Genomic DNA, 249,706 nt, shown 5'->3' with positions numbered 1-249,706 from the left:
ATTTCACTTGGGTCTGCAATAGGCAGCAAGCTTCCCCACCTTCCACTAGCCTCAGCAGACCCCACCAAAGAGCACAGCCGCTCCCTGGGTACGTGTGGGTGTGTGTGTGTGTAGGTGTGTGTAAGTGTGGGTGTGTGTGTGTGTATATATGTGTGTATGTGTATGTGTGTATGTGTGTGTATGTGTGTGTAGGTGTGGGTGTATATATGTGTGTATGTGTATGTATGTGTGTGTATGTGTGTGTGTGTGTGTGTGTGTGTGTGTGTAGGTGTGTGTGTGTGTGTGTGTACATGTGTATGTGTTTTAGGTCTTAATAAACTCATGGGGACCAAATGTAAAGTTTAGCCATAAATGTTATTTTATTGAGGTTAAGGTTAGGGTTAGATTAGGGTTAGGTTAAGGTTAGGGTTTTGGTTTAGGGAAAGGGAGCATGCAATTTCTATTTTCTGGTCCCCATGAGGGTAGCTGTACAAACTTGTGTGTGTGTGTGTGTGTGTGTGTACGTGTGTATGCCTGCAACAGAAGGGGGATGTTATGCATCCCAGGGGAATTTAGTTGATTGGACTGAACTACCAGAATTCCTATTAAAGATGAAATTATTACTCCTGTCCTATCTTTACTGTATATCTTTCTTTGACCACTCCTTTCTCCTTCTCTGACCTGACCTTTTTCTCTATCTTCCTCTCCAGATTAATTGGAGGACTGCCGGTCTATTTTTGTCTCCACACCACTAAAGAGACATTTGAAGTAGTTTTATGAGTTATGTATCTTTTACACCAATTGGACCATCTACGAATGCAGGTGCCAGCTAGCCTATTAGGTGTCTAAATTACTTTCCTAAATTCTAAGAACTGTGTTCTATCTAAACAATTTTATTGCCATTGCAGAAACAAACAGCAAAATGTACAGTGCCATCCAGAATTATTGTCACTCTAGGTAAATATGAACAAATACGGCTATGAGAAATGTATTTGTGTTTATTAGCTTGATTTACACACATATGAATCTAACATTTAATTTTTAAAATAAAACAATAAAAAATTATAAATTATTATTGTATTAGAAAATATGCATGACACAATTATTGGCACCCTCAAAACTCTAAGGAACAAATCTAATTGATGTATTTTTAAGATTTTCCTAAGTTTTTCTGAACTCTTAAGTGGCAACCTGTTTCACTGAGGAATACATATGACATATAGGCTAAACGCCATTAGTCATACATCAAACACCACTTTCATGCCTACAAATCATTTGGAAGGGTTACCAGAAGAAAGCCTCTACTCTCAGAAAACCACTAACGTTAGCACCTTGGAGTTTGCTAATGTCATCGGAAGTTTGAGTGGAGCCAGGTTTTATCGTCTGATGAGAGTAACCAGAAGAGGACTGGTCACCCCTCTGAGCATGGGTCCTCTCTAGGTTTCTTCCTAAAATTCGACCTTCTTAGGGAGTTTTTCCTAGCCACTGAAATTCAACACTACTGTTGTTTGCTCCTTGGGGTTTAAGGCCGGGTGTCTGTGTAAAGCACTTTGTGACAACTGCTGTTGTAAAAAGGGCTTTATAAATAAATTTGATTGATTGATTGAGTAACATTTTGCTTTTTGGTAACAAACACCAGAGGTGGGTTTGGTGTAAAAAGAGCCATGGTCATTCAGAAAAGGACCGAATCCCCTCTGTGAAGTATGGTGGTGGATTGGTGATATTGTGGGGCTGTTTTAATGCCAAAGGCCCTCGGAACCTGGTTAGAATACATGGCATTCCTTCAACTATAGAATCAAACTTTTGCAATGGTCACCACCTTCACTTAACCCAAATCCCATTGAAAACCTGTGGGGTGAGTGGACCAGGAGGCCCAACAAGTGAAAACGTAGGACTTTGAAGGATCTGGGGAGTTTCAGTAAGGAGGAGTGGCCTCAAATCCCCTCCTATGGATTCTCCCACCTCATCAAACATTATAGTAGATGACTCAGAGCTGTAATCTTGGCAGAGGGAGGGTGCACAACGTTTTAAATTTAAAGTGTGCCAATAATTTTGGGATGCATGTTGATTAATAAAATAATTATGTGCATTCAGTTATTGGACTTCTGTGCTAGTCACAGTTTGTCCATAACGAACACCATGTTCAAGCATAAGGGTGTCCATCAGTGTACGTGGCACCAGGACACCCTAGGCCGTAGGTCGATGATCGACTTTGTTGTAATTTCATCTGACCTGCGGCCGTATGTCTTGGACACTCGGGTGAAGAGAGGGGCAGAGCTGTCAACTGATCACCACCTGGTGGTGAGATGGATCCGATGGCGGGGGAGGAAGCTGGACAGACTCGGCAGACCCAAGCGTACTGTAAGGGTCTGCTGGGAACGTCTGGCCGAATCTCCTGTCAGAGAGATCTTTAACTCCCACCTCCGGCTGAGCTTCGACTGGATCCCGAGGGAGGCTGGAGATATTGAGTCCGAGTGGACCATGTTCTCCACCACCATTGTAGAAGCGGCCACTCGGAGCTGTGGCCGTAAGGTCTCCGGTGCCTGTCGAGGCGGCAATCCCCGAACCCGGTGGTGGACACCGGAAGTAAGGGATGCCGTCAAGCTGAAGAAGGAGTCCTATCAGGCCTGGTTGGCTTGTGGGACTCCTGAGGCAGCTGACGGGTACCGGCAGGCCAAGCGGACGGCAGCCCGGGTGGTTGTGGAGGCAAAACTCGGGCCTGGAAGGAGTTTGGTGAGGCCATGGAGAAGGACTATCGGCTGGCCTCGAAGAGATTCTGGCAAACCGTCCGGCGCCTCAGGAGAGGGAAACAGTGCCCTACCAACGCTGTTTACAGTAGAGGTGGGCAGCTGTTGACCTCAACTGGGGATGTCGTCGGGCGGTGGAAGGAGTACTTCGAGGATCTCCTCAATCCCACTGTCACGTCTTCCATTGAGGAAGCAGAGGATGAGGGCTCAGAGGTGGTCTCGTCCATCACCCGGGCTGAAGTCACAGAGGTAGTCAAGAAACTCCTCGTTGGCAAGGCACCAGGGGTGGATGAGATCCGCCCTGAGTACCTCAAGTCTCTGGATGTTGTGGGGCTGTCTTGGTTGACACGCCTGTGCAACATCGCATGGCGGTCGGGGACAGTGCCTCTGGGATGGCAGACCGGGGTGGTGGTCCCTCTTTTTAAGAAGGGGGACCGGAGGGTGTGTTCCAACTACAGGGGGATCACACTTCTCAGCCTCCCCGGGAAAGTCTATGCCAGGGTACTGGAGAGGAAAATATGGCCGAGAGTAGAACCTCGGATTCAGGAGGAACAGTGTGGTTTTCGTCCGGGCCGTGGAACACTGGACCAGCTCTATACCCTCTACGGGGTGCTGGAGGGTTCATGGGAGTTTGCCCAACCAGTGTTGTGTTTTGTGGATTTGGAGAAGGCATTCGACTGTGTCCCTCGCGGCATCCTGTGGAGGGTGCTTCGGGAATATGGGGTCCTGGGTCCTTTGCTAAGGGCTGTCAGGTCCCTGTACGACCGAAGCAGGAGCTTGGTCCGCATTGCCGGCAGTAAGTCAGACTTGTTCCCAGTGCATGTTGGACTCCGGCAGGGCTGCCCTTTGTCGCCGGTTCTGTTCGTAATTTTTATGGACAGAATTTCTAGCTGCAGCCAGGGGCCGGAGGGTGTCAGGTTTGGGGACCACACAATTTCGTCTCTGCTCTTTGCGGATGATGTTGTCATGTTGGTCCCTTCAAACCAGGACCTTCAGCATGCACTGGGACGGTTTGCAGCCGAGTGTGAAGCGGTGGGGATGAGAATCAGTACCTCCAAATCCGAGGCCATGGTCCTCAGTCGGAAAAGGGTGGCTTGCCCACTTCAGGTTGGTGGAGAATTCTTGCCTCAAGTGGAGGAGTTTAAGTATCTAGGGGTCTTGTTCACGAGTGAGGGAAGGATGGAACGGGAGATTACTGCAGCTTCTGCATCATCAGGTCGATGTATTGGTCTGTCGTGGTGAAGAAAGAGCTGAGCCGCAAGGCGAAGCTCTCGATTTACCGGTCAATCTACATTCCTACTCTCACCTATGGTCATGAGCTTTGGGTCATGACCGAAAGGACAAGATCCCGGATACAGGCGGCCGAAATGAGCTTTCTCCGCAGGGTGGCTGGGCGATCCCTTAGAGATAGGGTGAGAAGCTCGGTCACCCGGGAGGAGCTCAGAGTAGAGCCGCTGCTCCTCCACATCAATAGGGGTCAGCTGAGGTGGCTTGGGCATCTGTTTCGGATGCCTCCGGAACGCCTTCCTGGGAAGATGTTCCGGTCCCGTCCCACCGGGAGGAGACCCCGAGGAAGACCTAGGACACGCTGGAGGGACTATGTCTCCTGGCTGGCCTGGGAACGCCTCGGTGTCCCCCCAGAAGAGCTGGAGGAAGTGTCTGGGGAGAGGGAAGTCTGGGCATCTCTGCTTAGACTGCTGCCCCCGCGACCCGGCCCCGGATGAAGCGGAAGAAGATGACATGACATGACATTTCTTAATGATGTTTTTTTCATGATGTTTGCTCAAGTAAAAGATATATTCAAAAAATATATTTTTAATGTAGGATCAAGCTGGTAAACAAACATGTTATATCTTTTTACATACTTTTTTGTTTGTATTTACCCAAGGTGACGATAATTCTGAAGTATGCTGTGTCTGTGACATTGGGTGGAACAGCACAGGAACAGGACTGACAATTTACTAAACCTACACAAGCCTCATTAACATTAAACACCAAATACGTAACTACCTATAACTACATATCTTGCATCAATCCTGTTATATTATTAATGAAAATATCCAAGCATCCTGCTGTGACAGCAAAAACATGAACACTAAGCACTGTAGTCACCATTAGCGCTCTCTCTTTCCATGCTTCCTCATTCACTGCTGGGTAAAATCAATGTCAATGAACCAATGATTGTAAAAGCAACATTAATTTGGACTTGATTTGAATTAATTTGAAGTTGTGTATGATCATCAAATTGAAATAATAACTATTTTGAGGCAAGGAGAATTATGTTGTGTTCTCTTAGGATTCAAATATAACATTTGCTAAAATAATCTCAGTTAGGTCTCACTAACCAAAAATCTCTCGCTGATTAATACTGGATCAAACATGAGACAGCTTCATAGTCTGAAAACTGCGAATGGCCTTTAGTTGTTGGATGAGGAGTCTCTAAGATTAAAAACCCAAGTTGTAATTAACTGATGTACCTCTATGTTATTAACTCTTGGCCTGTTGCCATCATTGTCAATGAGTATGACATATATTAGTCTCCTACTACCTCTAACAAGGCTTTTACAGGAAAACACAAACTCAGTCCCTCTCTTACTGGCCAGATCAGCTCCACAGGATGAGTTTGTGTATATTCTACTGTAGTACAGTAAAAATACACAATAGGGATGTAGGGCCTTTTTACAGTGCCATATATTTTACTAAAGATTACTTTGTAGTATTCATTTGCAGAAATCACACTTTAAAGACACTGCTTTCTTAAGTAGCATGAACCACATTTTAAAGGAGTTACTGCAGAGTTTGACAGGTGTTGCTCTCGGTTTAAGCAAAATTAACATTACTGATAAAAAAAAAAACCTTACAACTGAGTTAAAGTGAACTTAATGCTTTTTTATGGCCTACATGTTCTGCCAATTAATTTAATATCACAATGCATAAGTATAAATAAATGTGCCTGGTGAAACAGTTAGAGAATACAAAAAGGTTGGGGCTGCTGTTGCAAAGAGTTTGGGGATCTCATCATCTATGGTACATAATATCATTAAAAGATTCAGACAATCCGGAGAAATCTCTGTACGCAAGGGACAAGGCCAAAAACCAATACTGGATGGCTGTGATCTTCAGGCCCTCAGACGGCACTGCATTAAAAACAGACACGATTCTGTAGTGGAAATCACTGCATGGACTCAGGAACACTTCAGAAAACCATTGTCTGTGAACACGGTACGTTGCTGTATCCACAAATGCAAGATACAACGCTACCATGGAAAGAAAACAGATATAAACAAGATCCAGAAAGGCCACCACCATCTCTGGGCCCATGCTCATTTAAGATGGACTGAGGCAAAGAGGAAAACTGTCCTGTGGTCTGACGTATCAAAATGTGAATTTTTGGGGGGGAATCATGGATGCCACATCCTCTGGACTAAAGACGAGAAGGACTATCCATCTTGTTAGGAGCACACAGTTCAAAAGCCAGCATCCATTATGGTACGGAGGTGCATTAGTACACATGGCATGGGTGACTTGCACATCTGGGAAGGCACCATTAATGCTGAACAATATGTACAGGTTTTGGAGCAACATATGCTGCCATCCAGACATCTTTTACAGGGAAGGCCTTGCTTATTTCAGCAAGATAATGCCAAACCAAAGTCTGCACGTATTACAACACCATGGCTCTGTAGTAATAGAGTCCGGGTACTAAACTGGCCTGCCTGCTGTCCAGACCTGTCACCCATTGAAAACATAGAAATGAAAAATATGACAAAGAAGACCCTGAACTGTTGATTGGCTGAAATCCTTTATCAAGCAAGAATGGGAATACATTCACTTTCAAAACTACAGCAGTTGATCTCCTCAGTTCCCAGTGGCTGAGGACATGATAAATTTTTTTCACATTCTCATCCCTAGATTTTCATAGTAAAAAACACTGCAAGAATATTTTGCTTAACGTAATGTTAAGCAGAGTTTGGGGAATTTAGAAAGCATTTTGCCTAATGTCAACTTGGTTATGTGTTGTATTACTGATTTTCTGTTGTCTTACAGTGGGGCAAAAAAGTATTTAGTCAGCCACCAATTGTGCAAGTTCTCCCACTCAAAAAGATGAGAGAGACCTGTAATTTTCATCAGAGGTACACTTCAACTATGAGAGAAAAAATGAGAAAAGAAATTCCAGAAAATCACATTGTAGGATTTTTTATGAATTTATTGGTAAATTATGGTGGAAAATAAGTATTTGGGCAATAACAAAAGATCATCTCAATACTTTGTTATATACCCTTTGTTGGCAATGACAGAGGTCAAACATTTTCTGTAAGTCTTCACAAGGTTTTCACACACTGTTGCTGGTATTTTGGCCCATTCCTCCATGCAGATCTCCTCTAGAGCAGGGATGTTTTGGGGCTGTTGCTGGGCAACACGGACTTTCAACTCCCTCCAAAGATTTTGTATGGGGTTGAGATCTGGTGACTGGCTAGGCCACTCCAGGACCTTGAAATGCTTCTTACGAAGCCACTCCTTTGTTGCCCAGGTGGTGTGTTTGGGATCATTGTCATGCTTAAAGACCCAGCCACGTTTCATCTTCAATGCCCTTGCTGATGGAAGGAGGTTTTCACTCAAAATCTCACGATACATGGCCTCCTCCAAACACGACGAGTTGAGTTTTTACCAAAAAGTTATATTTTGGTTTCATCTGACCATATGACATTCTCCCAATCCTCGTCTGGACCATCCAAATGCTCTCTAGCAAACCTCAGACGGGCCTGGGCATGTACTGGCTTAAGCAGGGGGACACATCTGGCACTGCAGGATTTGAGTCCCTGGCGGCGTAATGTGTTACTGATGGTAGCCTTTGTTACTTTGGTCCCAGCTCTCTGCAGGTCATTCACTAGGTCCCCCTGTGTGGTTCTGGGATTTTTGCTCACCGTTCTTGTGATAATTTTGACCCCATGGGGTGAGATCTTGCTTGGAGCCCCGGATCGAGGGAGATTATCAGTGGTCTTGTATGTCTTCCATTTTCTTATAATTGCTCCCACAGTTGATTTCTTCACACCAAGCTGCTTACCTATTGCAGATTCAGTCTTCCCAGCCTGGTGCAGGTCTACAATTTTGTTTCTGGTGTCCTTTGACAGCTCTTTGGTCTTGGCCATAGTGGAGTTTGGAGTGTGACTGTTTGAGGTTGTGGACAGGTGTCTTTTATACTGATATCAAGTTCAAACAGGTGCCATTAATACAGATGAGTGGAGGACAGAGGAGCCTCTTAAAGAAGAAGTTACAGGTCTGTAAAAGCCAGAAATCTTGCTTGTTTGTAGGTGACCAAATACTTATTTTACCAAGGAATTTACCAATAAATTCATTAAAAATCCTACAATGTGATTTTCTAATTTTGTCTCTCATAGTTGAAGTGTACCTATGGTGGCTGATTAAATACTTTTTTGCCCCACTGTATATACACCGATCAGCCTAACAGTACGACCACCTGACTTATATTGTGTAGGTCCCCTTTTGGACGTCAAGACAGCCCTCGCCCATCGAGGCATGGACTCCAATAGACCTCTGAAGGTGTGCTGTGGTATCTGGCACCAAGACTTTAACAGCAGATCCTTTAAGTCCTGTAAGTTGCAAGGTGGGGCCTCCATGGAGCGGACCTGTTTGTCCAGCACATCCCACAGATGTCCGATTGGATTGAGATCTGGGGAATTTGGAGGCCAAGTCAACACCTTGAACTCGTTGTTGTGTTCCTCAAATTATTCCTGAACCATTTTTGCTTTGTGGCAGGGTACATTATCCTGCTGAATGAGGCCAATGCCATCTGGGAATACTGTTGCCATGAAAGGGTGCACATGGTCTGCAACAATGCTTAGGTAGGTGGTACGTGTCAAAGTAACATCCACATGAATGGCAGGACCCAAGGTTTCCCAGCAGAACATTACCCAATGTAAGACACTGCCTCCGCCGGCTTGCCTCCTTCCCATAGTGCATCCTGGTGCCATGTGTTCTTCAGGTAAGCAACACACATGCACCCAGCCATCCACGTGATGTAAAAGAAAACGTGATTCATCAGACCAGGCAACCTTCTTCCGTTGCTCCGTGGTCTAGTTCTGATGCTCACATGCCCATTGTAGGCACTTTCGGCAGTGGACAGGGATCAGCATGGGCACCCTGACTGGTCTGTGGCTATACAGCCCCATGCACAACAAACTGCCATGCACTATGTGTTTTGACACCTTTCTATCGGTACCAGCAACCTTTTCAGTGTTTGAGCTACAGTAGCTGGTCTGTTGGATCGGACCACACGGGCCAGCCTTCGCTCCCCACATGAATCAATGAGTCTGGGCCACACACACCCTGTCGCCGGTTCACAGATTTTTCCTTCCTTGGACCACTGTTGATAAGTACTGACCACTGGAGACCAGGAAAACTCCACAAGGGCTGCAGTTTTGGAGATGCTCTGACCTAGTCGTCTAGCCATCACAATTTGGCCCTTGTCAAAGTCGCTCAGATCCTTACGCTTGCACATTTTTCCTGCTTCTAACACATCAGCTTTGTGGACAGAATGTTCACTTGTTGCCTAATATATCCCACCCACTGACAGGTGCCATGACAACAAGTTTATCTGTGTTATTCAATTCTCCTGTCAGTGGTCATTATGTTATGGCTGATCGGTGTATGTATATACTCTACCATTCAAACGTTTGGGGTCACAAAGAAATGTAATTGTTTTTTTAAAAAAAGCAACTTTTTTGTCCATTAAAATAACATCAAATTGATCAGAACTACAGTGTAGACATTGTTAATGTTGTAAATGACTATAGTAGCTGGAAGCGGCAGATTTTTAATGGAATATCTACATAGGCGTACAGAGGACTGTTATCAGCAACCATCAGTCCTGTTTTCCAATGCCACGTTATGTTAATCCAAGTTTATCATTTTAAAAGGCTAATTGATCATTAGAAAATCCTTTTGCAAACATCTTGGAATAGCTTTGTTATGGAGTGTTATGGACAGACAAATCATGGTTGGGGTGTTCGGATGACAAAGAAAAACATTCATGAAACGTAGACCAAATGATAACATGCTGGAGGAGTGACGCCGTCTGTCGAGCATATTGAAGGCAGTGTGACGGTCTGGGGGGTTGCTTTGGTGGTGGTAAAGTGGGAGATTTGTACAGGGTAAGAGGAAGGCTATCACTTCATTTTGCAACGCCATGCCATGCCCTGTGGACAGCGCTTGATTGGAGCCAACTCCAACAACAGGACAATGACCCAAAGCACAGCTCCAAACTATGCAGGAACTATTTAGGGAAGAAGCAGTTAGCTGGTATTCTGTCTGTAATGGAGTGACCAGCACAGTCACCAGATCTCAACCCTATTAAGCTGTTGTGGGAGCAGCGTATGATATGTAAGAGTTGCCCATCAAGCCAATCCAACTTGTGGGAGGTGTTTCAGGAAGCATAGGGGAAATCTCTACAGATTATATATGTGTATATGTATATACAGCTCCATTAAAATTTAAGAGACCACTGCACCTTTTTCTTTCCTTTCCAAAAAAAAGTCGAAAAGGAAGGTTTTGAGTGAGGAACAAAAGGGTTAAAATTAAGAGACCACTGTTAATTGAACACTTCTGTTCCTCACTCAAAACTATCCTTTTCAACTTTTTTGTAAAGGAAAGAAAAAGGTGCAGTGGTCTCTTAATATTTTCCGGAGCTGCATATATACAGTATATATATTTATTATTTTGTTTTTCACACATTCAGACAATGCAGTGAATTGCGGCAAATAATTTCTGCAGTACATTATTCAAAAGGTTAACTTGCGTAAACTGTTTAATGCAATCTAATTTTAAGCAGAATAAGCACAAATATACTTGAATGCAAAAATGTCTGGAAATATAAATCGGTTTTGAGAATCACTTTCTTTTATAATGTACTGCTAGTGCACAGAGGATTAGTTACAGTATACACCCACTAAAGTAACTTCAGTACACATTTAGCTTTGTCAATTCAATCTGTGAGAGAGCCTGCAGATCCCTTTTGCTCACAAAAACTGAACAGAGTCCAACTGCTATGAAACAGGAATCTTATTACTCAAATGGTTTGGAGTCGGTAAATCAAGTCCAAGCAAAGACAGAGGTGTAAATATAGGGGCAGGGGGACACAGGATATATATTGCTTACTGTGACGCCTGAGGATAACATAAAAGAAAAACTGATTACTTAGAGAAAGAAACAGACTAATAATCAATGTAGAGCTACCAAGAACAAGAACCTCTGGTGTGAGTGGAGACTGGGATCAGAATACCAGGTCAAAGTGGAGAATGGAATCATGATATCTGGTATGGAGTGGAGACTATACATTGGGAGTATAGAAGAAGGGAATCATAAGTGCACCGGATTTACTTGAGCTCCAGAAATATACCTTACAGATTTCCTGTGGTCTAAATATTTTACTGATAGAATGTTAGGTGAAATATGTCAGTTTGATCTGTTTGGATTAATAACAATCCCTGGAGATCATCCTGGAAACCATATGTATACATACTGTATATATGTGGGTGTGAATTATTTTTAGAAAATCAACAAAAATAACCGGTCAGTACTGTCATATATCATTGTTGTTATCATTGCTGTTTTGACCCCAAAACCTGTGCAATGTATCTTAAAATGTCTTCAAGAAACATTTAAAAATGCAAAAAGAAAATGAAAGTTCTTACTTGTGCTTCCTTTGAGATGACTGCAGCAACCCAGGTCCCCAATTCAACGTCTCCTAGTTGGTTTCTTAGTATTCTCAGTCTCTGCAATATGTTTACCTAGACATAAAGAAGCTAGACAAAGCTGTGAGTTCAGAGAGTGGAAGAGAGCGGTGATCAGACTTGCAAGGGATGGGCAATGGATGGAGTGAAAGACTGGCTTCATTGGGATGAAATGTCCACATTGATTTAACTGATGGTAAATTTAACAGCAATTACATGAGAAAGGAGGGAGTTGGTGGTAAGGGGAAAGGAAGGCAGAAGGAGGGATACAGGGGAAGTAAAGAGGTGATGGATGATGACTTGATTTCCATTATGAGCACTTTTCAATTAGGGCCTTTTTACATCTAAGCCACCATTCTGCCATTTCTGATGATGCATGGAGTTCTGAGTCTAGAAATTGATGTGTTTGCAAACGTCTGCAATTTTATCTCGTTAAGTTGAAGATAGGCTTGTCACATTGCACTGAAAACAATAAGTACAATAATGTTGGATGGCATCTTAGCAGAAAGGAATGGCTGTGTATGTGCAATGTTGGTTGATATTGTGATTCTAATGAGTCTAAGTATATATTTTATTCCTGTAAAATAAAGCTTGTGTTAATCGTTAAAAAACATTTACCATGGTTCTCAAAAGTATTCACCCCCTCAGAATGTTCCTGATTTGTGTTACAAACTGAAATCAAAATAGATTTTTGCTACTGTTGAACAAAAACAAATCCATAACTTCAAATTAAAAAATAAATTCTACAAATTGTTCTAAATATATTACAGATACAAAACACAAAATAATTGATTGCATAAGTGTTCACCCCCTTTTGTTAATATTTGGCAGAAGCAGCAATGGCAGCAATTGCAGCCATGAGTCTCTATGAGTTTTCACATCTGAAAACAGCAATTTTACCAGTTCTTTGTAAAAGAGAAGCATCCCCATAGCATGGGGCTTGCGCCAAACATAGCGCTTAGTTTTGAAGCCCAAAAACGATATTTTGGTCTCATCTAACCATATAACCTTTATTCACTTAGTCTTAGAGCCTCTCACATGCTTTCTGTCAAACTCTAGTCTATAATTGCAACAATGGCTTTCTTTTTGCCACTCTCCCATAAAATCCACCTTTGTGAAGCACCAGAACTATTGTTGCAGTATGCACAGTGTCTCCCATCTCAGCCACGGAAGACTGTAACTCCTTTAGAGTTGCTATAGGTTGCGTGGTCGCCACATTCTCTCCCTATGGATTTTGCAATTCAATGCCTTTACTATGTTCTGATATCCTACCCCTGATTAGTGCTTCTGAAGAACCTCATTCTGGATTTGCTTTGAATGATCCTCTGTGTTTATGATTAAGTTTGTATTAGGAATTGTACTAACCAAGTGTGGTTAGTCCCAGAGACAGATCTATTTAACCTGATATCATGTCAAACACTATGATTGCACACATGTGAACTCCATTCTAACTCATTACGTGACATCTGAATCGGTTGCTCCACTACTCATTTAGTTGTGTCATAACAAATGGAGTGAATATGTATGCAGTCAATTATATTACATTTGCAATTTATTAAGAACAATTTGCAGCTTTTATTTTTCACTTTGACATAATAGACTTTTTGATCAGTGGCAAAAACTCCTAATTAATTTAATTTGAGTTCACACTGTAACTCAATAACTTGTGAAAAAGTTAAAGAATCCTTTTGACTGCCACTTTATTCAAGCTGATCACCATAATCTATTTTTGAGCCATGACCGTGCCGCTCAGTGAGGGGTCAAATTGTCATGAGGGATTTCCTTGACTTGTCATGCTCTGCCAACTTCCCTAGGCAGCTTGGGTACCTGCAAGCTAAGTCGAATGAATGTGACATCAAGCACAATTATCTAACTGATTCCTGGTTGGTCCTTGTGGAAATAAGCTGCACTGAGGTGGCGTGGATGCACACAAAGAACACATTCAATGATGTTCAACTCTCCCGTTGTGAGGTGCTACGATGAGACAGGGACAAAGGTACAAATGGTTATTAGAAAATAGGTGAGAAGAGATATTTTGTTTTACATGGTGTATGGCAGATTGAGCTGAAATATGTTTGCCTAAAAGTCCAACACAGCTCAGACCATGAGACACCTGAAAACTACCAGCACACTCATACACGTCTAATCGATATGCCAAGGAACTTACTTTACACTTAATCTAATCGCACCTAGTCCAGAAAGGCTTTTAAATGGGAAGATGAGAAAGCGCGAGGGAGGGAGACAGAAAGGCAGAAAGAGGACAAACAGCCAAGACAAAACTGTAGCAACCTTCCTTTGACTTCTTTTTTCAAAAAAGAAGACATTGTCTAATAACTTAAAAGGTTTTTGGGCTGTCGTTGTAGGACACAGATACACAACTAGTTGTAGAAGGTATAAAAACACTCTGGTATTGATCCTCTCCCAATGAGGGAGTTGGACATTGTAGGTTTCTATGACAAACTGGATTTGTTTTATTGCAGTTTCTCACAATTGCTGACACACTGAAACTGGTCCTATAAAGAATATACACAAAATCAGGTTGCACCAAGTTCCAGAAAGAAGACCATTTACCCCAAACCCATAAACACTGTTCACTGGTCTGTTTCTTCCAATCTGTTCTCTAAAACGTTACGTACAACTCCCTTTGTAAAGTAGTTTTCATCAACCTTCATGTAGAAAATTGCCATTCAATATACCAAATTCAAATCATTTGAATTCTAACACTTTCTTCACACAGATATTGAGGTGTAAACATGAACAAGCATAACAGTCAACAAGGAATCAGGATGTTGGCATGAATAAGAAGGGCCACAGGTAAGCGGACCTCTGTTTTGGAAAAATGTATTACAACATCAGAGAAATAGAGGTAGAAAAAGAGGAAGAATGAGAGGAGTTGCACGAGGATTCACTCTTTATTCTTTCTATATCAACTGTAACGTGGAGAGACAGTGTTTAGGGCCAAGGTGAGTGTTTTATTAACAGAAATCAGGGTTGAGGGGAGGTGGTGAGACAGATCAGGAATTGAAAACCAACCACCATGGCTGGGTGGCAGCGGTGTCTCGGGTGCGGCCTCCCGGTGGTGGTTTGGGAGGAGTGGTGGCCATATCTTTGGCCGCCACTCCACCCTGCTCCCTTGGGTCCCTCTCCTGCCTTGGCTCCTGTGCCGTTAAGGCCGAGGTGAGAGCAGAAGGGCTCGGAGCTGCCCCCTGTTGTCTCCAATTCTGCCTCTCGAGCTCTTCCCACTTCCCCACAATCATGGCCTTTGTTCCTTCTTATGGCTCCTCTCCTTCCCCTGAGGAGTGTCTGGGGAGCTTGCTTACACCTCCCCAGACAAGGACTCAGTGGGGTGCAGCTGCACAGGGGCGGTGCTGGCCGTGCTGGATGGAGTTGCCTTGGGAGCGTTGGTGAGACACTGATGCAGTGGGTCGGGTGTGTTCGCACCTCAAAACCTAATCAATAAACTAGAGGTTTTAAAGGTTTTTCTCAGGTGGGGGCAGCTATTTATTTTGATGTCCTGCTCATCCTAGCCTCCTGGCACCATAGTGATGGACGGAGATTGCTCTTAAAGATAGGAAAGCAGAAACCCGGACTATTTTCTGAAACCCTGCATTTAACCCTTAAAATACCCTAATCTCACAGTTCCCCTAATCAATGAACTAATGCTTATATTTGCATTCTTGTCTTATTTTTTTATCAATCTTTGTTGATAGATAATTCAAGGTCTACCACTGGGGTTTCTGGTTGTCACCCTTACATATTTGAAAAATGCTTTGTATCTATATCTAAGCTGAATGCCCTAACTGTAGATCACTCTGGATAAGAACATTTGCCAAATGACTAAAAAGTCAAACTAAACAGTAAGGCAGACAGTTGTATTAACTGTGTATGAGAATGTAGACATGTGACTTTCTATTTGGTTGACAGAGATTATAACAGGGCTTAATATTGGATCATTCACTTCAGTTAATGGATTCCCAAGGCATTCTAGAATCCTTTTTAACATAACTCCCACTTGAATTGGTGTAAAAATATAATTCATCCTTTCACAGCATAGTTTGCGCAAAATGGAAATTCTTGTGGAGGCCTGTTTTTTCTTACCACAGAGCACACCAGGACCACTATGTAGCTGACCCCAGAGGAGATTTTCACACCCACCCAAGTCTTGTCCCAACCGCATATGATTGCTTATTTGTTAATAAAAAGGCCTCGTTTAATGTATTGGTCATCTATACCTTTCCTGCATTTGGGCTAAAGCTTCTGGTTAGAAGATCACCCACACCAATATGCAGGATGTGGGAACCCTGCAGCAGCACAAATCATCTCCATAGAGACTGTCGCTAGCTAGCACCACCCTGAGGCAGACACAAAACGCTGCCAAACCTGAGAAACCAATTAAGCTCCAGGACCCAAGACATAAACACGGCCGACTCCAATGTCTTCTGTTAAAATCTGATAAAGCAAACCCTTACCATAAACACTAACCTTAACCACAATGCTAACCTCAAATTAAAACCACAGCAACAATTCAGATAATTTCAACCAATTCTGTCTAGCCCATCTAATTGAAACTTCTTGTTTCATTTTGTACTGGGTTTTCAACACCCGATTATCATAGTCATGGTAGACTCGATTATCACAGTCATTGAACATACTAGTGGTGTGCTACACATGGTGTCTGACTGGTCAATGGACGAACTACCCTCACTGCCTGCCATGATAGTCCAATAACTATCATAACTAATAATCTTCCTTATTGGCTAGAAGCACTATGAGATTGTAATGAAAAGTGCTATAAATTATTATAAAACATACAATTTTCTGAGTACTCTCTCTCAGGCTTATGAGAAGGATGCTGGTGACCATGTTTGATACAGAGGTGTAGGAGGTATGACACCATCTGCTCTGTGTTGCACCAAGGTTGAGGATGACATGAGTGAGGACCACATGCCAAAGCCCAAAATGCAGTGAGAACCTCTATCATTTATATCACCAGCCAACCCAAGTGGAGCCAGACGGTAGGTCAGAGTAGACGGGTTGTCAGTAGATGATGGCAAGGCCATAGAGGTCAACAGCAAGTCAAGGAGCATGTCTGAGATGTCACATAATAGTCAACAGCAAGTCAAGGAGCATGTCCGAGATGTCACATAATGGTCAACAGCAAGTGAAGGAGCATGCCTGAGATGTCCCATAATAGTCAGCTAAGTAGAGAAGCCTCATTATAAGACCTATAGCAATTATAACTCAACTTAAAACAGTTGTACTATACACAGCTAAATGTACATACTCTTCCACATGGTGCTGTATTACAGTGCCAGGACTAATACATGAGTCGTGAAAGTTGGTAATTTCTCATTTTAATTGTCGCCATTATTAATTATTTGTGTTTTACAACAAAAGCATAACACAAAATACAACAATTAGGGGAACAATCAAATTTGCTGTGAGCTACAAAACCTCCTCCAAGACATCAGGGACCAGGAAGAGCAAATGAGTGAAACCGTTTAACTGAGAAGTGGTGAAAACAGTGCAGGTAAAAAAGAAAAGAAAAAAAGAAGCTTGGCTGGGAAAATCTACAACATTTTCTTTCTAATATTCTCAGTTTGTACAGTATATTGGAATATTATTTTTAAAGTGTCTTTGACTCATTCTTTTCAACAAAGACAAATCAAAATGTTTTCCAACACTAAGGTTTACTTTAAAAACATTATTTCAGACATAAAAATGTTGTCAATGTATTTTCACGTTTTCCCCTCCAAGAGATTGGGTATAGCGTGTCTGCTGGGAGGCAGTATGGACAGGACATTAAAATATCACTGTTGCAGACCACAACTTAATTTAAATAACCAGTTCATGGAAAAAGACACCTCAATTCACAGATGGTTCATAGTAGCTGTAAAAGCAGTTCTGCACATACAGTTCAGTATCTGATTGGAGAAAATAAAAGCGTCATCAGAAATACTAACGCCACTTCACTTACACAGTACATTGACTTTCCTCAGGTCAACCATGTGAGGTTGACTGTCATGATGAATGACCATTCACGTGCGCGATGCCATTGTTAAACACAATACATGCACCACTAAGTGTTGCCAGAAACGTTTCCTATCAGCTTTTTTATTTTTTGAACCATTGAAGATGAGATTGACGGTCAGAGGGCATTGCCAATCAGCCCTAACCTCCAAGAGGTAATACTGCTGGCAGGGAGTTGCATTGTAGGGCGTGATGTCCCTCAGAGATCTAGCATACAGGTCCAGAAAGGCAAAAGAAATGTTGTTTCTTTTTCTAACTCAATTGTTGGGTTTGAATTGACCCTGTCCATCAAGAAGTTGGAATGTTCACTATAAATTACAGTAATAATACATGTAGACAAGAGACAATTTAAACAAACTGAAAGTGTTCTATCCTGCCATCATACTTTACATCATCATCATCTAGTCACTCCATTCAATGGAGTAATAACAACATTTTTATCATTTCCATTCTACCATTCATTATTAGCATAACTGCATTCTAACAGCTGTATATTTGATGAGGTGTTCTTCATCCATCCCCCTCTCCCTCAACCAAATGCCACCTGGCCCTCAGGCAAAGAAGACCACAAAGACGATAAAGAACACTATGAGGACTAGGAAGATTTTCACCATGAGCCAGCGGTTGGACGACACAGACTGAAAGTACTTGAGGATCTCTGAATGTGCCATGTCCACATTGAGCTGGGTGTCCTCTACGCTGGCGTCGATTCTGTGGGACAGAGGACGGGAAAAAGGGGATGAGTGTCGGAGGAATCGTTGGCCCGCGTAGTGCTGCTCACCGCTGATCCAGAAACCATCAGAACATCCATGTCATATCAGGGTCCTCAGCCCCCAAGTCTCAAGTTCCTGTTAGTCACCTCTGCACCGTCTCCTCCTGCTCCTTCACCATGTGGGCCAGCTGCTGGAAGATGGAGCCCAGCTCTACGATGGTGGTCTCTATGTTCTGCATGGTGTCTGCACGGCTCTGGATGTACGAGTCCTGTACAAACACGCGCGAGAGTTAGGCCGCTGAGCATGCATGACGATTATTTGGCAACAACCATCTGATTTACCAGCTGATTCACACAGGCATCCACAAACGAGTGTGTCAATAAAAGGGCTTGTATTTAAAGAAGGCGGGGTGTCAAGTGTGCTTTAAATGTCAAGGTTTTTGCAAACAGTCAGTGGGGTTGGAGGTAATACCTGTTCGTTGACAAGTTGCAGCTGTTGACCTGCACGGAAGTCCATGTCTATGGAGACATCCAGGGTCTTTTTAGAGTCATCTTGCATTAACAATGAGTTATCTACGAGAGAGACAGAGAGTCAGGTTATACTGTATATAGCTAGTTTGGTACTGTAGACCTGAATAGTACTGATCTTACTGAAGTTGCTGGCCTGTAGATGGGAGGAGGATGTTGGGGCTTGAGAAAACTGATCTCTTCTACTCTTTTGCTCTTTGAGGTTCTGCAGAGAGAAGAGTTTATCTGCAAAGTTCAACCTTTTAGAAACCAACAAAGAGGCACGGAACATCAAATCAATTACTAGGGAGAAATGCCCTACAGTAAAACGAGGGGTCCGTATGCTTTACCTCTGTCCTGACCTCCAGCACGGACTTGAAGTCATTGGACATTGATGCAAGTTTGGACTACAACAGAAAAAAGGCAGAAATGGATACAAGTCAGAAAAGTTGCCAGTACAATCTGACACAGTATTACATCCGCGTACATACGGGAATGTCTGGGGACTAGTCTTTTCAGCAATCAGTCCTTCTTGAACACACTACAAGTGTGGGCATGTCAGCTGACCAGACTGGGCTCAGGACAGACATACCTGGAGGGAGACGACAATGGTGTTGGAATGGGTCTGTAGATGTCTGCCATTTTGACTTTGTCTGGAGCGCACAAGGCCCTGCAGCTGTGCTATCTGTTTATTCAGACTGTTTATATCCTAGACAAAACATAACATAGACCGTTGGCATTTACTGTAACCATTCAACAGACCAAAAGGCATCCAAGCAAGTGGGTTTGAAATGTGCTTGAATAGAGTTCATAAATTTAAACACAGCAGTTGTTTATCTTCACCTGTTTGACGATGTAGGTTAACTCCTCTATCTCCACAGCTTTGTCATCGAAGAGGGATCTCCTTTTGGCCACTAGCATAAATAACAATCAGTTACTTAATGTAAAACTTGCACTGTGGATGAAGTGGAGCGAGACAGGAAGGGAAGGTCTTCCCAGGGAAGTCGGGGTGTAGTGGTTTTGGAGCAACATCTTGAACCATGTGGCTGAAGAACCATCAAACATCAAGGCAAAGTCAGAGAAGCCAGAGCCACTGACTGAAGAGGAAAGACCCCAGCAGGGACAGTCAGCAGAGAGACCGTCCAGGCAGGGGGTTTATGGTACACCAGAATACACTTCTAGAGATGTGGTGGGCTCATTAAGGAAAAAACATGGACGGAATGTGACAATGAAGTATTGGCCCGGTCCCAGTGTCAACATCAACCAAGGGTTAGGTTAGTGCTTACAGACAACCATTGGCCCAGTTGACTGAACATCATGTCCTGGTTGTTCAGATTAGCACATACATAAACACATTGTTTTAATTAGATTAATAAAGCATCCTGATAAAAGGTTGAAGTCTTACGTATTGTGAGTTTTTCCAGTTTGGCAAAGGTGTTACTCAAGTCCTTCCCAATCCTCCTGTTAAACAGAAAGAAACAGAGCAAACAGTTGAGTATCTGTTCCCATAATCATCAATTATTTACATTCAACATCACCTTCTTTAAACAGTGGGACACTACTAACATGCTACTAACTTTGCCATGAGGGTGAAGTCACTGCGTTGTCGGATTGCACTGAGGGCAGGCTTACTGGGCTGGACTCCATTCTAGAAAAAAGACCAACAGAAAGGATTATCAGATCTGACTGCAGTGAAATCATCAAGTAGATCCATTGTGGTGAATCTACAGAATGTGTTTATTCTGAACAGTTGAAAGTAGTTCAGAAAATACTCAGAGGTGGACAAAATGGAATTAAAATTACAAAATACAAGAACCAAAAACCCTTAAAAATATATATGTATTACAATAAAATACAAGACATTTTAGCAATTGTTAATAAAATAGAGGTAGCCTACTTTGTAACATGCAAACACAGAAGGACCCTGCTTAACCTAATCAATATTCTTGGTACCTGAAATACATTTTGGATAATTGTACTGATAATTGCTAAAGTTTATTCATTTTAGTTGAGGACACTGAGCACCCTGCAATTGACAAAATGCAAATGTTGTAGAAAACCATACCCCAGTCCTCGTCTCACCCTCTCCCACCCATACCCCAGTCCTCGTCTCACCCTCTCCCACCCATACCCCAGTCCTCGTCTCACCCTCTCCCACCCATACCCCAGTCCTCATCCCAACCCTCTCCCACCCATACCCCAGTCCTCATCCCAACCCTCTCCCACCCATACCCCAGTCCTCATCCCAACCCTCTCCCACCCATACCCCAGTCCTCATCCCAACCCTCTCCCACCCATACCCCAGTCCTCATCCCAACCCTCTCCCACCCATACCCCAGTCCTCCTCCCAATAAAACTCGATAACGTTGATAATAAAAATAGTAACAAATTCATTATGGATTAGTTGGGTCTACGTGAGACATGAAATTAAATAAAACTTGCTGCAGTGCTCAGCACCATAACATGTAACCAAAGATGCAACGGCGGCCAATACCAGTCAGCAAAGCATGACGTGTTGTTACTCACCGCCACGATACTAACTGGCCAAAGGTCTGGGATCACAGCCATCTGTTGATTTCTGTTGCAAATATATCAAGTCCGGCTGAATTCCGTTATTCTACTTTTATTGTTGGCCTATTGCAGTCAGCAACGTTTGGATTATTGAAATGTTATTTATACCCAAATTCAGCAAAAAGGCAGTAGATTAATCGGGATGAAATTATAAATCTGGAAAATTTTGTCCAGGATAATCATGGCATTAAATTCTCATATCGTCCCACAAAATTTAGTGTAATGTAAACAAGTCCTAAAATAAGCCTCCTGTTTTTTTATTCTTGTAGTCTTGTGTCTCCAAGTAGTGTTACGTAATAGCCTACTGCTGATGGGCGTGGCTTGGCTACCTGAAATAACCTGTTAAAATGGTGTATATATGAAATGGCTATTGATGTTGCATACCTGATCTTGCCTGATTTATGTAATTTATTTGAGTGTACCCCCCCCCCCAACTATAATAAAGAACATGTTTTAGCTTATAGGTCAAATCACATCAAAAAGGTCCTGTATGTGTTTGTCGTTTGTATGTTAACTTGTACCAATAAATTTGCTGGGTATGGTAATCCAGGTGAGCAAAGCCTAATGATGGAGACCATTTAAATGTTTATTCATTTATCGTAACTATTACATTCTATGTTTAATTGTTACCCCCTCCATGGTGAGGCAATAGTTCAGCACCTGGTTTAGCCAATTCAGAGTTAGGTTTTGGGGTGTAACACAAAATACATGTCAAAGTAAAGTAACAAATACTTTTCCCAGGGAGTAATCAAGTGTTAGTTATTTTTGGGGTCAATAATTAGTAATTTTTTATGAATACATTACTGTAAGTAATGACCCCAACACTAAATGTAAAAAAACAAAAACACATCCAATGCATCCTGGGTATTGTTATTCTAATAAGCCTCAGCCATTAACTCAGGAATGTTGAGAAAAACAATTCTAAATACACTACTGTTCAAAAGCTTGGGATCACTTAGAAATGTCCTTGTTTTTTAAATAAATGTTTTGTCCATTAGAATAATACAATCTCAACATCAACAGGGAAGAGGCAACTCTAGGATACTGGACTTTCTTTGAAGAGTTGCAAAGAAAAAGCCATATCTCAGACTGGCCAATAAAATGAAAAGATTAAGATGGGCAAAAGAACACAGACGCTGGACAGAGGAAGATAGGAAAAAAAGGCAAGCATCCCAGAGAAGCCTCTTCACTGTTGATGTTGAGACTGTTTTGCGGGTACTATTTAATGAAGCTGCCAGTTCAGGACCTGTGAGGCGTCTGTTTCTCAAACTAGACACTCTAATGTGTTTGTCCTCTTACTCAGTGGTGCAACACGGCTTCCCACTCCTCTTTCTATTCTGGTTGGAGACAGTTTGTGTGGCTCTGGGAAGGGAGTAGTTCACAACACTGTACGAAATCTTCAGTTTCTTGGTAATTTCTGGCTTTGAATAGCCCTAAGTTCTCAGAACAAGAACAGACTGATGAGTTTCAGAGGAAAGTTCTTTATTACAGGCCATTATGAGCCTGTAATCGAACCCACATTTGCAGATGCGCCAGACACTCAACTAGTCTAAAGTGGACCAGTTTTATTGCTTCAGTTTTCAGCTGTTCTAACCTTATCGCAAAAGGGTTTTCTAATGATCAATTAGCCTTTTAAAATGATAAACTTGAGTTAGGAAACACAACGTGCCATTGGGACACAGGACTGATGGTAGCTGATAATGGGCCTCTTTGCACCTATGTAGATATTCCAATACAAATCAACCATTTCCAGCTACAATAGTAAACTACAACATTAATAATGTCTACACTGTATTTCTGATCAATTTGATATTATTCTAATGGACAAAAAAATGTATTTCCTTTCAAAAACAAGGACAAGGACCCCAAACTTTTCAACTGTAGTGTACATCCCTCTAAAGTATCAGGATAGTTCAGGATAGTTAAAAACGCTTTGCAAAATGCACATTGCAAAAACATGCGGCAGAAATACTGAATACCTCAACGAACAGTAGATGAACAGACTTTCTACGTTGCTCATTTGACTCACCTGTCTCCCCTGTAGTGATTTGCAGACTGACTGGAACTCATTTGTGCGGTCCCTGCCTGACATGTTGCTTATGTCCACCAGGGGGGCAGGTGGAAGGGGGCTAGAGGCTGCAAGTTGTGGGTCCTGTTGCTGGACCAGCAGTGACTGGGTCTGGGCAGGCCCTAGGTACACCCCTTCCTGGCTGTTCCTAGGACCGTGGCGACGACGCGGGTTCATGGATGCTCAAATACATCACCTGTTGGAGAAAATAAAATCCCACTTCAGATGTTTTGGCCTGACTGCAGTGAGAATACTGTGGTTTATCCAGCAAAACACTGACAAGCGCAACACTGGTGAACGATCGGACGACACCTGTGGCAGCAGTGTGCATACAGTGGATATAAAAAGTCTACACACCCCTGTTAAAATGCCAGGTTCTTGTGATGTAAAAGAATGAGACAAAGATAAATAATGTCAGAACTTTCTCCACCTTTAACATGACCTATAACATGAACAATTCAATTGAAAAACCAACTGAAATCTTTGAGAAAAAAATAAAATAAAAACTCACAGTAACCTGGTTGCATAAGTAATACTTTGTTGAAGCACCTTTTGGTTTTATTACAGCACTCCGTCTTTTTGGGTAGGAGTCTATTAGCATGGCAGATCCCATTCTTCTTTGCAAAAGTGCTCCAAATCTGTCAGATTGTGAGGACATCTCCTGTGCATAGCCCTCTTCAGATCACTCCACATATGTTCAATTGGAATCAGGTCTGGGCTCTGGCTGGGCCATTCCAAAACGTTAATCTTCTTCTGGTGGATTTGGATGTGTGCTTTGGGTCGTTGTCATGCTGAAATGTGAACTTCCTCGTCATCTTTCTAAGGCCCCAGTTTCAGCTGAAGTAAAACAGCCCCAAAGCATGATGCTGCTGCGACCACCATGCTTCATTGTGGGTATGGGGTTCTTTGGGTGATGTGCAGTGTTGTTTTTGCGCCAAACATACCTTTTGGAATCGTGGCCAAAAAGTTCAACCTTGGTTTCATCAGACCAAAACACATTTTCCCACATGCTTTTGGGGGACTTGATGTTTGTTTTTGCAAACTTCAGCCGGGCTTGGATGTTTTTCTTTGTAAGAAAAGGCTTCAGTCTTGCCACCCTACCCCACAGCCCATTCATATGAAAAATACGGGAAATTGTTGTCACATTTAGCACACAGACAGTACTTGCCAGAAACTCCTACAGTTCCTTTAATGTTGCTGGAGGCCTCTTGGAAGCCTCCCTGACCAGTTCTCATCTTTTCATCAATTTTGGAGGCATGTCCAGATCTTGGTAATGTCTCTTTTGTGCCATATTTTCTCCACTTATTGATGACTGGGGTGTGTAGACTTTTTATATCCACTGTATATCAATGTCACACAAACTCTCAGTCTTCCTTTCCAGTGGCGGTCCTTATGAGGGCCAGATTCATTCAAGTGCTTGGTTTTTGGGACTGCACTTGAAGAAACCTTTAGGTTCCTGATATTTTACACATAAACTGACATTCATGTCTTAACGTAATGATGTACTGTAGTTTCACTTTGCTTAATTGAACTGTTCTTTTCATAATACCGACAGAACAATGGTCTTCTCTATACCCACCCCACCTTGTCACCCCCTGTATACACACACCCAATGTATTAAGTAGGAAAGGAATTCCACAAATTAGTTTTTAACAAGGCACTTCCGTTAATCGAAATGCATTCCAGTAGACTACCTCATGAAGCTGGTTGAGAGAAGACCAAGAGTGTAAAAAGCTGTCATCAAGGCAAAGGGTGGCTACTAAGAAGAATCTAAAATATAAAATGTATTTGGATCCGTTTAACACATTTCTGGTTACAACATGACCCCATGTCGCCTGAGTTATTTTGTAGTTTTGAGGTCTTCAATATTAATATAAATCAAATAGATCTTATGAAGTCCTTTTAGCAGTTGTCACAAAGCGTTTTTACAAACACCCAGTCTGAAACCCCAAAGAACAAGCAACAGCAGAGTTGCTTTATCATACTACAATCTAGAAAATAGTAAAAATAAAGAAATACCCTTGAATGAGGGTGTCCAAACTTTTGACCAGTACTATATCTAGAGAAAATTAATGGCCAGTGTACAAACCAGAACTGCTGTAGAGTGGGCGTTCGAGCCCTATACAGACACCGAACGAAGAAAGGAGAACTAGAGACACTTCCTCTGAAAAACTTTCTGGGTTTCAGTGTTGGAATCCATATATGAAAGTGAAGGGAAAATATAAAATTACAAATAAAATTATGAAATTACAAATAAAATTATGAATGCAACACTTTTGTTTTTGCCCCCATTTATCATAAGCTGAACTCAAAGATTTTATGTAAACATAAGGCCTATTTCTCTCAAATATTGTTCACAAATCTGTCTAAATCTGTGTTAGTGAGCACTACTCCTTTGCCAAGATAATCCATCCACCCCACAGGTGTGGCTAAGATGCTGATTAGACAGCATGATTATTGCACAGGTGTGCCTTAGGCTGGCCACAATAAAAGGCCACTCTAAAATGCACAGTTCCATCACACAGCACAATGCCACAGATGTTGCAAGTTTTGAGGGAGCATGCAATTGGCATGCTGACTGCAGGAATGTCCACCAAAGCTGTTGACCGTGAATTGAATGTTAATTTCTCTACCATAAGCCATCTCCAAAGGCATTTCAGAGAATTTGACAGTACATCCAACCGATCTCACCACATGTAACCACACCAGCCCAGGACCTCCACATCCAGCATCTTCACCTCCAAGATCGTCTGAGACCAGCCACCCGGACAGCAGCTGCAAAAATCGGTTTGCAGAACCAAATAATTTCTGCACAAACTGTCAGAAACCGTCTCAGGGAAGCTCATCTGCATGCTCGTTGTCCTCATTGGGGTCTCGACCTGACTGCAGTTCGTCGTCGTAACTGACTTGAGTGGGCAAATGCTCACATTCAATGGCATCGGGCACTTTGGAGAGGAGTTCACTTCACGGATGAATCCCGGTTTTCACTGTACAGGGCAAATGGCAGACAGCGTGTATGGAGTCGCGTGGGTGAGCATCTTGATATGCCACACCTGTGAGATGGATAGATTATCTCGGCAAAGGAGAAGTACTCACTAACACAGATTTAGACAAATATTGTTAACAATATTTGAGAGAAATAGGCCTTTTGTGTACATACAGAAAGTCTTAGATCTTTGAATTCAGCTCATGATAAATGGGGGCAAAAACAAAAGTGTTGCATTTATATTTTGTTCAGTGTATTATAAATCCATATTTACAATTTCTTGATTGACCCAATAATGGTGATTTTGGTACTAGCTGTTTATCTCAAGGAGGCGGTGTACAATAAGGTGCTTGATGATCCCCCCACACCACACACACACACACACACACATTTAATTTGCCTAGTAAGGCACATATGTTTACAACAATAAACAAGTCTTAAGAAGCTAATGATATTAATTTATCACGATAACTGAGCTAATTAGTTAATAACATCTGGTTACTTTAGCTGACTTGATACAGTGACTTTATTACACGAGTTTCAACAATATAACAATATTCTCAGAATTAATCTCGTCAAGTCTAGCTATCGTTATCCTAACGTCATCGGTATTATTACATTATTAATATTCCTAAACATTTTGATAATGTAGCTATAGCAGCTGGCTACCAGAAGAAGGAATTGTTCTGCGTTGACTTTAGTTACACAATGTCAGCGGAAATATTCTCACAATAAGACGGCCGGTAGCTAGTTAAGGAAGAAATGACTGGTACCGTAGTTGGCTAGCTGCAGTCAGAACTAACAAAACAAGTTAGCAACGACAACTAGCTTGTCAGTTACGTAGCCGTACGTAGTACAATGTTGTTACGAATAAAACACTATGGATATATGCCTAAACACGTGTAATCAAATTGTCGAACCATACTTCGGTTTTATATATCAACAATGTCTTACCGGTAACGGTAAGTAGATAACGTTACTTCTCTCTTCTTTTCCTATTTGATAGCAAACTGACTAATGCCAGAGACAGCTACTGCTTACGATTCATACGGGTCCTTCTGACGTCATTGCCACGTCGACGTGTCCTTTAGAACATTGCGTTAGGTCCAGCGTATTTATTTCACTTTTATTTAACAAAGTAAATTAACTGAGATTGCGAACCCATTCTCTTTTCAATTATTACCAAGCCAAAGGCAACTGCAACACCATATACCGTGCAAATAAACAATTAACAAATTAACCGAGATACAAAGAAAGGTGTTGATCAGCAGGTACATCGATAAGAGAGCAGATTGGTTATCATTTTGTTCCGGTTCATTATTATCATTATTATATTTCCGGGCTTTATTCCGTGAAATAAAGTGGCACAAAGGTGCCCAAATGTGTATGGTAGTAAAGGGCCAAGGGCCACAAATTCTGGTGCTGTGGAAATAATAAACCGCCTAATGGTGTTCACAAGCCTTCAAACTCCTTCAAGAAAGTTGGAAAAGCATTCCAGGTGACTACCTTATAAAGCCCATAAATAGAATGCCATGAGTCTGCACTGTGCAGCAATAATCAAGGAAGAGGGTGGCTACTTTGAAGAATCAAAAATATACATTTAGAATTGTTTAATACTTTTTTTGATTACATGTGTGTTATTTGTTTAGATATTTTCACTATTCTATTTTAGAATGAGGAAAATAGTAAAGATAAAGAAATTGAAACCCTTGAATTATTAGGTGTGTCCATATGTTTGGTTAGGTATTGTACATTTGGTGTCTCAGCGAATTCTTGACTGGATACTGTCTTGGTTTAATTATTTTCACAGGTCGGGGGGGATAAAGCAACTGATCTTAGTCTACAGTGTTGTTGTAAAGCTCTTTAGTAATGTATCTTGTCATATTGTACATATATACTGACAGCCTGTTTTCATCCATACCTCTGCTGAGGGATCTTCTTCTTGCTTCGAGGTGCTATTGTGTCATGTTAGGGTCTAACAGCTATAATTACTTACATCACCAAATATTGGGTTTCCTCCTTTGTGATGCTTTGACAGGCCTTTACTAGAGCTGTCTTCAGTTGTTGTTTGTTCGTGGGTCTTTCTACCTTAAGTTTTGTCTTCAGCAAGTGAAATGCATGCTTGATTGGGTTGAGATCAGGTGAATGACTCAGCCATTGCAGAATATTCCACTTCTTTGCCTTACAAAACTCCTGAGTTGTTTTCGCAGTATGTTTTGGGTTACTGTCCATCAATATAGTGAAGTACCGTCCAATCAACTTTGGCTGATTCTGAGCCAACAATCTATCCCTATACACTTCAGAATTCATCCGGCTGCTTCTGTCTTCTGTCACATTATCAATAAACACTAGTGACCCAGTGCCACTAGAAGCCATGCATGCCCATATCATCAACCTGCCTCCACCGTGTTTTACAGATTATGTGGTATGCTTCGGATCATGAGCCATTCCGAGCCATACTTTTTTCTTCCCATCATTCTGGTACAGGTTGATCTTAGTTTCATCCGTCCAAAAAATTTTGTTCTAGAACTGAGCTGGCTTTTTAAGATGTTTTTTGTCATTTGGTCTTTCTATTCTTGAGGCTTATGAATGGTTTGCACCTTGTGGTGAAGTATTCTGTTTAAGTTATATGCTTACCTCCTGGAGAGTGTTCTTCACTTGGTCGGATGTTGTGAAGGGGTTTTTCTTTACCATGGAAAGGATCCTATGATCATCCACTATTGTTGTCTTCTATGGACATCCAGGCCATTTTGTGCTGCAGAACTCACCAGTGCATTCTTATTTTCTGGTAATGTACAAAACTGTTGATTTGGCCACTACAAATGTTCCTGCTATCTCTCTGATTGATTTTATTTTTTGCAGCCTAAGGCCTGTTTCACTTGCATTGAGAGCTCCATTGACCGCTTGTTGTGGGTTCACAGCAACAGCTTTTAAAGGCAAGTGCCACACCTGGAATCAACTCCAGACCTTTTATCTGCTTAATTGATGAAGAAATAATGAAGGAATAGCCCATAATTGTCCATGAAACTGCTTTTGAATCAATTGTCCAATTACTTATGGTCCCTGGAAAAAGTGGGGGCTACATATTAAAGAGCTGTAATCCCTAAACCCTTCCTCCAGGTAGGATGTGAATACCCTCAAATTAAAGCTGAGAGACTGCACCTTAAGACCGTATTCAGTATTTAATTGTAACTTGGAATGTATTTTGGTTAACTGTCAAAATAACAAAACGTGTCAGTGTCCAATTATTTCCAGACCTAACTGTATGTTGTTAGACCATTTTTTGGTCAACAGCACAGGGGCACTCATTTGCAAGGTCACAACACTCACCCCGTTTTATATGAAATCTTGAAAAGGGGTTTATAGGTCCAACTCAGCCATAATGGTGTTTCTGCTATTCTGAATTTGTGAAAAATGATTCCAAAATTACTTCTATAATATCAAATAGCCGATTTTAAGTGTGATTGCATTTGGTACAGATGAGAGTACATCAGTGTTGCGAGTTCATTTCATATATGAACGAAGTTTCCACTTGGCCACATGAGAATACTAGAAAAGGAAAAACCATGCAAGCCATATTGTTTGCAACTATGGACATGAGTTGGATATGTGTCTTATTGACACAAATGTGCAATCTGGCTTGTAGTACCTTCTTGCTGAAACATGCTAATTGCTGCTTGCAGCTAAAATTAGCATTTGAAAACAATAATGGCCATCATTTTTTATTTTCTTGTAATAAAAGTTTCACATTTTTGCAATTTATTAGTAATTTCTGGCAGAGAATTAAAAATGATGGCCATTAGAAGTGTTGGTTTTAATATCTACCAGAGCACAGTTGGAATAGCAGATGATAAGAAATAAGTTGACATAAATGTCATAAATACAGGTATTGGTCTCATGTTTGATCCCAGAAACTTTCCACATGCACAAAAAGTGTATTTCTCTCAAATTAGGCCATACATTTGTTTACATCCCTGTTAATACGCATTTCTCCTTTGCCAAGATTATATATCCTCCTTGACTGCTGTGTGAAATGAAGAAGCTGAATAAACGGCATAATCATTACACAGCTGCACCTTGTCCTGGGGACAATCCAGTTTTGTGGGTGCTTGCAATAGGCATGATGACTGTAGGAAAGACCACCAGAGTTGTATTTGGTAGGCAAGCAGTTTGTAGGTACATTAAAAATTGTGAAAAATATGCCTGATGGTGCTGGTGGAGTTATAGTATAGACATGGATAAGCAACAAACATGAATCCACTGCCATCACATCATGTTTCAGTGTTATAGGCCATTGCCCCAAGTCGAATGGGACCTATCACTAATTCCTGGAGGCATAAAATGTTCCAGTTTTTCGTACCTAAACAGACATCAACCATTGAGCATGACTGGAATGCTCCAGATCTTGCTAATATCCAGAAATATCACACAGCCACATAGCCACTGAATAGAAGTGGTACAAATTGCCCAAGCCACAATCAGCAGTCTGATCAACTATACACAAAAGACGGTCACATCAAATATTGACTGGTATTCGGATCCATCCCACAACATTTTCTTCCGTATTGGTTATTCATATCTGTATTCCCTGTCTTGTGAAATACATAGATTTTAATGGGTAACAACTGACAGATTTCAGTATATGACCCATAACTCTTTAATGTTGTTACATATATATTTGTGTTCACTGTAATTTCAAACCAGTGAGTCTGACATACAGGTGCTGGTCATAAAATTAGAATATCATCAAAAAGTTGATTTATTTCAGTAATTCCATTCAAAAAGTAAAACTTGTATAATGTATACATTCATTCCACACAGACTGATATATTTTAAGTGTTTATTTCTTTTAATTTTGATGATTATAACTGACAACTAATGAAAATCCCAAATTCAGTATCTCTGAAAATTTGAATATTACTTAAGACCAATACAAAATAAGGATTTTTAGAAATGTTGGCCAACTGAAAAGTATGAACATGAAAAGTATGAGCATGTACAGCACTCAATACTTAGTTGGGGCTCCTTTTGCCTGAATTACTGCAGCAATGCGGCATGGCATGGAGTCGATCAGTCTGTGGCACTGCTCAGGTGTTATGAGAGCCCAGGTTGCTCTGATAGTGGCCTTCAGCTCTTCTACATTGTTGGGTCTGGCGTATCGCATCTTCCTCTTCACAATACCCCATAGATTTTCTATAGGGTTAAGGTCAGGCGAGTTTGCTGGCCAATTTAGAACAGGGATACCATGGTCCTTAAACTAGGTACTGGTAGCTTTGGCACTGTGTGCAGGTGCCCAGGCGAGACGCTTCTGAAGCTGTGTCTTGTTCAAGAGTGGCATGACACAAAGAATGCGACAGCTAAAACTCATGTCTTGCATACGTCTGTGCGTGAATCTCCCCCACATTTTTGAATGGGTTTTGTTTCACAATCCTCTCCAGGGTGCGGTTATCCCTATTGCTTGTACACTTTATTCTACCACATCTTTTCCTTCCCTTCGCCTCTCTATTAATGTGCTTGGACACAGAGCTCTGTGAACAACCAGCCTCTTTAGAAATGACCTTTTGTGTCTTGCCCTCCTTGTGCAAGGTGTCAATGGTCATCTTTTGGACAGCTGTCAAGTCAGCAGTCTTCCCCATGATTGTGTAGCCTACAAAACTAGACTGAGAGACCATTTAAAGGCCTTTGCAGGTGTTTTGGGTTAATTAGCTGATTAGAGTGTTGCACCAGGTGTCTTCAATATTGAACCTTTTCACAATATTCTAATTTTCCGAGATACTGAATTTGGGTTTTTCATTAGTTGTCAGTTATAATCATCAAAATTAAAAGAAATAAACACTTGAAATACATCAGTCTGTGTGGAATGAATGTATACATTATACAAGTTTCACTTTTTTAATGGAATTACTGAAATAAATCAACTTTTTGATGATATTCAAATGTTATGACCAGCACCTGTATTGTGTATGTAGCGAGGGCCAGCCGACCAGGGTAAAGGTCAAAGTGATTAGGGGAGCACTGATGACAGAGCATATGGCAATGTAGAAAACATCTAATTTGCTGAGAAGCTTTTTAATGGAAAACCAGTAAAATACTTCAGCACAGAAATTGATTTGCAGGATGGTCATTTTTACAAGAGTATATTTGGCAACGTGTGTGAAGGATACTTTGTCTGGAACAAGAAATCTAATTTGGCTTTAACTTTGCATTGAAGTTGGATGTTATGGGTACAGAATGAGTGAGCAGTCAAGACATACAGCATTTGTATTTGTAGGTGTGCCAACATTGTAGGTGTGCCAGCATATTAATGCCGCGTCTGGTAGTAAACTAAAATAAACAATAACGCCATGTTCACTTTGTTTACAATACGTCGTTTGAACTTGAGTAATAAAACTAATTTCTTCCTCAAACTCCTGCAAACGGCTCCTTCTCCACTTAACCCATGACATTGTAAACCAGTGAATTCATTTTTCAGTTTAATAAACATTTTGTCAAAACGATCTACCTTTAATAGAAGGATGTAGGAGAACTCTGAGGTAATTTGTGTTGTTGTAGGCTACATCTCGGTCTCAGCGCTCCGTTTTTCTATTGAGTTAATGGCATCCTACAAACTTCGTTCGTTCCAACTCTTTCCGTTCTGAGTCTTTGCTTCCATGTACTGATACTTCCCGTTACTGTACGTAATGCGTCAACCCGCAAACCCCGCCCTAAGTTCTAATGCCCGGGGCTTGGCACAAAAGTGAAAGCCGTGCGCTGGCCAGGGTCAATGGAAGCAGAAACATTTCTGGACTTCAGGGTAAAACACCAGTGTTTGGCACCAGTGGAAACGAGGCATAACTCTGACCAATTCAGTTAGGAGGATGTTTGGGGTTCAAGCAGGGTTTGGTTGGTTAAGATTAAGGTGCATAGATTTCGTTTAAAGTAAAAAATTGAGGTCATGATCGAGCCTGGCTGATTAGTAAGAGACCAGATTTTGCAGCTCGTTCCACACCTTGTCCACCTGTACCGACTGAAAGGAAACATGGGGTGCTCTGATGGAGAGCTCTGAGGCAGGGTAGGCAATGCTGGCAGTGGCAGATTCTGATGCGTGGCCTGTCTGAACAATGGAATTGTTGAAGCTCTCAACCTTTCTAACATTGTCAGAGATTTCAGCGTTTTCAGATTTAAATGTGCTGTACGCAGCAGAGAGGAATACTTTCTTTTCCATGGGTTTACAGTTTAACAGCCTTTTTTGGGTCAGAACCAGAGACAGCTAAATGCAGTCTCAAAAATCCAGGCAATTACAACCAGTCCATGTACTACCAGCAAATGTGGAAAGTTACATTTGTTTAACTGAAGAGCACAAACACAGTGACAGAGAAAAGTTGTTAGAGGACAGTTAGTTTTTTTTAAATGAGTGGTCTACTGGTAAGAAGCGATTCAGATTTATTAGGCAGCCTGGCAAACAATGTCCGAATACATAGTATACTTACAAATACATGTTAGAAACATTTAGAAAATTAATTTCTGCCAAGCACAGGTCATCTGACCCAGCTGGAATACAGCATGAAAGATCAAAGATTATATCACCTGTGTACAAACATCAATATGTTTTTGAAAAATAAATGTCTTGAATGACTGTATGGTTGCTTTGTGAAACACCATATTTTGTAAGTAGTAAGTACCCATTGTATTGGGACATAACACAGAGTCACTAATGCCAGGATTTGGACTGGTTCTTATCCCATTTGGAAGATCAGTGCAATTCAAGTTGAAATTTTCTAGGTTTTAATGGTTGTAGGGCCCAAACACTTCACACGTGATTCATGGTTTTGATGATCTTAAACACTGCCACCTGTTTTAGTATCAAAGATGCAACTACTACTAGTGGTTCCTAAAGTGAGAAAAGAAAATGGAATAAGGTGATTTCGTTAATTAGCCCAATGGTCTTGGAATTTGCTCCAGACCTGTTTGAAACCCGAAGATATTGTTTCTTTGGAGAAATGTAAAAGATTGGTCAAGTCACAGGTTAATGAGAAATGTGATTGTTACTGAGTACACATACATATCACTGATTATATTACAGGCACTATTCGTTCTTGTAATGTTTGTTTGAAATCGTCTGCATATGTTGGCTTGTTTTTACTGCTACTGTCCGAAAATCTGTCATGTTTTAAAAGTGTACTTCCCCACCAAGCTGCAATACAGGTCAGAACAGGTCTCTCTTTAAAAGGAGATGTATCTCAATGAGACAACCTGTATAAAAGTTTAATAAAATGACAACATATTGGACAGCAGACCAATTGTTCCATTTGTTTGCATACACACACACACACACACACACACCACCAACAAAAAATGTAAACAGAAAAATGACACTGACTTTTATTTATCATTTTATGGTTTCAATTAGGTCAGTAGAATACGGTTAACTTTTTCTATTTCACTGATTTAAAGTTTATGAAAAGCAAACATTGTGAAGTTCTAAGATAGTCAGTAGCCAGTTTATTAGGTTTAACACCAGGGTCAACAAAATGGATCGCTCTTACAGCATGGTAGATGGCTACCTTTAAAAAGCAAGCAGATACGTATATTAGTGCGTTTGAGTGACGTTAGAATGACCAAAAAAAAAGTGACTGCATGGAACTGAACCAAGTATGAATGCATAACTTGTACGTCCCAGTTACAAATAAGGTTAACCATTTGTCCCAATGTTTTCTCCACGAGGATAACACCCATGTCACAAAGCATGTCTTGTCTGAGATAATCTCAAGTTTAATTCACTTAAGTAGCCTGCATCATCCCAAGACCTCAACCCGATACAGTGTCACTGGGATGAGATGGACCAGACTGTTGGCAGTATGACTGCACCACTAACAAATCTGTAGCATTTGTGTGGGATGTATCACACTGTAGAAGCCAACCCTGAGGAATTCAGGATGTTGTGGAGGGTTTGACCCAATACTAGGATGGGTGCGCCTAATAAACTGGTCACTGAAGGTACATAATCAACTTGGTGTTCCCCTATGATTAGAATAATCTAAAATCCAGCCAGTGTGTCTGTGAGTGCATAATAACCTTAACAATCAATATAAAACGTCTTTCAGAAAGCATCCCTTTTGAATCTCAAACCATGCCTATAAACAGCTTTCCTTTTTAGGCTTCTTTTAAACATCGGCTTAATATCACAACTCAAAGATTCTGTACAAAAAAAGTACACAGTTCTTTAAAATCTTGCTTTAAAAGATACCAAATAAAACATGAACTCACATGGAGTCTTAAAACATGTACTACTATTTCAAGAAAACTAAATGGAATGAAAAAGCTTTATGGATGCCTGTGATGGTTACTGCGGGGTGATTGATCCCTGTCCATTAGCCACTAAAGATGAACAGCATATTAGTAAATTTTTTGTATTCTGTCACATCACAGAAGCTGTGGAATGCAGGTTATACAGTTAATGTTCAGAGTAGTTATTGTGAAACTGAACCTCCAAGACACTCCTCAAAGTCTCACGGATAACATTGCTGGTGATGATTCTCCTTTTCGGCAGAACACACTTTGGGACATCAGGTCTATAGTTGTCTAAAGTATTCATCAACAAAATAACAATTGTCCCAAGCAGCAGTTGTGATGGTGAAAAACCAAAATGGATCATTGGTTTCAAAACCCCAACTGATCAGAAAAGCTTGATCATACTCTCTCTGGATTTTCCAACTCCAACCCATTTCACTAAAAGTCAAAGAGAAAATTAAATAGTCAATATTGAAAAGTCAATATTACCTTTAACTGAAGGGCTAGCTACAGTATCTCACGAAAGTGAATACATCCCTCACAATTTTGTAAACATTTGATTGCATCTTTTCATGTGACAACGCTGAAGAAATGACACTTTGCTACAATGTAAAGTAGTGAGTGTACAGCTTGTATAACAGTGTAAATTTGCTGTCCCCTCAAAATGACATAACACACAGCCATTAATGTCTAAACCGATGGCAAAAAAAGTGAGTACACCCCTAAGTGAAAATGTCCAAAGTGTCAATATTTTGTGTGGCCCCCATTATTTTCCAGCACTGCCTTAACCCTCTTGGACACAGAGTCCACAGGTTGCCACTGCGGTCCAGTTCCACCCCTCCATGATGACATCATGGAGCTGGTGGATGTTAGAGACCTTGTGCTTATCCACCTTCTGTTTGAGGATGCTCCACAGATGTTCAATAGGGTTTAGGTCTGGAGACATGCTTGGCCAGTCCATCACCTTTACCCTCAGCTTCTTTAGCAGGGCAGTGGTCATCTTGGAGATGTGTTTAGGGTCGTTATCATATTGGAATACTCCTCTGCGGCCCAGTCTCTGATGGGAGGGGATCATGCTCTGGCATTCATGGTTCCCTCAATGAACTGTAGCTCTCCAGTGCAGGCAGCACTCATGCACCCCCAGACCATGACATTACAGTAATCCATGTCCTTAGTCTGCTTGTCTTCAGCAAACTGTTTGTGGGCTTTCTTGTGAATCATATAGAAGAGGCTTCCTTCTGGGACGACAGCCATGCAGACCAATTAGATGCAGTGTGCAGCGTATGGTCTGAGCACTGACAGGTTGACCACCACCCCTTCAACCTCTGCAGCAATGCTGGCAGCACTCATACGTCTATTTCCCAAAGACAACCTCTGGATATGACGCTGAGCACATGCACTCAACTTCTTTGGTCGACCACGGCGAGGCCTGTTTTGAGTGGAACCTGTCCTATTAAACCGCTGTATGGTCTTGGCCACCGTGCTGCAGCTCAGTTTTAGGGTCTTGGGAATCTTCTTATAGCCTAGGCCATCTTTATGTAGAGCAACAATTCTTTTTTTCAGATCCTCAGAGAGTTCTTTGCCATAAGGTGCCATGTTGAACTTCCAATGACCAGTATGAGAGCAATCACACCAAATTGAACACACCTGCTCCCCATTCACACCTGAGACCTTGTAACACTAAAGAGTCACATGACACCGAAAACGGCTAATTGAGCCCAATTTGGACATTTCCACTTATTTCCACTGTAGCAAAGTGTAATATCTTCAGTGTTGTCACATGAAAATATGTAATCAAATATTTACAGAAATGTAAGGTGTACACTCACTTTTGTAAGACTAAGGAATCACCATAAGTACTTGTTTTCCTTACTAACCTGGCACTTGCAAGAAGTCCTCGATGAAGCGGATGTACTTTTGGGCCTGAGGGGGCAGCTCTTCAAAGCAGCGCACGTCCTCAGTACTGCAACACCATCCAGGTAGTGTCTCGTATTTCACGGTCACGTGGGTCAGCACGTCCATGTTGGCTACAGGGGCGACATGGCACGGGAGATCACGTTAAGCCACACCAGCGGTGTCTAGTGGTGAGAGAAACAAGTCCACCTGAACAGGGCTAAACTCACCTGGAAAATTAGGGAGGGGCTCACTGTCCACAAAGTATGCCACACCGACTTTGATCTCAGACAGTGTGTCCAGGATGTCAAGCTTGGTCAGAGCAATGCTGTGGGACAGGAACATGGTGTCAAACGTGACCATGTGGAGTTTCTATCCACATACTCCAAAGGCTGGACGCTGTGCTCATGTCATTACAACCAATACGGTATTGGACACACGAGACTTACGCGGTGAAGCCGTTGACCATGTGGGCGTAGCGGACCAGAATCAGATCCAGCCAGCCACAGCGCCGGCGCCGGCCCGTCGTCACACCAAACTCCCTCCCCCTGGACTGCAACAAGCTGCCAATGTCCTGGGACACATCCAACAACACAGAACCACAGCGGTGAGATATGGGATTCACCAGAAACTCAATGTCAGATATGAAGTACCAGAAGACTATGTTCACGCCACAACATAACTGTCCTGCCAGGCTTCGAGCAAAGCATTGATTCTGCACAAAACATTCTAACCACTCACATTGTCCAGCTCAGTAGGAAAAGCTCCAACACCGACCCGGGTGGTGTAGGCCTTGACCACACCATACACCTGCCCGACGTATGACGGGGGTACACCCAGGCCAGTGCAAACTCCACCAACAGTACAGTTAGAGGATGTCACAAAGGGGTAAGTACCTAAAAAAAAAAAAATATATACATTATTATACTTCCTTCAAACTATATTAAATGGCCATTACTAAAAAGCACATTCACTGGACCCCTTCTCACCAAAGTCAATGTCCAGGAGGGCTGCATTGGCCCCCTCCACCAGGATCTTCTTACTGGGTCCATTCAGGGCCTTGTGCATGAAGTACACACCATCGGTCACAAGAGGGCGCAATTTTTCAGCATAAACCTGGAGAAGGGGAGGATATTTGTCAGACTGCGTAAGCGGAGCCGGTCAAGTAAAGGGGATCTCTCTTACTCAGTGAGTGACTACCCATTGTTAAACAGCGTAGTGGTTAGAGACATGGACTGCCATGTAGGCGACCAGTGTTCGATCCTTGCCACAGACAAAACGAATTATGCATTAGGATTTTCAGGATTCAAACTTCGCCGGCTACAAGCTTCAGTAGCTACATGATAGTAAGCCTCAAATAAAACTGGTAATATTGGCCACAACCCCTTGCGCAGTAAAAGAGGGGTTTCCACAATTCTCCCGTGATTTCACTTGACAAAATAAATAAGTTATAGTCACCTATATTGATAGTTATTGATCAATGCCATTCACGATTGAAAGAAAAATGAACATTGTTGTGCCATGAAATGAAATAGCACTTCATCATCCACGAAGTACATACTTATAGTACGTAGTATGTGATTTGAGATTCAGATATTGTTTTCGATTTACAAAGTAGTTCACATAGCGTAGTGGTTGGCTATTCAACTGTCACTGTTTTCTAAAGAAACAAACTAACCATGGATTGATTGAAGTCAGTGTTTTCATTACTGCACAGCTATTCGCTAGCCATCTACAGTAATCGCGCTCTAATTTAACACATTGAATGTAGTGTGGCGACCCTGTGAAACCTTTTGGTTTGGATGTTAGCTAATGTAGGGAACTCATTTTGAAGACTGGAGTGTCAACTAATTGGTTTAACAATGCAGAAGTTGTGGTTAAAGACACAGTCAGTCACAAAGGAAACTGTAGATAGAATCCAGCCAGGGCAACAACATTAAACATTCATAAGTTTGTCTGGTTCCTTTTCTTGTTTTTTCACATTACAATAAATTTTCACTTTTCCTGCTGAAGTGCCATCCAGGGGTCAAAGTTCAATTTCTGAGAAGTCTAGTTGCGTGCACAAGCCATATACTGCAAAACATGTTATAAAAAGACTAGCTATATCCTAGCCATAGCCAACCATAGTGTTGTTTGGCTCAGTGAATAAAAGGAGCGCACGTGTACGTAAATACAGATTAAACTGTATAGAATTTTTTTACTTTGATCAAAACATTTGTCTGGAAGATGCTTCAACATGAGAAATTAGGTATAGCCTGCTAAATACCAAGACATACCATTAACACCTACTGGAGCAAAGCAAAATATCAACGTTCTGTGCTCGGTTCTTGTTAACCAAGAACTTAAGTCTTTTGTAATTGGTCAAGTGGGGGATTAAATTCTGGGCCTGTGTTCTGTGTATGTTAACAGACCGCCATCACTCTCTTTGATAATGATAAAAAAAGTATATGGGCCAAATGTTCACTACCCCTCTGAAACTGAAAGCACGGCAACACCTCGTTAATCGTGATTTGTTCAAAGAACCAATGATCACACATACTGTTGTTTAATGGCATGGCTATGGTAACATTTCCATTGGAGGAGAACATTTTTGTTATCCCTCACAGAAGGTTAACAAGAGCTGTGCTGTATGTAATCAGTTTACTTGATAGAGTACCCACTCACTAAGACTGGACCAAATGTACTGGGACACCAACAACATAACTGGACTAGCAATCCTGACAGTAACCTTAGCAGGTGATTATTACACACAACATCACTCAATCAATGTTGATTACCTTCAGTTGCTGCAGCTCACTATCAATGTCAACATTTAGGCTTGGATACATATCCAAAAAATGTTTTGCCAACACACGGAACCTGTGGACAAAGAAAAGCACATCAGCTACCAATCAGCTAATCTCTGATTAGGAGTGAAAGCATCCTTCAGTTAACCCACACATTAATTCTTAACACAAAACCATTTTGGTACTGACTTCTCCTCAAATGCGCTGAAATTAGACACAAGGTCACAGACTCTCAGCCCATTGCGAGCAGCTTTAGAGGAATAGGCAGGTCCAATGCCTTTTTTGGTGGTTCCCAAACTGGAAAACAAACAAAAAAATGTTGGCATTGAAAAGTGAAACAAAAAATAACCATGGGATTAGCCCAGAAAAGCAACTCAAGTAATAAAATCAATAATACAACTGCATTCACTTTCTCCATGTAGATAAATATGACTACTTTTATATACATAAAGAAATGCTTTAGAAATACAGGCCCAGAGAGACACTATCACTTCTTCATTAAGTACAACCCACGCACTTCTTTCCCGCCTGCAGCTGCCTCTGTTGTTCCTGGATCCCATCCACAGCTTGGTGGAAGTTGAATACTTAGATTGGAAGAGGGGAAAAAAAGACATGTACTAATGGAATGGCACAACACTAAACCTTAGGTCTGTAAAACACCCCACTGAGTCAGACTTACCAATGTGCGCGCGGTCAGAAATCTTTAACCGCTCCTCCCATCCTTGCAGGCCTGAGAAAAAAGAGCAACAAATTGCAGGTCCAGTTCCCCTTCATTAATCACGCTTATATCCTTCCTCTTTCCAGTGTGTACTAACCTTTGCCTTTCTGCAGGTTCTTTTGAGCCTCATCGAAGAGCCCAGGAAGGTGTATCACAACTCCGTTCCCTGTTGATAAGCAGTTCAGTAAGAGATCATCTGAACAGGGATCTAAGTGAAAGCAGCTTTGAAGCTGAAGTGTCAAGTGAGCGTCGACCCACCAATAAATGAGAGCGCCTTCTGGTTGAGCACACCGCTGGGCAGCAGGTGGAAGTCATACTCCACAGAGTCCACCACCACAGTGTGTCCCGCGTTATTGCCTCCCTGGAAGCAGCACAAAATATTAATGAAGACCAGCAAAAGGTCAACACGATTACTAGCAAATACCAGCAAACTGGAAGTATGGCTTTGTTGAAGTTACAATCTACAAAATATACCATGCATCATACTGGAATAAGACAGTTAAAACACAGTGCCTTGGAGAAAAGTCCTGTGTAAAGGCCTGCTATTCTGAAATCCATACGTTTATAAAAATACACACTAAGCCTCTTCAGTTTAGTATACTCAGCTATACACCCAGCTATGTGCTGTGTTGACCATCAACTATGGCCATCATTAAATAGTTGTTTAACTTCTCTTGACTACAAATTGAGCATCGATCAAGAGGGCAAAAGAAACGAAATTAACGAAATCGAGGCAACTACAGTACTGTAGGCAACTTGGTAATTTGTAATGCGATGTCATTATACGCCACAGTACCACTAACACTACTAGTTCATTTTAGGTTAGCAACCTAAGCTAGTCGGCTAGTTTCTACGTTCACACGTAGTGGCTAAATAACGAGCTAGCCACCGCTATTCGTTATTCAAGGCCTGTTGTGAACGCTACCAACAACTGACGTTTATGTCAAGTTCAAATACTTGGCTCTTTCTTTGATATACTGGTCTAGCTGGTTAGCAGACTTACCTGACACCTGCATACTATGTCGGCATCCATAGCTAGCAGGTCAACCACTTTTCCTTTTCCCTCATCTCCCCATTGGGCACCAAGAACCACGGTTACTTTATTCCTAGGTTCCTTCGGAGCGCGCAGGGACTTGACCTGTCCACTCTCCCTAAGTTCCTCCGGAGTCCGCAGGGAGTCAACATGTCCACCCTCCCTAAGATCCTTCGTAGTGCGCATGGACTCGACCTGTCCACTCTCCCGAGGTCGCTTGAAAGCTGGCTCTCCGTCCAAAGAGGCTGTTTCTTTTCCATTAGACATTGTGCTGTCTGCTGCCATGCTGCTGTGCTTGTCCGGAAGATAAAATTAGCGGGGTCTGATAAAGGAAGTGTGTGCTTTTCACACTGATCCTAGACCGGGGGTATATTCTTTTGTCGAACGTTGTGTAAATAGCAATGCAATTCACAAAACGTTTCTTTGTTTCAAGTTTTTTTTTTAAAACAGAAACAACGTTTACTCGAAACAATGTTTAAAAGCTGTTGAATTCTTCAAACCGGAAGTTGTAGCAGTTATAAAAAATGTGCTTGTCATCATAAAATAAAAATAAGAGTACAAAAAAGCTGGCATATTATGGATTTGTGTTTTATTACCAACACTTCCAGCTGACTTACTATCATATTGTAAATAACATTTCAGAAAAGTAAACTGAATTACAACTTCCGTTGACGAGCCGGTACCGCCAGGTTTCAGAATACGTCACGTCCGGTTACGCATGATAATAGAACTGTTAGATGTTTGAAAGTATCTTAACACAGTAAAAAATTACTTCCTACGCGAAAAAAACTAAATGTGTCTTTGGTTATTTTTTCGTACAAGGTGACGTTTGTCAACATATTTGCTTCAGTTAACTTTTTTTTTAACCTATGGTAGGAGTGATATCAAACAATTGTATGTAATTAGTTCAGTATATTGGCCAAATTTCACATATGTAAATGTTTAAAAACAATAAAACCTGTCTTCTTATTCTCCAAAAGGAATGAACAATATTTTAATACATTCGAATACTTTACTGCCAAAAATGCACTTAAGATCATAAAAATGTGTTTGTCCACTTAAGGTCTTATGGAATGTGCCACTGCACCATGCAGTCTAAAGGCCCAAATATACATGCTTAGTACGTGTACGCCTACGCAGAATGGCTGCCTCCCTAGGCCTTGAGTGTACGCATACACTGGTGCAATACCAACAGAAATCGTGGGGCAGTATACCCAAGATTCTCTGAGGTTCTCCGAAACTGAAACATTAAAGTAGTAGTAAACAATGAATAAGTTACTCTGGTTTAATGCACCATCGTCGTTGGTGTCGCTGGCGCGCTTTTTTAGTTTTTTTGTTAAGACATACATTAATAACAGTATCTCCTGCTCTGTCGCCATGCTTATTGTGGTTGCACAAAACCAGCAGTTGTCAACGTATTTCCGGGCAGGTAGAAAATATTTTGTCGCGGACTGCCTCCTTGTGGATAGCCTTTAAATACCCCTTTAGACAAAGTAGGCAGCGGAGTATGTTAGCAATGCTGCTGGCGTAAGGTTCACGTAAGTACATACGTACACCTCTGAAACTGGAGTACAGGTGCTGGTCATATAATTAGAATATCATCAAAAGTTGATTTATTTCAGTAATTCATTTCAAAAAGTGAAACTTGTATAATGTTTACATTCATTCCACACATACTGATATATTTCAAGTGTTTATTTCTTTGAATTTTGATGATTATAACTGACAACTAATGAAGACCCCAAATTCAGTATCTCAGAAAATTTGAATATTGTGAAAAGGTTCAATATTGAAGACACCTGGTGCCACACTCTAATCAGCTAAATAACTCAAAACACCTGCAAAGGCCTTTAAATGGTCTCTCAGTCTAGTTCTGTAGCCTACACAATCATGGGGAAGACTGCTGACTTGACAGCTGTCCAAAAGACGACAATTGACACCTTGCACAAGGAGGGTAAGTCACAAAAGGTCATTGCTAAAGAGGCTGGCTGTTCACAGAGCTCTGTGTCCAAGCACATTAATAGAGAGGCGAAGGGAAGGAAAAGATGTGGTAGAAAAAAGTGTACAAGCAATGGGGATAAAACCCATTCAAAAATGTGGGGGAGATTCACAAAGAGTGGACTGCAGCTGGAGTCAGTGCTTCAAGAACCACCACGCACAGACGTTTGCAAGACATGGGTTTCAGCTGTCGCATTCCTTGTGTCAAGCCACTCTTGAACAAGACAGAGCATCAGAAGCGTCTCGCCTGGGCTAAAGACAAAAAGGACTGGACTGCTGCTGAGTGGTCCAAAGTTATGTTCTCTAATGAAAGTACATTTTGCATTTCCTTTGGAAATCAAGGTCCCAGAGTCTGGAGGAAGAGAGGAGAGGCACAGAATCCACGTTGCTTGAAGTCCAGTGTAAAGTTTCCACAGTCAGTGATGGTTTGGGGTGCCATGTCATCTGCTGGTGTTGGTCCACTGTGTTTTCTGTGGTCCAAGGTCAACGCATCCGTCTACCAGGATGTTTTAGAGCACTTCATGCTTCCTGCTGCTGACCAACTTTATGGAGATGCAGATTTCAATTTCCAACAGGACATAGCACCTGCACACAGTGCCAAAGCTATCAGTACATAGTTTAAGGACCATGGTATCCCTGTTCTTAATTGGCCAGCAAACTCACCTGACCTTAACCCTATAGAAAATCTATGGGGTATTGTGAAGAGGAAGATGCGATACGCCTGACCCAACAATGTAGAAGAGCTGAAGGCCACTATCAGAGCAACCTGGGCTCTCATAACACCAGAGCAGTGCCACAGAATGATCGACTCCATGCCACGCCGCATTGCTGCAGTACTTCAGGCAAAAGGAGCCCCAACTAAGTTTTGAGTGCTGTACATTGTCATACTTTTCAGGTTCATACTTTTCAGTTGGCCAACATTTCTAAAAATCATTTTTTATATTGGTCTTAAGTAATATTCAAATTTTCGGAGATACTGAATTTGGGATTTTCATTAGTTGTCAGTTATAATCATCACAATTAAAATAAATAAACATTTGAAATATTTTAGTCTGTGTGCAATGAATGAATATAATATACGTTTCACTTTTTGAATGGAATTACTGAAATAAATCAACTTTTTGATGATATTCTAATTATATGACCAGCACCTGTATATCGAGACCTTGAATGTTATTTGTATCCCATTGATGTATAGGGTGGCTTAAACGCCCCCTGTAGTTCTCCACCAAACCACCAAATGACTCAGTTTTATTTCCAAACATTCCCTGGTTGCCACTATTGTTGTTCATCTAGAAAATGTTGTTGAATCATCTTAACTTATCAAGTAATTCCACAAAAATGTTGACATAAGTTGATCTTATTTTGTTGTCATTGTCATGTGATGTGATGAAGTTAGAACTCTAAACTGATTTCTGATACGTCAGTAGGAAGGCCTCATGCTAAGTAATCCCCTTGTTTAAAGAAAATATACTTCTGTATAGCAATCCTGTTTTTAGTGGTGATCATGTTTAGGGCAAAATGCCCTGGGGGGTATTTTACCCCTAAGAATATATTGGTAAAATATACCCTAATTATAACAAAATATTTGCTGAAATATAACACAAGTTCAACATATAGCCTAATATATGTAGTTTTATAGCTAGTTCACTGTGATTACATTCACCTAAAGGATTATTAGGAACACCATACTAATACTGTGTTTGACCCCCTTTCGCCTTCAGAACTGCCTTAATTCTATGTGGCATTGATTCAACAAGGTGCTGAAAGCATTCTTTAGAAATGTTGGCCCATATTGATAGGATAGCATCTTGCAGTTGATGGAGATTTGTGGGATGCACATCCAGGGCACGAAGCTCCCGTTCCACCACATCCCAAAGATGCTCTATTGGGTTGAGATCTGGTGACTGTGGGGGCCATTTCAGTACAGTGAACTCATTGTCATGTTCAAGAAACCAATTTGAAATGATTCAAGCTTTGTGACATGGTGCATTATCCTGCTGGAATTAGCCATCAGAGGATGGGTACATGGTCAGAAACAATGCTCAGGTAGGCCGTGGCATTTAAACGATGCCCAATTGGCACTAAGGGGCCTAAAGTGTGCCAAGAAAACATCCCCCACACCATTACACCACCACCACCAGCCTGCACAGTTGTAACAAGGCATGATGGATCCATGTTCTCATTCAGTTTACGCCAAATTCACCTTTCTTTCCCATTCTGACATTCAGTTTGGAGTTCAGGAGATTGTCTTGTCCAGGACCACACCCTTAAATGCATTGAAGCAACTGCCATGTGATTGGTTGAATAGATAATTGCATAAAAGAGAAATTGAACAGGTGTTCCTAATAATCCTTTAGGTGAGTGTAGATGGCCAGCATCTCAGAGTTGCTTGTTCACTGTTGACATTGAGACTTTTGTTTTTATGGCTTACCCGTCATTGGCTAACCAGCCCTCTCCACTGGCCACACTTCAGATCACATATCGGGGAGGATCGTAGGATGTAATATATGTCATAAGAGTACTACTTTAGCAGCCCGTAGCACACAGCAGTTTTATCATGTATTACAATAAAAGACTGGTGTTTTGCAGGTACTATTTAATGAAGCTACCAGTTGAGAAACTGTGAGGTGTTGGTTTCTCAAATCGGACACTAAAGTTTTTGTCCTCTTGCACAGTTGTGCACCGGAGCCTCCCACTCCTGTTTCTATATTGGTTATAGCCAGTTTGTGCTGTTCTATGAAAGGAGTAGTAAACAACTTTGTATAAGATCTGGCAATTTCTCGCATGGAATAGTCTTCATTTCTTAGTACATCAGCAGACTGATGAGTTTCTGTTTCTGGACACAATTGCTGATGCTCACAATACTCAACTAGTCTAAAGAAGGCCCGTTTTCTTGTTTCTTTAATCAGCACAATAGTTATCGGCTGTGCTAACATAATTGCAAAAGGGTTTTCCAATGATCACCTAACCTTTTAAAATGATAAACTTAAGCCTATGTAGATATTCCATTGAAAATCAGCCATTTCCAGCTACAATAGTCATTTACAACAAATAATTTCAACACTGTAGTTCGGATCAATTTGATGTTATTTTAACAAAAACTAGGACATTTCTAAGTGACCCCAAACTATTGAATGAATAGTGTATATAATTTCAGAATGTGTGAATTGAAGTTTCAGAAAAATACTCAATTTGGTAGATTTTTCATTGCACTTTTCATGCTAGTTTTTTAAACAGGGTACAATATATCATGTAATGCATTCCGTACAACTAACAACGCCAGCAAACATGGCTACTGCACAGTGGAGACTTAGGTTAGTATAAAAACAAATGCGATCATACAGTGGGCCTCTCTCATCTTTTTAAGTGGGACAACTTGCACATTTGGAGCCTGACTAAATACTTTTTTGCCCCACTGTATATTGTACTTACTTGCTCAGTGATGACAATGTGGAGAGAAGTTTTCCAAACCATAGAAGTGTCAGCTGATGAACTTATTAATGAGTTAAGCGCTCAACATGATGTAATGATGTTTACATTTAAATTGTTAGGCTTTCTTCTAAAAGTAGTCATCTGTTAAATTATACTGGCCTTATGTTAAACCATTGGTAAATTCTTATAACCTACAGAGAAATACCTTTCAATAGGAACTCATCAGTACCATGAACTTGCTCAATAGGTTGTACGGAGGAGTTTAGTTGTTTGGTTGCCATTTATTGGTTCTAATAATAGAAAGTAAAAAAATTACTTCACCAGCCCATTTAAATTATTTCGACATTATAATGAACGTACTGCACATTTAAAATACTGTCCTTTTCTGGCCCGCAAATCATTTATGATTAATAAATTACAAAGCAAATGTGGCCCTCAATTGAATTTCAAAATCCTGATGTGGGCCCTGAGCCAAAAAGTTTGCCCTCCCCTGTGTTAAAGAGATGATTTTGAACATACAGTGGATATAAAAAGTCTACACACCCCTCATCTTGTGATGTAAAGAATGAGACAAAGATAAATCATGTCAGAACTTTTTTCACCTTTAATGTGACCTATAACGTGAACAATTCAATTGAAAAACAAACAGAAATCTTTGAGGGGGAAAAATAAAAACCCCACAATAACCTGGTTGCATAAGTGTGCACACCCTTAAACTAATACTGTTTTTGAAGCAACTTTTGATTTTATCACAGCACTCTTTGGGTAGGAGTCTATAAACATGGCACATCTTGACGTGGCAATATTTGCCCACTCTTCTTTGCAAAAGCCCTCCAAATCTGTTAGATTGCGAGGATATCTCCTGTGCACAGCCCTCTTCAGATCACCCCAAAGATCTGGGCTCTGGCTGGGCCATTCCTAAACATTCATCTTCTGCTGGTTAAGCCATGCTTTTATGGATTTGGATGTGTGCTTTGGTTTATTGTCGTGCTGAAAGGTAAACTTCATCTTCAGCTTTCTAATGAACGCCTGAATGTTTTGTGCCAAAATTGCCTGGTATTTGGAACTGTTCATAATTCCCTCCACCCTGACCAAGGCCCTGGTTCCAGCGGAAGAAAAACAGCCCCAAAGCTTGATACTTACACAAACATGCTTCACTGTGGGTATAGTGTTCTTTGGGTGATGTGCAGTTTTGTTTTTGCGCCAAACACTTTTGGAATTATGGCCAAAAAGTTCAACCTTGGTTTCTTCAGACCACAACACATTTTCCCAGGTGCTTTTGGGGGACTTGATGTTTGTTTTTACAAACTTCAGCCGTGCTTGGATGTTTTTCTTTGTTTACCCCATAGCCCATTCATATGAAGAATATGGGAGATTGTTGTCACATGTAGAACATGACCGCCAGTACTTGCCAGAAATTCCAGCAGTTCCTTTAATGTTGCTGTAGGCCTCTTGGAAGCCTCCCTGACCAGCTTTTCTCTCGTCTTTTCATGAATTTTGGAGGAACTTCCAGTTCTTGGTAATGTCTCTGTTGTTCCATGGTATATCTGTCTTCACTGTGTTCCATGGTATATCTAATGCTTTAGAAATTATTTTGTACCCTTCTCCAGACTGATATCTTTCAACAATGAGATCCATCTTATGCTTTGGAAGCTTTCTGTGGACCATGGCTTTTGCTCTGAGATGCAACTAAGAAAATATCAGGAAAATCCTACTAGAACAGCTGAACTATATTTGTGATTAATCCGAGTCACTTTAAATGATGGCAGGTGTGTAATGACTTCTATTTAACATGAGTTTGGATGTGATTGGTTAATTCTGAAGGGTGTGCACACTTATGCAACCAGGTTATTGTACGATTTTTATTTTTCAGTTTTCAGTTTGTTTTTCAAACAAATTTTTCACATTATAGGTCACATTAAAAGTGGGAAAAGTTCTGACATGATTCATCTTTTACATCACAAAAACCTGGCATTTTAACAGGGGTGTGTAGACTTTTTATATCCACTGTGCACTGCTCAAACAAATTAAGAGAACACATAAATCACACATCGGGTCTCGAAGACTGAAATATATTAAAAATCTTTACTGCACATTGTGTAATTCGTTGATAACAAAAGGACATAACTGTCAACGGAAACCAAAACAACCAACCGATTGATGGCTGGATTCAAATTCACACCGAAAAAAGTTAGGCTATTCCAACTTGTTTGAATTTCATCAAGTCAACTCATAATGTGACTCAGTAGTGTGCATAGCCCAGTGAAAGAAAATGTAATCGGTCTTGAGTCCAAAGTTCTATAAAGTTTTTTTATATTTTAAAAAACATGGGATAATTGATATACGGCCACCTAGTATGACCGCACTCCGAGTAATTAAATAATCTATGTAGGACAGACCACCTAGTATGACCGCACTCCGAGGAATCAAATAATCTATGTAGGACAGACCACCTAGTATGACCGCACTCCGAGGAATCAAATAATCTATGTAGGACAGACCACCTAGTATGACCGCACTCAGAGTAATCAAATAATCTATGTATGACAGGCCTCTTTGTAGCTTCTTCACTGTCCCCGCCCCCTACTCAAATTACTCACACATTGAACACAGACCAGATACTAGGTCATTCTCTGGTCAAGCTAAGATCTCTTCAACAGATAAACAGAGGACCCTATGGTCTGTTAATTACTCATTTACCTAGGTCACAGCATACTAAATGAAACCACCATAGAAATGAATATAAACTCATAACTGCCAATGTAATATAAAATGATAATAACATCAAAACATCATATATTGCTTCTCAAATTCAAATTTCTCTCACAGCCCCCACGTGCCTGTTTGCACTCCTTACAACATCTGGGCATGGTCCTGATGAGATGGTGGATGGTGTCCTGGAGGATCTCCTCCCAGTCCTGGATCAGGGCATCACCACATTTGAAGAAATCCAATATGTCATAAATGTGTGGCTCACTGTGTCAAAGGCCTTTTGAAAGTCAAAAAAACATGATTAAACTATAATCTTCTAACGAGTCAGTATAGTCCACAAAGTCCAAAACCAAATGTAAATGATTGGCTATATGGTGTTCTTTCATGAAACCAAATTGGCATTCATCGATTAATGTGTATAATTTATATTTGAGCTGTTTCACCAGAATTGCTGCGAGAATCTTATAATAATTGTTTTATAAAGTAATGGGACGCCAATTATCAATCAGTAGAGGGTCTTTCTGAGGTTTTGGAATAAGTGTTATAACGCCTTGCCTCAAAGGAGGGAGTTCACCACACTCCAAAGATTCTGCAAAAAGTTTAGAGTTCTGAGGTCAGACCATCACAACCTGGGGATTTATTGTTCTTTAATTGGGTAATTACATACTGAGTCTCCTCAAGAGTTACATCCTGACAGCAGATTTTGTTGTATTCTTCATCACCAGTGTTTGATAAGCCAATAGAAGTGAACAGATCAGCCGAGTCCATGAGATTATCATCTCTTGAATAAAGTTCTTTATAAAATGAGGACACTTATTCAGATATAACTGTAACATCCTCGCTAATCTGTCCACCAACGTCAAGTCTTTTCATAGGAATGAGTTGAACTCTTCTTTTGTCCATATTAAAGACATCTGCTATTCTTCTCTCCGTGTTCCAATCATTTTCTGCATGATCTCACAAAAGCCCCTTTTGCCTTATTTTTATATATCTTATCTAATTGACTTTGCAATTCTATTAACTTTTCAGTGTCTTCTTGGCAAAGATTATCTTTCTCTGTTATTTTGCTAATATCATTAATTAGTGAAAATATATGAGCCTTCCTCTTTTCTGCTAAGGTTTTCCCATATTTAGAACAGACAGAACGCATTTCAAATTTAAGTTCTCACCACTTCCCAAACTGATTGTTAATTTTAGCAGATTCCAATGTCTTACAATCAAACGGTCTAGTTCTGTCTTTAAAAGGTTCATGAGACAATAAGGAGAAATCTTCATCTATGTTCCTTGTTGACGTGGATAATTAAAGAGATGACCTTATGGTCTGTCAAAACAGCAGGCAGCGACAGTGCAAGATTCAATGAATGATTTAAGCTGACAGGTTCTCAATTGGATTTAAGTCTGGGGAATGTGACAGTCAATGGTATCAATGCCTTTGTCATCCAGGAACTGCCTACACACTCTGGCCACATGAGGTCGGGGATTATCCTGCACCATGAGGAACCCAGGGCCCACTGCACCAGCGGAAGGTCTGACGATGGGTCTGAGGATTTCATCCCGGTACCTAACAGCAGTCAGGGTACTGTTGGCTAACACATGGAGGTCTGTGTGACCCTCCAAGGATATGCCTCCCCAGACCATTAATGACCCACCACAAAACATGCTGGATGATGTTGCAGGCAGCATAACGTTCACCACGGCGTCTCCAGACTCTTGCTCAGTGTGCTCAGTGGTGAACCTGCTCTCATCTGTGAAGAGAACAGGGCCCCAATGGTGGACCTGCTAATTCTGGTGTTCTCTGGCAAATGCCAATTGAGCGTCATGGTGCTGAGCTGTGAGCACGGTCCCATTAGAGGATGTCGGGCCCTCATGCCACCTTCATGGAGTCTGTTTCTGACTGTTTGGTCAGAAACATGCACACAAGTAGCCCACTGGAGGTCATTTTGTTGGGCTCTGGCAGTCCTCCTGGCAGCTCCTCCTTTTCCTTCTCGCACAAAGGAGCAGATAGTTGTCCTGCTGCCCGGGTTGATGCCCTTTTACGATCCTGTCTAGCTCTCCTCATGTAATGGCCAGTCTCATCTCCTCCATGCTCGACACGGAGAGACACAGCAAATCGTATTGCGACCGCACGTATGGATGTGCCATCTTGGAGGAGCTGGACTGCCTGTGCAACCTGAATGGGCTGCAGGTACCGCCTCATGCTACCAGTATTGACAGGGACACTAGCAAAACGCAAAACTAGAGAAGAATCAGTCAGGAAGGATAAGGCGAGAGCAGCTGTCTGTGGCCACCACCTGCAAAACCATTCTCTTTTTAGGGGTTGTCTTGCTTTTGCTTCTCCAGTGCACCTGCTGTCACTTTCATTTGCACCAGAACAGGTGACATTGATTCACAATTGCTTATGCTTCCTAACTGGACAGATTGATATCTCTGAAGTTTTATTGACTTGGTGTTACACTGTGATGATTAACTATTCCCTTAATTCTTTTGAGCAGTGTATATGGGTAACTAGGATGACTGATTCTAAGAACAAATTGTATTCATCAATGATAATTTTCCAACTGGAGAGTGGCATCTTAATTGTAGATTTGAATAATTGGTAATCCCAAGACGCAACCAGTCATTGGGTTCTTTGCCACACAAACAATCTTTCCCAATGTGTTGGGACAGAATTCACAAGAAAAGCCCTGACACATACATCATAATTCTACTGGTTTCGAACTTGTCAATTACTGACGTATGTGGCATTTTTCAGCAATAAGGCCTGAGGATGTCACAGTCACCAGTAACTGGTGGGCCCAACAATGTTATAAATTGTTAATATATTATTATTAATATATCCATGTATTAGTATCATTTATTTTACACAGTCTGTTTTACTCATTTTTAATCAACAGACATTTGAAAGTGACTGGAATATACATTTATAAAACAATATGAGCACTATTGCACTAGAGTAAACTAAAGTAACTACAGTTTAGTCTAAACTGGGCTTTTTTATCCTAACATATCAAAAGACAAAAATGAGAAAAATAAATTGTATTATAATAACATTTATTTCAAAACAAAGACAAAACAATGTACATATGAACATTTCACAGAGCTGTAGAGGCACTTGTCTACACCAGCGACTTTGGAATTAAAGGCTAACCAAAGATTGTGATGAATCACATTGTCCTTAAACATGGGTTTTCCATAAACATATTTTGAGATATCTTACCAATGCATACTGAATGTCCCTTTGTAAAGACAATATTTTGTTAATGCATTTTAAAGCCCTAATGGAAACCCTCTGGGCATGAATTGGATATCAGAGTTAACCAAACAAATGCACAAAATGTAGCTTAGGCTATATCACATGCATGTTTTTGACACTATGTATGCTTTACAGGGGCCTTTTAAGACAAAGGTTGTCCAACACACTAGTTTATCAGAGTGCCAAAAACAAGTCATTGACAAAATGAATTTCTGACCTTTTCTATATTTTGTAAATTGAAGGCGGATTATTATTCTGCATGTCTACACAAGAAAAAAGTATTTGGCATGCTTGGAAGAATACAACGGTATACTGTATTGTCAGTTGTTATGGGTCATTCTGAAGAGAACTCTTGTTATTCTCAAATTCTAAGAACACTTTGCTTTTTGGCTTTTGGAAATGCTAAACATACACAGATGTTTTTGATTAGGAATTATACCATGTTATGATTAAACATTTCTAAGTAGAATAAACAATTAACTAAACTCAGACACAAATCATATCAAACTTAATGGAAGACTGAATGTTTCGCAGGAAAAATGTAAAGGGATGGGCCTACAATGCATGCAATTCAGGATGGCTCAATAAGTAGAATGAATGTGATCGTTCTGAGTGTACACATTAACTCTAAGGCCATATGAAGCTAATGATGAGAAAAATAAGTATTAAGATCAGGGATTCAGGTAATGAATAAGTTAGAAATGTTTATTTTTTCTTTGTATAGACTATGGTTATTGTCATATATAGTCTCTAACATTAATTTGCCGACAACACCACAACTAGTCACATTTCCATAGTCCGACCAAGACCTCCACCACATCGTTCAGAACAAACTAACTAGACTTTCCTCTCAAACCACCACGGACTGTCACATTTCCTTTGGGACAAAATCCTAACTCCTTCCCTTTTCACTCGTCCTACTCAACCCCTCCTACTTGTTCTATGCCAATGCCACATTTTGTATGACACATCCAATTCTACAGCCCCCTTTTGGAGGGGGGGATAAGGTGTTCTGGCAGATCAGTGGGCAGCTCATGCCCCTCAAGCTTCACCTTGATCAAGTGATTGGCTAGGGCAAACTCTTCGTCGTCCAGGAAACCATCCTTATCTACGTCGGCCAACTTCCAGATCTTTCCCAGCACTGTGTTGGGCAGCTTGGACTTCACCATTTCCTTCTTGGCCATGGCACCGGACACTTTGCCGTTGACTGGAGACAGTGTGTAGAATATTTCATCGTAGGTTGGTTTGTCTCGCGCCACCACCCACTCCAGCTCATCGATGCCTTCCCCTGCACCCTCGCCATAGCCATGGCCGAAAGGACCGTTCATGGTGCCTTCAAATGCGCCACCTTGGACTGCTTGGCTGGGCATTGCTGCCTCCTCCTGGCGGACGAGGGTCATGAGTTTGGCAATGTCGTTGGCTAGCATGTCTTCAACAGCCTCCAGCAGCTTGGGCTTCACTGCCTGGAACTTACTGAAGTCCTGGTTTGCCAAGATCTCCTGCATTCATAAAGGCAAAATTAGGTCCGGGGAGTTCTAGTCAAGGAAAGCAACTTGCAATGTTCATCCACTACTTACAAGACTACTCCGGTTAAAAATGCTACACAGAGTTGTTATTCTTTTATGTGTTGTTGCATTAAACTCAAATTTCAACTCCACCATGTGAAAGCTATGTGCAGCACCTTCAACATAACCTACGGGAGGGAAAAATATCATGTATATTGGTGTACCTGCATCTTAGCTAGTTTGGGGAAATCTCCAGGTGAGATCTGGTGCTCTTTTTCAATCCTTGCATAGATCTCTCCCAGGTTGGCAATCAGCTCTTTCTTCTTATTCTCCTTCCCAAACATATTGGGCATCTCCTTCTTTAGAGAGCTGATGATGTATGCATGGACCTGGAGGGAGGAAATGTTTATTGTAAATAGTCATTATCTAGTCTCGTCCCCAAACACTACATCTGCATGGTAGTCTACCTCTATGGAGACCTGGCAATCTATGCTGCTGCCGTACCCATCTCGGAAGTGGCCTGGTAAGACCCACGTTCATTTATTCCCCAAGTCGTTCCTGTTTTCTTCTGTGTCTAGGGTGTTTTTATGACTGGTGTAGATGCAGCTTACACTCGGGTACTGAAAGCATCCACCCCAGGCCAGACAAAGCATATCCCTCCCTCCGTTCCCCATGTGTCCTGCACTTCAGCTGACTCACCGTCTCTACGCTTAAGGTCCAATGGACCCTTGCTTCAAATGCGCCCTTTGTAACATATAGGAAAAGCACCAGAAATGTGCATCTCAACAGCCATTGGCTCAATCTGCATATTTAAACATTCTCCCACTATGCTGGTGTTTCTGATGCAGCTCTGACAAAAGTGTGCAAACTGAAAGCAGTACATGCAATAAAGGGATACACTGCGAAACTAGTTTAAGAAAGTTTGTCTCCTAATTCACTGATTGCACCTGTCACATATATGGGATTATTGACTTTAAACAGGAGCCAATTACTGTTTTCTATAAATGACACTAGGCCTAGGGCTTGGATATACTGTGACGATGCAAGTAGTGAAACATTACGTTGAGAATTTGTTTTTGCCTTCGTCATGTCTTCAAATTGACAGATGGCAGTGTTGTCATAAGCTAGCACAGCTTCTGTCATTTTAACTAAAGTGCAGTTTCTCACACAAAGTCAACTTCCAGGTTACCAGGTAATTTTTTTGACTGATTTAGGAAGAATATTAGTGTTGTGCCTCAGTATAATTCAGGGATGGAAATAAAAAATGTTGTCCACCGGCCACTGTGGCTGGTGGATTTCAAAATCTACCAGCCACTCAATGTTTTTACCAGCCACTTTCTTGTTTTTAACCAACAATGTGAAGCGTGTTGACGACATACAGAGCAGTACATTATCAGATTTGTCTCGTCGTAAACTAACCAATTGCGGGACTCCCCATTGTCTGCTTTTCTCCATGGTTCTTTAAAAAAACTTTTTGGACTTTCGCCTCTTTGTCCACTGGCTCCTCCTGAGATGTTTTCTCAGCGGACCTCTTAACGCCTGCGATGTAACGCCACATTTTTTTTAAATCTGCGCCACTTCTAAAATGTCTGGGTGAAACAGTATGCTATTTTTATTTACCTGCAATGGTGGCCGGTAGGTGAAGCGAGTTTACCCGCCACAACACAAAATCACCCGCATTTGGCTGGTGCTAATTTCCATCCCTGGTATAATTCCATCTGGCCAGTGTCTTGCCAACAGATTGTGTTTGTACTTCTTATTGGGATAGATCCCTCAACAACTGAGATTCCCATCTACCACATTTTTAAGGCTAGTTTTCTCAGTGAGGCGATTAGCTTGCAAGCTCAGCTATGTAATTTGTTAATTAAGTAGCTAGAAAGTAGGGAATTTTTCTTAGTTGTCGGTTATAAGGAGCGTTTTTGCAAGTATACAGCACCTGTTCCTGCAGGAGTGCTGCCTCCATTTGGAACCCTGCCTCACAGTATTGTTACCTGCTAAAATGAAATGTGAATTCCCCCTCAAGGGGCCAACTTTGAATGGAAAGTGTTCCTGGCCTCTATGCTTACATGTGGAATAGCCTCGGGACGAGGTTAATCATTATCTGAACCTATTGATCAAAGTTGACACATTGAGGGTTAGAAAATAATCCAATAAGACAACATTTTATCCTAGGTCTCACCTTGGCAAGGCGAGCCCGCTTGATGAGGTCATTAAGCTTTCTCAGAGCCGCATTCCGAGGAAGGCCCTGGATGTCCTTGAACAGGTCCTGTTCCTCAGCCTCAAAAAGCTTCCGGTTGTCCGGAACCAGAAGTGGCTGAGCCCAGAAAGAACCAATGTACACCCGGATCACTTCTGGAGTGCCCACAATTTTACCAAGAGACCACATGAGGGCACCATACACCCTCATCAGCTGCTGTGTGCCGATCTGGTCGGCCTTGTTCAGCACCACCCGCATCTTGTCCTCATGGTTCTTCAGGGCGCGGATCACCTCAGAAAACTCATCCGAAATGTCCAGTTTATGGGCGTCGAAGAGCAGGATAATGCGGTCAACGCGCTCAGCAAACCACTCAAGCACTGCAGCAAAGTCATAACCTACAGAAAGGAAAGAGGAAAAGTAATTTTCTTTTTTGTACTTCATAAGGGGTGTGAAATCTTCAAAACATCAGTAAAATAAAAAGGATTACATTTCAATTATATGAAAATGGCAGCAGATGCATTCAACCATAAATTCCAGAAAGAAAAAAAAAAGTGGTACTGGCCATTATATAAGGAGTGAAAATATGCACAGCAATTCACAGCAACTTGACTGGGTGTGTTGCTGTTTTTTTTGTTCTATCCATATCAATCAGCTCAGATTCCACTGCCACTTCAGCTCATCCTGTCTCCATGGCCTTTCTCCACACGGGAACAGACACACATACCCCCAGCCACAGATCCAAAAACAGATAGATTTCACAATGACAAAGACAAAATGTTTTTCCTGTGCCAGGAAAACATTAACTAAACAACACCCTCCTCCATCGTTCTCTCTGTCCTCGTAGTGACACAGACACAGGCCCTTTATCTTTGACAGGCAGAGCGTAGAAATGGAGAAAGTAGAATTTCTATCATTGCAAGACCCATGTGACAGACACATCCTCCCCTGAACTAGATGTCTTTCTCCCCATCTCCACACAGACACATCCTCCCCTGAACTAGATGTCTTCTCCACACAGACACATCCTCCCCTGAACTAGATGTCTTCTCCACACAGACACATCCTCCCCTGAACTAGATGTCTTCTCCACACAGACACATCCTCCCCTGAACTAGATGTCTTCTCCCCACCTCCACACAGACACATCCTCCCCTGAACTAGATGTCTTCTCCACACCTCCACACAGACACATCCTCCCCTGAACTAGATGTCTTCTCCACACAGACACATCCTCCCCTGAACTAGATGTCTTCTCCACACAGACACATCCTCCCCTGAACTAGATGTCTTTCTCCCCACCTCCACACAGACACATCCTCCCCTGAACTAGAGGTCTTCTCCCCACCTCCACACAGACACATCCTCCCCTGAACTAGATGTCTTCTCCACACAGACACATCCTCCCCTGAACTAGAGGTCTTTCTCCCCACCTCCACACAGACACATCCTCCCCTGAACTAGAGGTCTTTCTCCCCACCTCCACACAGACACATCCTCCCCTGAACTAGATGTCTTCTCCACACAGACACATCCTCCCCTGAACTAGATGTCTTCTCCACACAGACACATCCTCCCCTGAACTAGATGTCTTCTCCCCACCACCACACAGACACATCCTCCCCTGAACTAGATGTCTTCTCCACACAGACACATCCTCCCCTGAACTAGATGTCTTCTCCACACAGACACATCCTCCCCTGAACTAGATGTCTTCTCCACACAGACACATCCTCCCCTGAACTAGATGTCTTCTCCCCACCACCACACAGACACATCCTCCCCTGAACTAGATGTCTTCTCCCCACCACCACACAGACACATCCTCCCCTGAATGCCAAACAGGAAAGAGCCTTAGGAGCATAAATTGTGCAGCAGAGACACTGAGCCCAGAGAGAGACCTCTTCCATGCTTCGGTTTAAAACAGTTATTTATTTGCTCCTTCTGTATAGAACTGGAGGGCAGCAGGGTGGCGGAAAAGACAAAACAGATAGCAGTCATACTGACAGTAGTCATGGCCATTCTAATTCTAAAGGACTATCAACATCCACATGGTGTCTTAATGGGTGTGGGAAGCACCAGGCAGAGAACAGGCTGACTCAGCGTTCTGTTCGAGCTGTGCAAAACAGATGTCTCTTTATCTCGCAGTCTCTTCCTCTCTCACAAATCTACTCCAGATCCCCATTGTGAATGGTGCTGAGCTGTTTGTTTTCACGCAATATATAGGTTAGGGCTACATACTCATAGCTCATAAATAAAATAATATTTGTGCTGATTAACACAGATGCCGTGAAGGCACACGCCTGTCTGTGTGTGTAGAACCTCCTATGTTTTCCTGTCTTCGGATTAGTGATTGTCTGGGTGAAGACCAGAGACAATATCCGACACAGCGAGTCGATAAAACCGTGTCATTGGTCTTGTGTCATGTCAGCAGGATGCGTACTCTCTGGACCTACTCTGGAGTCCCAGAGTCCACGAGGACAGGACCTCTTTATCTCACTGGAAGAAAGGATGTGGTGCTCATAAAAGATGTATCTAAACAAAGGTCACAATTGTTCCTACTTTATCTGAAGGTTAACTATCCTCTGGTGAAGTTCAATCTGTGGACTAACCTGCCTTAAAAGGTGAGCTCAATCACAATAGGGAGGGGCATTTCGGAATGTCTTGGACAATTTAAAACCTCACATCACACCACCCACTGAGACTGTATGTCTGGCATAGCCAAAGTCTGTTTCACACATGGCATTATCTATCATCTTAATCAATGATCTGCCTAATCACTGATACGGATAATGTCAGGGTCAATTGCGTTTCAGTTTCAAGAATTCAAAAGGTTAGGTTGGTTGGGGTCTTGTCTTCCACTCATATTCATTATTTGTTTTAAATTGAGAGAGGATTTACTCCGAACCCAGGCCCCAGTCTGAGCTAATTAATAGAGGATGTAAACGCGAACCTAATGGAAGTTACTTTCCATTTGTTGTTCCACAAGCACAGCGAAACCTCTTCCTCCTCGCCCCCATCTTCCTTCCTTCATATCTGCTGTGGACACACGCATGGAACTGAAGCCTGAGAGATCTCATTTTAAATGATGGAGGCACAGTGTCCTGTGCAGTGATGGAGAATAAGGCACACAGTGTCCAGTGTAACGATGGAGAATAAGGCACACAGTGTCCAGTGTAACGATGGAGAATAAGGCACACAGTGTCCAGTGTAACGATGGAGAATAAGGCACACAGTGTCCAGTGTAACGATGGAGAGTAAGGCACAGTGTCCAGTGTAACGATGGAGAGTAAGGCACACAGTGTCCAGTGTAACGATGGAGAATAAGGCACACAGTGTCCAGTGTAACGATGGAGAATAAGGCACACAGTGTCCAGTGTAACGATGGAGAATAAGGCACACAGTGTCCAGTGTAACGATGGAGAATAAGGCACACAGTGTCCAGTGTAACGATGGAGAATAAGGCACACAGTGTCCAGTGTAACGATGGAGAGTAAGGCACACAGTGTCCAGTGTAACGATGGAGAGTAAGGCACAGTGTCCAGTGTAACGATGGAGAGTAAGGCACAGTGTCCAGTGTAACGATGGAGAGTAAGGCACAGTGTCCAGTGTAACGATGGAGAGTAAGGCACAGTGTCCAGTGTAACGATGGAGAGTAAGGCACAGTGTCCAGTGTAACGATGGAGAATAAGGCACAGTGTCCAGTGTAACGATGGAGAGTAAGGCAGTGTCCAGTGTAACGATGGAGAGTAAGGCAGTGTCCAGTGCAATGATGGAGTGGATGTCCAGTGAATCCAAACAATGCTGCACTGGTTGAGAATGTCTGTGTCATACTCGGATGCTAATGAACCATAGATCAGAAATGTGAGACCGTACCAGCATGGCTCAGAAATAGACCTGCTCAGCTGTCCTTCAGAGAGCAGCAAGCCTGTCGGAATGCATCTTGGAAGCTAAACAGTACGACATCACGCACAGTTCACTGGAAACATCATGCTGATTCCATCATAAACCCCTTGTCAGTTAATTGCACGAGTTTAGCTTAGATATTAACTGTGTACCAGATGTCTGAACTGAAACCTGAAAAATGAACTACCCCCTCCCTGGAACCACTTCCTATTATGTGGCCCTCTTCCTGACAAGCTGGTCAGAGGCAGTGAACCCCACTGGCCTTGCTTCATGGAAGCTACATTACTGGTGTTGAGGTTCATGGTAGTGCTGGAAATTCAACCCCTTCACACATGCCACTAGGGAGGAGAGATGAGGCATGTCCTGGTTGACACAACAGGAGCCTGGGCAGCATGACATCCCCTCTGGAACATTATGGGAAATGTTCAGGTTTCCACATCAGCGGCCCATTCACACGGCATGCCCTCTCATGTTAATGGAAAGGCTGAGCTCAGAGGAAGGATCTAGAAATATTTTCACGGGAGGGACATTTCCATTTGACAATACAATGGCTAATGGCCTATTTGTTGGCACAACATATTTAAATCCTGTCTGGCCTCAGGTCACACAATTCAATGTCTGTGTGAATTATTGTATTTAATAAATGAATTAAAAACTAATAAAATGAACATGATTAGTCTCTGAAATATAAACAGACAAACATGACCACACCTTATCCTTTGAGGTTAAGGCATCAGCCACGTAGCATTAGCAATCTGTTGTAACTGGTTCACCACATAAATTCAATCTCTTCCAGCTTGCTGACAGCAGACATGGCAACATTTTTTAACAGCTGTTCATTGCCAAGGGTTTTTTGAGTGTGAGAGAAGACCAGTGACACAAGGAAGCACCTCTAGCATGTACTGTAGACAGTAAATAAAGAACCACCAGTCTAACTGGGCTGGCAGGACACGCTACAGTGACAAGGACGTCACCTCATTCACCTTCCTCCCCTTCACAGATGAAGTAACCTAGATTCACCTTCCTCCCCTTTACAGATGAAGTAACCTAGATTCACTTTCCTCCCCTCCACAGATGAAGTAACCTAGATTCACTTTCCTCCCCTTCACAGATGAAGTAACCTAGATTCACTACTCCAGTGGTTACAAACTAAGGGTTGTGGCCCCTTGTGGGGGAACATTTGGGTTTGGTGCATAGAACTGGGTTCAAGTGAACAACTTACACTGGACTGGACCAGGCCTTCAAAACTGGGGAAAACAAAGTTTTTTAACACACAGGCAATTGATACCTGATATATTTAAAACCATATTCCTTCAGACTGAAATAAAATATAGCTGCACTATTCCAACCCTTGAGACAAAAGTGACCTTGTAAGGAAAAGCCCAACTACAGTCCAAAAGTCAACTACATAAATAGAAAACTATTTTCCCATAGTCTAGCAGGACAGAGGATTATGATTAACAGAATTGTAAAGTAACCCGGGAGCAGAGGGAGTGAAAGGGAACAAAGTCAGAAGACCTGAGGAGATGATTAACTGCCCTTACAATGTCTTAAAACCAGATGGGGACAGGTGTACCTATTAACACACTACAACTACCAACCATGATGTGGACACATCCTGTTAGATGAATGGAAACAAAAAGATGGGGACCACCGTAGTGGGGTCTGGAGTGAGATGAGGGGGAAAATACCTTTAATTTAAACATGTGCCACAGGGAAAATGGGGAAGTGTTCTGAAGTGACCTTGGATTGACTCTGGTGTGGGTTTCCTGTGTGTGTGTGTTCACATTTTCCTAACCCGCTGGGTTATTTCACCTTGTGGCAATCCCTTGTGACCATCAGAATGATACTTCTGGTTTAGGGTCAAATTTCACATACAGTTTAGTTGGAGAATTTGAGTTAGTGGCATGGTTAAAGGTAAGGTTAAATAGGATAGTGAATGTGAATAACTGTCCCCAGAAGGACAGAGATTCCTAAAATGTGTGTATACGTGTTTATGTACACCAAAGCAGAATGTCTGTGTGTATGTAAACTGAAGCAGTGTGTTATAGAGAGATAAGAGCCGGGTTTAGGGAAACTGCAGCAGTACATTTTCCATAAGTTACTAATGACTGTCCCAGGGCTTCCCGTTGGCAACAACTGGACTGGTGCCTTATGCTTAGTATGTATGTGTATACACTACCGTTCAAAAGTTTGAGGTCACTAAGAAATGTCCTTGTTTTTGGAAATTTACAGAGGCCCATTATCAGCAACCCCCAGTCCTGTGTTCCAATGGCCCATTGTGTTTGCTAATTCAGGTTTATCATTTTAAAAGGCTAATTGTTCATTAGAAAACCCTTTTGAAATTGTTAGCACAGATGAAAACTGTTGTGCTGATTAAAGAAGCAATAAAACTGTCCTTCTTTAGACTAGTTGATTCAATTTCTCCTGAGCCATTCTCTGGTAGAATTACTTGAATGACTTGAGTCTTTTCACCAAACATAGCAGTTTCTGCAAAATTCTGATTCTGCTTATCGAATCCAGTTCTTATCGAATCCTGGTTCTGATTTAAATATTTTTGGGAGAGAAGAAATACAACATATTCCAATAAGTAAAATATGCCTAACTCTTATTCTATGCACATTTAGGCTATAAATCAGTCAACTGTCAATGGTGACAGGATTCAGGAAGGTTCTTTTTCCCTTCATTTATAAAAAAAAAAAAAATTATTATTTCTTGAAAGGAATGATCAACAAAAACAATTACAAACAAAAACTCTTTAAATAAATAATATAAAAATGTCAGCTCTTCTGTGTTAGAGAATGGAGAGAGAATGGAGCCGAGGGATGCATGAGATTGTCTAGCTAAATGAATGTTACTGTGAGAAGAGGGCTTTCTAGTTTTAAATAAATTACAAGGAAGCTGGGTAGATGACAATTTACCCACAGACCAGTTGGTAGGTTATATATAATATAATAATATATTTTATAGTAATATATTTTAACACTATGGGAAGAATGCAAGCCGGCAGAGGCAGGTGATGCTTTGAGCAATGTTCTTCTGGGAAACCTTGGGTCCTGCCATTCATGTGGATGTTACTTTGACAACGGTATTCCCTGATGGCATTGGCAACGGTATTCCCTGATGGCATTGGCCCCTTTCAGCAGGATAATGCCCCCTGCCACAAAACAAAAATGGTTCAGGAATGATTTGAGGAACACAACAACGAGTTCAAGGTGTTGACATGGCCTCAAAAGTCCCCAGATCTCAATCCAATTGAGCATCTGTGGGATGTGCTGGACAAACATGTCTGATCCATGGAGGCCCCACCTCACAACTCACAGGACTTAAAGGATCTGCTGCTAACGTCTTGGTGCCAGATACCACAGCACACCTTCAGAGGTCTAGGGGAGTCCACGGGTCAGGGCTGTTTTTGCGGCAAAAAGGGGACCTCGGCAATATTAGGCAGGTGGTCATAATGTTATGGCTGTAATGTAATGTTGAAGGCAAAATATGAAAACCGATCTCATTGTTGCTGCTGAATCTCTAATGTTGCCTGCATGACGCTACTCTATTGTAGACCATTGTAGCTATCGAGTTGTGACAGTTAGTTAGCCAACTTGCTTCTTATCTTTGGTTGTTACTCAGACTATGGCTACCGTCTTTATGTCAATGTGACAGACACTTACGGACAGGTCAACACAAACATGTGAGTGCACAGACAAAGCCAGTAACGTTTCTCTGACCTGACTCGCAAGTTTGATACTCAGACAGTCAGGTCCAAGACATTGTTGCTCTGCTCCTATGCTCGCGTAAACTGTACCCAGCTTTGGAAGGAAAAAAAAATTATATTCATAAAAATATTTTGTTTCTCTATGGTGGCAAATCACAAATTAGCCGATGTCATTACAATAAGAGGGAAACACTGTGGTAATTTGAGGGGGAGAAATGTAAGGGCCATGATATACCCTGTTCTAATGGACCAACTTGGGGAAAAGCTGCTCCGGCACTTATTTAATTTCAAATCAAGCACGGTCCATAGCTTAAAATAAACATTTAAAAATTATATAATGCACAGCCTTTTAAACAAAAAAGTTTATACAAATTTGAATACATTCTAAAATATTTACTACAGATGTTTTTGCGATTAATCACAATTAATTATCTTAATAGTTTGACAGCACTAATTATGAGCACAATATGTAGCAATCTACAAATGTCTGTGACTTCTGCACTCTCACTAGTACATTAATTCTGGTGTTCAATACCCTGTCCAGTCAATGCATGAAAGCTCTACAGCCAAGTGCTTTCTGAGGAAGCTACATCACACCTCTTTCCCATCACATCAGTTCCCTTAATTTCAACACTAATGTGACTGCCTGCCCTCAGCAAGTTCAAACAACTTTTAAAGACCAAATATGAAAGTCTGTTTTTCCTTACATTCTCAGTATTATTGCATCTCTATTTCCACAGCAGACTGTCTGTACTCTGTCCTTATACTCTCACCCTGAGGTGACCCAGTGGCATACAGACGAGCATTCTCTCACATGTCCCCCAGGGTGACTAACCTGCCATGTGAAAGCCTCACACCAGGGTGTATCTGGCCCATACAGGTTAAAGTCTTGCAGACTATGGGCCTCTATGGGGTCAGGCTGCAGAATTAGGGTACATCTCCAGTATTGCAAGACATCAGTATTGCATGCAATACTTTTATAACATCAGAGCAACATGTAACTTCTGTTATTTATTCAGGGTTTTCCTCTTGTGGGAGAGAAGAACACTGCAGCTCCTCCTCCTGACTTTTAGATTCACTATCAGTTTGAGCTCCAGTGGATCAAATGACTGTTCCAAACAAACAACACTTCTTCAAACTTCTCAGCATGTCATTACATTTCCAGTATTCCAACAGTCTTTTCACATCTACCGCACAAGAAAAAGTGACAAAATAACAAAACAGAAAATGTCCCATATAGTGCTCCGCTACTCCAGGGGTCAACTCGCTCAGGGATCAGGCTATATAGGGTTTGTGTAAACCCCCTCTGTTCTGTTCTTCAGTTAGGCCTAACTCCATTTGCCTAGCCTGCTGATACTCATCTTTAGTGTCTGAGCTGGTCTGAGGCATGCACATACATGTCCTATCACTCAGAGGTGGAGAAGGGAGTACAGGACAGAGTACGATCCACAGTGACTAGGAAAGACATTTTAACCCCCGCCAATGTAATAATCATTTATATACCTTAAAATAAAATAAGGGTATGTTAACCGAAAACAAATGAATACCTTCAGCAAAAGGCAGCTGTTAACGTTAACGGTCTTACTCAGGGACAGAACCACAGATGTTTCCCTTGCTGGCTTGGGGACTGTATCTGTAAACCTTTTAATGTCACTGGTGAGTTTCTGAAATTGTCAGTCAAACTGCCCCTCCCCATTCATTAGCTTTCCATTTCTAATGGTTCCAGGTTTAAGAGATTAGTGTATCAGAGTGGACAGACCAACAGATCTAGAGGCACATATGAATAAAGATAAAACAAATCCCTGGGGCCTGATGTAAACGTAGTCAAATAAGAGAGTTGTGAGTGAGTAGTATTAACAGTTCCTCCCATGATGTCTATAGAACATTATGTCCATCCTGCCCAGATGTCAGTGTTAGGCCCTAACCCTCAAGCCTCCACCTCTGTCAGTCCCTCTCTGAGGCCCCTACAGTTTCCTGGCCCCTGATCGCCTTCCTCCCTGTTGGGTCCTTCATCTCACAGCCATTCTATTGTCACCGTGCCCAACACAGGGGTCTGACCCCCGTCTTCCTTAGTCCACTCACATTCAACGGCTTCAGACACCCTCACCTTAAACAACTCAGTGTTTTTGTTCCCATCACTATTGTTCACATGCTTACAGAACCCTTGTAGGAGCACACGTATAACAGGAGGTGGTGCCTACTGAAGCAGATCACATGCACAGGAGTTCTTCACACAACTCAGACTAGGCGGTTATGCTGTACTATAAATAAGAGGGTTGGAAACACAGACCCACAGATCTTAAGTTTCCACTGCTTTACCAACACTATGAAAATCTCTACTGCATCTCAGTGGCACTATAAATCAAATAATTTAACATACTACATGACTAAATTAATTGGACTGGCTGTCCGTAAAATGTAATAATACGGTAGCCTGTCCTTGGTGGGGTGAAATAATACTTGAGACAGAACATAATGATCAATAAGGACAGTAAGAGGTGAAAAGAACGACAAATAATAAGGGGGGCAGGGGGTAAGGAGAAGAGGGAACAAAAATTGAAAGAAAAATGCAGAAATAGAAGGGAGGGTTTGCGAAAGCAAAAACAATGTAGCAGTCAAATGAATAGAAGAACCACTAACCTCTGCTGATTCTCTGCTTCTCTCCAGAAAGGATACCAGGGGTATCAATGATGCTGATGCTCTCCAACACCGCGTTAGGCATCTGAGCACACACAAACCTGTGAGGGAAAAACAGACACGTTTTGATATGTAGCCAAACTGAGCACAAATACAGTATCTCACAAAAGCGAGTACACCCCTCACATTTTTGTAAATATTTGATATATCTTTTCTTGTGACAACACTTTGCTACAATGTAAAGCAGTGAGTAGACAGCTTCTATAAGTGTGAATTTGCTGTGCCCTCAAAATTACTCAACTGCTGGCAACAAAAGTGAGCACAGCCCTAATTGAAAATTTTCAAATTGGGCCAAAAGTGTCAATATTTTGTGTGGCCACCATTATTTTCCAGCACTGCCATAACCCTCTTGGGCATGGAGATCACAGGTTCCCACTGGAGTCCCCTTCCACTCCTCCATGACGACATCACAGAGCTGGTGGATGTTAGAGACCTTGCGCTCCTCCACCTTCCGTTTGAGGATGCCCCAAAGATGCTCAATAGGGTTTAGGTCTGGAGACATGCTTGGCCAGTCCATCACCTTTACCCCCAGCTTCCTTAACAAGGTAGTGGTCGTCTTGGAGATGTGTTTAGGGTTGTTATCATTTTGGAATACTGCCCGACGGCCCAGTTTTCGAAGGGAGGGGATCATGCTCTGCTTCTGTATGTCACAGTACACATTCATGGTTCCCTCAATGAACTGTGGCTCCCCAGTGCCGGCAGCACACGTGCAGCCCCAGACCATGACACTCCCACCACCATGCTTGACTGTAGGCAAGACACACTTGTCTTTGTACTCCTCACCTGGTTGCCACAACACATGCTGGACACCATCTGAACCAAATAAGTTAATCTTGGTCTCATCAGACCACAGGACATGGTTCCAGTAATCCATGTCCTTAGTCTGCTTGTCTTCAGCAAACTGTTAGCGGGCTTTCTTGTGCATCATCTTTAGAAGAGCCATGCAGAGCAAGTTGAAGCAGTGTGCGGCATATGGTCTGAGCACTGTCAGGCTGATCCCCAACCCCTTAAACCTTTGCAGCAATGCTGGTAGCACTCAAACGTCTATTTCCCAAAGACAACCTCTGGATATGACACTGAGCACATGCACTCAACTTCTTTGGTCAACCATGGCGAGTTCTGAATGGAACCTGTCCTGTTAAACCATTGTATGGTCTTGGCCACCATGCTGCTGCTCGGTTTCAGGGTCTTGGCAATCTTCTTATAGCCTAGGTCATCTTTATGTAGAGCAACAATTCTTTTTTTCAGATCCTCAGAGAGTTCTTTGCCATGAGGTGCCATGTTGAACTTCCAGTGACCAGTATGAGGGGAGTGTAAGGGTGATAACACCAAATTTAACACAACTGCTCCCCATTCACAACTGAGACCTTGTAACACTAACGAGTCACACGACACCAGGAAGGGAAAATGGCTAATTGGACCCAATTTGGAAATTTTCACTTAGGGGTGTACTCACTTTTGTTGCCAGCGGTTTAGACCTGAATGGCTGTGTGTTGAGTTAATTTGAGGGGACAGCAAATTTACACTGTTATACAAGCTGCACACTCACTACTTTACATTGTAGCAAAGTATCATTTTGCTACAAGATATAATCAAATACTTGCAAAAATGTGAGGGGTGTACTCACTTTTGTGAGATACTGTATCTGTAGTTCCTGAGATGGGACACATTAATACCCCTGTTTCTCATTCAAACTTTAATAACGCGTTGTTGAGGTATTGAATGTATGTTTACACACTATAGGACGACAGATAATTACTGGAACTGAGCTTTGATGCAAACTACATCCTCAAAGTGCTTTGTAAAGACAATAGAGGAGAAGTAGAAAGGCTCCATATGGTTTGTCCCAATCTAAAAATAGACTGACTATTGTTTTTGGAAGCCTTCCAATCAAGGCACAAAACCATATGCTACACTCAAAACAGCAAACCTAAACATGCTGTATTCTATGCCATTGCTTCCCAATCCTGGTCCTCGGGACCCAAAAGGGTGTACGTTTATGTCCATCTTTACTTCTGAAAGACTCATCCTCTCTGGGATGCTCATTTTATATCCAATCATGTTACTGACCTATTACCAATTACCCTACTTAATTGTGAGATGTTCAACCAGGTTGTTCATTGAAACCAAATTCAAAGTGGGCAAATATTTTTTCAGAAACAATACATAGTTTTCTGCTTCATCATTTGATATGTTGTCTTTCCACTATTTCCTATGGAATATAGGGTTTAAATTATTATTTCCAACTCACACAGTGCCCCAACTTTTTTGGAGACGGGGTTGTACGACTTAACATTATCTTACCACTCACTGTCTTTCTTAGATTCAAAGGCAATCCACAGGGTATGGAGAGCAGAGCGCTCTGGACAAAAGAAATAAAAATCAAAAAAGATGTTTTTTCCTTCTCCCTTTCCTCTCTCTACAATGTTGCTGAGGGGTAGGAACTCCCACATTTTTTGGCAGAGCTCTTATCTTCCTAACCCTTTTACATCACCTTTTCCATGATCTGATTCCCTCATCTCCAACTCATGACTAAACGTGGCTCACTGCTGTCAATACACTTCAACCCCTCGATTTCAATCCTCCATGCCTCACTCAGCAAGAGCAAAAGCCCTTGTAGAAAGTTTCTTACCAATTCCCTTCAGCTTCATCTGCTCTCCCTGAGTCTCCACTCTAATTTTCCACTCATCCTAAATTCCTGGCGTTCCCGCGGCCCAAAGGACATGTGTTGTGGGTTGAGTGTGTGAGCTGTAAACTCAGACTGCTCGAGAAAGCACAGATGTTCTCCAGCACAGCACCACCCTGAGTGGTATCTCATCTGGAGTAATGTCGGGAGGTTCAGGGATGGGAAGATGCAGAGACCGGAATAAAAGGGTACATTTGTGAATGACATTGTGTGAGGCATTGCCAAAAGCGTTGCCATGAGTGAAAGGAAACATGTTCTGAGTCAGAAAGAGCTGCCAGTTTTGAAGGAGAAATGGAGAAACAGCAGAGTCAGTACCTGAGTTTTCTTTGTCTGCCAAAGGAGAGCTAGATTAAATAACTGACTCAGGACTTTCTGCTCTGGAAGCCTGACTAGCCCACCCACAAAAACACACACACAGAATTGCTATTGGTGGTTAATCAGTCATAAATCAGTACAATCTACCACAAACATGCTTTCATACAGCATAACTTACTGGGTATTTGCAAGACAGGCAGACATCTAGCCTATTATTGTTTTACCAAAAGCAGGGAGAACGATCTTGTGTTGCAGGGTAACAGCCAAGTATAAATTCAGCTGGTCAGTACTTCTATTGTAGCTTTAAATCAGTACTTTGCCAGGGGAGAATCAGCTCTACTGAAAATACCAGGACCTCCACACTAGTCAGCCAGTATGACGTTCAATACAGAGGACCCATTCCTCAAGTGGCTGTCAGATTGACCCCTTCAAAAGGCAGGCTAGTGTCAGCTTGGGTCACACCTAAAGGAAAATCATAGCCGATTCAAAATAGAGGTGTGCAGAACAGTGGTACAAACACTGACATGCGAAATATGAAACAATCAATATCCAATGGCAGATCTAAGCATCAAGACAACCCTTCATACAAAAAGCAAAAGATACATACACATCTTATACAGTTTCAACTTTTGTAAGTTAGAGAGGTGAAAAAGGCTGAATATAAAAGGCTTAAATATAAACCATAGAGTGAAAGGACTGAGCAGAGTGCTGGTTATGCATGCCCAAGTACAGTTATAGTGAAACATAAGTCCATATTACAAAAGCCAACCAATGAAGATGTGTTGTATATGTTGCAGCCATTAATTAAACATAAAATCAACCCAAATTTTGTGCAGTCAGGAAGAGATTCCCCCTCACTGACTTTCTATTTCTATACAGTATTTCCAACCAAAATACTGTACATAAAATACTGTCATAAAAAGTTATTACATAAAAGCCAAGCTGAGTGAAGGAATGCCTCAACATTTGTATGATTATTTTGTTAACAAGGCTGTGACACCCAGAGCCACCTATGTGAAAAGCGATTGACAGTTACACTCAATAACTGGTTGAGGCACTTTTAGAGGATGATTGCTTCAAGATGGAAGATTATTTCCAAACTGTTGTGCTTTTGTCTGAATAAGCATCCAATCTGCTTGTGTAAATTCATCATTGAAGGATCCATGAACACCAGCCATCATTGAAGGATCCATTAATTATCTAATGCGACAGTGATTATTAAATGAGAATGTCAAGCCAACCTGTCGGGACATCTGATAAATGTAGTTAGGTAGTCATTGGAATGCAACGGAACGCTAAAGAGCACGCCCCCAAGGGGAAAACATTAGGACACTGCCACTGGCACACAGTCAAAAACATTGATCAAACTTAAGTGAATAGACAATAAATTCTTTATGATTTATTTTAACAGGCCGCCAACAGCATTATAGAAGTCCAATTTAGATATATTTGGTTGTTCTCGCCGATTAAAGTTACACATTTTCTTTTTTTAAGATTGCAAATCGATGGATTGTTGACGATGGCATGAACATAGATTACTGTTGAAATGCAAGCAAGCGTCATTCTTACATTTTTACCGCAACATTGTGTGAAATACACAGCCAAAACGTAAGCTCATTTTGCTGGGTGTCAATGTTTCATGGTTTTTCCCACAGCATCTTTCCCCAAAGTGTTGCAATGACATTTTCATTGTTTGATTGGAGTTCAATTAACCTCTGTATCGCAAATGTCACTGAGAAAAAACAGTTCTTAATGGAGAAGTGGGAGGAAACTGTCCCAATGCATTGTGAGACAATGATCAACATTACAGGAACCATATCAGTGCAGCAAAAGGTGGTTTAACCAGTTGTGTAACTAGTTAATAAAATTTTCACCCGGGGCCTGGGCACAACTGCAGAGAAAACCCTTTTCACCTACATACGCAACTAAATGTTTTATTGTGTGCATAGCTGTTATTTTAAATTTACGCACACCTTTGTTTCTTGCTTTAATAACTACAATATTTTTATTTCTTTGCAAGCAACATTTTCTACACTACTGTTCAAAAGTCGAGTCACTTAGAAATGTCCTTGTTTTTGAAAGAAAAGCAAATGTATGCTCCATTAAAGTAACATTAAACTGATCAGAAATACAGTGTTGTCTAGTCCATCAGCACAAGCGGTGTCTGCTTCATCAGGGACCTTTCACATCCATGCCACAAACTGTTGTCCTCCCATCATCAGGCAGGCGGTACAGGTCTCTTCATTCCCACACCAGCAGGCTCAGGAACAGTTTCTTTCCATCTACTGTAACCCTGCTGAACTCCGTGACCAATCACTAACCAGACCCACCCGCCTCTCAGGGACCTTGTTGCACTACTCCCTTTGTACTACTGGGCTCTAACACCGCCTTGCAAAGTTGGATAGGAAGTACTCAGTTGTTACAGGTACGTGTCTACCACGGGAACCTCACTGCTGCTATCCCAACATTTCAGTTGCACCTTGCACCTTCAATTTACCTCTTTGCACATTTAGAATTGCCATCGTACTTACAGTTATTACATATGCATATGTACCTCGAGGACCTCCATGCTGCAATCTCTGCATCCCAGTTGCACATGCTACCTTACTCCTTCAATTTGCCTCGATTGCAAATTTTTTGTCCAATAACATCAAATTGATCAGAAAGTGTAGACATTCTTAATCTTGTAAATGACTTGCAGCTGAAAACAGATGATGTTTTATGAAGTATTTACACAGGCGTACTGAGGCCAATTATCAGCAACTATCAGTCCTATGTTCCACTGGGACGTTGTGTTTGCTAATCAAAGTTTATTCTTTTAAAAGAATAACTGATAATTATAAGCATCAGCAAGAGGGTTCAATTACCGAATAAAAATGTCCAGAAACAAATAACTTTCTCCTGAAACGCTAACCAGAATAAAAAAAGAAGTGGGGCACAACTGAGCAAGAGGACAAATACATTATTGTCAGAGAAACAAACACCTCACAGGTCCTCAACTGGCAGCTTCATTAAAGAGCACCTGCAAAACACCAGTCTCAACATCAACAGTGAAGAGGCGACTCAGGGATTCTGGCCTTCTATACAGAGTTGAAATGAAAGCCATCTCTCAGACAGGGAAAAATAAAAGATTAAGATGGGCAAAAGAACAGAGAGACAGAGGAAGATTGGAAAACAGTGTTATGGACAAAAATCTTTTTAGGTGTTCGGATCAAAAAGAAGAACATTTGTGAGATGCAGACCAAATGAAAAGATGCTGGTAGAGCACTTGACGCCGTCTGTCAAACATGGTGAAGGCAATGTGATAGTATGGTGGTTCTTTGGTGGTAGTAAAGTGGAAGATTTGTACAGGGTCAAAAGGATCTTGAAGGAGGAAGGCTATCACTCCATTTTGCAATGCCATGCCATACCCTGTGCATGGAGCTTGATTGGAGCCAGTTACCTCTTAAAACAGGACAATGACCAAACCACAGCTCCAAACCATTTATGCAAGAAGCAGTCAGATGGTACACTGTCTATAATGGAGTGGTCAGCACAGTCACCAGATCTCAACCCTTTGGAGCTGTTGTGGGAGCAGCTTGTCCGTATGGTATGTAGGAAATACCCATCAAGCCAATCCAACTTGTGGGAGGTGCTTCAGGAAGCATGAGGTGAAATCTCTTCAGATTACTTCAACAAACTGAAAACTACAATGCCAAAGGTCTGCAAACCTGTAATTGCTGCAAATGGAGGATTATTTGACGAAAGCAAAGTTTGAAAGACACAATTATTTAAATTGAAAATAATTCCTAACCTTGTCCATTACTATATTTCTTATTCATTTCACTATATTTTCCATTCAAACTAATTTAATATATGGTTCATGGAAAACAAGGGAATTTCTAAATAACCCCAAACTTTTGAACAGTAGTATAATTTAGTTAGAGTAAATGTGTTATTATTCAAATTAGGCAGTTCCTGCTCTTTATGGTTCTTTTTGGTGATCTGATAACATCTAACATCAGAAACACATCAACCCCAGACCTTTCTGTCTTACATAAGCTGTGAGTGCTCAAAGTTCAACACAGACAGCCACTCCTTCATAAATACTCTGTCACACACTGAACATTTGATCTGAGATTATGACAAGAGAATAAATTAATTGACAAATATGAAGGTACGGAAGAAAAAAAAACATTACATTGACCATTGATGATCATTTATACAAATTAGCTGGCTAGTGAGTAAAGGTAGCTAACACTAGCTAGCTCCAAAAGTTCTACCACAGCCCATCCTGTTATTTGGAGCCTCATAAAATATTCTCAATTAACCAAGTTGCTAGCTGGTTACAATGGACTGAGACTCACCTGTTAAGAAAGGCATTGCCAAAAGCGTTGAGTTTTCTGAAGGGTTTCTTTGGGTCAACTACTAAAGCATTGCCTGGGATCAGACCCTCCTGTTCTCCATGCATGACCGCTATAAAGGAGTCGGTGGTCGGTTCGGGCCCTATCCGCATGCCGGGGAAGTCTTGCTCCATAAGATGCCGAATAAATGTGGTTTTACCTGTAGAATACTGGCCAACCAAGAGTACCATAGGCTTGTTGTCAAAGTCGGCATCTTCCAAAGCCGGTGAATGGAAATCGTGGAAGCGATAGGTATCTTCCAAGGGAAAGAGTTTGGTCCTGTACAGTTTTTTCAGCCCCTCCGACACATTTTGGAACAGTTCTGGGTCCTTCTTGCCATCCCTTTTGAACATGGTGCCCGAATTAACAAATACTGTAGATGTAGTTACTTTTATCAAACTCGGTTTGTATCTAAATAGCTAGTTGTTCAATGATGTCGCTGGCTAACCGTCTGGTGTTTGTCGCCGGTGAAGCGCTTGTCCCGGGTGAAGTTTGAATTAGTAAATTTGCAAGACAACCAACCACGTCTGCTAACCTTGTAAGCTAACTGAATGTCGCTCGTGGTTTGTACTCAAAATAATGTGATAACTTAACGGTCTGCGGGGGGTTAAGCTAACTAGCTAGCTAGCTACCCCGTTATTGTAAATAGTTGACAGCCCGTTTATCTGCACGCTTTATTCAAGTTAATGTTACTAGCTTGCCATCTACTTTTATACAGGTGAAATTAAACTACCAACATATGTTCTCCAGTAAATTCTTAAACTCAACAATACTATCTACACTACACAGCTCTGGTTGCCAGGCTAGTAGTAGACCAAGAAACCCTCCCTTGTAAGACAACCTCGCGCCCCTCCTTGGTGCTTCTTTAATCGGACAGTCCGGTCTCGACTCGAGCCCTCCTACTGGAACGTCAGAACCGGGAAAGAACATTGGTCACGCAACGGGTGGTTTTAAAATTAGAAAGCCTCCCATGTACGTCTGGTGAGCACATGCTTAATGAATTTGAAGGGGAAAGCCATTCGTTCGCTCGTGGTTGTAGATGTGATTAAAATCATATCATAAAAGTCTGCTGACAGATATTAGACTAGACTTTTACATACATTGTTTGCGTTCACATTTATTTAAAACCTGAGCGAATGAAATGAAAGCAATGTGTAGCCTTGTAAAGAAAACATGTACTGACACCATTAATACAATTAATGTTAGTGTTTTTCACAGTAGGAAAAATCGCTCAATTGGGTGTGACATTTCCCCATATATAATGTACAGTTCTTTAATTATATTGAGTCATCATTCTTCATGGAGTTTAATCTCGACATTAAATTACATTGTTTATACATACACATGGCTACACGGAGAGAGTAAAGGGCCATGATAAACTAAACATTTTAGGTGGAAACCCTGATAGCTAAAATGACAATATTTCATATCAAGTACACTTTCAAATCACCTTTAACTTGCAATATCACTGTGATATTCGTGCCATTAAAAAGACCTAACTGATGAAGGTGAGTGACTACATCCAGTGACTACAATTTGAAAATGAAAGTAAGTTCATAGAGTTCTTGGGAATTTCCGAGGCCAACAGTGGATGCTTATAATCTGAAATGAAAAGACGTTACATAGGTGGGTGTGTGGGAGGGTTGTCATAGTGAAATCTAGAAATCTGTTCAGTTAAGAGCCCCACCCTAGCAGATTTATGTTAAAACACCTCCACCATGTGGTAACTCTATAAATATTTAACATTTTTGTCAGACGATCTTACCCTGAGTGACATATCAGCTTAAATGTAATTTTATGATTAAATAAGCATGTGTCTTTTAGCGTAACCGCTGAATTGAAAAATAATTGCAATTTCGCAAAATACTAGATAATATTAGGGAGGGGGTTTTGTGTGATTTTGAAATACAGACAATTACATGCTACAGAACTGCATGCAAATGCTATCCAACAATACAGTTCAACAAATGCAATGTTTTGGATTACATTCATGGTGGTTGGTTTTATCTCGGTCGTTAGAATAATTGCCAACTGGATCTGAGTGTTTAGCCACATTAAATTTTATTTAACACTACATCCCTGAACACAATGTACAGATAATGTTATGTGGTGCAATATTGCTCTACACAAACTTTTAGATGTAAATAATAATATCAAAACAAATATATTACATTATTACCTTTAGAAATCTATGTGTATGATATATGTGATCATTTTTTAATGATCATTAATTTGGAGGTTACAGGCAAAGATGTACCCTTATTTTGGGAGGATTCAACAAAAATCTTCTACCAGACTAGACATAATACCTAAACAAATTCTTAAATGTGCATTTTAAAGTGGATGTATAGTAGATATTTCCCACCAACATTCACATACAACAGGTATTATATTACTGAAACAGAGTGTAATATTCAGTCTTTATTTCCAAGGCTGTGTATCGGCTTCAAATAACATACAAATAAACAGCATTCTAAAGTAGGGTATTAACTAACATCATAGTTAGTTGATAACTTATTAAACATCAATTAACTGCGTGCTCAGGAGGACAGACACGGCAGTGGCCTACAGAACTGACAGGCAGACGTTTTCCAAACACTGGCTGTCAATTCATAGGTCATCACCATACGTCCCATTCTTCTCTTAGCCCTTCTTTTCATAACAATGTTTGGTTGTTATAGACAACAAGGAGCTCATGTCATTAAATGACCTCGAGACGGTTCTTAATGATACAAAATTTCTCATAAAAACAATGCAGGGAAAGGAATGTAATTAATTTCAACCAAGATCATAACAGGAATGAACAAAGACATAACAGGAATGACCAAAGACAAGGCCTGTGATATTCTACACATTGACTCAAAGATCGAGCTGAGGGTGACTCTCTGCAGGTAACAGCATCTCCACTGGAACACAAGCAACTTCCACATGGAGTTGCTGTTACAACCAGCAAGCACCAGTTCACAAACCGCTCACAGCACACTGGGCTTCCCTCTGGATAGAGACAGTAATACTGCATTACTACAAGGCAAATTCATGTAGGTCCACAGAGGGAGGTCACACCTCCAGTGGTTTCTGGTAAGGGCAATATCTCCATGGGGAATACCTGAAACAGAAGCACAGATCAGGTACATGATTGTAAATAGTGGGGTTACGTAAGTTAGGACTTGGATGTAACTTATTCAGTACATGTTGGGAGCATTCAATAGCAACTGACTTTGACCCCTCCCTTCCTTCTTTATGACCGACTATAGACGCCATCGTAGCACACACACCTCCAACTGATTGGCCAACGGGCCAAGGCCTGTCTTGATAACAGGGTTTTTATGGCGGCTGTCAACATAAGAGTACATTGCAGATTGTGATCACAAGCCAAGCATAATGGGTGTGTCTGGCTTCTCAACAACGATGTTCCCTTTTTCTCCTACTATTATTTCATCATAAAAGGTATTTAGTGGCTGGTATGCTGCTAATTCATCCCTGAAGGAAGATTGTTAATCATTTCTTTCTTTTATTTCTCCCCTATCATGCTCAGCAGTCCTTCTTTGATATCTCTGTGTAGACTTTGCCTTGCAGTAAAGTGATCTATCTTGGGAAAAACAAAACAATAAAGCAATTAAAAAAATAGGTGACACCGATCCTGTTGCCTCTTGTCTTCCTCAGTCATCCTTGTTGTTTGGCAATTTTCTTTCATAAAATCATGGATTTTTGTATCCATCTCTGCTAAATCCAACCTTTAGCATTGTAAGCACCAACTTGAGTCACACAACCAACACACAACTACTTAGGCAAGTTTGTTGGTTGTGTGGCTCAGCTGGTGCTTGTAATGCCAAAGGTTGCTGAGGTGACACGAAAAAAAAGTGTATGTACATATGACTGTAGCCCCCTTTGGCTAGCGTCAGCTAAACGCAACATATTACAGTACATCTTTGTTGGTCTTCGTGTTTAAACTCATCATAATACAGCGTACAATGGCTCTAGTGACAACCACAATGAGCCTGGTCTTGTCATGCTAAGTGTAACAAGTTTTCCTAATAATTATAATAACCATATTCCATGGGTTTCTGCACCAGAATGAAATACTTTTATTTGAAAGGTTTAAGGTGTCTACAGTACATTACCAAGCAGACTTATTTAAATACTGACACTTCTGACCTAGTTTTTAGTTGCCTTGGTTTATAAAAAATCCTGAGCAAAGCCAAACATACATGGGTCAGAGTTGATCTAAATACCTTGAAATGGGTCATTTAAAATGTATGGCTAGTCATTCTCATGTCCTGACAGAGACACATACACTCATACATCGAAATGACAATAAAACAGTCATCTACTCCATCTTTAACAGCAGGGTTTCAAATAATGTGTATTATGTTTGTTGGATTATGCTGCAAAACACATTCAAACAACATTAGAAAAGTAATTGAACGATACCTTTCAATGTGCAACCAGAATTATGAAGTACTGGTGATATATTTGAACTTTCAAGGCAATGAGATATCTCCCACGGTTATAATGACCTTATAATTAACCCCAGGAACAATGGCTGACAAAGATGGAATTAGTCGACAGTGCCACTTTACATATTGGTGGATGCGAATCTCAGTTGCCAGTATGACAGGCCTTGTGCATGTGTAGTGTTTGAAGTTCATGTTCAGAATATGTGCTCACACATTCACACTGACAGCTATCACACAGAGCAGTACTCACCTTCAGATCCGGCCTGGCCAAGCGTTGACAGGAGGCCGCCAATGGTTTGGGAGACAGCTTTTGGGTGGTGCGAAGATAGATAGAAAGACAAAGGACAGTGCAGTCTGACAGAGCATGATAATCTTGAAAGATAGAAAAATTTACAGTGATGAAGGAAGACAAAAGACACCCTTGGTGAGAGGAGTTTAGGGAGCGTTTGTCAGCAATACAATGACAGAGCGAGAGAGTGGCCAGTTTAAGAGAGATCAGGAGTTGGAGCCAGGTTAATGATTACACTCCCAGTCAATATTTAACAGGCTCAACACCCTGCCCCTCAATCCAACATCCTGATTCCATAGACACTCACACTTAAGGTAGGGCTACAGTGAAACACACTATAACTCACCTTTGTTCCATTCACAAACATAGTCGTCAACACAAAACACACAGCAAAAGCTGAACGTGCCAATGACAACATAGCACAAATTGTAAAACTAATTTGTAAATTTGTCACTGCATTTGTCATTACCAAAGAATTTAATGAAGATTTGACCTAAAAGTGACATCCCCCAAATGCACTTGATCTAGCTGGCTCACCCAATGTAATCCCATGTTATGAGGCAACACAGATTTATCTCATACTAAAATGAAGGAAGTGTACCGTTTACCCAAATCGTGAGTTATCTACTAATTTTGAATCAGTGTTCTGAGTGAAAACAGAAAATGCTTAAATCAAAACCACTATGGTTGGCTAACATTTAGAAAGTCCTGAAATGTCACCAAAAAAATCTAAAATGAGATGTACTGTGAAAGAAAGGCAAAGGAGGTGTAATAAGTTTATGAACACACACACTATCAGTCACTGGCTCTTAATTACTTCAATAAGCGAAGATATAACACAATGATATCATGGGGCAACACGACTGGACTCTAAACACTGAACAAGGAAAACAGCATAATAAAAATGCCTTTGAAGTGTATGTTAATGATTTTAAAAACAGGGTTAAAGGGTACAACTTATTAATCATTGTGAAAACATAAAACATGTAAAGTAAATAAAACATTTGATTTGAAAACTCTAGGTAGAGACCTTATAGATTACATTTTCCAAGATCTGGTTTCTCATTGCCAGTTGGGTCCCTAGCTGCTTAGCCCAAAAATGCCACATTGCTGTAAATGAGCAAATGATTCAATGAACGCTTCCACAGCATCAGGTCTGGCCTATGAGGTCTCGGAGTCCAGTATATCATTGGGCAGATTGCTTTCCATTTCTTGCCATTTGTCTATTCAAAATGTTTCCTTGTTGCCATCAACCAACAATGAAAAGTACTGTTATTCACTGTTTATGAGAAAAAATGAAAGTGTAATTTTCCTGGTATTAATCCCTGAATATAATTTTTGAACTGAAAGTAAATGCTACTAGTGACAAGAAGAGAAAACCTCAGTTTTTTCCATCCCCTCCTTTGTTCACACTTGTCTTATCTTATCTTCACCTCAAGGAATGGGTGTGTCTGTGTGCAGAGTCCAGCCTCAGATGGAGCTCTATGACACAAACCACTCTCCATGAAACTGGAGAAGCAGGGAGTAGTCTTCCATACAGCATCAAGGTCACACGCAACACTGAAATCTCAGCAGGTTAATTTGACTGTAGTGAAATAAATGTACATTGTTAACTACAGCACCAAAGGTCCACATGTGATTGCACTATCATGGTTATAACTAAGCCATTTATCCCGCACTTATTATCCTCATACCAAGGTTTATTTGATTTCCGCAGTACATCGATTCTCTAACTGTAAAAACCCTTCTCAGGAACTAGGCAACAATAGTCTATCATCAGAGACTTACCATTATTGGCTTATGTCGTTACAAACTGTTGACTATTATCTCAACAATTAAACAGAAACATACAGTTGAGGTGGGGAGATTACATACACCTTAGCCAAAAACATTTAAACTCAGTTTTTCCCAATTCCTGACATGTTATCCTATTAAAAATGCTCTATCTTAGGTCAGTTAGGATCACCACTTATATAAAAATGTTAAATTTCAGCTTTTATTTCTTTCATCAAATTCCCAGTGGGTCAGAAGTTTATATACACTCAATTAGTATTTGGTAGCATTGTCTATAAATTGTTTAACTTGGGTCAAACATTTCAGGTAGCCTTCCACAAGCTTCCCACAATAAGTTGGTGAATTTTGGCCCATTCCTCCTGACAGAACTGTTGTAACTGAGTCAGGTTTGTAGGCCTCCTTGCTCGGACACACTAATTCTGTTCTGCCCACACATGTTCTATGGGATTGAGGTCAGGGCTTTGTGATGGCCATTCCAATACCTTGACTTTGTTATCCTTAAGTCATTTTGCCACAACTTTGGAAGCATGCTTGGGGTGAATGTCCATTTGGAAGACCCTTCGCAACCAAGCTTTTCCATCCTGACTGTTGTTTTGAGATGTTTCTTCAGTACATCCACATACACTCACCTAAAGGATTATTAGGAACACCATACTAATACTGTGTTTGACCCCCTTTCGCCGTCAGAACTGCCTTAATTCTACGTGGCATTGATTCAACAAGGTGCTGAAAGCATTCTTTAGAAATGTTGGCCCATATTGATAGGATATCATCTTGCAGTTGATGGAGATTTGTGGGATGCACATCCAGGGCACGAAGCTCCCGTTCCACCACATCCCAAAGATGCTCTATTGGGTTGAGATCTGGTGACTGTGGGGGCCATTTCAGTACAGTGAACTCATTGTCATGTTCAAGAAACCAATTTGAAATGATTCGAGCTTTGTGACATGGTGCATTATCCTGCTGGAAGTAACCATCAGAGGATGGGTACATGGTGGTCATAAAGGGATGGACATGGTCAGAAACAATGCTCAGGTAGGCCGTGGGATTTAAACGATGCCCAATTGGCACTAAGGGGCCTAAAGTGTGCCAAGAAAACATCTCCCACACCATTACACCACCACCAGCCCGCACAGTGGTAACAAGGCATGATGGATCCATGTTCTTATTCTGTTTACGCCAAATTCTGACTCTACCATCTGAATGTCTCAACAGAAATCGAGACTCATCAGACCAGGCAACATTCTTCCAGTCTTCAACTTTCCGATTTTGGTGAGCTCGTGCAAATTGTAGCCTCTTTTTCCTATTTGTAGTGGAGATGAGTGGTACCCGGTGGGGTCTTCTGCTGTTGTAGCCCATCCGCCTCAAGGTTTTGCATGTTGTGGTTTCACAAATGCTTTGCTGCATACCTCGGTTGTAACAAGTGGTTATTTCAGTCAAAGTTGGTCTTCTATCAGCTTGAATCAGTCGGCCCATTCTCCTCTGACCTCTAGCATCAACAAGGCATTTTCGCCCACAGGACTGCCGCATACTGGATGTTTTTCCCTTTTCACACCATTCTTTGTAAACCCTAGAAATGGTTGTGCGTGAAAATCCCAGTAACTGAGCAGATTGTGAAATACTCAGACCGGCCCGTCTGGCACCAACCACCATGCCACGCTCAAAATTGCTTAAATCACCTTTCTTTCCAATTCTGACATTCAGTTTGGAGTTCAGGAGATTGTCTTGACCAGGACCACACCCATAAATGCATTGAAGCAACAGCCATGTGATTGGTTGATTAGATAATTGCATTAATGAGAAATTGAACAGGTGTTCCTAATAAACTTTTAGGTGAGTGTATGTTTCCTTCTATGTGATGCCATCTATTCTGTGAAGTGCACCAGTCCCCCCTGCAATAAACACCCACACAACATGATCCTGCCACCCCCATGCTTCACGACATGATCCAGTCACCCCCATGCTTCACGACATGATCCTGCCTCCCACATGCTTAACGACATGATCCTGCCACCCACATGCTTCATGACATGATCCTGTCACCCACATGCTTCACGACATGATCCTGCCACCCCCATGCTTCACGATATGATCCTGCCACCCCCATGCTTCACGACATGATTCTGCCCCCCACATGCTTAACGACATGATCCTGCCACCCACATGCTTCACGACATGATCCTGCCACCCCCATGCTTCACGACATGATCCTGCCACCCCCATGCTTCACGACATGATCCTGCCACCCCCATGCTTCACGACATGATCCTGCCACCCCCATGCTTCACGACATGATCCTGCCACCCCCTTTATTCTCCAAACATAATGATGGTCATCATGGCCAAACCGTTCAATTTTTGTTTCATCTTCTTCCTTGCTGAGCGGCCTCCAGATTATGTTGATATAGGACCCATTTTACTGTGGATATATTATTTTTTAGCAGTTTGCTCCAGCAACTTCACTATACTTGCATACGATTGTTTGTCTATGGAGTGGTTGAAAGATTTGTTTTAATGACTTCAAGCTAAGTTTTATGTAAACTTCCAACTTCAACTGTAAAACTTACCACAAAAATAAAATTAATCATATGTCCGTAGCAACTTTCTGGCTTTAAAGAGACCCATCTTGTTGAGTGATTCTCATAACCAGCACCATCCATTCCAGCAGAGGACACTAAAACCCAAGCAAGCCAACCAGTGTTAACAGCTGTTACCCGTTCCTTTATTAGAGACGTCTCAATCTCTCTCAAACACACACTTCATTTTTAGAGTTCATGAGATTTTGTAATAGACTGGGTATCATATGCCTTCACTCCCCGATGACTTTTTCACATTTTGTGGTGTATTAATCTGGAATTAAATTATATTAAACTCCCTTCATTTGATTAAAACCACCTACAACATGGTGTTATTGTGATGCAAAATTAGACCCAAAAAAACAATTGAAATGTGTTGGTCGGAAAAGTGTTCACCCCAAGTCAGTAGTGAATAGAACTACCTTTGGCAGTACAGCTGCAAGTCTACCAGTTTTTCACCACTTGTTCCTACAATTTTCGCCGATTTGTCTTGGCATAATTGTCCAAGATTTATAGAGTTATATGAGCACCATTGGTCAATAACAACTGCCATGTCTTGCCACAGATAATTCATGAGATAGAGATCTGGGCTTTGACAGAGTAATTCTTAAACAGGGTTTCTTGTTTTTAAACAACCATTGTAGCCTTGGCTGTGTATTAAAGATCATTGTCTCGCTGAGAACTCAAACTCCACCCCAGTCCATGGTATCAGCATTTTCCCCAATTTCCCTTTATTTACCGGTTGCCCTTCCAGATCTTTCTTTATCAAGTGCTCTTGAGTTGTTTTGTCTTCATGGCGTGGTTGTTTTAATATGATTTATATACAATACTCTAGTGCCTTCCAAAAACTCAAGTCAGTTTAACTAAGCAAAAAAGGGCAGCAAAACAGGGTGAATTTCTTTGCATAAAAGCTCTTATTTAATATATAAGAAGTTTTCCCAAGAATACCTGTAATCCATGTAAACCCCAATTAAATGTATTTTAGTTCCAGATTGTAACACTGAAAAATGAATTCAAGGAATTACAATGTTATGTACTGCTGCTAAAAGAACACTAATCTTTAAATATACATTTTTAATATTGGCTACAAGGATGTTGGTAAAAAAGGGCATTCACACAACCCAAGACTGTGTACAGTTTAAACCAGAATACAGTGGATATTCCATTTCCATGTGAGAGTCAACAGGAAAGCAGTCTGTACATACGTAACACTGGCTTTACAAACGTCTACCCCCAAGTTTCCCATTGAAGACCCCGTCCTTTCCTTGAGCCGCTGCTCATTTGACCGCTTTTTTCTTCTTCTTGGTCGTCCTCTCTGGTTCTACCAGAACAGCTTCCACTTCTTCTGTTGCTCGTTTCTTGGCCTTGTCTTTGATCATCTCCATCGTGTCCCACACCTCATCCACCTCCCCCACCTCTTCCTTCACCTCCTCTACATCTGTGCTCACTCCTGTACTGCCCAGCTGAAAGAGGCAACAAAGAGGTCTGTAGTACTGTATATACTGTATATACTGTAGGTCTGTAGTACTGTATATTGCAAGAAAATCACAGCAATTGAAAGTTCATGTTAAGGTTTGTCAATCTGATGCAAAGCTCCTTCATTCAATAGTACACAGTGTATTTATAGGCTGGCCGATTGGTCACATTATCATGTTGTACTTGGTATTTGAGAGTGGTTCCTAAACTGAGGATTCTACTCAGTGCATTCACTGTGGGCACTTTCATTTCAAGTGCATTACTGTGGCTTAAAAACATCACAATGTTTTAAAAGCAGACAAACAATGAGTAGGAAACACTTTTCACATCGTTGTGTTGCCATATTGAGTTCAGTCAAAGCATGACAGCAGCTAGCTAGGATTGAGAGGACAGACCTGAATTTTGCGAGCTAAAGAGGCCAAATTTTTTGAAACCTATAAATAAAACTTGACAACATCATAGGGATGGCAGAAATGTTCCCTACTAAGTATTCACCTACATTCATGTAATTCCAGAACCGCTGTAATTTACACAGAACAGTCATTAGAACCTGTTCAGGAAACCCAGTCATCAGCCTGGCAACAATGTGAGCAAGTGATGGACGTTCAGCCCATTAATAGTAAGAGGCCACCAATAGGGGAAAGATATGCAGGTCAGGTGTTAAACTGCGTGTAGGTGTCATAAACATACTCTAATAGCACTGACAAAACACATTGGTTAAAAAAGCAACGGGTAAGTGTCAACTTGAAAGACAAACTGATGACGACGTATTACATAATGTCTGAATCATGTTCTTATTCATAGCACTTTAAATTCCCCCTACCTCCGGATCTCGGCTGGACAGAAGTACACAGTTGAGTCGTGACTTGAGATACACCTGCAAGGGCAACGGTGGGAAAGAGAAAAGAACCTCTTCAACTTTCACTGAACACAACAGTGTGGGACGCTTCCCAAGTGATCGTTTGTGTGGATGGGTTCAAATGTGCAGTGTGTGTGTGTCTGCATGCGTGCGCATGTGCATCTGTACCTTGTGCTGTAGAGTGCGGTCCTCCAGGCTGTGCACCCTCAGGAAGCGATCCAGCCCACAGGACGCCACCAGAGGGAGAGAAGGGTGGCACTGCAGCCCCCGCACCCCTCCGGCCAGCCCCTTCAGACACCCACGTACCAGACCTGAAGAGGGCCCACAACAAACACACTGGGGTCAAGGGGTGAGGATCTCACAGACTGAACACAAGAACATACTTCCCCGTCTCTCCCTAACGATCAGAAGATCATGAAGCATTTGTTCTTCTTTTGGTTCGATCCTCCATGTCTAGATTTGAAATCAAACTGTTCCTCTAAGGTTAAATGCCAGCTTCTCTCTTGGCCTAGGGTTGTCCAGCAGTCTAAGCCGTGGCTCTGGTGCACAAGCACTGCTGCAGCGTGGGTTAGAATTGGACCTACTGCTCTTTCACCACTTTCCTCTCCAAAGAAACCTCCTGAGACCCTGTGTCCACATATCAGGACACTATGTTTCAGTAAAATAAACCCAATGTCATCATACGAGGACATCATTGTTTCTGAAAAGTACTTCCTGTTCAAAGACAATGCTTAGATATTATACTTAGCAATGTGGGATTAGCAGGACCTGATAAGAGAAATTACAAATGCATACATTATCAAAGCCCAGGGTTCAGGAGGTTAAATGTATTCTACTTGGGACAGATTAATAACACGTAGAAATGAACTATACTAAACATCTGTTTAGTATATCAGCGTTTGATTGTACCAGACGCTGGGTCTCTTCTCCGGTGGTCTGCCAGGAGTGTAATACAGCCATCTTTATTTCTGGTTTGGTTAAATCCTTAATTCTTACCTTATGAATTAAAATAAAATGACAAAAATATCTAGATTGACTTAAGCCAGTCAAGCATTTTCCTTTGGCCCTTAAAATCTCTCGAGTTGCTATGGCAGTGTGATAAAGTGCCGTCCAATGAGTTTGGAGGCCATTGCTAGTAATTTAGTAGACAAGTTAGTTTTTTGTTCTTCATTACAGTAAGCATTCTTTGGTTATTCACTGCAGAGGTTTCCTAGGCGACCAGGCCATTTGCAATTGCTGTGCTCAGCAATGCCTTTTATAATCATGTTCTAAGCTGTTGTTTTCATAAGCCTTTGGTTATGGCAATGTTTTTAAATTATTTCAATTTGCTTAGAACATGAGCAATTTCAATTTGCAGCCTCAAAGGCTGTCTTGACTTTCCTTGACACCACAATAACAGAATCCAAAGGATAACGGTTGAATGGGAATTCCTACTAGACTGTAAAAAGTTTGTATAGAGTCAAAACAGCAAAACTCTTCACAATAACTATCCAAAAAGAAAGTACGATATTGAGAATTACTAAAGCTGATTGCTGATCTTCTGCAAAATCACTTCAACAAGCCATCAACAGACATCAACCTCTCTCTCCATTCACCTTTCCGCAGATCCAAGATGGCGAGTTGGCCCTGTGTGTTGCCCACTACAACACTGTCTTTGTTGGCAGGGAGGGAGAGGGCCGTGAGGGGGTACTCCCCAAACTCAGACTCCAGGACAGGACGCCTCTGTGGAGAGGCGGGGTCATACACGCGCACCTAATAGAAAACAAAATCAATCAAGTAAACCACGATGGATTTAGCTATTTCATCAAATAAGGACAGAGATTTAAAGGATGATGTAAAATGCTTATTGCACTACCAGCATTAATTACCAAAATATATCTTTTATATATTTTTTTAATGTATCAAAATATTTGTTTCTACAAAACAGATGGACAGAGTGACTTTCCAAACCAACAGACAGACCTGGTGAAGACCTGTGCAGGTGACTATCTTGTCTGAGTTTGGGATGAAGGCCATGTCTCTGACCCACTCTGGCACTCGCAGGTCCAGCCAGTCATTACGCACCTGTCCACAGCAACCACCAAAAATGTACACAACCAGTCAAAGGTTTGAACACACCAACTAATGTAAGGGTCATTCTTCAGATTCACTATTTTCCACATCGTATAATAAAGGTAAAGATATCAAAACTATGAAATAATACATGGAATCGTGTAGTAACCCAAAAAAAGCTTTTCACAAATCAAAATACATTGCATACTGAAAGCTGTGAACACTTTCTCTCAACCAGCTGTATATATTCTGTACATATTAGTGTTTCACTTCTGTTCATTCACTAGTAGAGGCCCGCTGCTGTTGTTCCTGCTGCTCTGAATTCAGTGATTATACGTTTTTGCAGAGACACTTTTAAGACCAACAACCACCCTTTGCAAACCTAAAGATTACGGGCACAAAAGCTGCTGGTGTGACCTCATCGACTCGTCATCACTAAACAATGCAGTTGCGCTCGTCCAAGAGCTATATAGTCCCACAGAATGTAGATTTTCCCCATAAGATTAAAGACACTCAAAAGCATTTGATACAGTTAAGTGGGCCAGCCCATGTCTTGTATTATACATGGCCCTACACTTGCCTAGCAGCACGCCACCAATCAACCGTCACCAAACACCCCACCTAACCCACAACCCCGGCTGAACTCTTTTGCTGAAGAGAGTCAAGGGAAAACACTGCATAGACATGCCCACTGTAATTCCTTAAAATGACGCTTACATTCTTGGAGGTGAAGATGGGCGTTTCAGGCCTCTCCAGATCCCAGACCTTTAGACCATTCTCCTTGCCACCTGTAGCCACCTGGTTACACTGCGAGGGATTCTGTCGCATCCGGCTAACATTCTTCCCAGCATTTATCTCAACCTGGACATTGGGACGGGAGTAGTGTTAAAGGCAAAACAAAACATACAGTCAACTTTATTCCTTCATAATGACAGTATGAGTTGTTTTCTGGTCACCCACTGTTTCTGATCCCTCCTTCCAAACTCTCAGCAGTCCTGTCTCCACACACGTGATCAGAGCACTGCAGACAGAGACAACAGTCCAGGGAATCAGCTAGATACACACAACACATTTAGTGTCAATAGTTGGATGTAACAGTTCTGATTAAACCTGAACTGCATCCAATAATCAAACTGGTTCAAGTTTACTGATTCACACTGATTAAGAAAATATTTAGGATAGATGCTCTTATCCAGCACGACTTACAGGAGCAAATAGGGTTCCTTGAACACATTGACAGATTGTCCCCAATCTAGGGCTGCACAATTTGGATCAAACACTGAATTGCGATTTCTATGACAAATATTGCAATAACGGTTATGATTTGCGATTTTCAAAAATGGGCAAAAACTGCATAGATTATCTCACGAGAGGTTTGGGAACCACTGGCCTACACAATGTGCTACTAAAGTGAATTAAAATGTAGTTAAAGTTCAGTGTTTTCTTTTTTATACTTTAAAGGTGCAGCATGTGACAAACTATTTTAATAACCATGCTGTTGTTTATGTGAGAAAATATATATTAATATATCTTGGTAGCAGTCACTAGCTTGAAGCAGAAGTATTCGCTAGCAGTTGCAGTGTTAACTCAAACTAACCAGTTTTTAAACAAAATTAGTCCAAGTAATCTACAAAAATACCTACATCACCAGAAAAAAAACAAAAAACTATTAAGGATGTGTGCCCCCTCTTGAGAAGCGCATCTCAGTCACCTTTTTTCCGTTACTCATATCAATATTGCAATTGCAATTACAATTCGATAAATCGTGCAGCCCTACCCCACGCAGTGGAAAATCAATGTATTAGTGTTGTCTAAGAAAAACATACATAGTATGAACATCACCGTTGTCAACACATGATCCCAGAGCTGCAAGTGTATGTGCAATGGCACTGTGTGTGAACTCCGGTGTAGTGCCAGGACGTGTCCTCTCTACCTGTCTGTCACAGCAAGTCCTGTGAACCTCCCCTGGGTACTCTCTCCACACTGTCGGGTCTCAGTGAAGATTCCCTTCTCTGTGCTAAACGTCTTCACTGTGCCATTCACAGACCCCACCAGCACCTTAAATAACACAATGGTACAATAATAATGAATAGTCCGACCTGTGTGCACCTATCAATGTACAACAAAGAAAGGGACTCATTACTTTCTGGAACACTACCCCCATACACACCTCGGTCTCCTGTGGATCACCCCAGCCCAGTACACACACTTCCTGGTCTCGACTCAGGCAGCTAAATTCACAGAAGTTGAACGCCTGTTTTTTGGATAGACTTACTCCTAATGAAAGAGGCACATAGTTAGCGATAGTCCTTTCAATATACTGATAGTGTACATGTCATTATTATTAAAACAATCTTATTCGCATTGGGGACAGTAGTCACGTTACGTTAGCTAGCCAACTCGTGGGTTGCACGTTAGCATTAACAAAGTACCACACAGCAGAAAGACAGTATGGTTAAGTTTATTTAGTTGCATAATGTTTACCTTTCAATATCCCTGTTTCTGATCCCACCCATACTGAACAAATTTGACTTTTGTCTGCCATTTACAAGAATAAAAAGACATTCAAAAAAAACACCAACAAATGTTTCAACACGTTATGGTGGGTCGACAAATGTCCTCCTTAGATGCACACTGATCCCCAAATATTGGTTCCGGTCTGGATAATTTTTTTAAATGTATTATATATGCAGCAGATGGCGCGCTTGAGCTTGACATTTTACATAATTCTAACAACCAACAATAATCAAATTAGATTAAATTAAATTCAACGTTAAGGACTTAATTGGAATGAAGAAACAATTGGAAAATCAGATCATTCAAAATAATAAAAAACTAATAGACGACCAGAAGTAAACAATACACAAAAATATTTCTAAAGCATAAATCAAAATGTGTATTATTAGCCACGCACAGTGTTGTTACAAGGTGTAAATAGTTAATGCAAGAAAACATAAAGGGATATATTTTTATATATTCTTTGTGCTTCACTGGTTTTCTCATGGCAATGGTTTACACAATTTTATGCTTTTAATGCACATTGCAGAATGTTACAGACATGATTTTAAGTTCACATTTTTTTAATGGTAGTTAGCATAGGATACACAAGGCAAACCAGAAAATAGACACGTTGCTTGCATATTCCTGATAAACAATTGAAATTACCAATTTATTTATTAGTAAATGTATTATTATCAGTACAAGCGGCTGGGTTTTCTCAGAAGGGTGGCTGGCTTCTCCTTTAGAGATAGGATGAGAAGCTCAGTCCTCCGTGAGGAACACGGAGTAGAACCGCTGCTCCTTTGCATCAGAGCCAGTTGAGGTGGTTTGGGCATCTGGTAAGGATGCCCCCAGGACATCTCCCTAGGGAGGTGTTCCAGGCACGTCCAGCTGGGAGGAGACCTCGGGGTAGACCCAGGACTAGGAGGAGAGATTATATTTCGACACTGGCCTGGGAACGCCTCGGGATCCCCCAGTCCGAGCTGGCAAATGTGGCGCGGGAAAGGGACGTTTGGGGTCCCCTGCTGGAGCTGCTGCCCCTGCGACCCGATACCTGATAAGTGGATGAAGATGAGATGAGATTATTATCAGAGTTTATCAATATTTTATATGTTTTCACATTTTTGTAAGACTGTATGAAATATGTGTCTTTAATGTGGTCAAACATTTGGAAGGACATTAAGAAGTGCAGCTCTGTTTCCACCTCCTTTTGTGGGTAGTGCACATAGCCTGTTTTCTCTCTGGACCAGGTCTGCCTAGGGCAACTGGCTCCTAGGGCAGCCTCACTTAATTAGTTGAGTCTAAATGTGTTTATCTCCTGTGGCCTTGTGGGTTGTAATGTGTCTGGCTGGGGGGCAATAAACTATTCAGATCAAATAATAATGAAGGTGTGTCTCTAAAGTGTCTCTCTCGCTTTCTGTACTGCCTGTCCAAGAAATCCCAAATCCACAGCGTTGACAGATATTAATACTATCAGTCAAACTGACAGATAAGGGCATTACAATACAAACTCTACACATAACAAAACCACAAAACATCAAAGGAGAACACATTTAGTTAAATTCCCTTGTTAGGGTTTCAGTAGTTCACTGGTGAAACCCTGTTGTGTTTGTTCCAGTTCATTACTATTATTATACTTCCAGCAAAAAAGGTCCTTTTTGCAAATTCCTGTGAGATAAAATGGCACACAGGTACCCGAACTGATATGGTAGTAAAGGGCCACAACACATGGTGGACAAGCACAAGCAAATCGCCCTCATGGTGGCACTTTCACAAGCCTCCAAAGTTACACTTTTTGCAAGCTCTCCACACCCACCCCTTGTGACCTAGAATTTTGAAAGTTGGTACATAATGTAGATCTATCTCCTCACTCTGAAATTTTGGTTTGCCATATATATGCACACAGCTCCTACACGGATAATGGTGCAATAATTCTACTTGGTAAATACAGTTATATAATTGGACACTTGTTATTTTGTCTATTTACCAAAATATATTCAAGTTACAGTTAAATAATGAATATGGGCTGAATGTTGGACAGTTGAGTCAAAAGCTGTTTCATGGACATGTTTGGGCTGTTCCTTCATTATTTCTTCTTCATTTAAGCAGGTAAAAGGTCTGGAATTGATTCCAGGTGTGGCATTCACATTTTGAAGCTGTTGCTGTGAACCCACACCATGTGGTAAAAGAAGCTCTCAATGGCTGCAAAACAAAATCCATCAGAGAGATAGCAGGAACATTTGTAGTGGCCAAATCAACAGTTTGGTACATACTGAGAAAAAAAGAACTCACTGGGGAGCACTGCAACACAAAATGGCCTGGACGTCCACGGAAGACAACAGTGGTGGATGATCGTAGGATCCTTTTCATGGTAAAGAAAAACGCCTTCACAACATCCAGCCAAGTGAAGAATACTCTCCAGGAGGTAGGCATATCATTATCCAAGTCTAAAGAGTAGACTTCACAAGGTGCAAACCAATCATAAGTGTTAAGAATAGAAATGCCAGATTTTACCAAAAAACATCTAAAAAAGTCAGCCCAGTTCTGGAACAGCATTCTTTGGACAGATTAAACTATGATCAACCTGTACCAGAATGATGGGAAGAAAAAAGTTTGGAGAAACCCTGGAATGGCTCATGATCGAAAGCATACCACATCATCTGTAAAACATGGTGGAGGCAGTGTGATGGCATGGGCATGCATGTCTTCCAATGGCACTGGGTCACTAGTTTTTACTGATGATGTGACAGAAGACAGAAGCAGTCAGATGAATTCTGAAGAATATAGGGATATATTATCTGCTCAGATTCTGCCATTTTCATGAAGTTGATTGGACAGCGCTTCAGTTTACAGATGGACAATGACTCAAAACATTCTGCAATAGCAACCCAGGTTTTTTTTAATAAAGTGTAATATTCTGCAATGGCCGAGTCAATCCCCGAATCTCAAAACGATCGAGCATGCATTTCACTTGCTGAAGTCAAAACCTAAGGCAGAAAGACCCATGGACAAACAACAACTGAAGACAGCTGCAATAACGGCCTGGCAAAGCATCACAAAGGAGGAAACCAAGCGTTTTGGTGATGTCAATGTGTTCCAGACTTCAAGCAGTCATTGCCTGAAAAGGATTCTCAACGAAAGTATTAAAAATGAAAATTTTATATGATTGTGTTAATTTGTCTAGTTACATTTGAGCCCCTGAAATAAGGGTCTGTGTATGAAAATGGTTGCAATTCCTAAACATTTCATAAGATATCTTTGTTCAACCCCTTGAATTAATGCTGAAAGTCTGCATTTCAATTGCATCTCGGTTGTTTCATTTCAAATCCATTGTGGTGGCATACAGAGCAAAGATTCAGAAAATTGTGTCAGTGTCCAAATATTTCCATACGTATGTTGACAAAAATTGTACGGAAAACATGGCTGCAATTATTATTTTATCAACCACATGGTGGCGCTATTGAGGCTTCCAGCATTAACAAGCTTACCACGCTCACCTCATTTAAGTTAAAGCCTTGAAAAGAGGTAGATAAGTCAATTTCCTCACAAGGAACCAATTTGCAATTGGAACTTATTAAAACTGCCTTAATGTTTTTTCAGTCATGTTGAATTTGTGAAAAACACTTCAAAAGCAACTCCTATGGAACCAAATGACCAATCTTCATGTACTTTCATATTTAGCATCTATGGACAATGGTCATCAAAAGTTTAAATGTGCAATCTGGCTTGTAGTAGCTGCATGCTGAAACACGCTAAATGCTGCTTGCAGCTTTAATTGTACTTCTTTTTGTTGTCGAAGCTGTTTGTTTTTCTCATGTTCACACATTAATGTTTAGAAAGGGGCACTCGGGAGTGAGGAAGAGTAGGGGCCAGGGAGAGAAGTTATTTAAGAGTAGTTTAATGGCAGTCAGCCTTTTAAATTATTTAACCAATAAAAAAAAAATTGAAACCTGTTCTAGTTGTTGCATCTTTTAGTTTAAATCACCCCTCCTTCTACTTCTGCAGGTAGGTGCACAAATTTTGGTTTGTCTCACTGTACAGTTTGCTTTGGGATTGATGTTTTTCCACCTGTTGCATTTTGAAATATTTCAACACAGCCTTCTGCCGGTGTTCGTTGCTTGAATATTTTTATTGAAAGTTGAAATCATAGGGAGACAGGTGATGAGGAGAGGGGGGTATTAAACACTGGTCTGGGAACCAAATGAATATATAAATTATTATATTGTATAACCTGCTTAATAGCGAATGTAAACAAGAAATGAAAGAAATGTATATGTTAGTGTTTTTATCCAGAGCGACTTCCAGTTAGTGCATTCATTTTAAGGTAGACAGCTGGAATGACCATTCATCTCAATAGGACTAAGTACATCTCACGGTTCTTCCATATCTCCCTCGTCCCAAAGACATATTTGACCAGCTCTGTCCCCCCAAGCTCATTTAGAACTGTCCCTTTCTGGGACAGATAAGGCAGAGTCAGGAGGGGACACAGATAGGTATTAGGGGAAACAGAATGGGCACTTCAAGAATCAAAAGCCATAGATCTGTGGGAATGACAAAGTTGTTGAAATCCTCCCCAGAGACAACAGACAGACTGACAATAGCGGAAGAAAGGGATGAGAGACCCCAGTAAAAGGTATCTTGGAAAGAACGGGGGGCAGTGAGAGGCAGAATCCTATACAAGAAAGGGGAGCGTCTCTTTTGATCTTTCTGAAAATGACACAAGAATAAAACACCAGCGTCATGACAAAATAAGAGGGGAAGGAGGGGGAGACACAGAAAATGAACGAGAGACATAGAAGGAAACAAAAAGAGAGAGGAGGACAGAGGGAGGGGTAGGAAAGCCAACAAAACAATGTGGAGCTCCCCCTGCCCCCTCATCCCTCCCTGGGGAACAAGGGATAGGATAAAAGCCAGGGAAAGAGAAAGAGATACATACAAACAGAGAGACAGACAGAGAGGGAGTGAAAGAGAAAGAGATACATACAAACAGAGAGACAGACAGAGAGGAAGTGAAAGAAAAAGAGACACATACAAACAGAGAGACAGGCAGAGGGGGAGTGAGACTGTTGAATGTATTTGGCTGTTATATTCTCGGGTGATCCATGTTGCTGTATCACACAGGCTGAGAGAGAGGAGAAAAATAGACCGAGGACAGAGGAGGAGGGTTTTTTTCTTTTAAATCGTTCTATTCTTTTTTTTAGAGGAAGAGACGCAAAAACATAAGGGGGAGCTTTGGAGAGGAAAGTAAAAGAGGGAGGGGAATTAATTAACTTGGAGACTTCTGAAGGCTGTGGACATGTTTTTCCTTTTCATGAGAACAAGCATCGTACCAAAATAAGAACAAAAAGCATCTAAAAATGGTTGATTCTCATAATGTTGTCTCTTCACCCTACAAGTGAGCACTGAAAAGCCGACGCGGGAAGAAACCAGACGGATGCCACTAAGAGAGAAAGGCAAGGAAGAGATTTCTGACATGGTGTCGACCCATATTGACAGAGAGACTGTGGGGAGAGAAAAGACTGGGAATTTCAGTTACAACTACTACCAGGTACAGGTGCTCTCAAATCAACACTACGACTAATCAAGAACATTCATCGTCATCATAACGATCATCCTTATCACCTCAAAATATTATTATTCTGATACATTAATGATAAGTCTTTATTGCTTTTAGACTTTGGAGTATTCCATTAATCATTTGATTTTAAGTTCAACATTTTTGATAATTCGATTATTATAAATGACCACTAATAACTCTAATTGTTAAATATTTCTTTATAAGGGCACATATATGCCTTTCTGTTAATATTCAATGAAAGCTGTAATCCTTCTTCTTTACATTAGTTTAACATTACCATAAGCTTTTCAACAGTGTTCTCTATTCATTTAAATCACTGAATCATTTTATACCAACCGATTATTTTTCTTTTCAGTAAAATACCATCCAGCGTTATCTGCGCCTATTTTGCTACAGATGTTTATTAGCAATGATATTGTTCGATAAATAAACTGCCATCATGACTTACAAGGCATAACACTGACGATTAGTGCTTTAATAACCACCGAACAAACTGTCTCTCACCTCATCATCTCTCCTATACATGAAGCCCAGTGTTGATCAGCAGGAGGCCTGTGTCTCTGAGGTCTGTGTGTCCGGGACCCACTTAGTATCAGCGTTCCTGTGAGTTAGGTGTGTGTGGACATTGGGCAACATGGACCTGACTGGAAAGGGGAGGGGACAGACACGTTGAGTGCACAAAACCCCCTTGCTTTCAGAATCGGGTGACCTGAGAAGAGAGCGCTGCTCATCTGTGGCTGCCTCCCCTCAGAAACAACTGTCCGTCGACCGCTTTGCGAAGTGGACTCGCGGCAGTGCTGAAGTGACAAAGCTTTCACACAGACCCGTGAAAACAGAAGAGAATCAGAAGAAGGAGCGACAGTGAGACTAATATAAGCAGAACTAGAAAGACCACCGCCGACTGGACTGGACAGGGGAGCAGGGAATCTTTCTCTCAGTACGGTACACCAGCCCCTCACTTTGACATCACAGCCTCTGAGAGGAGAGCCGGAGTCGGGAGGAGGAGAGGCAGAGGAGACTAGCACCTCCTGAGAGGTGGGAGGAAGACTCAGCTATAGAGAGAGAGAGGAGGGGAAGTTCCCTCGCTCTCGACCCATCCGGCTGTCAGGCTGGCTGGCACAGCCATGGCGTTCACCTTCGCGGCCTTCTGCTACATGCTCACCTTAGTGCTGTGTGCCGCGCTCATCTTCTTCGTCATCTGGCAGGTGAGTTAGGCGAACACACACCCAAGTCCTCGCTCACCTCCACCATGTTTTTACACTCCGGGTGATAGCGGTTCAGCAATATTTTTGTGTTGGTCTTGTGAGTCATACGTTTTTAAATAAAGAATTGCTTGGTCTCTAACTTAAGGGTAGATACTAAGAAATACAAAAAAAAACACCTATAAATTCATGGGATGATTACACCATATGAAACAATACGATAACATTGTCAAATAAAAGTGTTCTCTCTCTTTCTCTCTCTCTCCCTCCTTCTTTCTCTCTCTCTTCCTCTCTCTCTGTATTATAACAGTTGCATTTAATACACCCTGGATGTCTACTGTTGATATTAGCTGGTTAAAAGGAATTTCAATTTAAATAGAAATGACAAGAAACAGTAAAACATTTTATGTACACTCATAAACTCTTATTAGAAGGCATTGTCCTATCATCCCACTGTATGCAGAATTATGAATGGAATTTGTACAGGGTTCCCTGAGGACCTCTGCACAATCAGTATGCTACCTACATGTGTCGAAAGCTTCAGACACAGACCACACAAAGGCCATCTTCCCGCTATAGCCTACTGTCTAGGGTGACATTGTTCATTCGAGATCAACACAGCAGTATCAGATCATTACGGAAGGCTTGAAATGAATACAGTATTGACTAATGCATTGACTAGTAGGAGAGACTGTGACTAAGTCAATGTGTGAATACGTGTTTGTTCTTGTTACACTTGGGAAGGGAAAGAATGTGTGTGTGCGTACGTGTGTGTGTGTCGAAAAAATACCATGTTTTTCAAAATGCTTATCAAACTATCATTTGGTTCCACCCCTTCCCCCGATCAGCTTTCATCCATGGTTCGCGCCCCCCATCTCTGTGAGCTTTTCAGCCAATGAGACAACTCATTCACTTACATAGTTACCATGGTGCCCGCTATGGGCTCATCGGATCACCATGGAAACTGCATCTGTTTACAACAGAGAAGAGCGTGCGCCAGAAGAGAGAGTGTGGGTGATATAGATCTGTTAGGGGAGAAAGAGAGAGAGAGAGAGAGAGAGGTGTTGTAAAAGACACGTGGAGAGAGACTGGTGTCTGAAAGGGAAAGAGGGATGTCGCTGGGAGAGGAGAGTGTTGAGAGATGGACAGGGATGCTCCAGATAGAGAGGAAGTGGATGTGAAAGATGCAAGAGGATGATAACGGGTTAGAAAACTAAAGAAAAAAAGTCTAAAAAGGATATGTATGGATTAAATTAGGATAACACTATGAAAAGCATTACTTTCCTTTCAGCGTTCATTTACCTGCCGTACATTTCAATGCAAATGACCCATACACTTAATATGTCTTTTTAGATCATTGCATTTGATGAGCTACGCACAGACTTCAAGAATCCAATCGATCAGAGCAACCCCACCAGAGCGGTAAGGGAGGGAAGTTCTATGAAGTGTGACCCAGTTCTATGTATCCACCTACAGCATCTGTCAGTCCACTGTGAACGGGCGGAGCACGTAGACCAGGGAACCTTCTTCAAAAAGGAAAAAACATTTGGTTCATTCTGAATCATTTATCATGTTCAATCTTAACAATTTACCCATCGTGTACCTTTTATTTTGCCAGTAACTTTTTTGCTAGGGTATTTCCCTCATCTCATATGCACATCATTCCCACACAAATCCCAAACTAGGGAATTGGATTCTAGGAGAACACAAACATCTTTTGTCGGGAGTGGGTTGTTTGTAAAAAATATTCTCCTTTCTCTCTTTCCCCTTTTCAGAGAGAGAGAATTTTGAATATTGAAAGAATTTGTAACTTGCTACGGAAGGTAAGTAAGGGTTTCCCAGTCCTCAAGCTTAATGTCATGTCACACATCGGCACAAATTCATACATTCTGACATAAACACTAACATACACACTGACATAAACACTAAACACACACTGACATAAACACTAACATACACACTGGCATAAACACTAACATACACACAGACATAAACACTAACATACACACTGACATAAACACTAATTTACACACTGACATAAACACTAACATACACACAGACATGAACACTAACATACACACAGACATAAACACTAACATACACTCACACTGTTGTAAAGATCTCTCACCTCGTGGTGAAGTTGAGGATGACAGTGACAGAAGGTCATCAGAGGACCTTGAAAAATAACTATACATCTATTATGAGGACTGAGACGGATTGATTTGAATCTTCCCTTCTTGCATGTAGCCTCACCGTCTCACTCCCCCCCACCTCACTCAATCACTCTCACACTTACTCTTACACACACAAGCACACACAGACTATAATTCACTGTGTTTCTACAATGCCGCCCCCTCATATTCTCTGTGGTTGAGCTGTAGAGCCTCAGAGTGAACACCTGGAGGTCGACATGCATTTATCTGAACTGGTCCCTGAAACTCTCATTCCATTTGAACACAGTCTTTTGTCATTGTTTATGATAACAGTATGTTATTCCTAGCTGGTGGTGCCAGAATACTCCATCCATGGGCTGTTCTGCCTGATGTTCATGTGTGCTGGAGAATGGGTCACCCTGGGCCTCAACATCCCCCTTCTCTTCTACCATCTCTGGAGGTGCACAACACATCATGACACAGCACGTCCCACCATGACACAGCATGACACACCGTGACACAGCACGACACACCATGACACAACACGACACACCATGACACAGCACGACACACCATGACACAGCACGTCACACCATGACACAGCACGACACATCATGACACAGCACGTCACACCGTGACACAGCACAACACACCGTGACACAGCACGACACACCATGACACAGCACGACACATCATGACACAGCACGTCACACAGTGACACAGCATGACACACCGTGACACAGCATGACACACCGTGACACAGCATGACACATCATGACACAGCACGACACACCATGACACAGCACAGCACACCATGACACAGCACGACACACCATGACACAGCACGACACACCATGACACAGCACAACACATGACATGACATAACGTGATGTAACACAGGGCACTCTGACACGTTTTATGTTGTTGCATCTGTTGTAATCTCACTCTCTCTCTTTCTCTCTCTCTCTCTACCGTCAGGTATTTCCATCGGCCAGCCGACGGGTCAGAGGTCATGTATGACCCTGTCAGTGTGATGAATGCAGACATCCTGAACTACTGTCAGAAGGAGTCCTGGTGTAAGCTGGGCTTCTATCTTCTCTCATTCTTCTACTATTTGTACAGGTGAGGTTATATCAATCTATCTTCAGTCCAGCCCATTCACAGGTGAATCCTGCTAACGGTATTGTATTCTCTACTGTTTCTGCCTCTGTACGGTACAGTATGGTCTACGCCTTGGTGAGTTTTTAAACACTGAGTAGAAGACAAACAAGACTGAAAGACAGAAAGGGAGAAAGAGCCAGCAGGACAAAGACTGGGTGATATCTCTCACCCCTCTTTCTCACCATCCATCACTCCATCACAGACCATGTTTTGCTCTCCTCAAATCTTTGGATGGAGGGACGAACACTGGAGGGAATGAGGCTAAGCTAAGAGACTTGTTAAGCCTGCTCAGACTGTCGTCCGTCAGGGGGGGGAGCAGACAACGAGGAGCCACTGAAGAGGAGGGAATGAAATAACGAAGAGAAAGTACCTCAGCCAGTGTACGTACTGCCTTGTTCTGACCACATCATTTCTTAAGGGCTGCAGGGCTCCTCGGCTGCTCTAAAAGTACAGCCCGTCACTCAACTGTGAACTTAAAAAATGTTGTGTTGCCTAGGTCCTAGCGTAGATGTTGCAGATCCATGCGTTCATAGTGTTCCATTCCGATAAACGTTACAATTTTATAAAAGGGAATATAAATCGAACACAACAAGAAATACGTTCTTCTATTCATTCGGTATGTCAATAATCCAGTGTTTGTGATGGTTTTCTGAGGATATGAACAGTTAGCTGTTAAAATCGATAAAAGCACCATTAAATGCCACTATTTTGATCAAGATTTAAAGGCATAGTGTTATTTACAATTCTAAACATTATAAACAAAGTGGTTTGATCCCTGAATGGTGATTGGGTGAAAGCTGCAGTGTTTGACATTGCAATGACAAAGGAAATATCTTAGACTGTTTGAATTGCGTTGGTAACTGGTTTATAATGGCAATAAGGCACTTCTGGGTTTGTGGTATATTGTTGTTATACCATGGCTCCGGGCTAATTGCAGGCATCCCCTACTGCATCATACATAAGAACAGCCCTTAGCAGTGGTATATTGGCCATTTACCAGACCTTTTGTGCCTTGTTGCTTAAATACAATATTGACGTTATTTCTGAACTCAACAAACCAAACATATGTTCATACAGTCTTACCATATGTACAGAACATGAACCAGTGGATCCAGCCTTGTGGGAATTAACAAGCCGTAACACTGTTTTGATTAGGTGGTGACAAGGATTAGCTTCTATAAAGTAGACACCCAGGAGCAGTCATTGAGTATAAGTCTCTGACTAGACCCCAGGGCCAGTCCCACACCCCAGACCTCAGGGCCAGTCCCAGACCCAAGACCTACACCCCAGTCCCAGGGCCAGTCCCACACCTCAGACACCAGGGCCAGTCCCAGACCCAAGACCTACACCCCAGTCCCAGGGCCAGTCCCACACCTCAGACACCAGGGCCAGACCTTGGGACAGTTCCTGACTATAGACCCCTGACCCCAAGGTCAGTCCCAGTCCCAGGGCCAGTCCCACACCCCAGACACCAGGGCCAGACCCAGGGACAGTTCCTCACCACAGGCCCCTGACCCCAAGGTCAGTCCCACACCCCAGACACCAGGGCCAGACCCAGGGACAGTTCCTGACCACAGACCCCTGACCCCAAGTTCAGTCCCAGACCCCAGGGCCAGTCCCACACCCCAGACCCCAGGGCCAGTCGCAGTCCAGGGTAAACAGGCACATTTCATTGAAACTGAAAATTAATCAGGATTGAAAGTGATGTAATGGCACTGGGGTGCTTAAGTATTCTGTGTTTGTCTGTCCTGTTCTAGGTAGGAAGGGCTGATTTCACCTAGACTTACCAAAGAGCTCAGTGCTCAGTTATTCCAGATAACAGAAACCTCATTGAAGAAAAGCTATTTAAATTCACAATAACTGCAATGCGCCTAGGAGAGACTACTATACATGTGATCATATTTATTCTGTGGAACAATACTGTGTGACTAACAACAGACCAGGCTGATAAATATGATGATGATGACAGGGGGATAGGAATTCAATGGTGTTCACACAGGCAGCCTAGTTCAGATTCTTTTTTAACTTTAAAAAGGCCACGCTGGTCATACTGAGACCAAACGGATGAGCCTGCATGGACACAAACTGGAAACAATTAAAAGTATGGGGAGCACCCCCCCCCAAAAAAAAAAAAATTTCATAAGACACAAACACATTCTTCTTTGAAATATTCCTCCATCATCCTTTTCAGTTGTCCTAGAGATATTTGGTGTTTAAACTCTTTGGCCAATAATTCTGCAAAAAGATCCGAATTGGGCTGCCTGTGGGCCCTGGGACACTATGGAAGTTACATAACTGTTCTCACTCACGGTGTTACTGTGAATGTTGGCAGACAGTCTCTGGTTCATTTCAAAGCCTTGACATAGCTGGTGCTGCACTCATCGTCATGTATCCGTCTCTCTGTGTAGATAAGTAATAATGATCTCACTGTGCGATTGTAAAATCATTAGAGAAATGGGTTATAATGGAACTTGAAAAATACATGTGAAATCATTAGTTTAACATAAACTGACCATAGTTGAAGTAATACATTTTTGTACAACTAGTCTAAGGTTCAGGTTGACACCTGAACACAAACAGAGCCCTGCATGATAATGGAGCCATACGCATACAGTATATCTGTCTTGACAGTTCCCTCTTCGACTGGACAACCAGTGCTTAACCCCTGCCAACCATGTGAGTCAATCACAGACAATCTCTAAAGCACAAAATGGGGTCACAGACTACTAGGGAAAATAAAGCTAGCTTGACCATCAATGAATGTCATAATGCAGTTTATCCGAATGAAAGAATAACTATATATTTAAGAAAAACTATTTGTGACTGTCTTTTCTACATCTCTCATCACTGTATGCTATGTTTGTTGGAACTAGTTTGTATTCATTAGAATACACTATGATATACACTACAGCGAATTTACATATTCTAATAAAATAGCGATGTGTTAAGAAAGTATGGACTGTTTTCACTTGTCTAAATCTGTCAATTTGTTATTGATTCGGTCTCAGACATCAGGTTGTGGGTCATTGAATGTTCATAGTTCAACAGCTTTTAAAAGTGATCCACTAGTAACAGGTGATCTAGAGAGGAGGCAAGGACATTGCGGTGCAGTAGAAGCAGCCAATTTGTTGTGTCAAATTATCCATTATGGACTGAACTGTGCTGGGACCATTGCAGGGCTACAACATGAAAAGACTACGATAAACAAGTGCTCTGGGTTGTTCATCTAGAAACCAGCAGACATATTGGAGGAAGTGAGTGTGTTACTGTAATTACGGGGGTTGCAGAGTTGGTTAGAGAGTTGGAGGTGGGGGGAGAAATAGAGGCAGGCAACCTGACTGACTGCACCACGTTCGCCGGTGTCACCATGGCAACCAAACTGTGTGAAATTCGTATTGACTGGCCATATCTCTGCCTCACACTATTACTCTCCCTAAGAGATCAGAATCCAGTTTAAATCCAACAAATTATCTAAAAGTGTAAAGAAACACGAAGGACTCTTAGGTGTTATGGTTAGGAGAGGTGTTCTTTCTACTGCCAATGAATTATCACTTACCATTATTAACCTGTATGATATGAAACCATGTTTCTACATCTCACATAGAAAAACACAAAAGCACATATGCCAGTGTCCACTACAATACACTTCCTTCTTCCCCTCATTTACTACAGATACTGGACAGTCTGTGCCATATCTTGAATTCATTCGGCTCTTCTTTTTTTTTTGCCCCCTCCATAATAATCATTTTAGCAACTGGGTCCCTGCACTCTCTCTCCTCTGCCTCTAGAGAGACGTTGCCATGGAAACTGGTTACAATTGATGAGTTTGAAACATAAAGTATGCAATTGGCATATGCATAAAAAAAACATTGTGAAACAATATTTTGCTGTCTCTCTCGCACAAATACAGACACACAGAAACGCTTATGACACACAAAAAACACAAAAATGCACACGTTTAAAATGCTTAATTTGAAGCAGTGAATCAACTTCATATTCAAGGACCTAAATATTACAAGGCCTCTAGGAATGTGAGGACACTATTTTTATATTTCTTATGATGTTTTAGGATCATATACGGTCAAAAAGAAATGAACAAATACCAGTGGATTCAGGAGTTGAACATCAAGTCAAGTTGGTCAATGTCTGTGACGGCACTCACCATTCACCCAATGACCTCAGTTAGCTTAGCAGATGCCCAAACCCCCTGAGGGGCTAGCTAGATGCTGACAACGCAACCCCTCCCCAACATTAACTGTTAATGACCAACCAAACTGTACAGTTGCAATATACTGAAAGCACCTCATTCTCTGCACAGGCAGGCAGCTGATGATCAAAGACACAAAGCAGTTCATTGCCAGTTCCCTCTTCCTTAGTTTGATCAAGGCCTCCGATGTTAGGGCCTGGTACTCTCATCCTGTGAACATGGCCAAGGCTCCTGATTAGTACCACGAGTTTGCACTGATCACAGAGGCAGTTCAGACATAAAAACCAGGTGCTAAATATATTTATCCAGCTTATCAGCAAAGGCCGGTTTCATGCAGCGGTCCAACGAGCAGACTACTTCTAACATGATTACCTTCCTCTGGTCTTCCCCAGAGCACACACACAAACACAAATGTTTGTTTATGAACTGGGATCTCTACATGGTGCGTATACTTTGCTAAACTACTTATGAAGGTTAGCAGACCAATGGCATATCTTAAAAAAGGTTAATCCAGCCAGAATTGTTGATAGGCTGATAAGGAGTTTGTTACAGGAAAGAAACACTGTTATCTGGTGATGTTTGCACGGGACTAACGTTTGCCAGGTTTTCTGATGAGGTTTTCTGATGAGCTCAAACATAGCGTTCTATCACCAGACACAACCTCAAGCACTTTTTCTGATGCCTGTACTTGAACTAAAGCCCCGCTGTGTCCAGACATACAGAAATAGCGCCGGTAATTGGTGTTGTGTAGCTCCCTTTGATGTCTTGTCAAAAAGGCAAATTAACACTTACAAAATTATTATTGGGTTTCCGTAAAGGACGAAAGTGGTGAAAGCAATTTGGATATCCAACTTATCAGATGCATGACTGAAAAACGAATAAAAAAGCAGAATATCTGTACCTCCGATATGCTCCCATGCATTTATTTAAATACACAAAAACAAATAATGTTACATTTTGATCCAAGTGGGATAATGGGAGGCATTTTTGGGAAAATGTCTGAATTATACATTAGTGAACATTTCATATATTTATAGCCGTCCAGAAATAAAAGAAGACGTTAGTTGGAAAGGAAGGACAGATGGCAAAATGAATATAGGAAAGGTTGATAAATGACCATGGGTTGGGAAAAAAATAGAATGATGTGGAGATAGCTGGGTTAGAGGAGTCTCCATGGGTTTCTTAAACTGGGCACGGACTGCAAAGACAAATGAGGGCATTAAATACTGCCCATTTGGACTGTATCAGTTCAGGATCTGTTATGATGTTACAGCCTAGTTTAAAGATGGTAGACTGCATGTAATGAATGCATGAGATGAATAGACTGAGCTGGTGGATACGAGACCCAGTGAACCTAATATGTATGTGTGTCATGTTGTATGTTACCAGTGACTCAGTGTTTCTGGAGACAAGCCTGGTTCCCTGACTAAGAAATAGCTTATGCATACAATCTGCATATCATCCCTACTTTGGCAGTGGTTTGGCTATGCCCAACTCACAAATAGATTTCCCCATTCTGTAGCCAAATCTGCAACTTGGCAACTGAAGAAGGAATAATCTTTTATCAGGGGAGCTTGTTTTCTACTACCTCTCACAGTAAAAGACACGTACATACATACATACACATGGTTATGCCAACAGAGGTAGGCCACATTAGGAAAACGACACAGTGATTACCCTCACTTCTCTCTCTCTCACGTACACACGTACACACATACACACATACACACGTACACACGTACACACATACACACGTACACACATACACACGTACACACATACACACGTACACACGTACACACATACACACATACACACGTACACACGTACACACATACACACATACACACATACACACATACACAGCACTGTTTGCAGGCATGTGTGCCCAAAAATGCTTACTGAAAAAAGCCACGTGTGTTCCATCTCTGTCAGTCTCACCTCTGTTGTTGTGTCATGCTGTGAAATATAACAGCGAAACAGCTGGGGAAAGGGGACTACAATTTGGTGTGAAGAACGCTACAGATTTTGTTTTCGAGCTTTGGAAAAAACACCCCAATATCTGTGAATACAAGAACACTTTCAGGCAAAAATGTAATAATACAAAATGAACCAAGCAATCCGGGAGGTACAGGATTGAAGCCATGAGCAGACAGAACGTAGACATGAATGTTCACTCTGATGCACATAGCACCTTCGGGAAACACGGGTGTCATGGCAACGGGAACGGGCATCTGCAAGCGTTTCTGTTGCAATCTAAAAGGGAAGGGATGGAGGACGGGGTAGTGTGGGGGTAGTGTGGGGGTAGGGAGAAGTCTCATCATTGACTAAGCTTTCAGGAGGAAGGGAGACAGAGACAGGGAAAAGGGGATGTGCTGTTATTTATTTTGTCCATATGTTACACACCATTCTGAATGGTCAGTGATACACCTGGGGATATGAGATATTTACTGAGTAAAAACAACTACCTGGAAACCGACACATTTCACTGAATTCCCTAAGAAAGCACTGAAGCACATTGTCTTATGACTTATAGCACAGCCAAATGTACTATATTTCTAAGACATGTTTTACACATTAAAAGAAATAGCACAAGACAAAATTATTTAAAAGTATATTATTAGTGAAGCGCCTTCATACAGACAGCTCATAAACACAATGTCCTGGGTTAGTCTCTGAATGACATTTGTGCATAATGTCGTTCACTGTTGTAGAGTTAGTTATCTATTTGAGCACATTTGCAAGTTACAGTAGCCACCACCAAGCCCTAGCAAGGCATTCTCTCTACACTCTACCTGACACTGATGAATGCATATTATGAGCACTTATCAACATCCAGTACACCCACACAAACTGTGACTCACACACCATATACATGAACACACACATGCACTCACAGACAAGCACACACTTTCTGCCAAAGTGCCCACAGGTAATTTTCTGAGGTGATACTGAGGCTTTGAAAAGGAATACATTACTTATCTGACACCTGGTGGTAGTTAGTGGAAACTGCACAATAAAGCTCTTCCTCTGTTGTCCCTACCTTCAAGGATGGATCTACATTCTATGAGGCTTCGGGATATCAGTATCTTTGGAACCCCCCATGTAAAACTGCTCTTAATTCTCTTCGATTTTCATTTTGATTATGGAAACATTTTGAAATCACTGGGACTTTACCCCATAACAATAACTTTCTTGCTTCCATTTTTTGTTTTTCTTTGTGATGCATCACTGTTAAAGCATTTTTAATTCATAATCTACAAAAGAAAAAAACAACCACACAATAAATCACTTATAAATCACAAAATGTACACATCAAAAACATCATTTACATTTTCTTGAAGTTTTATGGTGGCCTACAATTTTCTTCCTGCATAATTTCTGCACAATTTTCCTTTTGTGTACTAATTATTTAACTGTATAGGTTGTGGACGGACCCTGGTATGGGTTGTGGAGGGGGGGCATTAGTATGGTTTGTGGAGATATCCTGCTAACAGTTGAGGTGGAGGCAGGGGGCCCTGGTCTGGTATGGGTTGAGGTGGACCCGAGGGGCCCTGGTATAGATTGTGGAAGGGCCCTGGTATAGGTTAAGGTGGAGCCCTGAAAGGGGGCTCTTCATTGGCTGAAGGGACCACATTCGCTGTCAGCCTACCTATCTACATTTTCACAGTAGATTGTCCAAGGGGCCTCTGACATTTGTAGGCCACTGGGTTGCTTTGTAGCATGAGGCCCCTAATAGTCAGAGGCCTCTGGGCCCAGGCCCCATTTGCGGTCCATAATCCGGTCCTGCCAACCTTAGATATTTTGGAACGTGATTGAAAAACATTTTCACAGTTCATAAATACAGATAATATTTGACATCAATAAAAACATCATATTATGTACCTTTTGGTCTTATTTAACAATTAAAAAAGAAAAGAGACATGGGTATATAGAAAACAAGGGGAAGCACAGAAATATGTTATTCCATATTAACAATAATTGGATCTAAAATACGAGTAGCTTTAATACATTTTATTTTTCAGACTTTCAAAAGAAACGAAAAAGGTTTTCAAGTCAAAAATAATGGAGAATTATTTTTGATTGGACGGCAGTCGGCTGAGCGGAAAGCGTTAAATCATTGAACTTCTCCGCAGGTTTACAATTTTTAAAAATAATGAACCGAATTACATTATATAAAAATTATAATCCATACAAATATAAATTGTGTTATTTTCAAATGTAAAAAAAATGTGTGGGCGTCACATTTGGAAAAAAGTTGTGTAAGCATACGTAGTCTATCCCAAAATGCACTGCGACTGCCAGCGAAGATTGGACACCACTGAATACATGTTGTCAAAACAGCATAAAACGTGGTTTGGTAATCAGGAAACTGCTACCATCATTAGTCTTCAAAGGACACCAACCTACCGTACACAATGAGTGGTCTGCGCACAGTCCTGGCCTCGCTTGGGTGTGTAGGGTTCTTAAGCGCTGGATATGGAATGTGGTCAATGATAACGCCTGGAGAGGAAAGAAAGAGGGAAATGCTCAAGGTAGGCTGCTAGAATATTCACAGTGACCACTTTATGGGATACTTCTATTTAGTATCAGGTGGTGTATTCAAATGTTTGCAAAGTGTTCTTATTATTGTGGGGGGACCAATGTATCTGCTTCTAACAAGGGTGCGGGCATGTCCCTGTCCTCCCCTGCTCCTACGCCCTTGCTGCCAACACAAAGGTGCTGAATTGCCCAGATATAAAAGATATACAATGTAGCATGTGGATTGTAACATGGAATCATGTTTGGTGTATTGCTTCAGGATCTGCAACAATCTGAATTGGCCTTCCACTGAAAAGGGCTCCTGATGGTTTCAATGGTCTGATTTTAAACCATGAGATGGAATGTTATCCTACTAAGAGAGGAAGGAATGAAAACCAGCAGTTGTCTTCAAGAACCCTGTACCCTCTTTTTTTTTGGTGTCAACTTTCCATGAAATCTATCCAACAAGCTTTCCATTGACCTGCTCTGTTCTTGTTCAATCTAACAGAATCTTCCAGAGGCTAACCCGCTGAGAATGGAGGAATCCAGGAAAAGGAATGCCCTCGTAATGCAGGCACTGAAGGAAGCTGCAGAGACTGATGAAAACATTGCTATTGCGTGGGGCTCTAAGTCACAGAAATAGTCAACATGCTGTCTTCACATTCATTTGAAACTCAATGTGAAGAGAGAAATATATTTAATGGGTAACACACCAGAGCTCACCATAATTGGATTCAATGCATCAGAAATCCGTTTCAATGCACTCATGTCCAATAGCCAATATCCTGATGTGTTTTTATTATTGACCCTGTTGACTGGAGCCAGATAATAATCTTGAGCTTAACCATCTGTTAAAGTACAAGATTATGTTTAAATGTTTGTATTTATGCTGAGCATGAAGTAGAGAATGTTTCAGCAAAAGACAAATTGTTTTAAAAATGGGAAGCTGTGGTTCCCAAACGTCATGACTACTTTAGCACATTGTGTGTTACAATAGGACAAACCATATTTATAAGAATATTGTTGTATATAATAATTGTATTGTTTATGAGTTAACAAGCAAGTTCACAAAACTGTAAGGCTAATAAAATCTAACGCCCAATAATGCCTAGGTTTCTGTGTTGAATATCATTTGACTTAATATTGTAAACATTTTGAATTTCGTGAGAAAACATGTTTGACAATCAAACCGGCCTAATTCACATTTCAAATTACATATATTAAATTAAATTAAGAGAATTTCTGTCTTGAATTAAAATAGAACAAATATACATGGTTTATTTATATACTTAATAGGAGGTTATAATCAACATCAAAGGATTGTTGGCATTTGATCGAATTGAAAAAATAATCATATAACTACGTTGTTTTATAAAATCCAACGGGGATTTTTTTTATATACCTTTGTGAATTTTTGCTAGATTACAACCTTTTTTTTTTTTTTATCAAGAAGAGTATTCCGCTTTCTTGTCTTCCATTTGAAAACCCAACTTCATATTATTAAACCTTAAAGTGGGATCAAATGTGATGCAGTATAGAAATGCATCCAAAAAAAGCATTAAATAAAGTTTTTTAATTACAATCTAGTTTTAACTGCTACAGAAATTAAGTGCTGTGGGGACCACTTTACCAGTTGCACTAATTTCTGTTTTGACCAATGAGGGTTGGTTTTGGTAGAGAACAGGACATCAGCTTCCGATGTCGAAGGTTACAGTTATTGCTATTTGAATTATCAAGTAAAACATATGCACTTGTAACTTAGCCAGTAACTTCAAATTGCCAGTGTTTTAATGTGCATTATAGGAACAAGTAGTTAGTAATTTGTCAAGTTAGCTGCTTGGAAATAGTCGTCACATCAGTCCAAGGGCACAGCAAGTTGGCTAGTATAGCATAACGGCACGTCTATAGGACTTCGGCAATGTCAACACCACCACCAGGCTCTGTATCACCGCCTGCAGGTCAACTGTTTGGAGGTTGCTGGAGTTGTCGGATTCTGTCTGGTGGTGGTCTGCTGTTAGGAGCGGGATATGTCTTCCAAGCCGCCCGAAAAGTAATGCGCCAAGGTGGAACAACGACCATAGGAACAGTCGCACAGATCGTGTTTGCAACCAGTGAGTATTGTGATTTGGGACGGGTAAAATGTGTATGTCCAGCACGGTGGTAGTAACGTATCCAATGACATAGGAAAGGGTTTCCATATGTAGATTTTCAGGAACTGATAATGGGTCGGTGAGAGTACTCAGTATTCTATCAGGGACTCCGGCTGTAATAACGCATTACCCTATTTTTCAGGTCTGGCTGCTTGGGGAATTGTAGTGCTAGCTGACCCAGTGGGTAAATCGCACAGGAAGACGTGATTTCCTCCTGTCCGATGGAAAATTCTGAACTTGCTGAAGCCTAAGCTATCCTCCGTATGAAATGGAACCACTGTCAAATCTAACCAGTGGTCTTGCCTAACTGAATGTCAAATACTTTTTTTTCTATCACTGTCCACGTCACTTGAGAATATTGCATAATGGAATAAACTGAGAATGTGTGCTCTTGAACAGTCTTGTTTGCATGCAAAGTCCATGAGGGAGTTGGATGAGCTTGTGGTCATGAGGGAAGAACACCCTCTGTCGTTGGGAGGGTAGGTCATATTCTGCATGCAAATGAGAATTACGCTGTGTGAAATGGTTCCTTAGTATAAACATTTGTTTTTTACTGAAAGACTGAGCCATAGATTATGAAATCTCTTTGCCCAAAGACTGCTTTCATGGTGAGGAACTAACATCCCTTTTGGTTCGAGCAATCTACAGTGCATGCTGAGAAAGGAATACCTGACTCCAGTCCAGGAGTCCCTGGTCCAAAACCTATATGAGCAAAACTAACCCAGTTCACACCCAGGACTTTAAAGGGATAGTTAGATCTAGATTCATATTTGGGTCCTGGATTGTTTTTGAAATCCAATGCAGTAATTTGTTACAAAAAGCCCTTATTCACCTCTGTCCCAGCCTGGAATTAGCATCGACCAAATAAATTGAAACTGTGCATCCTCAGCCAAAAAAAAGCTGCATTGGAAGTTGAAACCTACTCCAAAATATTTTTGACTACTGGTGCTGTTTACCTGAAAACCTGTAAATATTATTCGTAAATATTTTCATTTTTGACCAAAGTGGTACTTTCTATGGTTACTGGTTAGTTTTGGTACTAAAATATTATCGATGCGCATTTCTTTCGAGAAGTGGATGTGTGAACTTAGTGAACAAGCATTTAACGTTTGCTAGGTACAGATGATATCTTTGCCAAATAACAGAGGCTGTGTGTGGTGGTTAAAAAAAAATTGTTTGCATTCTGCCCATTTGAAGTAGTGAAATTCCATCGGGTGTTTTGTCAGTATGAAGTAAAAAAGGATTACATTTGAAATGATGCTAGTCCAACAGCTTATTGAAGTGTTTGAGGTAGTTTCCACATACAGTGCAGCAACTCATGAATTTGTATGATACAGAGAGGTGAATAATGGCTTGTTGAGAAAAATGCAATCCATGGGCCTACAACAACTCAGGGTAAGCAGAATTCCACCCAGATATGAATCTAGACTGAACTATCCCTCAAAATTGTATTCCCTCCATTTCACCTCTGCTTACCCAAGGCAATAAAGCCATCAACTATCCTCATTGAGTTTTATTGCATCTCAAACATCACCCAAATTAAGATAACTTGGTTCCATTCCATTGCTCACACAGTGTGAATGATAATGACATTAAATGGATTTAGGAGTTAGCGTTGGGCCCCTTTTTCTTGCCAAATGTTGGTACCACATTGACAAAGCGGCGGTTATACTGGATCCTTCTTTTAGCTCTGCCGGTCTTCTTTTTCTTCTTCTCCTGCTTGTCCACCTGTGAATGGACATGAAGGTTAGCATGGAGTCCTGAAATGCAACGTCTCCAAAAGAGCAAGTCACAATATGGGGTCTACATTCCTTATAGAAATTAGTATCAGATTATAAACACTAAAACCCTACCTTAGGGGTCTGTCCCCTGACCTTTCCCGCTCTAGCCAAGGAGCCGTGGACTTTGCCTGAGACAGGGAGAAAAAGGTGAAGTAAAAAACAACCTCAATAAGTTCTTAAAATAATGGTCCAAACAGACATGACCAAACTCAGAAGACTCCGGAATGTTCCAGAATATTACATCATTGATTACTTGCCTCCCACCATTCGAGGGGTAACTTCCAGTGTGCTGAACTCCAGTGCCGACTGGCTGATTACTGCATCATCCAGCAGGGGTACCCCACACATTGAAACCACCTGGTCATCACAGGACAGTCCTTCCAATGCTTCAATATGAGCCTTGGAAGAAGGTAAGAGAATAAATGCATTAATACCTTTCATATGATATATTATGTTTTAACCCAAACTCTGGCCGATGGGAAGCAGAGCCTTGCTTTACCTTGATTTGGGCAATGGTTTCTAGCCCGGACACCTCCAACCTGTGAAGATTCTGAGCACGCACAAACAGCTGCATGGTCAACCTGTTTCAAATGGAATGGTACGTCACTGTTAGACAATACATCTTAACACTTAATTAAACCCAGAGATCAATTTGTTTGTTTATTGATTCAGAGTAATGGTTACATAAATGTTGAATAAAATGAACAACTTGTAGAAAGTGCACAGATAGTAGCTTGTCAAGTGAATCCTTAGCAACTAGCTAAACTCCATCTGCACTCAGCATTAAAACTCCATCTGTGAAGTCTACCAATTTAGGACCCTTAACCACAGCCTATATATATACCTAAAACAAGTAAAGCAATGTACAGGTGGCCAAATTAAATTACCTCAGTGGATTGGTGCAATATAACAAGACCCAGATTGTAGTGTGCCTATACAGTTACATTTTTGGTCTGGAAAGTAGTTCAACCCAGCTTTCGCAGTCATGTCTATGGTTATCAGCTTGGTACATATGTCTTAATACGTATCCACCATCTTGTGTGCGCATACATTCCATTACTCCAGGTGGTAGCGGTTCAACAACCTACAGTATACACCAGTTCAGTTTGCAAAATCAGAGGAGAAAACTGACAAAAATGTAGATGTCTCAAATGCATACATGCAATAATTTAAAGGGACAGTTGGGAAGTGTTTCCACTTGCAGTTTGTTACCAATATACAAATATACAAACCCACTTGGTCCCTGTTGTGTCTAACGCATGAAATCAAAATGTAATCCAAGTTTTTGCCATTGAGCAACACAAAAACATGCATTATGTAAGTGAAAATAAAATCTGCTAATTGTTTTAATTTTACAACAAACATTAATTCCTGAACATAATTGATTACATTGCATGTATTCACCCTTTGCTATGACACACCTGAACCATCTCCAGTGCAACCAATTGTCTTTAGAAGTCACAAAAGTAGTTGAATGGTCTCCACTGCGATTATGGTATTTCTGGTTACATTTTGACAGAAGGCATGTGGGAGAAGGAGACTAAGCTTAAAGACAATTTTATGGTCTAATAAGAAGAAAATAGAGTTTTTTGGATTTGACACTAATATGTGCCTATTTTGGACACAAGCATAACATGTCATATCATCATAAGAACCATCCCTACCATGAGACATGGTTGTGGCAGCATTATGTGTGCATGTTTCTCTGGGACAGGGCCTGGAAAGCTTTTGAAAATAGAGGGCTAAATCATCCCCCCAATTGGGCAATGACAACAAACATGCAACCAAAGCCACACTGGAGTGGCCAGTCAATGGCTGGACCTCACTCCAATTGGGAATGTGTAAAGAGTTGGAAATGCAGGCAACCAAAGGTCCCCAAGTTTGTAATTAGTTTAGAACGATTTGTCGATATACTTGTGTTGATCAGTGGCAAAAATGATTGAAACCCAGTCTAACATGTAACAACATTTGGAGGGGGTACTTCTGAGAGCCACAGTTTATAAATCGTTCGGATTGGAAATTCAAACACGGCTGTCCTGACTCTCAGGTCACTGAAATTCATATGGCCCTGTTTTCTGGCTACATTTCCAATGTCACAATGTACAGTCTTAATCATCGTCAGCTGTATGCAATTAATAATATGCAGATGTACATTTAATCGCTCTAAATTAGAGCGTAAATAAAATGTACAGTGATATTGACTAGCCGAATAAGAAAACGTTATATTTTCAGTCGACATCGATAACAACTTAATTAATCCAATATTTAGGACATCATGAAACTTCTTTTAATCCTGTTCATTTGTTTCTTACCAACGTCTCGCAGTATTTTACGAAGCGCAAACGTCCCTTCAGTAATTGCTGGAAATAAACGAAAGTATTTATATGCGCATAACTATGACGTTATATTCTCTGATCCCGCCCACAAGTGTTTTTGGAAAGAAACATGTCGCTGTCCTACATACACAGATTCACAATGTTATATAGAGGATTTAGGGCAACAGTCCACCTGTATAATCACACGGCAAGGATACCAAATACGACGATACGATTACAAGTGAGTTGAATATTTCCCACCTATATGTCTTTATGAAAAAAATATTTACATGCCTGAAATATTGCATTACCATGAATAAATCGAAGTAGCAACCATACGTAGCTACATTACTAGCTAGCATACTATATGAAATATGCTCTATCCAGTGTCAAAGCCAAGAAATACATATTGAATAGAGATGTAACTTTTTTCTTTTCCATACATTTAACTAAGTTTAATCATGAATGAGGTATCATGAGCATGCACGAATAAGTTGAGGCAACATTTATCTTTCTTTTTTCAAAAGTCATTATGTACCCCAGTTGGAGAAGCAAACGCCAAGATAATACAATCTACGGAAGAATATAAATTTGTGGAACGACTGATCCCGCCTTCACGAGTACCAATTCCCCCCAAACGCGATGGTCCTGCACCATCTGGTTGGACCCCTCCAGCAGGTGAAGCATGACACCATGCATTTTAATTTGTTTCTAGGCCGATGTAGGACAATGCGTTTTGTGTCTTACACTGACTTGACATTTTGCCGTGATTACTCAAGAGGGAGGATTATTGTTCAAGTTGAGTTACTTCGCTCAGAGACATAACATTTCTTCTATACAGTATTTTTTCAAACACATTTTCATGGTAAGGCAATTACTGATGTGAAATACACATTATGAGAGACAAGTATTAACCTTTACACTTTAGTTACAGTTTCTCACAAAAGTGAGTACACCCCTCATATTTTTGTAAATATTTGATTACATCTTTTAATGTGACAACACTGAATAAATGACACTTTTCTACAATGTAAAGTAGTGAGTGTACAGCTTGTAGAACAGTGTACATTTGCTGTCCCCTCAAAATAAGAGAACACACAGCCATTAATGTCTAAATTGCTGGCAACCAAAGTGAGTACACCCCTAAGTGAAAATGTCCAAATTGGGCCCAAAGTGTCAATATTTTGTGTAGCCACCATTATTTTCCAGCACTGCCTTAACCCTCTTGGGCATGGAGTTCACCAGAGCTTCACAGGTTGCCACTGGAGTTGGCGGATGTTAGAGACCTTGCGCTCCTGCACCTTCCGTTTGAGGATGCCCCACAGATACTCAATAGGGTTTAGGTCAGGAGACATGCTTGGCCAGTCCATCACCTTTACCCTCAGCTTCTTTCGCAAAGCAGTAGTCTTCTTGGAGGTGTGTTATGGGTCGTTATCATGTTGGAATACTGCCTTGAGGCCCAGTCTCCGAATGGAGGGGATCATGCTCTGCTTCAGTATGTCACAGTACATGTTGGCATTCATGGTTCCCTCAATGAACTGTAGCTCCCCGGTGCCTGCAGCACTCATACAGCCCCAGACCATGACACTCCCACCACCATGCTTGACTGTAGGCAAGACACACTTGTCTTTGTACTCCTCACCTGGTTGCCGCCACACACGCTTGACACCGTCTGAACCAAATAAGTTAATCTGGGTCTCATCAGACCACAGGACATGGTTCCAGTAATCCATGTCCTTAGTCTGCTTGTCTTCAGCAAACTGTTTGTGGGCTTTTTTGTGCATCATCTTTAGAAGAGGCTTCCTTCTGGGACGACAGCCATGCAGACCAATTTGATGCAGTGTGCGGTGTATGGTCTGAGCACTGACAGGCTGACCCCCCACCCCATCAACCTCTGCAGCAATGCTGGCAGCACTCATATGTCTATTTCCCAAAGACAACCTCTGGATATGACGCTGAGCACATGCACTCAACATCTTTGGTCGACCACAGCTCAGTTTCAGGGTCTTGGCAATCTACTTATAGCCTAGGCTATCGTTATGTAGAGCAACAATTTTTTTTTTCAGATCCTCAGAGAGTTCTTTGCCATGAGGTGCCATGTTGAACTTCCAGTGACCAGTATGAGGGAGTGCAAGAGCGATAACACCAAATTTATCACACCTGGTCCCCATTCACACCTGAGACCTCGTAACACTAACGTGTCACATGATACCGGGGAGGGAAAATGGCAAACATGTTCACTTTTGTTGCCAGCGGTTTAGACATTATTTGGCTGTGTGTTGTGTTATTTTGAGGGGACAGCAAATTTACACTGTTATACAAGCTGTCCACTCACTACTTTACATTGTAGCAAAGTGTCATTTCTTCAGTATTATCACATGAAAAGATATAATCAAATATTTACAAAAATGTGAGGAGGGTGCTCACTTTTATGAGATACTGTATGTTGCATATCCAGAGCAATTCACAATACTGAGTGCATACATTTTTGTACTGTGGGAAACAAAACCCATACTCTACTGAAGTACATTATGCCATTCATCTTAAGGTAGCTATTACTCAATGAGGTAACTATCTGCAAAGGTAATGCTAAAAGGAAGAAACGTATGCAATGCCACTATTAGTTTGTCAAAGAAAGGAGTTTGGGTAGCCAGGCAATTAACCTTTCCTACATAAAACCAATGTGAACTTAAAATAATTGAATTTGTACATTGACATTTTATTCTATAACACTGAAACACAATTTGATATTCAGTGAAATTAGCAAATTGGTCAGGGCTTTATCTTTGCTAGGCACTGTAGATAGTATTGTTCTTTAGAGGACACTATCAGCAAATTCATGTGGTGTATTAGGAGTTGTATATTTTGTGGTTGACTTACCACAATTAATTTTTGTTAACATTTTCTTCATCTTCTTTAACATTTTATAGAGATGCCCCCTGCTTTGCCCTACATGATCCGTCGCTCCCGAATGCACAATATTCCTGTCTACACCGACTTGACCCACGGCAGCCGCAAGACGACCATTATACGCAAGGTTGAAGGTGACATCTGGGTGAGTGTGACTGAATATTTAAAATCCTGTTGTCAAAACATTTTTACAACTTCTACGGAATTGCAGATCAATGAAGATGACTGATTGTAAACTGGAGTTGAAATACAGGAGATTGTATCTGTCAATAACCATTATGAATGGTGTGTTTTTCCTGAAAATTTAATGAATTTATTATTTTATTATTGCTACTTGTCTGTCAGGCTCTAGAGAAGGATGTGAAGGAGTTCTTGCAACAGCTTACTGGCAAGGACCTCCCAACACAGGTAAATGAGGTGACCATGATACTTCGGGTCAAAGGTCACTTTGATGTGGAGCTGAAGGAGTGGCTAGTGAAGAAGGGATTCTAACTGGACCGCAAGCAAAGGGGTGTACTGTCACAGAACATTTGTTTTGGGGAAATGAGCATCCCAACTACTGAAAATGCATCCGGTATAGAAATCGAATGGATATTTAAGTTATGTATGTAAATGTGCATTTCTATTTTGTTTGAATGTAACATCTTATGCTCATCTGTTAGGCCTTTTTGTTATTGGAATTATTAAATGGCCATTTCTTATGGGCGTTGTCTTTATTTACTCATTTATTTCATATAATATGAAATGAACCAACCACACACATGAAAGAAACAATCATCCATCTGAACTGAGCTGCAGGAGGGGAAAGGAAACTGTTCAGGGAAAGCATCAGGAGAACATCAGAAAGTTCTATTGTTGTGATGGCGTAAAACTGAGGGATAAACTACATTGTAGTCACACTAAAATAATAGTGTAGACACTTCAAATAAACAAAGCAGTAATGTAACAACAAGTAACATTTAAAAGAATACACTTTGTTGTCTATTCAAAGGCTGACATTTTGGAAAAATAATTCAAACCACCCCATTCTTGGGTAACTGCCTCAAGATTTTGAAGCATGGTAGATGGCTGCATCATTGTATGGTGAGGATATACATTGCAGTCATTGCTGTACATGTATCCCCAGTCTTAGCTGATGTAAACATGCAATATCAGCTAAGACTGGGGAGTTTTTTAGATAAAAATATTTGATAACCAAATGCAAAATCCTAGAGCAATTCACCTTTCAGGACAATACATACATTGTAAAGTATATAATGAAAGGCCAAATTACAGTTTTTAACTTACCTCTGTTTTAAATCTATGGCCATCACAGAGCCTGAATAACTTTGGAAATAATATTAGAAATACACTGAGCAAAATTATAAACGCAACACTTGTTTTTGCCTCCATTTACCATGAGCTGAACTCAAAGATCTAAGACTTTTTCTATGTACACAAAATGCCTATTTCTCTCAAATATTGTTCACAAATCTGTCTAAATCTGTGTCAGTGAGCACTTCTCCTTTGCCAAGAGAATCCATCCACCTCACAGGTGTGGCATATTAAGATGCTGATTAGACAGCATGATTATTGCACAGGTGTGACTTAGGCTGGCCACAATAAAAGGCCACTCTAAAATGTGCAGTTTCATCACACAGCACAATGCCACAGATGTCACAAGTTTTGAGGGAGCATGCAATTGGCATGCTGACTGCAGGAATGTCCACCAGAGTTATTGCCCGTGAAGTGAATGTTGAATGTGAATGTTCATTTCTCTACCATAAGCCGTCTCCAAAGGCGTTTCAGAGAATTTGGCAGTAAATTCAACCGGCCTCACAGCCGCAGACCACATGTAACCACACCAGCCCAGGACCTCCACATGCAGTATCTTCACCTCCAAGATCGTCTGAGACCAGCCACCTGGACAGCTGCTGCAACAATCGGTCTGCATAACCAAAGAATTTCTGCACAAACTGTCAGAAACCATCTCAGGGAAGCTCATCTGCATGCTCGTCATCCTCATTGGGGTCTCGACCTGACTGCAGTTCGTCGTCGTAACTGACTTGAGTGGGCAAATGCTCACATTCGGTGGCCGTCTGGCACTTTGGAGAGGAGTTCTCTTCACAGATGAGTCCTGGTTTTCACCGTACAGGGCAGATGACAGACGTATGGCGTTGTGTGGGTGAGCGGTTTGCTGATGTCAACGTTGTGGATCTAGTGGCCCATGGTGGCGATGGGGTTATGGTATGGGGGATGGATTATCTTGGCAAAGGAGTAGTGCTCACTAACACAGATTTAAACAGATTTGTGAACAATATTTGAGAGAAATAGGCCTTTTGTGTAAATAGGAAAAGTCATAGATCTTTCAGTTCAGCTCATGATAAATGGGGGAAAAACAAAAGTGTTGCGTTTATAATTTTGTTCGGTGTAATAATGCCCGTTCCTGGTGTCAAAGAACCTGGGGCAGTCTCATTTTTTATCACAACGCAACCCAGTAGGTGGCGGTGTTGCAACTCCTGCTTTTTCTCTTTGCCATTCAACCCATAAGAAGACGAACTCGGAAGTCATTTACGGCAGGCGTTTCAACTGGCCAACTACGTTATTCACACGCTGAATTATTTGACAGTGGACGAACGTGGAACAATTTGTTATAGGAAAAAAGCATTTTCGTCTTTTCATGACGCTTTAAGAAGAACTCAAAGGTATGGCGCTAGTGAACGAAGTTGTATCTCACATGTTGTGTGTACTCGAGTGCTAATTTTTGTTTTTGTTTTTCACAGGATTTCTGGAAGATCACTCGACAATATTACATACGCAACCAATGAGAAATAGGAATCTATTTTCCCTCCCAAAATAATGAACCCAATACTTAGACACAGAATCCCTCCAGCTGTAAGGAGGTTACTGACTGACATTGCACCCAGGGAGGAGTTCCACTGCACCGAGTGGACTGAAACAGAGTCTGAGACAGTCATTAGAGATGGGATTGAGCTTCCTGCAAGAGGGACCACCAATAAGACTGAATTTCTGACACCAGCTGCCGAGAAAGAGGATGGAGATGCTGACACAGATGCCACAGCACAGAGTAAAATATGTATGCTGTGCTTATCCAAACCCTCTTGCTATACCTGTCCACGGTGCAATGTACCGTACTGTGGGCTGGAATGCTACCGCGGTACCAATCATTCTGTGTGCTCGGAGGAATTCTATAAGGAGTCTGTGTTACAGGAGCTGAAAGACATGGGTGAAACAGAGAGTGAGGGAAGAAAGAAAATGCAGGATATTCTGCTTAGGCTAAGACATATGGCAGATAGGGAAGAGGGAGGGATGGAGAGTGTTTTAAAGGACATTGAGGAAGATAGTGGAGGTGGAGAGGAAATCAAAGCCAGAGCTCAGGTTTTAGAGCTTCTCTCCAGGCTGGCAGAGCTTCAGTCTTCTGGGGAAGGGAGTGTCGAGGAGATTGAGGAGATTTTAACCAGGCTCAAAGAGTTGGGCGAGGATGAAAATGCAAATACTGGAGAAATGGATGAGGGGGTTGAAGACGCTGAGGAGCTGGACTTGGCTGATCGACTCTCTGGGATGGATATTGATGCTTTCTCTGAGGAGGCACTGTGGAACCTTTTGAGCAGCCAGGAGAAGGAGAAGTTTAACAGCCTGGTGAAGAGTGGGACCGTGGGAGCTCTGGTCCCCCTGTGGACACCCTGGTGGGAGCAGCACGAGGAGGGGGAAAGAGCCCTGTTGGAGGTAGTGGAGATGGCTGAGCCAATGGGAAATGAGGCAACAGGACAGGACAGGGGCAGGACCAGAGAAGCTGCAAAGACAGATGAAAAGACAAAGAAGGGGAGTCTGCAAAAGATAGAAGGGGCATGTTCATCTAGTGGTGAAATTGTGGTCCTTGAGAGTATCCAAGTAGAGGATTTTGGGAAAGGGGTTGAGAGTGAATCAGTGAGAGAGAGTATTTGTGAATTGCTGAAAGACCCAGGTCATAAGAAGGGTAAGAACCAACCACGAAACGAGTCGACCAAGACCAAGGGACCCAAGTGGACCTCCAATGTGCCTCCAGTCAAATTTAGAATCCCACCTCTGAGCTCCTTGTCTTCCAACCCTTCCCTTCTTGTTCGCTTTGGCTTGGTCAACGCTCTGTTTGGCTACACCTTTGCCCTTCGCCTTTTCAATGGCGACATTGAATCAGAGCTAACTCAGGAGTTCTGCCAGGTGGTTCTGAGTGTGTCTGAGGCCCTGAGCTCAGGCAGGGTGTTCAGCTCCCTTCAGGAGGCCCTCCAGGGAGGGGAGGCTGCCATTTTGGCCAGTGGTTATTCTGACCGAGAGGATCCTGGGGCCCCGGGCCGAGCATTGGAATCTGTGGCTCATATTCTAACTGGGAGAAGCAGGCAGGATGTTGTCGGGTACTGCCTGGCAGCTTTGAGTCAACTCCGGACAACCCTGTCCCAGTCCAAGGCAGCCCTGCCCAAAGAGGGAGATGTGAGAAAGAAGTATTTCCTGGCAGGGAAGAAATGTGAGTTCTTTCAGGCTTGGGTGTCTGACAATACCCAGGAGGTGAGAAGACTAGCAGCTAGTTTATGGAGAGAGTACAGGAGAAGGGAGGATGAGAGGAATGCTTTAGAGAAGGAGAAAAGAAGAGTTGAAGACAGCTGGAAGAAGGGAAGAGAAAAGGCAAAGGGTGTGTTGATTGAAGAAATCCATTGAGAATGTTTTGTATTCTATATACCATATTTACTTCTCTTTTTCAGTTCATGTTCAGGATCAGACTAGTATTATTTGACAGACCATTTTTTGACAGTGTATTCTGAATGCAGAAATCATGGCAAAATCATGTTCATAGTTCATTCAAATTTTGCAAGTTTTGTAATAAAGTTAATGGAAACTTATATGGCTTCAATTTCATCTGGCCTTTTTTTGACCAGGCAATTGCCAAAATGTTTATTTATTCTTTTGTTTGACCATCTTGTCCCCATCACTGGTACCTATTGAGGAATGACTACATTATAAATATTAAGAACCATATTCTTCTCCAAAACATGTAAAACTCTAACATGCTTGGCAAGTAATGTAAATACATTTTTTAAAATAAACTGAAAATAAGGCCATGTGTAAAAACAGATGACATTCCTGTTTAAAGAAATAGTCAAACATGCCACAAATTTTAATACATTCATAAATTGCTATGATAATTTTATATAATTTAGGTTGGTGCAGCCTATATATCACACATACAAATCGTTGTTTTATTTAAAACAAAGGGCTTTATTATTTTATCCTTTATTTTACCAGGCAAGTCAATAAGGAACAAATTCCTATTTCTGTCTGGTTTCCCAGAAAGAGATGAAGCATCCTGGAATAAAAAGCCCTTGAATCGGAGATTCTACATTCTTCATGCTTTTTTCATCCAGGACTAGTAGGAATGTGTCTATGAAACCAAGTCAGTTTTGTCCAATCTGGCCAAAGTAAGGATGGATCAGAATCAAGGGTAATGACCAAGACTAATGGTGTTAGAGACTCACATATATAGACACATATCCCTACTGTGAACAACTGGTAAAGCTGCTGGGCCAAAGCATCAGCTCACCTGGCCAGTTCATCCACTCGGACGTATCATGTCCTCCCACAGCCATCACTTCTAACGTAGATCATCTTTACAACATTTCCATAGTTCTTGTTCAGTCTTGTCAGTGGGGTTTACAAAAAAACACTACTTAACAAAGTTGTCTGTCCCTGTATGCATCCTTTTCAACCCGGTCTCTTCCCTGACTGCATGGGTCCAGATCAGCTCAGTAAATATAGGGGAGAATCCGGTAGGGTACGTGTCTACAGTAGGTGTCCCAGGCAACGCCGTACTTAGCCCTGCAGTGTCTCTCGTCACGAGCCTCACGGTGAATAAGCAAGACAGTGAAGTATACAACATAGAAGTAGGGCAGAAGATGGTGGAATCCTGGAAGAATTAGAATAACCTCAGTATCAGGAGGGAAGGAGGGAGAGGGCATCATGACATTCCAGTCTGTTGAAGAGCAGTCACTGGTTATGGACACGTGCAGAGAGGACTTTGGAGTTTTCTGTTGACTTACCACACGGCAGGGACCATGCCAGGGCCATGAGAAGGTCTCCTAAGTAGTTGGGATGGCGGACAAGGCCCCACCAGCCGGAGACCAGAAGGCGCTTCCCTGTTGCGGTGGCAATGGTCTCCAGGTCTGCAGTAAGACATGGGAGGGGAGTAACTCAGTCTTGGCAGTCATTTGAGATAGATCACATTGGAAATTATTCACACTCCATCTGCTCTTTTTGTTGGGTCCAGATATGACTACGGTGCCTCTTACCATCAGATTCATTATGCAATTTGATCCATTATGTAAAACAACATTTGAAATAGCCAGAAACAAAGGGATTTCCACAAAATGTATCTAATCTTATCGTCTGAAATTTTATTGTACGATTTAAGAAAGGTTTATTAATTCCAAACTGAAAATGTGTGGTTGTTGCCATGTCAGGAGGTAGGGGAAAACCAATCCAAAAGTTGAATACTGACTTGCAACACTGGGATGCGTAGGGTCCCGTCTGAACTGGTTCTTCTGGGAGTTGGATTTTCTGAAGACATAATACCCAGCAGCTAAAAACGAGAAGAAAGAAATACATTACAATAATAAGGGTACATACAGTATACCAAAAATACAAACGAAAACCAATGCACACTTCATTACACCACACCTGGAAACGTAACTTACAATTAAGCATGACTATAGCTGTAGCTCCTACAGGACCAAGGGACTGCGGGTGCACAACCAGGAAGGCAGCCTGGAGGCTGTATGTGAAGGGAACCCAGGCAAGGTCCCCAAAGGCCAACATAAACCCAAAACCATCATGCACTATGTCCATGGTGGTCAGCACAGCCTCCTGGAACACAAGGAAAGCACCAGTCAAGAACACATTCCAATGCCAAAGATAGGATAGTTGGGTCCTGAATGTTGATTGGCTGAAAGCTATGGTGTATTTTAGACTTTTTACCACAGGTATTAGACTTGTTGAATTGTCTAATTATGTAAGTAACCAGTTTATAATAGCAATAACTAACTTCTAGGTGTTTAATAAATAGCCTATATAGCCCAGCTTACAGCCCCTAGCCGTGGTATATTGGCCATGTACCAATTTCCTCATGCCTTAATACATAATCATACAGTACTGCAGATGTGATGAATTCAGGGTTCAGTGAATACTACCACAAGAGATCACTGTTGTACCACTGTTACTGAGCTGTTCCAGTTGGCTGTCCTCTCACCTCATTCCACAGAGCGTCTGCCACATACAGCAGCTGGAAACTGTTCACCAGTATCATGGCTAGGGAGGCTGAGTCTCGTAGCTCCACCTCTTTCATCAGCATCCCAAGGTTAATCACCACCTGATTGGAAGAAATTACGTTGGATCAGATTATTCACAGTTTTTTGCAATCGCTAACACACTAAAACTAGTTCTCTGGACAATACATACACAACCATTTTTCTACATTTCAGAAGGAAGACCATTTACCCCAACCCATAAAAAGTATTCACTGCTTTTCACAAAAATCTCTGTTCCATTCACAACAACAATCTACACAGAGTTGTCTCTGTAAGGACTTATTTCCATCATGTTGTCATGTAGCAAATGACAACACTGACACAGTTTGGTCAAAATGTGTGTTCATTGTTTTGAGAAAATGCAGTACACCAGGAAATGTTTGTTAGCAGTTGTGAAACACTGTAATATATCAATGACACGTTACTCCACATCAGTGTTTCTCAACCCTGCTCCTTGCATGTTTTAGATCTCTCACACCTGATTCAAATGATCAGCTCATTATAAAGTCCTTCATGAGTTACATCAGGTATGTTAGGGCATGGAGAGATCTAAAACATGCAGGGCAGTGGGCGCCCAGGAGCATGGTTGAGAAACACTGATGTAGAGTAACGTGTCATGGATGTATTACAGTGTTTCACAACTGCTAACAACCATGACAAACACTGGCTACAGCATCATCGTCCATTTCCACTCACCCAGCCAATCAGACCTGGTCTCAGCTCACAAAAATACTTCAGATCAAAACTTCCGATCCGCGGGTTCAGCTCCCGTCCCATAAAGAAGTCATACAGGGGGTTTCCTGTGAGACACAACACACATGAACCCATACTGGACAACCTTTAATGAATAATGTGCTTGACATTCCCTATTACCTCTATAATCCTGCACCACCCTTACCTGTGTTTCCCCCCTGGGCAAGGGCATGGTGGGGGGCCCAGAAGGAGCGTATGTAGAGGTAGAGCGAGAGGAGGAAGGAACCTCCAATGGCACACACTGCCATGGGCAACAAAAGCTCAAAGAGGTACCCCAGAGGCATCCCAAGCCATAGTGATAAAGTCACCAGCACCCCTGAGATACAAAGGGCCTGAAAACCTGTACAGAAAGACAGAGGTAGAGACGGAGAGACACAGAAAGGTTGGGGAGCAGCAGAGGGACAGAGGAGGGGCAGAGAGAATATTCATGACAAAACACACAATTAGCTGGGAGAGGGACACATGCTCTAGATGACCGACAATTGTAACCAGTTAAGGGGGAAAAACAACAAGGATTTGTCTAAGTTATAAATTGATTGAAGTAATAGTTGTACAATGTAGGCAACTCTCCATCTGGGACAGTAGGGTTGAGCCACACAAAAGCGGGAACTGCACAAGCAAGACATCTTTAGAGATAGAAAGGTTCAACTTAAAAACACGTATCATAAATGTGTGTGGTATGTATCATAAATGTGTGTGGTATGTATCATAAATGTGTGTGTTGTGTATCATAAATGTGTGTGTTGTGTATCATAAATGTGTGTGTTGTGTATCATAAATGTGTGTGTTATGTATCATAAATGTGTGTTATGTATCATAAATGTGTGTGTTATGTATCATAAAGGTGTGTTATGTATCATAAATGTGTGTGTTATGTATCATAAAGGTGTGTGGTATGTATCATAAATGTGTGTGTTATGTATCATAAATGTGTGTGGTATGTATCATAAATGTATGTGGTATGTACCACAAGCGATTGAGGTTCCCCAATTAGTTTTTTTCGCTGTGATTTGTCATCGTTATTTCACAAGGTTGTATCAATTCAGTGTAGTGGTGGGAGAGCAATGTAACAATCTGATGCTGCATTCACGCTAGCCAGAGCCTGCTCTCCCACAGTGCCAGAGCTGAGAGCATACAGAGACAGTCCGAATAGTACACCATTATTAATGAACTTTGACAAATGTTAGATATTTGTTGTTATTCCCTTTTAACTATTCCCACCCATAAACTAAAACTATTCAAAGAGACTTGACTTTAAAAGCTACTACACAATACCATTTATGCGATACTTGAGTCTTGATCCATTTTTTAGCACCATCCCATCAGAAACCTGCAGGTAAGACAGAGATTGTGTATCAAGAACATTCAATAACTGGAAGGTGTTCATGACTAACATGTGGTCTCACCTTCCCCAAAGGCAGAAGGTAAAGGAAGCTCTGGAAGGCAATCCAGGCCAGTAGGAGTATAGGAGCCAGTGGGTCCCATAGCTGGGCTGTGGGGGGCAGGACAGGGGGCCACTGGAGCACACTGGCCGCAGGAGAACGACACACACACAGCAGGTAGAGCACCGTCAGGGGCAAGAAGACTGGGATGCACGTCGCACCTGAATGGTGACCCAGGGATTTATTGGTCGGTGGGTGGGTTAGGATGGCAAACAAAAAATAACATGGAAAATAATGTGTTTTACTTACCCAGAGTCCCTCCAAATTCCCTTTCTGCTTTTGAAGATTTTTGTTTGTTGAGCTTCATTATCTGTCTGTGAAGAAAATGTTAAAAGGACACTGATTTAGGGTTCTAAATACAAATGTGTATAGAATACGCAGTAATAAAGAGCTAGATTGTCTCTGAACAAATCTGGACTATAGGTCATACATACTGTTGTTTATGACACATCTTAGCGCAGTAAATACAGGACTCAAACGAATTACTCAGACAGGTTCTAAAACATCAGGTTATAACACAACACAAACAATAACCGGTACTTGTGCGTCCGTTGAACGTAAATCAATGACATTCGTTAATTTTGTAATCATAACATAGTTTTACAGCATCACTCACCTGTATTTCTCATGTATGCATTCTTCCAAGTACGGTGCGACAATGTGTCCGCATGCGTAGAACTGCCCCAAAACCGCCCTTCTGAATGTGACCGATCTCTAAACCAATGAGATTAAGCTATGGTCATCAGAAGAGCATGGAGAGGGGAATGATAAACCAATCAAATGTACGCTGTTGTAGTGACCACCTTTATCATAGGCCCAATAGAAAGAGATGGTAAATTCCTTCTGCACACCTTCTCGCTTTAGAAAGCGTTTATTGGTTACGCTAGACAATGATTTTTGAGGCGATACACCTCCGGCAACATACTGTTCTAATGATTCCTTTCATAGATTAAAAAATATCATGAATTAATCATAAGCTAAATTGGAAATGAGAAAACACCAAATAGCATGGTATAGCATACTTTACTGTGATTAGTAAGACAATCATTTTAACACTGCAGAATAAAATGTGAAGGGAAAACAATTAAACCACAAACGACTGAAATTAAATGATCTTGAAGGTTAGAGAGGCATCGCGGCACTACATGTGTTTATGATTTAGTTTATTACATCATATTATTACATTTTCATTAGTCATAATTAATTAGAAATAACATTACATCATTCATAATAATGTTTAATTTATCCATCTGTTGACCCCACATTTACATCATGGAAATCCAGTGTATCAAGCACAAGACCTTCTTCCACTAGTTCACATCAAGGAATTCAATGTTTTGTTCTAACAACAGTTACAACAAAATCTTCAATTTCACCATCTCAATACATCAGTTCTTGAACTGGTATGACCTCTGGCCTTTAACCTCTCTCACAGATGACCTCGATGACGCTCTGCTCCATAGGAGCGGGGTCAAGGCAGCGGTGGGCAGTGCTGCCCACTATCTCATCGAGCAGGAAGTGGACCAGGTTCTCATCAGAGACGAAGCGCCACAGGTACATCTGCAGGTAGTGACAGTCCACCTGGATCTGCTGCAGGCCGTAACGACCAAAGGTACGCAGACGGACACACTCCAGGAACGTCTTCAGGCTGATCTTTATGATCCCGGTCAACACAGAGACCTGACACGAGATGAAGACACAAACAGCCGAGGGTAAAATAACTAGCATTCAACGCCTAAAAAGTCTCTTTGCCCTCAATAACTACCAAAGAGTGCAGGAGATGACTTCCCTACTCACCTTGTTAAACTCCACAGGACTGAAGATGTCTATCCGCTCTGAGAAGAGCTTGTGTATATTACTCATGAGATTAGTATCCATGGGAGCACTGAAACAAGACAACTATTCTTAATCCACAGGGTAAGACAGTGGTCATACTGACATTAAACTGATGATGATGCCTCTGTCAAAAAGCCACGTGTTGTGATGCAGTGATGTGGCTTCGTTTATCCTGGAAAAGGTGTGTCAGCAGGCAATGGCTGTGCTACCTGGGTGTGTAGCTGGGAGTGTAGCGGCTCTGCTGCCTGGAGCTGCTGTAAACCGAGAACGTCCTTTTACTGGAGTCACTGCTATGTGCCTTCCTCACTCCCTCCTCGTAGAGGAGGCCCACCTGTAAAGGAGAACAGGGAGGACCAGGGGAGACGGTGAAGCTGTTCGATTCCTAAAGCTGAGGTCGTTTCCCCACATTGTAAAGCATATCCACCCACCGGTTACACATGGATTAGGTTACCTGGACATCAATAGAGGTTGTGTCCTCCACCACCCTCTTCATCACGGCACGCACGTTCCTCGGCTCGATGGTGTTGACCCAGTCCCGTGTCTCCACACTCTTCCTCAGCATCTGGGATATGATGAGGCCCTGAACCTGCCCAGGGCAACCGAGAACAGGTCAGCAGAGAAACAGAAAGGAGTAGTCCAGATATTGCCATTTGCAGCCACAGTCATCTGTCGGCAAAGCGGGAACTTGTACCTTGACGTAGTGGTTTAGTAGCTTCTGCGCTGCTTCTCGGGCTTCACCACACAAAGCTGTAACTGCTGTGACAGGAGAGTGATGCTGTGGAAACAAGAGGAATGGATTTAACAGTGTGTCTAACGCATTGCTCATCAGTAAAGAGGACCTGTTACGGGCTCATCTTTAGTCATCCATTTCCAGAAGTTCCCTCACATGCCACCTGAACAATTGAGTTGATGCAGCCAGACTAAATTAAATAACATATACTTGAACTGTGTGTACATCAACTGTTAATCCATGTATATTATACACTCGCCTCTCATACATCATTATGGAATATATTCACCCCCCAGTGTATACGACTGTATGGCAACTTTGTGTTTTCGGTCTCGATATATGTTGCCTACCCGCTAGCAGCAAACTTACATCAGGTACAATACTGAGAACCGGTCGGGCTAGTACGGCAGGTTGTGATCCGCTACTGTTTACCTGCACCAGGAACTGCTCGTCTGTGAGGGTCAGAATGTAGGAGATGGTGGAGGTTTCATAGTCCAGGCAAAGGCGCGACAGCAGCAGTAGAAGGGCAGGGGGTGTAGAGCCGCCCCGGTCAACCGCGCTCTCACAGAACTGACGTGACGACTGGCACACAAATTTGATGAAGTTAACCACCAGGCTCTCGCGAACACCCTGGCTACAGAACTCCCCCTGACACAGAGACGGTGGAAAGAGAGACGTCAACACCAAGAATGACAACACGACAGGCCACCTCACGAACGGAAACACTTGGCCAAGTAGCATTGGAATGAATCTCCCTCACCTTGAAGTAGGGTTTGTTGGAGAAGGTGATGTCTTTTGCAGTGAAGAGGTGCACGGACGCCAGCACCGTCTTGATCTGATTGAGAATGGAGGCGGACAGAGAGGAGAGGAGCTCCGGCAAGCTGGCCAGAGCATCTTTCCCAGCGGCCGGTACCCCGAGGTGAGACCCACCTCCAGCCGAGCTTCCACCCAGCCGAGGGGCCGCTAGGGCCTGCCTCACGTCGGTCAGGCTGTCCAGGTAGAAGCTCTGCAGGGCTGCCAGGTACTGCTTCACCCTCTCCCTGGCTGCACGCACAACTATCTCAGTCCCCTGGCTGGGCACGGCAGACCCAGGCAGCAGTTTGGCCACTGCCTGGAGCCTGCGGTGGAAGCGGTCCAGAGCGCGGACCAGGAGGGAGTTGTCTCCAACACTTTTCTCCTCCTGTATCCTCCTCTCCACCAGGGAGAAGTAGCGGGCGGCCAGGGAGTCCACAAAAGCATGTAGCTTTCCAACAGCCATCTGGGGGATGTTTTTGTAGGCCAGGTTACTCTCTTGTGGACGGTTGACGAACAGCTCTTGGTATGAGGCGATGACTAGGCAAAGGCTGCTGACAAATTCGTTACAACCTCTGTCTATGAATTCAAGAATGTCGGTCCTTGAGCTGGGAGAGAGGAAGGGGTTGCCGGGGGAGGTGGGGTCGATGGGGGACCCGGCGGTAGGTGTAGCAGACAGTCTGCCGGCAGGGCCAGTGGAGGGAACTACCACAGATGTTGGTCCAATGGACAACACTGGTCGCAGCTCCGCCTCGAGTCCCAGGAGGTCTGCTTCCAGTCGCGACCTGGCGTGGGTCAGGAACTTGTCACAGAGCTCCTCGGCTGGCTCATCCAGCTGCAAAAGGAGCTCCACACACTCCGAAAGGTCCTTGGCACTCGAACCGCCATCTCTGCAGAACACATTCAGCCCCACGCAGAGGTATCACGCAACACGATTACAGAACATCACACAGGAATTCCAATTAAACCACCACTGTTCTGCAACCATAGCAAAATCAATATTTCTCATACCTGAACTTCTGCCTGAGCTCCTGCGCCAGCTTGTCCATGATAGCGTGGCAGTCATCCTGGATGCCCCTGAAGGAGGGCATGTGGCTGTACTGCTGCAGCACGCAGCGGGCACGGCGATGGGAGGTCACGGCCTGGGCGTAGGCCTGGAGCTCCAAACACTTATTCAGCCTGGCAGGCAGCTCAAACAGGAACTGCAGTTTCCTCAAGAGAGTGTGGACTCCTGGTGGAGGTGGGGGTAGCTTATTATGAGGTTGTTCACAGACCGCTCACGTAATCTGACAATGATAGGTGTAGGACCAAGACATTGTTTTTCTAGTTCAGTTATCAGTCAGAGGAAGGTCCAACCTGACAGTTTGGTGATTTGTGCATGCTGGTCCTGAAGAGTCCCACTGATACGTGCACTGAACACTGTGATAGCAGCCATGTTGGTTGTCAGGCAGTCCATTTCGTCCTCCATCTTCTTAAAATCATTCTTCATTTTTCTGATGGTGTCTAGTGAGAGTAGGTGGCATTTATTCAATCATCACGTATTGCACTGAACAGCAGACTGACAAAATGATTCAATAACAGGATATCCAATGGATACACTGTCACACATCCCATTACCTGTGGCAGAGATAAACTTGTTGTAGTTCTCATACACCAATGTCTGCATGTCACTGTCTAAGGAGCGGATCTGCTTCACCATGCAGCTCTCCTGGTCCATCAGCTCTCCAAGGGAGCATTCTCTCCTGAGCTGAAGCCACCAAAGACACAAAAGCTCCGTTTTGATAAGACATCTAGCTGACAGACATCACTGAACTATTATACCTGGGTAACAAGTATGACAGGCAAAGTTAGCATTGCCTCTCTCGCACAGGAAAATAATATGCCTCGGTAAAAGTAAATTTTTCATTCATATTCTAAATGTTCATTGAATTACCGATTAAGACTAATCAGACACTAAAACGTTACCTTATTGAGATACACTTCAGGATCGAAATGCGGCCCATTTATATCGCAGGGATCCAGGGACTCCGCTTGATCCACGGTCTTTCCTTCCTCGTTCAGCCCATAATAAAGCTTCAACATCCCGTGTACTCTGCGCTTCCGCGCTGGGTCGGAGTCAGGTGGGGTTGTGTCCGCATTACTAACATCCCCGTCCATTTCGATCGATTAACCGTGAAATTGTTGTGAATTGCAAAACTAATCAAATAGTAGTTAAATACAACTGACAGCCAGCTAAACACAGTCTGCAATTCACCAGTTTACTACCGCAAACAGGATTTTACCGTATTGTCAAAGGAAACTGCGCGTACAGAAACACTAGCCAATAGATGGCAGCAAAGACTCAATGGAAAATAAATCAAGAAGATATAGTCACCTTTTTATTGTTTAAAACGGACAATAATGTTTTAACAATATATAAAAATCTCATATTAGTTTTTCACTTGTCAAAACATTAGTACAAAGCTGAATACAAATGGTTTAAATAGGTTCTACTAAACCTACACTGGTTAAGCTTGGTAGTGCACTTCATATTAATTACAAATAAAATCGTGATGTTACAGGGTTGGATATTTGACAGTCTGTGTGCACACAAGAGGTAAAGGTATAGCCAGGGAAGACAGAAGGCATGTGGTAATGTTCTGTTCGGTCACTCAGAACAAATTAATACTGAAACAAAAGGCACTTGAAAAACAATAAGGTTTCATGTGACCTATTGCTTCATGTGTGTGAGACAGAACATGTATGACAGTCGAATGTTCAACAGTTATTACTCAGATAAAAATACAAATTCAAAGAATCACCAAATGTAAAAATGTTACAGTATTTCAGATGTAGTGGTGTCTACTGTACTGAATGATGTGCACATACAGAAAGTGAGTGGACTGAAATCTTTTTAAAGGAATACAACATGCATAGTGTGAATTATACAGTTTAGTTGTATGTTGCATTTATGCTTGCATAATTGAAAATATATAGTGGAAACACCCCTTCAGTTTGTGTGAAAACTTAATCACAACTGTATACAAATCGCTGTTCTCATATTGACACATTGAAGGGGCCAGCAGAGGAACTGTCAACAGGAAACACTCATACCATTTGTCAATGGACAGGGTCAAGTGGGGTAGACTAACGGGAATCAGAAGTGCAAAATAGAAAAAATATTTTTAAAAAAGTCCCTAACTCAGACTGGACATAATTTAAACCAATTCTGGAATTAAATATTGTTTTGTAGGTTAGGAAAGTCCCCATAGTCTCTCCCCTCTCAAGACAAGCAGCCCTTGCATGTAGTAGCAACCAGTCTAAAACTAGTTGGATCAGTGAGTGGGCTACGATATAGAGGCTCACCTTGTCACGCCAGGGAGGGGGACGGAGACAATTAATGACGACCGTGAATCGGAGTGTTTAGACTGAGCAGCATTCACTACTGCAAGAGACGTTGTTTTGGTACAAAGACTGAGGTTTGATCAAGTTGCACAGCCTTCAACATCCACCTTTTTTCATATTAGTACAATGCCCTTGTGTGTTGTTTGATTTCCAAGGGCACTGCATCCATCAGAGGATGATATGTAGTCACTGTACACAAACCCCTCTAGGGGAGAACTCTAATAAAGGTCCCCCCCACCACGAGGAGTTCCTGATAAATGTGGGCTCCACAGTGAGCGTTACCACTCAACAATTAATGTCCTATTCATCTTTTACAAACAGGTAGCTGGTCAACTCGACCTGGCAAACAACTACATGTCCCTTAGCAGCACCTAAACAATGCCAATATTGTCATACAACTTCATATACACAACATTAACACACATATTTAGTCATATTTAAATCCCACCCTTGGTCCATAGTGTCTCAACACTCAGCAACATGAACTCTTCAACTCCTTGCGTATCTTTTTACTCTCAACGGGGCATGTCCAGTTTTGGTCTTCAGTTAGTACAGAGCAGTGCCTATACCCGAGACATGGCTCACCTTTGCTCTAAACTCTCCGCCACCTGTACTGCTGTGTAGGTTGGCGGCTGTGTCTGCCTGGTGAAAAAGGAAGCCGCTCTCTTTGGCTTTAGGCGTTTGATTTCTTTACCTGGTGAACAAGAAATAGATGGAGCCGTTTGTCTTACAACCGATTGTGATATTGAAATAACCAAGCTGAAATGGTTGGTGGAAATGACTCAGTGAATGACACTCCTGGAGCCCAGACTCACCGTTGTCCACGTAGCTGATGGTGTTCAGTGACTGGACCCGACTGCACACCACGCTGCTCTGCCTGTGCAGTCTCCCGCGGCGACCGCCCCTTCCTCTGTCCCCGCCCCCCGCCTGTCCAGCAGGCTGATCGGACGGACTGACCAGCTCACCATCCGTTCCAGTGGCCGCCCCTCCGTCGGCTAGCGAGCGCAGCTCCACGCATAACTCAATAAGTCCGCTCATAAGCTCCGCCTAGAAGGACGGCAGACATGTCGGGTCACTTCAACGACACCTAGCGGGGCCTACGACTGAGAAACCTCCATTAACTGCTTTTTTCCTACAAAAGGAAAACGGTTTAATTACTTGTTTGGAGTAGATCTTCAGTAACTTGTTGACAGGGGTGCCGGCCTCCTCCCCGTCGAATTCGAGCCACAGGATATGGGAGTCCCCCTCCCCCTCGGGGTAGCTGTGGTCCCAAGACAGCTCGCTGAAGCGCAGGCCAAGGAGCACATGCTGAGGAAACATTTAGAGGCTGAACAAACAGCACAGACTTGAGGCCCTCCTCCGCACTGATAAAGGATAGGACAACTGGTTGGTGCCAGTGTGCGTCAATCACACCCGGAGAAACGGGTTACTTTCTGCTCGTCACGTCGCTTTCCCGCTAGTTACAACTTGACTTGGCAGGCCTCACCTTCTCTTTAATGTCCATTACGTACACCCCCTCCAGACTGATGCCCACATTGACAGCTTTCAGTCCTGCTCGGTGAAGAATCCCCTGGGATGGCTTGTCAATCTCCCCCGAAAAGAAAGCACACCTGCCGGGACAAGAAACCCCGTCCCTCCGGTGAGACAGGATGTAGGTGACACAGGAGGAAGAGCCGCTGTGACCCCCGCAGGGCGGTCCTCACCCGTAGTAAGGCAGAGAGTGGCAGGCGCTGAGGTACTGGAGCAGAAGCTGAGTGGTGCGCTCTGCGGGGGTGTTGCCTGAGATGCTGATCTTCTGATACTCCTCTAAAAGGCTGTGCTCCAGGCCGGCGTTACGGACCCCTTTCCCTCTCAGAGTTGAGAACAGCCCCCCGCTCCCCCCTAACACGTGGGCGGGCAGGAAGGAGAGCAGCTTCCTCTCCCTGAGTGAGATGAGAGAAAAGATGGAATGATCACGATACGCATCCAGATACTGGAGTTCACCCCGAAACAACAGGTTTTCAAATTGTTCCAAAAGCAATAAATAGTGGAAATGGAGTCCATGTCATTGGCAAATTACATTGTACACTCACCAGGCAATGTACTAGGTACACCTGCTTGTTAAAGCAAATAGCCAAACAGTGAATCATGTGGCTGCAACTCTGTACATTAAGCATGCAGACAGGTCAAGAGGTTTAGCTGTTGTTTGACCAAACACTGGAATGGGGAATATGTGTGATTTAAGTGTCTTTGACCGTGGTATGACTGTTGTTGCCATCTGGCGGTACCAGCCTCTAAGAAACAGCTGCCCTGGGATTTTCATGCACTACAGTTTCTAGAGTTTACGGAGAATGGCGCAATTAACAAAAAAAACATCTGGTGAGTAGCAGTTCAGTGGGCAAGAACATTTTGTTAATGAGAGAGGTCAGAGGAGAGTTGCCAGACTCTTTGAAGCTGACAAGCACCACAAATGCTAAAAAAAGAAAACTTTTGATGCAAACACACCTACTCCAGCATCAGAGTCAAGTGCCAGGGAAAACCACACGGCCCCTGGCTACAAAATGGGGCCCTTGAACACAGCCTAGCTGCTAGCCTTGAAAGCAGCTCAGCTGCCACCCCTTGATAAGGGATACCTGTCCCCAATCATGCCTGGACAGGCAGCAAGGAAGGTTTTTCAATGTTTGATTATGCTTCTTCTGCCACTTATTGTTAATAAACCACCTCTGGGGCTCAGAACACTGACACTGACTCTCTCCCCGTTACACCACTCGTTAGAACAGTGGGGTACAAAAGGGCATCACCTTAAAGTGGATGGAGGAAAAACGGGGTCCTAACCAATGCTATAGCTGTGCCTTATACAATAGCCAGTGAGTGAATTTAAAACTGAAGGCCTAATGAAACAGTGTTGGGTCTCGTTTTAAACCTTTCTATACAGCCTTTGTTGAGCTCAATTGAGCCAAAAACATGGTGAAAAACTGTCAACCATAACTACTCCCAGGGAAGGTGTCATAGCAGCTCGCACCACCTCTCCAAATGGAGGGATAGGGGTAGATGCGTAAGGGACCTCATACGTGAACTGACAAATATTCTCCACACATTTCCATTAGGAATATTCTAATAAAATACATTATGTTGTCTTGATCATCTTGGACAGGTAAATAAGTGCATTACTTACTCTCATTCTCAACAGATTCAGTTTTAGGATCATGACCAAACCTTTTAATGGCAGCAGTACATCGAAGGTTAACAGACAACATGTACGTGTCCTAAACCAGAATGTCAGTGGAGCGGTGTCCTAAACCAGAATGTCAGTGGAGCGGTGTCCTAAACCAGAATGTCAGTGGAGCGGTGTCCTAAACCAGAATGTCAGTGGAGCGGTGTCCTAAACCAGAATGTCAGTGGAGCGGTGTCCTAAACCAGAATGTCAGTGGAGCGGTGTCCTAAACCAGAATGTCAGTGGAGCGGTGTCCTAAACCAGAATGTCAGTGGAGCGGTGTCCTAAACCAGAATGTCAGTGGAGCGGTGTCCTAAATCAGAATGTCAGTGGAGCGGTGTCCTAAATCAGAATGTCAGTGGAGCGGTGTCCTAAATCAGAATGTCAGTGGAGCGGTGTCCTAAATCAGAATGTCAGTGGAGCGGTGTCCTAAATCAGAATGTCAGTGGAGCGGTGTCCTAAATCAGAATGTCAGTGGAGCGGTGTCCTAAATCAGAATGTCAGTGGAGCTGTGTCCTAAATCAGAATGTCAGTGGAGCTGTGTCCTAAATCAAAAAAACAAAACAATGACTGCCTTGGTGGGGAAAAGCCTTGATTTCACAGCTATAGCCTATAGGAAAATAATGGGCAGATCCTATTCATTTTAAGCCTTTAAAGTATAAAGATCTGTGGATGGTTTGTGGTTTATCATGATCGCCACCCAACCTGATAATACACCATAACTTCAAAAGGAAGATGTTCAAATGCCTGGCACAGTCTACCTTAAAGCAGATGTAGCTTCCTGGGTGTCTAGACCGACTCCCACCTCCACAGCGAATGACAGAGCTCCCAAACCCATCCAAGTCTCAGGGTCACAGGGGAAGCGGCCAGCGAGGATGTTAACCCGTGCCTCGTCGTAAAGGAGTCTCAACACCTCCTCTTTTTTAATCTGGAGGGGGTGGGGAAACATGCAATGAAGCGGCATACAGGAGGGCCCAAAGATGAAGAGGCTTTCATTTATTCTGGTAACTTGAGGGAGAAATGTAAAATTTTGTACAACGGCTGGTGCTGTATTTCTATGGTTCATGTGAATACAACCAAAAACCTAAAACTCATCCAGTTGACCACAAAATAATGCCTTCATTATATTTCTTATGAAAACATTTCCCAAAAGCTTTATGTTCATGTTTAGATTAAGGAGAATGCAGGACAAGCGGTACCTGCAGCTCTTTAGACCTGGGATAAAACACATTCCTTCTGTACTGCAGGCACGGTTCATCTGGGAGAGATGGAGAGGACAGCATGAGACGGTGAGTATTACAGAAAACAATATGATGCACAGCTCAGGATTAGTGATGTCGGCTCAGAGTTAACATGAGGTCAAAGCAAATCAATATTGACAAAGCAATAGTCATTCGGCTACTGGGACGGTAGAAAATATTAAAAACAAAACAAAATAAAGAGACAAAATGATAATCTGCAAAGACAGAACACAAAGGCTTACAGAAACACACATTCCCAGAAACACACGTATTCCCAGGCAGACAGGGGCATCGTCACCTTGTGATATGTCGTCCTCTGAGGCCTCAGTGAAGCGATACAGCAGGTCCTGCCATTGGCGACATAGTTTGTAAGGCTGGTGCTTTGGCTTCAACTGCAGTTCTGTTAGAGGAGGACAAAGAGGTGGATTGAAAACCGGATGTTAGTCTTTATAAATGTACGATGAAACGCATAACCAAAAAAATCTGGCATGAATCACACCATATTCCAGGCTGTAGACTTTGCCAACACTGATTTTCTCTCTTCACTGTACTACAAACAATCTTATGTCCAATTGTTTACACAGAAATGGCAGCATATGCAGCACAACTGTTTGAGAACTTGGGGAGGAGAAAAGGAAGGGATGCGTCATTACCAAGCAGAGGAGAACAGAGCCAGAATGCAAAAGCATCCATGGCAAGATCTGGAATCTGGAGAGCCTCCCTTACACAGCGACCCAGCTCCTGGACACTCACACAGCCAACCCCCTCCATGCACAGGTGTACAGCACTGTCACCCACCAGATACACAAGGACATCTTGAGCTGTAGGAACACACACAAGGAGGAGTGTTTACATAATGATCTCTAATGAAAAATAGGAAAGACCCAGCCTCAAACAACCCCCTACTTTCAGGAATTGAATGAAACATTCTGCTATCAACGAGGATATGAAACATCTTCCAAAGGAGGAACAGAGGCACGGAATAATGTTCTATTGTAAACACCAAAGGAAAAAAACAAAAAAATGGGAACTGACCGCGAGTGACAGAGGAGGCCACACTTCCTCTCTGTGAGTTACCCTCTGATGGTTCTGGAGGAAACCTACCACACTCATCTTCCATCTGTGTGAAACACAAACGTACATTTGAGTAAATGACTTATCTACTAGTGTATTACTACAAGAAAATTCGCTAAATAAACACAACAGCAGCTAATTAGCTAACTACAAAGTACAATACTGTACCCATCTCAGTTATTTACAGTACTGTAATGTTGTTGGTAGCTCGATATTTTATACCTACAATATAAAGATATCGCTTCGCTAGTTGTTTCGACTGGTAAGTTAAAGAATTATATACACTGCCAACACAGACAGCGCAGCTGAATGCTATGCTAAAGTTCACTGTTTAGATAGCCTGTTGGCTAGTTAGCTGGCTAGAAAAAAAACGTAACGGTGAGCTAGCTAGCTACACCAGTAAGATGGTATATACGCTGACAGTACCTTAGCTTCGAATACTGAAGAGGAAACTGCTATAGTCCAAGATAGTATATAAACTCCGGTTGAAAATATATTGTCACAATAACTTCAACGGTAAGCTAACTATCAAACTTTACAACTCTGTTTGGACTGAACTGCTGCAGCCGCCATCCATACCTAATCCGGAAGTGTCATAACTGTTAAATCGAGAAGCGTCCAGCTTCAGCCGCGTACCGGGACGGAAGTTGACACTTAATATGGTTCGTCACAGAAGAGACTGCGCCCAAAACGTGATGACGTTTATCTCGGCTGGTATTGATATAGACATAATAAAGATGTCTATGGGTATTGATGCAGAAAAAGAAAAGATGGCACACGGGGCTCAGGCATAGACTGTAAAAATAAGGGGCTCAGGTGAGAATGCCAAACTTGGACAAAATATGGTTAATTAACACTTTTTTTTTATTGTTTTGCATTTTAATCAATTAGACTTGTTCCCGGTAATCCCGTGCTTTCGCTAACAAACTAGCTAGTCTTAGCGTTATAATTACAAGTAAGGCCAAGGTAAAGATGAACTCTATGCTATTTTCGAGATTTGTTAATGGAATCAATAAGCTGTATTTAGGTTGCACATTGAATCATTTGTGCTCGGGTCACATTTCAAAACAAGATGAATTGAAGGTAATGTAATGTAAAGTTGAAATATTCAGTTTAAAGGAATTTAAAGTTCTTTGGAGTCACGGACAAGTTTCATGTGATTTATCTCAGTTAGCATACATATGTTTTAGCTTGATTGATGGAACAATGCAGAAAGCACGTATGCTGTGAAGGAGAGTCTTCCACATTTTTAATGTTTGATATTTAAAACATGTATTAGTATTTATACTGTAGACATGTATGTATGCAGTGTTATTATAATTCCTTTTAGTGTGTTTTTAAAGTAACATACATTTATTGGTGGGTGGAGCTAAGTAACCCAGGTGGATGCAATTATAGACAGAGCCTCTTAAATTGGGTTTGTGTGGAGTCTGGGGTAGAATGTTCATGTTCTGAGCCATGCAGTTTTAGTCTTGGGCTTTTAAATCATATTGGAAGCCTGCAGTTTTAAATTGACTTTTTTGTTTTTGTCCTTAGTTTCTCTTTAAACCTTTAAAAGTGAGGAAGCATGACCAGCTTCGTCCCATAGGCTAATTGCCGCTTGTTTTGAAGTTAGTTATTTCAAATATGAAACTCCCTACAATTTAAATTATATTTTATTCTCCTATAGACCAACATTCCCTGCTGGAGCATGCCCAAAGCCCAGACGATTGGACTTGGATACTTTCCAGTGTCCATGTTGTCACAGGGCAGGCAGGTACCCTGGCCTTATGTCTCATTTGCAGGGATCTATCAAAGTTTGACCAAAATATTAACCAAAATCATTGAATTGTTGTGTATATATTGGTTTTCAGAAGAAGAAAAGAACAGCAATAAGCAGCACAACTGTTTTCAAAATTGATAATGTTTGGACTATGGCCTCTTTTGATGAACACAGGACTGTTAAAATGGAATCCCTGTCGACTGCTGGTTTCTTGGGCATCTGGCATAAGCATAACATAATTACCCTCAATTATCCTGATTCCAAAAAATATCATGTACAGCATAAATTTGTTTTAATATATTACTGTATTGGTCTGAATATAAGGGTAATATAATATAGTAAGGATAATGTAGATGGATAATATATCTTATATTAGGACCAATATGGTAATGTTGACCCCAGTTTTTATTGAACTGAAAATTCATTGCTAGCACTCACTGATTTAGCTATGAAACGTTACAGTTGCACATGTGACCCATGGTCTTTTTTTAATACTAAAATGCAACTTTGTGCAACTGTAATCAGCATTTCATAGCTAAATTTGTAATATAAATTATTATTGAGGTTTCTGTTCAATAACAAGATTAGCTCTCTTGAATGTTGTGCAATATTCTTGAAGCTACTAATATTGTAACTGACAGTTTTAAAACAATGTATACTTACATTGGTCAGAAATTTGGATTAGTAACGACTTTTGTAGTTTGATTTATATCGACCTTTTCTCCACTAACTCTACACCATTTTATACAAGAGCATTCTTGAACAGAAGTGTCACTTGCCCCTAGTGGTGGCAGTGAAGTGTAGCAGATGAGACTCGTAAAAATAAAATACAATCAGGAGACACTGAAGTGAAGATAATTGTTTATTGAACAAATTGTGATGACAGAACATCTTCATCAATTCTACTTTAAAAGTGTGCTCACCTTGAGGATAGTTTAGCTGTTTTCTTGCCCAAAAATGCTGAAGTTGCATTTAAACTATGACTATGACAAATCCATTTTGCTCAGAGAGAGTGGCAGAAAAGAGTGACCATTGTGACCATTGATTTGTTTTATTCAGTCAGCCTTATTTGTAGCCTATAGGCTTAATAAATATTAACATTCATTTGATTTAATTTCTGATATTTTCAAACCCAACGCAGCACAAACGGAGCACAAACGAACAAGACCATTTTGGGTGAATTTGGAGCATGCGGGGGGCTGAGTGACGTCATCGTCTATAATAAAATGTCTAATATTTTAAAACCCAACGCAGCACAAACAAAACTTTTACCGGCACAAACGAATGAGACTTTTGGGTGAATTTGGAGCATGTGGGGGGGCTGAGTGACCTCAGAATGACCTAAAAATATTATTTTAATATCTAAAAAACCGAAACAGCACAAACGAAACCTTTTACAGCACAAACCAGCACAAACGGAGCACAAACAATTGAGCATAGTTTGACGACATTTTGCGTTGGGTGGGGGGCCAACTTCACGCAGGTGACAGGTTCTCGTGTGCGTGGTTTCAGGTGGCTGACTTAGTGGGATTTATGGAATATCCGGACTGGAGCCTGGTAGATTGGAGTCTATATGTAGCGTTTTCCCTCAAATGTAAATATAACGTTTATTTGTATAGCAATATGACGGCATCACCAATGGTTAATACAACGCTGAGCGTGTTTTCGACTTCAGGCAACTAACTTAAGCACAGTTAATTATGTCAGCCTACATCTGGTTGGTTAGCTAGCCAGCTAGTAGGCTACTGTAGCTTAATTGAAGTAATGAAGGTATCTAACCTAGGGTTGCCACCCGTCCCGTATAATACGGTATCGTCCCGCATTGAAAAATAAGAGGCACTGTCCCTTACATAATCAATACGGGACGCGATTTGTTTCGTCCACACCCTACTTAAAACTTGGATTGATACGAAAAATAATAAAAACCAAGAGTTTCATTAAACATTGATGAGAAGTATTTAATCAGAATGACAAACGACGTTCAGTCTAAGGAAAAATCAAAAACCTACAGACACGAGGCCCTCCGTGGAACTGGTTTGACACCCCTGGCCTAGATACACAAGTTGACAGTTCTGTAAGCAGAAGATAGGACCCTCCGCACGCAAGAGCTGTGTGTGTTTGTGTGAGAAGTCTTACCAATAGCCCACTTGGTGGAAAGTCAAGTCACTTTTATTTATATAGCACATTTAAAAACAACATGAGTTGACCCAAAGTGCTTTACAGTTTAGGCAGATGGATTAACATCTGCCTCAAAACAGGTATGTGCAGGCGCTAGAACAAACGTTTCGGACGGGCTTTTGATTGCCATGGATGGGCACATTTGTCATTTGTCATTTGTCAAAACCCCCTTAATGAAGAAAAACATTTTGAGTACCGTGACGTCGCCCGGTATGGCGCAGCCGGGGCCCCACCCTGGAGCCAGGCCCGGGGTTGGGGCTCGTATGCGAGCGCCTGGTGGCCGGGCCTTCCCCCATGGGGCCCGGCCGGGCTCAGCCCGAACGGGCGACGTGGGGCCGCCCTCCCGTGGGCTCACCACCCACAGGAGGGACCATAAGGGGCCGGTGCGAAGAGGATCGGGCGGCAGTCGAAGGCAGGGGCCTAGACAACCCGATCTCTGGACACGGAAACTGGCTCTAGGGATGTGGAATGTCACCTCGCTGGCGGGGAAGGAGCCTGAGTTGGTGCGTGAGGTTGAGAGGTTCCGATTAGAGGTAATCGGGATCACCTCTACACACGGCTTGGGCTCTGGAACCACACTCCTTGAGAGAGGATGGACTCTTCACCACTCTGGAGTTGCCCATGGTGAGAGGCGGCGGGCTGGTGTGGGTTTGCTCATAGCTCCCCAGCTCTGCCGCCATGTGTTGGAGTTTACCCCGGTGAACGAGAGGGTCGTTTCCCTGCGCCTACGGGTCGGGGATAGGTCTCTCACTGTTGTTTGTGCCTACGGGCCGAACGGCAGTGCAGAGTACCCGACCTTCTTGGAGTCTCTGGGAGGGGTGCTGGAAAGTGCTCCGACTGGGGACTGTGATGGCAATTTCTAAAATTCCAAAGTTCTATGAAAATGGTAGGTAAGACAGGAGAAATCAATTGCGCAATAAACGGTTTTAATCTTGCTTGCAAGGAGAAAGTATACAGGTTACAAAGTAACGGTGGATAGTTTCTAAATAAAAACATCATTTCGACAGTATTTATTACATAGGAAGAAGGGGTGTGGTAAGATGCTGCCATCTGTTTCATGTCAATCAAACACCTTTCCCTTTGTTCTATCACACACGTCAAATGCTATCTTCCCCCACCTTATCCTTCCTGTAGTGTTTACCCAAAGGTTCACACCAAGGACAGCTCTCCTTCCTGCCATAAATACCTTCTTCAACTTAAAGAGTTCTTACAGTATCTGGACAGACAATAGATGCCCCCAATGCAAATACCAGGTCCCACACATTCCTGTACCTATCTTAACAGTGGGACTCACTCCTTTATACAATCAGAATACATTGTATAAGAAATTTCCACAACAGGACTCTATTGTTCTACTGGGGGACTTCAACGCCCACGTGGGCAACGACAGTGACACCTGGAGGGGCGTGATTGGGAGGAACGGCCCCCCGTATCTGAACCCGAGTGGTGTTCAATTATTGGACTTCTGTGCTAGTCACAGTTTGTCCATAACGAACACCATGTTCAAGCATAAGGGTGTCCATCAGTGCACGTGGCACCAGGACACCCTAGGCCGCAGGTCGATGATCGACTTTGTTGTCGTCTCATCTGACCTGCGGCCGTATGTCTTGGACACTCGGGTGAAGAGAGGGGCGGAGCTGTCAACTGATCACCACCTGGTGGTGAGTTGGATCCGATGGCGGGGGAGGAAGCTGGACAGACTCGGCAGGCCCAAGCGTACTGTAAGGGTCTGCTGGGAACGTCTGGCCGAGTCTCCTGTCAGAGAGATCTTTAACTCCCACCTCCGGCAGAGTTTCGACTGGATCCCGAGGGAGGTTGGAGATATTGAGTCCGAGTGGACCATGTTCTCCACCGCCATTGTTGAAGCGGCCGCTCGGAGCTGTGGCCGTAAGGTCTCCGGTGCCTGTCGAGGCGGCAATCCCCGAACCCGGTGGTGGACACCGGAAGTAAGGGATGCCGTCAAGCTGAAGAAGGAGTCCTATCAGGCATGGTTGGCTTGTGGGACTCCTGAGGCAGCTGACGGGTACCGACAGGCCAAGCGGGCTGCAGCCCGGGTGGTTGTGGAGGCAAAAACTCGGGCCTGGGAGGAGTTCGGTGAGGCCATGGAGAAGGACTATCGGCTGGCCTCGAAGAGATTCTGGCAAACCATCCGGCGCCTCAGGAGAGGGAAACAGTGCCCTACCAACGCTGTTTACAGTAGAGGTGGGCAGCTGTTGACCTCAACTGAGGATGTCGTCGGGCGGTGGAAGGAGTACTTCGAGGATCTCCTCAATCCCGCTGACACGTCTTCCATTGAGGAAGCAGAGGATGAGGGCTCAGAGGTGGACTCGTCCATCACCCGGGCTGAAGTCACAGAGGTGGTCAAGAAACTCCTCGGTGGCAAGGCACCGGGGGTGGATGAGATCCGCCCTGAGTACCTCAAGTCTCTGGATGTTGTGGGGCTGTCTTGGTTGACACGCCTGTGCAACATCGCGTGGCGGTCGGGGACAGTGCCTCTGGGATGGCAGACCGGGGTGGTGGTCCCTCTTTTTAAGAAGGGGGACCGGAGGGTGTGTTCCAACTATAGGGGGATCACACTTCTCAGCCTCCCCGGGAAAGTCTATGCCAGGGTTCTGGAGAGGAGAATACGGCCGATAATAGAACCTCGGATTCAGGAGGAACAGTGTGGTTTTCGTCCGGGCCGTGGAACACTGGACCAGCTCTATACCCTCTACGGGGTGTTGGAGGGTTCATGGGAGTTTGCCCAACCAATCCACATGTGTTTTGTGGATTTGGAGAAAGCATTCGACTGTGTCCCTCGCGGCATCTTGTGGAGGGTGCTTGGGGAATATGGGGTCCTGGGTCCTTTGCTAAGGGCTGTCAGGTCCCTGTACAACCGAAGCAGGAGCTTGGTCCGCATTGCCGGCAGTAAGTCAGACTTGTTCCCAGTGCATGTTGGACTCCGGCAGGGCTGCGCTTTGTCACCGGTTCTGTTCGTAATTTTTATGGACAGAATTTCTAGGCGCAGCCAGGGGCCGGAGGGTGTCAGGTTTGGGGACCACACAATTTCGTCTCTGCTCTTTGCAGATGATGTTGTCGTGTTGGCCCCTTCTAACCAGGACCTTCAGCATGCACTGGGACGGTTTGCAGCCGAGTGTGAAGCGGTGGGGATGAAAATCAGTACCTCCAAATCCGAGGCCATGGTCCTCAGTCGGAAAAGGGTGGCTTGCCCACTTCAGGTTGGTGGAGAGTGCCTGCCTCAAGTGGAGGAGTTTAAGTATCTAGGGGTCTTGTTCACGAGTGAGGGAAGGATGGAACGGGAGATTGACAGACGGATCGGTGCAGCTTCTGCAGTAATGCAGTCGATGTATCGGTCTGTCGTGGTGAAGAAAGAGCTGAGCCGCAAGGCGAAGCTCTCGATTTACCAGTCAATCTACGTTCCTACTCTCACCTATGGTCATGAGCTTTGGGTCATGACCGAAAGGACAAGATCCCGGATACAGGCGCCCGAAATGAGCTTTCTCCGCAGGGTGGCCGGGCGATCCCTTAGAGATAGGGTGAGAAGCTCGGTCACCCGGGAGGAGCTCAGAGTAGAGCCGCTGCTCCTCCACATCGAGAGGGGTCAGCTGAGGTGGCTTGGGCATCTTTTTCGGATGCCTCCGGAACGCCTTCCTGGGAAGGTGTTCCGGTCCCGTCCCACCGGGAAGAGACCCCGGGGAAGACCTAGGACACGCTGGAGGGACTATGTCTCCCGGCTGGCCTGGGAACGCCTCGGTGTCCCCCCGGAAGAGCTAGAGGAAGTGTCTGGGGAGAGGGAAGTCTGGGCATCCCTGCTTAGACTGCTGCCCCCGCGACCCGGCCCCGGATAAGCGGAAGAAGATGGATGGATGGATGGGCACATTTGTCCTACTTATAAACATAGAATAGCAGGTAAAGCACTAGGGACGGAAAGCAAATCATATTTCCATGCATGTCTTGCTGAGGCTATATACTACCAAAATACACAGCTGTCAATCAAATTTGAAAGCTTTAGTAACTGCAGTAGTTACACATTTTTGATGACATCACTTAAAGCACATCTTCGATCGCATTTACAGATGAAGGCAAGAGAGCTAGCCTACATTCCCAACAGCAGATGAAGGCAAGAGAGCTCGCCTACATTCCCATCATTAATTAGTGAAGTACAGTATTGGGAAGCATCTTACCCAAACTATTTTTGGGGGGCAAATAATTCTTGCTGAGAGACACAGCCCCTGTGTCACCGGGTCTGTATACATGATTAAAGGAATAAAACATAAAAGGCAACAATACATAATATAATACAATAGTTCATATAATACATAGAGGGACAGACTAAAATGGAAAACACTTCAGACAACAACAATTATGTAAAATCAAAGTAATACAATAAGAAGTTAAGAGAAATTGAATAAAACCAACAACAGATTAAAACAGTAAGAGGATGTTAAAAATAAGTGGACTTGACAAAAACAAAGGGATAACCTCAGACTGAACTAAAAGCAAGATCATTTGGTGGGTCTTTAAATTTGATTTAAATTTGCAATGGTGGAATGGGACTTAATGTGGGATGGGAGACTATTCCAGAGCATGGGCGGAGCAACAGACAAAACTATGCTACCCCATGCTTCCTGGAGAGCGGGTTCTTCCTTCTTCCAAATATACCAAATAGTTTATTTTGAAAGACCAAACATCTTGCCCATGTCTCTGATCTGATGTTTTAATCCTTAATATAATTGATGCAACTGTTCCTTACTCTTATTTATTCTATTTCCATTACGTTCATGTTTCCATTACGTTCATGTACTTTGAAAATGGTGCATAAAAGAACAAATTGGTGCATAGAAATTCACCAGAATGCAGGGAATTAAGCATCTGACACCCTCATTGGGGAGAACCCCGCAGACCCCGCTTCATTTGTGTCCCCTGGGTTTGGGGCTGCTGGCAAGGTGTCCCTTATTTTTCCACACTGAAGGAGGCAACCCTAATCTATCTCCACGGCACGACTGACTAGATAACGATATGTTGTTGACTTGTACATCTAGCTAGTGTTAGTGGTTATACAATTGTGCTCAGAAGTTTGCATACCTTGGCAGATATTGTGCAATTGGCATTGATTTAGAAAATGACTGATCATGCAAAAAAAAATCTCTTTTATTTAGGGATAGTGATCATATGAAGCCATTTATTATCACAGTTGTTTGGCTCCTTTTTAAATCACAATGATAAGAAAAATCCCCCAAATGGCCCTGATTGACAGTTGACATACCCTTGAATGTTTGGCCTTGTTACAGACACACACAGGTTAAAATGACAATTAAAGGTTAATTTCCCACACTTGTGGCTTTTTCAATTTAAATTAGTGTCAAAAAAGGTCCTGGTGTGGCCATCACAGTCTCCTGACCTTAAAATCATCGAGCCACTCTGGGGAGATCTCAAATGTGCGGTTCATGCAGGACGACCAAAGACTTTGAATGACCTGGAGGCATTTTGCCAAGAAAAATGGGCAGCCATACTGCCTGTAAGAATTCGGGGTATCATAGACAACTATTACAAAAGACTGCACACTGTCATTAATGCACATTAAGAACTAAGGGTATGCAGACTTTTGAACAGGGGTCATTCCATTTTGTTCTTTATTGCCATGTTTTGTTTTATGATTGTGCCATTGTTATAACCTACAGTTGAATATGAATCCCATAAGAAATAAAATAAATGTGTTTTGCCTGTTCACTTGCCATGTTTTCTTTAAAAATGTTACACAGTTTCTCACAAAAGTGAGTGCCTCCCTCACATTTTTTGCAAATATTTGATTATCTTTTCATGTGACAACACTGAAGAAATGACCCTTTGCTACAATGTAAAGTAGTGAGTGTACAGCTTGTATAACAGTGTAAATTTGCTGTCCCCTCAAAATAACTCAACACACAGCCATTAATGTCTAAACCGCTGGCAACAAAAGTGAGTACTCCCCTAAGTGAAAATGTCCAAATCTGGTAAGGATGCCCCCAGGACGTCTCCCTAGGGAGGTGTTCCAGGCACGTCCAGCTGGGAGGAGACCTCGGGGTAGGCCCAGGACTAGGAGGAGTGATTATATTTTGACACTGGCCTGGGAACGCCTCGGGATCCCCCAGTCAGAGCTGGCAAATGTGGCTCAGGAAAGGGACGTTTGGGGTCCCCTGCTGCAGCTGCTGTCTCCGCAACCCGATACCGGATAAGCGGATGAAGATGACATGAGAGAAATATAAATATTTTGTTTTCTTAAGCCACGTTTTGTTTGCATTCATTCATTGATTAGACCACATTATTTGCGCTGAAAATCATACCATATATTTTGGTGGCTCAAAATGCATTTACTAGGTTATTATTGCTACCTTCAATAACATTTAAAATGTATTTTTAAACTGCTCTGATGCATTTTCCTGGGGTGCAAAAACAACTTTCCAAATCCTTTTAAAAGGTAAGATGCAGGTGATGTGTCTGGAGTTTTCAAAATTGTAGCTTTAAGTCAAAATATATTTTTTCCAAGATTAACCAATGTTTCACAAAAGCATGCAACAACAGGTACCATAATAATAAAAATGTCTTTGGAATTTTGAACGGATCGGTAAAGCAAGGGGAGGAAGAGACAACCCTCAGCCACACATTTGTAGATTCAACTCAAGGGCATATCACCTGACATTCTCTTTTAGAATCATCTGGTACATGCCTTGCAGTACTGCTGAATCATTCTGACCAAGTGTTTGAATCCTGGTTGTGACATACCAACAATGCCCAGGGGTCAGAAAAGGGCAGCGCAAATTGTTTTAGCGGTTCCCAGGATGAACGGTTGGATGTCAGTCAGGGCTGCCTTGTCTCGGTGTGCTCTCGTAACTCCTTGTGGTGGGTTGGGAATCTCTAAGCTTAATTGTGGCCTGGAGAATGTTTGACTCCAGCACCTGTCAACAAGCAAAAATCTGGATGAGCGAGCAGTGTTGACTTTCCCAAACCTGCTGTGAAGCAATGAAAAAGGGCCATACACACAATTTGGAAATTGAAAGGGTACAAAAATAGGTTAATCTATTGTGTAAGGGATTTTAAAACAAAATTATCCATACGCAGCAAAGCATCTTAAAAATGATCACAACCATGCCTTTAATATGGTTCAGTGTTAGTCAAACGTAACATTACAATACGTTCACTTTTGATTAATCTGTCCATAGAACGTCCTTCCTGCATGTCTTGACAAGTACTTTCAGGTGTATTTAGGCAAACATCAGTTGACAATGGGTCCCATAATGTCTGGCAAAAAAAACAAACATTGTGTAAGACCCATTTTGGTATTTTACGCTGTCTAGTTGTTTATTTTGGGCTGTCACTATTCACCACTAGAGGGCAGTGTCATTGGGGTTAAGGGTTCGATCAGGAGAGGGCAAACGTTTTGGCTCAGGGCCACATATTATTACAATATTACTTATTGTATTTAGAGATCAATAATAAAAACTGCTGTAGAAATCCATTTCTCACCCATTTTGTTCTTGGAATAATTTGCACAACTAGAGTAAACCTACTGGTAGTGTTTAGGGAGGTCACCAACTTACAGAATGAAGGCAGTAACTCAACAGTCTTTACTGTTGAATCATTATTATGTTCAATGTAAACTGCTAAAAAAAAACAAGGGAACACAATCATCACAGTATAACAGCAAGTCAATGACACTTCATGGATATCAATCTGTCAGTTAGGAAGCATACGCGATTGTGAATCAATGTCACGTTTTAGTGCAAATTGAATTGACAACAGGTGGACTGGAGAGGCAACAGCAAGACAACACCCAAAAAGAGAATGGTTTTGCAGGTGGTGGCCACAGACAATTGCTCTATCCTTAGCCTTCCTGACTGATTCAGGAACCCAGAGCCCACTGCACCAGCGTAAGGTCTGACAATGCCCGGCCACAGTGTGTAGGCAGTTCTTGGGTGACGAAGGCATTGATGCCATTGACTGGCCATCATGTTCCCCAAACCTAAATCCAATTGAGAACCTCTGGGATGTTATGTATCAGTGTATAAAATATTAATTTAAATGTGTTTGGGGAATATTTACAAAAGGTGTAGGTGTGTTTTATATTTGTCTGCATCCGTATTTAACTCAGTCCACACAACACCTAAACCCAGTTACCACCATACCCCAGCCATTACCCACATTCCACCTAAACCCAGTTACCACCATACCCAAGCTATTACCCACATACCAGCTAAACCAATTACCCACACAACACCTAAAGTTACCACCATACCCCAGCCATTACCCACATTCCACCTAAACCCAATTACCCACACAACACCTAAACCCAGTTACCACCATACCCCAGCCATTACCCACATTCCACCTAAACCCAATTACCCACACAACACCTAAACCCAGTTACCACCATACCCAAGCTATTACCCACATACCACACAAACCCTATTACCCCCACAACACCGAAACCCAATTAACCACATACCTCAACCAGTACCCACACAACACCGAAACCCAATTACCCACATACCTCAGCCGTTACCCAGACAACCACATACCTCAACCAATACCCACACAACACCGAAACCCAATTACCCACATACCTCAGCCGTTACCCAGACATACCTCAACCAATACCCACACAACACCCAAATCCAATTACATGCATACCTCAGCCATTACCCTCACAACACCGAAACCCTATTACCCACATTCCTCAGCAATTACCCACACAACACCTAAATCCAATTACCCACATACCCCAGCAGGTTTTGTTTTGGCTCTACTCCAGCACATTAGAATGCTTGCTCAATGCGAGTAAGGTCTTGACCAGTAAAGAAAATTCCTCACCTTGGCATTGACTCCTTGGTTGCTTTAACAGTATGTTAAATTATGTTAATTTGACAGTATGGTCATTATCCTGGTGTGGGGTGAAATGGCGTTCAATTAGTTTTAAGGCATTTGGTTGTATCTGTGCCGACAAGATGCTTCTGTACACGTCAGACTTCATCCTACTGCTGCAGTTCAGTTGGTGAAGTCCTCAGTCAATGGGACTGGGTGACACATCCCCTCCTACCTCCTGGAGCTCTTTGGTCATCCACTATAGGTCCAGTGAAGACTTCCTTGGACTACCTGGAAATCTCCCATTGCTGAGCTGATTTGTGATTTCTTTCTTCTAGTTAATGTATCCAACACTTAACATTGGCAGGCCTAATGTTTTATCTAGTGTTTCTTTGATATTGTGATTCATTTGCATGATGATTGCAAGTTTGAATTGCATTGACAGTTATTTGGACCTTGTGTAATCAGACACCAGCAGCCAAAATTCCCAATGCAAAGTCTCAAATCAAGATTAGACATTGACAGCTCTTTCCAGCATGCACTAATGATGCAAACACACATGCCTCATAAGAGATATTGTCTAAATACTTTTAGTATGCTTAAATGTAGTGTCACAGCAAGTTCCATAGTCTACTGGGATATTTTTTTTCTAACCATGTATTCAGTTCATTGGTCTGGAAAAGCCAGGGCCTGCCAATCAGAGTCCTCATGGGTATCTCTGCCTTGCAAATGCTGTGAGAAGTACCACTGCAGATTGTGATTTACACAGTTCAAGCTGTGCCTGCTTATTTTGCATTGGCAAGTGTGATTAATGACTTGAATGATTCGAAATATCAAGTTAGATACAAGTATTCAAAACCTTTTTACAACAACAAAATGAATTACACGTTCGCAATTTTTTTTTACAAGTATTCTAATATTTTTTACAACTGCAAAACTAATTACAAGTTTGCAAATCTTTTTCGCATGTTTGCAAATCATTTTTACGGTTACAAAACTTATGTCGCTGTTTTACCTTCATAGGCGGCCCACGAGACGTTCAAATCCCAGGATTGGGAAAGATCTATAAATGGCATTGTGAGAAAAGCTTGTGAGCAGACTGGTTGCAGACGTAAACATCCAGACAAATCGCATAATGTAAGTAGCGTACTCAAGCGACAACGTTTGTACAGTCGTGTATGGCCAGCTAAATTTGAATTGTAATTTCTTCTTCGAGAATAGTTCCATACGTACCAACACTCCACATACACACTGGAGGAAAGCAGTTGTTGGAAGGCAAAGCTGTCTGATATCTGCTCCAAGCTGCACTGACAAAGTTTGCATCTGTTGGAAACCCAACCACATTGGTATGCTGTAAACATATTCAAATGTATGTCAGCAGTAACATAGCGGTGCCTGGGGTTACTCTGGGCCCACCTATTGCATAGATAGATATATAGCATACAAAGAATGGAAAACAGTTACCCAGGACCAATGAATATGCTGGACACCATAAGCAATAAAGAATAAAAACATTTAAAGTAATAACTGATGGTAATGATGTGGATGTTTGGATACTCACCTGACAGTATTGACTCTGCAGAGATGTATGGTAGGGATTTGAGTTTACTCTGCTATGTACCTGACTAATAATGTACTTCGCTAAGTACTGACTTACAATTTACTTAGATAAATACCTGACTGATAATTTACTAAGGTAGGTAACCAACAAATAATTTACTCCGCTAGGTACCTGACTTAATTTACTCTGCTAGGATCCTGGCTGATAATATACACCACTAAGTACCTGACTGATGGTTTACTGATATATGTGATGTGCTTGATCTGTTTAGTGTGAGAAGAAAGCTGACCATGCCATTTGTGGAATTCATAGCCGGATGCATATCTGGTATGTATATGAAGATTATCTTCGTATAGTAAAATTGTCATGGTATAGCCTACTGTATAGTGGTTGAATTTGACCTGGGGTATACAAATATTTTCTAGGGGCAGTGGGGCTGGCTTTTGGTCATCCAATGGACACAGTGAAGGTAAGAATATTGTACGCACTCAAACTTCATAGTTAGACCGACCCACTTATTTAAACCAAGTCACATAATATTTACAATCAACACCTAAAAAAAAGACTATACAAAACAAAAACATTTTTTGTATAACAAATTTTACATAAGTTTGAAGAGCACATCGGGAATGTTCTTATAGTGCGTTCAGGTGCTTTGGGACTTCATTGACCCTTCAAGTCAGAGTTAACAGTTGGAAAATAAGAGCATTTGGTTACCCAGCACACATAAACCAGAGTTTAATATATGTAATTAATCATCTGTACATTGCCATAGATATTCAAAAGAAGTATTATACATAATCAAGGGCATTTTAATTCTTGTATTTGATCTGAGAGGTATTACATTTGTTTGATTTTGTTCAAAGTACATCTCTAGATCCATATTTTACCATGTTCCTATTTTCATGGTTTTATCAGTAAATAAACCCCTTTATTAAAAAACATCAGTACGTCCCTACTTTCAGAAGTTTTCAATATTGATTTTGAGAATCCAGTGAATGTTAATGAGGTGGTAATCAGTTCTAGGCCAAAGGGGCCTTAATTGTCTGTTCAGCAAGAAACATTTGGGAGGAAAGTCACAGGTGTGTGAAGAAATCTGATCTCACAAAGTGAAAGTCACATGCAAAATCCCATTTGTGAAATAGAAATAGCTTTTCTTGTACTTAAGATTGCAAAATGCATCTTTTAAAAAGGAATATTTTAATACAATACATTCTAATCTTATAATCATTTAGGTGCGTCTACAGACCCAGGCTAAATTCAAGGGGATTTTTGACTGTGTGGCTAGGACATACACTCGTGAAGGGGTAAGGCTTAAAATAATGTTACCACATTATTTTTCATGGGTGTTTTATAGTTTCACTGCATTTTTTTGGTGATTTTTGTCTTTCTTGAATAAGATTCCTGGATTCTTTAAGGGCATGGCATTTCCTGTCCTGATTACAGGCATCAGCAATGCTGCAGTCTTTGGTTCCTACAGCAATGCTTTGGACTACCTAACCCAGTCGCAACGAAGTGACCGTAGCCAAGGCCACCCTGCCTGTGCATCAGCAGTCTTTGCAGCGGGTTGTTTCTCAGGACTAGTACAGGTAATATGGAACATGCTGTAGATGACCATGAACTATCACACGGTTATGTAGGCTTTGGAAGATGAAGCTTGTTTTTCGGTGCCAGGTGGCGTTAATGGCCCCTGTTGACCTGGTGAAGGTACGCCTGCAGAGCCAGATGGGCCGGCCTGGGATCGGTGGTGACCAGTATCGAGGTCCCGCTCACTGTGTGACCCTCATCCTGAGGGAGGATGGTCCAAGGGGGTTATTTCGAGGAGGGTGGGCTCTTGCCTTAAGAGATGTGCCCTGCTATGGACTCTACTTTTTACCGTATGAGATCTCCTGCAGGATTCTAACTGAAGAAGGCCAACAGCCAGGTCAGTTGGAGGGCAGTTCTGTTATATTCGTTTCTCTTTTGATTGTACAGCGGATTGCATAGGATTTCTGTACATTTTGTCCAGTCATACTGTAGCAATAGGGTCAAATGCAAAACACATTTTCACCTTTTCACATTAGAATAGAACCAGCTAGTTTTCAACCCCAATTGTGCAATAACATTGCAATAAAGACAACTGTGTATCATTACAGTTCAAAAGGCCAGGCTAGAATGGGTTGTAAAAGAATGTATGACAGTAGGTTTAACATTAACTGCTGACAGTTTGAGACTTCCATTTGGTCATGCACCAACCATAATAAACAGTGTTTCTGTCTTCAGGCACATTTGCAGTTATGATGGCAGGTGGGGTGGCTGGTGTGGTGACTTGGGCCTGTGCCACTCCCATGGATGTGGTGAAGGCGCGGCTGCAGATGTCTGGCGCTGGAGGTCGGGTCTACCAGGGGGTCCTTCACTGTATGAGTATGAGTCTGAAGGAGGAGGGGATCAGGGTTTTCTTTAACGGGCTCCTACTGAACAGTCTGAGGGCCTTCCCCGTTAATGCCATCACGTTCCTTGCCTTCGAGAACCTGATGAGGTTCCTCACTCGGCCAGCTGAAATCTGACAGGAACTCTAAACCTCTCCTAGATACACTCCGCTCAGACCAGATGGTGGAAACAATGCTGATTTTAGATTAGCAAACCGCCATTGTCCGAAATGCACTGCTTCTCTAATTGCCCAAAAATTTTACCAATTGGCTCACAATCTTTGTGGCATTCAATCTGCAGTAAGAACCTTATCTCATTGCAGTAACTCAAAGGACATAAGGAGAGTCAAATTGGGACATGCATCATTCGAAACAAGACCCACCAAACATTGCTACTTTGTAATCACTCTGCTAGCTGAACCAGGAATTCACACGAGTTGATACACAGTGGAGGAAGCGCACGCCCACCAGTCCGCCTCACAATCAGCATCCAGTCGCCCGACCTGTTGCAGGACTCAATGCAGTGTGATGAGACTAAGTGCCAGATCAATGTGCACCGTCTTTCTGGGACTCCCATCCAGTCTGCTATGGGTAGAACCTAGGCTGTAATGACGCTTCAGCAGTGCTATAATAATTGGGAGGACATATACCTATATTGTGTACACCAAACCAAAATTAAACCAGCTTTTGGGTTTGGTTGACTCTGGGATCGTAGAGGGCATTTAACAGCTCCGCGATAGGGAACCAGATTAAGGCTGTGATATCAAATACTGTAACACTTTACCACCTCTAACCCGAATCACACCATCTGACTGACTGCAATGAAAACTTGAACATGGACATAATTTCTAAATAAATCTAAATGGCAATATATGCAAGTAAAGTTTTGAGTGAGGAACAGAATGGTTAAAATCAAGAGATCACTGCAAATGTAACACTTCTGTTCTTTACTCAAAATGTTCCTTTTCAACTTTTCTGGGAAGGAAAGAAAAAGGTGCAGTGGTCTCTTAATTTTTTCCGAAGCTGTATATTATATTCCTGTACATAGACATGGTATACTGTAGAATGAACTGTACATTTTCTAATAAACAAAAAGGGAAGCAAATTGGAATAGTTGTTTTATTGCTGACATCCAACCATCAATTCAAATCAGTTAAATCACCCCCCTTCTACATGGACAAAAATTATCAATAGACCTTTTGCAAATGAGGAAAAATCTAATTTTAATCAATATTAATCTTTGACCAGTGCTTCCTCAAACATATATCCTTAGTGTCATTACTCAACTGGGTGATGCTAGCTGCTAGACAGTGCCAGACTACATCTAGATGAATGCTCCCCTGGTCTTGGAAAACCAGCCTGAGATCAGGCGAGTATCTATTCCATACTGTCCGAAAGGTCACGTCTTCAGTGCAGTCTATTCATATTGATGACCACTGTAAAAAGTAATTTATAAACTTGAAAAAATAATCAATTGTTCAATCTAAAAAAAACAGTATGTGTTTTTTAAAATTAAAATTTTTATTGAAGATCCTAAATCACTTTCCTAATGAGGTGCAGAATTTCTCCCATTTAAACACCATTGGTCCTGAGTGTCACACTCCAACACTGATCAGCTTCACCAGCTCCTTGTTCAGATTTTGTTCAGGTGTCGGCTCCAAATCCCAGCCACTCTCTTCAATCTGTGTGTGTGTGTGTGTGTGTGTGTGTGTGTGTGTGTGTGTGTGTGTGTAGTTATACATTTTGTTTGTCCAAAAGTCTGAGAGACATTTTGCCTCCTGACATCGGTGTGCGTGGGCCTTATGTTACTGCAACTGTAATGTCCAGTCAACACCTGCGTTGACATCGGGCTTACGAAGAGTTAGCACCAACGTGACGGGGTCAAACTCAAATTCCACACTAGACTCCCCACCACCTGTGGAGGATGGGTGAAGAACATCAGGCACATTGTACTGTCCTCCACTCAGCCCGTAACGACAACGCTTTGCCCTAACAAAGAATGAATGGTACTTCGCTAACCTGACGATGTGAGGGTAACAGCCTTGGGTTCCTGAGCTCCTAGGATGACCACCTTCTCTACCCAGGAGGCCGTGGGGAACTGGGAGTCCGGAGACAGGTCACTGTCGCAAAAGCAAAGGAAGAGTTACACTTGACACAGCAACCCAGGAGAACATAACCTGGATGCAGGAATGGTGTTACCAGGGGGAGGGGCAGACCTGGATGACAGGGTGTTGGAAGTGAATCGTAGGCGCCGGTGGATGAACTGCCGGTCCGTCTCGTGTTTAAAGGTGTGACCGTCGTCTACGTAGAGCTCTCCTTCTGCGTTGCCCTGTAACCATGGAAACGTTCAACAGACTGCAACGGCACTGATATCCGTGTGACGGTGTGACGAGGTAAACGGGTCATACTTGTGGGTCCAGGGCCACGTAGAGGGTGAAGGGATCGTTCTCCATGCAGGACGAGGACCTGCGAATGCGGTTCTTCCGGCAGATAATGGAACCTCCTCGCTGGAACACTGGAATCTAAAGGGACCAGGTGAAACAAGACGAGTGAGAAGGGAGAATACTTGTGGGCTGAGAGTGTTTATAGCTGTGGAACCATGACCATTCTGAGAACCACGGAGGACTCACTGTGCTCATGGTGACGGGGATATGGAGGTGCAGAGCTCCATCATGCCTCTGGAATGTGTGGACGTCATACCAGACCTATAACAGGGCGACATAAGGCAGGAAGATGACATGTCTCAAGGTTGACTGAACATGTGGGATTTCCCCAACACGCTGAACTCCAGGTCGGCCCTCCCCTCTGTGTGTCAGTCTGTCGCCAGGTCGGCCCTTCCCTCTGTCTGTCTGTCAGTCTGTCGCCAGGTCGGCCCTTCCCTCTGTCTGTCTGTCAGTCTGTCGCCAGGTCGGCCCTTCCCTCTGTCTGTCTGTCAGTCTGTCGCCAGGTCGGCCCTCCCCTCTGTCTGTCTGTCTGTCAGTCTGTCGCCAGGTCGGCCCTCCCCTCTGTCTGTCTGTCTGTCTGTCTGTCTGTCAGTCAGTCTGTCGCCAGGTCGGCCCTCCCCTCTGTCTGTCTGTCTGTCTGTCTGTCTGTCAGTCTGTCGCCAGGTCGGCCCTCCCCTCTGTCTGTCTGTCTGTCAGTCAGTCTGTCGCCAGGTCGGCCCTCCCCTCTGTCTGTCTGTCAGTCTGTCGCCAGGTCGGACCTCCCCTCTGTCTGTAATCTATCTTTCTTACTTCAATTCACAAGACAGAATGAACCTGCGCGTCGGCCGTTACGAATTGAACCAAAGCGTTTCATGAAGCTTGGATGGTGCCACTGGACGTGACCCAACGCAAGTAGTGCAGCAGCAGTCATTTATTTCAAATGGGGCATTCCATAACGGCTGATGGCAACGCTAAACCCTCTATAGCTGTAGGGTAGCTCCTACGTTAGCCTTTCAATAACCCCCCAACATTGTTTCGTAACACCACCCCAAACTCTCCTCAAGACGTAGCTCTGCGGCTCTCTTAATTTCATGGTCTAGGTCCACCAAATTGCACCTTGCCTCCTACTTGTTTCCTGTAGGACTTAAGGTCCTCCAACCATTTTTCATTCAACTTGCATCTCCCCCTTTTGGCTACTGACGACAACAAAAAGATGACACGCAGCTAGACTTCAACGTCTGTAGCTAGCTAATGTAACAAAATGTCTATTAATGATTGTTGTTGTGTAATTCTAAGTTAATCAAGGCAACCCTGGTCTCCATGTCAGTCCTCCCCTCTGTCTGTCTGCATCCAAGTCAGACCCCCCCCACCCCAATCTTCACTCACCTCTCCATTCCCAGGTAAGTAGACTGTGACCCCCCTAGACCCCTCATCTGTGACGGGGTGGACCAGAAGATCTCTGCCTGATGACACATGGGGGGGGGGGTTACGGATCATTTCCACCAAGCTCATATAAACACGAAAGTATACTGCACTGCAAAATGTTAAGCAATTAACATTGATCTAAAGGCCATTTTCCCAGACCTACTAACCAATCAGGTACCCATCATCAATGGTGAATGTGGTCACATCCTCTGGATACTCCACCCACAAGGGCCTAAAGCGGGGAAAGACGGAATACAACCCAAGGTGAATAAAAAGATTCTCATCTCTTTAAAGACTAGTCAGGTGCACTTTTAAAATGCAGCCCCGAGGCCAGGAGTAGCCATTTAAACCGGGTCGTGGTGAGCCTACCTCATGACTGGCTGGCCGGTGCGGTGGGCCTGGTAGAACTGCAGGTACCAGTAGGGCAGCAGGGCGTAGCGTTGGCGCACAGCCTCGCGGATCAGAGCCGTGTTGTCCGGGCCGAACAGCCAGGGCTCCCTCCGCGGCGTGTCCAGGTGCGCGTGGGCGCGGAAGAAGGGCTGGTACGCCCCCGCCTGGTACCAGCGAACCAGCAGCTCCGTCCCAGGAGTCTTAAAGAAACCCCCCACATCAGCTGGAAGCAGTGAGATAGGAGGTGTTAGGATGGGAGCGACGACAGGCCCGGCGACCCAGGGTGTCTCGGTTGCGGTCGGCCTCACCTCCGCAGAAGGAGATGCCCACCAGACCCAGGCTCAGACACATTGGAATGGACATCTTCAGATGGCCCCACTCGGCGGAGTTGTCGCCAGTCCACACGGCGCCTGGTGGAAAGAAAGTGGACACGTGTCTGAGTGAACCCTTGTGCGGAGGACCGGTGGGAGTGACGGAGACGTTACAGTGGAGGGAGACGTTATTTGAAAGGTCTAACCGTAGCGCTGGGATCCGGCGAAAAAGGACCTTGACAGGACAAACGGCCTCTCCAAACCCCCGGAACGCCGGATCTGCCCCTCTGCTGTCGCCATTTGCTAAGTGAGAGTAGGTGACAATGAGATGATAAATCCACTAACAATCCCAGCCGAGTGCACACCTTCCATCCATCCAGTCCAACATGGGCCCCCCCTACGGCCTCTACATGGGCCCCCCCAGCCTCACCACGTAGAGGCCGTAGAGGTTGTGGACGTCCCGGTGCTCCCAGGGCCCGTGGAGGGCGTCCTTGAGCATGGTGACCTCCGGCCCATTAAAAACAGACGGCTCGTTCATGTCGTTCCACGTGTACAGGTTCTCCATTGAGCCCTGTCAGGTAAAACATGACAGTCGTAAAGGTAAATGAGTAGCTCTAGGGTCCAGCTGAGATACTGGTTAACCAGAGGGGTCAATGTTACTATGTAGGAATGAGGACCAACTCAAAGAAGTAGAACAACAAAAAGAGGCAAGGTCCAATGAAAGGGAGATAAGAGATGCATTGTGGGTCTACTCACTTCATACTGATCATAAGCAAACATGCTGGCCCACCAGGTCCTCATCTCAGGGTTGGTAAAATCTGGGTAACCTGCATTTCCTGTTGACGAAAAGCTCAAAGGTTCAAATCAAGGACAGTGCAAATGTATAACAGATTGAGCCATTGAACTACGATGCTCTTTTAAACCGTGTGGACTGTGAAGTTTCTGAATTCATCAGATGTGCCTACCTGGCCAGCACCAGCCTTCGTAGTCTCCGCCATCTTTGTTTTTTACGTAGTAGCCTCTGGAGCGAATCTCACTGTGGATCTTATAGCTGCTGTCCACCTTAATGTGAGGATCCACTATGGTCACCATCTGTAGAACAGGCCAGAACAGAGAAAATGCCGTAAATGGAGTAGAGTATGGGGAAAAACGGATTTGTTCCATTACCACACTAACTTTGTAAACAATTCAGTAGCGAGTTTACCTTGCGTCTCTTATCCATGAGACCTTGCAGCATGTCTTTGGGCTGTGGGAAGTTGTTCTTGTCCCAGGTAAAGTATCGTTTGCCGTCCGTGTGCTCAATGTCCAGCCAGATGAAGTCATAGGGGATGTCGTGTTCATCAAAGCCCCGATCCACAGCCGCCACATCCTCCTGGTCGTTGTAGTTCCAACGGGACTGGTGGTAGGCCAGCGAAGACAGAGGGGGGAAGGCCTGCGTGCCTACCAGTCAGAACCCAGGTGTTATTTCTTAATAAGGTTTACAAGACTGGGACAGCAAGCTGTGGAACTATTAAATATGTATTAAGTTTGGAAATGTGCTCGATTTGAATGTGTACAATTCACTGAGAGTGGCTGCATCAGAGTTCCTGTTGGTGAGTGTCAAAGTCAGCAGTTCTGGAACGGTTTTACCGGTCCCTACACTTCCGTCAAACGAATCACGATCGCATCATGTGACGCATTTAACTGCGAACATCTACTTCCTGAATTAGAACACTGACCATTGTTAAGCCTCAAATCATCTGAACAGTAGTTTGGGAAGCGTTGTAAGTGTTGTACCAGACCAGTGTACCTGTTAATGAAGCATACTGTGAAAACACGTCAGCCGGTCGTGGTCCTAGCATGATGAAGACGTCGATGATGCCGCTCTCCGAAATCCAGCGGACGTCTGTCTGAGGGACCTCCCCGGAGCCCTGAACCGGTTCAGCGCGTAACAGAATTTAGATACCAAAATCATGGGACTCAAATGACAAAGAAAAAGAATGCGGAACATCCGTCCGTCCACACAAACCCACCTGTCCAGAGCTGATGTCCACCCATGTCTCAGCCGCGTTGAGCCAAAACAGACCCGTGGTCCTGTGGGTGTTGTGTGACAACAGGACCGGCACGGCTCCGTACAGAGCCATGGGGTTAAAGAGCTCATACTGGAACACGTCCAGGTTATAGAGCCTGTAAGGGTCTCCTCCACTAGGGCAAGGGACAGAAACCCCTGGGTTAGAATTGGACCACCAACAGCGTCAGGAAAACGACTAATGCTGAGGCTTGATGGGTTTAAATAGGGCCAAAACAGCTTCCGTTCTCACTCTGTGTTCTTCAGCCGGAGGCTGTCTGCGTGTTCAGGGATGCCGTAGACGTGTTCCACCCCAGGCAGGGAGAAGTCCAGACTGATGGAGGAGGGACCTGGGGGACAGCGGCCAGGTCACAAACGACATCAATGAAGCGGAACCGCCGAACATTGAGAAATAGACTGGGGATAAAATGTCTGTTTTAAGAGATTGTGGTTCTGTACAGAACAATGAGGTACCGTTCGGCTTGCTGTCCACATGGGACTTGAATGTCTCCTCCCACATTCCTGGCTGATCCACCTCCATTTCTTGTTCCTCTCCTTCTGACGCCTGGAGAGTGAGAGGGGTTAGGTGGAGAGTGGGGAGAATGGGGGAAGGAGAGAAAAGGATGATGAAAGCTTTTGAGGGAAGAGCTACCCCCAGCTACAATGTATGCACAAACGAGAAGTTCTCATCAGCCTAATACATAACACGCGTTCACGCTAATCCCTCAAACTACAAACTACTCTCTCACACTTTCAACAGATTTAAATGAATCAATAATTGAGTGGTTGTATAGGAACCATTAAGTGTCGTGGATAGTACACACCTTGTCTTCAATCTTCTCTGTGTCCTCTTTTTTCCCAGCTTCCTCTGTGTCTTTTTGGTCATTGCTACTTCACACAATAAAACAGACAACTCAGTGGACTGGTTTCTCGCTATAAGAATGACATGGGGGGCCGATTCAGATTTGGGAAATGTTAGATGATTAAACTAACTTTTTGTCATATTCAGTTGTTTCTAAAACTCTCATCACAACAACATCCAGTGGATTTGGGAGAGTAGAAGAAACGGCATACCTTTCTCATTGGCATCTGCGCCAAGCCATTTTGGTTTGGTTTCACACTGCTCTTCTAACCAGGAAGTGACATGCTCATTCATCTCACCTAAGTTAGCTTTGCATGTGCACATGCCGCCAGAGGAAGATGCAAGAATGCAAAGAAACTAGAATATTCCAGCTGACAATGCTTTCCTATTTCCCAGGAAATGCTTCCCAATTTGCATTGTTCATTTGGCCACGTGTTGGCTAGTGGCACACAAGATTCGAAGCTAGACTGTGGTGGTCAGCTTGGTGATACAAAAAAGCTCTGTAAACCACTGTGAAAAAAGGTTTCTGGTTTAATTGTACACACTGAATACATCTCTAGAAAAATCAACCTACTGTATGAATTCTATAAATGCATTTAAAAAAAGAAACATTGCAATTTCTTAATATCCAATTTGTGATTATGGCCCTACTTGCAGCTAAAACTAGGATAGTTAATGTCGAGATGTGTCTTCCAAAGCATATCAAATCCTGTTTGGGTTCTTATCAGTCTGCTCACTCTACCAGGATGTCTCTACCAGGATGTCTCTACCAGGATGTCTCTACCAGGATCCTTACATGCTGGATGGAATGCAACATGCATATTTATTAAAGTTTTCATTAACCCAACAAATATGTCAAAAGGGTGAACATATACAATGGCAGCATGTTCAACCATGGCTTAATGTAAATGATAAATTGAATTAAATGCTATAAAAGCACGCATAACACTAGTCTGAATCGGCCAAATAGAGAAATGTACATGGCTACAAACATGTTAGTAACTGAGAATCTGACAAACGCTATTTAATTTAAACATGCGTTACATTGGGGTTGATGGGGTGAATACAATGCGTAGTGAAAGTCCACGAACCCCTTTGCACATGGAATGAATTTAGGTTTTAGAACAATATTTCCTTTAACATGCGTTTTCACACTCCAGAGTTAATACCACTGGCTACCATTTCAGCTGTGAATAATAATGAATACAATTCTTAAGGCAACATTCACTGTTTTATTCAAAACTGCACCATGTCAGTGAACAGTGCCGCTATATGTGAAGAAACTGTAGGTGAGAGGATTAAGAGACTTACGAACACTGAACACCTCTTAGAAAGCTGTTTTAGTGCTTTGGCATTATAATCCAAAATATTTAAAAATTCCATGTAACTTAAAAGCAGAAAAATGCAACGGCAAGGGGTGGTGGAGTTTCACTAAGGACTGCAAGTATGCTTTGATGTTAATGTGGGATCTGTACAAAGAATCTGATTATTAATTCATATTTGGCCATTAAAGATGCACTCTGGGACAGTTGCAAATATTTATTTAAAAACATGCATTTTGGGCTGAATGTGAAATATAGTTTGTGTGCATAATCTATAAGTAAAATCACTGTCATAACTCGTTTAGCCATGTATTTCCAAATTAGAAGGTGAGTGGTTTTGATGATTTGGGGCACAGTTACACAACGAGTGGCAGAACATCTGGTATGCATCTTTAACACATCACATGTTAACGGTGCAGGTGTCCCAAGTTGTATGGCACATAAACCAAATGTGACATGGTAGAGTGTTAGTTCAAATCTGACTACGTGGTTCTGTTAGTATTATGATCAACAGTATCACCAGCTAGTTAAGTTGTACTATTAAGAAATGCAGCCATGTTCTATTTCAGTAAATTAATTCATGTGTCACACAAACATAACATCAAAAGGCAAGCTGAGATCAGTTACCTAGAGAAAACGTTCTTGATCTTATCCCACATGCTACCGACTGTGCTAGTTATTTTGTGGGAAATACTGCAGGGTGAAACAAGAGAGAAGAGGTTGTTGAGGGACAGGAAAGAAACAAGAGGAAAACCAGATATCAGTACAGCACAATTAAATGCATTTTGGAAAGCCCTTGATAAGGAATAAATTCAGAAGGAGAATGTACATTTTCCATGTGAATGTCAAAACAAAAGTACAAACAAAGGTAGAGTACACTAACAAATGTGGAAGTCTTTTATATAAGACCTCCCTGAAATTACACATGCTAGCATTTCAAGAGGATGTTCTGTCATTTAGTCCATCAAACATCTAATATGTAAGCATAAGATAGCATTTTTTCACGTGATATCACTTCAAGGTTTATTGCTTTGCATGACAGACTTTGAGGGACTCACGTGTCCTTGCGCATTCGGAGTTGTTCGAAGGCTAGGAGGCCCCGGGAGTTGATGGACAGCACCAACTTTGGCCCCTCCATGATGTCCAAGCGGAAGGGCTGGGCGTTCACATAGAGCCTCCGGTCCACCCCTCCCAGAGACAGCACAACGCCTCGCTCATCCTGGGCCACCACTGACATACTGCAGGAGTCATCACAGCCACTGTCAACACTACAGACCATCTCTGTTGTCCACCGTCAACACTACGGACCATCTCTGTTGTCCAACACTACGGACCATCTCTGTTGTCCACTGTCAACACTACGGACCATCTCTGTTGTCCACTGTCAACACTACGGACCATCTCTGTTGTCCACTGTCAACACTACGGACCATCTCTGTTGTCCACTGTCAACACTACGGACCATCTCTGTTGTCCACTGTCAACACTACGGACCATCTCTGTAGTCCACTGTCAACACTACGGACCATCTCTGTTGTCCACTGTCAACACTACGGACCATCTCTGTTGTCCACTGTCAACACTACGGACCATCTCTATAGTCCACTGTCAACACTACGGACCATCTCTATAGTCCACTGTCAACACTACGGACCATCTCTATAGTCCACTGTCAACACTACGGACCATCTCTATAGTCCACTGTCAACACTACGGACCATCTCTGTTGTCCACTGTCAACACTACGGACCATCTCTGTTGTCCACTGTCAACACTACGGACCATCTCTGTTGTCCACTGTCAACACTACGGACCATCTCTGTTGTCCACTGTCAACACTACGGACCATCTCTGTTGTCCACTGTCAACACTACGGACCATCTCTGTTGTCCACTGTCAACACTACGGACCATCTCTATAGTCCACTGTCAACACTACGGACCATCTCTATAGTCCACTGTCAACACTACAGACCATCTCTATAGTCCACTGTCAACACTACAGACCATCTCTATAGTTCACTGTAAACACTACAGACCATCTCTATTGTCCACTGTAAACACTACAGACCATCTCTATAGTCCACTGTCAACACTACAGACCATCTCTGTTGTCCACTGTCAACACTACAGACCATCTCTGTTGTCCACTGTCAACACTACAGACCATCTCTGTTGTCCACTGTTAACACTACGGACCATTTCTATCGGATGTGTTTTTGCCCTCCAGGCTGAATAGCCCTGGTCTGTAATAGATGGACACACTCACGGTTCAGTTGGAGGGTCAGTAATGAGAACATCTGGCACCTCATATCGAGGCTTAATGGGCTTCAGCTCATTGATCTTCACTCTGGTTATGTTTCCCTGCAAGCGATACAGCTCCAGCAGCAATCGCACCTGAACACAATGAATAGATCAACTGTCAATACAGTTACCTCAACTTTGATTAATGAAAGCTGTATGGTGGATTGCCATTAAGTAGCATCCAAGTAATCAATTATAAAAACAATATTACATTACATGTTATTACATATACAGAACATTATTTTATCCAACAATCCCATCATAACATTTGCCCTTCCAATGATCTTGTTCCATTTCTACAGATCCATCTTTTCTCCAAACTTTAATTCAAAGTACCTCAGGATCCCTCATGGACATGTAACTGTAAATTGAACTGTAGATCTGTCATGAAATAACAGCTTGCGTGAGAAAAAAAAAACTGTCTGTGGAGATAGCAAACAGCATTTTGTCCTGTCACCTTGGACAAATCCTGAATTTGCAGGTGTAATCATTTTAATTTTGGAAAGGAGGGGTCATTCAGCCCAGAGCTGCTGGAACTCTTTGTCCCTGCTCCCATCTCACCTCATCTCCTAACACATATAGACCTACAACTGGATCTAGCGTCTAATGAATGATCCAATACTTTTGTTCTGGGTTAACCATTATCTTACTATCTGGAACCTTCTGTGCATGTTTAAAACACTTTTACATGTTTGTGATCACTAGGCTCTTTAGCCAGGCACTGCTATTACACCCTTCACTTTTTATGCTGCTGAACCTCTCCTTTATTTTGAAGTCTTTACTCAGGCTTTGAGATGGTCATGTAGCCTACATCTCTGCCTCCTTTCTCCAAATATCTGACCTTGTTGTTGTTGTTCAGGAGCTGCAGTGTGAGGCGGGAGTCACTGAGTTCCAGAGTGTCCAGTAAGGCTCTGTATGATGATTGACCAGGCCTTAACGCCCTTTGACGACTAAAACACACACACACACACACACACACACACACACACACACACACACACACACACACACACACACACACACACACACACACACACGTTTATAGATGCATAAGCGGATACACAAACGACATAACTTTTGTTTGATAATGTCCAACTATGTTGTTGTTACACATTATTCTAAAATGGAATTGATGGAAGGTGACATCACCTGCAGAAAGCACTTTGTTCACATGTTTTGAAGTTACTGCGATCCACCGCTTGTATAATACCCAGGGAAATAGACAGCACCAGCGTAAGTTGTAGGTACATTCTATGGAAGAACGGAATTATATCAGAGCTGTATGTAGGCCTACGTTTGCAGTAATCACATTCCAGCTAAGTCACGTTTTTGCAGACCCTGTCAGCTAGCTAGTTAGCCTCAATCTATTTTGCTAATAGAGTAGCTATGCTTGTCAAAAGAAACCTGACCAAATATGGCGTTCAGAAATAACCTCTACAAACACAGATACAATAGAAACTATAGAATTAAGTACCGCTGTGACTAATAAGCACTGGAATACTTACCTTTCAATGAAGCTCGCCATCTTGCTTCAGCATAGCTTACACTGGTAAGCCTCGCCCCCTCAACTCATGTGCACGCAGATGATTTGATAGAAACGTACAGATTAATGTTGACAGTCATTACACGTTCATGTCCATTCAGAAACTAGTAAATACGGAATCCTTCTGGGGGGAATGCAATGTAAAGGAGCATACCTGGGGAAAAAATACTCTGAAGTAACATAATACTTAAAGGAACAGTTCACCAAAAGTTGCACATCGGTGTTCAAAACCTGCAATAAATCTATGGCAAAGTTTCTTTCACAAAACCCAATGGTTGAGGAGATCAGACTGGGGAGATGTATGGCATTCCGAGCAGAGAATCTTCGTAAAATCTCTAATATTCTAAAATGCTGCTGTCTGGGCAGAACAGCTGACACATGATAACTATCCTGTAATGCCCTGGTACTGAAGTTTAGTCGTTATTAGCTGTGTAAGGTTTTACCTAACCAGCAAGCTATTTATGGATGTCAGATATTTTACTCAGTAAGGTTACTACAATAGAGTGCCATGGTCACTCCGACTAGTGCCAAATTAGAATGGTTGTTGTGCATAGTATATATACAAGGTGTGCAATAATCTGGGGACCAGTTAAGCTTTTGGTCAAACAGCCCAGTGTTCTGATACCCACAAAATAATCAATAATAGGTCTTGGTCCCTGGACTTCCAGGCTGTCCAAGAGGATACTAAAGATTCCAGACCAGTAGTAATTAATATTTAGACATGGGCCAAAGTGTGTCTCATTTACACAAGAGAGAGGTATCCGAAAATATTTTGTCTTTGTGTAGAGTTGTCTAAGTCAGGGGTTCCAAATTTAGGGTCTTTCTTGGGGGTGGGAATATATTCTTATCTATTTCAAATGCGAGTGTGTATTGGAAGAAAATGGAAAGGCCTCCTATTGTACAGTGGGTCAATATGTCCTTTTGTTTGTCGATGGAAAAGATCACATACATTTTATAAGGTCATTTGTCTCTTCTTAATGTGTAGTTACCATTATTGACCAGTACCTGCCTTTTATTTATTTTTTTGTTCTTTTTTTTAATTTATTTTTATTATTATTATTATTATGCAAAAGAGATCTATATAAAACCAGCAGGTGCTCATGCATTTCTTTTATGCCTGCAAGTAGTAATATTTAGATGTTTCCCACAGCCTTGTAGACATATGCTGCATTCAAGACAAATGGGACATCTCTGACTTTGACTCAGGGGCAAAAAAACAGTGTGTGTCAGATCATTTTGAACGTTTTTCGAACTTACTGGTAACCAGGGGGGAATTCTTCTAGTTATACAATATTGGGCCAACTGTGCCTAGCCAGAATTGTTATACACAACTCTAAGCATAAGTTTGCTTGGTGTACTTTTGTATCTCTCATTTACTCAAGTGTTGTTTTTTTTATGTTACTGCAGTATCCCTCATCAAGGAAGATGTAGTTACATTCCATGTATATTTTCAGGACATAGTATTACTACTTCAAAAGTCAGAGGTCGGTGTTTACTACCCAGAATAGACCAAGAAAATCCAATTAACTGCTTGATCCACAGCAGCACAAAGTAGCCTTCCAGCTATTTTGATCAACTACTGGGCATACCGGTGGTATGATTTTTTTTCACATGTTCTACAGTATCAGATCAAATCAAAACCAGGACAGTCTGTGATATGCTATGTTTTTGCCATAATCGGATAAGGAAGAGCATTGTTCAAATAATGGTAAGTCTCTAAGAGTTTCATTGTATTTAACTTTAGGTTCATTGTATTTAGATTTACAGACCTGCTTTGCATTTCTTGTTGTACTTGTTGGATAATGTTTAGTCAAATATATACAGAACAAGCACTGAAGTAACACTGAATATAGTCTTGATTGTGTTGTTCCTGATGTATAAGTCTGATAATATGTTGTTAATATGAAACAAAGCCTCAGCCTGGGGACCTGATTGAGATATTCAGGGGAACCTATCAGCACTGGGCACTGTATGTTGGAGAAGGTTACATCGTCCATCTCTGTCCCCCCAGTAAGTAAAATTAGCCCCTGATCTTCAATGCTAGACATCATAGCAGAGAGTAATACATAGAGGAAATATTATGTTCAAGATCAAACTGTGTAAAAAGTCTATACAATATAGCCAAAAAAAAGACTAAAACTAAACAAAATTGATCGGACACCCAGCCAACATTTTAATTTCTGCTCTTTTGTCACCCCACTGATTGTACGTCTCCTACCTAAGCAGAGGCAGCAGGGGCTGGTGCCTACAGCCTGGTGTCTGTGCTGTGTGACACAGCCGTGGTGACCAAGGAGAGGCTGGAGGAGATAGTGGGCAAGGACAGATTCCTTGTCAACAACCTGCTGGATGGCGAACACCAACCCAGGAATATTTATGACATACTGAGGGATGCCCGCAGCCTGCTTGGCCTGGAGATGCCGTACTGCATCATGAGGGGAAACTGTGAACACTTCGTCACAGAGCTGCGATACGGGAGGGCAGAGTCCCGGCAGGTGTGCATGACACCCGACTGTTTGTTTGTACCAGTTGACCGGCACAATTCATTTTGTTTGCGAACACCTGACCAAGAAGTTGTAGAATAGTTCAGTGTTGGGACAATCAGCCAAACAGGAGATGTTACATATTGGCTGTGTTCAAGAGGATCAAAATGTATCACTGCGAAAATGTGAATGCAAATAAACATGATTCATAATCCAAGGGAAATCACCATCAATCAGCAGTCGCCTTCAGACATTTGATTTGTTAAACACGGCCTACAAACACAAGTGTACAATTGTTTGTCTTTCATTCCTGTTTTTTAATCTCTTTTTGCAGGTATATTATGCTCTGGGCCTGGGAGTCAGGGCAGTGGGAGTTGGCATGAAGGCTCTGAATGCAGCATCAAGCCTCTCTTGTGTGAAATCCAAACAAAAGAGACAACGCTTCTCCATCTGTCTTGGTTGAATGTGATTGTGATTAGCCCTTTTTAGGGAACTCAGAAAACTACAGCTTTTCAGAACAATAAGATCGAGTGCCTGTTCTGTTGGCCTAAACACTGTGTAAATATGCAGTGCAATGCCTTATATGATTCTTGATAGATGCTGCATGATAAGTTTCAGAATGTTAGTTTTTTTGACATGTGAAAGTATAGCTTTTGTCAAATCACATTAAACTAGATTGTAGTGAATCTAATGTAATATTCCATTTGTTTGTCATTTGTCTTTTTATTTGTAAATTCAATTAATGGGGTAAGAAGATTTAAGGTAAAGCTTGTTCTCTTTGTCCAATGTTTAGAATCTTTCTATGATGTCATAGCTGGAGGATATGATTATGTTCAGATAGAACCCAGTACACTTCTAGGACTGCAGCCTCCTTGGGAAGATTTAAGAGTAGCTACTAATAAGTCCAGGAACCTGTATCATCATTCAAGTGTCTTTCAAGGTCTGTTAAGAGCAGGCCACCAGAATGGGTGACATGGCGGAAAGCGATGACCCCCTCGAGAATGTAATGCATTTTTCATTTCTGCTTTTACAAACCAATATATACATAGTAAATATCCAGACATTACCTGGGCAAGGATGTAGGTTTTAGGGTGTGGATGTTTTTTAGGTACAAATCACAAGACATTGCTAATCTTTATCATAGACCCTTGATACTTATTTTATATTCAACCTCAGAAAATCTGCTTTTTTTCTCCTTCACTTTGTGGGCAGAGTGGCACCTCTGCAGCCATGGCATGGCTGCTCTCCCTGTCTGTTTCAAAAAGATGCCTGTACACAAGCCTATCACTGCTGCTCTTCATGCTCCAGCTCAGCCTACTGGTCACTGATGTCCTCTTTTACTTTGTCATAATGGATACCGACTGTCCAAGCCAGAACCACACTGAGGCTGTACTGGTGGGCTTCTTGCTTGATCACTGTTGATATAGGGTTCATCCAGTTGTGGCCAAGAGTATAGGCCCCTTTTCTTCAAATAACTCACAAATCGGTCTCTACAAATAAGTTTAATTGACCAAAGTATTTGGTCTCCAGAATTCTTTATTTTACTGTTATTTTGCTTTTGACTCAGAACATAATACCTTTCAAATCAGAATACAAACAAAAAGGACAAATTACTGAAACCCTAGATTAAGTTTATTGTAGCACAGCTTTTGGACAAATTAACTATCAATAATCTGTTTGCACCTCTGTACTGGTAGTTTGGCCCACTCTTCTGCAAACTGCTCCAGTTCTCCCAGATTTGAACTGTTGTTTTCAGATTCCTCCACAGGTTTTCAGTAGGATTGAAACATGTACTTGCTGGCTACTTCAGAAGAGTCTAGCATTTGACATTAACGCAGCATTTTGAAACTGGGTTCAACATAGCGGTCCAAAATGCCTTAGTGTTCTCCTGATTTCATGCTACCATGCAAACATTCATGGCACTCCGAGACAGAAGCAACCCCAAAACATAATTTTGAACTGTGATGGTGTCCTTTAAAGGCTCCATTTTGTTTCCTGTAAACATAGAGTACCAAAAAGCTCTTATTTAGTCCACAGGTCTCCAGCCATACAACCCCCATTCATTGAGTTTAATACTGCAGGCCCCTGTCTGCCACTCACCAAAGGAGAGTTAATTTCCAAAGTAAAGGAGAATTACATGCTATAAATTACTTCTAGGTCCCGTTTTAGAATTTTTGTGGAATAGGTCAACATTTTGTCAATTATTCAGATGATTTTGTGTTATTCTAGTGCAAACCAAAGACATAGGTACATATGTGGAAATATTTGAATTTCAACCATTTTCTAGAAGAAATGGTGCATTATTTGAATAGTTACATTATTTTAAAAGTACAAAGACGCCAATACTTTTGGCCAGGACTGTATGTGCATTGAAAAATCATTAATTTGATACTTTAGACAACCTGTGACCTTTGTCATATACCCACAGATGATTCAGGTGGTGAGTTTCTACTGGTCACTGATGGGCTCAGTGTATTCACTCCAAGCAGGAAATCAAAAAATGGGCTTCATTGCTCTACTGTCAGTCTGTGAGTCAATCAATGTCTGTTTCTTCATTTTTTAGTTCCTTTTTATATAAATACACCAATCATTGTTTGACATGAGCAAATGTATTTCTCCCCTAGTTTTGAACTTGGCCATTTTCATCAGTCGCTTCTGTTTTGAAATAAATATGATTGACTATAGAATGGAGGAGTTCTAAGAGAACAGAAAATGTATCATCTTCCCATCAGAGGACACAGAACAGAAACAAGTCATCATTATTCGCTTGATCACAGGCTGTTACCATGTTGGGCAATAAAATCTTTTAAGTGTAATGTAAAAAATAAAATCATATTAAATTTCAAATGTGTATATGATTGACTAAAGAAGGGTATATGGCATATAACAATTCCAAACAAAGATATACAAGGAGAATTATTTAATTGACAAAATCTGAATAGTACAGCAAAACAAAAAGTGTGTGTTTTTAAATGTTGGCTTTAATAAAAGCACAGATTACTCTTAGAAAATGTATCTTCTTACATTGAGTGATTGGTGTTCCACAGAGTAAGCATCAACAACAGGTGTATGTTTTTTTCATTCAATATTTTAAATAGTTAATTGTCAAATGGAAAAAAGCGTAAAGATACAGAAGAACTGCAACTGATATTGGTGTAGTGTAAAACAAGTATTAAAATACATAAATATTGGACTTCTCAGAAATACAATATATAATGATTCAAACTAGAGGTCCCATCAACATTGGTCTGTAAACGGCCCCTTAATGATGCACTCTGGTGTATGGATGTGACAAATGGAAATGTTCTGCACATTTAAACTGCAAATTGTATCTCAATCAAACAATAGCAATAGCATTCTGGTATCTGGAGATTTGTGTATACTTGCCTAAAAATCTGTAAATATCTTTGTGACAATTTATATATTAGTTTACATTTCTTCAAAGTATACAATGTTTCCTTTCTAGAATGACATTCTGTGCTTCAGCAGAGCAATTTCATAACCATGTTCAAGTTGAACATGGTAGGTTTTTACAGCCATAAATTGAGAGTGCAGTTTGCTTATTTGACTTTCTAACTGTTTAACTACTTCACCTGCCGGTATTCACTTTGGTATTTGTTTTCTAACAATCTAACCATTGAGGGATACGTAGATCTAATCAACCAAAACCTGTCCAGACAGAATTGCATTTCGGGTTTTATAGGAATTTTGTGTCTTAAAGATGCAATCTGGGACTTTCTGTTGTTTGTTTTTTTATGTCCCATTGTGCAATATCTTTATACGTGCACATTATTTCAATATTGAATGCGAGTGGTTTTAATGACACTGCACACAACTTTCAGGAACCTGTTTTGGTTGGACAGCATTACGTTTACAATCACTGGACAAAAATCCCAGAATGTATCTTTAACGGATTACTTTAAAACATTTGACATTTTCCTTTATAACTTAAATCTCACAACATAGTGATAGTTTTGCATTACTTATAAATAGAATGTGTTTCGGGGTGGAATACTCTTATGTGCATTGTAGCACTACAACCATAATGTTCCATAAATTCCACTTGCATTTCACAATACTGTCATTTAACTTATAAGAGAGCCTGAATCAGTGCACTTTAGTCCCATCTGTCGGTAATAGAAAGATGTTATCTCACCAATGGAACGCTGTATCTCACCAATTCTTGTCTTGCAATGTCTCACAACTTCCATAAAACAGGGCTAATGAACATCAGCTAATAAACTATGATATACTAGACACAACAGCCTGAATAAACACTCCAGAGCAGGCAAATCGAATGTTACAGTGGAAAATTCATCACTTAAAAAAAAGAAAAAAAGAAAGAATGGAAAAAAAAAAAAAAGTATTCTCATTCAAAGATTTCTTCTAAACGTTAAAGAATTACAATTCAGTTTAAACATTTAAAAGGTTCACACCCCTACTCCAGAGTTTTTGGATAATTTCAGCCAGTACTTATGAAAGTGGTGCTCATATTTCCAAATGGGTTTCAGTTTTGTGGGTGCAATGTCATCTAATTGTGTACTACATTTTGTTTGATATGTAACAATCTGCAAAACAACGAAATTCCTCATATATACAAATTTGGTGTGCTTAAAGATCCCTCAATGCATATTCCACGACCGAATAAGGTCCAAAGATTACAATCAAATGTGAACCACAGCATTGTTCAAACCTTTAGTAACCCTTCAAACTCAGGAACAAGTCAGGATCTTTCAGGGTACACAACTCTTCTATGCATACAGAATGTTTGAGTACAGGGCACTTGTGATTTCAGAAGACTGTATTTATTACCTTAATGCTAAATCAATGTCCCTTGGATTAAACCACATGACTTGAATGTGCTGTACAATTTGTTTCCACAGAAGAGAAAACCAATGTTGCATATAGAATGAGAAAATCAGAAAGGTGTTCCAGTTCAACATGAAGCATACACACACTACCATACACATCGGCTTTCCTTCTATGTCTACGGATATTTACACAAGTGAAGATTTAATCAACATAAAATAATACAGTATGTGCATGTCAGACATGGCAATTCAGTTCAACACAAACCTCACACTCGCTCAAGTAAAATGAACAACTAATGGCCCCTTCAAAACCTCAACATTAGCAGATGTTCAGCCATATATGTGTGTCATATACAGAAGTACAGCAGTACAGTATTTCGGTGTTCAACCCCCCCCACCATTAATTCCAACATTTCAATCTCATATTAATTACATATATGTACTGTATAGCTTTAAAAGCGATGTCAATAACAGAGCCTAATAGTTTGAAAGTGTACAAACGCATTTCGCGCGCAGAAACACACAAAAAGCCAGTTATAATCTAGGCTATTTCCGAGTAGTAGATGATTAGGACATCTTTATCAGCCTATCCCAAAGAGGCGAGAAGGGTGTATGGCTGCTATCATTTCCAGGGCAAAAAGCACTCCCCATCCTCTTTTTTGACATCCAAAAGAGAAGGTACTTCTCCCCCTCTGCTAGTCTTACCATCTCAGATGGTCTTGTACATCTCTCACCAGGACTTGAAGGTGGGGACTGCTCAGTTCTTGCCCACTCGGATATTAGGGTTTAGCAGGGGGTCTAAGTTGGGGTCGGAGTCGGCTGAAGCACGGCCAAGTTTAGCCATAATGATGATCAAGGTAAAGAAGCCCAGGACTCCAACCAGCAGTAGCATGAAGACACTCTGCTTCCAGGACAGGCCTGTCCTCTTCGAACCAGTTCGGTTTCTGAGAAGACAAATTCATTGTTGTTCATGTTTTAAGTGCTACATGGGATTTGTCTCCAAAGTGGAATATAGGTGAATTACAGGAACATTAAAAAGACTTCCTTTCCCTTGCGCTATGCAGACCTATGTTTGACTTTAGACTTCTATTTTTCAACAGCTGTAAACACTATTTGTTGTTAGTGGAAATATATTTCACAGATTTAGATGGTAAAACAAGTCCCTGTTTTATTTATTAAATTCCTCACATACAGTTAGGTCTGGAAATAATTGGACACTGACATGTTTTGTTATTTTGACAGTTAACCAAAATACATTCCAGTTACAATTAAATACTGAATACGGTCTTAAGGTGCAGTCTCTCAGCTTTAATTTGAGGGTATTCACATCCTACCTGGAGGAAGGGTTTAGGGATTACAGCTCTTTAATATGTAGCCCTCTTTTCAATGGACAAAAGGTAATTGGACAATTGACTCAAAAGCTGTTTCATAGACAGGTGTGGCCTATTCCTTTGTTATTTCTTCATCAATTAAGCAGGTAAAAGGTCTGGAGTTGACTCCAGGTGTAGCATTAGCATTTGTAAGCTGTTGCTGTGAACACACATGGTCAAAGGAGCTTTCAATATAAGTGAAACAGGCCATCCTTAGGCTACAAAAATAAAATCCATCAGAGTGAACATTTGGAGTGGCCACATCATCAGTTTGGTACATTCAGAGAAGAAAATAACACACTGGTGAGCTCTGCAACACAAAAAGCCCTGGACGTCCACGGAAGACAACCATGGTGGATGATCGTAGGATCCTTTCCATGGTAAAGAAACACCCCTTCACAACATCCAGCCAAGTGTAGAACACTCTCCAGGAGGTAGGCATATCATTATCCAAGTCTACCATGAAGAGAAGACTTCACGAGGACAATTACAGAGGGTTCACCACAAGGTGCAAACTGTTCATAAGCCTCAAGAATAGAAAGGCCAGATTTGACTGTTACTTGGTCCAATCACATTTGAGCCCCTGAAATTAGGGGACTGTGGATGAAAATGGTTGCAATTCCTAAATGTTTCATACCATATTTTTGTTCAACCCCTTGAATTAAAACTGAAAGTCTGCATTTCAATTGGTATCTTGGTTGTTTCATTTCAAATACATGGTAGTGGCTTATAGAGAAAGAAATTATGAAAATTGTGTCAGTGTCCAAATATCTCCAGACCATACTGTATATGTATTTGCAAAATGAAATGAAAGGGATTTCTGTAGCATTGCTGCATAACCCAGGCACCAAATCTGACAACAGTGGCGGGCCGGAGGGAGAAATCAATAGGCGAATATCACAGCCATCTTATGACCACAATTCACTTAGCAAGCACGGACCTGCCACAAAGACTTCTATGCGCGACATGGGACGGCAACCATGTTTAACATTCCTTCCATCAAATCTGGCAGTGTGGAGCCAATTCCCACCTCCCTTTTGCAAGGCTCAAAATCAATGTTGATTAACCACAACACCGTCCTGGGTTGTTACGGCACAACAGCACAGCAATGGAATGCCTTTGACCACTGGACAACTCATTCCCTGTAGGCAATAGTTGCTCAAAAAAAAAAGGTGTACCCTGTCGTACAAATGCGAACGGTGCTGACATTAAATAACTAGTTACACAATTCAATTACTGACTTGAGAATCTGTGCAAACCAGCTGAGTGCTGGTCGCCGCCGATACTTGTCGTCATCAAAGTCGATCTGTGTCACGGAGCTGTGTCCGGAGTCCCGCGTGTCATACATCTTCCTCGGGGAAGACGCTAGAAATAACACACAAATATGATAATAAAGCAGAACTATGTGAAGACACAGATGTTATAAAAACGACAGACATTAGGACTAGCTAAGGCTATGGTTTGGACCAACTGGTAAGGCATTACGACAGGGTGTGGTTGGATTCAACTAAGGCACTTTACCTGTGTGTAGGGTGATGGTGTCACTGGAGGTAGCATTGACCATGTTCACCACAGAGTGTTGTTCCTGAGCTACCATCCCCCCGTTGTTGTGGAGATTTCCATGATCTTCCTGTACTGAAGAAGGAACTGGGGTAGGGGACGCGCTGGGAGAGTAGGAGTGGGTGGGGTAGGCTTCAGTGGTCTCCAATGCTGGGGCTAGAAAAAAAGGGAGTTAAGGCAGATGTCAAGCCTCCAGTATATCTTATTCATCTGCTGCATTAGTCCATTTGTCTCATGCGCTGTGCTAACATACTTCTAATCTTTCACTCTGACAAAAGAGATGGGGATGGGGGGAAAGCGGTAATATTACCACTTGACATTAGAGGGCGGTAAGTATCTGTCATGAATCCCAAAAATGTCCAGCCAAATGGGGAAGTAACGACACGTAACAAGGAAGGAAAGGTGAACTGAATGTATACAGACTGTTATTACAAAGAGATTAGACCGGCCAGAGGAAGGACTTTCAAAGTGAACTTCAGCAAGTTAACAACAGAACTGACACTACGTTATTAAGCATATTAAATGGAATGATGAACGTGGAGATGGTCTGTGCAACTACGTGGAGGTCAACCAACTATTCTCTATTTGCCATTATCAAAACACTGAGGTGCTGGAAAAAATATCAGACAGGAAGAAGCTCATCACCCATTCAATAGACCAGTGGCATTCAAATCCGGACCTCAAATTTCCACTCCATTTTTACATTGAAGCCTCCTTAGCAGAAACTTATTTAGACCAGAGACACCAGGTGGGTGCAATTAATGATGGGGTAGAACAGAAAACCTTCTGGCCAGTCAAAGTATGCCCCCTGCTATGTGCACACTCTTATTGGAGACTAATAAGCCAGGAAAGGAGACTCACTGTCAAATGTGGACCAGTCAGCATAGTCTGTCACATCCTGTGTTTTGTTTTGAACAGCTTCCGCAGGTTCCTCAATCTGGCAGAGGTGATATTAAATGTCAAATTTAAACTGTCACAGATGTCACCATACATGAGCCTTCTCTCCTAATTTATAGGTTTCTAAAACTTTCCTTATAAATTAAGATCAAAAATATTTTACAACATAGCACAATATTTAATTTCTCTAACCACTAGTGTGACTCAGCCCGTCCTACTCCTCACCAGAGGTAGGCCTAGTCCAGCTCTGGCCCAATTGACTAAAGACAGCTGTTCCCTCAGCATGTCAGCTACTGGGCTGGCCAGGTTGGAGGGTGGAAAGACTGGACCTTGGCAACTGGGGCACTGATAACCCGCTGGGGCAGTGTGTAAGGGCAACTGGGCTGCCAAGTCATGAAGACACGCCCAGTGGAATACATCTGGAACAGAGAACAAGTAGTTAAGTGTGCAGTGGTGGTAATATCAAACAAAAAACATAATTTGAAGAAAATTCCTTCATTCAGAAAAGACAGACTTCACCACAGTTTGCATTCATTAAGATGACAAAACAAATCAAAGACGAGTCTTACCATAGCAAACCAATCGGACAGTATCCTGGGCGATCAGTGGGTTATTACACAGTCGACAGTTTGGGTTGTAATCGCTGTCCTGAAGCCACTGGAGGTAGGACTGTACTATACACTGGAGATTAGATAGGGAAAGAAAATAATTAGCTTAGCAGCAAATAAAGTTATCAAGTGGCCTACTCAAAAAATTGTGGATTCAGAGCTGTCCTACCACTGACCTTGTTGTGGTTGGAAACGAGGCAATGCTCACAAACATTCACCCGATGTTCAAAGCAGAACAGGTTAGTCACCTTCCTTTTAGGACACTTGCACAGACCCATGGTCTGTCAGTCGTGCTGTAGACACACAAAGACATAAGTGCCCAACAAGAAAAGACTTCATCAGATGTCATTTAGCAGACCCTCTAATCCAGATAAGTTAAGTGAAGAATCAGCTATTTCAAAACAGAGAAAGATGCCCAAGCTATTGTCTGCTTGTGACCTGGCTGGAGAGTGGTAGTGGTGGCATCGAACAATTGCTCCTGAGCAATCTGTGATACAAACGATGGACTTTTCATTAGAACTATATAGCTGCAGATTACAGATAGCGAGGGGGGACATACTATTAAAACAGGTATAGCATTAGCAACAGCAGGTCGTGGCATAACTGTGTGGCTAACTAGCTGAAGTTAGCTAGACTTAGATATTGTAGATTATGTATAATGTACATTATACGTATTGAAGTTGCTACAAGTATCAGCAACAACACAACAAATTATTAGCTATGATTTAATATCTCTGGCAAATCTACACATGGTTCAAATGAAGAACGATGATTACCAACTGCCATAACAATTTAATGTACTGATAATCAGCTAACTAGCTCATGGATAAGGACGTTATTTAGATAGTTCACTAGCATAATATTAAATTTTAAATCTGAGACTGTAATGTAGCTGAACCTTACCTGACAGGCAAGCTTTCACCGCGAAAATACAAGGGTTCTAATATAGCAAGTTCATCAGCAAGCTAAAGCTAGAAAATGCGATTGTTTTCAGATACGGACATTTTGCCACGTCTCTTCCGGAGTCGCAGGATGATGATGTAAGCACAGCAAGGAACATCTACTAGCTGGTCCAAGTTTAATCTTATTTTATATTTTATTTATACTTTTATTTATGTATGTTTTGTATGCTTTGACTATTCACATGTAATTTGTTCCCTTTATTTCCAAAAAAAAGATGGTCCAAGTTTCCTTAAAAAAATAGTATGTAGAGTTAGGACAGAGATAATCATGACATTACGTACTTTTATTATCGACAAAACTACATGGAATTGGCTATGGTAATGACCTGTAAAAAAAAAATTTGAAAAAAATGGAAGAACATTTCCAATTTAATTTAAATATTTTACCACTGTAATCAAATTATAATGATTGTATAATTTGAGTGCATAGTTATTTTTCTATATTATAACAGTATTTAAGATAATAACAAAAAGGTGGGAAGGGGGCATTGGCAGTGATGGGAAGTTTGACTCACTTTACTGATTCAGATCTTTTCGAATCGTTTAGTAAAAAGAGCAAATCTTTCGATGCATTTCGTTCATTTGAGTCAGCCACACCCGTTCCCCGCGGAATTCTAGCACACCCTCAAATCACCCAAGTCGGGCTGCACTTGTTATAAAGATGGGAATAGGAAGGAACTGTAGTACAACTGTTAAAGCTACCTACGAGTAAATAATACACCACATCATGCCGTAAAGGCATCAACAAAACCGTGTTCATTATATGTGTATTATTAGAAGATTTAAAAAGCTTTTGATCGCAGGGGGGCCATTAATTATTGTACAGGAAACGCACAAGCTCTACTCACTGTCCAGAGGCAAAATCAAGAAGTAAAAGGTTACATTTAGATTGAAAGAAATCATTTAAAAATCGTAATAAAAGTTTGTAATATTTATATTTATCTTATCATTACAACTTTTAAAATGTACTAATAATACTATTTTAATCTAATAGATGATTTTAGACCAAATACCTTTTTTGCATTCATTCTGTATACTAAGGCTGGTAATAAATGAGAGACTCTGAGATCCAAAAGATAAACAGACTTATGCTACCTTCTCCTTAGTCATTGTAATTCCTTCAGAATCAGAAAGAGTTTTATTGCCAAGTAAGTTTCACAACAAACAAGGAATTTGTTCTGGCCATTGGTGCAACAATCAACATAATACAAAAGCAATAAGGGAAGTAAAAACAAATAAAAACAATGGACTGAGCATAGAAATGGTAGACTGTGCATTAATAAATTACTAAAAATAACAAAAAAGTATATGTAAGGTGCAGGATTTTGTCCAGTTGAGGGTTGTGTATGTATGTGGGGAGGGGTTATAGATTGGTCCAGTTGAGTGTTGTGTGTGAATGTGGGGAGCAGGCTAAAGTCAATTTGGTTCCAGGGGCATGTTCATGAGGCCTACTGCTGTAGGAAAGAAACTGTTCTTGTGGCAGGAGATTTTGGACCTGATAGACCTCAACTTTCTGTCAGAAGGGAGATCTCTGAATAGTCCATTTCCAGGGTGAGAGGGATCAGTCCCAATCTTTGCCGCTCACCTCCACATCCTGGAGGTGTGTAGGTCATGTAGAAATGGAAGATTACAGACAATCACCCTCTCTGCAGAGCGGATGATGCGTTGCAGCCTGTCCTTGTCCTTGTCAGTGGCTGCAGTGTACTAGACGGTGATTGAGGAGATCAGGATGGACTCTATGATGGCAGTGTAGAAATGCACCATCACAGTCGTTGGCAGGTTGACATTTTTCAGCTGTTCCAGGAAGTACATGCTCTGCTGTGCTTTCTTTAGGTGATCCAATGTCCCTAAAGATCCATCGTTCATTGCATTCTTTGTTTCTTCCAGTGAACAAGATTTGAAGATCCATGGATCAATCAATCAAATACATTTATTAAGCACTTTTTACATCAGCTGTTGTCACAAAGTGCTTTCACAAAACATCCAGCCTGAAACCCCAAAGAGCAAGCAGCAACAGTGTGGAAGCACAGTGGCTAGGAAAAACACCCTAAGAGGGGCTGAAATTTAGGAAGAACCCTCCAGAGTACCCAGGATCGGAGGGGTGACCAGTCCACTTTTGGCTATGCTGGATGAGCATTTTAAGAGTTCAAGTTTTAATTCTTATTAAATGCATGTGAGCTGTGTCCAGAGTCTATAAAACCTAATCCAGGTCAGAAGCATGACCAGATGGACAAGGACAGGGACAACCCAGGGGGTGGTCAGCAGAGTGGCAGCTAGAGTGGTCAGCTATCGGCTTGAGCCGCAACACAACCAGGAGGACTTTGTACAGGGGCAGCAATGAGTCTTTCGAGCCTAGTACTCGGGGGGTGTGGGTCAAGACTTCATGTCCTCCTAAGTTTAAACGAAGCAAGGAAAATATAGAGAGTGCATTCCTTAGATTTACAAGGATTTACAGTGTAGAAGGAGAACTGACCCGACACCCCCGGCACAATAATATAGTAGCGTAAAACGTTGGGCCTGAGGCAGGGGGGTCCAGTGACACTGTGACCATATCCAGGGGAGGCCCTGGACAGGGCCCAACAGGCCAGAAGTTAATCCACCCAGATTGCTAAGGATCAACCAAAGGGATACTAACCAACCGCAACCACCCTGAAATGAGGGCCAAGCATTGCCAGCAGAGTTCACCCCAATTGCACAATGGGCGCAACAGAGAGACACCAACAAGCCAGTGACTCTGCCCCCGAATGGCATTGGAGAGAGGGCATCCCATTGGTGATGAGAGCCCACCTGGCAAGACAGCAGTACTGCACTTAATCATAGACCATTCTGAAGAGATGAGACTTTAGTAAACAGTTTGCAGTGAGTCTACAGTAACGTTGACTACTGTAGTGAGACTACGGTAGTGGAGCTCTATGAGAGAAAGCCCTGCCTACCGCTGTATGTTTAGAAATTCTAGGTATGATTAGAAAGCCTGCAACTTGTTATCTTAGATTAGGTGTAGGTATGTATCGCTAGATCATTTCAGCAAGGTAAGTATAGGAGCATGTCCATGTATTGCTTTATAGGTCAACAATAAAACCTTAAAATCTAGCAGCCGTGTTCAGCACTAACTGAAGTTTATTTATTGACTTATCAGGGTAACCGGAGAGAAGAGCATTGCAATAATCTAATCTAGAAGTAAAAAAGCAAGGATTCGTTCTTCTGTTCTTGATAAAAAAAGTTTGAAAAAATTGAAAAAAAATCTGCTCTTGAAATACACTCACCTAAAGCATTATTAGGAACACAATACTAATACTGTGTTTGACTCCCTTTCGCCTTCAGAACTGCCTTAATTCTACATGGCATTGATTCAACAAGGTGCTGAAAGCATTCTTTAGAAATGTTGGCCCATATTGATAGGATAGCATCTTGCAGTTGATGGAGATTTGTGGGATGCACATCCAGGGCACGAAGCTCCTGTTCCACCACATTCCAAAGATGCTCTATTGGGTTGAGATCTGGTGACTGTAGGGGCCATTTCAGTACAGTGAACTCATTGTCATGTTCAAGAAACCAATTTGAAATGATTCGAGCTTTGTGACATGGTGCATTATCCTGCTGGAAGTAGCCATCAGAGGATGGGTACATGGTGGTCATAAAGGGATGGGCATGGTCAGAAACAATGCTCAGGTAGGCCGTGGCATTTAAACGATGCCCAATTGGCACTAAGGGGCCTAAAAAGTGTGCCAAGAAAACATCCCCCACACCATTACACCATCACCACCAGCCTGCACACTGGTAACAAGGCATGATGGATCCATGTTCTCATTCTGTTTACGCCAAATTCTGACTCTACCATCTGAATGTCTCAACAGAAATCGAGACTCATCAGACCAGGCAACATTCTTCCAGTCTTCAACTGTCCAATTTTGGTGAGCTCATGCAAATTGTAGCCTCTTTTTCCTATTTGTAGTGGAGATGTGTGGTACCCGGTGGGGTCTTCTGCTGTTGTAGCCCATCCGCCTCAAGGTTGTGCGTGTTGTGGCTTCACAAATGCTTTGCTGCATACCTCAGTTGTAATGAGTGGTTATTTCAGTCAAAGTTGCTCTTCTATCAGCTTGAATCAGTCGGCCCATTCTCCTCTGACCTCTAGCATCAACAAGGCATTTTCGCCCACAGGACTGCCGCATACTGGATGTTTTTCCCTTTTCACACCATTCTTTGTAAACCCTAGAAATGGTTGTGCGTGTAACTGAGCAGATTGTGAAATACTCAGACCGGCCCGTCTGGCACCAACAACCATGCCACGCTCAAAATTGCTTAAATCACCTTTCTTTCCCATTCTGACATTCAGTTTGGAGTTCAAGAGATTGTCTTGACCAGGACCACACCCCTAAATGCATTGAAGCAACTGCCATGTGATTGGTTGATTAAATAATTGCATTAATGAGAAATTGAACAGGTGTTCCTAATAATCCTTTAGGTGAGTGTATATTTTATATGTTCATCAAAGGAGAGGTTAGGGTCGAGGGTAATCCCGAGGTTTCTCAGTTTAAAAAAAAAAAAAAAAATAAGGATCATTGTGCAATCTAATAACAACTCTTTGATTCTTGGGTCCTAAAACGAGCATTTTTGTTTTTCCTGATTTCAAAAGCAAGAAGCTCTCTGCCATCCACTTCCTAATATCTGAAACGCATGCTTCCAAAGTAGCTACTTTTCGGGCTTCTCTATGTTTTATCATCGGAATATACAAATGTTCATTTCGTTCATCGTTACTTTCGGTAAACTAGATTTGAAGATCCGAAAGAACCAGAAAAAGAACGAGTCAACTACTGAAATGAATCATGAATCACGATTCTCCAAAAAGATTCGTTCAAATATAATGAATCGTTCGCGAACAACCCATCACGAATTGGTATGTCACTTCCGGCATTACCAGGCGGGCAAATTCGAAACGAGTGAGGACTTCTAGCTATAATCCGTTCAATCGAAATGAAATATGTGATTTTGCATTCGTTTTTAATACTCTAGTTATCTTTCGTTACTGGCTAAATAGTCATTGTGTTCATATTATAGCTTTGTGGCCTGGCGCTAACGTAATTAGCTATCCAGCTAGCTAATAATATATGTAGGCCACTCTTGCTATTGTTGCCTGCTACCAAATTGACGGTACAGTAATGTAATTGGTAAAGCTGGACAATTGACAAGGATGAGCAGCAAGACACCCCAATCAGTTTTGGCAGGTAAGTTGCTATGTATACCTTTAAAACGTTCTCGTTAACTTTCACAGAAAGTCAATTTATACCTAGCTTCGACCGCTGCAATGTTGCCAGCTATTACTTCTAGCCACACTGTAGCTGTAGCCTGGCTACAGTAATCTTTTTAGTTGCAGACTGTAACAGGTTTACAGAAAAGTTAATTACCTCGAAAATAATAAGAGCTACTAGGCAAAAAACTCGTTTTATCGTCAACAAATGTGTATAATCTTTATGGATTCTACTTACCACCCCGGGGTTTGGACTTTTTCAATAAACCTGTGGCTATGTAACGTTTCCCAACTAAAGATGAGATAATATCTAGTTAATTTAGTTGCAGCCGAAGCAATGTTGTACTATGGTACTCTAACGACCAATGCTTTGCCTGTTCCCTGTATAATCGGTAGCGTCGACTTGTCTGTCAACACTCATCTCCATAAGGAAGATGGGGATTACATGAATGGCATTCTGCAGAATATTCACAGTAGATGCTTTTAAGACTCGTCTAGACATTAGACCAAGCTCTGAGAGAATAATATTATCAGAAAAATACAAGTATTTTCACCTGTCAAGTCATGTAACCAGTTATAAAGATTCCACATTAAGTTTGTTAAATCTTTGTGTTGTTATACCAGGTTCCAGCCAGCCTCAAAGGAGATCAGCACGTTTGACCTCTCCAAATCAAAATGTCCCCAATTTGGTGAGTAGTACCTTTGTCAGCAGCTGGAACTGAACAACAGGCTTTCTGAACCAGTAACATTTCACGTCACCTAATTAAGTAAAAACCTCACCCTGCAAACATCTTGTACTTTTTCTTATTCTATATGATGTTTCACTGTTATCTAAAGGTTCCTGCAGATGCTGTTAAACGTCGCATCACTGTGAGAAAAATTGCACCTAGGAAAACACAAGTCAATGTGAGTTGAAAGGATGCGTCCGATTGATTTCCTGAAGAATACGTTTGGTCCTGTCAACCTGCTGCTGTTTTATACCAGCCCAGTCATATGTACACCGAACCCTTTGTTTCAGGGGCACTCAGAAGACGACAAAGAAAATGAGCAGAGGCCGAACGAAGGCAGCTGTAAGAAACCCAAAATTTCTACCCAGGGACCTGTCAAAGTTCCTCCCACCAAAGCCGCCATGCTCTCCCCGATCTTGGCCCCCCTGCCCTCCGTTCCGCGGGCTGCAGCCAACCCAGATGACTCTGCGTGGTCACAGAAGGTGCGGCGTTCCTACAGCCGCCTGAGCCTGGAGGACCGTGCGCTTCAGAGTCCCCCGGCCCGGGCTTTGTCCTCCCCATCCCCTCGACGTCGAGAGACCCTGTTTGGGTTTGAGATGCTTCAGACACCACAGGTTATACGCAGGGGGGATCAGTCCAGGGTGGGCCCTGACCCCATGGCGTCTCTCTGTGGAGTCAGCTCTTTCTCCCTCCTTGAAGGGGACGACAGCGCTACTGCTGCTCCCGACCCTCAAGCAGACATCAACATCCCTGGAGTCACCATTGTAAAGGAGAAAAAGAGAAGGAAGAAGGTTCCTCAAATAAAAGTAAGTGAGAACAGGGTCTGTGCATTTTTGACCACATTGATGGAAAATTAAACCTTAATAGAGTACAATGTAATTTGCCACTTGACGCATAGTGGCAATCCTAATTGTTTGTTTATTGTATGGTGATTGTTCCAAGATGAAGAAATGGACGCAATGACCTGTTCCTTTTATGTTGATGTCATTTTTTTTATGTCCCCACTAACCAGCTGGCTGAGCTGGATGACCTTGCAGCAAAGATGAATGCAGAGTTTGCCGAAGCGGAAGTATTTGAATTGGTGGTGGAATAACCTGATTGGTTATCCAGAGGCATGATATGTGCTCTGTATACAAGACTGGTGGATTATATATTTTTTTACTACAATTCAAAGACTAAGAACAGTTTAAGTGGTTGGTATTTACAATAGCAAATCCCTGGATTAATTTCAGTGTTTCCCTTAATTTTCTTTTATTGGCAGTTCGGTTTTAGGGAGAAGGATGTGGGCAATGTCGCTTTTTCTAACAGAACATTTTACACCCCTTCTGCAAAGCCAACATTTTGTCCAGGGGAGAGAATATGAATTAACTTTCCATTCAGTTCCCTACAAGCATACAACATTTGTTGTGGAGTGGAGAGAACATTTGTAGTTTTAAAATATTTCTTGTAATTCTAAAATATTTTGATATGAGACTGAAAAATAGTTTTTACATCAATGCCCTCTAAATGATTGGAAGTTGGAAAACCTGTGTGTTTTGACCTATAAGCCTACTTTCTGTGGTATTGACTACAGCTTGTTTTGTTTTACTTGGTTTATTCCTTAAGTATTAGAATTAAGGACAGAAGTCCAAACTAATACTATTTATCTTGGCAGATAGTTTTCCTATTGTTTCAGAATTTGTGCTTTTGAATTTGATTTGATTGAAGCCTCAATGTCATGACTTCACCTATCATGTTTGTTCTCTAGAGGGTGCTCTTACCTTTTTATTGTGGCTTCTGTAACTGTTTTCTTTTTCTTAGTGTCTTTGTTGCTCATAGATTATAGTTACAGGTTAGTATTATTGTTTAACTAATTCCACTGTACTGTATGGTGGTATAGGTTTGTTCCTGCATTTTGTTTTTGTAAGATATGACAGTTTTCTTTTGGAAATTGTTCCATACAGTAAATAGTTTTAGCTATATTTGCTGATATTTCAAATAAATAAATGAAAATTGTGTTTTAGGTGTTTTCTTTTGGTGTTTCCACTGCTCTACATGATGCCATAATTAAACATACTTCATGTTAAATCTCTTCATAGTCACATTTTATAGGGCCAATGATGAAAGTAAAGGTGATTATCTTTTGTATGACTGCTGTAGTTCTGAAACTATTGTCAACAGGATTTAAGGGCCCTTGGTTTGTGCATTATGTAACCCATTGGGTTCCATGTGAGCCACACTGCTTTAACCTTCCCTTCTCTGCTGCAGGGTCACATCAGTACAGTGTTGTCATTGATTGTGAGTAGAGGCCTGTGCTGTATCACACAATTGGCAATCGATTTAGGGAAAGGGGCTGGAGGCGATGGACAGCTACCGACTGTAATATGGTATGGCTATTACCTCAGAAGTGACATACTGCGGACTAATTATCGAGTATAATAGTGTTATTTAACATCCCAGAAGCTCATTGTGTACCTTTAACAAAGGATCTGGTCACGTTATTTGAAAATGATGTAATCCTTGCGAGTCATTGGGTTTCTTATGTGGTTGCTTATGTCGTGCCATTGGATTGAACTAAATATAATTCTCAGTGATTGCATCCTTTCAGTTGTCAAGGGGACCATCAAGTGACACACTTGGGGCAGATGGGTCACAGGAAAGCTGGGCATTAATCACCAGTCAATCTACCCAAACACTTACATACATGCATGCATGCATACGTGCATTTGTATTCATAGATTAAAAAATAAAAATAAATTGGATGAATATCAATCTATATTGATATTCATCCAAAGAGCTCGTCATATTCAATGTTCATTACAGCTCTTGAACCATCTGTATGGAATCACCAAAAGGCTCTGTAATCTAGACTTCTTTACTCTGTACACTGATGACTGTAGGAACTCAGACCCCCAGGTGATGTTCATTAAGTACTCGGATGAGACAGTGATTATGGACACAGCAAGCAACTCTGAGGTATTCCTCTGGATTGACTGACAGGTTTTCACCGTCTAGTGGGACCTCAGTACAACCAATATAGCCAAAACCTGAGACCTTTAAGTCATTGATTTCAGAATAATCCAACTAACCATCCCAGTGCTGGAGATGAATAGATCATTGAAAGTGAACAACAAATACAGAGGAAACATAACTGACAATCAGTGCTTGACTTGGGCTGGAACAGTGTTTAGGTACTCCTAATATGAGGCAAACAGCGTTCTGGTACTCCTAATATTAGGCAAACAGCGTTCAGGTACTCCTAATATTAGGCAAACAGCGTTCTGATGCTCCTAATATTAGGCAAACTGCGTTCTGGTACTCCTAATATTAGGCAAACAGCGTTCCAGTTGAGCTTTAAAGGTACAGTACTGTAGCCAACCTGGGAAACAACTCCTGTGGCTGCAAAGGTGTATTATTTAAAGTTCGTTGCCCAGAGAAAAGCATGGTTGCCGCTTTAAATTCTGGTTGTTTTTTAATATGTATTTTCTGCCATTTGTGCTTTATTCAAATCCGTGCTGTAGCAGGATACAGATGCTGGTCATAGAATATCATCAAAAACTTGATTTATTTCAGTAATTCCATTCAAAAAGTGAAACTTGTATATTATATTCATTCATTAAACACAGACTGATATATTTCAAGTGTTTATTTCTTTTAATTTTGATGATTATAACTGACAACTAATGAAAACCCCAAATTCAGTATCTCGGAAAATTTGAGTATTGTGAAAAGGTTCAATATTGAAGACACCTGGTGCCACACTCTAATCAGGTAATTAACTCAAAACACCTGCAAAGGCCTTTAAATGGTCTCTCAGTCTAGTTTTGTAGGCTACACAATCATGGGGAAGACTGCTGACTTGACAGCTGTCCAAAAGATGACCATTGACACCTTGCACAAGGAAGGCAAGACACATAAGGTCATTTCTAAAGAGGCTGGCGGTTCACAGAGCTCTGTGTCCAAGCACATTAATAGAGAGGCGAAGGGAAGGAAAAGATGTGGTAGAAAAAAGTGTACAAGAAATAGGGATAAAACCCATTCAAAAATGTGGGGGAGGTTCACAAAGAGTGGACTGCAGCTGGAGTCAGTGCTTCAAGAACCACCACGCACAGACGTATACAAGACATGGGTTTCAGCTGTCGCATTCCTTGTGTCAAGCCACTCTTGAACAAGACAGAGCATCAGAAGCGTCTCGCCTGGGCTAAAGACAAAAAGGACTGGACTGCTGCTGAGTGGTCCAAAGTTATGTTCTCTAATGAAAGTACATTTTGCATTTCCTTTGGAAATCAAGGTCCCAGAGTCTGGAGGAAGAGTGGAGAGACACAGAATCCACGTTGCTTGATGTCCAGTGTAAAGTTTCCACAGTCAGTGATGGTTTGGGGTGCCATGTCATCTGCTGGTGTTGGTCCACTGTGTTTTCTGTAGTCCAAGGTCAACGCAGCCGTCTACCAGGAAGTTTTAGAGCACTTCATGCTTCCTGCTGCTAAACAACTTTATGGAAATGCAGATTTCAATTTCCAACAGGACTTGGCACCTGCACACAGTGCCAAAGCTATCAGTACCTAGTTTAAGGACCATGGTATCCCTGTTCTCAACTGGCCAGCAAACTCACCTGACCTTAACCCTATAGAAAATCTATGGGGTATTGTGAAGAGGAAGATGCGATACGCCAGACCCAACAATGCCGAAGAGCTGAAGTCCACTATCAGAGCAAGCTGGGCTCTCATAACACCTGAGCAGTGCCACAGACTGATCGACTCCATGCCACGCCGCATTGCTGCAGTAATTCAGGCAAAAGGAGCCCCAACTAAGTATTGAGTGCTGTACATGCTCATATTTTTCATGTTCATACTTTTCAGTTGGCCAACATTTCAAAAAATCCTTTTTTTGTATTGGTTTTAAGTAATATTCAAATTTTCGGAGATCCTGAATTTGGGATATTCATTAGTTGTCAGTTATAATCATCACAATTAAAATGAATAAACACTTGAAATATATCAGTCTGTGTGTAAAGAAATTACATGTATTTTTAAATATGACCTTGCCCTTACAATGGCATTGAATAGATAACGCTGACCTGTGGTTTACATTAGTGTATGATGACATAAAAAAAGACCACGTTTTGTCTTTAGTAGGTTTCACGTGCGTGTTTAAATGGCCTGGGGCTAATGATTGAGTGCAAATGTTTTATTGATGTGTGTGTGCTGTGTGGTGTGTTTCATGCACACCTCGGTGCAATTGGAAAATGGTTGGATCAGATGTATGGTGCCAGCAAAATCCTGGTACAAAACATCAATGAGCACCCCGGACTGTCAGTGTTGTGGCTCCTCTGAGAGGATATGTGCTGATGCTCACTACTTAGTACAGTATTCATTCATTAGATTAGGGAAATGTAGTTTAAGTGATCGTAAGTTTGATTTCTACTAGTTGGATTACTTGAACTACTGGCACATCAACACTCCATGTTTTAGGTAAGTTTGTCCTTTAATTGATTTGAGATTTATGTAATTTCAGTGATTTTTTGTGTTGACCTCTTAGTAGTTTTGTAACAGTTGCATTTAGAAGCAAAATAAATTCATGTATTTAATGCAAAATGATGTGATAATGGGCAGTTTTATGTTAAGCATAACAATTGTGCTATGTTTGAATTAGATCATACAGAAATTATTTAATATGCAGCAATATATTAACTTTGAAAAGGTTGTTACAGTTTACCTCTGGTCCAGAACATACTGTATTTGTGAAGCATGACAAAGCTTCAAGGAAATACACCATTAACAACGGGAAATTAATTGTTCCCAGTTGGCAAATTTCTTGCAGAAAAATTGGCAAGCAAACAGATTGTTCCTGCACCCAATAATACCACAAGCTCTGCGGTGAAGGATTGGGTCACAGTTAACAGCAAGTGATGGAGAAGTACTTCACCCCAGTACAGGGGACCAGAGACCACAGGCACAGCAAGCCTGATATCCATGACTGTCAAGACAGGGCCCATGAGCATGGCAAGATGGCTGAACAAAGAATCCATCACCACAAACATCATAACCATCACCACCAATCCCATTCTCACAACCAGCAAGAGACTGTGTGGACGGGGAATCAGGAGGATCATGGGTACGGTTCATCACATTTGTTTATTTGGGTACAGATTATGAAATTCTATATGGATGCAATTGTTTTGGTTAAACCCATTACATGGATTTAAGACCATGTACATACAGTGCCAGTGAAAAGTACATGGTACACCCCTTAATTTGTTTATCTTGCCAGTAAGTGTTTCTATGCTCTAAAAATGAGTATATAATATAACAATGAATACATGTAAACATTCATACAATAGAAAGTAATTCATTTTTCTTATACTGTGCAAAATGTTATTCATATCTTGGATCATGGCTAGACCAAATGTGATTAAGAATTTTGAAACTGGGCAAGCTGAAAACAGAAAAGGTAGTGAAAAACCTAAAGAAATGTCTGCATCTGATGAACCATACCTTAAGGTCACTTGCTTGAGGGACAGAATTAAATCCAGTGAAGTGTTTGGTTTGTTCAACATCTGGCAAAATCATCTGGAGCCTGAGTACACACTTCGACTTTGAAAATGAATCTCCTTTATAAGTGAGCTTTAAGTACTGTTTACTGGTAAGCAATTATGCAGATATTACAATTTTCTCCATGTTATAACAATCAGCCTTACACAGTTTAGCACCAAAAAATACAACAGGAAGGTGCTTAGTAATTTGTCCATTCAATATGTGTTTAGAATAAAGCCAACAGCAACACTTTGTCATCCCAAATGAGATGTTTCATTATTCATCAAAATAAAACTCCACTTTAAGTGGGTGTCTTATAACAATTCAACACACCATTGCACACAAAACAATATTTCATTAACCTTTTCAAAGTACCAGAATCCTTATTTAAATTCAAATTAGGTTAGACTATAGTTGCTTTTGGGAAGTGCTCAACTTGAAATTGAATCATTTATATATACTCTCATTTGTTTCCGTTTTGGTCATATTGGAGTTCATTCAGTTCAGAGTCTATGGTTTTTTAAATAATAATTCCCAAAATAAATTTGGAAAGGTGCATAGGACACTTTCTTTCTAAATATTTTAATATACTTGTATATAACATGTCAGTCAGGAAACTTGATCACAGTGCTAGAGTACTTCAAATCCAGGAATATGTTTTTTAAGAACGAAATGAGTGTCCAGTGTCTTTGACTATGATAAGCTATTGCAACACATCTCCACCATTTCCTCCTTTCAGATATATTAGGGCGTAATGCTTATAGAGGGTTGTGATTTTTTTGCCCACAATTTCAAATTAGGCTATGCTATTCATATAGAATTGAATTCATTTAGCATAGGACAGAGAAAAATTATTAATTTTGATTACTTCTTACACATCTTTTTGTTATATATTTTGCTGTGTCACATCCTTGTTCATTAGCGGCAATGAAATACTGAAAACTGTTGTTATCCCGTTCTCCTTGTAGTTTCCCCCAGTCAACATCAGAGCGCAGCCTTGTCCATCAACATCACCATGGCCGCAACAACCACCGTCACCACCAGAATGAGTCTCATTCCGCTCCTCCTGACCATCAAAATCGTCATCACCATCATCCACCGTGTCACCATGATACAGGTGTGACCTCCCGCCTGCCTGTCGCAGCCACTTCTTCCAACTCTTCCTCGGCATCCTCATCATCCTTTTCCTCGTCTTACTCCTCCTCCTCCTCAACGTCATCCTCGTCCTCCTGGTCAACCACTGGCTCTTCCTCCACCTGGTCCTCCCAGTCCAGTATTAATGAATCTGTGATGGAGCACAAACACCCACTGTCGAAGCTCAAGTACTCACAGTCTTGCACCGAAATCTCCAGGGGGAGGAAGGCCTATGATGAGGACGATGAAGGTGACACTTGTCCTTTGATTGATGACGAAGACTGCCTTTATAGGTCCCCCAGCCAAGAAGACAGTCTGAAAGGGAAAAAGAAAAAAAAAGCAGTGTCTTCGTGTCAGTCCACCTCAGTCCACGTCCTGAAGAAGCAGGGGAGCCTCAAAAGAGTAGGAATGGTTGGCAAAGTACGCAAGGCCAAATCAATGGAGGCACTGTCTCACTGTAAGGACATGGATGAGTACGCAGATACTATTGTAGACGAGGACAAGTTGGAGAAAAGGAAGGAGGTAGCCAAGAAGAACTTAGTGAAGGAGAAACTGAAGTTCTCTGCATTTCTGAATGAGATCACCAGGCAGGTGCTCAGCCCGTACAGACTAACGTATCTTGGGGTCACGTCCGCTCAGAGGCCTACTAGCCCCGGAAAAGCCTCCCTGGGATCTCCCAAGGTCGAGCACAGAGAGAAGGAGCAAAGACAGAAGAGTATTCGGCCTGAAAGTGGAAGCTCTATCACCTCCAGTGTCCAATCCCACATCAGCAGGTCTCGTTCCAGCAAGCCCTCTCGCTCACATGTCGTCAAACACCAACACCATCGACACCATCAACCTGCAAGAGACCGGAGTTCCAGCAGCCTCTCCAATGACAGCACTAGCCCAGAAAATAGCCCCTCTTCCTCAAGACATCAATCCCGTTCTTTAACACCCGTACACCATCATCACCTGCATCACACCCATTCTCTCCCATCTTCCCACTATCATGGAGGTCTTTACAGTCCACATCCTCACCACAGAGACCACCACAGTTCAAGCCATTCCAATCACCATGGAGACCACAACAGTCCAAATTATCCCCATCGCCATGGAGATCCCCACAGCCCAAAGCATCACCATAGAGATCACCGTGACCCAACACATCACCATCACCATGGAGAACACCATAATCCAACTCGTCACCATGGAGACCATCAGAGCCCAAACCGTCTGCATCACCATGGAGACCACCATAACCCAACCCTTCACCATGGAGACCACCACAGTCCAACTCATCACCATTACCATGGAGACCACCATTACCCACCTCATCACCATGAAACCCACCACAGCCCAACTCATTCTCATCACCATGGAGAGCATCAAAGCCCAACTCATCCCCATGAACACCACCATAGCCCAAAACATCCCCATCACCATGAAGACCACAGCCTGTATCATTCCCATAGTGACCACCACAGCCTAACCCACCCAAATACCCATCAAGATCACCACCGCCCAAAGCATCCTCATCTCCATGGACACCACCACAGCCCAACTTATCACCATGGAAACCTCAACCCAACTCATCCCCATTGTCACAAATCCCACGACCATCCTGTCAAACCAGAATCTCTCCATTACCACAGCTCCCATCCAAAATCTCTTCACCACCATGGCTCCCAATCAGAATCTCTCCATCACCACAGGTCCCATCCAAAATCTCTTCATCACCATGGCTCCCAATCAGAAACTATACATCATCATGGCTCTCATCCAAAATCTCTTCACCACCATGGCTCCCAAATAGAATCTCTCCATCACCACAGCTCCCATCCAAAATCTCTCCATCACCATGGCTCCCAGCCAGAATCTTTACATCACCACGGCTCCCAATCAGAATCTCTTCATCACCATGGCTCCCAATCAGAATTTCTTCATCATCATGGTTCCTATCCAAAATCTCTTCATCACCATGGCTCCCACCCAAAGTCTCTTCATCACCATGGCTCCCAATCAGAATCTCTACATCACCACGGCTCCCAATCTGAATCTCTCCATCACCACAACTCCAATCCAAAATCTCTTCATCACCATGGCTCCCAGTCAGAATCTCTACATCACCATGGCTCCCAATCAGAGCTGCTCCATCACCACAGCCCCCAATCAGAATCTCTACATCACCATGGCTCCCAGTCAGAATCTCTACATCACCATGGCTCCCAGTCAGAATCTCTACATCACCATGGCTCCCAATCAGAGCTGCTCCATCACCAAAGCCCCCAATCAGAATCTCTACATCAACACGGCCAACAATCAGAATCTCGCCATCACCATGGCTCCCCATCAGAATCTCGCCATCACCACAACTCCCATCCAAAAACTCATCACCATGACTCCCAATCAGAATCTCTACATCACCATAGCTCCCAATCTGAATCTCTCCATCAGTTCGGCTCCCAATCAGAGTCTCTCCATCACCACGGTCCCCAATCAGAATCTCTCCATCACCACGGTCCCCAATCAGAATCTCTCCATCACCACGGCCACCAATCAGAATCTCTCCATCACCACGACCACCAATCAGAATCTCTCCATCACCACGGCCACCAATCAGAATCTCTCCATCACCACGGCCACCAATCAGAATCTCTCCATCACCACGGCCACCAATCAGAATCTCAACACCACCACGGCTCCAAATCAGAATCTCAACACCACCACGGCTCCCAATCAGAGTCTCTCCATCACCATGGTCATCAATCAGAATCTTCCCACCCACACTCCCATTTGGAACCCAATCACAGTCCTACCCACACAGAATCACATCACCCCGATCACCACCACAAAGCCCATCACCATCAACTCTCCCATTTGGATTCTCATAATCCTTCAGGCACAGATATACATCACCAAGACAACCAACACAGAGACTATCACCACAGTCCGTCAAGCCATTCTAAGGAGAACTCCTCTTTCAGAGAATCAACCACAGAGCTTGAGTCACTGACACATTCCAGCAAGTCCGGCTCTTCTACCAGCCCCACCAGTCAGGAAGAGCAACAGACAGGCTGCAGCCATTCAACTACCTCTCTACATCAAGTATGACATCACTTCAGGGGTTGGGTTTATCACCATTGGTAGTTATGTCACTCATAATCAGGAGAATGTCCATTTATTCATTCATTTGTACCGCTATACATGCTTTCAATTCTTAATCCGGAAATTATGTAAGAATGTTCCATTAATTTGCTTTCCATTGATTGTGGCATTAGATGTTCAGACATCTACCTACGTAATCATGGATGATGAAACGGGTCACATGCAGACTCACATGTGCATCAAATGAACCCCAAATGTCTCGCTATTGGTTATCAATGTCTATTATAGTGACTGGAAGCTGCAGAATCAATTTTGTTTGTTCTGAAATGCATGTTCTAGTTCGACTGTAAATCAATATCTGTTTTGTCCTGCCCATACAGGAAGTATCCGAGGTTGATAGAATAATGTGAGTTTGATTTTATGTAGAATTATATCTTGTTTTCTTTCCTCCATTCTATAGTTTTTGTAACAGTGATTTCATTTTTCATAAAGATACAAAAGTATTAACTACACTTCATTAACCAACTCCACCACTTCAACTCTGCTGCTACGTTCAGGATGCTCCAAGAGCAGAATGAGGATCTGCACCACAGTTTGCTCCAGACTGCTGTGCGGATGGAGTGCATGGGGGCTGAGTTTAAGAACAGTCACCAGCTCCTCGAGTCAGAACTACAGAACACACGTGTGGAGCTAAGAAGCCTTCTTGACAAATTCAAAAGGTCAAAGTTCTCTGTAGGGATGGGTACTGGGTATTTCAGAACCAATAAGGGTTTCAGACAGGTAAATCTGTCTGGTAGTACCAATGAAGGGTATTTGTATTTTATAGGAACAATGAAAGGTTTAACAAAATGTATACTTGCCGTAATGGTATTACTTTAAATCTCACCATGGTTATGTATGAGCAAATAGATTTTATTATATATCCCTGACATAGCTAGTGGTACTTCAACTCTAACAGTACTTATCTATCAACATATGTCTTCAGGTAATATGCATTGCATAGTGATATTAGTTTAATTATCACCATGCTTATGTATCAAAATACCTTCAGTTAATATGCATTACATAGTGGTATTAGTTTAATTATCACCATTCTTATGTATCTCTTTCTCTCCTATTTCAGACTGACAGATAATTATTCCTACACTCAACAGACCAATAACCTCCTGGAGAGGAAGCTTCATTCAGTGGTGAGGCAGCAGCAGATAAAAGGCTCATTTGACATACAGTTAAACATCAAACTATTTTCACATGCCTGGAACATCGGTTCATAATTGTTCCGTGTGAAATGTGTGTTCCGTCAGGCTCAGAGTATGGACGGAGAACGTGAGCACCTGAACCAGCGCATCACAGCCCTGACAGATCAGCTGTCCTCTGCCAAGACCACCATTCACAGCATGGAGACTATTAACGTGAGACTCCTCCTGATGAACAGGTTCTAGCCGAGACAAAAAGACAACCTAAAACGTGCGCAAAACCAGACCATGGCAATGGCCCTCAGTGTAAATCATACCATGTTCCCCTGTATCAAGTGTCGCCTGACCTTCCACACACATAACTCTGTTAAGTTTAATCATTTGTTTACTCATCAATACCATTTTAGGTCAGAGTAAAAAAGAAACCATTGTGTTTGTTTTTTGAGCTACTTGTGTTTTGAAAATGCTGTTTTTACATAACCCGTTGTTTAAAAAGCCCATTGTTAAAAAGCGAGTTGTTGTCTTTTAGTCTTGACTCAGCTTTTTACATCTTCATTGCTCGTTAAAATAACTGCACTTTGCTGTGTTTTTTTATTTTCTACCATGATTGATGGCTTGATTGATTCCTTCATCATCCATTAGGTAACGTCATTGCTGCAGGAAGCTCTGAACAAACATTTCCACCCAGATGATTCGGTCAGTCCATTCCAACTCCCTGTTGCTCCCCCTCCAGTTCAGTTCATGGATAGTCATCATTATGGTAAGGTCACCGCCACAGGGGAGGACCAATCACTGGGAACATTGCCAGAAGAAGAGGAATCTGACTGGTCGGAGATGGGGGATGAGTCTCCACAATGTGTTCTAAGGTCAGGGGTAGGTCGTCATGGTCGCACAGCGTTTCATCCGTGGAGACAGGAGCCTGGTCACTGGGCGGGGCAGGGAGAAGGAGACACAGACAGTGAGTCAGGGGGTGAAGAGATAGTCCGGCGACACCCTCCCCGCTCCGTGCAGATCCCCCATCTTCACGTCAGCGTTCACTCAGAAACACTACCAGGCCCCATAGATGAGGTCACCCGCTTCAGGAGCTCAGTTGATGGCCCAGGAGGGGAGAAAAGCTTCAAGGTCAGTGCCAGCCGCAAACTGGGATCTCCCGCCCGCCTCCTGTCAGCAAGCCTGGAGGAGATCCCTGCCTCTGTGGGGCAGCAGCACCGACACGAGGAGGAGCGGAGAGGCACAGAGGGCACTGTAGACCACCGCCGCCCGGAAGACGGTCCTGTGGACGACGGTCCTGTGGACGACTCAGAAGACGAGATCATCCGTAACTGGAGGACTAGGAGCGAGAACATGGGTGAGAATAAAGGTGTGGATTCCAGGGAGGACAATCATGGCAGCAGCTTGGATAACCTGCAGTCAGCCCAGAATATGCTCAACCACTTCATCTGCCAGCTGCAGCCCGGGGAGGGGGAGGTGCGGGCCTGGACAAGAGGAGTGCCAGAGGAGGTGCTGAATGGGGAGAGAACAAAGCTGTGACAATGTCATCTTTAACATCCACATGTCCAGGTGTTCGCTGGGTTGGTGGTTGTTGAAGTAAATTAAAAGATGGAACATGTAATATTCACTATTCTCCGATGAGTGTGATGTCTTCAATATGAAGCAACACCTTTGACAAATGTAATAGTCATTCCTTTTATTGTAATTCAATTATTGATTCAATCTGAATTTAAAAGGTTTCTTCATTTAAATAATAGCAGACCTAACTTCCAATTCACAATATAACTAAACATTCATTAATTTTATATAGTTTTAAAGCTTTTAAGTAATTAACACCTGCAAAAAGAGCTGTAAAGGCAAGCGGCCAGTTGGAGATCCTCAGCTCCACATTTGGATATTTGTGATATTTTTCTTGATTCATAATCAAAGACATGTCCTGAGGTCTTTCTTAGCAGTATACAGGGAATGGCTTTGATGTCCTCCAGAGGTAACATCAAACAAAACGTATGTCGCTTTGATTTCTCCTATTCCCACTTGCAATCGCTCTGGGAAACCCTGTGCTAGGCTTCAATCCCGTCTTATCATAGCAGAGCACGGCCGAATCTCACCCTTGTCTCTGGCTCATAGAAAACAGATCCTTTCAGAACCTCTTGTACATAATTCATTATCCCAGTGTGTTTTTCCCTCAGTGCATGTTAGATAAGAGGGTTGTTTCATTTAATTTATGTCCTAAGGTAAGATGGAAGACATGTAGATAGATGTTGTTTGTCACATAAATTAATTCACTTCCAGACATAGACATAATGTCATTATAATATGTACAGTGTAGTCAAACATTAACTAACATACAATATAAATAGTATCCAATGAACGTTCATACAATAAATAGAGAAAAAAACTATAAATAATAAGTAAGTCAAGTTAAAGTTGATATAGATAAAATATGAAACATTCGACACATTTTGTTTTATTAATTGTGTACATGGATCTGTGTCTGGTATGGTACCCACTGCTAGGAGATGTTAATTTTAATCTTCTTGCCTAAAGCAATAGTTATTAATTAATGGGGATATACTCAAAAATGAATATACTCATCTTCATGCATGCAAACTATGTTTTGTCTCATAATATTGATATCCATGTACATGCTGTAGTCTCTGTTGATGTAATTGCCAAAGCCACTTGACATAATGCCAGTCTGAATAACTGTGTGTTGCATGCCCCCACCAGGGGCATGCAACAGTCCAGTGAGAGATGAATGATGTGGATGAATGATAGGCCACCTTACAGTTCTGTTTTATTTGATCTGGTCAGCACAGTAAATACATTTTAGTGATTGGTAGAGGCATATAGGGAGAGTGAAGGTTCATCATGCATAATGCTATTTTCATCCTAAATCAGTCAGTGTATAAACATGTGAGGAGCACATTTTGTAGTCATGACTACTGATATGCCCTCTCTTGCCTTCCTTTCAATCCATAACTACATCCTCCATGGTGCTTCACAGGACGAATGGCTTAGATACAGTATGCATGAGGTTTATTGTGTTACACACAGTGGGGAGAACTAGTATTTGATACACTGCCGATTTTGCAGGTTTTCCCACTTACAAAGCATGTAGAAGTCTGTCATTTTTATCATTGGTACTCTTCAACTGTGAGTGACGGAATCTAAAACAAAAATCCAGATAATCACATTGTATGATTTTTAAGTAATTAATTAGCATTTTATTGCATGACATAAGTATTTGGTACATCAGAAAAGCAGAACTTAATATTTGGTACAGAAACCTTTGTTTGCAATTACAGAGATCCTACGTTTCCTGTAATTCTTGACCAGGTTTGCACACACTGCAGCAGGGATTTTGGCCCAGTCCTCCATACAAACCTTCTCCAGATCCTTCAGGTCGCTGGGCAATACAGACTTTCAGCTCCCTCCAAAGATTTTCTATTGGGTTCAGGTCTGGAGACTGGCTAGGCCACTCCAGGACCTTGAGATGCTTCTTACGGAGCCACTCCTTAGTTGCCCTGGCTCTGTGTTTCGGGTCGTTGTCTTGCTGGAAGACCCAGCCACGACCCATCTTCAATGCTCTTACTGAGGGAAGGAGGTTGTTGGCCAAGATCTTGCGATACATGGCCCCATCCATCCTCCCCTCAATACGGTGCCGTCGTCCTGTCCCCTTTGCAGAAAAGCATCACCAAAGAATGATGTTTCCACCTCCATGCTTCACGGTTGAGATGGTGTTCTTGAGGTTGTACTCATTCTTCTTCTTCCTCCAAACACGGTGAGTGGAGTTTAGACAAAAAACTCTATTTTTGTCTCATCAGACCACATGACCTTCTCCCATTCCTCCTCTGGATCATCCAGATGGTCATTGGCAAACTTCAGACTTCAGGCCTGGACATGCGCTGGCTTGAGCAGGGGGACCTTGCGTGCCCTGCAGGATTTTAATCCATGACGGCGTACTGTGTTACTAATGGTTTTCTTTGAGACTGTGGTCCCAGCTCTCTTAGGGTCATTGACCAGGTCCTACCGTGTAGTTCTGGGCTGATCCCTCAACTTCCTCATGATCATTGATGCCCCACAAGGTGAGATCTTGCATGGAGCCCCAGCCCGAGGGGGATTGACCGTCATCTTGAATTTCTTCCATTTTCGAATAATTGCGCCAACAGTTGTAACCTTCTCAACAAGCTGCTTGCCTATTGTCCTGTAGCCCATCCCAGCCTTGTGCAGGTCTACAATTTTATCCCTGATGTCCTTGCACATTGTGGAGAGGTTGGTCTGGAGTTTGATTGAGTGTGTGGACAGGTGTCTTTTATAAAGGTTACACGTTCAAACAGGTGCAGTTAATACAGGTAATGAGTGGAGAACAGGAGGGCTTCTTAAAGAAAAACTAACAGGTCTGTGAGAGCCGGAATTCTTACTGGTTGGTAGGTGATCAAATACTTATGTCATGCAATAAAATGCAAATTAATTATTTAAAAATCATACAATGTGATTTTCTGGATTTCCTTTGTAGATTCCATCTCCCACAGTTGAAATGTACCTATGATAACAGATACAGACCTCTACATGCTTTGTAAGTAGGAAAACCTGCAAAATCGGCAGTGTATCAAACACTAGTTCTCCCCACTGTAATTATTATTTAGAATTTTCTGTTGCTATTTGCATATTCCCCCTGATTTCCCTATCGTTACTTCATTAGAAATAACCAAATATGATGTGATGAGGCTGGAATTACTAATTCATGTATTTGTATCCTAAATGTTAATAACTCGTCTCATGTAACATCAAATAAAACAAATAGTACATAAAACATCTGGTATAATTGATTCAGTTGAATGCGTTACACAGTTGTATTTGATCATTAGTTGAGAAGTTAGTTTAGGATGGAGGAGAGACAGTCAGTTATCAGAGTTAGTTATAGTAACAGTGTTAGTTCTGGGGGAGGGGAGTCAGTCATTTATGGTGACTGAGTTATCAGAGTTAATTCAGGGACAGTCGAGTCACTTACAGTGAAAGAATTAGTCCAGGAGAGGTGAGTCTGTTATGCTGACAGTTAGTTCAGGGGTAGGTAAGTCAATTATAGGGACAGAGTTAGTTCAGGGGTAGGTGAGTCAATTATAGTGACAGAGTTAGTTCAGGGGTAGGTGAGTCAATTAGTGTGAAAGAGTTATTTCTTGGGGAGTTATTTTTTAGGGACTCCCTACTTATAAAAACACTAAAAAAATGCTGAAACTTTATGGAATTCAGAATTCAATAAAATTAAGGCTGCTTAGATAGCAGGACTAAAGTCAGTGTGCAGGTGACAGTAAAAAAAACCAAGGAAAATGGTGATTTAAGGAAGTACATAATGTATATATATTCAGTGGATTTTGCAATTACAACATTGCATCATTTCACGGAGTAGTATTTGGTAAATAGTTCCTACCATATTGACTGAGTGTTGCAACATTACAAACAAAAAGAGTGTAAAATATGAACCATATTTATTGCCCCAGACATTAAAGTGTGGTCTAAACACCTACCCTTAGAAAGAGTATACTAATGTGTAGACACACACACACAGGCACAACTGAACATGTTTCAATGAAACACATTCACCTTTACTTTCATTATAGTAAACCCATTATGAAAAACACAATCTAAAATCCAATAGGAATTACTAACTCCTTTACAGACCAAGGCCTTGTGGGTAACATTGTCAAATTCTGGTCAAGTTCACAGATTTCCCTGAAATCTCAGCAGAGGCTGTGATTCCTTTTTTGGAACGCAGGGAATTTTCTAAATGTAATGAAATGTTTCCTACCATGACTTTTGGGCACCTGTAATATGCAAAGTCTTCAAATAACACATTATGGGATAAGTGAAATATTAAGTGTTGAACATTTACATAAATTGTCTAGGAATTGTGCTTCATCTGTGTTTTAGGACTACAGATTCTCAAGAATGTATGTATATATTGCTTCATCCTAATAGTTGTTACTGGTATTGTTTTGCTTGACCTATTGACATTTAGTGTAGTCATTTTCACATAGCCTATTTAATCCTTGTTGTTGTACCAGCTGATTGCTAAGTACTTGTGGCTGTGGACTTGGTTAATTTTCAGTCCAATTTTCAGTTTTGCACCTAATTTATCCAGGAATCACTAGGGGTGTGGACTTAACTGCCTCCCTTGCTATATAAGACACCTCAAAGCATCTTAACACTCAGTGTTTCATCCTCCCCTTGTTGGCATCTTAGACAATCCCTTCCCTGTCATTCAAACACTTCTAACCTACTGGTTTCTGGCAGCCTCTGGAAGTGCCAATCTGCTGTCAACAAATCAGACTTCATCTCAGCCTATGCTGCCCTTCAATCACTTGACTTTTTGGCCCTGACTGAGACATCGATCACCCCAGAAAACACTGCTACCCCTGCCGCCCTTTCTTCATCCAACTACGTGTTCTCTCAAACACAGAGAACATCCGGTCGACTGAGTGGTGGAACAGGTTCTTCTCTCTCCAAAGTGGAGATTCTCTCTTTTTCCACTTCCCCCCTTTCCATACCCTCATTTGAATTCCATGTTGTCACTATCACTAACCCACTAGAGCTTAACATTCTTGTCATCTATCATCCACCAGCGGCATTAGGAGAGTTCCTAAATGAGCTTGACACTTCGTTAAGCTTATTTCCAGATGATGGCTCACCACTCAGTGCTAGGGGACTTTAACCTTCCAACACCTGTCTTTGATTCATTTCTGTCAACATCGCCTTTTCCACTCCTTTCCTCCTTTGACCTCACCATGTCCCAGTCCCCTCCCACCCACAAGGCAAGCAACGCGTTTGATCTTATCCTCACAAGATGCTGTAACCCAAATGATTTTACTGCAACTCCACTCCAGGTCTCTGATCACTACTATGGTCTCATTCACTGTCCCTCTGTTCTCTAACCCTGCTAACTCAACTCCTTCCCAGATAATAACACGTCATCACAATCTTCGTTCCCTCTCTCCCTCTACTCTCCTCTTCTATTTTATCATCTCTCCCTTCTACAAACTCCTTTTCCCTTCTCCTGTGTCAGCCTCCTCAACCCTCCTCTCCTCTCTTTCCACCTCTTTCGACTATCTCTGTCCCTCGTCCTCTCGGCCAGCCCAGCAATCCCCTCCTGCTCCATGGGTGATTGACTCACTGAGAGCTAACAGAACAGGGCTGCCAAGCAAAAGTGGAAGAAAAAACGTCCAGAGGACCTGTCATCGATTCATTCATTTCTCTCTACCTTCTCTTTCTCTGTTTCTGCTGCTAAAGCCAATTTCATCACTCTATTTTCAAACATCACTCTAATTTCAAGCATCTGCCTCTAACCCCAGGAAAATCTTTGCCACCTTTTCCTCTCTCCTAAACCCCCCCCCCCCACCTCCTTCTTCCCTATCGATAGACAACCTTGCCAACCATTTCAAAAGGAAGTTTGACAAGATTTGCACCTCTTTCACACAACCTGTTCAGACTTCTGGCCCCACTGTCACTGAACTACTTTATTCCTTGACCTCTTTCTCTCTCCTCTCTTCAGACAAAGTCTAGCATTTAGTGACATCTGGGTGTCCGACAACCTGTCCTCTTGACCCAATCCCTTCCTCCCTTCTCCAAACCATCTCTGCAGACCTTTTACCTTACCTTACTTTCCTCATCAACTCCTCCCTTTCCACTGGCTGTGTTCCCTCTGACTTCAAGTCAGCTCGCGTGGCCCCTCAAGAAACCAACTCCGGTTTTTTCTTCCTTTTTCTGTTTCTTTCTAAAATGCTTGAGCATGTTTCTAACCAACATTCTTCTTATCTGTCCCAGAACTACAGTGGGGCCAAAAACCAATTAGTCAGCCACCAATTGTGCAAGTTCTCCCACTTAAAAAGATGAGAGAGGCCTGTCATTTTCATCTTAGGTACACTTCAACTATGAGAGACAAAATGAGAAAAAGTTTAATGAATTTATTGGTAAATTATGGTGGAAAATAAGTATTTGGTCAATAACAAAAATTCGTCTCAATACTTTGTTATATACCCTTTGTTGGCATTGACAGAGGTCAAACGTTTTCTGTAAGTCTTCACAAGGTTTTCACACACTGTTGCTGGTATTTTGGCCCATTCCTCCATGCAGATCTCCTCTAGAGCAATGATGTTTTGGGGCTGTTGCTGTTTTCTATGGGGTTGAGATCTGGTGACTGGCTTGGCCACTCCAGGACCTTGAAATGCTTCTTACGAAGCCACTCCTTCGTTGCCCGGGCGGTGTGTTTGGGATCATTGTCATGCTGAAAGACCCACCCACGTTTCATCTTCAATGCCCTTGCCCTTGAGGTTTTCACTTAAAATCTCACGATACATGGCCCCATTCATTCTTTCCTTTACACGGATCAGTCATCCTGGTCCCTTTGCAGAAAAACAGCCCCAAAGCATGATGTTTCCACCCCCATGCTTCACAGTAGGTATGGTGTTCTTTGGATGCAACTCAGCACGACGAGTTGAGTTTTTACCAAAAAGTTCTACTTTGGTTTCATCTGACCATATGACATTCTCCCAATCCTCTTCTGGACCATCCAAATGCTCTCTAGCAAACCTCAGATGGGCCTGGACATGTACTGGCTTAAGCAGGGGGACACGTCTGGCACTGCAGGATTTGAGTCCCTGGCGGCGTAGTGTGTTACTGATGGTAGCCTTTGTTACTTTGGTCCTAGCTCTCTGCATGTCATTCACTAGGTCCTCCCTTGTGGTTCTGGGATTTTTGCTCACCGTTCTTGTGATAATTTTGACCCCACGTGGTGAGATCTTGCATGGAGCCCCGGATCGAGGGAGATTATCAGTGGTCTTGTATGTCTTCCATTTTCTTATAATTGCTCCCACAGTTGATTTCTTCACACCAAGCTGCTTACCTAGCAGATTCAGTCTTCCCAGCCTGGTGCAGGTCTACAATTTTGTTTCTGGTGTCCTTTGACAGCTCTTTGGTCTTGGCCATAGTGGAGTTTGGAGTGTGACTGTTTGAGGTTGTGGACAGGTGTCTTTTATACTGATGATAAGTTCAAACAGGTGCCATTAATACAGGTAACGAGTGGAGGACAGAGGAGCCACTTAAAGAAGTAGTTACAGGTCTGTGAGAGCCAGAAATCTTGCTTGTTTGTAGGTGACCAAATCCTTATTTTACAGAGGAATTTACTAATAAATTCCTACAATGTGATTTTCTGGATTTGTTTTTCTCATTTTGTCTCTCATAGTTGAAGTGTACCTATGATGAAAATTACCGTGACTGCTCTTCTCTGTGTCACAGAGGCTCTCTGCATTGCCAAAGCAAACTCACTTTCCTCTGTTCTTATCCTCATTGATCTTTCCGCTGCCTTTGACATTGTGACCCACCAGATCCTCCTCTCCACACTCTCAGAGCTGAGGGTCTCAGGATCTGCCCACTCTTGGTTTACATTCTACCTGGCCGGCCGCTCCTACCAGGTTGCATGTAGTGGGTCTGTGTCCACACCAGGTACTCTCACTATTGGTGTACCCCAGGGATTAGTCCTAGGCCCACACCCTTTTCTCTATACACAACACTGTCACTTGGCACTGTCAAATCCGCACATGGCCTGTCCAATCATTGCTACGCAGATGACAACTATTCTCCTCATTTCCCCTTTCTGATTCCCAGGTTTGTAAAAATTATTTCTAGAAACCACTTTTGACTATTGTGTGTAGATTGATGAGGAATTATATAAGGCTGTAATATAGCTATGTTGAAAATGCCAATGGTTCTTAATACTTTCCAAATCCACTGTACATGACGTAAATAAAATGTTGCATGTTCATACTTTTACAGTTTTTGATTCAGTTAACAGGTTCAGGGGAGGAAGATCTTTCAAAGACACATTCTGCATTCCCATAGAATGCCCCATACATTTTCTACATTCCCATTAATACATTATGATATACACTCACCAAAAGGATTATTAGGAACACCATATTAATACTGTGTTTGACCCCCTTTCGCCTTCAGAACTGCCTTAATTCTACGTGGCATTGATTCAACAAGGTGCTGAAAGCATTCTTTAGAAATGTTGGCCTATATTGATAGGATAGCATCTAGCAGTTAATGGAGATTTGTGGGATGCACATCCAGGGCACGGAGCTCCCGTTCCACCACATCCCAAAGATGCTCTATTGGGTTGAGATCTGGTGACTGTGGGGGCCATTTCAGTACAGTGAACTCATTGTCATGTTCAAGAAACCAATTTGAAATGATTCGAGCTTTGTGACATGGTGCATTATCCTGCTGGAAGTAGCCATCAGAGGATGGGTACATGGTGGTCATAAAGGGATAGACTTGGTCAGAAACAATTCACAGGTAGGCTGTGGCATTTAAACGATGCCCAATTGGCACTAAGGGGCCTAAAGTGTGCCAAGAAAACATCCCCCACACCATTACACCACCACCACCAGCCTGCACAGTGGTAACAAGGCATGATGGATCCATGTTCTCATTCTGTTTACGCCAAATTCTGACTCTACCATCTGAATGTCTCAACAGAAATCGAGACTCATTAGACCAGGCAACATTCTTCCAGTCTTCAACTGTCCAATTTTGGTGAGCTTGTGCAAATTGTAGCCTCTTTTTCCTATTTGTAGTGGAGATGAGTGGTACCCGGTGGGGTCTTCTGCTGTTGTAGCCCATCCGCCTCAAGGTTGTGCGTGTTGTGGCTTCACAAATGCTTTGCTGCATACCTCGGTTGTAACGAGTGGTTATTTCAGTCAAAGTTGCTCTTCTATCAGCTTGAATCAGTCAGCCCATTCTCCTCTGACCTCTAGCATCAACAAGGCATTTTCGCCCACAGGACTGCCACATACTGAATGTTTTTTTCTTTGTAAACCCTAGAAATGGTTGTAAAACCCCGTCTGGCACCAACAACCATGCCACACTCAAAATTGCTTAAATCATCTTTCTTTCCCATTCTGGGGAGATTATCTTGACTAGGACCACACCCCTACATGCACTGAAGCAACTGCCATGTGATTGGTTGATTAAATAATTGCATTAATGAGAAATTGTACAGGTGTTCCTAATAATCCTTTAGGTGACTGTAAAAGCATAAATGCAAAATGTTACACAAATGTCTAAGTCACCCCTATGTACAATTTTCTAGGCAGTATTATTTCACTCAAAACCCACTGTATTTCGAGACAAATTTGAAAATGACAATAATACTAAGGGAATATGTCTTGAACTTCCCTACAAATATAGAAACCAGATGAACAATACAGTCAAAAACAGTTGGGCGACTGTGGAATTGCCTCTCTCTCATGGACCTGCACCTGTCTGTGCTAAAGTCCAGTGAGGCAGGCAGAAGGTATGCTGCTTTTTAAGATTCATCATGCATAGGAGAGGTATCATGCAAAATCTTTTGAAGCTTTTTCTTTATGTAATGTAGTTTGGATCTTGAATTGTTTGAGACAGTGTGTGGAATGGAATGAACATGTATTAATGTTTTCTAAGCCATCTTCCCAGTCTGAGTTTTTGATGAAAGAGCAGTAAATCAGATTCAAATCCAAGTGGCAGCAGGGTATATATATATATATATATATATATATATATATATATATATATAAATTGCAGGACCACCCCAGGCCACATTCTGCAATCAACTTTGATCAAAATAAACAAAAGTCCTTTCTAGGTAATGTACAGATCCAGCATGGTGATTAAAATCATTATCCCCTTTGATCAAAAGCATTATCTAGTTTCGAAAGGGTGAAACAGGGGTTCCTCACTATCGGGAGTGGGAATGACAGTAGTCTAAGCTCTTTAATTTGCCCCCAGTTACGAATTATATGCAAAAGTGAAAGATGGGACTTGGGAAAGATGGGACACGTTCACACTCTTTTTACTCTTACTGTTTTTCTGAGCCAAATACACACACTAATAATGTCGCAGGATTACTATGAGATTATTACGCCACCCATTACACACGCACACACACACACACTGTTATGCAGCGTCTTCTGCAGTGTCTTCTGCCTCTCCTCATGCAGCGCAACACATTCTTGTAAATGTTTTGGCAATATGGATAAGTACTGTAATGTCAGGCTACACTAAAGTAGCCTAAAGCTAGGTTTCATATTAATAACTATATACATTATTAAGCGGGGCTAAGTAGCTAGTCAATTCAGCATCCCCTACCCAGCTAGATAACTACCACAGTTCAATATTTGTGACAGAATTCAGGAATAGTGTCTTATCGCAAAGTTTTGCTTTTTTTATTTTATCTATCTTTACATTTTATTAAGGTCCAGATTCAGAGCTTTGTAATAGTATATATTACAATACTGTTTGATAATGTTATGGGAAAGTTATGCTGCTTTAAATGTTGATAATCCGCTCTACTTAGTTCTGAGAAAAAAGCCTTGAAAGATTTCCACTTGCCTGAGAGCTGGTCTTTGTTTACACCCATTCAGTGTAGTTCACACCCTCTTAGGCCGTAACCCCACACACCTATTTAAGTATTCAAATGGAGACCTTGTGCTAAACTGGTCAGTCTTACTTTACTGATGGACTGGGTTGTCCACATCACTTTTTTTGTCTACTCATAATAGCTGGTCATAGTCACACACACACCTGGATGAATGACGGGTCAATCAGGTAGCTAATTACCGAAATAAGTGACTTGCACACTTTGGTGAAGATAATGGATACATAAAAGTAGCTCTGCATAATCACCCCTCCCCTGAAACACCTAGCTAGCTGCATTGATGGTTCAGCTAGAAATCCAACACACAAGAAATGTTACAGTATTATTTACTAAAGTATAGCTAATCATCAGGCAAAGCTAGCTACCCAACGAACAAGCTAGACAGGAAATGTTAGCTAACTGGTAAGTTAACGTTGTTACCTAGCTAGCTAATGTTAACAGTAACATCAGATAACTAGCAATACAAAGGACTTTGACAACTTTCTGAAAAGGAATTCTGTAGCTAGTTAGAAAACATTAGACTTACCCGTATACATGTAGGAATGTTTCGCAGCAGACAGAATTTCAGAAAAATCTAAATAGAAAATTATTTTGGGGAATAATGGACGCTGCGTCCTCTGGACTAAAGAGGAGAGGGACCAGTCGGCTTGCTATCAGCGCACAGTTCAAAAACCAGCATCTGTGATGGTATGGGGGTGCATTAGTGCACATGGCATGGGTGACATCTGTTAAGGCACTATTAATGTTGAACAATATATACACGTTTTGGGGCAACATATGCTGTCATCCAGACAATGTCTTTTTCAGGGAAGGCCTTGCTTATTTCAGCAAGACAATGACAAACCACATTCTGTACTTCTCACAACAGCATGGCTCCGGATTAAAAGAGTCCGGGTGGTAAATTGGCCTGCCTCCAGTCCAGACCCTGTCCACTATTGAAAACATTTGGCACATTATGGAATGAAAAATACGACAAAGGAGCAGCTTGAATCCTATATCAAGCAAGAAAGGGAAAACATTTCACTTTCAAAACTACAGCAATTGGTCTCCATTTTTGAACTGATGAGGTGATGCAACACAAATATAAATATGCCCGTCTCAATTTTTTTTTATGTGTTGCTGGCATGAGATTCTAAATGGGCATGTATTTCTCAGTTTCAACATTTGATATGTTGTCTTTGTACTGTTTTCAATTAAATATAGGAATAAATGCTTTGCACATCATTGCATTTTACGCATCATCCCAACTTTTTTTGGAAACATGATTGTAATACAGAATTGCATATAATACCATTAATATTTCAAAATGGTTTAATTGTTTTTGTAAAATTCAACTGCAATAAAATTGAATCATTTCCTTTTCTGGACATTGTTAAAGAATAAATATGGGCCTCAGGGACAACTTCAGTTTGACACACCTGAACTAAAGACTAATTCTGTCTGAAATTTCAAGAGCAATCCACATCATGGTAGTTTAATTGGTAGGTTTCTGTCACTCAAATTCAAGCTCTCCATACATCTTAAATCCAAAAGTAGGTTTGTAGGCTGTAACGGTTTCCCATGTTAGAGTTTTAAATTCGCCCTGCTGAGCATGTTACAACAGCTTTAGACAGGATTATCCTCACTTTCCTTCTCTCTTTCTGGCTCTTCATCTCTCCCTTCCTTGAACCACTCAATTCAATTGAAGATGTCTACTGCTTTGTCCTTAGTATGTTCAGTACCAGTATAATCGTTTTATGGGAGCCAGTAATGTTGACAACTACATTAATTTATTTTAAAAACATACACAAAAAATGCCTTTCTCTGAGTAATTTTATTAGAGTAAAATAATATACTTAAAATATTTGTAATCATAGTTCTTTGCTTATCTTTATAAAAGGCGCTAATCATTTTGGAATGAACTATATATGTGCCAATATCAGTGTAATCAAGTTTGATATAAATCCTAAAACCTTTTTTTTACTTCATGTAAACATTTCAAATGTTCTGAGAACCCTTAGTGTGTCAATCCTGTCCATGCACATGCTTACCTCTATCGTCATGTTATCCTCCATTTGATTAGTCAGAGGTCGTCTATGGCCCTGAGCCTGCTTCAATGTGGGCTGGCTTTGCTGACCAAACACTGGCCTGGATTCCAATTGGAAAGTCTTGTTTAATAGGATAGGTGAGAGATTAGGTCTAAGACGCTCCAGACCTCCAACATTGTCTAAATCCATTGTGTCTGAAGTCCCTAAGAATGGGCACACAGGTGCAAGAAAAGGACTGAAGGGGCACCTGGACTTTCTTTAATACCTTTTTTGGGGGGGATCAAGCAGGTGAACTTTGACACTTCGCCATTAACACATCCAGGAGATACTAATTAAGATACCACATTCATTTTTTTCTGGCTTTTTCTCCCCACATGTTTTCTTTACTGAACCATTTGATCATTATTACTTATTTCCATTTCCATTTTCCATTTTAGTAATGCATTTGGAGTACAAAACCATTTTTCTTCAACAAGAATCTTCTTACAGCCTCTCCTTTGAGTCAACTCCATCTTAAATTGTTAATTCTTCCTTTTTCTTATCAAGTTTTCTTTTCAGCAGTACTCTTCTTCACCTTTGACCCAACCCAACTTCCCCAGGTCAACTTGCTCCAGCAATCTGTTGTGGCACTCTTCTCCTTAAAACGATAATCTCATCTCTACAGCACCGCATTCCTCATCCATTACTCCCTGTGACTCTCTGAGCCAGTGTGGGCTCCAGCCACCACCATGGTGCTAATGAAGATGAAATTCCCCTTTGAGAAGAGAGTGAAGCTGGCCCAGGGCTTGTGGCTGCTCTCCTGGGTGGCCACTCTGGCTGGAGCGTTCACCTTCACCCTGGGTTGCTTCCTCAAGACAGAGCTCCGTAGGAGGTCAGAGGTAATGCAAGGCTCTACAGCTTTTAAATGTCTTATCCACAAACATAACTTTGTCAGCTCTATTGTGTAATTTTATCAAAGAGGGATACTAGTTAACTCTTTGTCATAAACTGCTTAAAAGCATTAGGATGAAAAGCAAGGAATGTCATTACACCTTACTTGAGTGTATAATATCTTAAATTAAGAGTTTATTTTGTGAATGTTTCACAATATGACACAGTAAAAAGCATTTGACAGCTGAAGATAACTAATCATGAAGAATTCTGGAGCTTTAATAATAATTTTAGTGAGCTTGGTTTATGGTGTTTAACAGTGTCCTTAGCCCTTTCCGTGGGAACTCCAGCCATTCTATGTATTACACATATTCCATTTCTAACACACCTAAATCAACTTGTCAACTAATGATCTAGCTCTTCACTACTTGAGGTGAATGTGCTAGTTCAAGGCTAAAACAAATGTGTGAGATGTCTTTGTTTCCCCAAAGAGGTTTGTAAACCACTGATATTGGATAGGTGTTAGGTGTGGGTGTTATGAACAGGGTTAACTGTTTCAGGTCGGAACAACCATGGATAAGCTGATAATAGGGATGGGTTTAACTGACTTAAAGTAGGTGGAGTGACTGAGTGACTCAGTTTAAATGTTCCCTAATCATTAACTATTTCTTGAGATTTAAGTATTTGATGATCTACTGGAAATAATTATTATGGCACTTTGGTTGAATAGAGCAACATAAACACAATTCATTTCAATGTGGTCTTTTTGTAGCAAATATTTGTGGGTCGGTATGTTTCTTACATGTTGAGTTTTACTTAAATATGGGACTGTATCATAAAGTGCTTAAAATATCTGTTTATACTTTATTGATAGCAAACATATTGCACACTGCTTCCCACCGATGGTTTGCCTTCGAAGCTAAGCAGGGTTTGTCCTGGGTTAGTGTCGGAGGACCAGTAGGGGGTGCTCTTCCCAGGGCAGTGAATAGGACATTGTTCTGTGTAGGGCGCCATCTTTTGTATGCCATTGACCAGCCCTTAGTTATAATGGCCATATATCACAGCCCCCTGAGGAGCCATCTAAAAACCAATTACAAATGGAATTAGAACAATTATATGGAATGTTGTCACACCCTTAGTAAAAGATCTCATACCACAGGGTCAATCAGCATTGAAGACCTTGACATACTGCAGCGATTGTGGTCCTTGCATTGTCTTTCTTTGAGCCAATCAAAAAATGGGAGAAGAAACTGCTAGTAAAAGACAAGAGCTAAAAAGATCTGTTAAGACAACAGTAGATATTTTACTGTTTGTAAAGTTTGCAATGCTTGCTATATTTATTATTTGCATTGTCTTATCAACAGCGCTGCAAATAACAAATTAACTGAATAGAGTGTACTTTCTTGTCCTGAGAGGTGTGCTCCACCTAGCTTTTTAAAATGTATGCGTTACTATAAGTCACTCTGGATAAGGGTGTCTGCTAAATGCTAAAACTGTAAACTATCACTGAATATTCCATGGCACTGATTTTAACAGTAGGAGTGTTGACCCGGTTGTCATGGCAGCCTTTTTGATCTGACCTGCATACCAACACGGCTACCTATTCATCCCCAGCTTCCAATTGGCTCATTCAAATCTTCTCCCCCTGAAACATTAACAACTGACTGAACCCCTGATGTGTGAGGTTCTTCTGCCTACAGGTAATGGACAACACAGAGATTCATGTGGTGCCCAATACCATGATGCTCGTCAGTCTGGCCTCTCTGGGCATCAACTACTTTGCTGGCCGCATCTGCCAGGATGCCCTGGATGCTGGCCGCTTCCCCCGCTGGAAGGCCTTCATGAAGCCCTACTGGGGAGTGTCCCTGTTCTTCACCCTCCTCATGCTGATCACCGTGGTCATGAGTTATGCCATGAAGGGCAACCTGGAATCCTCCCTGAAGATCGGCCTGAAGAATGGCATCCGCTTCTACAAGGACACAGACACCCCTGGCCGCTGCTTTCAAAAACAGACCATTGATCGTCTGCAGATGGAGTTCAAATGCTGCGGAAACACTGACTACAAGGACTGGTTCGAGGTCCAGTGGATCAGCAACCGTTACCTGGACTTCAACTCTAAGGAAGTGAAGGAGTGAGTACTTTTCAGCAGTTTCAGAGGACTGGGATCTGTACAGAAGAATCCCATGTCAGACTGGAATCAAAATAAATCCTGAATTGATTCTATTCTCCATCGAACTCTCTCCCACCTCTCTCCTATCTTTAGCCGCGTAAAGAGCAACGTAGATGGGCGTTACCTGTTTGACGGAGTCCCTTTCAGCTGCTGCAACCCCAGCTCTCCAAGGCCGTGCATCCAGGACCACCTCACCAACAACTCGGCTCACTACAACTACGAGCACCAGACCGAGGAGCTCAACATCTACATCCGTGGCTGCAGGGAGGCTCTGGTGAACTACTATATGGGCCTGATGAACTCTATTGGTGCCGGCGTGCTGTCCGTCTTCCTACTTCAGGTACCGTGCGGACATATCAACCTGCACACCTAAAGATTAGACTTGTAGCTCGCTGTTGAGTAAAGCGCACAACCTTATGTACAGTATAACCTTTCTCCAACCTTTCTTCACTCTTCCCCACCAGTTGTCTGTGCTCGTTAGTCTCCGGTACCTGCAGACGGCCATGGAGCTGGTGGCAGGGCAGGAGAATACTGAAGTTCAGACGGAGGGGTACCTGCTGGAGAAAAGCGTGAAGGAGACCATCATGGAGTACGTTAATCCGGTGCTGGCTTTCCTTCAGCTGAACCAGGTGGGCAGCGAGGACGGCAGCGCTGAAGCTGGGCCGACCCCTGCCAGATAGTGGAAGTGGAGTCATCCTAAAGCACAGGTGTCAAACCGGTTCCACGGAGGGCCGAGTGTCTGCAGGTTTTCGCTCTCACCTTGTACCTGATTGATTAATTAGTTCACTAATTGGTTAATTTCTACCCCCACCTGGTTGTTCAGGTCTGACCTGGGAACCAATTTAAAGGAAAACCCAAAGACCTGCAGACACTCGGCCCTCCGTGGAACCGGTTTGACACCCCTGTCCTAAAGTTTCAGACCTGGCACTTTTAAGGGTGATGCATAATCCAACTACACATGGATCGATTGCTTTTGTATGTCTTCAACATCACAATCCAATCTACTGCTGATTTAATTTGATGTTTTCTCTTTTATCCCCAAACTGGAGACATGACCGTTGTAATCTATTTCAGTCACTTCAGGGTGACAATATCAGTTTGGGTTTTTGTTACCCATGGCCTCACTAACAGATGCTCTCTAAACCCCATCATTCTTCCATTATTAATTAAGTTGTTGGATGTTTAATCAATTACAGTACATGTACTCCCTAAAGGAGAAATAAAGTTCCCAATCCACCCTGAAGTCAAATTTGGTTGTTGGTCATTAATGGATAATTACATTTAGACAGATACAAACTAATTGTAACTTGGGCATGTCATGAATTAATGTAATATGTTCAATCTCCACTCCACTGCAGTATTCGAGTGTTGACCCTGCCTTAGCATCTCAAAAGTTTCTATTTGTTTCTTTTTATGATGGGTTCTCTTCTGAGCTCAGGGTCCTACAATGTAAAGTGCCATTAGCCAGCTCTGCAAAAGTTATAACGACAAAAATAAGGCTGTTACCAGAATATGGAGTTCACCAAATCAACTATTGATATTATTGCAGTTATGCATGGCTTTAAACTAGAATATCCTGTTGTTTTGGACCAATTGTGTGCTTCCAATGAAATCACTAAGTTCTGCCACACATAGGTTGGCTGATCCCGCAATAACATGGATTGTATTTATTTTTTAAAACCATTTATGGAAGACAATATTGTGCATAATGGCAGTAATGCTGATATATGCTCTGTGCAACCCTATATTTTAGTGACAAACACATTTTGACATTATACAGTTTGCAGTGCTGGCTAAAGGCAAATTATTTTATGGTATCCTGAGCTCAGAAGAGACCCGGTTGTAAAACCTCCTCTCTTCTAGGCTCAGGTCTTGAGGATGGTTGACTAATATTTCTCCAATTACACTAAAACAATGTTATATAAAAAAACAGCAATGTACAGTTGTATAAAAGACCAACAGAAATGTAAAGCTGACTGTAGAAAGATAAAATGCTCTGCTATGTAACCAAAAGCAAAATGACAGTACTGTACTACAAAACTATTATAACAGAGGAATTATTAAAGTTTACCTTTTTAATTGCTCTGTGAATTTCTGTTAATTTGTTGTATGTATATATATATATATATAACAATTTCTCCACATACAACATACCTCCTTCATTCACCATTCTTCCTATACACACCATTCCTCCTTCATTCACCATTCCTCCTATACACACCATTCCTCCTTTATTCACCATTCCTCCCACACACTCCATTCCTCCTATATACACCATTCCACCTACACACACCATTCCTCCCACACACACCATTCCTCCTATATACACCATTCCTCTTATATACACCATTCCTCCTACATTCACTATTCCTCCTTCATTCACTATTCCTCCTTCATTCACCATTCCTCATACATTCACCATTCCTCCTATATACACCATTCCTCCTACATTCACCATTCCTCTATATACACCATTGCTCCTACATTCACCATTCCTCTATATACACCATTCCTCCTACATTCACCATTCCTCCTATATTCACCATTCCTCCTTCATTCACCATTCCTCCTATATACACCATTCCTTCATTCACCATTCCTCCTATATACACCATTTCTCCTACATTCACTATTCCTCCTTCATTCACCATTCCTCATACATTCACCATTCCTCCTATATACACCATTCCTCTATATACACCATTCCTCCTACATTCACCATTCCTCATACATTCACCATTCCTCTTATATACACCATTCCTCCTATATTCACCATTCCTCCTTCATTCACCATTCCTCATACATTCACCATTCCTCCTATATACACCATTCCTCCTATATACACCATTCCTCCTACACCATTCCTTCTATATACACCATTCCTCCTTCATTCACCATTCCTTCTATATACACCATTCCTCCTTCATTCACCATTCCTCCTTCATTCACCATTCCTCCTATATGCACCATTCCTCCTTCATTCACCATTCCTCCTATATACACCATTCCTCCTACAAACTCAATTCCCCCCACAGACATTTTTTTCTCATTCTACCTGTAACCCTCACTCCTGTCATCCTCTAAGGATCAGTCAGTGGGAGGAATAGGATTAGGAAGACAACGATTAATGTCAGTAATGCAATGAAAGCTGTGAGTAGGCTGATGTCTGTGTCCTCTGTCCTGACACTTCACAACTCTGCTAATCCTTGGGATAATACTCCAACTGCTACCCTAGCAGTCATTCTATAGGATGGCTATGAAGAGATTCATCATGGACTCTAGAAATGTACCTGCCTTCTTAATGGCAGACCAGTTTTGATCTTGTGCCAAAACTACTCAATCTCACACTTGGAAATCTCTTGACTAACTGAGCTATGAAAGTGATTCTACATTTAGATTGTGCACATATAAAATATATATTACACATCTAGACCAAAATGGGAGGTTTTAAAAGGTTTGTTATCTGCAGAAGTCCCAGACTGAAACTTAAAAGAATTTACTACTAACTACTGATTATGAAAGCTGATATTATCTTTCAACGCTGTCAAATAACATTAGTTAAATATCCTCATGATTTTCATGACAGATTCCAGTAGTTACCCTGGTGAAACATCTATTATGCTTCCCAAAGGACTCTTATTTAGAGGACGTATTCCTATGAAAACTCTGGTAAGGGAAGTTTGGTAGCAATCTTATAAGACTAGGACTATAAAAAGAATATAAGGCTTGGCTTGGCTTGCGCTGGTCGCCAGCGCAGGATATGGGATTCAGTTGGACAGGGATTTTGATGGCAGTCTCTCAGTTGAGCCCTGTTCCATTATTATGGCTGACTCTAGTGGTTGTGTTAGGTGATGGTGGGCAGTGGGTTTATTCAGCACATGTTCACTCTTTGGGTTTTGGAGTGACTTTGGTATTGAGTTTCCTGACTCAATCCCAGAAAGTTCAGTTTTAGGTTGGATTCATTTCTTAGTTGTGCATTTGTGTCCGTTCAGTTGGAAAAGTTTTTGCGGTTCCCTTACTTGATTCCATTTTGGAGTGTCAGTACATTTTGCGACTGCCTTTTGTCCTGGAATTGATGGCTTCCTTGGAGGCCATCATCGTTCTTGGACTGTCATGGAAGTGGTTGGCTAAGCGCTGCTGCAGGCTAATTGCCTGAACCTGTCATGCCACCTTCATTGGTAAATATAGGTGTCCCCCTCGTGCCTCAGGGCACCGAATGATCTCCCCGGGTATCTCAACATCGACACCCATCTCTTCTGGAGGGAGGCCCCTTTCTCTTGGAATGGATTGTTAGTCCCCTCAGTAATTATGCAGATCTATAAGTTGTTTGACAGCTACAGAATGGTTACGTCAGTGTACAAAGCACGCAGTCTAAACATTATTGCATTATCCTGTTGATTACTCTTTATAATGTATGCGCTTCATGACACTTAACAATCAAAAACAATTTCACTTAGAGGCCAAAAGTCTACTAGAAACTGCTTGTGTATTCCATTATTAATATTAATGTAAATTCTTCACACCGCCAATGTTGCCAGCCTAATCTCAGGAGTTCACCTGTCTAGCATTAAGTCACAAATGGCGCAACTCAATGCAATCATTGTAATCAGCGCTGCTGACAATAGCACTTGAGTGCTGCTTTAATGTACTTCTATAGCCTACTAGCTCTATCCAATATTAAATCATGAACTTAATTACAATAAAATAAACACACGGGAAAAAACTACACATTTACCAAATTAGACTCGGATGTTCCCGCTTCGCTATCAGATCTCTCCTCAGCCTCGACAACAGTGTAACTGACTGCCTCTCAGCTAACAGTTTGACAAATACAGAACAATTCCATATTTACAGAACAGGTGGCAAGCCTACGGCCTGCCCTTAAAGCAAGGCCCAGGTACCAGTCAGACAAAAATGAAGAATAAGTAAGCCGCACTTAGATGCAATAATTTCATACCACCGTTTTGACAGACAAGCTGTGTTCGTAAGGGGATCAGGGCGGACACCCATTGGTTGGCATCTCTGGGCCTGGGAGTGAGGTGATGCGTCCAGCCCCTGAGTGGCCATCACCCTTGGCTTCAGCCCAGTGTATCGGTCTTCCACAGGTTTTAAAGCCGTCCCTTCTGCAGTTAGTCTGACTTTGATGACTTCAATGTTGTTGGGACTCTTTGGGTTTTTGTGCCTATGATGCCATTGCCCTATCAGGACTGGAGTTGTCCTCCTTCCCTTCCATCCCTCCCTTTAAGTCTGCTGACCAGCAGCGTCAGCACAATTGTTTCTATGGCTTACGGTTTCAAGGCTCAGGTGCTGCCTCCTGGGGTATGTGTGCCCTCCACCAGGGGGTGGTGGTGGTTATAACTTTGTGTGTGGCTGTGATTTGTGTGCCGGCTATGTGGTGTTTTCCAGGGCCAGTTCCAGGCATAAGCGACATAAGCGGTTGCTTAGGGCCCCCGACCGCTAGAGGCCTCAGGGGGGATGGGGCCCCAAATACAATTTTGCTTAGGGCCCCCAAAAAGCTGGAACTGGCACTGGTGGATTCCTTTGTGAGGTTGTGCTGCCTTTATGTTAACCTGTTTATGCTGGCATGGTGCCATTGGTGCTTTCAGATTGGGGGACTGATATGCATCAGCCTTTCTCATCGGGCTTGATTAGTATGGCCCCTCTTTTTTGGGAAAGTCGCCTCTGCCCCTAATGTTAGTGTTCCGCCTCTCCGGCTTAGTGGTGCAGTGTTTTGTCCCCATAGTGGCACGGATGTGACCTACCAAGGGATCCTTGGATTATGTATATAAACTTTGTTCAGAGTAAACAAGGTGCCACAACTTTTGAGCCCCTGATCATTTCAGCTACGTCTGCCAGCAAGCTCATTTGAGATATTTGTCCAGTTACTGGCATATGAGCAGATTATATTGGTAACATACAGATTAGTGGCAAAATATCATACTTGGGCTGGCCGAGAAATCGCAGTACATCTATCTAGTTATTCGCCTGTGGGTAATCGCAGCCTCTCATTCCAAAGTTCTGAAAACTGTGGCATATCGGCTTCCGTACTACGGACTACTCAGTTGATAGCTAGCTAGTTAACCTACTTTTTCAGTCATTGTTGTTAAATAGCTACAACGGTAAATATAATCAGCGTGAGTCACATCATTTTCGGATGAAACATAATAAAATACTTATTTGCGACATGCTACAAACAGTACGTTTGCTTTCAAATGAAGATTAACCGATAGTCTGTGTAGGAAACCTGGTTGGCTAGCTCTGTCAAGGATAACAATCTAGCATTCTAGCTAACTAGGCTTAAGCTGTAAATTAATCGAGCTTTTACATAGCTTCGTTGTATTACTAAAGATGAGTTAACCTTTGACATAAATATCTCTGACAGTTTAGCTAGAATTAAGTAAATATTAGTAGACTACATGTTGCCAATATATTTTATTTTAAACGTCAGCTCGCTAGGAAGAGAGGCCACTTGCTACTATGTAGCCAGCTTAACGCTGTCTGGTCAGTTCGGCGCAACATTGTAACCAGGTCAGTGTTAGATCAGCACTAGCACTTTATCATAGAAGGAAATAACATTAACCTCTGGTAATGGACACAGTAAATAATCTTTCTACAGAATTAGGACAACTGGTTTATTTTAACAGTGCTACTAGCTATATTCGATAGCCGGTGCTACTATTTCCCCTTCTGGTACAAGTAAAGCCTTACTTTGTGATTTCTGATTTGAACGATTATTATTGGCCGCACCGAAGTGAAAATCATTTGTACAGTATAAGCCTGAAGATTATGCAGAACAGCAGGATGCCTGGGGGATTTACTGGAGAAATTACATTGTTTAGAAAACAAAACAACAAAACCATGTATAGAAAGCACGAAAAAGCTCCCAAAATAATTCTTATATAATGCTCAACTTTTTTCTTTGAAAACGTCAAATTGCGCACATCTGATATAATATACGAAGATTTCTACATCGGTTTATGTAATTTAAAGTAACCACTTTTAGTGTACATTTGACATGTCTGGGAACGGCTCGGATAGTAGTAGCAGCGAGGACTCCGATACAGGGATCCGGAAGAAAGCCTGCACTGTCAAACATGAGATCACCAATGGTAAGTAACCATTAAAGTAACTTAGAGTTTCGTAATTGATTATTCGAATCTTGCAACTGTTTTCAAGACGCTGTAGGCCTACCTAACCTTGGATGAATTTTACGGATTGACGTGCTATATTCAGTGAGTTCTGGTGGTGTATCAGTGAACCCTGATATATAGGAACCATAGCCTTGGATAAATGCAGATAGAACACCAATCATTTTTTGTGCTGTGTGTGTGTGTGCACGCATTATTTAGTGTGTGTTTGGTTTGTGCACTGATACTGTACTCTCCACCCCTGCCAGCAAACCTCACGGGCCATTCTGAGAGAGTGGGCATGGAGAACTTTGAGCTTCTCAAAGTCTTGGGCACAGGAGGTGAGACTGGCTTGATCTTGGGTCCATAGCACTGGTCCTCAATACATCTTTACACTGTGTTTTAAACATAGGTTATCAACGCTTGCGAAACATTTGGCCTTCAAATCAGTAAGAAATAATCTTTCAAGTTAAAAGGTAATTCTTACTGTAGCGGTTTTGCAGAGATCTGTACAATGTGCCACCCACTGACTAACTACACTTCCTCCCAAGTTCGCTGACACACACACACACACACACACACACACACACACACATACACACATACACACAAACCACTCTAGAAAGCTAATTACCACAGACGGTTTCGTCTGTCTTTGTGTTCCTTAAATAAGCACAGTAACATGGCTGTGTTGGAACTCTTAACCTTTACCCAATAAAAGGAGTGTAGGAGCCTAGTATAACCTTTTGTTTGTTGAAAATTATTAATCTGCTATGAAAGACATGTTCCTTATGTTTCTCAAATTATAGCAGAAACAGTGCAGGTTAATGTTCAGATAAGGTTAACCAAACCCCCCCTAGTGAAGAGGATGATAAAGGAGGTAAGGTCTATAACTAGACCAGCCTTACTAGTCCAATTTAATACTCCATACTGTGTCATTTGTTCTACAAAGCAACAGTTGGTGTGATTTTAAGATGTACTGCTTGCTCTGTTAGTAGTAATTCAATGTTGATATGTATTTATTTATTTATTTTTACTTTTACATATACTGCTGTTCAGAGGTTTGGGGTCACTTCGAAATGTCCTTGTTTTCCATGAAAACAATATGTTTGAACAGTAAATATAGCAAAATGAATATAGCAAAATTATATTGTCATTGACAAGGTTAAAAATAATGTTTTTTTAATTAAAATTATAATTGTGTCCTTTTTACTTTGCTTTTGTCAAAGAATCCTCAATTTTTGCCGCATTTACAGCCGTGCAGATCTTTGGCATTCTAGTTCTTGATGGGCACTACTTACATACCAGACTGTCAAGCTGCTCCCACAACAGCTCAGTAGTGTTGAGATCCGGTGACTGTGCTGGCCACTCCATTCTAGACAGAATACCAGCTGACTGCTTCTTCCCTAAATAGTTCTTGCATAATCTGAATCTTTGCTTTGGGTCATTGTCCTGTTGTAGGAGGTAATTGGGTCCAGTCAAGTGCTTTCAGGATAGCCTCCCTTCTTCAATATCCTTTTTACCCTGTACAAATCTCCTATTTCACCACCACCAAAGCACACATAGACCATCACATTGCCTCCACCATGCTTGACAGATGGTGTCACTCCTCCAGCATCTTTTCATTTGGTCTGAGGCTCACGAATGTTCTTCTTTGTGATATGAGCACCGCAAACTTAGATTTGTCTGTCCATAACACTTTTTTTCCACTCTTTGTCTGTCCAGTGTCTGTGTTCTTCTATCCATCTTTTTTCTTTTTATTGGCCAGTGTGAGATGTTTTCTTCTTTGGAACTCTGTCTAGAAAGCCAGCATCCTGGAGTTGCCTCTTCACTGTTGATGTTAAGATTGGTGTTTTGGGGAGTACTTTCTATGAAGGTGCCAATTGTGGAGCTGTGAGGCATCTGTTTCTCAAACTAAACATTCAAATGTATTTGTCCTCTTGCTCAGTTGTGCAACAGAGCCTCCCACTCCTCTTTCTATTCTGGTTAGAGACAGTTTGTGCTGTTCTGTGAAGGGAGTAGTATACATCGCTGTGAGAGATCTTCAGTTTCTTGGCAATTTCTCACATGGAATAGCCTTAATTTCTCTGAACAAGAATCAAACCCACAATTGCTGATGCTCTAGATACTCAACTAGTCTAAAGAAGGCCAGTCCATATGGGGAGTTTGTAGACTGTTAAACATGAAATACTCTACAGGCATATTAAAGATCCAAAGTAAGATCTCTGCTGGTTTTAAGTTCTGGTTCATTTGAACAATCACTTCCATCCTTGATTACTTATGTCATTGCATGTGTTGGTGACAGGGTAGCCTAGTGGTCAGAACATCTGACTAAAACTTTGCTAGATCAAATCCCAGTGTGAAAAATCTAACCCATCGCTGTATTTAACAACAGATGTTAAATATGGAACCATTAGGAAGTATTAAAATGGATAGTCAAGTTGCTGCTGGATGAATACAAGGCAATATCCAAAGCATGTTAAAAAATGCTCAACATCAGCTCAAACAGAAAAGCTTTCGCTATAATCCATGTTTGAGTAATGCAATTTACAAAAATAACTCAAAATGGATTTTTACACAGTGGAACATTTTAGGAAAAAGTCTGTGCAAAGACATTATTCAAAGGTAGATTCATGAAGATTTGATTGTATTGGTTTGGAGTGTTTCATAAAATGCTTAGACTAGGACTGGGTGATTAAAACAGTGTAAACAATTATTGATGTATTTTTTGACAGCAATTAAGATGTTATGTCAATAATGCTTGCTTGCGTCTAGAATCCAAAGAACGGAGAACTCTGACAGAATCCAGACGTGGAATTCAAACATGTTCAAACATTACCACATCTCCCTTTTCACATTTTGTGTTATTGTCCAATTTCCATGCCTTAAAATAAGTATTTCTGTCCATTGATCTACTCACTTTTAAGGAGAAATCTTTTTTTTGTATGTAATAGCCATCCAAATTTACCTTACGTGAAAGCGGTTCCCCTTCAAAATCACACAACAGGTTTACTGGCCATATCAGACCAAGATTTCCATTTTGTAACTTTAATATATAATTTAAATACTATAAATGCATGAAACTCTGAGAAAATGTGAAACAAGTTCAAGGTGTAGACTGTTTGTACGCACTGTTGTAGGAGTAGTAGTAGTAGAAGTAGTAGTAGTAGATAGAACTTTCAAATATTTTCCTAGTCCTTCCTCCAAAAGACCATTCAATGGGTTAAGTCGCTTAAACAAATCATGTTTCGGGAACATTTAGAATAAACTGTTCCACATGTAATCTGAATGTCGTGGTTGTGATTTAAGTCACGTGATCCAACGTTGTTCCGCTCTTTTCTGTGTTTCTGTCTAGCCTATGGGAAAGTGTTTCTGGTCAGAAAGAACAGTGGTCATGATGAAGGGAAGCTTTATGCCATGAAGGTGAGTCTTGTTCATCTGGGGCACTGATCCAAAGACAATCCAAGCAATGACATAGTCTGATGTAGGAATGAGTGGACTCACGCCGCCCGTTTATAATAACTTCTCAGGTGCTGAAGAAAGCAGCCATCGTTCAGAAGGCGAAGACCGCGGAGCACACGCGCACAGAGAGACAGGTGCTGGAGCACATCCGTCAGTCTCCCTTCCTGGTCACCCTCCACTACGCCTTCCAGACCCAGACCAAGCTTCATCTCATCCTGGGTAAGACGTGGGTCCAACAGACCGTGACGTGGTCTTTGCCGGCTCTGACTTTGAAGTGCTGAACGTGTGTCTCTGTGTCTGCATGTCCCTGTCCATATGCCTGTTCATGCGTGTCACAGTCCGTCCATCCGAGTGCTCTACAGTATGTATCTGTGTGTATCTGCGTGTATGTGTAGACTACGTGAGCGGAGGGGAGATGTTCACTCATCTGTACCAGCGGGATCACTTCTCGGAGGAGGAGGTGCGGATCTACATCGGGGAGATCATCCTGGCCCTGGAGCACCTCCACAAGGTGGGTTTTTGAGCCCCATCTGTCCTCACATTCCAGATATTCTGTGTCTGTGATCTCCCTACATGACAGCCTAATGTGTCGGGCACATGCTATGCTCTAACTGGTATATTGTCCTGTTAATGGTGTGTTGTCCTGGGTGTATAACCTCCTGTTAATGGTGTGTTGTCCTGGGTGTATAACCTCCTGTTAATGGTGTGTTGTCCTGGGTGTATAACCTCCTGTTAATGGTGTGTTGTCCTGGGTGTATAACCTCCTGTTAATGGTGTGTTGTCCTGGGTGTATAACCTCCTGTTAATGGTGTGTTGTCCTGGGTGTATAACCTCCTGTTAATGGTGTGTTGTCCTGGGTGTATAACCTCCTGTTAATGGTGTGTTGTCCTGGGTGTATAACCTCCTGTTAATGGTGTGTTGTCCTGGGTGTATAACCTCCTGTTAATGGTGTGTTGTCCTGGGTGTATAACCTCCTGTTAATGGTGTGTTGTCCTGGGTGTATAACCTCCTGTTAATGGTGTGTTGTCCTGGGTGTATAACCTCCTGTTAATGGTGTGTTGTCCTGGGTGTATAACCTCCTGTTAATGGTGTGTTGTCCTGGGTGTATAACCTCCTGTTAATGGTGTGTTGTCCTGGGTGTATAACCTCCTGTTAATGGTGTGTTGTCCTGGGTGTATAACCTCCTGTTAATGGTGTGTTGTCCTGGGTGTATAACCTCCTGTTAATGGTGTGTTGTCCTGGGTGTATAACCTCCTGTTAATGGTGTGTTGTCCTGGGTGTATAACCTCCTGTTAATGGTGTGTTGTCCTGGGTGTATAACCTCCTGTTAATGGTGTGTTGTCCTGGGTGTATAACCTCCTGTTAATGGTGTGTTGTCCTGGGTGTATAACCTCCTGTTAATGGTGTGTTGTCCTGGGTGTATAACCTCCTGTTAATGGTGTGTTGTCCTGGGTGTATAACCTCCTGTTAATGGTGTGTTGTCCTGGGTGTATAACCTCCTGTTAATGGTGTGTTGTCCTGGGTGTATAACCTCCTGTTAATGGTGTGTTGTCCTGGGTGTATAACCTCCTGTTAATGGTGTGTTGTCCTGGGTGTATAACGATATATGTTCAGTTATTTCAATGCAATTCCCACAGAATACACAGTCATTATAGTCAAAATCACAGTTTAATCTTAGGAATAAATTTGGTGGATAAATATATATTTTAATTTAAAAATATTTTTCCGAACTGGCACAGGGAAAGACAAATATTGAAGGTTTGACACATGATTTCTGTTTAAGTGTTCTGGGAAAATTATTTTGAAATAATCTGCCCTGATAGTTTATTAAATTTTTTTAAATCTCAAACATTAGCTATCTAAAGTGAGGAGAACAAGTATTTGATACACTGCCGATTTTGCAGGTTTTCCCACTTACAAAGCATGTAGAAGTCTGTCATTTTTATCATTGGTACTCTTCAACTGTGAGTGACGGAATCTAAAACAGAAATCCAGAAAATCACATTGTATGACTTTTAAGTAATTAATTAGCATTTTATTGCATGACTTACAGTGGGGCAAAAAAGTATTTAGTCAGCCACCAATTGTGCAAGTTCTCCCACTTAAAAAGATGAGAGAGGCCTGTAACTTTCATCATAGGTACACTTCAACTATGAGAGACAAAATGAGAAAAACAAATGATGAATTTATTAGTAAATTCCTCTGTAAAATAAGTATTTGGTCACCTACAAACAAGCAAGATTTCTGGCTCTCACAGACCTGTAACTACTTCTTTAAGAGGCTCCTCTGTCCTCCACTCGTTACCTGTATTAATGGCACCTGTTTGAACTTATCATCAGTATAAAAGACACCTGTCCACCTCAAACCTCAAACAGTCCCACTCCAAACTCCACTATGGCCAAGACCGAAGAGCTGTCAAAGGACACCAGAAACAAAATTGTAGACCTGCACCAGGCTGGGAAGACTGAATCTGCTATAGGTAAGCAGCTTGGTGTGAAGAAATCAACTGTGGGTGCAATTATAAGAAAATGGAAGACATACAAGACCACTGATAATCTCCCTCGATCCGGGGCTCCACGCAAGATCTCACCCCGTGGGGTCAAAATGATCACATGAACGGTGAGCAAAGGGAGGACCTAGTGAATGACATGCAGAGAGCTGGGACCAAAGTAACAAAGGCTACCATCAGTAACACACTACGCCGCCAGGGACTCAAATCCTGCAGTGCCAGACGTGTCCCCCTACTTAAGCCAGTACAGGTCCAGGCCCATCTGAGGTTTTCCAGAGAGCATTTGGATGGTCCAGAAGAGGATTGGGAGAATGTCATATGGTCAGATGAAACCAAAATAGAACTTTTTGGTAAAAACTCATCTCTTCGTGTTTGGAGGAGAAAGAATGCTGAGTTGCATCCAAAGAACACCATACCTACTGTGAAGCATGGGGGTGGAAACATCATGCTTTGGGGCTGTTTTTCTGCAAAAAAACATCACTGCTCTAGAGGAGATCTGCATGGAGGAATGGGCCAAAATACATTTCCTGTTGTTCTTGACCAGGTTTGCGCACACTGCAGCAGGGATTTTGGCCCACTCCTCCATACAGACCTTCTCCAGATCTTTCAGGTTTCGGGGCTGTCGCTGGGCTCCCTCCAAAGATTTTCTATTGGGTTCAGGTCTGGAGACTGGCTAAGCCACTCCAGGACCTTGAGGTGCTTCTGACAGAGCCACTCCTTCGTTGCCCTGGCTGTGTGTTTCGGGTCGTTGTCATGCTGGAACACCCAGCCACGACCCATCTTCAGTGCTCTTACTGAGGGAAGGAGATCTTGCGATACATGGCCCCATCCAGCCTCCCCTCAATACGGTGCAGTCATCCTGTCCCCTTTACAGAAAAGCACCCCCTAAGAATGATGTTTACACCTCCATGTTTCACGGTTGGGATGGTGTTCTTGGGGTTGTACTCATCCTTCTTCTTCCTCCAAACATGGCGAGTGTCTGGAGGGTCATGTGTCTCATCAGACCACATGACCTTCTCCCATTCCTCCTCTGGATCATCCAGATGGTCATTGGCAAACTTCAGACGGGCCGGGACATGCGCTGGCTTGAGCAGGAGGACCTTGCTTGCTCTGCAGGATTTTAATCCATGACTGCGTAGTGTTACTAATGTTTTTTTTTTAGACTGTTGTCCCAGCTCTCTTCAGGTCATTGACCAGGTCATGCCGTGTAGTTCTGGGCTGATCCCTCACCTTCCTCATGATCAGAGATGCCCCACGAGGTGAGATCTTGCATGGAGCCCCAGACTGAGGGAGATTGACCGTCATCTTGAACTTCTTCCATTTTCTAATAATTGCGCCAACAGTTGTTGCCTTCTCACCAAGCTGCTTGCCTATTGTCCTGTAGCCCATCCCAGCCTTGTGCAGGTCTACAATTTTATCCCTGATGTCCTTACACAGCTCTCTGGTCTTGGCCATTGTGAAGAGGTTGGAGTCTGTTTGATTGAGTGTGTGGACAGGTGTCTTTTATACAGGTATCGAGTTCAAACAGGTGCAGTTAATACAGGTAATGAGTGGAGAACAGGAGGGCTTCTTAAAGAAAAACTAACAGGTCTGTGAGAGCCGGAATTCTTACTAGTCGGTAGGTGATCAAATACTTATGTCATGCAATAAAATGCAAATTAATTATTTAAAAATCATACAATGTGATTTTCTGGATTTTTGTTTTAGATTCTGTCTCTCACAGTTGAAGTGTACCTATGATAAAAATTACAGGCCTTTACATGCTTTGTAAGTAGGAAAACCTGCAAAATCGGCGGTGTATCAAATACTTGTTCTTTCCACTGTATGTAACTTCCTGTTAAGCATACCTTGTTTTGTGTATATAACTCCCTGTTAAGGGTATCTTGACCTGTGTTTGTAACTTCCTTAATGCCCTGACCTCTCCAGCTTGGCATTGTGTACCGCGATATCAAGTTAGAGAACATCCTGTTGGACAGCGATGGACATTTGGTCCTGACAGATTTTGGGCTCAGCAAAGAGTTCCTGGAGGAGGAGGTACGTGACAAACGGAAATCCCTTTTTAAATTAGTTTTCGTTGATTCCTCTGAGTGAGTTCCATCTGTCAACGCATGGATTTATTTAGAAATGCATATATTTTGTCACTGCAGACTGAGATGTATGTGTTTTTCCCCATATACAGAAGGAAAGGACATATTCATTCTGTGGCACTATAGAATACATGGCTCCAGAGATCATCAGGGGGAAGTCGGGTCATGGAAAGGTAAAGGTTTACCTGAGCTACAGCATTTAATTATGCATCCTGAATTTAAATGGAAATACAGTTAGGTCCGGAAATATTTGGACACTGACACAATTTTCATAATTTTGGCTCTGTATGGATTTGAAATGAAACAATCGAAATGCAATTGAAGATCAGACTTTCAGCTTTAATTCAAGGTGATGAACAAAAATATTGTATGAAACTTTTAGGAATTGCAACCATTTTCATAGACTGACGGGCTCAAATGTAATTGGACAAATGAACACAATCATAAATAAAAATGTTAATACTTAGTCGAGAATTCTTTGCAGATGATGACTACTTGAAGTGTGGAACGCATGGACATCACCAAATGCTAGGTTTCTTGCTTTGTGATGCTTTGCCAGGCCTTTACTGTAGCTGTTTTCAGTTGTTGTTTGTTCGTGGGTCTTTCTGCCTTAAGTTTTGTCTTAAGCAAGTGAACTGCATGCTCGATCGGGTTTGGGATCAGGCGATTGACTTGGCCATTGCAGAATATTCCACTTTTTAGCCGAAAAAACCCTCCTGGTTTGCTTTCGCAGTATGTTTTGGGTCATTGTCCATCTGTAAAGTGATGCGCCGTCCAATCAACGTTGCTGATTCTGAGCAGACAATATATCCCTATTCACTTCAGAATTCATCCGGCTGCTTCTGTCTACTGTCACATCATCAATAAACACTAGTGACCCAGTGCCATTGGAAGCCATACATGTCCATGCCATCACACTGCCTCCACCGTGTTCTACAGATTATGTGGTATGCTTCGGATCATGAGCCGTTCCAAGCCTTGTACATAATTTTTTCTTCCCATCATTCATCTGTCCAAAGAATGCTGTTCCAGAACTGGGCTGGCTTTTTAAATGTTTTATGGCAATATCTGGCCTTTTTATTCTTGAGGCTTATGAATAGTTTGCACCTTATGGTGAACCCTCTGTATTTGCTCTTGTGAAGTCTTATCTTCATGGTAGACTTGGATAATGATAATGCCTACCTTCTGCAGAGTGTTCTACACTTGGCTGGATGTTGTGAAGGGGTGTTTTCTTTACCATGGAAAGGGTCCTACGATCATCCACCATGGTTGTCTTCCATGGACGTCCAGGCCAGAGCACATGAGTGGAGTGGAGCGGTGAGAATCTCAGCTCATCGCTCACGGAAGTGTTCACCCCTCCGCTCCCCCGCTCAAAGCCACATCAGGCCACTCCGCTCATTATCGCTCAGCGCTCAACGCATTTGCTTCGCGCTCCACTCAAATCGCCCCCCGCTCGCTCCAAAAAAGGAAAAAAATCTACATGTAGATTTCACTTTTAGCTCAGACCACAAACATCCAGCTCTCTTTTTCTCTCCTTTGTTATTGTTGGGCCTTTGCGCACAGTGAAGAAACTTTTGAATTCCTCAACCGTTTCTGCTGCTCCTCCTCTCGCTCTATTAAATACAAATTCACGGATGACACAAATTAAATAAAACGAACCATTAGGCCTACTTGAATGACAAAACGAATTTGTTTGAATATTACACTATATTTAATTTAAACTTTCTTACAAGTTAAGTATTCAATTTGCTAACCTTTTGCTGTCTTCCCAGCGTGTTCACGTAGCACACTTTCGTGTTTTCGAGAGATGTCTTTTCAGATTCCCAAATGAATCTTTACTTACAAAAACGATGTCTCCACATTCGTTTTCTTGTACCACATTATCATTGTTAGTTCGTTTTATTTTAATACTACAGCTGTATGACTTTTCATTTTCTTTTTTAAAATACTTTTTGAACTCCATTATGTCTGTTTGACTGTGTGTTGATGACTTTGCAAGACACAGATGGATTCTGGGTCATGCCCGACTGAGCATGCTTAGACTCGCGTTTGAGCGGAGCGGGAAATAGGGCGCTCGCTCCGTCCTTTTAAAAATGCCGCTCTGCGCTCTGTCCAAAACCCGCCCGCTCCCGCTCCCTGCTCGCTCCCGCTCAACTCCGCTCACATGCTCTGGTCCAGGCCATTTTGTGTTGCAGAGCTCACCACTGTGCTTTATTTTCTCAGAATGTACCAAACTGTTGATTTGGCCACTCCAAATGTTCCTGCTATCTCTGATGGATTTACATTTTTTGCAGCCTAAGGATGGCCTGTTTCACTTGCATTGAGAGCTTGTTTGACCGCATGTTGTGGGTTCACAGCAACAGCTTCCAAATGCGAATGCTACACCTGGAATAAAATCCAGATCTTATACCTGCTTAATTTGGGGGCCCCCCTCTCCACTTGTGGTCTGGGGCTCGCTAGAGGTCTTGGGCCATAAGCGACTGCCTATTTTGCTTATGCCTAGTGCCCGGCCCTGCCCACACCTGTCCGTCAAACAGCTTTTGAGTCAACTGTCCAATTACTTTTGGTCCTTTGAAAAGAGGGGGCTCCATATTCATGAGCTGTAATACCGAAACCCTTCCTCCAATTTGGATGAGAATACCCTCATATTAAAGCTGCGAGACTGCACTTTCAGCCCTTATTAGCCTGTAACTTTAATATTTTGGTAAATATCCAAATTATTAAAGTGTCCAATTATTTCCGGACTTAACTATATTTACAGTATGAAGGAGAGGGAGGCAAGAATGTAAAGACAGACAGGATGGAAGGGAACCGGCGGTAGGTCTTCTCGGGGATGGAACTCCCGTTGCCGTGGGGGGTGTGGTCTGGAGTCGGGAGCTTAAACCATGGCACTAGACTCCGGCATGTCAATAGACATCATGAGCCTATGAGCGACAATGTTACGTTAGACATTTACTTGGAGCTACATCTTGTCTTAGACATACCAATAATAGCTGTGTTTCAATAAGGATGTGTATACTTTGGATTTCCACTGTAATACCGGAATCATGACAACATCGGTTGACAGAAATTAAAGTACAGACTTGACTTTGTCTTTTACTGAATTCCTTTGAGATATTAAGGTAAGTCTACATAAAGTTGGCGGTTTTTTGTCTTGGTTTCAAGCAGTGTTTTTTTTTGTTGGGAAAATACGTGTCCTCTGTCTTTTATCTGTTCATCCTTCCTCCTTTCCTGCCCCCAGTCGGTAGATTGGTGGAGTCTGGGGATCCTCATGTTTGAGTTGCTGACAGGGGCTTCACCATTCACTCTGGAGGGGGAGAGGAACTCCCAGAGTGAAGTGTCCAAGTGAGTGCTTTGTATCATCCCAACCCTCTACCCACACATCCAGACACACACACACACATCTACATGTACGAAGATAGACACAAAAACAGGTTCCACCGTGCTCTTTCATCATTTTCTGTGGCTCTCGGCAACTCATCAAAGTAAGAAAATCTATTTTAAAGGTGTCTCCTTTAACCCTGTCTTTCATCTTCCTGTCTGAATACAATAACAAATAAATGAGTTGTGCTGTGCCCCCTGTTTACCATAAAGCCTGCAGCCTAATTTGAAATTCTGGTGATGTGTTGCTTTACAAACATATTCTGTATGTTCGTAATGGTTGTCCTTTGCAGTGTACGAGGAGGGCCGTGTTTACACACTCCATATGTTAATAGTAACCCTCTCTCCCACCAGGCGTATCTTGCGTTGTGAACCACCGTTCCCGTCGATGATCGGACCTGTGGCTCAGGACCTGCTGAGGAAGCTGTTGGTTAAAGACCCTCACAGGAGACTGGGGTCTGGTCCTCGTGGGGCTGAGGACATCAAGAGTCATGCCTTCTTCAAGGTGCTCCTCTTCTCTCCTGTGTCACTCCCTCTCTCCCGACTGAGGCAGTACACACAGACACACACACACACACACACACACTGCTCACCGTTGTCTTCCCATTGCTCTCTATTACCAGGGTCTCAGCTGGTCTGACCTGGCCGAGAAGAAGGTAGAAAGCCCATTCAAACCAGAGATCCGGAGTGAGCTGGATACAGGAAACTTTGCTGAGGAGTTCACGGGCATGAATCCAGTCTACTCTCCAGCCAGCACTCCGCCAAGCACCGACCGCCTGTTCCAGGTATACCTCCCACCCTCCACCATATGCCGAATAATCCGCTTTACCCCCCCCCCCCCCCCCCCTTGACCGCTCATGGCTTCCATTTCAGGGCTACTCCTTCATCGCTCCCTCCATCTTGTTCAACAAGAATGTGGTGATGGGGGACTTCATGGAGGGCCAGATGGGAGCAGACCGGCCGGGCTCTGCCACGGTCCGACGCAGCGCCATGCTGGAGGTAGGGTACCGGTCTACATTAACCACTCAGATGTTGACGTTTTCCGGCCGGTCTCTTGACAACCCCGCGGCCCCCGGCGACGTTTTGCTCAAGCTCTTCCCGATCCCTCCGCAGGACTCCACGTTCTTCCAGCACTACGAACTGTGCCTGCAGGGGGCGCCCTTGGGCGAGGGCAGTTTCTCCGTGTGCCGGAAGTGTCGACACCGCCAGACCGGCCAGGAGTACGCCGCCAAGATCGTCAGCCGCAGGTGAGCCGGCTGGGTCGTGCCCCGAGACAGGCGGCGAACGCATTGGGACACGGTTGCGTCAGCATGATGAGTGACACTGCCAGACAGCGTCTACCTCCGGGTGGTTTAATATATTCTGTTGAAGGGCATCAGCGTGCCTGTTTGATAGGCTGGAGCAGCACCCAAGGGCTCTGCTGGTGACCTTTTATGTGTGACTGCCTTTGAACCTGTCTCTGTCTGTCTTCTCTCTCTCTTTTTCTCTCTGTCTCTCTCGCTGTCCCCACCCATCTGTCGCCCCCCCCCCCTACCCCCCGGTAGAATGGAGGTGAATACTCAGAGGGAAATAGCGGCCCTGAGGCAGTGCGAGGGCCACCCCAACATTGTCAAACTCCATGAGGTTTACACTGATCAGGTACACACCGATGACAGCGCCGGCGTCGACAGACGCCCAGATCGCCGTCGCCGGGTTCGCTCGCGACGAGGCAGGACTTGAATTACAACAATGTTTGACATTTGGGGAATCCATCTGGGAACTTACGCAATCAGACAGCAATACGTGTTTAGTTTTTTTCACCTCAGACACCGTTGTGCTGTTGTTTCACCCCCCCCCCCCCCCCCCCCCCGCCCCCAACCCAAACCCTCCCACCCCCCTCCCCGACTCAGTTTCATACGTACTTGGTGATGGAGCTGCTGCGCGGGGGAGAGCTGCTGGAGCGGATCAAGCGGAAGAAGCTGTTCGCGGAGGCTGAAGCCAGTCAGCTGCTCCGGAGCCTGGTGTCGGCGGTGGGCTTCATGCACGAGGCCGGGGTTGTCCACAGAGACCTGAAACCAGAGGTGGGCCAACAGACCCAGTCACGGGTCTATTGTCCGAGTTATGGAAATGCAATGTGTAGCCAGGGGAACATCATGTGGAACATTGAATGGCTGACATGCACGCGGAATCCGGCCAACTCCGCAGCCATGAAGTGGGATTGGATCAGGATGCCTGCCGATGGTTTAAAAATCACCAAGAAGGACCCGGAAGGTTTATGACTGTTTTTGGAGATGCATTACATCAGCCGATGAATTTAATCTTCTGTTGACTGTGTTGTTCCTCCACTGCCCACACTCTCTCCCCTTCCCTCCCTCCTCCTCTCTCTGTCCCCCCCCCCCCCCCCCCCCACTCCGGTAGAATGTGCTGTTTGCTGATGAGGGGGAGGACTCGGTGCTGAAGGTGATTGATTTCGGCTTCGCCCGCCTGTGCCCGGCGGGGAGCGCCCCGCTACAGACGCCATGCTTCACACTGCAGTACGCCGCTCCAGAGCTCTTCCACAGCACGGGTTACGACCAGGCCTGCGACCTCTGGAGCCTCGGGGTCATCCTGGTACTTATCCCGCCGTGCGCCCTGTAATGTGTGGTCAGTGCCGAGGTGATGCCAGCTGTGTTGCTAACGTGCCGTCTCCCGCAGTACACCATGCTGTCGGGACAAGTGCCCTTCCAGAGCGAGCAGCAGCAGAGGGCCGGCATGACCTCGTCCTACGCCGCCGACATCATGCACAAGATCAAAGAGGGAGACTTCTCACTGGCCGGAGACGCCTGGAAGGGCGTGTCTGAGGAGGCCAAGGAGCTGGTGAAAGGTAGGTCGTCTCGGACCTTCATTGGCTCGTCCGCCGCTCCTGGTTATCCTTACACGCGCTCAGCCCTCCCCCTTCTTGGTCCACCCCAGGGCTGCTGACGGTGAACCCGGAGAGGCGCCTCAAGCTGTCCGCTCTGAGGGAGAACGGCTGGCTGCAGGGCGGGGCCAACGTCTCCTCCACCCCCCTCTGTACCCCAGATGTGCTGGAGTCCAGCGGTCCCATCGTCCGTTCCTATGTCAACGCTACCTACAAGGTCCTGGAGCTCCTCACCCCTTTTCTAAAACTCCAACCCAATCGGAGAGGAAGTTGATTGGGTTACTTTTTAAGTTCCGCTGATGTGTTTATTAGAAGAAGGAAAAAAATACAACTTTTTTTACTGTGTGTACAACTTCTCTCTGTTAGGCGTTCAACAAGGGGAAGAGGGAGGGCTTCTTCCTGAAGAGTGTCGACAACGCCCCCCTTGCGAAGAGGCGCAAGCTCAAGATGACCAGCACCGGTGTCGAGACGCGACGGAGTTCCTCCTCCTCTTCTTCATCTTCCTCTTCCTCAGCTGCCTCCGCCACTGCAACAAACCCAAAAACACAGCCACCATACCAAAATCAACCCCCCAAGATAGAGAAGAGCTAGCGGGGGAGGATGGAAGGCGGGTGGAGGAGGTGGAGGGAAGCACATGAATTCAGCCACAACGGACCAGGACACTGTCTCTGAAAGGGATGACTTAGGTTGAAACCATATTCCTTCCCAGTCCAGGATAATGTAGAATCACAGTTCTAGGAGCTTCTTTCGGAACAAACTGGGTCTAATTCAATATTTAGAAGGAAACAAAGAGTTCACGTGCCAAATCCTTTGAAGGGTGATGCTGAATGGCATTTTGGGTTACCGCAATGATGCAATGACCTCATCTAAATGTGTGTTTGTGTATAGCTTGTACCATCTTGGTTTCTTGACTGAAGAAGTCAACGGACTGATCATTTCCGGAATGGAACAGTGCTTTGGACCCACGCTCTCTAAAAGCAGACCTACTGGGCTGTATTGCGATGTGTTAAGTTAGGAAGGAACTTTGGCTTTAACATTGTACAGTACTTATGGCCTTTTCAGTCCCCTCAGCAGGCCATTGGAGGTAATCCTGGGGTACCTGGAGTTAGAGCCCAGCAGATGTGAGTTAGAGCCCAGCAGATAGACTGAGTTCAAAGGGAGTAAAGGGAACTAAGGAGCCGTGAATTAGCATAAGCCATATTTTCACTGAAAGGTTGGGATCTCTACACCAGAGCACTTAAGGATAGACCAAGCACTCGTCTGTTGGAAGTCTCATTGTATGGTAAGGATGTGAAGGAGATTGAAGGAGAGGGGTGCTGCTGTGGACCGCTGTTCAAGGGGACTTAGAACGTAAGGGGTGATCTGGGTCCATGAGGCGCAGTCTTTTGCCAGTTTACAGAAACCTTTCGTTTAACTGGTTGGATGCAATTCAGGGCATTCATCGTTCTGTATGCATATGTCCTTCATTGTGAACGGCCATGATTCCCCCTTAATGAAGAATTTGGCTTGTTTTCCCTCCAACTTGATGTTAGATGTTTCCTTACCTGAGATGTCCATGGGCCAAGAAACTAATCTATGGGTCAGTTTTCTTAAAAGGCATTACAGACTTCGATTAACTTTAGCTTGTTTGATGTTACTTTTCGCCATTAAAATATGAATGCGCTCACACACCCCGATTACTTCCATCAATTTTTAGCTAGCAGTGGCTGACGTTAGGGGAAGTTCCTAGTGGCTGACGTTAGGGGAAGTTCCAAGTGGCTGTTTAAGAACCCTTAATCCATGATTGTTATCTATGACCTTAGTCTACTTTCACGCTGAGGAACCGTCTAACCATCAAGTTGGGGAAAAAATGTAGGTTCTCCTTTAAGTAAGATAGGACAGGGAAATTGATTACTTGGTGACTGAGATGTACTGATTTGATATCATCGTCCTATACGCAGATAACAGTGCCCTACAGCTTATCGTATAAAATGAATTCTTATGAGCAGAGCAACTTTTTGGGATATTGTTAAAAGAGCCAAATCAAAATATTAACTATTTTTTACTATAAGTATTGTTACCCTGATTTTAAAGATGTTGGTGTTTTTGGAGACATTTGGGTGTATTGTCATTGAATGTCGGTTACACTGATTGTTTACTAATCACTTTTTTACCAGAATATATTGACTGTTGATTTTGACTTGTTCCTGGATATCGCAAAATGTAGTCATTTAATCAATGAATGACCTTTCAGCTTTAAACACAGTGCTTATTTTAGTATTTATTACATTTAATGGGTTTTCATGTGTTTTTATAATGCTGTGGTAATGGATATACCTTTGGTTTTGTATGGGTGTATGTGTTGTGTGCATGTTGAGTTCTAAACATGTCTTTTTTTTGTGTGAATGATCATGTAGAGTGGCTGGTTCTGGGAATTGTATGTGCACTCGCTTATTAGTCTCCAGATATAGCATTATTACAAGTTACTCTAGTTAATTTGATTTTTTTGATCACAGATCTTTAATTAGTTATTCCTTATAAACATTATTTTGCATTGTGACCTGCTTTTGTATACAATATTATGCTATTGTTTTGTATTTTAATTTGGCTGTTGATATTCTGTGTTGTCATTTTAATGTTCTGAATGGAATGACCGTGTTTTTAATGAGCTATGATCTATGTACTGCTGTCCTTCTTGATAAAAATATAATTTTTTCTTCAAAGTATGTCATGATTTTGAGATTCATTTGTCACAAAGACTTATGATTTGTTTTGTGGTGAGTACACATAAATCTGGAGAAAAATAAACAGCTTTTAAACAATTTACAAGATTACCTCCATGTTCTCAGTACACCAATTTTCCTTTAGCAGTTTTGCTTTAGTGAATTTTTATTTTATTAAACCATGTCTTGGAATTAAGTTTATGCCTTCAGGAAATCTTTGTGACTCCACGATGAGTTGTAATGTTGGCATTTGGTAGATCTAGCCTCTAGTAATGTATCCAGCAGGGGGCAGTAGTGTTCTTGCCATTAGCTGGCCTGCAGAAACAATGAGCCATTGAAAACCAATGGATAGAATAGCAATAATTTGACTGTCATTGTGCCATTAAAACGATCCTTGAGTAGATCATTTGCATAGGAAATTGTGATATATTGGGCATGACACAGATGGATATGGATGGAATGCTAAATCAAAACCATTCCATCAATTACAATCTGCAGTCTTGGAAGTGACCCAAGGCCTCAGCCTGCCTTCAGTGATAGCACACACACTGTGATCGAGGAAATCTATACAGGAGCAGATACGCCCACCCTTTACAGAGACCCATTTGACAGACCTGAGAGCTGCAAACAGAATACACATGCAGACTTTGTCTTGCATTCTTCCACTGAGCTTTTAAATAATTAAACCTTAGAGAAGTGCAGCCCTACCCATGTCAGTGTGTGTCAAGGTTGATTTCATGGCGGATACAACACTTTCTTTTCCCAACCATAAAAAAGGAATCGTTGTTTTGAAAAATACTCCTTCCATTATTAAGTTCCCAAACATGTCTTCTGTGCAACATGGATTCTGTGAATGCAGAAAGTGGCAACATTATATCACCAGTGGTCTATACAGAACCCAAACAGTTCCAACGCTATCAGGTAGAAAAGGCAGAAACAGCATTCGTCTCTGTGGAGGCCGCCAGACTGTCCGCGTGCAAGGTCACTGGCGGTGAGTGCTCATTTGTAACTCCAAGCACTAGAGTCACATTGACTGATGTGTTGCTGGCGCAGAGCAAAACAAGGAAGGAATATGTGTAAACAAGTCTAGCCTATAAAATGAATAACACACCAATATCTCTGTATAGTTTCATGATAGATATTCTGTGCTTGTGTGTGTGTGCATCTCTACAGCATTTGTGGTTGACAGTGTCAGTGTCCTTATGGCTTGTTGAATACTGCATTAGCCAACTGCCATTAGGAGGAGAGGAGGTAAGAGTGATCCTCTATGCCTGGCCCTTTACCTCTCTCTGCCTCACACTCAGTGACATTTACACAAGACACTTTAATATTGCAACAGTCAACATCTGTGAGTAGATCTGAGACATGTGACTCCGAGCGTGTGTACACACATCCAATCACACACTGTCACTCACCGACCCTGTCTCTTCTCCCCTGTCACCTTGCTGAGCAGCCACTTTAACACTGGCAGTTAAATAGCTTACGAAATAAACAAAATGATCTTTCATTATTTCATGTGAAACACTTTTTAAACATTGATGCTTTCTTTTGAACAGCTTTGTTTGCCGAGTGCCTTTGGTTATGATCGTTGATCAATATTGAATGTAGACTCTTGGATTATATATCATGTTCATACCTGGCCTAGTCTATGTTTTCTCAACCATCTTCCTCCAAGAGTGATAATGTGTGCTTGTTTGTATTTCAATAATAAATCTGTTTTGTTTTATTATTATGTAGGGTCTAAAATGTAAACACTACATTATGCAACACAAAACTACTTTAAAACCTTCAGGCTGACCATCTGATCTGTGCTTACAAACATATTTTGTTACAAGTTGCATACTGCAACCATATTCACATAACTGTCAATGCATTTGAGAGCCCAAAATCTGGTTTCTAGCAGTTTTTTAAGCAAAAGATTAAATTCCAGTGTTTAAATGGGCACACTAAGAAGCTTTTTGTACAATTTACAAAAATAAAACAAATTAAAAAGAATTGTAGAATTACAAACGGCTCTTCATCATTATCACCTTCTAACACTGCAACAGTCAACATACAAACTTCAACAATGTTTGTACTGTCATTATCAGTTCATACACAATGAAGCCAGTAGAATAAATGTTCGTTTCATTTTGAGTGCAGGCTTCAACATTCTAAACTGACTTCAGTGCCACGAATCTTGTCATTTAAATATTCTTAGCGCTTAAATTAATGTAAAAAAAAACTCTACACCAACAAATCACCCCAACATAGATCACTATAATGAACACATAACACATGAAAACCCTATTACAGACACTTTTACTACTAACTACCAACACAGCTGTTACAACTACCGGCTCTACCATTCCCAACACCACTACTACTGCTACTACTATGTTATGTTACAATCATGATTATTTAAAGAAGAGCAAACATACCACCTTTACTTCAGTAATTAACCTTTTCTACTAAAAATGTTCATTTGGCTTTTGGCTGGTGATTGCTGGAGGTCATTGCCTGAAAACTCTGTTGGTGCTATTTTCGAGCTAATGAAATGTGGTTGTGTTTCCTTTTAAACTAATTAAAATCATTAAATGAGAGGACAAATTCATATTTAGTTGGCTGCTCTACGTCCTCCGCATATGATTTTCATTGCGTACTGATGAAAGTGATTTAAAGTATGTAGTCTTTGTATAACCTCTCACAGATAGAACATTATTCATCCTCTGTTTGTTTATCGGTAAAAGAAAATACTTCTGAAAATCAATATATTTCCTGTTTGGTATTCATTTGTCTAAGATGTGAAATGCAAACCTCGGCATCTACAGCAGTGCATCGGTCTCGGACACGAAAGAAATGTGAATGTTGACATTCAATTTCTAATCCTGTGAATACAAACAGCACTTTACTCCTGTTTCTCTTCTCCCTGCACTCATTCACCCCCCGTCCCCAGCAGTCCGACTGCCCCGTTCCCATCTGTGACAGGCTCTCAGACAGAGCAGTGCATCGATTCAGCAGCTCAAAAGGCATTTTCAATTCACATGCCATTTCTCCCCCCGCCACCCCCGCCCCCCCACACCCCTTCACTTTACTCCTGCAATTCCATTAACCTCGCCCTCCCCTTTGGTGCAATCCCCTTCTCCCATCTCTCTCTCTCTCATCACCCTCTCCCCTTTATTCCCATCCCTTCTTTTTTGGTTCATTTGAGAGAGAAAGGGCGAGAGAAAGGGAGGACCCCCTGTCTTCTCTATTAGTTTCTATCCCCCACCCGTCATGGTCATCCCCAGCCTCTCTCCCTCTGATCTGTCACAGAAAGACACTTTAATTAATGGGTGGAAATGCTAACTCGCCGATGATTATGTGATGTGAACATAGATTAATTCATGTGTGTATTCACCAATGTACAGATCAATGCCCTGGTGTGCCCCGCTGTTGCGACTGTCCCAGTGACTCCCTGCCCAGCTGGCGTGTATTCACAGGATCCTTCCCGTGTCCGCGCACTCCCAAACCTGAAACGTGAAAGCCTTACCTGCGAGAAGGGTCATCCTAAGAGCGTTTACAGGCTTTAACACGGCAACCAAGAGCGGCCTGTGACCTCGTTTGACCACAACAAAACCACCCCCCCCCCTCCCCGGGTTGGTCAAGGAAGTTTAGAGTCTGCCAGGCACAGACATGAAATCATGGCTGTGGAAAAAAAGAGCAATACATTTAGCCGGGGGGTGTAAAAAGAACAGTGTCGACCAGACCGGTTGTGAGGAGAAGATGAGACGGCTGCTGAAGGTGTCAAACACTTCAAATTAGAGGAGAGGAAGTGAGGAGGGAGCATGGAGGGGTGGGGGGGCTTCATGCCCTTTGGTCGGTATCATCTCTAAATCATTTCCTCAAAATAATGACTCGTATCTGTCTCTCTGTCATTGTTAAGTGCACCCCCCACAGCATTAGATCCACAGGGCCGTGAGCAGTTTATTAAAAAGTGAAAGTCATTCTAAATGAGCTTATAAGGCTCCCCCTCTCTGAAAACAGTAGACAGACACTAATGGATGCTGCGGCGTATCTCTGACAAGGTTAGACACAAAGGGACCGAAAAAACGTCCCGGAGGCAGTGGGACGAACTAGTCAACACAATCGTATTTCTGTCCTCAAATAAACAAGCTGCCCCACCCATTAGTACTTTACAACTAACCTACTGTCCCTGATCAGGAGGGTCACTGTTAGGAACGAATAATGCCGTCTGGCCTGAGGGCATCAGACACTGAGGCCGTGAAATGGTCAGCCTGTCCACTGGGACGTGGAACATTCAAAAGGACAAACTGTCATGAATTGTCCTGTCCGTCTGTGATTTAGGTCAGGGCCCTCTCTTCCTTGTGTGTGTGTGCATTAAGAGGTCCGGTCAGGCACGCAGAGCCACCATTTCAAAGGCTGCACAATCGACTGCATTGTGGGCGATGCCGTTGCTCTTATAAGCATCCCATCTCTCCTTCTCTGTTAAACTGAAGCTGATCCTCGGCCGCAGTGAGGAATTCACCGTCCGTACAGTCATTGACCATACCACTGAGACGAGTTGTCGGTTGCGTACGAGCAGTGTTAGCGCCGAATAATGAGGACCGTTTAAGTGATTTCACTGAGCTTTATGGGGCAGGGAGGAGCGGAGAGAGTGCGTGGGTGGGCGTGTGCGCGTGGTGTGTGTGTGTGGGCGGTGACATGTAGGGAAGAGAGGAGCCACGGCAAGAGAACTGGAAGAGAGGCAACGACCTCGTCGTTCACAACCAGGAAGTCACCCCTCATTCCTCCATGGATCGTCATTATTACGTTTTCTCTGCCCTCACAGCCGAGTGTAGGTGTCAGGATGAACCCGTTCGGGCCAGACATAATAACACTTCTGCCCAGCAGGAGAGCTAAGAGCGTTTTCGGAGTACACGCTCCCTTCCTCCGCCAGCTACGACTGCACGGTCCAAGAGTCTCTGACAGGGGTTTTCTCTATGTCAGTCAGGCTGACGAGCCCAGCGGTTCATCGGCTGTTGGCCCAAAGTGATCTGAACAGGATCCTTAGATGTTTAAATATAAGACCTTGTAGCCTAGTGGATCACAGTAGCAGCGTGATCAATACTAGGATCGCCTCTCTGTCACGGCAAGCTCTTCAACACATCATTTCGCTATCACTCAGGATAAGGCAGTCATGAGGTCCTGAGAAAGAGAACATAAAACCTGAGAATGTTGAATGAAATCCCTACCATTCTTTATTTTCGTGTAATTGTAGGGTACATTGCTAATTGTCATGCATGTTAGAACCCCCACTGTATTAAAACAGCGTGAGGTATATAGTATTTGTTTTATATATTTACAAAATATTTTGATACATATAGATTAAAAAATGTTAGTCACACATTAATAAAACATTTCCAAATGCATAAAATGTTACACTGCACATTTTTTACATTTCATATGTATCCTAAAATGCATCCATTATTATTATTTTTGGAATGGGAACAATCAGAATGTGGCCTTGGATATTAGATATTAGAGATAATCAGAATGTGGCCTTAGATATTAGATATTAGAGATAATCAGAATGTGGCCTTAGATATTATATATTAGAGATAATCAGAATGTGGCCTTAGATATTGATGTTTATTATGATGCTGTCATGGAGCAGTACAGGAACAATATGAAGATGTACATTATGCATTCCAGCAAAAGCTGCAAGTGTTATTGTTAAATATGGAACGTTTTTTTCTGACAAAAAAAACTGACAAACACTAAAAATATACAATCACACACACACACACACACACATACAAAACCAGCACTTCAAACCATATGTATCTATGGCAACTCCTCCAACCTTCTCCACCTCCAATATTTCCATCCCCTATGCTCCGTGACGGAGTAAGTTGACCCAGTGGTGTGGAAAATTAGATCTCTAATTGGGAATCTTCAAGAAGGAATCCTTGATTAGTAATTTCACACGTCTTTGGAGTATGCGGGGGGATGAGTCTCGTGTTGAGAATAACTCAACCCCTCATACTGGCGAGAGTTACCGGTAACGCACTCACAAACTGGGTGTGGAGGTACTGATATGCCACCTCACTGTTCCCTCTACCTAATATCTCTACACCTACCTCCCATCTTTTCCTGTGCTTGTACTGATGGATCAGTGGATGACTAGGTGGAGGATGTCTATGTGTAGGATGACTATGTGGAGGATGTCTATGTGTAGGATGATTATGTGGAGGGTGTCTATGTAGAGGATGACTATGTAAGGTTGAATAGAGGGCGGATGTCTATGTAAAGGATGAATAGAGGGTGGATGTCTATGTAAAGGATGAATAGAGGGTGGATGTCTATGTAAAGGATGACTAGAGGGTGGATGTCTATCTAGAGGATGACTAGGTGGAGGATGTCAATGTGGAGGATGGCTAGAGGAGGATGACTAGATGGAAGATGATTATGAGGAGGATGACTATGAGGAGGATGACTATGTGGCGGATGGCTTGGTGAAGAATGTCTAGGCGGCAGAAGACTATGTAGAGGATGACTAGGTGGAGGGTGTCTATGTAAAGGATGACTAGAGGGTGGATGTCTATGTAGAGGATGACTACAGGGCGGATGTCTATGTAGAGGATGATTAGGTGGAGCATGATTGTACTGGAAGACTGGATGGCGGATGGCTATATAGAGGATGACTGGAGGGAGGATGTCTATGTAGCGGATGACTAGGGGACGAATATCTATGTAGAGGATGACTAGGTGGAGTATGACTATGTGAAGGATGATTGTGTGGAGGATGACTGTAGGCGATGACTGGGTGGCAGACGTCTATGTAGAGGATGACTAGGTGGAGGACATCTATGTGGAGGATGACTAGGTTGAGGATGACTATGTAGAGAATGACTAGGTGGAGGATGTCTATGTAGAGGATGACTAGGTTGAGGATGTCTATGTGGAGGATGACTATGTGGAGGATGACTATTTAGAGGATGACTAGGAGGAGGATGACTAGAGGATGACTAGGTGGAAGATGATTATTTAGAGGATGACTAGGTGAAGGATGTCTATGTGGAGGATGTCTATGTGGACGATGACTCGGTGGGGGATGACTAGAGGGAGGATGTCAATGTGGAAGATGACTAGGCGGAGTATGTCTATGTGGAGGATGACTCGTGGAGGATGTCCAGATGGAGAATGTCCATGTGGAGGATGACTCGATGGAGGATGACTAGAGGGAGGATGTCTATGTGGAGGATGACTAGGTGGAGGATGACTAGATGGAGGATGCCTATGTGGAGGATGACTAGGTGGAGGATGTCCAGATGGAGAATGTTTATGTGGATGATGACTCGATGAAGGATGACTAGAGGGAGGATGTCAATGTGGAGGATGACTAGGTGGAGGATGACTAGATGGAGGATGTCTATGCGGAGGATGACTAGGTAGAGGATGTCTAGGTGGAGGATGTCTGTGTGGAGAAAGACTAGGTGGAGGATGTCTAGG

The 249,706-nt window shown here is 42.2% G+C and overlaps 20 protein-coding genes and 4 long non-coding RNA genes across 36 annotated transcripts; 11 read left to right on the top strand and 13 right to left on the bottom strand.

Moving 5' to 3' along the window:
• Positions 1-16,811: 16,811 nt before the first annotated feature.
• On the bottom strand, positions 16,812-32,986 carry stx5al (syntaxin 5A, like). 4 transcript variants are annotated; one of them, XM_010870631.4, is made up of 12 exons: positions 27,305-27,446; positions 25,454-25,540; positions 23,326-23,560; positions 20,303-20,373; positions 20,131-20,186; positions 19,569-19,639; positions 19,318-19,434; positions 19,076-19,132; positions 18,870-18,951; positions 18,691-18,791; positions 18,366-18,487; positions 16,812-18,217 (listed from the first exon to the last, which is right to left on the bottom strand). In XM_010870631.4, the coding sequence occupies exons 3-12, from the start codon at positions 23,539-23,541 to the stop codon at positions 18,058-18,060; spliced, it is 1,053 nt and encodes a 350-aa protein (XP_010868933.1). In that variant the 5' UTR covers positions 23,542-23,560; positions 25,454-25,540; positions 27,305-27,446; the 3' UTR covers positions 16,812-18,057. The 4 variants fall into 4 exon arrangements, with proteins under 4 accessions (XP_010868933.1, XP_019903990.1, XP_010868934.1 ...); XM_020048431.3 differs by having other exon boundaries at positions 25,454-25,536; XM_010870632.4 differs by lacking the exons at positions 25,454-25,540; positions 27,305-27,446 and adding an exon at positions 32,853-32,986.
• A 1,709-nt stretch (positions 32,987-34,695) lies between these two features.
• Positions 34,696-42,651, bottom strand: adssl (adenylosuccinate synthase, like). Its single transcript, XM_010870629.4, has 13 exons — positions 42,021-42,651; positions 41,276-41,378; positions 41,115-41,183; positions 40,979-41,029; positions 40,817-40,883; positions 40,489-40,596; positions 40,291-40,372; positions 38,503-38,629; positions 38,255-38,409; positions 37,963-38,087; positions 37,744-37,841; positions 37,498-37,647; positions 34,696-36,058 (listed from the first exon to the last, which is right to left on the bottom strand). The coding sequence occupies exons 1-13, from the start codon at positions 42,333-42,335 to the stop codon at positions 36,006-36,008; spliced, it is 1,503 nt and encodes a 500-aa protein (XP_010868931.1). The 5' UTR covers positions 42,336-42,651; the 3' UTR covers positions 34,696-36,005.
• A 10,925-nt stretch (positions 42,652-53,576) lies between these two features.
• On the bottom strand, positions 53,577-75,778 carry ehd1b (EH-domain containing 1b). Its single transcript, XM_010870628.5, has 5 exons — positions 74,810-75,778; positions 67,406-67,503; positions 57,133-57,545; positions 55,178-55,342; positions 53,577-54,947 (listed from the first exon to the last, which is right to left on the bottom strand). The coding sequence occupies exons 1-5, from the start codon at positions 75,196-75,198 to the stop codon at positions 54,426-54,428; spliced, it is 1,587 nt and encodes a 528-aa protein (XP_010868930.1). The 5' UTR covers positions 75,199-75,778; the 3' UTR covers positions 53,577-54,425.
• Positions 75,779-77,246: 1,468 nt separating this feature from the next.
• LOC109615941 lies at positions 77,247-79,761 on the bottom strand. Its single transcript, XR_002196945.2, has 2 exons — positions 79,553-79,761; positions 77,247-77,951 (listed from the first exon to the last, which is right to left on the bottom strand). It is a non-coding gene; the product is annotated as an uncharacterized LOC109615941 (long non-coding RNA).
• A 5,090-nt stretch (positions 79,762-84,851) lies between these two features.
• wdr74 (WD repeat domain 74) lies at positions 84,852-91,062 on the bottom strand. Its single transcript, XM_010870626.5, has 10 exons — positions 90,832-91,062; positions 90,518-90,624; positions 90,281-90,405; positions 89,308-89,368; positions 89,065-89,208; positions 88,258-88,359; positions 87,891-88,047; positions 86,464-86,606; positions 86,260-86,313; positions 84,852-85,423 (listed from the first exon to the last, which is right to left on the bottom strand). Exons 1-10 carry the CDS (start codon positions 90,890-90,892, stop codon positions 85,238-85,240), a joined length of 1,140 nt encoding a protein of 379 aa, XP_010868928.1. The 5' UTR covers positions 90,893-91,062; the 3' UTR covers positions 84,852-85,237.
• A 796-nt stretch (positions 91,063-91,858) lies between these two features.
• LOC117594698 lies at positions 91,859-99,865 on the bottom strand. The gene is made up of 3 exons (XR_004575907.1): positions 99,755-99,865; positions 96,929-97,068; positions 91,859-91,900 (listed from the first exon to the last, which is right to left on the bottom strand). It is a non-coding gene; the product is annotated as an uncharacterized LOC117594698 (long non-coding RNA).
• cnih2 (cornichon family AMPA receptor auxiliary protein 2) lies at positions 97,046-103,897 on the top strand. Its single transcript, XM_010870625.4, has 6 exons — positions 97,046-97,629; positions 98,980-99,048; positions 99,402-99,449; positions 100,127-100,239; positions 100,758-100,901; positions 101,000-103,897. Exons 1-6 carry the CDS (start codon positions 97,549-97,551, stop codon positions 101,025-101,027), a joined length of 483 nt encoding a protein of 160 aa, XP_010868927.1. The 5' UTR covers positions 97,046-97,548; the 3' UTR covers positions 101,028-103,897.
• A 5,530-nt stretch (positions 103,898-109,427) lies between these two features.
• On the top strand, positions 109,428-110,775 carry LOC105010937 (ubiquinol-cytochrome-c reductase complex assembly factor 3). The gene is made up of 2 exons (XM_010870624.2): positions 109,428-109,682; positions 110,177-110,775. Exons 1-2 carry the CDS (start codon positions 109,566-109,568, stop codon positions 110,309-110,311), a joined length of 252 nt encoding a protein of 83 aa, XP_010868926.1. The 5' UTR covers positions 109,428-109,565; the 3' UTR covers positions 110,312-110,775.
• Positions 110,776-111,329: 554 nt separating this feature from the next.
• LOC109615887 lies at positions 111,330-112,214 on the top strand. Its single transcript, XR_002196899.3, has 2 exons — positions 111,330-111,779; positions 111,961-112,214. It is a non-coding gene; the product is annotated as an uncharacterized LOC109615887 (long non-coding RNA).
• Positions 112,215-113,316: 1,102 nt separating this feature from the next.
• faub (FAU ubiquitin like and ribosomal protein S30 fusion b) lies at positions 113,317-116,001 on the bottom strand. The gene is made up of 5 exons (XM_010870622.4): positions 115,912-116,001; positions 114,099-114,180; positions 113,857-113,998; positions 113,672-113,727; positions 113,317-113,546 (listed from the first exon to the last, which is right to left on the bottom strand). Exons 2-5 carry the CDS (start codon positions 114,171-114,173, stop codon positions 113,421-113,423), a joined length of 399 nt encoding a protein of 132 aa, XP_010868924.1. The 5' UTR covers positions 114,174-114,180; positions 115,912-116,001; the 3' UTR covers positions 113,317-113,420.
• A 33-nt stretch (positions 116,002-116,034) lies between these two features.
• On the top strand, positions 116,035-119,522 carry mrpl49 (mitochondrial ribosomal protein L49). Its single transcript, NM_001304227.1, is given in 4 exon segments — positions 116,035-116,155; positions 116,442-116,592; positions 118,845-118,969; positions 119,170-119,522. Coding segments are annotated over 4 exon segments (534 nt in total). The 5' UTR covers positions 116,035-116,044; the 3' UTR covers positions 119,317-119,522.
• Positions 119,523-121,348: 1,826 nt separating this feature from the next.
• znhit2 (zinc finger, HIT-type containing 2) lies at positions 121,349-123,695 on the top strand. The gene is made up of 2 exons (XM_010870621.4): positions 121,349-121,508; positions 121,587-123,695. The coding sequence occupies exon 2, from the start codon at positions 121,663-121,665 to the stop codon at positions 123,511-123,513; it is 1,851 nt and encodes a 616-aa protein (XP_010868923.2). The 5' UTR covers positions 121,349-121,508; positions 121,587-121,662; the 3' UTR covers positions 123,514-123,695.
• Positions 123,696-123,743: 48 nt separating this feature from the next.
• On the bottom strand, positions 123,744-129,049 carry tm7sf2 (transmembrane 7 superfamily member 2). Its single transcript, XM_010870620.5, has 11 exons — positions 128,964-129,049; positions 128,597-128,661; positions 128,312-128,508; positions 128,181-128,235; positions 127,051-127,245; positions 126,849-126,952; positions 126,095-126,214; positions 125,544-125,712; positions 125,348-125,428; positions 124,890-125,012; positions 123,744-124,756 (listed from the first exon to the last, which is right to left on the bottom strand). The coding sequence occupies exons 2-11, from the start codon at positions 128,652-128,654 to the stop codon at positions 124,596-124,598; spliced, it is 1,263 nt and encodes a 420-aa protein (XP_010868922.1). The 5' UTR covers positions 128,655-128,661; positions 128,964-129,049; the 3' UTR covers positions 123,744-124,595.
• Positions 129,050-129,493: 444 nt separating this feature from the next.
• vps51 (VPS51 subunit of GARP complex) lies at positions 129,494-133,993 on the bottom strand. Its single transcript, XM_010870619.4, has 11 exons — positions 133,671-133,993; positions 133,323-133,452; positions 133,062-133,208; positions 132,717-132,936; positions 131,674-132,595; positions 131,346-131,561; positions 130,875-130,958; positions 130,635-130,769; positions 130,393-130,514; positions 130,145-130,232; positions 129,494-130,027 (listed from the first exon to the last, which is right to left on the bottom strand). Exons 1-11 carry the CDS (start codon positions 133,860-133,862, stop codon positions 129,767-129,769), a joined length of 2,517 nt encoding a protein of 838 aa, XP_010868921.1. The 5' UTR covers positions 133,863-133,993; the 3' UTR covers positions 129,494-129,766.
• A 136-nt stretch (positions 133,994-134,129) lies between these two features.
• On the bottom strand, positions 134,130-141,197 carry frmd8 (FERM domain containing 8). Its single transcript, XM_010870618.4, has 11 exons — positions 141,024-141,197; positions 140,559-140,643; positions 140,177-140,344; positions 139,822-139,923; positions 139,482-139,540; positions 139,044-139,210; positions 136,793-137,011; positions 136,576-136,699; positions 136,248-136,397; positions 135,905-136,136; positions 134,130-135,783 (listed from the first exon to the last, which is right to left on the bottom strand). The coding sequence occupies exons 2-11, from the start codon at positions 140,641-140,643 to the stop codon at positions 135,671-135,673; spliced, it is 1,419 nt and encodes a 472-aa protein (XP_010868920.2). The 5' UTR covers positions 141,024-141,197; the 3' UTR covers positions 134,130-135,670.
• A 9,490-nt stretch (positions 141,198-150,687) lies between these two features.
• Positions 150,688-155,188, bottom strand: LOC117594736. 2 transcript variants are annotated; one of them, XR_004575982.1, is made up of 5 exons: positions 154,937-155,188; positions 154,609-154,698; positions 154,391-154,438; positions 151,300-151,472; positions 150,688-150,725 (listed from the first exon to the last, which is right to left on the bottom strand). It is a non-coding gene; the product is annotated as an uncharacterized LOC117594736 (long non-coding RNA). The 2 variants fall into 2 exon arrangements; XR_004575981.1 differs by lacking the exon at positions 150,688-150,725 and having other exon boundaries at positions 150,741-151,472.
• LOC105010929 (solute carrier family 25 member 45) lies at positions 154,193-158,289 on the top strand. 3 transcript variants are annotated; one of them, XM_034293364.1, is made up of 8 exons: positions 154,194-154,512; positions 154,597-154,721; positions 155,208-155,263; positions 155,362-155,405; positions 156,172-156,243; positions 156,337-156,525; positions 156,611-156,860; positions 157,199-158,289. In XM_034293364.1, the coding sequence occupies exons 3-8, from the start codon at positions 155,227-155,229 to the stop codon at positions 157,480-157,482; spliced, it is 876 nt and encodes a 291-aa protein (XP_034149255.1). In that variant the 5' UTR covers positions 154,194-154,512; positions 154,597-154,721; positions 155,208-155,226; the 3' UTR covers positions 157,483-158,289. The 3 variants fall into 3 exon arrangements, with proteins under 3 accessions (XP_034149256.1, XP_034149255.1, XP_034149254.1); XM_034293365.1 differs by lacking the exon at positions 154,597-154,721 and having other exon boundaries at positions 154,193-154,512; positions 156,644-156,860; XM_034293363.1 differs by lacking the exon at positions 154,597-154,721 and having other exon boundaries at positions 154,195-154,512.
• A 155-nt stretch (positions 158,290-158,444) lies between these two features.
• Positions 158,445-170,032, bottom strand: LOC105010927 (neutral alpha-glucosidase AB-like). Its single transcript, XM_013134362.3, has 25 exons — positions 169,933-170,032; positions 169,577-169,678; positions 169,269-169,377; positions 168,393-168,520; positions 167,183-167,362; positions 166,752-166,817; positions 164,765-164,831; positions 164,415-164,505; positions 164,194-164,290; positions 163,906-164,077; positions 163,683-163,803; positions 163,098-163,333; positions 162,859-162,985; positions 162,650-162,729; positions 162,324-162,464; positions 162,100-162,196; positions 161,891-161,992; positions 161,562-161,805; positions 161,360-161,424; positions 161,154-161,230; positions 159,975-160,049; positions 159,753-159,866; positions 159,561-159,673; positions 159,364-159,464; positions 158,445-159,259 (listed from the first exon to the last, which is right to left on the bottom strand). Exons 1-25 carry the CDS (start codon positions 169,950-169,952, stop codon positions 159,150-159,152), a joined length of 2,835 nt encoding a protein of 944 aa, XP_012989816.2. The 5' UTR covers positions 169,953-170,032; the 3' UTR covers positions 158,445-159,149.
• A 1,516-nt stretch (positions 170,033-171,548) lies between these two features.
• On the top strand, positions 171,549-173,211 carry LOC105010946 (phospholipase A and acyltransferase 3-like). Of its 2 annotated transcripts, none has more exons than XM_010870634.3 (4): positions 171,549-171,678; positions 171,884-171,980; positions 172,197-172,462; positions 172,785-173,211. In XM_010870634.3, exons 1-4 carry the CDS (start codon positions 171,628-171,630, stop codon positions 172,911-172,913), a joined length of 543 nt encoding a protein of 180 aa, XP_010868936.2. In that variant the 5' UTR covers positions 171,549-171,627; the 3' UTR covers positions 172,914-173,211. The 2 variants fall into 2 exon arrangements, with proteins under 2 accessions (XP_010868936.2, XP_034149389.1); XM_034293498.1 differs by having other exon boundaries at positions 172,194-172,462.
• Positions 173,212-175,409: 2,198 nt separating this feature from the next.
• zfpl1 (zinc finger protein-like 1) lies at positions 175,410-182,733 on the bottom strand. Its single transcript, XM_010870613.5, has 8 exons — positions 182,600-182,733; positions 181,873-181,989; positions 181,658-181,769; positions 181,314-181,507; positions 181,053-181,128; positions 180,153-180,347; positions 179,873-179,996; positions 175,410-178,205 (listed from the first exon to the last, which is right to left on the bottom strand). Exons 2-8 carry the CDS (start codon positions 181,972-181,974, stop codon positions 178,019-178,021), a joined length of 990 nt encoding a protein of 329 aa, XP_010868915.2. The 5' UTR covers positions 181,975-181,989; positions 182,600-182,733; the 3' UTR covers positions 175,410-178,018.
• Positions 182,734-187,484: 4,751 nt separating this feature from the next.
• Positions 187,485-190,622, top strand: cdca5 (cell division cycle associated 5). The gene is made up of 5 exons (XM_010870612.3): positions 187,485-187,880; positions 188,528-188,592; positions 188,741-188,809; positions 188,922-189,437; positions 189,644-190,622. The coding sequence occupies exons 1-5, from the start codon at positions 187,847-187,849 to the stop codon at positions 189,722-189,724; spliced, it is 765 nt and encodes a 254-aa protein (XP_010868914.1). The 5' UTR covers positions 187,485-187,846; the 3' UTR covers positions 189,725-190,622.
• Positions 190,623-193,876: 3,254 nt separating this feature from the next.
• si:dkey-273o13.3 (filaggrin) lies at positions 193,877-203,664 on the top strand. Of its 5 annotated transcripts, none has more exons than XM_034293042.1 (9): positions 193,877-194,081; positions 194,413-194,724; positions 196,112-198,438; positions 198,469-199,361; positions 199,742-199,767; positions 199,919-200,080; positions 200,485-200,551; positions 200,666-200,773; positions 201,200-203,664. In XM_034293042.1, exons 2-9 carry the CDS (start codon positions 194,519-194,521, stop codon positions 202,085-202,087), a joined length of 4,677 nt encoding a protein of 1,558 aa, XP_034148933.1. In that variant the 5' UTR covers positions 193,877-194,081; positions 194,413-194,518; the 3' UTR covers positions 202,088-203,664. The 5 variants fall into 5 exon arrangements, with proteins under 5 accessions (XP_034148933.1, XP_034148934.1, XP_028976615.2 ...); XM_034293043.1 differs by having other exon boundaries at positions 196,112-198,468; positions 198,499-199,361; XM_029120782.2 differs by having other exon boundaries at positions 194,431-194,724; positions 196,112-199,361.
• Positions 203,665-215,184: 11,520 nt separating this feature from the next.
• Positions 215,185-220,170, top strand: rom1a (retinal outer segment membrane protein 1a). 2 transcript variants are annotated; one of them, XM_034293086.1, is made up of 5 exons: positions 215,185-215,925; positions 217,618-218,048; positions 218,181-218,427; positions 218,552-218,781; positions 218,993-220,170. In XM_034293086.1, exons 1-4 carry the CDS (start codon positions 215,776-215,778, stop codon positions 218,765-218,767), a joined length of 1,044 nt encoding a protein of 347 aa, XP_034148977.1. In that variant the 5' UTR covers positions 215,185-215,775; the 3' UTR covers positions 218,768-218,781; positions 218,993-220,170. The 2 variants fall into 2 exon arrangements, with proteins under 2 accessions (XP_034148977.1, XP_034148978.1); XM_034293087.1 differs by lacking the exon at positions 218,993-220,170 and having other exon boundaries at positions 215,185-215,335; positions 215,712-215,925; positions 218,552-218,842.
• Positions 220,171-224,103: 3,933 nt separating this feature from the next.
• Positions 224,104-242,332, top strand: rps6ka4 (ribosomal protein S6 kinase, polypeptide 4). Its single transcript, XM_029121037.2, has 18 exons — positions 224,104-225,196; positions 225,484-225,555; positions 228,570-228,637; positions 228,745-228,895; positions 229,072-229,187; positions 233,112-233,219; positions 233,365-233,445; positions 236,514-236,617; positions 237,008-237,158; positions 237,277-237,438; positions 237,527-237,652; positions 237,767-237,900; positions 238,198-238,291; positions 238,543-238,713; positions 239,051-239,242; positions 239,327-239,495; positions 239,585-239,748; positions 239,898-242,332. The coding sequence occupies exons 1-18, from the start codon at positions 225,103-225,105 to the stop codon at positions 240,120-240,122; spliced, it is 2,382 nt and encodes a 793-aa protein (XP_028976870.1). The 5' UTR covers positions 224,104-225,102; the 3' UTR covers positions 240,123-242,332.
• Positions 242,333-249,706: the final 7,374 nt, after the last annotated feature.

The sequence above is a fragment of the Esox lucius genome, chromosome 7, assembly GCF_011004845.1.
Source record: "Esox lucius isolate fEsoLuc1 chromosome 7, fEsoLuc1.pri, whole genome shotgun sequence".
Classification (NCBI taxonomy): domain Eukaryota; kingdom Metazoa; phylum Chordata; class Actinopteri; order Esociformes; family Esocidae; genus Esox; species Esox lucius.
This window is presented reverse-complemented; position numbering and strand designations above follow the sequence as displayed.

Bases quoted from the DNA above. Each gene is read 5' to 3' on its own strand.
- znhit2 (XM_010870621.4), top strand. From the start codon at position 121,663: ATGAACCCAATACTTAGACACAGAATCCCTCCAGCTGTAAGGAGGTTA.
- faub (XM_010870622.4), bottom strand. From the start codon at position 114,173: ATGCAGCTGTTTGTGCGTGCTCAGAATCTTCACAGGTTGGAGGTGTCC. The intron at 113,999-114,098 runs GTAAAGCAAGGC...CCTTCTTCCAAG, and splicing joins AAACCATTGCCCAAATCAAG to GCTCATATTGAAGCATTGGA. The intron at 113,547-113,671 runs GTAGGGTTTTAG...GTCCATTCACAG, and splicing joins TCAGGGGACAGACCCCTAAG to GTGGACAAGCAGGAGAAGAA.
- LOC105010927 (XM_013134362.3), bottom strand. From the start codon at position 169,952: ATGGCGAGCTTCATTGAAAG. The intron at 169,378-169,576 runs GTGATGTCACCT...TGTGTGTTTTAG, and splicing joins GAACAAAGTGCTTTCTGCAG to TCGTCAAAGGGCGTTAAGGC. The intron at 162,730-162,858 runs GTAGGCACATCT...TTTCGTCAACAG, and splicing joins CGAAGGCTGGTGCTGGCCAG to GAAATGCAGGTTACCCAGAT.
- LOC105010937 (XM_010870624.2), top strand. From the start codon at position 109,566: ATGAGTGGTCTGCGCACAGTCCTGGCCTCGCTTGGGTGTGTAGGGTTC. The intron at 109,683-110,176 runs GTAGGCTGCTAG...TCAATCTAACAG, and splicing joins GAAAGAGGGAAATGCTCAAG to AATCTTCCAGAGGCTAACCC.
- stx5al (XM_010870632.4), bottom strand. From the start codon at position 23,541: ATGAACCCGCGTCGTCGCCACGGTCCTAGGAACAGCCAGGAAGGGGTG. The intron at 18,792-18,869 runs GTAAGATCAGTA...TCTCTCTCGTAG, and splicing joins TCTACAGGCCAGCAACTTCA to ATAACTCATTGTTAATGCAA. The intron at 18,218-18,365 runs GTGACTAACAGG...TCTGTCCCACAG, and splicing joins CAGGAGGAGACGGTGCAGAG to AATCGACGCCAGCGTAGAGG.
- rom1a (XM_034293086.1), top strand. From the start codon at position 215,776: ATGGTGCTAATGAAGATGAAATTCCCCTTTGAGAAGAGAGTGAAGCTG. The intron at 218,049-218,180 runs GTGAGTACTTTT...TCCTATCTTTAG, and splicing joins AACTCTAAGGAAGTGAAGGA to CCGCGTAAAGAGCAACGTAG. The intron at 218,428-218,551 runs GTACCGTGCGGA...CTTCCCCACCAG, and splicing joins TGTCCGTCTTCCTACTTCAG to TTGTCTGTGCTCGTTAGTCT.
- vps51 (XM_010870619.4), bottom strand. From the start codon at position 133,862: ATGGACGGGGATGTTAGTAATGCGGACACAACCCCACCTGACTCCGAC. The intron at 133,209-133,322 runs GTAATGGGATGT...TACTCTCACTAG, and splicing joins CAAGTTTATCTCTGCCACAG to ACACCATCAGAAAAATGAAG. The intron at 130,770-130,874 runs GTACAAGTTCCC...TGCCCTGGGCAG, and splicing joins TACTAAACCACTACGTCAAG to GTTCAGGGCCTCATCATATC.
- LOC105010946 (XM_034293498.1), top strand. From the start codon at position 171,628: ATGCTATGTTTTTGCCATAATCGGATAAGGAAGAGCATTGTTCAAATA. The intron at 171,679-171,883 runs GTAAGTCTCTAA...TATGAAACAAAG, and splicing joins AGAGCATTGTTCAAATAATG to CCTCAGCCTGGGGACCTGAT. The intron at 171,981-172,193 runs GTAAGTAAAATT...CTCCTACCTAAG, and splicing joins CGTCCATCTCTGTCCCCCCA to CAGAGGCAGCAGGGGCTGGT.
- wdr74 (XM_010870626.5), bottom strand. From the start codon at position 90,892: ATGGCAGACAAAAGTCAAATTTGTTCAGTATGGGTGGGATCAGAAACA. The intron at 90,625-90,831 runs GTAAACATTATG...CTCTTTCATTAG, and splicing joins AGAAACAGGGATATTGAAAG to GAGTAAGTCTATCCAAAAAA. The intron at 88,048-88,257 runs GTCTGTCTGTTG...GTTTTCTATTAG, and splicing joins CCTGCACAGGTCTTCACCAG to GTGCGCGTGTATGACCCCGC.
- cnih2 (XM_010870625.4), top strand. From the start codon at position 97,549: ATGGCGTTCACCTTCGCGGCCTTCTGCTACATGCTCACCTTAGTGCTG. The intron at 97,630-98,979 runs GTGAGTTAGGCG...ATGTCTTTTTAG, and splicing joins TCTTCTTCGTCATCTGGCAG to ATCATTGCATTTGATGAGCT. The intron at 99,450-100,126 runs GTAAGTAAGGGT...TGTTATTCCTAG, and splicing joins TTTGTAACTTGCTACGGAAG to CTGGTGGTGCCAGAATACTC.
- ehd1b (XM_010870628.5), bottom strand. From the start codon at position 75,198: ATGTTCAAAAGGGATGGCAAGAAGGACCCAGAACTGTTCCAAAATGTG. The intron at 57,546-67,405 runs GTTAGTGGTTCT...TCCTTTCTGTAG, and splicing joins GAAGCAGAGAATCAGCAGAG to GTTATGACTTTGCTGCAGTG. The intron at 55,343-57,132 runs GTGAGACCTAGG...TCCTCCCTCCAG, and splicing joins AGCGGGCTCGCCTTGCCAAG to GTCCATGCATACATCATCAG.
- rps6ka4 (XM_029121037.2), top strand. From the start codon at position 225,103: ATGTCTGGGAACGGCTCGGATAGTAGTAGCAGCGAGGACTCCGATACA. The intron at 225,197-225,483 runs GTAAGTAACCAT...CACCCCTGCCAG, and splicing joins CAAACATGAGATCACCAATG to CAAACCTCACGGGCCATTCT. The intron at 237,439-237,526 runs GTATACCTCCCA...CTTCCATTTCAG, and splicing joins GCACCGACCGCCTGTTCCAG to GGCTACTCCTTCATCGCTCC.
- cdca5 (XM_010870612.3), top strand. From the start codon at position 187,847: ATGAGCAGCAAGACACCCCAATCAGTTTTGGCAG. The intron at 187,881-188,527 runs GTAAGTTGCTAT...TTGTTATACCAG, and splicing joins ACCCCAATCAGTTTTGGCAG to GTTCCAGCCAGCCTCAAAGG. The intron at 189,438-189,643 runs GTAAGTGAGAAC...CCCACTAACCAG, and splicing joins AGAAGGTTCCTCAAATAAAA to CTGGCTGAGCTGGATGACCT.
- adssl (XM_010870629.4), bottom strand. From the start codon at position 42,335: ATGGCAGCAGACAGCACAATGTCTAATGGAAAAGAAACAGCCTCTTTG. The intron at 38,088-38,254 runs GTGAGTGGTTAG...GATGTGTCCCAG, and splicing joins TTCCTACTGAGCTGGACAAT to GACATTGGCAGCTTGTTGCA. The intron at 36,059-37,497 runs GTTAGTAAGGAA...TTTGACTTTTAG, and splicing joins GGACTTCTTGCAAGTGCCAG to TGAAATGGGTTGGAGTTGGA.
- tm7sf2 (XM_010870620.5), bottom strand. From the start codon at position 128,654: ATGAAGCTCAACAAACAAAAATCTTCAAAAGCAGAAAGGGAATTTGGA. The intron at 126,953-127,050 runs GTAAGGGTGGTG...TGTGTCTCACAG, and splicing joins TGCCCAGGGGGGAAACACAG to GAAACCCCCTGTATGACTTC. The intron at 125,013-125,347 runs GTCAGTATTCAA...GTCTTACTGCAG, and splicing joins TACGCATCCCAGTGTTGCAA to ACCTGGAGACCATTGCCACC.
- frmd8 (XM_010870618.4), bottom strand. From the start codon at position 140,643: ATGGAAGATGAGTGTGGTAGGTTTCCTCCAGAACCATCAGAGGGTAAC. The intron at 136,700-136,792 runs GTGAGGACCGCC...TTGTCCCGGCAG, and splicing joins CACTCTCTGCCTTACTACGG to GTGTGCTTTCTTTTCGGGGG. The intron at 135,784-135,904 runs GTGAGTCTGGGC...CTTGTTCACCAG, and splicing joins CATCAGCTACGTGGACAACG to GTAAAGAAATCAAACGCCTA.
- zfpl1 (XM_010870613.5), bottom strand. From the start codon at position 181,974: ATGGGTCTGTGCAAGTGTCCTAAAAGGAAGGTGACTAACCTGTTCTGC. The intron at 181,770-181,872 runs GTCAGTGGTAGG...TCTAATCTCCAG, and splicing joins TCGTTTCCAACCACAACAAG to TGTATAGTACAGTCCTACCT. The intron at 181,129-181,313 runs GTGAGGAGTAGG...CACCTCTGCCAG, and splicing joins CTGGACTAGGCCTACCTCTG to ATTGAGGAACCTGCGGAAGC.
- si:dkey-273o13.3 (XM_029120782.2), top strand. From the start codon at position 194,519: ATGGAGAAGTACTTCACCCCAGTACAGGGGACCAGAGACCACAGGCAC. The intron at 200,081-200,484 runs GTCAAAGTTCTC...CTCCTATTTCAG, and splicing joins CTTCTTGACAAATTCAAAAG to ACTGACAGATAATTATTCCT. The intron at 200,552-200,665 runs GTGAGGCAGCAG...GTGTTCCGTCAG, and splicing joins AGAGGAAGCTTCATTCAGTG to GCTCAGAGTATGGACGGAGA.
- LOC105010929 (XM_034293364.1), top strand. From the start codon at position 155,227: ATGCCATTTGTGGAATTCATAGCCGGATGCATATCTG. The intron at 156,244-156,336 runs GTAAGGCTTAAA...TTCTTGAATAAG, and splicing joins GGACATACACTCGTGAAGGG to ATTCCTGGATTCTTTAAGGG. The intron at 156,861-157,198 runs GTCAGTTGGAGG...TTCTGTCTTCAG, and splicing joins TGAAGAAGGCCAACAGCCAG to GCACATTTGCAGTTATGATG.